The 288,358-nt window shown below is 42.3% G+C and overlaps 1 protein-coding gene across 1 annotated transcript; it reads right to left on the bottom strand.

Annotated features, from left to right (window-relative positions):
* Positions 1 to 51,321: 51,321 nt before the first annotated feature.
* Positions 51,322 to 243,899, bottom strand: LOC126484828 (trissin receptor-like). The gene is made up of 4 exons (XM_050108424.1): positions 243,784 to 243,899; positions 210,901 to 211,060; positions 179,643 to 179,900; positions 51,322 to 51,711 (listed from the first exon to the last, which is right to left on the bottom strand). Exons 1-4 carry the CDS (start codon positions 243,897 to 243,899, stop codon positions 51,322 to 51,324), a joined length of 924 nt encoding a protein of 307 aa, XP_049964381.1.
* Between the last annotated feature and the right edge of the window lie 44,459 nt (positions 243,900 to 288,358).

The following is a 288,358-nucleotide window of genomic DNA, read 5'->3' as shown; positions in this document are numbered from 1 at the left end:
CCGTCCTCTCCCGCCTTCTGTACCTTTTGTACACGGCGGACATGCCGCCGCCGTCATCCCCCATCCACCTCCTCCAGTTTGCCGATGACACCGCCTTCCTTGCCCTTGCCCCCACCCTACAGCGCTCCCAACACCTTCTCCAATCCCATCTTGACCGGTTCACCGCTTGGTGCAACCAGTGGTTCCTCAAGGTCAATCCCTCCAAAACTCAGGCAATCATTGTAGGCAAAACCACCCCTTCCTTCGGCCTCCTTGATTTCTATCTCACCATCTATGGCCGTCCTATCGCCCTCACTCCCACCCTTAAGTACCTTGGCGTCACCCTTGACCGTCGCCTCTCCAGGACTCCCCACCTCCGGACACTCCAAGCCAAGGCATGCTCCCGCCTCAGTCTCCTCAAGCTCCTCTCTGGCCGTACGTGGGGTCTGGACCCCTCCACCATCCTCCACACCTATAAGTCCCTCATCCGCCCTATCCTTTGTTATGCCCATCCGGCTTGGATCTCCGCCCCCCCTACCTTTTATAAATCCCTCCAAATCCTTGAACGTCATGCTCTCCGCCTCACCTATCGCATCCGTCTCCCCTCCCCCATGCGGATCCTGTACAATCTCATCCCCTTCCCCCACCTCCTCCTTTTCCTTGAAAGGATACGGATCCTGTACACCTCCCGCAAACTCGATCCTCCTCACCCGCTCGTCTCCCCGATCCTCTCCCACCCCCGCCCGCTGCCGCGCCTGTATTCGCACGTCCCACCCGGTCTCCATCTCTCCACCCTCCTTACCCTCTCCCAAGGTGGCTTCCGCCAGCTCCCCCTCCCTGATGATGTCCTCCTCCCCTCCATCTACCCCTCCTATCAACTTTGACCCTGCCCCACCCCCCACTTCCGGTGTCCTTTCCTTTGGGCACCCTCCCTCCCTTCTCTTCCCTTCCCTTCTCTTTCCTTTTCCCACGTCCCTCCACCCCTCTTCCCCCAGGTTTCCCCTCCCCCTTCCTCCCTCCCCCCTTTCTCCCCTGCCCGTGGCATCTCTGCTCTCCCCTCTCGCTCTCCCACTCCCCTTCCTCCTCCTCCTCTCTTGGCAGGTCCCCGGACTCGCACACGCATAGCGAACATTCGCGCGCCGTGTGTGTGCTTCGTTTTGTGTTTCGTGCAGTTACGACTCCACTGTTCACATGTGCCATCGCCGTTCTCCGTGTTTTGTGCGCCGTGTCCACAAGTGTTAGTGTTTTTATCGTCCAACGTGAACGGCTTCATGTTTATTGTTTTTTTGTATCTCCATTTTTGCCCGCCGTTTTTTGTATTGTCTGTATCACCTCTATGTCATGTTATTGTTCCACTTAAGGCTGAAGAGCAGCGTAATGTGCTGCTGTCAGCCCGCCTGTATAGGTGATTAAAATTACAATAAAGGAAAAAAAAAAACTCGGCCGAGTCAGTCTGTCAGTCGGGGCGAGTCTTGACCGTTGGTCAGACGGAGTCAGTCTGGGTCTGTCCCTCGTTCGCAATGGTGAGACGGTTGGTGTCTGCCTGTCGTTCGGAGTGCTAGTATGTGTTAGGCAGCCAATCTGCTCGAGTTTGCTCAGGCAATTGGCACTGGCGGTTGGATCGATCGGTTGGTCGGTCGCGCACTGGGACACAAGATGACTTGTCCGTCGTAAGCGTGGGCGCATGTGAGGTCGCAACGTCAGTCCAGTGCACCGCGCCGTATAGTGAGCCGTAGTGGCTTCGCGGCCGACACGAGAGCAACAGGAGTCAACCCACGACATCGGTCTGGCCTGCGCGAGCTGCGGCGCCGTGAGACGGGAGATCGGCGCGCCTTCCTGCGTCCGCTGAAGCGGCTGGCAGTGGACGGCCCAGGAGAGCGTTTTGGGTGTGCTGTGCCAGGTCTTCGCCAGAAATCGCAGTTTATTAGAAGTTAAGTGACTGGAGGTATGGTGTTTCATTTACTTGTTAAATTTTACTTGTTTTCTTGGTCATTCTCTCGTCCCCAGCTTGCTCGTCTGTCTCTTGTTCGCATTTGATAGCAGTTAGTGTTTGTCTGTCGGTCTGTCGGTCCGCCGTACGTTAATAGCTGCCTGCGTCTGTCATGTTTGTCGGATTCGGTGTTAACGAATTTATTGCTTAAGGTGTAAAGGCCGAATTCCTGAAATATGTTTTTCTCTTGACTGTCATCTTGCGAGGTGGTATATATGTAATGTAGGGCATGTTGGTACATTCTATGTAAAACTGCGTTTCATGGATTTTTATTTAAATGGTCATTTTAGTATATAAAGTTGCCACCCTTCCACCGTAAGAGTTCTTTTAAAAACAAGTTGCACTTTCGATGGCAAATAATTTTATTGTCAGCATTTTGCACTATTTCCATCCCTCTTACGGGGTGCATAGTTTATATGTTTGTGTGAGTTGTTGAAATTTTTAGTTCAAAGTAATCTGGTGTGTTGCAGATTTGCACCAGTGTAGTCTTTCAGAGGTTGTTGTGAGCGGTCGTGACTACGGCCGTGTTAAAAGGCAGCGGCAAGGTTTTCAGCCCGAAAGCTCATACTATTAAAAAAAAAGGTATTTCTGCCTCTGAATAAATTGTAACTTGATATTTTAAATCTGTTTAAAAAAGAGGGGTTTTAGCAATAAAATTTCCATTTATTGAAAAATAAATTTTAATTTCTCATCAGTTACCAATTGGCCACTACTTCCACGCTCACATAATGTGATTAAATGTTTTAATGTTCTTGATAAATTGCTACTAAATGAAGATTCTTAAGAAAAGGTTTTGAAAGTAAATTCAGGGTTCACATCCATGGAGCCGCTTGCTGATAAAGGGGAGTAACATTCTGTAATCCTCGTGGCGATTTGTGCCATTGTCTACCAGCCCTCCTTATATTTTCTGGTTATACTCGACCCTCAGAGTCTTAGTCAGTCTTTCGTCGTAAATATAGGCCATAGTATTGTACTAAGACACTAGTGATCGTTTGAAAATTTGTCCCTGTATTATAATGCCTTTCCTTTCTGGTTTGTACCAGATCATCAATGTTTTAATGAATCAGCTCTTGGTCGGAAATACAGCCGAAACAAATGTACCAAGGCACAGGTTGCCGTTAAACAAAGAGGGACCTTGTAGTTAGATTTAGATGTAAACCGGCTCTTCTTTTAATGTAATTACATTTCTCAGTCATTAGTGATAATCTGAACAACCTGTTATACTAAGCTGTTCGTTGCTGTGTTTGAAAGACCCGGTTATTAATGGTGTATTTTAGCTGGATCTTGTAGTTCCGCCGAGTGAATTTTCTTGTAATAAGTGCCCCAAGTAATGTTTGAAGACGTTCCTTGATAGTGATCTTTTAACTGACAAGCAGTTTAACTTCGAAAATATTAACAGCCAACTGTCACCAGGGCTTTAGTCAAAACAATTGTCAGAAGGGACGGGTTGGGATCGAGTCGCACCTTCGTTGCCGATTGAAATTAAGAGGATGGTTGCTTTGATGCTAGCCTTATCATTGTCATATTGTTTCCTAATCTGTTTAACCTTTAAGCGCAGGCGCTCATCTTAATCCCGAACCTTTAGACATATAGCTTTCAAATTTCCAGTTACGTCATCTGTTTTGAGTAATTGAATCACTCTTATCATCAATGGTGCTTATAGTTTTCATGTGTTGCAGAGGGGCTATGTCCAGTACGGTAGTAAACACCGCTGTTTCACCCGATGACGGACGGACTGCAGGTCAGACTCACACGATGCAGTTTCCATCTTTCTTGATGAAAAGTTCTCTCAAGAAAAAAGAGGAGATGTGTGATTAAATGTGTTATGTGCCAAATGTGGGCACACTTAGATTGGGCTGGCACTCAAGGAGCTACTTACGTTTGTGATTACTGTAAATAATTTCAGATTTCATGCATAAACGTACGAAAGTTGCCTTTTGTAGACTAGTTCACCATGTTGTTCAAATATTTCAAAAGATTTCTTGCCCCTTTTTGTGGATGCCCGTATTTGCCATCCCTTTTTGAAGCTGCGTTTTACAAGCTTTTTGTAAATCTTTGTTTTCGAATAGAAATAATGGATACTAATCATTCTTTCGTCTCTCATTATTTCTTAAACTTCTTAGGTATAAAATCTAGAATTTTTACAAAAGAAGGAAACTTTAATTCAAAAACAAGGTGTCCTTATTTACACCTTTTTACTCTAGGCTATACTGCTTGCCCTACAAAATTCCATATGTGGATGCATGAAAATGAATGTCGTGTGTTATTTGTACTGCCGATAATGTGAAATGAACGCACCGATCACACTAATGACTGTCATTTCATTTTCGTTCCCTCTATAAATAAGAAAGCCCAGGAACATACAGTAGTGACTCATCATATTTGTGCTGGGATATCAGGACAGCAAATATCTCACGTCATAAAATAGTGAATTGGAAGTGAGAGATCCTGCAAATAGGATGTGATTCACAGAATGTATGTTCTTTGTCAGAAAGAACTTGTAGGGGACATGGGAGTAAAGCGGCCACTCTAAGAAAATTGAATTTTCGCCAAACTAGTGTTATCGATAGAAGCTTACCGTTCACACTTTCTGAATATTCATATTAAAAGGTATCACACCAAATATTTGTAGGTGAAAACTAAAATACAGTGTAGGAACTGTAAAAAAAATTTCTGAAGGCATATGAAGTGCACACTTTTCCCTGTCTGTGGTCATTCCATTGCAATAGGATCCCAAGTTTGTTGCTGTGATTTTCGGACATACTTTCTAGGTCTCTAGATGTCCTACTATCTGAAACAATACCAAGGGGCTTGACACGATCGTCTCCAATAGTATTTTTATATTAAGCTACAGATAATATAACGGAGATGGTTTAAAATAACGTAAATTAATTCAGGAGACAGAATGAGAGGCGGCAACTTCTTATATGAAAGGGGGTTGGAAGTAAATGTGACCTGAAATATTATGCCTGTTATTTGGATGCAACTAACCTTACTAGCGTAACGGTAACAACGTGGCGACTTTTCCCGACGACTAACGTGGTCACATTATCCGATCTGACACCATCCCAATATTATCGGGTCACAGATGAAACTGTTGTTGTTGTGGTCTTCAGTCCTGAGACTGGTTTGATGCAGCTCTCCATGCTACTCTATCCCAGTATCTACTGCAGCCTACATCCTTCTGAATCTCCTTAGTGTATTCACCTCTAGGTCTCCCTCTATGATTTTTACCATCCATGCTGCCCTCCAGTTCTAAGTTGGTGATCCGTGGATGCCTCAAAATACGTCCTACCAACCGATCCCTTCTTCTAGTCAAGTTGTGCCACAAATTTTTCTTCTCACCAACTCTATTCAAAACCTCCCCATTAGTTATGTGGTCTACCCATCTAACCATCAGCAATCATCTGTAGCACCACATTTCGAAAGCTTCTATTCTCTTTTTGTCTAAACTATTTATCGTCCACGTTTCACATCCATACATAGCTACACTCCATACAAATACTTTCAGAAACGACTTCCTGACGCTTAAATCTATACTCGATGTTAACAAATTTCTCTTCTTCAGAGACGCTTTCCTTGCCATTGCCAGTCTACATTTTATATCCCCTCTACTTCGACCATCATCAGTTACTTTGCTCCCCAAATTCCTTCAGCATTACCAGACTTAATTCGACTACATTCCATTGTCCTCGTTTTGCTTTTGTTGATGTTCATCTTATACCCTCTTTAAAGACACTGTCCATTCCGTTCAGCTGCTCTTCCAGGTCCTTTGCTATCGCTGATAGAATTACAGTGTTATCGGCGACCTCAAATTTTTTATTTCTTCTCCATGGATTTTAATTCCTACTCCAAATTGTTCTTCTGTTTCCTCCACTGCTTAGTCAATAAACAGATCGAGTAACATCGGGGACAGGCTACAACCCTGTCTCACTCCCTTCCCAACCACTGCTTCCCTTTCGTGCCCCTCGACTCTTGTAACTGCCATCTGGTTTGTGTACAAATTGTAAATAGCCTTTCCCTCCTTGTATTTTACCCCTGCCACCTTCAGAATTTGAAAGAGAGTATTCCAGTCAACACTGCCAAAAGCTTTCTCTAAGTCTACAATTGCTAGAAAAGTAGGTGTGCCTTTTCTTAATCTAGCTTCTAAGATAAGTCGTAGGGTCAGTATTGCCTCACGTGTTACAATATTTCTTCGGAATCCGAACTGATCTTCCCCGAGGTCGGCTTCTAACCAGTTTCTCCATTCGTCTGTAAAGAATTCGCGTTAGTATTTTGCAGCCGTGACTTATTAAACTGATAGTTAGGTAATTTTCACATCTGTCAACACCTGCTTCCTTTGGGATTGGAATTATTATATTCTTCTTGAAGTCTGAGGGTATTTATTTATTTATTTATTGATTTATTTAACCTGGCAAGATTAGGGCCATCAGGCCCTCTCTTACATCTAACCAGGCATTCTACTTATTTTACATTCATATGTTTTAGTAGGCATGTTAAACTACATCTAGTACAAAAAGTGAAATAAACAATTTGAAAGGTACACCTGGAAAAATACATACATATAGAGTTTATATTCTTAGGTCACAAGTACTATTATAATTAGACATGATTGAAGAGACAGATTTTAGATAGGAGTGCTGGCAGCAGGGTGTATGAGGGAGACTCATGGTGAAGAGAGGAGAAGAATAGAGACATGATGAAACATAATTAAGGAAATATAAGGGAAAAGAAGATTGCGTGGCTAATAGAGTTAGATGAAGAGGAAGGCATCTCAGGAGCAAGGTAGGAGACGCTAGCTTTACTATTTGACAGATGAGGGGATTGTCCTTGTACATTAATTTTGTGGAGAACTTTGTGAGGATGATAGTAGGAAATGCTTCAACTTCTTCTTAAAAGCTGCAGGAGATCGAATTTTGCGCAAGGTAAGGGGCAGTTTGTTCCAGAGGCGGACAGCGGCAACTGAGAAGGAGTTTGCAAAAGTTTTTGTTTTGTGAGTGGGCACAGTTAGGATACCAAATAAGAGTGACCTCGTGTTTCGATTATGATGGCATGACAGGTTTTTAATCTCTGAAGCAAGGTTCTGGTGTGCTTGCGCGACGAGGAGTCGTTGGAGTAGACATAGAGTGTGGTATTCACGCAATTTCTCCGGCCGCAGCCACCCTAGCTCGGAGTATGAAGCACTAACATGATCATATCGGCGAATGTTGCAGGTGTAACGCACACAGGCATTCATGGTTAACTCTAGCCGTCTTTTGTTTTCACTACTCATGCCTTGTTGAATCACATCACAATAGTGGAGGTTCGGTAGAACGAGTGCTAGCACGAGCTGGCGTTTCAAGTCCTGTGGAAATATGTTCCGAAACTTTTTGAGAGCATAGAGACAAGCAGACGTCTTTCGGCACACTGCGACTGTATTCTCCGCCTAGTTGAGATGCTCATCCAAAGTTACACCCAAGTTCTTTACTGTTTTCTGATATGGTATTGGAGTACCGTCGAGCAGAATAGGAGGTAGCCGTTCGCGGAAATCTGAACTTATTAATTTCTGATGGGCTATTAAGATTACTTGCATCTTTTTTGCATTTAGTTTAAGCCCCAGGTTTTTCGCCCACGTCACTACTGAAGACAGATCATCATTCATCTGAGCGATTGCAGTGTTTACATCTTCAGCTCTGACCCTTAGGTAGAGCTGGAGGTCGTCGGCATAGAAATGATATTTACAGGAGGACAGAACCGACGAAATATCGTTGACATATAAAGAAAACAAAAGTGGTCCTAAGACTGATCCTTGTGGCACTCCCGAGGAAACATGTTTCCAGGAAGATTTTTCATTTACGCAGACAACACATTGCTGTCTGTCTTTTAAGTAGCTTTCAAACCATCTCATTGCACTATCAGAGAAATTGAGCTGTTGCATTTTTTTGAGCAATATGTCAAATTTAACAGTGTCAAAGACTTTGCAGAAGTCCAGTAGTGTCAATATTGTTGCCTTTCGATTGTCGATGGCATATTTCAGGTCATCAGTTACTTTAATTAGAGCAGTGTTTGTGCTGTGATGTTTACGGAAACCGGATTGAAATTTGTCATATAGGCTGAATTCATGCAAGTGTTCAGTGATTTGGTCATGAACAATATATTCAAGTGCTTTGGAAACAGCAGGCAGTATGCTAATTGGTCGGTAATCACTAGGCAGTTGCGGGTTTTCGATCTTAGGGATGGGTCGAATTAGGCTTCTTTTCCATGCAGTGGGATGTATTCCGTTCACAAGGGAAAAATTAAATATGTCAGTTAAGACAGGTACTAAGATATCGGCAACATTCTTAATCATGGTTATACCGATACTGTCGTTGCCTATTGCATCAGAAGAGATTCTCATTATTGCTTTTCTTGCCGTATTTGTTGTTACATGTTTTAGATGGAAGGTATCGTTGTTAGTTATCCTGTTTGGGGATTCTTGTGGACGGTAATTATCAGCTGTGCTGGTATTCAGAGGTGCAGAGAAGAATTCATTTAATTCGTTAGCTGGCACATGAAAAGTAGTTTCCGATTTTGCCTTTCCGACCCCCAAGCTACGGAGATTCTTCCATAGAGTCGTGGGCGTCAGATCGCTGCATACAAGGGAGCGAGCGTGCCTGATTTTAGCATTGCGAATGCATTGTTTCACTCTGTTCCGTAGCTTTCTATATTCTTCGAAACGCTCGGGTTTCGGATCTGCCTTGAAACGCCTGTGGGCAGCATCCCTATTAGTCATCATTTGACGTAATTCAGTTGTCAGCCATGGAGCAGGAGATTTTCTTGCACGGATTGTGCGCACAGGTGCATGTTTGTCATAGAGGGCAGTGAGTTTATCACCAAGTTCATTAATTTTGCCGTCGATTGTGGATTTTCTGATTATTTGATGCCATGAGATTTCTGAGCAATCGGCTGTTAGAGCGTCAAGGTCAATACGTTTCATGTTCCTACAAGTTATGTAACGCGATTTGATCCTTGGGGGCTGCACAGAGTAGGCCAGGAATATTACATCATGTGCTGAGAGGCCAGGGGCCGATGTTTGACCAACATCTCTTACTTTGTCAGTCTGTTTCGTTGCGATTACGTCTATAAGAGTATGACTGTGCGCCGTATGGTGTGTAGGTTGTAATGGAAGAATGTTCATGCTATTGCAACTAAACAGTCTTCTTAGGTTTATTGCGGAGGGAGTGTCTCTTAGCAGGTCTATGTTCAAGTCACCCATTACGATGACATGTTCGTATTGACACTGAAGTGAATGTAATTCCGACTGGAAGGAACTCATTGAGCTTATTTTTGGCGGCTTGTACCCGACGCCAGTCAAGTATTTCCGACTTTGTATATTTATTTCAATGAACATGAATTCAGCCTCTTTTTCTGCAGCAGGATTTGACGTACATAAGACTTTCGCTTTGAGATCTGTTCGTATATACGCACCGACCCCTCCACCTCGCTTTTTTGATCTGTCTGCCCTAAGAAATGTGTACCCTGGGAGATGAAAAGATGCAGAGGATATGTGTGGTTTCCACCACGTTTCGGATAAGAGGATTACGTGGTAGTTTAGTTGGTTGAAAAGGAGGCTAAGTTCTTCGTAATGCGCAGGTAAAGACTGGATGTTGCAGTGAGCTGCTAAAAGCTCTGACGCGTTCCGCTGAGCAGCCTGGAGTAGGGTGGCAGACTGGTTTGTCCCTTTGTTAGGCACTACCTGCCTCGAGGGGCACTGGCCGCTGCTTCCGCCAAGTGACATAACAAAGGGGTGTCCGAGATTTTGCACGCCCTGTTTGTGACACCGCGAGTGCCGAAAGAAAGGCGACTGCTAAAGATTTCCTGAGGTTGCGGGAGTATAGAAAATGGATTAGTGGTATTCGGTGCAAGGAGAATATGACCGAAATAGTGACGGCTGTGTGTCACTGTGTATCCTCTGTCGTAAGAGGAGAAATGTAATTAGCGTATTTGAAACAGCTTAGGGTGGAAATAAGGGAGAAGGGAGTGATTTAAGAGGCCGATGCTGCCAGCAGACAGAAGTAAGCTTAAATATTAATAGATTATCGTAGGAAGCTAGAATTAAATTGAAATTTACTAAAGTGATACTGGTAGTGATTATCGTAGGAAGCTACAATTAGATTGAAATTTGCTAAAGTGATACTGATAGTGACTTTTGTTATGAACAATTTAAACCGAAGAGATGGGTGATTAATGAACTAAAGGAGAGACTAATGATTGCAATAGAACTATTTCAGAACGGAAGAGAATAAACTGAGAAAATGAAAAAAGTATTATCAGTAACTAAAATTAAGTAATGGTTAGAGCTACAGACACAAAAAATAGTGAAAAGTTAATACAGTTACAAAAACAATTAGTTTAAGGTACAAATATGGGTATAATTAAAAAATTAATAAAATTACAAGACTATATCTGAGTATTGGGGCTGTTACAATTGCAAATGGTGTTAAGTTTGCACTTTTGGCTCGAGTAGCTTCACTTAATACCATTCAGTTCTGTCATGTTTGTGACTGTCTTCTTTCCAGCTGCTGTCTTAATGATTACTCTGCCATCCTGAGTCCACAATCTTTAGCCGTTCGTGTGTCAGATCTTCCCTTATTGTAAGCCCTGTCCTTGCTAACTTCTTCTTCTGGGTAAAGATCTCTGCTCTTTTTCGGTACGAGACAAATTTAATTATTATTGGACGAGGTTTGGTGGCACCTGGTAGTTTTCGTCCCACCCGATGGCTCCTGTCAATGTCTGCCTTGGTCACTTCAACTCCTAATTTTTCACGCGCAACCTGTATAAGCAGGTTGTCCGTGTCTTCTTCCTTATTTTCTACTACTCCAAACAGTCGTAGACTATTTCGCCTTTGGTATTGTTCTAGTTCGTCAGTTTTGGCAGATAGTTTCCCTTCCAACTCTCGTGCCTTTTTCTCGTATTCAGACACAGACTTTTTTAGAGCTGTAATTTCGGCAGTATTGGCCTCAACAGTTTCACGCATTTTGGCCAATACTGCTGCCGTTACAGTATCTGATATAGTGCCTGCTATCAGATCGAGATTGTTTTTATCGCGAAGCGCAGCGTTTACCTCAGAGCGGACCAGCTCCGCTATACCGGGAGCCGCGGCCGCACCTTCCGCCAAGAGCGGGACCGCCGCACCTGCTGCTTCCCCGCTGCTGGACGCGCTGCTGTTCACTCTTCTGTTTACCATTTTCTCGAAGATATTGGCGGAGCACAGAAAAAAAATAGCACTACTGCACAGAACACTGTTGTTTTCACGATTTCCACTTGTACTAGACAACACCACCTGCGAGAACACCTTCGAATTCAACTAAATTTCGCGAGCCGAACTTAACACGTGTTACACTGCAGCTGCCATGCCTGTCTCATACATTTTGCTCACCAGATGGTACAATTTTGTCAGGACTGGCTCTCCCAAGGCTGTCAGTAGTTCTAATGGAATGTTGTCTACTCCCGGGGCCTTGTTTCGGCTTAGATGAAACGTACTTCGTCTTAGATGGAAACTATGAAATAGAAACAAACAACAAGGAACTACATCGTAGTCTAGAAGACTTTGTTGAAACATTGATATGGTAAAATATACTACTTAACGAAATATTACTCTAAATATCAATGAAGGAACAAGACTAGTCTAACTTACTTACATTACATCACACGACTGAAAAACTGAAAAGTTTACACTAGAATATTGCGGAGCAGACTTCCTGCGTCAAACACACTGACAACAGTGATGGCCGATATTAGAACTAGTTGAACCACTTCTCGGTACGCAGCAGAAATACTCAGGGCAAATGTTGGTCCGGCCATTTTTCACTTTTACCGTCCTGGCCACTTTACCCCCCCCCCCCCCCCCCAACCATTTCCTCTTAGTACTACTGAGACTAGCACCAAATTTCTCGTGAAACAGTTTCTTAGTTCTTTGTGAAAGCACGAACATATGTTCGTTATAAGCACTATGAAATGCATGTCAAAGATTTATTCAAAATTTATACAATGCTGCACTCCACTGCATATTTGTTTTGTTTTTGTTTTGCATAAAAAAACAGAAGTCCGAACGGTATGTCGTTTGAATGCAAAATTAGCAGAGTTTTTGTATCGACGACCGTTGGGGCAGCTGTTGGCACCAGATTACAATTGACTAGCCCTGTCCATGCAGCATACCGTTTTGGAATAAGCACGGCTACAGAATGTATTATCCGGCTCACTAAATTCAATTTCGCTAGCCACATATTGATGCCGTGAAAACGACAAACACAGTTTTTCGATCGATGTATGAAAAATTTAGCCTGAAAGTAATTCGTCCTCTCTGAAACTAATTTATCTTACGTCTTTCACTCACAAGCGTTGCTCGGCAGGACATGAACGTCAGAATACAAGGGTGTGTATGCGCGTGCGTTTGTGTTTGAAAATACACTCACATGCAGCAAAGGAGGCATACAAATCATTTTCTCATTACGGATGAAGATGGAGTAGTATGCAGAAGATACCAACGTTGAGACGTTATCAGTCTTCGGCCTGCAGTTTGTCATCTCAGATGATACTTCTTCGACTTCTTCATTCCTCAACGACATTCTATCTTGAGTCCGACACTTTACTACGTTTTTGTTACGTGAAGAAATCAACTATGTTGTTGTCCTGGCTGGTTACCCTTTAAATAAAACTTCCTTCATTTCACCAAATTAAGCTAGTTTGAACCGTACAGCTACTAACAATTACACAAAGATATCACAGTACGTGTCCTTATAAGGATTTATTTATTAAAACAGAAGAATTGTGTAAATTCTGCTCTTCTAGTCAGACAAAAACACCAACACACCTTATGGACCAATTATTTACAACAAAACAAGATAAAAACTCTAGTAAAGATGGACTCTGAAGCCCATGCCTTAAGAGATACGAGCACTTGTTCATCTTAGATAATATGAAAATGGTTCAAATCGCTCTGAACACTATGGGACTTAACATCTGAGGTCATCAGTCCCGTAGAACTTAGAACTAATTAAACCGAACTAACCTAAGGACATGACACACAACCATGACCAAGGCAGGATTCGAACCTGCGACCGTAGCGGTCGCGCGGTTCCAGACTGAAGCACCTAGAATCTCTCGGCCACATCCGCCGGCGATAATATCTCTTCTGGTTCAAGCTCTTTGCTGTTCCATTTTGGGGAGAGGCAGTATGGAGCAAAACAAGAAAAATATGCCTACTAAACGTGGGCTCTAAAATGCATACGTCAACAGCTATGAGCACTTGTTCGTTAGAACAGATGTATTTCACTCCAGGGAGGATGAAGAAGTGTTAATAACTCTTAAAACATGCGTTTTAGATCCATGTTTACTAGTCTTTTTCTTGTTTTGGTAAACATTTCTTCCTCTCAAAATATGGAAACCAAACATCTTGCAGCAGAGGAGATGTGTTTCATATTATAGAAGATGAACAAGTGCTCATACCTCTTAAGGTATGTACTTTAGAGTCCATGATTATTAAACAGTTTTTACCTATTTCTGTGTAATGAATCTGTCCTAAAATTTTCCGCTGTTTTTTTGGGGCACCCTATATACTTCAACGGTAATCAGCCAGGAACATAAATATTTTCTAATCCTTTGTATTTCGTCACCTCCCAACTAAATACCCATGGGATATCAACCCCGTAACCTAGTATATTGATTTCTTGTGTCACGTAAAGACTTCTCAGTGCCATCTGCGAAAGAGGGCAAAATTCGAAATAGATTATCGTGGAGACTGGCTAATTAATTTATCGTAGTTTAAGTACAAATAACACAATTAGATGGGGTATTAATTTCAATAGGAAAGCAGTTTACATTCTGATACTCAGTAATTTATTCTGAACACTCCTTTTATTGTCAAAATCTGAAGAGAAATTTCACTTTTTCGAAATGATAAACGTTTTAACATAATCACCTCAGCAGCACCACGTATAGCTCCATAGTACTTTCTTGATCTCATCCTAAGTTTTTATTTTATTTGCTGAAATTTACAAATGGACTGCCTCCAAGTTTCCAAGACAGGCCATAATTTCTCAATCTGAAATTCTACAAATATTGAATCTGAGACTTATTTGACTTCATATAATTTCAACAAACTTTAACAATCTTGCAGATTTAAACATTTTAAATCTTAGAACTAATAACGAAATGGGAATACCTAAAATTAACAATTTATGTATTACGAAGATAGAAAATCAGGAAAAGATTGTTGATTTATAGAATGCCGCCACTAATGTTGTCCAGGAACGAGTTGCTCATAAAGACATCGATACTCGGGTTAGCAGGCAACAACGGCCAGATCTACTACTACCCGCTCCCCGAGGGCGAGCGCTTCAGCAATACTTTGAGCCTCTTGCATTCAGATGGCATGATTCTACCTCTATGTTAGGTTCCTTTACATAATAGCCAGTGCAGTCCTCTATTTCTGCATTTCTCCTGCAATCTAATATTACTATCTTGTGAAAACTTGTTTTCGTGAGATCTCGGTGAGTATCCATTTAGCCTTTATTCTATGCTGGTCTGTCTTCACCTGTGCCGCTGTCCTCTGATGTTCTACCTCTATTGCTGCCATCTGTCTCGATAGTATTGTCTCTGGAATCATTTGCTGCCTGTTTTCGTTACTTCATCGCTGCTAGTTCTCTTGATGTAGTGCTCTAGTTCTGTCTGTACACTCATTGAAATCGATTCAGTCCACGAGGTCTGATCTCCAAGCGACTGTCTTATGCCGTCGTGTGAGTGGTTATTCATCTTCGTGATCTCAATATCGACTTGCCCCATACGGTATGCAACGCGGTATGCAACAAACGAGAAAGCTTGCATACACATTGTGGGTAATGTGCACAAAGTGAGTAGAAGTAATGCATTTGTGTATGCAGTAGATTCCTATTTTTAGGAATCGAATTTCCACGTTTTTTATCTCTCTGAAGATGGTGTTATATTTCGTGTGAGATGGAAGATGCCTGGCATACTGAGACAGCAGGTTACAGGCAACTCTTGTTGGCCTGAAGTACCATAACTGCCATGGAAATATTAAATCGATGGATTCTGGAGGACTGCGCTCACCGGCAAGTGGGATCTCAAAAGTCCCAAGCGACTAACGCCCAAGAGGATGGACATATATTTCCCTCGGCCATTCATGATCATACAGCCGCTTAAATTAGCTTCAGTCATAAAATGGACAAGTTTGCTTCAAGACAATTATCTACACGGGCAGTGGGATGGGTTTTTGAGTACTAAGGGCTGTCAGCACAGCAACTGTTTCTGTGTCATCTCTTGTCGCAGCATCAGAGAGAGGGTCAGGTCATCTGCGGTGCGCTCAAAAACAACACTGGACACTGGAGCGACACCGCCTGTCTTTTGCGGCTACTACCACTGCTACGTACAGCAACACGACTGAGGCCCTCACATGAGGAGACTCCCAAAAGAACGACCGTCGTTAGTTTGAAATCAACATACAGGCCCAGCACATACGGTGATGAAATGGGTGCCACTGAGTAAACAACACGATTACTTCTGGGTGCATAATTTATAAACTATACAACCTCCATTCCATTTCTGCCGACTTAAGGCTGGTGGCTGAATGCTGTCGCAATATAAAATAAGACCGTATGTTCCCTCGCTGTCTTGATGTACTTTTGTCCTAGTCAGCACTTTTTCCAGAGCTCTTATCTACAGAAAACACCTTATGGCAGTCGGACATGTTTCCACTCTCAGGTCACTACAAATGATGAATTCTGGCTTAAAGTTGAGAAAGCATCGAATGACATACCCACTGCATATCTGTCATCCAAGCTCAGTTCCACTCAGTGTCGAATCGTGTTGGAGCCATTGTTTTTGCCAGTGACGGTATCTATGTGTGGCAATTTTCGCTTCCTGTGCACCCACAAATCACCGATAATTTTGAGAGCACATTTTACCTGCTATAATGCATTCTCACACGTAAAATTTTATTATTTGCTGTCTATAATGGTAATACGATTTCAGTGGCAAGCAGTCTTGATTGTTTTCGATCGTCTCTTACTACACATACTTAAGAACAGTGTATCGGTGGCTTTGGTATGTAGCGTTACAAGTACTGTACACATTGAATGCCATATTTGACCGGGTGGTCTTACCTTAGGCGTCGTGTTTCCTGCTCAGGCATCTACAGAACAGCTTCGGCCACAACAGCTTCTACACTACTGGCCATTAAAATTGCTACACCAAGAAGAAATGCAGATGATAAATGGGTATTCAGTGGACAAATATATTATACTAGAACTGACATGAGATGAGATTTTCACATAATTTGGGTGCATAGATCCTGATAAATCAGTACACAGAACAACCACCTCTGGCCGTAATAACGGCCTTGATACGCTTGGGCATTGAGTCAAACAGAGCTTGGATGGCGTGTACAGGTACAGCTGCCCATGCAGCTTCAACACGATACCACATTGCATAAAGAGTAGTGACTGGCGTATTATGACGAGCCAGTTGCTCGACCACTATTGACCAGACGTTTTCAATTGGTGAGAGGTCTGAAGAATGTGCTGCCCAGGGCAGCAGTCGAAAATTTACTGTATCCAGAAAGGTCCGTACAGGACCCGCAACATGCGGTCGTGCATTCTCCTGCTGAAATGTAGGGTTTCTCAGGGAGTGAATGAAGGGTAGAGCCACGGGTCGTAACACATCTGAAATGTAACGTCCACTGTTCAAAGTGCCGTCAGTCCGGACAAGAGGTGACCGAGACGTGTAACCAATCGCACCCCATACCATCATGCCGGGAGATACGCCAGTATGGCGATGACGAATACACGCTTCCAATGTGCGTTCACCGCCATGTCCCCAAACACTGATGCGACCATCATGATGCTGTAAACAGAACCTGGATTCATCCGAAAAAATGACGTTTTGCCATTCGTGTACCCAGGCTCGTCGTTGAGTACACCATCGCAGGCGCTCCTGTGTGTGATGCAGCGCCAAGGGTAACCGCAGCCATGGTCTTCGAGCTGATAGTCCATGCTGCTGGAAACGTCATTGAACTGTTCGTGCACATGGTTGTTGTCTTGCAAACGTCCCTATCTGTTGACTCAGGGATCGAGACGTGGTTGCACGATCCGTTACAGCCATGCGGATAGGATGCCTGTCATCTCGACTGCTAGTGATACGAAGCCGCTGGGATCCAGCACGGCGATCCGTATTACCCTCCTGAACCCACCGATTCCATATTCTGGTGACAGTCATTGGATCTCGACGAACGCGATCAGCAATGTCGCGATACGATAAACCGCAATCGCGATAGGCTACAATCCGATCTTTATCAAAGTCGGAAACGTGATGGTACTCATTTCACCTCCTTACACGAGGCATCACAATAACGTTTCATCAGGCAACGCCGGTCAACTGCTGTTTTTGTATGAGAAATTGGTTGGAAACTTTCCTCATGTCAGCACGTTGTAGGTGTCGCCACCGGCGCCAACCTTGTGTGAATGCTCTGAAAAGCTAATCTTTGCATACACAGCATCTTCTTCCTGTCGGTTAAGTTTCGCGTCTGTAGCACGTCATCTTTGTGGTGTAGCAATTTTAATGGCCAGTAGTGTAGTTAACCAACTAGCACATTAACCATAAGAACAACGCGGCTTCTTATCGCTGAGGACTCAGGACATCTGTACAGTAGGTACAGACCTGGAGTCTTTCCGGTAGAAGACAGAAGGTGCAACCAGTGCGGAACTATTTCCCTCTGCAAGTCACGTACAGTGGCAAGTCACTTGCTTGAAAATATTTCATGCTGCAGACGTCCTGCTCAATTGAACTTAGGTTGGCACAAGATCTTCTAGAATCCAGTCATCAGAGAGAGTTATGCCGGGCAATTGGTTAAAACCGGAAGTGAACAGTAACGAAATCCTAGACACAGAATGGAATATATACCGCAAGGATAGGATAAACGCCAATGGTGGAGGAGTATTTATAGCAGTAAAGAATTCAATAATATCCAGTGAAGTTATTAGCGAATGCGAATGTGAAATAATCTGGGTTAAGTTAAGTATCAAAGGTGGGTCAGATATGATAGTCGGATGCTTCTATAGACCACCTGCATCAGCAACCGTAGTAGTTGAGCGCCTCAGAGAGAACCTGCAGAACGTCGTGAAGAAGTTTCGTGATCATACTATTGTAATAGGGGGAGACTTCAATCTACCAGGTATAGAATGGGATAGTCACACAATCAGAACTGGAGCCAGGGACAGAGACTCTTGTGACATTATCCTGACTGCCTTGTCCGAGAATTACTTCGAGCGGATAGTTAGAGAACCAACTCGTGAAGCTAACGTTTTAGACCTCATAGCAACAAATAGACCGGAACTTTTCGACTCCGTGAATGTAGAAGAGGGTATCAGTGATCATAAGTCAGTGGTTGCATCAATGACTACAAGTGTAATAAGAAATGCCAAGAAAGGATGGAAAATATATTTGCTTAACAAGAGTGATAGGGCACAAATCGCAGAATATCTGAGTGACCACCATCAAACGTTCATTTCTGAGGAAGAGGATGTGGAACAAAAATGGAAAAAATTCAGAAACATCGTCCAGTACGCCTTAGATAAGTTCGTACCGACTAAGGTCCAAAGCGAGGGGAAAGATCCACCGTGGTATAACAATCATGTACGAAAGGTACTACGGAAACAAAGAAAGCTTCATCATAGGTTTAAGAGTAGTCGAATCATAGCTGATAAGGAAAAGCTGAACGAAGCGAAAAAGAGCGTAAAGAGAGCAATGAGAGAAGCATTCAACGAATTCGAACATAAAACATTGGCAAACAATCTAAACAAGAACCCTAAAAAGTTTTGGTCATATGTAAAATCGGTAAGCGGATCTAAATCCCCTATTCAGTCACTCGTTGACCACGATGGCACCGAAACAGAGGACGACCGAAGAAAGGCAGAAATACTGAATTCAGTGTTCCGAAACTGTTTCACTGCGGAAAATCGTAAAACGGTCCCTGACTTCAGCCGTCGCACGGACGCCAAAATGGAAAATATTGAAATAAACGATATCGGAATTGAAAAACAACTGCTATCACTTAGTAGCGGAAAAGCATCCGGACCAGACGAGATACCCTTAAGATTCTACAGTGATTATGCTAAAGAACTTGCCCCCTTTCTATCAGCAATTTATCGTAGATCGCTGGAAGAACGTAAAGTACCTAGCGACTGGAAGAAAGCGCAGGTCGTTCCCATTTTCAAGAAGGGTCATAAATCAGATGCGAATAATTATAGGCCTATTTCGCTTACGTCAATCTGTTGTAGAATAATGGAACATGTTTTGTGTTCTCGTATTATGACGTTCTTAGATAATACAAATCTCCTTCATCATAACCAACATGGATTCCGCAAACAGAGATCATGTGAAACTCAGCTCGCCCTATTTGCCCAAGAAATTCACAGTGCCGTAGACACTGGCGAGCAGATTGATGCCGTATTCCTGGACTTCAGGAAGGCATTTGATACGGTTCCGCACTTACGTTTAGTGAAAAAAATACGAGCTTACGGAATATCGGACCAGGTTTGTGATTGGATTCAGGATTTCCTAGAAGAAAGAACACAACATGTCATTCTTAACGGTTCAAAATCTGCAGATGTAGAGGTAATTTCGGGAGTACCGCAGGGAAGCGTGATAGGACCTTTATTGTTTACAATATACATAAATGACTTAGTTGACAACATCGGTAGCTCCGTGAGGCTATTTGCAGATGACACGGTTGTCTACAAGAAAGTAGCAACATCAGAAGACTCGTACGTACTCCAGGAGGACCTGCAGAGGATTAATGCATGGTGCGACAGCTGGCAGCTTTCCCTAAACGTAGATAAATGTAATATAATGCGCATACATAGGGGCAGAAATCCATTCCAGTACGATTATGCCATAGGTGGTAAATCATTGGAAGCGGTAACGATCGTAAAATACTTAGGAGTTACTATCCGGAGCGATCTGAAGTGGAATGATCACATAAAACAAATAGTGGGAAAAGCAGGCGCCAGGTTGAGATTCATAGGAAGAATTCTAAGAAAATGTGACTCATCGACGAAAGAAGTAGCTTACAAAACGCTTGTTCGTCCGATTCTTGAGTATTGCTCATCAGTATGGGACCCTTACCAGGTTGGATTAATAGAAGAGATAGACATGATCCAGCGAAAAGCAGCGCGATTCGTCATGGGGACATTTAGTCAGCGCGAGAGCGTTACGGAGATGCTGAACAAGCTCCAGTGGCGGACACTTCAAGAAAGGCGTTACGCAATACGGAGAGGTTTATTATCGAAATTACGAGAGAGCACATTCCGGGAAGAGATGGGCAACATATTACTACCGCCCACATATATCTCGCGTAATGATCACAACGAAAAGATCCGAGAAATTAGAGCAAATACGGAGACTTACAAGCAGTCGTTCTTCCCACGCACAATTCGTGAATGGAACAGGGAAGGGGGGATCAGATAGTGGTACAATAAGTACCCTCCGCCACACACCGTAAGGTGGCTCGCGGAGTATAGATGTAGATGTAGAATTGTGCCGACTGCTCCTTGGATTCTCATACTGAGTAACACCTGTCCAGTGCTGATCTCTACAGATCTAACGAATCCTTCCCTCGGATGATACAGACTCGTAGAGCTCTGCCTTAAACTACGTCTCACTATTAGGGCCCCATCAGGCACCTTCAGCAGAGTTAGCAGCCTAGTGAGATCTCCTCTGGTAAATCCCTTCGTGGTTACTTGTTATTCGATTTGTATTTCTGTAACAGTACATTGACTCATTATACTTGTTTCTTCCTGTAACTTATTCTGGATAAGCGTGACATTACCTTCAGTCTACCGGACTTCTGTTTTATCCGCATTTAGCGAACCCCGGCGCGTTTGTTGCGTATCGCTAGATGTACTGTACATACTAGGAGACCGAGGAGGTGGCGCAGTGATGCATTCCGGATGACGAGATTTACGTGTTCGTGGTTTCCCTAAATCTCTGAATGAGCACGGCCGATTTACTTCTCCATCCTTCCCCGAATCCGAAATTGTGTTCCGTCTCTAATAATCTCATTGTCGATTTGGCGTTAAACACTAATCTTCCTCCAAAGAGAGTGTATGGGTGGCTTTGATGTGTTAGCAGATGATGCGGTTGTCTATTACAAACTAGAATCGCCAGATGACAGTACCGATTTTAAGAATGACCTGTAGAAGACTGACGAATAGTGCAGACTCTGGCAGCTGACCGTGAACGTAAATAAATGAAACTTATAGCGCATACATAGGTAAAGGAAACCACTAAACTACAGCTACTGTGAATAGTATCTGCCATAAAATATCTAGGATTAACTATCGAGAACGAATTTAAATGGAATGACAACATTAAACGAGTAACAGGATTAACGTCCGCCCCTGGTAGCTGAGTGATCAGCACGACAGAATGTCAATCGTAAGGACCCAGGTTCTATTCACTGCTGGGTCGGAGATTTTCTCCGCTCATGGACTGGGTGTTGTGTTCTCCTAATGATCATCCTTTCATCACCATCGGCTCGTAAGTCGCCTAAGTGGCATCAGATCGAAAGACTTGCACCAGGCGAACGGTCTACCCAACGGGATGCCCTAGTCACACGATATTTACATTTTTACAGGAGTAGCAGATTCCAAGCCAAGATTGATAAGAAATGTAGCTCATCCGCGAAGGAACTGATTTATAGAGCGCTTGTTCGACCGATTCTTGTGTCCTGTTCATCGTTTAGTCGGCGAGATTACTTTGGTACAACATTGACGCTGTTCATCACGCTGTTCATGAGAGAGCATTTTAAAAGAAGAGACGGAAAACTTATAACTCCTCCCCTCTCCCCCCCCCCCCCTCACAAACACACACGCTGTTAGCTTTGCAGATGTACATGCAGATGTAGACGTATCGTTTCAAGTGGTAGGAGCAATAACGTATAATTTAGTCAATTCCTAATTGGGTGCTTAAGTCGCGGTCAAACGATGAAACACAAATATAACAATTGTTAGATACAGTATTGCGATGGTGGCTCTTGGTGAAGATTATCGCCAAAGCCATAATCCTGACAAGGCTATATAGTGGCTCACACCTTGGCCAGTATGTGCTAATCCTTTCGAAATCTTTCATCTTGATTATTCCTCTGTGCTTGTCAAGTGCACATCACAGCATCATTTTTTTTACTATATTTTCTATCAGCTGTTACTGATGTAAGCTTTCACTTTATGTAGGAGTACTTAAGAGAAGGAGATGTATCGAAAGTGATTGTTGAGTATATATATACTGAAGCGCCACAGAAACACTATATATATTATAGACAAAATACGGCGCAGCGGTTGCCATCGCCTATATAAGACGACTGTCGGACACAGTTGTTGAAATGGCAGGTTATCAAGATTTAAAAGCGAGTTTGAACGCCGTGTTATAGTCGGCGCACGAGCGATGGGACGCAGTATCCCCGAGGTAGAGACGAAGTGGGGATTTTCCCGTACGACCGTATCACGAGTGTATGGTGAATATCAGGAATCCGACAAAACATCAAATCGCCGACATGGCTGCGGCTGGAGAAGGTCCTACAAGAACGGGACCAACGACGACTGAAGAGAATCATTCAACGTGACTGCAGTGCAATCCTTCTGCAAAATTCTGCAGATTTCAATGCTGGGTCGTCAACAAGTCTCAGATTGCGAACCAGTCAACGGAACATCATCGATATGGGCTTTCAGAGCTGAAGGCCCACTCATGCGCCCTTGATGACTGCACGACACAAAGCTTTACGCTTTGCCCGGGCCCGTAAACACCAACAAGTTGATAACTGGAAACATGTTGCCTCGTCGGACGAGTCTCGTTTCAAATTGTATCGAGCGGGTAGGCGTATACAGTATGGAAGACTGGCCCTCCTCAAAAGGTTTGCTTTCTCACCACCTTCTTCGGCGCAGCATTGAAGAAAAAAAGGCACTGCAGAACGTGTCATTGGACATTTAGTCTTTAGACATTTAGCGTGTCAGACATCATTCTTTCCACTCTTCTACTACTTTGTGTCTGGGTTGTATGGGAAAATCCCCACTTCATCGCCAACTCTGAGAAGCTGTGTCCCATCGCTCGTGCGCCGACTGTAACACGACGTTCAAACTCACTTAAATCTTGATCATCTGTCATTGTAGCAGCTGTAACCGATCTAACAACTGCGCCAGACGCAGTATGTCTTCTGTAGGCGTTGGCGACCGCAATTCCGTATTCTGCTTGTTTACATATCTCTGTATTTGAATATGCTTACCTATACCAGTTTCTTTGGCGCTTAAGTGTATAACTAGCAGAAAACAAAATGTATAGCTGCCGGAAAAGCAGGAGGAATGATGCCGACCTCAGTAACAACGAGGCAGTTGTGGAGGTCAAGCATCTGTGTTCAACAATGACCTACTCAAACGATACTTGCTATGATATCAGATAGAGAGTAATACCAGTCATAACTCCTATTTTGCTCCAACAAGACTTATCGTCAAGGCCCCTGGAACGCCGCACCCAGTTATGCATCTAGGATACAAAATACCAGTGCCCATATCTGCCTCCGAATCTTGTGCCATAACAGCAAAACAACATCGAAATGCTGGACTCTTTCAAAAGAAAGATTCTTCGGAAAGCCATTGGCCCAGATTTTGCAAGAGGAATGTGGAGGAAAAGTTATAATTATGAGATGTACGTCAACTATAAAGACACATCTGTCAGAAGAGTAGTGAAGGCATCGACATTGAGGTGAGATGAGTAGGTAACACAGGTGACTGATGCAGAGTCATCGAAAAAAGCTATCGCAAGGTAATCTAAGAGTACAGAGAGGGGTCGTCGGCCGAAAATCATATGGAAGGATGGGATCATTGAGGATCTCCGGCAAATGCGTTATAGAGAGTGGAAAACTCTATCAACTGGCCAAGATGAAAGGAGAAAATTGTTGAAGAGGCCATGGCTCACGATGAGCTGTAGAGCCAAAAAAAGGGAAAACGAAGAAGTATTCCAAGAAGACTGTGCGGTGAGTATGGCCTCAATGTAGTATATTTCGCGTATGGACTGTGATAATAAAATAAGACAGGTCGGAGCCAGTACAGAGGCATTCAGATGTATGGCCTCACTCAGTACTGGTGTGGAAAGGACAGATAGTCGATGACAATCGTGAGATGCACAATTCGTCATGTAAAGTAGCTTGAGGAGTGTACGTGTAGATACAGATCAACGTTACCATTTACCTTTCAGAAATGTTACTCCTCATTCCTTCGGGCGCACGAGAAACATCCAGACGACGGGTAAACTCGGCCCACACTTCTGGCAGCTCGGATGGAGTTCATCCAATCACTGTGCTTGGTTTGGGGTGTCGCAGTTCATCAAAAGTAGTCGGAAGAGAGGCCCATAGACAAAGTTCTCCGAAAATTCTCACAGAAAATCACGTAGCGAAATGTCAAGTTAGAAAATGAGTCCACAAGTTTTGCCAGATATGTCGTATCCAGATGAAGACTCTCATTAATGTTCGGATGCTCGAGAGCTAGGATGATTGTTACTAAGTTCCACTCGTAGCCTCATACAGTCCTAGACACTTTCAGTGAAATTAAGGGTGGGTGATGGAACTGATCAGTCGATGAGTGATATGATGCCTGAGAGTTAGTCAAAGCAGAAATATACTCTTCACAGAATGTGGGGTAAACGTCCCATTACGCCATCAGAGAACTCGACTGCCCGTATCATTTGCAATGGGGTTAAAGTACGACTCTCTCAATAACTCTTCATACCCCCACTCAGCTACTGTGTAGTTTCTGTGTTGTTATGGCCGTTGAAGACGAGCAGTCTTACGTGTTGCTGCAAGGAATGGGCTTTAGTGGTATACGAGACTGCATATATCCAACTTATGCCAACTGCTCATAAACTGTTAAAATAGAACTGAACTCAATGACACAACGAGTTCCTTCCGATTTCAAATCGATTGTCATTGGCTAAGCGAGACACTGGTCAGCGGTCCCTGTTGATTAGTATCATTTTACCACCCTCGTTTTTAGCCGCGTTTCATGGCTGCAAGTGGTACACCACTCCCTGTACGCAGTAAGACATATACAGCCGATGCACAAAAATACGGGGAAATTTCATTCCGGCTGTGGTTTGAAGCATAGGCCAGAACACAATAGCTCCTTTCAGCTAATCTGTCTCGTCTTCACATGGACCCAACTTACTACGCCAGTCCCATTGACCTAATTGGCCTGCGCACGCCACTTGCAATGCCATGCTTTATATCTGTGATGGAGGGTCATATAACGACTTTGCTCGTTGCAAGGTTCTCCCTAGTGACCTGTATGCTCTTTGATGTGGGTCACTTATAATTTGTTCGAGGTGCTTAGTTGCTGGCATTCTATCACACAATAAGCAACGCGTTTCGAGAGACTGAATTTTAGTAGTTGTACACTGAGGGCAGGTGAGTTAGAAAATTTAAAAAGGGAAATTGATTAGGTTAAAGTTAGATATAGTGGGAATTAGTGAAGTTCAGTGGCAGGAGGAACAAGACTTCTGGTCAGGAGAATACAGTGTTATAAATACAAAATAAAACAGGGGTAATGCAGGAGTAGGTATAATAATGAATAAAAAAATATAGGAGCGCGGGTAACTTACTACGAACAGCATAGTGAACGCATAATTGTAACCAAGATACATCAAGCCCACGCCTACCACAGTAGTAAAAGATTATACGCCAACTAGCTCCGCAGACGACGAAGAGATTTATGAAATGTATGATGAGATAAAAGAAATTATTCAGATAGTGAAGGGAGACGAAAATGTAATAGTCATGGGTGATTGGAATTCGAAAGTAGGAAAAGGAAGAGAAGTAAACGTAGTAGGTAAATATGGAATGTGGGTAAGAAATGTAAGAGGAAGCCACCTGGTAGAATTTTACACTTAATCATAGCTAACACTTGGTTTAAGAATCATGAAAGAAGGTTTTATTTGTGAACGACGCCTGGAGACACTGGAACGTTTCAGATGGATTATATAAGGGCAAGACAGGAATTTAGGAACGAGGTTTTAAGTAATATAACATTTCCAGGTGCAGATGTGGATTGTGACCACAATCTATTGGTTATGAACTATGGATTAAAACTGAAGAAACTGCAAAAAGGTAGGAATATAAAGAGGTAAACTGGGTAAACTGAAAGAACCAGAGGTTGTAGAGAGATTCAGAAAGAGCATTAGGGAACGATTGACAAGAACAGGGGAAAAATATAGTAGAATGGGTAGATTGAGAGATTGATTAGTGAAGGCAGCGGAAGATCAAGCAGCTAAAAAGACGAAGGGTAACAGAAGAGATATTGAATTGATCAAAGGAAGAAATATAAAAATGTAGTAAATGAAGCAAGCAAAACGGAATACAAACGTCTCAAAACTAAAATCGACAGGAAGTGCAAAATGGCTAAGCAGCGATGGCTAGAGGACAAATGTAAGGATGTAGAGTCATATATCACTACGAGTAAGACAGATACAGCCTACAGGAAAATTCAAGAGACCTTTGGAGAAAGAAAAGAACTTGTATGAATAACAAGAGCTCAAATGGATAACCAGTTCTAAGCAAAGAAGGGAAAGCAGAAAGCTGGAAGGAATATAGAGAGTCTATACAAGGGCGATGTACTTGAGGGTAATATTATGGAAACTGAAGAGGACGTAGATGAAGATGAAACGGGAGATATGATAATGCTTGGAAAATTTGACAGAGCATAAAGAGAGCTAAGTTAAAAAAGGCCCTGGGAGTAGACAACATTCCGTTAGAACTATTGACGGCCTGGGGAGAGCCACGCCTGACAAAACTCTACCATGTGGTGAGCAAGATGTACGAGACAGACGAAATATCCTCAGACGTCAAGAAAATTATAATAATTCCAATCCCAAAGAAAGCATGTGTTGAGAGGTGTGAGAATTACCGAACTATCAGTTTAATAAGTCACGGCTGCAAAATACTGACACGAATTCCGCACAGACGGATTGAAAAACTGGTAGAAGCCGACCTTGGGAAGATCGATCTGGATTTCGTAGAAGTGTTGGAACAGGTGAGGGAATACTGGCCCTAAGACTTAACTTAGAAGATAGATTAAGGAAAGGCAAACCTACGTTTCTAGCATTTGTAGACTTAGAGAAAGCTCTACAATGTTGACTGGAATAAGCTCTTCCAAATTCTGAAGGTGGCAGGGGTGAAATACAGGGAGAGAAAAGCTGTTTACAATTTGTACAGAAACCAGATGGCAATTATAAGAGTCGAGTTTACAAGAAAGGGGAGCAGTGGTTGGGAAGGGAGTGAGACAGAGTTGTAGCCAATTCCCAATGTTATTCAATCTATACCCTGAGCAAGCAGTAAAGGAATCAAAAGAAAAATTCAGAGTAGGAATCAAAATCCATGGAGAAGAAATAAAAACTTTGAGGTTTGCCGATGACAGTGTAATTTTGTCAGAGACTGCAAAGGACCTGGAAGAGTAGTTGAACGGAATGGACAGTGTCTTGAAAGGAGGCTATAAGATGAACATCAACAAAAGCAAAACGAGGATAATGGAATGTAGTGTAACTAAATCAGGTGAAGCTGAGGGAATTTGATTAGGAAATGAGACACTTAAAGTAGTAGATGTGTTTTGATATTTGGGGAGAAAATTGACTGATGATGGTCAAAGTAGGGAGGCTATAAAATGTAGACTGACAGTGGCAAGTAAAATGTTTCTAATGAAGAGAAATTTGTTTACATCGAGTATTGATTTCAGTGTCAGGAAGTCTTTTCTCAAAGTATTTGTATGGAGTGTAGCCATGTATGATGTGAATCGTGGACGATAAATAGCTTAGACAAGAAGAGAATAGAAGCTTTCGAAATGTGGTGCTACAGAAGAATGCTGAAGATTAGATGGGTAGATCACATAACTAATGAGGAGGTACTGAATAGAATTGGGGAAAAGAGGAATTTATGGCACAACTTGGCTAGAAGAAGGTTGGTAGGACATGTTCTGAGGCATCAATGGATCACCAATTTAGAACTGGAGGGCAGCGTGGAAGGTAAAAATCGTGGAGACAAAGAGATGAATACCTATGGAGATTCAGAAGGATGTAGGGTGCAGTAGTTACTTGGAAATAGAAGCTTGCACAGGACAGAGTAGCATATACAGCTGCATCAATCCAGTCTCTGGACTGAAGATCACAACAACAACAACAACAACTGACACTGAGGATCCAAAGAAACTGGTACACTCGCTTAAAATCGTGTAGAGCCCCCGCGAGCACAAAAAAGTACGGCAACACGAAGTGGCATGGCCTCGACTAATGAAGTAGTGCTGGAGGGAACGGACATCATGAATCCTACAGGGCTGTCAATAAATCCGTAAGAGTACGTGGGAGTTCAGATCTCTTCTGAACATCACCTTGCAAGGCATTTCAGGTACGCTCAATAATGTTCATGTCTGAGGAGTTTGGTGGCCAGCGGAATAGTTTTAACTCCGAAGAGTGTTACTGGAGCCACTCTGTGACAATTTTGGACGTGTTAGGAGTCGAATTATCCTGGTGCAATTGTCCAAGTCCGTTGGAATGCACAATGGACATGAATGGTTCCATTTTATCAGACAGGATGCTTACGCACGTGGCACCTTTCAGAGTCCTATCTAGACATATCAGGGGTCCCATATCACTCCAACTGCATACGCCTGACTCCTTTACAGAGCCTCTACCTGCTTAAACAGTCCACTGTTGACACGCAGTGTCCATGGATTCATGAGCTTGTCTCCATACCAGTACACGTCCATCCGCTAGATACAATTAGAAACGAGACTCGTCCGATCAGGCAACATGTTTCCAGTCATCAACATTCTAATGTTGGTGCTGACGAGCCCAGACGATGCGTAAAGCTTTGTGTCGTGTAGTCATGAAGCGTACACGAGTGGGCCTTCAGCTCAGAAAGCCCATATCTATGCTGTTTCATTCAATGGTTCGCACGCTTACTCTTCTTGACGGCCCAGCATTGATATCTGCAGCAATTTGCGGAAGGGTTGTATTTCCGTCACGTTGAAAGGTTGTCTTCAATCGTCGTTGGTCCTGTTCTTGCAGGATCTGTTCCCGGCCTCAGCGATGTCGGAGATTTGGAGTTTTATCAGATTCCTGATATTCACGGTACAATCGTGAAATGGTCGTATGGGAAAATCCCTTCATCACTAACTTGGAGATGTTGTGTCCCACCTCTCGTGCGCCGGCTACATAAGACGTTCAAACGTACTTAAATCTTGAAAACCTTTCTAGCGGCAGTAGCTAATGTAACAACTGCGCCAGACACTTGTTTTACATGGGCTTTGCCGACCGCAAAGCTGAATTCTTCCTGTTTGCATATTTCGGTATTTCAATATGCATATCCATATCAGTTTTTTAAATTACTAATGATAATGATTTGTTTAAGCTCATCTAAAAGAAAATCAGTAAGCCTCATTCTGCAGATTAGTACCTTATCCTAGGTTTCGCAGTGAATTCAGAAACACAAGCACTTACCTTGGGCTGGTGGAGTAATCCGTAGATCACTTTCAAGTCACCCTATTGTCCCGATGGAGCCATTTTCGACAGTAGTGCTGTGTTTGCGGGATGGGTTCTCTAATAACTACCCGGGTGGAAATACCTGAGCACTTTGTATTTCTTTCAGATAACCAGGAACACCTCACTATTCTGAAGGAAACGCAGCAAAAGTGTCGAAACGTAAGTTTCCTTTCCGCTTTCTTCAAACACTAGTTGTTTTTTTTATCTCTTAGCAAATTAACACTTCAATATTTTTCCAGTTCCATTACTGTTTGTATAGAAACAAGATTGAATGTAATTGTAATCACACTAAATTATTTTGCGTCACTACGAATCGAGTAGTTTCAGAGATTAGAAAGTGTCTGTCATTCCTACTAAAATGAAAATGAGAGTACCTTTGTAAGACTCTTAACTAATTAAACGTATCAGTGTAATGGTAAATTAGTTTTATGACTTACGTGGGATCATTTTTAATGTATGCTCGTATCTTGGCATCATGTGGTTGTATGAGATTTTAATGTTACGGAATTACGTGAATATGTACATACATTTTATGTGAGGTTGATGCCGTGTGGATGTGGCTGTGGCACGATTGTAAGGTTTGTTGTTATTGTCATATGTGTATGTGTAAATGCGTATGTCCTCTCCTTTATGTATGTTAACCACAGGAGAACGGATTACGATTTTTTATTAGGAAATTTATGCCGACTGTTTCGGGATTACTATTTGTTTATTCAAAAACGGCTATATTTAAACTTTATGTACACCTTTTATGGATTGTATTCTGAGAGATACTGTTATGACTACGAATCTAGAAGTGTGTGTCGAACGGTAAGCGAAATAAACATCTTGTTCTTATTCCTTACTTATCACGCCGAAGATCATGTTACTCACACAGCACTGTTACCCAAATAATAATCTCTGAAGTGGTGTGAATAAATGTCAGTGTTTATCACTGTATAAGCTTCGTGCCCACTGCAGCACAATATTGACCAATTTAGCGCAGCACAGTGATTGAAAGGATTTCTGCTGTGCGTTATGTCAACTCTAAAATCTGTTTTTAATTCTTACTCTCAATCAGATCTAACATTAGATGATTCTAATGCGTATATGATCATAAATGTGTTGTAATATTCCGACTACGACATGTCGTTCAAACATGCCGGATACTTAATGACTCTGTTAGTAATTTGTGTTGGTTTTATGTTATCACATTAAGACTTACATTATATGACCCATACGTTTTATTGAGTTCAGTTTCCGCCTTTACACTTGATAATGCCTATAAAGCGGAAGCCATTGTTGTTTGAAATACATGAATAATAAAAAACCTTACAGTCGAATGGAGGCCATTTCATTGAAAAAGCTGATTATGACTGTGGTACCCAACGAAGGAAAAAATCAATAAAATGACAGTAATTTCGATGGACCGGTATGGTTTTCCAAATCCGATCTCTGAGAGCATATTGTGTCGGGCAGCATAAAGTCATAATGGGGTCAGATTGTATCAGGCGCCCCCTGGGTTCGACATAAGTTCCTACACTCTTTTCATTGTATGTCAATGCTTCATAAGTTTTTTCCTACTTCCAGTACCACATGTATGCTAATAACCTTCACTGCAAAACTTATAAACCTGATGATACCTATTACTAATCTTAATACTGACCTGTGTGCAATATCAAACTAAGGGATGGAGTAAAGGATTAAACTCTCAACCCATCCAAAACCCAAGCGGTACGGATTGCTCATTCACGCTCAACAGTCAGAAAAATCGAGAATCGGTAGCATATTTGACCCTAGATGGGACAAATATCAACTTTCCTCTCTTAGCAAAGTGTCTAGGAGTAATAATGTATGAAAAATCTGATTTGAACACCCAACGGTATTGTGCAAGAAGGCGTCAGTATCTCTCCATGTTCTACGGAAACATAAAAAGCTCTTCCCTGTTGATCTGAAAAAGAAACCTGTACAAACATTTATACTTCCACTAGTTGATTACAGCGACGTTCTTCTACCAGGTCTTTTTAAGGAAAGCTCATGGCACCTGGAACTCATTAAGAATGATTGTGTTCGTTATATGTCTGTTATGTTCGACTATTTGATCATATTTCACCATGATATGCGCATACAATCGTAGAGATTTCCATGCGCTCTGTCTTCTGTAATGTTTTATCAGTGTACGCTGTCCCTCATAGCTCTGCTCAACCTCAACGTTCTTGTCTCAACCACATGGCAGAAACACCAGTTCCAATCAGAGCAAGACCCTCTCTGTCCCACTCCGTCCTTCAGCCACTTTGTCGAAGTTCTACTCAGTAACAGGAACCAGACTCTGTAATAACTTCTCACATTATATTAGAGAACTGAATATCATCCACTTCAGAAGATAGTTAATGTCATCTTCTAAAGCAAAAATAATGATTACCACTGTCCCTGTACGGACTCGTTGCACTCCCTCATTTCCCAGTATTCATAGCTCGTACAGTCTTCTTATATTTCCCTTAGCCAGAACTACCACTATCAGAAAATATATATTTTTTACACCTATAAATTCTTTTTCCATCTTCCCCTATCAATATTGCTATTATTGTCATTATTATTTTCATTATTACTATTATCACTGTTAATGACAGCAGCAGCAGTAGAACTCAGTACAGTTAAGATTTTCTGCTGCTGCAGTGATGAGTTAATAAAGTTAGTTCATTATCACTATAACTTACATTGTCATTATAGACATTCAAAAATTTGTAATACTGTTTTTCGCATTGAAATTGTGTTTTCTTAGGCAACTATGATGTAAAAATGCCGGCCCGGTTAGCCGTGCGGTCTGACGTCGGCTTACCGGGCGGGAAGGCGTGCCGGTCCCATGCACGAATCCGCCCGGCGGATTAGTGTCGTGGTCCGCTTTGCCGGCAAATCTGTGAGTGGTTTTTACGGCGGTTTTCCATCTGCCTCGGCGAATGCTGGCTTGTTCCCCTTATTCCGCCTCAGTTGCACTACGTCGGCGATTTTAGCGCAAACACTGTGGGGTCCACTGGGAACCGAACCGCAGAATCAGAATAACCGTAGGTTCGGTGTGGGGCGGCGGTGGGGTGAGTGGACTGCTGTAGCCTGTTATGGGGTTGTGAACCAATGAGGGCTACGGCGGGGAAGAAGCCTCTCCGTCGTTTCTAGGTCCCCAGTTCAATACAATACAATGATCTAAAAAGGTGTTGTATGTGCGAGACCCTTGTCTCGTGTAAGAGGAGACATGATTGTCCTAATCAGATCAAGTGCAATAAATGAATAAAATAAGAATAAATTTATCGTTTTACAATTGGCGCGTCTCACTTATTTGTCAATCGACAATGAGCAGAGTTTCTTGTCTATTGTATCTGCCTCAACCGCCGCTGATACCTCCTGTAGTGTTACAGCTTTCGCCTATTTCAGTGTTAGTGCGTTTGCGAGTTCACGGTGCGTTCTGTATCAAGACCAGCTGCGATGGCTGCGATTATTCATTCCTTTGCGCTGCCTCTCCCTCGACATTCCCTCATAATGAAATTTAATTGCGGACGCGTGAAACGGCTTCAGAAGCGGCAGAGCTGAAACACGACAGCCGGGAAAGCAATATTGTGCGAGCGGCGACGGCAGCCGTCGGCTGCCTCCGTGGCTCCCTGCTAAGCCGGCCGGCGGCTGCTAATGGGGGCCACTGCGGCGCCGCCCACACACCGAGGTGGGTTGGCAATTGCCGCCTGAGTGCACAGCCGATTCGCAATCCGCATTTCCAAGTCTGAGTGAAATTCCATTCCGTAAACACTACGTGCATCAGTTAAGAACACGGGAAAGTTACTAGAGTGAAGAAAAAGAAAAATACTTTTCTTTATTGTTCTTCAACAGTTCTTAAATATGTACCGAACAGTTTCACTGTCTCAGTCGTAGACGATCTTCCATGCGGAAGAGACAAAATTTTCAAATTGAAAGTTGACGCCTGTATATAAGAAGGGTAGAAGGACGGATCCTCAAAATTGCAGACCAATATCCTTAACATCGGTTTGTTGCAGGATTCTCGAACATATTCTCAGTTCGAATATAATTAATTTCCTTGAGACAGAGAAGATGCTGTCCATGCATCATCACGGCTTTAGAAAGCATCGCTTCTGCGAAACTCAACTCGCCCTTTTTTCACATGATATCTTGCGAACCATGGATGAAGGGTATCAGGCAGATGCCATATTCCTTCCGGAAAGCGCTTGACTCGGGGCCCCACTGCAGAGTCCTAACTAAGGCACGAGCATATGGGATTGGTTCTCAAGTATGTGAGTGGCTCGAAGACTTCTTAAGTAATAGAACCCAGTACGTTATCCTCGATGGTGAGTGTTCATCGGAGGTGAGGATATCATCTGGAGTGCCCCAGGGAAGTGTGGTAGGTCCGCTGTTGTTTTCTATGTACATAAATGATCTTTTGTATAGCGTGGATAGCAATGTGTGGCTGTTTGCTGATGGTGCTGTGGTGTACGGGAAGGTGTCGTCGTTGAGGGACTGTAGGAGGATACAAGATGACTTGGACAGGATTTGTGATTGGTGTAAAGAATGGCAGCTAACTCTAAATATAGATAAATGTAAACTAATGCAGATAAAGAGGAAAAAGAATCCCGTAATGTTTGAATACTCCATTAGTAGTGTAGCGCTTGACACAGTCACGTCGATTAAATATTTGGGCGTAACACTGCAGAGCGATATGAAGTGGGACAAGTATGTAACGGCAGTTGTGGGAAAGGCGGATAGTCGTCTTCGGCTCATTGGTATAATTTTTGAAAGATGTGGTTCATCTGTACAGGAGACCGCTTGTAAAACACTAATACGACCTATTCTTGAGTACTGCTCGAGCGTTTGGGATCCCTATCAGGTCGTATTGAGGGAGGACGTAGAAGCAATTCAGAGGCGGGCTGCTAGATTTGTTACTTGTAGGTTTAATCATCACGCGAGTGTTACGGAAATGCTTCAGGAACTCTGGTGGGAGTCTCTAGAGGAAAGAAGGCGTTCTTTTCGTGAATCGCTGCTGAGGAAATTTAGAGAACCCGCAATTGAGGCTGAATGCAGTACAATTTTACTGCCGCCAACTTACATTTCGCGGAAAGACTACATAGATAAGACAGATTAGGGCTCGTACAGAGGCATATAGGCAGTCATTTTTCCCTCGTTCTGTTTGGGAGTGGAACACGGAGAGAAGATGCTAGTTGTGGTACGAGGTACCCTCCGCCACGAACCGTATGGTGGAGTGCGGCGTATGTATGTAGATGTAGATTTACGCACACGTTTTATGCAGGGTGATTTTTTTTCCATCGTGTTCAAACTCTATTGACTGGTCGAAGAGAGGTTACGGAACAGAAAAGGTCTTGTGAACTTATGTCTGGAAATGCATGTTTTCCATGCTGAGACCATTTCTTTAGTAATACATTGTTACAAGGACTGCAGTCTAATAAGCACTGTACCAGGCGGCCGCAGTTACAGTATGTGTTGAAAATGATTTCAGTGTTCCTCTACGTATGCGTGTACGCGCCGTAGCATGTTGCCTCACACGTTCACGTCTGATAGGCTGCATCCGGACAATGTCAGAGGCAGCATGAATAAGCTGCTCCAGTGTTTCCACATCTAGAATGGGCTCTGCCTACACGATACTTTCGAGATGGCCCCATAACGAGAAATCGCACGGGTTGAGATCCGGTGAACGAGCTGAACATGCAACTGGACCCATCGTCCGATCCATCGACCAGGGAAGACACGAATGAGACGCGTCCGGACTGTAATGGCGAAGTGGGCTGTAGCACCGGCACGTAATCCTTCGAATCATCAATGGCACTTCTTCCAGCAAGGAAGGCAAAGTCACCCACAAGAAAGCCGATAGTTTCGGCCTGTTAGGCGAATGAACGGAAGACTGGTCCCAAAATGTGATCAGCAAAAATCCCGGCCCACACATTCCGGCTGCATTGATGCTGATGATACCATGTCACCATACCGTATGGCATATTATTCCACAGATGACTGTTATGAAAGCTGTGAACAAGATGAATGACGCAAAGCTCGGGATCGTGGTTGCCTGGTGAAGAAACTAGTGTCAAAACAGCTTCCGCTGTGGAAAACCTGTTGCTAGTAAGCCTTGCACACGCTATAAGTGATAAGGGTTGTAGCAGTTGTCATGGAGAATGTGCCACACGATCGTCTGGCTTATCGTGTACTGGCAGCCCAACTGCCTGGTACTGACGTGACGGTCGCCTTCCACAGTGTTAATCACATTTTCCTCCAAGTCCGGTGTCCGAACATATCGGGTACGTCCTTCAAGATTTCCTGCTTCCTGAAACGACCTTGTCTGAAACAGCAAAACAGTGTTGCAAACATTCAATGCTGTGGTTGAAGGCGGAGGCAGGTCTTCTGATACAACCTTACTGCCCGCCGCCCACTGCCATTTACCTTTCCATAAGTAATTCGAATATGAAACCATTGTGTGCAACGCTGTATAACATCTACTATTAGGTGAGTCATCAACAGAAGCGAATCGGACACATTACCAATTACTACGGCAGGAGAAGGTACAGGGCATGACGTATGAGGAACAGTACCACCCTATAAGAGGAAACATGCACACCGTAACGGTGGCTGCCTCGTAAGAGAACTTCTTTCTTAATTCCTTGTTTTTATGTAATCTTGTTTCCCAGATAAGGCGTTTCTCTTAAATTAGTTTCACTTTTATCACCCCTGTTATTCTGAAAGTGAATTCTGCAGTAAAGTTGCTGTCAATTCTGACGAAAATGTCTTCCAAGTATCTCTTGGTTCCGAACAGAAACGTTATGCTGTCATAAAAACTTTGTTTGTACACACTACCCTAACATTACTGCTCTTGTAACTGGTTTCACATTTCTGTTTTGCTTTCTCAGTTGTATATTCATGTTAATGAAACAGAAAATAATTTGTCAAAGGAAAAACAGTGACGTCACCGACGAACATTTGAAAATATCTTTGTGGTGTCACCGCCAGACACCACACTTGCTAGGTGGTAGCCTTTAAATCGGTCGCGGTCCGTTAGTATACGTCGGATGGGCGTGTCGCCACTATCAGTGATGGCAGACCGAGCGCCGCCACACGGTAGGTCTAGAGAGACTTCCTAGCACTCGCCCCAGTTGTACAACCGACTTTGCTAGCGATGGTTCACTGACAAAATACGCTCTCATTTGCCGAGACGATAGTTAGCCTTCAGCTACGTTATTTGCTACGATGTAGCAAGGCGCCAGTACCAGTTACTATTGATACTGTGAATAATGTACAGTCAAGAGCGACGCTTATCATTAATGGATTAAAGTTAAGTATTTCACCAGCTACGTCCGTTTTTCTAAATTCTAATTTCCTTGTCCTGTTCCAGACCTCACGCCAGCCTGCGTGAGCTAAAACGCGTGCCTTTCGGCTTCCTCTTGTAACCCGGTGTTGGCTCTCATGCCAACCCACAACAATCTTATAAATTTATTTCCCATAAAATATGTCCTATAAATAGTGAATTTGGGAATTGTGGAAAAACTGAAATTTCAGTTTTTGCTGTTTTCAAGAAAATAATGGTCTTCCAACGACGTTACATTTGATTATGAAGCAAGAATATTCATCCAGTGTTGTACAAAGAGGTAAGGTACTATATCGATTCACCAATTTACTTGTATTGTACCATAAACCTAAGGGAAATAAAACTAGTTATGCCCACCCTTCCCCTCCTAACACCGTGTACCCCTTCTTTTATTTTAAATAACGACCTTGGTAAGAGCAGAGGCATCACTATCCTTCCACTTCTGCCACAAATTCGTTTCCACATTCTATGTGTCATCAAACGTTGATTGGGAATAGTTATCTCACCATTTGGCACGTTCCTACTAGATTTCCTAGAAATTACACGACGGGTCCAACTTTGGGTACTTCCAGAGGAGTAGTTGCACTAGAACGTTTTTTCTGTTGCGTAATAGCAATTACAGCAGGCTGAACATTATATTTCTCGTGTGTATCTCTAGAACGGCAGATCTTGATAGTCAGGCATGGTGATTCAGCTTTTCTTAATCGAAAGTCATTTCACCTTGGATATGTCACCAAAGGATCAGTTCCCTTATTCATCTGTACTCGTGTCCCTAATTGGAACATCTGCTTCTATTCACCACTATTTAAGTTGCCTTCTGATATCTGGGCAACCTAAATTACATTCACCTCCTTTTTCCCCATAGTTTTCTATCTTTAAAAAAATTCTCCTATCACTCAGTTCCCCATTCCAGTCTCCCGCACCTCCAATGAGACAGAAGCTTGCAAGAACAATGTAGTTGAAGCTAATGTAGGTGTGTGTACAGAATGCGTTTTTTTCTAATTTTTTAAGAATGCAGCCAGGCAAATTCAGAAAGAAATAAAGGGTGTGATATACCTCTGGAGTGTCCAATCCATGAGCTACATTCTGTAGATTACGTTGTACAACCAAGACAAAAAATAGTATGTTATGGGGACTAAATATGCGACCAAACTGGCAGAAAACCTACTGGTAAAGGTATTTGGGCACCATTCGCACAGTTTACGGTTTAGCTGGGTGCCTCACCTACAGGCTGGAATAAAAGTGTCAGTGACATTCGACCCTATTTACCCATTTTTCGCCAATTATCGGTTCACAGATTGTAAGGAACGAGAGCTCAAATCAGTACCGAGGAAATGTCACCTCATTATTTGTGAAGTTTTCTGTGCATCCTCCACCTGTATATCGGGGGTACACGACAACCGATATTATTTGTTGTTTACGGGTAACAAGTGAATGTCAACTATGAATCACGATATTGTCATTAGGTCTACATACATTTTAAAAAAATAATCATTGCGCAGAACTCCACTAACATCCTTAATGGACGTTTTAATATGCGACTGTTTCTTTCAACTTATTAAATATAAAACAGAATGCTACCTCTTTTCGAACTACAATTTCAGCGCTAATTGTAGCACTTTTAATGTTGTTGTTGTTGTTGTGGTCTTCAGTCCTGAGACTGGTTTGATGCAGCTCTCCATGCTACTCTATCCTGTGCAAGCTTTTTCATCTCCCAGTACCTACTGCAACCTACATCCTTCTGAATCTGCTTAGTGTAGTCATCTCTTGGTCTCCCCCTACGATTTTTACCCTCCACGCTGCCCTCCAATACTAAATTGGTGATCCCTTGATGCCTCAGAACATGTCCTACCAACCGATCCCTTCTTCTGGTCAAGTTGTGCCACAAACTTCTCTTCTCCCCAATCCTATTCAATACTTCCTCATTAGTTATGTGATCTACCCATCTAATCTTCAGCATTCTTCTGTAGCACCACATTTCGAAAGCTTCTATTCTCTTCTTGTCCAAACTATTTATCGTCCATGTTTCACTTCCATACATGGCTACATTCGATACAAATACTTTCAGAAATGACTTCCTGACACTTAAATCAATACTGGATGTTAACAAATTTCTCTTCTTCAGAAACGCTTTCCTTGCCATTGCCAGTCTACATTTTATATCCTCTCTACTTCGACCATCATCAGTTATTTTGCTCCCCAAATAGCAAAACTCCTTTACTACTTTAAGTGCCTCATTTCCTAATCTAATTCCCTCTGCATCACCCGACTTAATTAGACTACATTCCATTATCCTTGTTTTGCTTTTGTTGATGTTCATCTTATATCCTCCTTTCAAGACACTGTCCATTCCATTCAACTGCTCTTCCAAGTCCTTTGCTGTCTCTGACAGAATTACAATGTCATCGGCGAACCTCAAAGTTTTTATTTCTTCTCCATGAATTTTAATACCTACTCCGAATTTTTCTTTTGTTTCCTTTACTGCTTGCTCAATATACACATTGAACAACATCGGGGAGAGGCTACAACCCTGTCTTACTCCCTTCCCAACCACTGCTTCCCTTTCATGTCCCTCGACTCTTATAACTGCCATCTGGTTTCTGTACAAATTGTAAATAGCCTTTCGCTCCCTGTATTTTACCCCTGCCACCTTTAGAATTTGAAAGAGAGTATTCCAGTCAACATTGTCAAAAGCTTTCTCTAAGTCTACAAATGCTAGAAACGTAGGTTTGCCTTTCCTTAATCTTTCTTCTAAGATAAGTCGTAAGGTCAGTATTGCCTCACGTGTTCCAGTGTTTCTACGGAATCCAAACTGATCTTCCCCGAGGTTGGCTTCTACTAGTTTTTCCATTCGTCTGTAAAGAATTCGTGTTAGTATTTTGCAGCTGTGACTTATTAAGCTGATAGTTCGGTAATTTTCACATCTGTCAACACCTGCTTTCTTTGGGATTGGAATTATTATATTCTTCTTGAAGTCTGAGGGTATTTCGCCTGTTTCATACATCTTGCTCACCAGATGGTAGAGTTTTGTCAGGACTGGCTCTCCCACGGCCGTCAGTAGTTCCAATGGAATATTGTCTACTCCGGGGGCCTTGTTTCGACTCAGGTCTTTCAGTGCTCTGTCAAACTCTTCACGCAGTATCGTATCTCCCATTTCATCTTCATCTACATCCTCTTCCATTTCCATAATATTGTCCTCAAGTACATCACCCTTGTATAGACCCTCTATATACTCCTTCCACCTTTCTGCTTTCCCTTCTTTGCTTAGAACTGGGTTTCCATCTGAGCCCTTGATATTCATACAAGTCGTTCTCTTATCTCCAAAGGTCTCTTTAATTTTCCTGTAGGCGGTATCTATCTTACCCCTAGTGAGATAGGCCTCTACATCCTTACATTTGTCCTCTAGCCATCCCTGCTTAGCCATTTTGCACTTCCTGTCGATCTCATTTTTGAGACGTTTGTATTCCTTTTTGCCTGTTTCACTTACTGCATTTTTGTATTTTCTCCTTTCATCAATTAAATTCAATATTTCTTCTGTTACCCAAGGATTTCTACTAGCCCTCGTCTTTTTACCTACTTGATCCTCTGCTGCCTTCACTACTTCATCCCTCAAAGCTACCCATTCTTCTTCTACTGTATTTATTTCCTCCATTCCTGTCAATTGCTCCCTTATGCTCTCCCTGAATCTCTGTACAACCTCTGGTTCTTTTAGTTTATCCAGGTCCCATCTCCTTAAATTCCCACCTTTTTGCAGTTTCTTCAGTTTTAATCTACAGGTCATAACCAATAGATTGTGGTCAGAGTCCACATCTGCCCCTGGAAATGTCTTACAATTTAGAACCTGGTTCCTAAATCTCTGTGTTACCATTATATAATCTATCTGATACCTTTTAGTATCTCCAGGGTTCTTCCATGTATACAACCTTCTTTCATGATTCTTAAACCAAGTGTTAGTTATTATTATGTTGTGCTCTGTGCAAAATTCTACCAGGCGGCTTCCTCTTTCATTTCTGTCCCCCAATCCATATTCACCTACTATGTTTCCTTCTCTCCCTTTTCCTACACTCGAATTCCAGTCACCCATGACTATTAAATTTTCGTCTCCCTTCACAATCTGAATAATTTCTTTTATTTCATCATACATTTCTTCAATTTCTTCGTCATCCGCAGAGCTAGTTGGCATATAAACTTGTACTACTGTAGTAGGTGTGGGCTTCGTATCTATCTTGGCCACAATAATGCGTTCACTATGCTGTTTGTAGTAGCTTACCCGCATTCCTATTTTCCTATTCATTATTAAACCTACACCTGCATTACCCCTATTTGATTTTGTGTTTATAACCCTGTAGTCACCTGACCAGAAGTCTTGTTCCTCCTGCCACCGAACTTCACTAATTCCCACTATATCTAACTTCAACCTATCCATTTCCCTTTTTAAATTTTCTAACCTACCTGCCCGATTAAGGGATCTGACATTCCACGCTCCGATCCGTAGAACGCCAGTTTTCTTTCTCCTGATAACGACATCCTCTTGAGTAGTCCCCGCCCGGAGATCCGAATGGGGGACTATTTTACCTCCGGAATATTTTACCCAAGAGGACGCCATCATCATGTAATCATACAGTAAAGCTGCATGCCCTCGGGAAAATTACGGCTGTAGTTTCCCCTTGCTTTCAGCCGTTCACAGTACCAGCACAGCAAGGCCGTTTTGGTTATTGTTACAAGGCCAGATCAGTCAATCATCCAGACTGTTGCCCTTGCAACTACTGAAAAGGCTGCTGCCCCTCTTCAGGAACCACACGTTTGTCTGGCCCCTCAACCGATACCCCTCCGTTGTGGTTGCACCTACGGTACGGCTATCTGTATCGCTGAGGCACGCAAGCCTCCCCACCAACGGCAAGGTCCATGGTTCATGGGGGGGCTTTTAATGTTATAACATTGAAATTTATTATCATGATAACTAATGAAGAATTAAATGAGTTTATCTAATTAGAGTTGATGTTTTTTGGAGGTATTCTCATATATTTAGATGAAAAATTATAAGTAGAACAATGAAAAATTAGTAAAATGAAATATATTCATATGTGTACCTCTGCGTAGCAACTGATAAGTTATGTTCTAGGTTTGAAAGCATTGTCGATATATTTTTGATGTTATGTATTCCAAGTGAAAGGCGAATCTTTCACCTATCCAGTTATGTCCACAAAGAGTGAACGAAAACTGTGTTTAAGGAATGAAACACAAAAGCTACTCATTACGTGGTTTTCTTTTCCTTCGTTATTCATTTCTTATACAAGTTTCTTTTCATTTTATTTCATACATCGTTTCTGGCATCAAGTCATATTTACAACACGATATTTTTGAAAATAAAATATATCTGAATACTAATCTGGAAACAAGAACAAAGACAAAAATTTATTGGTGCACACGTTCCTGTGGTACTTCTATCATAGTAACAGGAGTGAAAGAATATCAAGAAATAAATAACAGTTCGTTGTCCATTACACATAAAGGCAATACAAAAGACAATGGTTTCACAAAAATATAATATTTTACACGTTTCTGTTTACAGTGTAGTTTCTCTAATTTTTTACGGTTCCTCGTAACGCAGTAATGCTGTGTTCCATTATACCTGTAGTCTTCGTGTAACTACTTTGCACTGAATAACAGTTACGTTCACATTCTTCCAAAGAAGTTTGTTACAGAGTTTTCGGCTATAAAAATTCATAGCTACGAGATCACTGTCACCACTAATGCATTCACAAATATCAAAATTAAACATTTCATTCTTCGTTTTAAAATCAGTACAGAGGTCGACTAGCAAAGTGTTTTAAATACCATCAACGGATGCTGATACATTGCTCTAACGTGGACTATGTCACCATCCTTTTTTCAAGAGCCTCTAAATTACCAGTTTATTGTACAGCAGCTCGTGTGATGTCAGTCACTCTTATTGGCGAGTTTATGCAAAATCGTTCATGCAGTAATTGTGTTCATTTTCTGTCAATACGGATTTTTCAGAAAAGACACAATTAGTTTGTCATGTTTTTGTGCAGACATTTACTCCATCTCGCCGCCTCTTCGCCGTGTGAAGTAATATTATCAACGTTTATATCCTGTACACTTTTTTAAAAATTTGTTACCCAATTTGGTTATCGTTCAACTATGACCTCCTCTAAACTACACCAATACTTTTCGATACCTCAGAGCAACTTCGACGGATTCTTTCTTCGTTGATGATATGACCTTGATAACCTTCATAAGATAAGTACTCTAGCAAAGGCCAACAGTTGTTGGTTAAGAAGTAAAATCTCTTACAAATACAAATTGCACTTGATGCAGAAGAAGCACTTACATTTTATTAACATCATGGTAGTATATCTCAACTTATTGTGCAGATTCGTGTCTGGATTTTCGGCAGGTTCTAGTTTATTAAAGAATATTAGTTTACAGTTATAGAGCTGCCATAAAGCAAATTACTGCATGAATGGTAGTTTCAGCACAAACCACACACTTTACGAGTCAATCAGAATAGTAATAAGAAGTAACTAAGGATGTCTTAGAGAGAAAACGAATTATTTACAGAGTCCAGTGTAACTAGTTTTCCACACAGATGATTAGTTACGTCATTATAGTGCACGGTAGAATATTTCTTCCTTGCATTTATATCCTAACGTATCATCCACGAGAGCCTTTTGGCATTGATCCACTCCCTTTCATGTTGAGGCGTATGTCCCTACTTTTAATTACAAGAAGAGCTTGAGTGTAGACTTTGTTCCCTACACGTCTTTTTTGTTACTTCTTTAACAACAAGTCATTTCTCTTTCATTTAAACATTTTCTTCGTTACTTCATACTTTACCCTTCTGGATTGTCCTATATAATCTCTTTATTTCACTATAGTAATTTACTGGTCTGTGAATTAAGGAACTGCCTAAAGTCTATGGCCCTAGCTTCGCTGTTTCTTGTTTTTGGTAGTGAAATTTACAGTTATATCATTTCTTGAGATATACACAGAAGTTGAAGAAACCATTGATCATACCTCTCCATTTCATCATTTTCGAACGCCCATGCATATTGAGATATAAGCGTTACCTATAAAAGCAGATTCACTTCCTTTTGCGGCAGTTTCATTTAGTATTAAGGTATGGTTTGGAAAAATTTTGCAGTTAATTTTAATACGATAACTAACGTATTTATTGGTTTGAAGAATGTCATTTCGTATGATTTATTGAAAGCATAGGCGAAATTTTTGAAAAAAAATAATGGAATCAGCTTTGCAGCCTTTTAAAACAAAATATTGCCGAATTAATCTTAGGGGTTAGTAAGATAAGGATGTCTTCAGGGCTTGATTCTTTTCCCACTATTAGGTTTCCCTGGGGTAAAATGTGATTTAAAACTACTCCCTCACTGTTGTGGTTTGTGTTTCCCGTTTCCTTTGTAAACCGAACAAGATTAAGTCAGTGTTCGTGATAGATGTTTCGAAAACAGTGAAAAACTCAAAGGATCGAATGTCCTGTGTTTACCAGTTTATAGCCAGTACGAAAAACAATATGCCCATTTGTATACAATAGGTGCGAAGATAAGGTGTTCCAACCGTGGAGACAGATATTTTTATTAAATTTCATCTAAATAGTGTGATCGGAAAGGGTCATCACTTATACCTTTATGCTGTTCATTTTTGGAACACAACCTACGAACAGCTTAGAGACAAGTGATGAACAATTCTGCAGGACCTGACCAACATTTTGCAGGGCAATGCTCAAGCACGTACAGCGCTAGCTGTTACTGACTTGTTTGAGTGATGGGGCTGCTATGTGCTACACTACCTACTGCACTCCCCTGACTTACACCCTCGTAAGTTCAGCTCGATTTCTAAAGTGAAGGAAACACTTCACGGCATTCGCGTCAAAACTGCTACAAATTCGTCATGAAATAGACCCCGCCGCTCGAACTGTCAATACAACAGGCATTGCTAAGTGCATCCTACGAGTTGCACATCGTTCGCAACGGGTTATCCACATTGCTCGTGACTAATCTGAAGGTCATTAAAACTTTGAAACACGTTATCTGTTTTGTACTAGCTGTAAATAAATAGTTGCCACTATTAAAGTTCCAACCCTCGTAGATAACATACCTTCGGAATGTAAAACGCTATAGATGTCGAAATAACAGTAAAAATAGTAGTAAAACATTCGGAAAGACCGATGTTGTACAATATGTTCAAGATCCAAGACTAAACAATAATGGAAGAACAAGAACCATGTGCTCGGATTAAAAAATGTGTAACTGGGATGTATCGTCTTTCGACCGTACTGTTCAGTATCTACATCAAGGAAGCAGTGATAGAAATAAATGAAGAGTTAAAGCGTGGGATGAAAATTCAGGGTGAAAGGATATCAATCAAAAGATTCGATGATGACATCGCTGTCGCCAGAAAAATTGTGGCACGTATTGAATACAAAGAACAGTGATGATGTGATGTGAATATTGTTTTAGGGCCTAACAACGAACACATCAGCGCACTTGGAATGAACGGTCTAATGAGTAAAGAATACAAACAGAGAGAAAACCGAAGAAAGGCAAACATGAGCGTAGCGATAAACGTAAAATTATAGATCAAGAAGTACAGGAAGTTGAAGAATTCTTCTGCTTTGGAAGCAAAATAACATATGGTGGCCAAAGCACTGAGGGCATAAAAAGTAGTCCCACCCTAACAAACTACAGAGAACTGTACTGGTATCACACTTCGACCTTAACGTGAGAAACAAATTTGCGAGTATGTACGTTCGGAGTGCGACATTGTATGACAGTGAAACATGAACTATGTGAAAACCATGAAAGAAGAGAATCGAAGTATTTGATGTGTTGAGCTATGTACTTGAAAATTATGTGGAGTTAAGAGGTAAGGAAAGAGGAGGTTCTCCGTAGAATTGGCGAAGAAACGAACTTGTGGAAGATATTGACAAGAGGATTGAATTGGATCATAGGATATGTCAAGCTAACTCGGAATAACTTCCATGGTACTACAAGGAACTGTATGGGGTAAAAATTGTACGGGAAGATAGAGATTGGTGTACATTCAACAATTGACGACGTAGGGTGGAAGTGCTGTCATGAGGTGAAGAGCTAGGGTCAAGAAAGGAATTTGTGGCGGGCTGAATCGCACCAGTGAATTATGTGATGACTCATAACAAAATAAAAGAACCAATATCTTCCCCAGTCTTGCTACCAGTGCCTCCTTCGCTGTGCAATTTGATGCTCCGGACCGGCTAGAAAGCTAATTGGAAATGTCGCGCGGAAGGTTAAGCGAGACGCTGATCCGTATTTCGATAATTTATCGCGAAAGATGGGTTTTTTAAAACGTATTTTAAGTCAAAGTGACATTTCAAACAATGAATAAGGTACGATGTAAATGAATAAATAATTTACAAAAGATGGTATAAAAATTTGATACAATGATATTTATAAAATTTAGTGTAATAATTGCAATGCGAACTGCGTTGGTCAGACTTGTTGGTTCTCCAATCCACATGGAACACAACGCCGCTTTTTGGCTTCATATTTCGAAACGTCGGCCATCACCATGCACATTATGCAGTGGGCACTCTCTGTAGGACTGAAGAGGACATCACGATTTTTGCACACGCAGGATATGGGTAGGAAATTGGATCAACGGGAACATTTAGGGATTACGATTCGTAGCGTTAAAAATCTTAATGTAATTAATGAACATATTACATAAGACAGAAACAATAGTTTCCTAATTTTGTATATCTACTACGATATCAAGGTCTCCAGTTAGATACATTGGTCATGCTATTAGCATTCGGAGAGTGCCGAGATTCGAACTTTCGGGGTTCTCTGTATAGGTGTGCATTGCCTTTCATAGCCATGACGATACATGGACTTATTTTATTTTACAACCAGACAACTGATTTTATGCACATTTTAGGAAGACACAATTACAAATGATTTGAGGATGAATTTTTTATATTTTATTTATATTATTATCACCTTTATAAATTTTTGGTAGCCTAATTGTTATAGTGAAGATTTGTTCCTTCGAAATGCGTCAATTATGGTGCTTCTGAACTGAAAAAAGTGTTTGAGTCTACACCTTAATATCGAGTTTAACAACCACGACGTCGCATCCAATATGAATAAAATCAAACTACAATTTTCAGTATACTCTATGTAGTTAGTTGTGGTACAGCCGACGTCAAAGATGACTGGAGGATGACTCCAGAATCAATTATTGACGATTACTTGGCAGCTGAAGTGCGGATGTTCGTTGAACTTGAACAGGGTACTGCAACATCACTTAGTTCATGAATGCTTCTATGAGCAGTTACCGCTGGAAACGAAGTTTAGATAGTGATTTATGAAGTGACACATGGTAAAAATCATCACAATTGGAGATTTTCAAACACGAAGTCCAGTGACGGCAAAATCTGCGTCCTCACTTCTTCTATGCTCGACTGTTCGATCCCTCTGCTGGAGTCTTCTTCAGGATTCCACCGGTGTCCCTAGAAAGACACTGTAGCATTGTCTTACTAAAATACATTTTCCCGTTCTTTTCCGGAGAAGTGGAATTACTGAGTAAGAATCTACAGGCGGCTATTTGTGGGCCGTTTTCATTGGGTAAATATTGAAAGGAGATAATGAAATGGAGCGGAGTATCACAATATTATTGATATCGAGCGGCCTCGAGTGTTTCCTGTTGGCTGCTTTCCTCGCTAGCCAGGCTGGCTGTCTTTCGTGGTAGCAGGTAGCCACAGATACTTGGAGGTACTAACCAAGCTAAAAACTTACTACTCGTAATAGCTGTAATTACTAGCCTGCGAGTGAAGTAAACACTAGTGTAACGCTGTTCAGAACACTGTTCCAAGTCATCAGCAAAAGTATCTGCACTTACAACCCTAACACGTTGTATAGTGTGCAGCTCAGATTGTGGCTCGTGAAGCACCTTCCTCTTTCACGGGTTGGTTCAACGATTCTTCGAGTTATCTTTCTCACAAAGGCATGTAGAGGTTAGTATAGGAAGAAACGGTAACGTTACAAATTGTGCGGTAGATTCCTCTTTCTTCTTGCATGCGTTGTTATTATTAGGGCTTCGTTTGAATTCTCGTTAATGCGAAGGTGACCATAAAGCTGTCGGCACACGGACCGTGCTGTCAAACGTCAACGTTGAGCGTGCCAAGATCCACGTGCTGCTGAACGCTTAGGAACGATGCTACTTGTGCATACGGTACGTGGGACCCAACGTGGTATACGCGATCGCATCGGACTCCAGCAGCAGATGAGGGATGTTTCTAGTTCATAAATCACACAGTTTACTCGACAGGCGCGCGTAAAATTCCCACGTTAGCTCTATTAAAACGCACATTTCAGTCATCGTCCACGAAAAGGAACGTATCATGTCCAATCAATAAGGATACAGGCTTATAAAAGTTCCATTACAAACAGTGCAGCACAAATTTGGAATACCTCTCCGCATAAGGTAAAAATTATTTCATCATTCCCACATTTTAGTAAAACTCCAAGGTCAGTCTTACTTGACCACTGTTCCTACCCAGTAGCAGAATCTTTGCAACATATGAATTATGAAGCGTAAAAGAAAAAGGAGCAAATATCTTTATACAAGTAGCGTAAGCTGTCCTGTAGATTAAGCCAGTCGAACAAAGATACCCCTCAAAAAAAAGGTGAGCTTATATTTACATAACACCAAATATTATAACATATACGTACATTTAAGTAATAATAAACTATCACAACCTAATAAAAACGCGAATGTAAGGGAAAAAATTTCGAAGTGTTAAACGCGAACCACCGCCCCAACAAAAACGCTTTGCTGGACAGAGACGCTACTGATTACGCTATACCAACAACATGCTCCTTGTTCGTAGCCATATTGTCTTACCCCTTGCTAAAAACGTTAATCGTAGATAATTATATAACTAATTCAAATTTAATTATAACAAATTGTACCAAGAACAATGCGTTTTGGGTGGATCTTCAGTGTGTGGCTGCCTTCAAATAGCCTACTCTCATAATACGCAAGTTACAATAATTCTTTTGCCACGAATGTGATGCTTCTCATTATTTCATTGGAACGAATAACACAACTAACAACGGGTTTTCTAGTGAATCTCAATTTGCTGGTGCTCTGAAACGGCATATATACATATAGGCTTGAAACGAATGCCAATATGGCACCTCGCAACTGTGTAGTGGAGGGAGACGGCGTGCGTGTGACGTAGGCGGCGTCGGGCCATCTCATTGGTCAACGCTCAGACGCACGCTCAGAACTTGATATTCCACGTGATGACGTGAGAAACTCGGCACGCTCAACGCTCAACGTTCGGATGTACGGTCCATGTGCCGACGGCTTCAGCGTTGGTCATCAACATTTTTTTAATGATATCTAGACATGGTCTCCAACTATTGCTGTCACTGACGCGGGGTGCACGCGAAAACGTGTTCTGAGCCACTTGGTTTTTGATTGATTGATAGTGAGAAGGGTGCAGTGAAGAAGTTCTAAGAGAAGAATGACTCGGCGTAAAGCCGTCGGCACACGGACCGTGCATCCGAACGTTGAGCGTTGAGCGTGCCGAGTTTCTGACGTCATAGCGTGGAATAGCACGTTCGGGAGTCTTTCAGAACGTGCAGAGCAATATCTAGCATGTCAGATATCCTGAGCGTGCGTCTGTGCGTTGACCAATCAGATGGCATAACACCACCTATGTCACATGCACGCCACCTCCCTTCAGTATTGAGCTGTGAGGCGACATATTGGCATTCAGTTCAAGCCTACACGTATATATGTCGCTTCTGATCACCAGCAAACTGAGAATCATTTAAAAATCTGTTGTTGACTGCGTGATTCGTTGCAATAAAATAACGAGAGACACCATATTAGTGGCAAAAGAATCATTGTAATTTGCGTATTATGAGAGTATATCATTTGAAGGTAGCGACACATTGAGGACCCACGAAAAACACATTGATCTTGGTACAATTTGTTATAATTAAATTTCAGTTAGTAACATAGCTACGATAAAAGCTTTTAGCATGTCGTAAGGTCTCGTAAGATGACCCTAAATAAGTAGCTATCAGTTTAGCCTGCCGGCACGGTAACTCAGCGTGTTCGGTCAGAGGGTCAGCTGCTCTCTGTAATAAAAGAAACTGAGTTAATGGATCAACGACGAACTGAAACGGGTGTCTTGCGACGTCCGCCCCGAGCAGAAACAAGGAACGATAACGAACAACATGAGATAAAAAAAAGCGTAGTGAGTAGCGTTACTGAATCAAGACCAGCTACATGATCTGATGATAGTTCCCATCTCGCAAAGTCTAAGTACTTTTTTCATAATATTCGCGTATATAATAGGTTGTGATGCTTTATTGTTAGTTTAATGTAAGTATATACTATAATTTTTGATATTATGTAAATATAAGTTCATCTTTTTTTGATGAGTGAGTTTGTTCGATTGGCTTAGTCTACAGGACAGCTTGCGTTACTTGCATAAAGATATTTTGTTCCTTTTTATTTAGAGTTTCGTGATTTACATGTTGTACAATTTCAGCTACTGGGTAGGAACAGTGATCAAGTAAGAATGACTTTAGTGTTTTACTAAAATGTGGGGAAGATAAAATAGTGTTTATCTTATGTGGAGAACCATAACAAATTTGTGTCCCACTGTTTGTAATGGAGCTTGTGTTCTTATTGACTGGACATGGTACTTCCATTTTTGTCTTAAAACATGTACATCGATATAGAAGTTTTTATATGTTTATATAACATATAAAACAACGTGACTAGGATATGAACAATGGAGGAAATGTGCCTTTTGATAGGGCTAACGTGGGCATTTTACGCAGCCTGTTGAGTAAACAGTGTGATTTACGAACTAGAAACATCTCACAACTGCCGCTGGAGTGCGTTGCGATCGCGTATACCACGTTGGGGCCCACGTACCGTATGCACAAGTCGCATCGTTCCTGAGTGTTCAGCAGCACGCTGAACTTGACACGCTCAACGTTATCGTTCGACAGGACGGTCCGTGTGCCGACGACTTAACGATTCAGACAACAGCCACAAAGAGCCCGGAGACTAATACGAAGTGCAATGTTTGTCGACGGATGAAGGTGCCTGCGGGGTGCGAGTGGCACGTAAGGTGCAAGTCTCAGAGGTCGGTGCAGAGGAGGACGCGGTGCGCGTCGGCCGCGTCGGCCCCCTGGCGCAGGTGCGGCGCCGCCCCCGCCGGCGGTCCCCGCCTGGGCGCGGCCGGCGGTCAGTCGTAGTGGCAGACGGCGGGCCCGGGGCCGGCCGGCTTCTCCTCCTGCTGCTGCTGCTGCTGCTGCTGCTGCTTGGCGGACAGCCGCGACTGGCGCGACTGGCGCTGGTGTCAGCTGCTGTTGGTGAGGCTGGAGTTGGCCGTGGAGCGGGAGGAGCCGCGCCGCTGCAGCAGCGACAGCGAGCGCAGGCGGCGGCGCGCACCGGACCCCGCCGAGCCGCCGCACAGCAGCTCGCGCGCGCCGCGCCGGAAGTTGCGCGACATGAAGGCGTACAGCAGCGGGTCGATGGCCGCGTTCAGGTACGTCGCCAGGAAGGTGAGCGGCGTGAAGACGGCGCTGAACGCCGACTGGCCGTCGTACGACGACGACGCCGACAGCTGCCACATCTTGCGCGCGTGCAGCGGCAGGTTGCAAGCGGCGAACGTCACCACGACGGCGATCAGCATGCGCACGACGCCGCGCCGCGCGCGCAGCACGTGCAGCGAGGAGACGGCCTGGTGCTGCGGCGCCGGCGTCGCGGGGGCGGCGGCGGCGGCGGAGGCCGGCGGCGGGGGCGGTCGCGTGGGCGAGCCGGGGCAGCTGCCGGCGCCGCCGTCCGCCGCGTGGCACTGGCGCTCCGACCGCATGGAGAAGCGCACGCGGATGGACGGCTGCGGGAGAAGCCAGCAGTTAGCGTTATTCCGCGCACGTAATGTGCAGCACAGTAAGAAATGATACTACATACAGAGGGTGTTTTAGAAGTGATAGTCAATGTTGTGGAATATGACAGGAAAACTTTGAACGTAGCTCCTAAGGTTCGTGTCAAAATTGTATTAGAACAAATAAGCCCTCGGTCACAAATATTGAGTCAAAATTGACCGGGTTTCGACGCTACTATGAGCGTCGTCTTCAGAATTAAACTAACTGTTGTAAAACATATTTGGTATATAATACATTAATAAAATTAAAGTTTGTACTGACTGGAAAGAGATGCAGTACTTACAAGTCACATTTTAAAAAATCTAAGCCAGAAAGGCCCGTCATGAATAGTTGTAAATAAGATTGCGAGCCGCTAAGGGCTGCTCGTACTTGAGTCCAAGTCTCGAAACCTGGTCAATTTTTACTTAACATTTGTGACCGAGGGCTTATTTGTTCTAATATAATATGACAGGAATCATCACTCGAAAAAAAAATGTTAGTTAAACATGTTCCCTAAAATGCATACCTTAAGAGCTATGAGCACTTGTTCATCTACGCTACTTTGACATACATCTCTTCTAGAATGAGATTTTCACTCAGCTGCGGAGTGCACGCTGATACGAAACTTCCTGGCAGATGAAAACTGTGTGCCGAACCGATACTCGAAATCGGGACCTTTGCCTTTCACGGGCAAGTGCTCTACCAATTTATTTATTTTTTAAGAGTGGTCACTTATGAGTAGGTGAAGACAAGACGGGCAGGGGTCGGAACCCGAGGCCTGGCCGTGATGCCCCCCCCCCCCCTCCTCTCATCCCAGAATCACTCCCTCAAAGTAGCTTTTTGATTTATTTTTATTTTCATCTTTTTTTTATTTTTTTTTTTTAGCAGGAACAAGGTAAATGAACAAAGTACCTTTATTGGTATAAGCTTAGATATAACAAAAATGCCATCCTTCCGACGGAAATAACACGACACATTACACTCGTACAAGGTGAGCGATTTTTGTTTTATTAACAAGATGTAGGAAAAAAGGAATAATAATACTGATGTAAGCTAAGAGGTGTGAAGCAATATACAGTGGCGTGGGGGAAAAACCAGTGTGTTCTGTATAGTGCATAAAAAAAAGGAGGCGCGTGTCCACGAGAGTACTCCACTGTGGGTTACAATATAGAAAGTGGCGCGGGGAGTCTCAGATGTCAGCAGGAGGGGGCGGGAGTACTGTCGGCGTGTGGCAACATCCAACTGAGCGAGGGTGACGTAAAGATCGCATATAGGTAATTGGCGAAGAAGGCGCGTTAGCGCGGTCGGTGCTCGACTTCACTGTGGGCGGTTTGTAACTACTGCCAGAAATCAAGGCGTGATTTGTCGCCATTATTATACATATAGGTGATCGTCCATTCCTTGACTCATACAATCGCATGATTTTTGGTGGCGGGGAAATAAGTATCCTATGAATGGAGAAAAGTCCATGGGTCAATCCAGTCCGGCGGAATGCGGAGGTAACAGCCAACGAACTGTCGTGCAAGTTTCCAGACGTCACTGGTGGCAGCACAAGTCAGTTGATGGGCATCGTCATCCATGAGTTGTCAAATGGAACAAAGTGGAGAGTCCGTTAGTCCGAGGGCGTGAAGACGTTGATTTGTGGCGAATTTTCCATTTGCGACTTTGTACCATGTTTCCCGGACGTTGGAGGGAAGAAAAGGCTGGTGGATATGACGCCAAATCGTGGGCCACCGCTTGGACGGATGTCTGAGTTCGATATTGTTGCTGGATATGGAACGTAGCAGTGGGGTGTAAAAATCTTTAGGTCGAGGATAACGCGTGGTCGGTAAGTGTGTGTGAGCATCACTGAAGTCGAAGATGAAATCAGAAATGTGCGTCAGGTGGTGCTTGATGTGTCCGCCTGGTATTGGTGATGTTATGGTCGCGGGCACAAAAATTTCCAGCAAGCTGCGCGTAAGCGAGGGGCCCCCGTGCCACTGCTTGTGCATGGTGGACATGTACAAGGACACCGCTCGGAGTCGCACATTGACGAGGCCGAGGCCTCCCGCTCGCGGGGGAAGGGTGAACGTGTCGTAGCGGACCTTAAAGGGCGTACCGGCCGTAAGAAAGTATCCGAAGGCAGCCTGGAGGCTGCGTCCAATAATTGATGGCAATGGGAGGACCTGTGCGATGTGGACCATTCTGGACGCCACATGTTGACTGAGGTATTGGACACGTTGTAAAGAATCGAGTCGGCGGAGAAGATTTTGTCGCACCGTCGTCCGGATAGTTTGGAGTGTACGCCGAAAATTGACGGCCGCGGAGCGGCGCACGGTGGAGGTGAAAATGATACCAAGGTATAGTAGTTTTTGTACATACGGGAGACGTGCTAAGTCGTCGTGTGAGAGGCCGCGTCCAGTGGACATCGCCGCGGATTTAGCCACATTTTTGTTACTGCCCGCTGCAGTTCCGTACGTTGATATCAAATCAAGTACCGTTTGTGTTTCACTCCGTGAGCGGATCAAGAGGGGGAGGTCGTTCGCATAAGCACGACATCGAAAACGGTGCTGTCGCAAAGTGAGACCAGAAAGGTGGCTCGTCAGACTCCCGATGAGTGGCTCCAGGTTTATGGCATAGAGTAGGGTCGACAATGGCAGTCTTGCCGTATGGAACGCCGGATCACCACTGGTCCCGCCGCACGGCCGTTGACCTGAATCAACGATTCAGCGGAGCCGTACAGGCGCAGGATGACGTCGATATAGGCTGGTGGAAAACCCATGCGGTTCGTCACTGAGAACAGAAAAAGATGCCGCACTTTGTCGAATGCACTGTCAAAATCAATGGCAACCACTGCGGCGCGGAGTCCGCACGCCGCTGCCAGTGCAATTAAATCGCGACATTCTCCTGTGGCCGTTTGTATATTAACTGGGCCGCCCGGAGTTGTCTGTTCCGGGGATAGAATGCTGGGCAGGACCTTGCGGCATCGCGTTGCCAGTAGGCGTGTAAATATTTTACAGTCTGCCTTAAGCAGAGTCAGGGGACGGTAATGTGCTGTCGTCATACCTGGGGTCTGTTTGTGGATGGGTATAATAATTACCGTGACAAAGGACGGCGGTACGGCGTTCCCCATCGCCATCAGTTCATGAAACATCGTCGTCCACCGTGACGCCATTACTGTGAGTAAAGCGCGATAAAATTCTATCGGCAATCCGTCGATACCAGGTGACTTATTCAGAGCCCCTTTGTTGATTGCATCGTTGACTTCGTCACGCGTAACTGGCTCCGTCAGCTCGTCCGCTTAGTCGCTGGTGAGGGTGCGAGTTACTTGTGGTAACACAGACTCCTCAGCGTGGTTGTTGGTAGTCTCCTCCTGGTTCATTGTGCGGTAGTGTTCGACAAAGGCACCGACGATTTCTGCCTGGCAAGTGACGTGCTGGTCGCGATAGGTGTTGATCTCGGTGATGAGTCGTTGTCGTCGATGTTTCCTATCGGAGGCGATATGATGCATGGTGGGATGTTCTTGTTCCGCCGGATCTTGACATCGGGTTCGCACCATAGCCCCCTGCAGTCTACGGCATGTCAACGCTACAATTTGTGCCTTAATCCTGCTGCGTTCCCTCTGGGTGTCCGGGGTGGACGGCTGGGCGTCCAGGTCGCGGAGAACGGCGTAGAAATAGTCGGTAGTATACCGACGCCACGTAGCAACTTCCTTGCCATACTGAATCAAGGTACGTCGAATGGCAGGTTCGGCACATTCCAGCCACCAGGTCAAGGCCGTGCAGTACTTAGGTAAGCGACTTTCACAGGTGGCCCATGTCTCGGTAACACGTTAAAGACATTCGGGTTTATGAAGATGGGAGGTGTTTAGCTTCCACGGTGCACGACTACGCCAGACCACTTGCTGGTGGAGGAGAAATATGCAAATGTAGGCACAGTGGTCCGAAATGGACAAGGGCCATAGTTCTGCACCTTGGACTGCGGGTGAGAGTTCCCAAGAGACGTAAATCCTATCAAGGCGGCTCGCGGAGTGACTCATCTGGTAAGTATGTTCAGGCGCGTCACCGTGTCGAACTTCCCAAGTGTCGCGGAGCAACAGTTCTCGGACGACAAGACGCAGTTCTAAACAGGTGTTGTAGTGGGGCACTTGATCTTTAGGGTGCAAGACACAATTAAAATCACCCCCGAGCAAGTAATGGTCGCAGAGTCCAAGAAACAAAGGAGCGATTCCTTCTGAATAGAAGAGTTCCCGGTCGCGTCTGCGGGTGGAGCCTGACGGAGCGTAAATGTTGACAATACGCGTCCCCATGACGGTGACGGCCATGCCCCTGGCAGATGGAAGGTATTTGACAACGGCCACTGGAATGCCTTCTCGGGTGTAGATGGCTACGCCGCGTCCCAGGTGGTCACCAGGAGAAGGATAAGTGTTATATCCCGCGACGTCTGGAAGTGTGACCAAGTGTACTTCTTGTAGTAGTGCGATGTCGACGTCCGACACCCATATCATCTCTCGCAGCAGTTGAAGTTTCTCGGGTGAGCGTGTAACCTCCCCCTCACTTATCGGCCTTAATGACAGTGAAAAATTAAACTGCGTGTACCTAATGGAAATTTGGGAAAAGCAATCGTCACCGAAGTTAATCTGTCGGTAAAGAGGGAGGAAAGGGTTACATCTAAATGAAAGGAAAAATGCAAATGAAACTGGTGGAAATTAATTTTGAAATAGAGGTAAAGTTAATAAAGAAAGTAAATGTGCGGCCGTTACGTTAACAACCAACTAGCGGTAATTAGATATTTGAGATTTGGGGGAAATTACGGTCGCCAGTCCTAAGGACAATTACTATAGTAACTGAAAAAGAAAGGTAATTACACATATAATTAGCGCTAGAAGCGTGGCAACTGAAGGTTGACACGTGTAGTGTGAAAACTGAAAGTTTGTCAGAAGTAATAACTTTCGCTGCACTTTGACTTAATTTAGCAAAAGAATTAATAAAACTGTAAAACTGAAAGTTAATTTAGTGACTGAAATTAATAAGAAGCTTTCTTTCTTAAGCACATCGAAATTCAGTAAAATACGGTTAGTCTTGGACTACCTCAACAATCATTTCAAAAGCTACTTGAATCTACGCAATTTAGAAATAAGAGATTTAGCTTTGAACTTGAATTAAATGATTCTGAACAATTAACAATAGTAAGATTTAGTATGTACCAAGCTGAGCTGCAGTCACAGGTAAGCTAAAATACGGTAACAAAACTCGCACTCTTAATTTGTGCTTGCGTAATCTAAATATTGTAGCCAGCTATGAATACTTAAACTGAACTTTGAAATTAAAGCAGCGAAATGGAATGATTGTACTTTAATGCTGGCGTCTGAATTTCAACGACACTCGGGTTCATTTCGGAAAAGGAAGGGACCCTGCTTGGTAATGCAATTGGGACAATGAGCAACAAAAGTTCATGCTAAGTTGCTGTAATTTTGCGAGGCAAATGGAACAGTTTGAAAAGCTGAGGTCTGCCATACAGTTCTGAAACTTTACGTGCTTTTAGTCTTCCTTGTTGGTTGATTGAAGGTTTGAAGTCGTCGATCGAGGAGGTGGCGACAGTCACTCATTGTCGGCCGTCGCTGTTCCAGAAGCTGGATGTAGGCGCGTCTTCTTCTCGACACGGTCACCAGACGAAACGGGCTCTTGATGTGCGCCAGCTAATGCTTCCCGTCCGCGACACCATGTCCGAAACTATCATCGCAAGTCGAGCGCAATTACATGCTGCCAAACCCCGAAAGCGCGGCAACTCGCGGGAGCTTCGCACAACACACCTGCTCCACTGCACCACCCCAGCCAGACTCCCTCATGCTCTGCCCGCGCTCCACGCGGCAGAGTTAACACTACCAAAGATCCTACACACTTTGATTCTTCACACGACCTATCGATGTAATCGTTCGATAGCAGTTTTCCCTAGGCAAGACCCAGCGTAAAAATACAAATAATATTTACGAAACAAACCAATTATACATCGACATAAATGCATAAATATGTATATACAAATAGCAAAACAATTACAATATGTAAAGACACAGAAATGTCATATATTCAGGTAACAAAAATAAGGAAAAAAATTATAGTACAATAGATGGAAATACGAGGATATGCATTTCCGGCGTTACAAGCAAATAGTGTTAGTGTTGATCGTCGCTACTTGGTAGGTTTGGAGCCGTACCCCGCCGTGGAGGGGAACTCCACCGGCGGAGGATGAAGAGGGGCGAGGCAACGGCGAGTCATGCCGTATGCCACCTGAAGGCGATATCAGCGGCGTAACGATGCTTTCGTCTGGGGTAACTCTGTCCCCAGTGTGTGGTCCGGGTCTTAATCAATGTCCTCACACCACGCCATTGAAAGCGGTGTCGTTGTGATGGTCGTACGTTCCACTTCGGTCGTAGGGGCGGAGGATGTCTCGGCGGCAGTCGCAATGGTAGAGTCCATTGGTTCAGGAGCACCTGGGCGAGCCAGTAGAGTAGTCACCGACACAGCCACAGTCGACGTCATGTTGTCGTCATTCGTATCGTCGTGTAGGTGCTACGAGGCCTCGTTGGGTCGGACGGCCTCTGGAGCGTCAGGGGGAGGTGATCCGTCTCGTTCCGAGACCGTACGGCGCCTCCTCTTGCGCCTCTTAGGTGAACGTTGTTTGCAGGTTCGTCCCTCTGTGTCGGAAGATGGAAGGGAGTCGCGTGGCTCTGGGAGGAAGGCCGTCGCGGGAACGTCAAATGAAGGGGCGTCCATATGATCGGGCGGGTGGGGGTCGGAAGTCGTCGCTATTGGTAGTGGCGCCGGAGTAGCTTCAGGCTGTGAGCGCGACGTGTCGGCCCCGGTGGTATCCCTAGCAGCTGGAAGGGTCACCGGTACATGGTCCGGCGGGCGGCGGCCGGTGAGAGGGGAAGAGAGCGCCGATGCGTGGGTGATCAGTAAAATCCTCGTCGAAGCCGGAGGTGCCACGGTAGCGGCTGGCAGTTGAGTGATTCGTCGCTGAAGACACTCAGATCTGAGGTGGCCTTCTTTGCTGCACCCGGAACAGGTCTTGGGGTGGCCGTCTGGCACGTGGCGATGGAGATCAATGGTGATGTGTCGTACAGCGTTAAGAGCAGGGTACGTTTGGAACTGCGCCCAGCGTTCGGCATTGTGGCCATGTTCAGTACCATAGGGGCGGAAAGCCACAGTAACGTCTTCCGCCGGGAGCTCGAACGGGAGTTCGAAAACTTGTATGGTGCGCATTCCTAGCCTGCGTGGTCGACAGACCGCACCGACACTGTCGTCGGCGTGGCAAAAGCGTAGTCTGTGTTTGGTGTCACAAAGTATTCTTTCACATGTCGCGTCATTGGCGACTTTGACATACACCGTGAAACGTCCCCTTTTGAACAATTATACAAGACTGTGCTTTAACTGACACACAATATTTTTAGCGCAACGCAACCTGACTTTCAAAAAATCCCTACGAAACAATGGCCCTGACTAACATTAACCTATACATTTCACAAATCACATACCTCACAAAAATCTTCGCTACTCAAGCTACTGCAATACAGCGAGCGCCACTACTTCCAGCTAAATAAAAGATTCAAACAACTGAAGGCACTAACTACTAATAGGCATAGTTAGCAAATGAAAGATATTAATCTTGGCCGTTATTGGGATTTGGAGATCTAACTTCTACAAATTCACCTCCTCGAGAGGGCCCTGCTCTGTTTGAATCCCGCCAGTTCTGATGCAATTCAGGTCTGTCGTTACGATTATATTGTCTGTCGTCATGTCGGTAGATGCCATAGTTTCTTTCTTCTCGGTTAAGTGGTGGAGAAGTTCTCCCTGAATTATCACTGCACGGTGGACCATTGCATCTAAAGTTATTCTGTCTCCCGTAATAATAATTGTTTTGGTTCCCATATTGTCTGTTTCTCTGATTGTCTCTGTGATAGTCATTACCGCGGAGAGGAGATCTTTCCCTGTAATTATTACTACTCTGCCAACGATTGTCATACGGGTGGTGTCTGTTTTGGTCACGATTTGCGTTGTGAGAATAGCCTTGTCGCGTCCAGTTATCGTTTCTGTCGTCACGGAATTGTGACGGATGTGACCTGTAGTGATTGTTTTCCTGTTTTCGCATCCCGCGACAGTCTGTGTCAATTTCTAATTCTTGTAAGAGTCCCTGAAAAGCTTCAATGTCGTCTTTGCAACGTCCTGCCAAAATAATATGTCGTAACTGTTCAGGCAATTTGATTAAGCAAATGCGGATGAGTTCTGAGGGGCTGTATGGGTTTGACAGGTACTGATTCTTGTGCAACATGTCTTCAAAATATTTCACAAGACTGGAAAATTCAGATTGTTCGAAATGTTTCATCATTATGATGCCATGTTTTACTCGGTCTTGTGTGGCTTGAGACCAATATGCTGAGAGGAAGGCATGATAAAATTCTCCTTCACTGTGACAATCGTGAATGACCGATCGCATTCTTACAGCTGGTTCATTCTCTAAGTAGCCAAACATAAATTCTAATCTGTGTTCTAACGACCAGTTGGGAGGAAAACAATGAGAGAATTGATGGAGCCATGCTTGTGGATGAATGTCGTTGCCGGAATTCTTAAATGTTTTGAATTTACGTGTAGTAATGAACAGCTTATAGTCAAAGTCATCATGTCGGCGAGTCGCATATCGGTCATTGTTACGTCGTTTCGGCGGTTCCATTTCAAAATTCGGTGCACCTTGCCAATTTCTTTCATAACTTCCGAAATGCCCTGTGTTATTATTTTGCGGCTTTTCCGTATTTCTATGTCCCTCTTCCCGTATTGGGGCGCGAGTGTCCTCTGAAATACGTAATACTTGTATTACCTGTGTCAGCTGATGTTGTACTTCCCGGATTTCTCTTTGGTGTTGCGTATTTATTTGATTCTGGTTTTGTTTGAATTTCCTAATTTGTTCGCACTCTTCTGTGTCATTAAAGACTACCGGTCTTGTGTCATTCAGATCATCATCTACCTTTGTAGATAAGTTAGTGAACTGATCCGCAAGGTCGGCTACTTTCTCCGATAGTGTACTTATTTCCTCAGTGTGTTTTTCTGAACCAAGTTTCAGAGTGTCCATTTGTGATGAAATCTACTGTGTTCTTTAAGTTTTCCTGAGTTTTTGCAAGTAGCGTAAGCGAATCGGTAGATGCAACTGAATCAATTTTAGCTTGCAAGGTGTCGTGATTTTCATGAACAATGGTTTGCAGTTCTTTTATGGCTGCTTCGTGATTCTGTAATGCATTTTCATGCCGCGAAAAAATAGGTTGGAAATGCTCACAAATTTGTGTTTTTACGTCATTACAGACTTTTTGACATTTCGATTCGATTCGATGTTATGTAACTCAGTAGTCAAATCTTCACGTGTTTGTTCAAGCGTATGTTCCACTGAGTCTAACTTTTGAAGCTTTTGTTCCACTGTGTCTAACTTTTGAAGATTTTGTTCCATTGTGTCTAACTTTTGAAGATTTTGTCCATTTGTTTCTGATTTTGTTCAAGTGTTGTGTCTAACTTTTGTAGCTTTTGTCCCATTTGTTGCATTAACTGTAATAACAATGCACTGGTGTCCGAAACATGTTCCTCAGTGCTTTTCGGCAGTGAATTTGCACCTGCAACATTCACATTTTGACAAGCGGAAAATGAGTCTTGACTCATTTGAGAAAACGGTGAGAACCCAAAACCTGAGTCTACAATATTTGCAAAATTGTGTCCTGTCATTCCCGATTCCTGAGGCGAGCTGTTGCCGACCGATCGATCGATAATGCTTCCCTCTTCACTAATTGTTTCACTGCCTACACCATTATTTGACGCCCGCTCCATTTCCCTATGCACAGTTACCAAATTACTACTTTCAATATTTGTTAATTCATTACATGGTGGCGTTAACACACTGCTTTCGTCTTCACTGCTATTTCTCAGTTTACTTTGGAGCCTAGTATTACGTTTTTCACACGCCATTATTGTCACAATATTTCACGCGATAACACAGAAAAACACAATTTGAAGAGCAAAAATAAGAGAACACATTAACATAGCACTGAAAATAATATCTAGTTAATTGCAAGCGCAGCTGCGAAATACTTGGTGCAAATCTAAATGCATGCCACAACTGTGTACAACAATGAAAAGCTACAACTACAAAGGAAATTCTCTCCATAATTATGCGCTAGCAATAAACAAAAGCTACACTAATTACGCAAACTACAAGAAAAAACCAGAAGATTCCAGTGAGGTATCCTCGGCTAAGGGTCGACATATGAAACGTCCCCTTTTGAACAATTATACAAGACTGTGCTTTAACTGACACACAATATTTTTAGCGCAACGCAATCTGACTTTCAAAAAATCCCTACGAAAGAATGGCCCTGACTAACATTAACCTATACGTTTCACAAATCACTTACCTCACAAAAATCTTCGCTACTCAAGCTACTGCAATACAGCGAGCGCCTCTACTGCCAGCTAAATAAAAGATTCAAACTACTGAAGGCACTAACTACTAATAGGCATAGTTAGCAAATGAAAGATATTAATAGAGAACAAACAATGTATTTACCTTAATACCATCAAAAGTCATAATATATATAGGAGTTCATAACATCCATTCTTACAAATATCAAAACTCCGCCATTTCTCTCTCCACATCCACCACTGCTGGCGGCTCACCTCCAACTGCGCAACGCTATGCGCTGTTCACATCCAGCTGCCGCTGCCCAACACTACAATGGCAGACAACAATGCAAACTACCCACAGACAGCACACAGCACAGCCAGTGATTTTTCATATAGAGCGTTACCAATAAGAAAACATAAACAGTCTACTTACAACCGTACTGCTTAATATGGACGAATGGATGCCCAAGATGTCGGAAGCCGGGATCTTAGCAACGTCGCGTATGAAGCGTTCCACTTCCAAGGCCTTTGGTCGTGCGTAGTCGTTGCAGAAGTTGAATCGTAATTTTGATTTCCGAAAACGGTTGGCCATGGTTCTAGTGCACGGTGCACGTAAGCGACGGCCGCTGAAATGTAAACAACAGCGAGCGCGCGCGCGCTCTGCAGGCGGAAACAACAACACGTCCGCACTGCACTGCAGCGAAAGCCGGACCGTGACCAACTGAGCTACCCAAGCACGACTCACGGCCCTTCCTCACAGCTCCACTTCTGCCAGTACATCGTCTCCTACCTTCCAAACTTCACAGAATCACTCCTGCGAAACTTGCAGAACTATCACTCCTGCAAGGAGAGCTTCTGTGAAGTATGGAAGCTACGAGCCGAGATACTGGCAGAAGTAAAGCTGCCAGCACGGTAGCTCAGCAGCCGGCCGTGGCGGTCTAGCGGTTCTAGGCGCTCAGTCCGGAACCGCGCGACTGCTACGGTCGCAGGTTCGAATCCTGCCTCGGGCATGGATGTGTGTGATGTCCTTAGGTTAGTTAGATTTAAGTAGTTCTAAGTTCTAGGGGACTGATGACCTTATATGTTAAGTCCCATAGTGCTCAGAGCCATTTGGTAGCTCAGCGTGCTCCGTCAGAGGGTTACAGTCCTCTGTAATAAAAAAAACTGAGATAATCGATCAACAACGAGCTTAAATGGATGTCTTACGAAGTCCGCCCCGAGCAGATGCAACGAACAAAAGCGAACAAAATGAACGCCGGCACGGTAGCTCAGCGTGTTCGGTCAGAGAGCCGGTTGGCCTCCGTAATAAAAAACTCAGTGGAAGGATCAACCACCGAACTTGAACAGAATGTCTTGCGACGTCCGCAACGACCAAACACAGCGATCAATAACGGAAAAAAAGGTGGTAGATCACTTGCCCGCGAAAGGCAAAGGTCCCGAGTTCGATTCTCGGCCGGGCACACAGTTTTAATCTGCCAGAAAGTTTCACGTATCTTCTATTGAAAACATGTTAATAAATTTTAATAAATATTAAATATTTAACAAATAATAAAATAATTTTAATAAATATTTTAATAAATAAATTTTAAGGTATGCATTGTAGAGCACATGTTTACTGGACATTTTTTCGTGTTTTGGTCCATACCTCAACTTCCCAAAATATGGAAAGCAAAGAATTTGCAGTAGAAGAGGTTTGTATCGCAGTAAAGAAAACCATGAATTGCTCACAGCTCTTAAGGTACGTGTTTTAGGGCCTATGTTTACTTCACTTTTTTGTTTCGAATGACCATTCTTGTCATATCCCTCAATACTGACAATCACTTCTGAAACACCCTGTACAAAGGCAAGTCGTAGCTTAAAGTTGTTACAAAAGCTTTCGAAAAGTTCCTGACAATTCTACATCATATTTTTTACACAATACTCTAATAAGGATTCATATAGCTACATTTTAGTGAATGATGTAAACTTTATATATCGATAAACGTTTAGAAGTCAATACGCTACATAGTTTTCAACAAGGTTACGTTGCTAGAAATAATTTCAAAAAGTTAAATTTATACATTAATAAACATTCGGACACCAATAGACTACATATTTTTCAAATATATACTAATGTTCAGAAAAAAACAGAGCACCAAGAACGACTAGAGACAGGACGTTCTCATTTACGGGATACGTACATTAGTATGTTCTGCAGACAGGCTTATTGTTTGAACCACGAATCGGCCCGCGCGTTCAAGATCAATATCGCGGCGCAACTCCACCTACCGGTAAAACGTGCCTGCGGCTCTCGTTGTCGCTACAAACCGAAGGTAATGCATCACTGTGACTTGAGCAGAAGTGCAGAATGCCTCGCAGACGTATGTGCGAAATGTTCCATCATATCATTGAGTTTGAAAGAAGACGCATTACAGATACGAGAGAATGTGATGCCTCCATCCCGGAAATTACCGCGCGCGTGGGACGAAATGTTTCACCGGTGCAACGGGCTTGTAGAGAATGGTTGGCGGAAGCCTGTGGATCACAACGATGTGTCTGGTCGTATCATCCAGACCAGCCCCCGAGAAGATCGACACCTCATCAAAATGGTATTGCAGGATAGGTCTGCGTCCTCCTCGCCTCTGGCGTAACAGTGGAACAGTGTAACACATCGTAAACTGTCATGGGTGACAGTCCGTCGCCGTTTATTACATTAAGGACTACTTGCAAGTCGTCCATTTCTGCGAGTGCCAGGGTTTGTTTGTCTGAAAATGATAGCCGCATTTTGGTTCGCTGCAGACAGGGGCAGCGGCATTACAGTGACTGTATTGGCAAAAGTCATACCACAGCTGGGTGCCATATAGTGTAGGGTGCTGTTGGTTACATCCACAAATCACACTTGGTGCGTATCCAGGGCACAGCGATCAGTGTGACATACGTGAATCTCATCCTGCAACCTGTAGCCATACTCTCTCTACACAATACCCCAGACGCATTTTTTTTTCAGCATGACAATGCACTGCCACATGTTGCATCACAGGATGCCATCACGGTTGGAAGAAGTTATCAGGGCCCATGGCGGTCCTACTAGGCAACAGGACATATGCTGAAACGAGAAGACTGAAATTCTAACCATTTCTACAGTACGTGCTAATGCAGATGTCCTTTGAATATGAACGTCGTACCTCCAGTCGTTCAAGTTGTTTTGATATGAAATGTCGTTAGAAAGATTTCAATAAGTGCATCACCGATTCGCCTAAAATCACTACTAAAAGTTTGGCCTGACATGCAGAACATATTTTTTTTGGAAAAACTGTGTTGGTTTAGTATTAATATCAACTGCATGAAAATAAATTATGCGCATTGCCATGCTGTGAAAACGTGGTTGAGTTTTCTTTCTTGGAAACACTTCCAACTAAAGGCACTTACATACACAGGGTGAGTCACTAGCTATTGCCACCTATAATATCTCCGAAAGTATTATAGTAGCTGAAACATTTGCGGGACAAATGTTGCATGGGACGACGGGGCCATAATATGTTGGTTTTTTGTTGCTAGGTGGGGTCGCGTCGGAGATTTGAAGGTCAACTTTGTTTCTGAAATGGGATTCTATAGTTCGGTACTTATTTTCTGACAGCGGCTATCGAGACGAATCCAGTGATGTGGAACAGTAAGGTGTTTGAAGGTCAACGAAGGTCACAAAGTTGGCATGAACGTCCATTTATAGAATGCGTTCGAGGTGATGACCACTCGTATCTTTGCAGTGCTGCAATCTTCGTATCTTGGAGTGAGTGGTATTCCATAACACTTCGGTACTTATCGAATCACATACTCTGACAATTTGCTCTCTTATATCTTGCAAATAGTAAATATTCGCCGAATACGGCGTATCCATCTAACCTTGCCATTGACATGTGGCCGCGGTGAGTGGCCGCGCGGTTTAGGGCGCCATGTCACGGATTGCGGCACCCCTCCTGCCGGAGGTTCGAGTCCTCCATTGGTCATTGGTGTGTGTGTGTGTGTTTTGTTCTTAGCATAAGTTAATTTAAGTTAATTTAACTAGTGTGTAAGTCTAGGGACCGCTGACCTCACCAGTTTGGTCCCTTAGAAATACATACACGTTTTGAACATTGACATGTAAACACCATTAGATGGTTTCGCAATACAACACTAATGGGAATGGTAAGATTAGTATCGTCGAATCAAGCGAATGTGAATGATGTATTCCTTCGAAGAACAAGTTTCTCATTTATGACAATGCCAACGAAATTCAGTGAGGACTAGAGACTTATACGCTGAAAGACATCCTCAGCGTACTCACCCTAAACGTCGTAAATTTAAATATATGTTGATAAATTGAGTACAATTGGCTCTTTAACGCATCGGAAACATATCCGGCAAAGGAAAGTCACTACCAAGGAAACGGAAATTGGTACTTTTACCACTGTGGTTCCTTTTGTTAGTTCGCGTCAAATCGTAAGGGAAGCTGGCATGGGCCAGAGCAGTGTTGTCCGTGTTCTGCGTAGCCATAAATATCGTCCTTACTACATCAATCTCCACCAAGAATTAACTGGTACGGATTGTATGCGTCGCATTGAATTCTGCCGATGGGCTCAACTTCAGATTCAGAGGGATGATACATCTATTAATCTGATTTTATTTACTGACGAGGCTACATTCATGAACCATAGAAATGTTAATTTGCATAAGATGCATTATTGGGCAACTGAAAATCCATGTTGGCTGCGGCAAGTTGCACTCCAAAAACCGTGGTCCGTGAATGTACGATGTGGGGTTCTGGAGGACAGAATTATAGGCCCCTATTTCATCGAAGGAAATCTTAATGGTAGGAAGTGCGCCACATTCCTGCAAGAAACATTTGGTCTGTTACTGGACGAAATAGCTTTAGGAACAAGGATCAAAAACTGCGTGGTATCAACACGATGGGCGTTCGGCACAATTTTCGCTGATGGCTAGAAATGAGTTGCAGAGGCAATTCCCAGATCGTTTCATTGGACGCGGAGGAGATGTGTCGTGGCCGACTCGTTCGCAGACTTGGCGCCTGTGGACTGTTTCTTGAGTGGATTCGTAAAAGACATTGTTTGCAAAGACGTTTCAACTACACCTGAAGATATGCGAGAGTGAATTGTCACAGCATGTGCTTCGCTAAGTACCGATGTGATAAGGAATACCACTCAGTCCATGATAAGGAGATTGCAGCACTGCATTGATAACCAGTGGTCATCACTTCGAACACCTTTTGTAAATGGACGTTCATGCCACCATTGTGACCTTCGTTGTCCTTCAAAGACCCAGCTGTTGCACATCATTGGATTCGTCTCGACAGCCGCTATCAAAAAAATAAATACCAAACTATAGCATCCCATTTAAAAAAACGAATTTGCCCCTCATATATCTGAAGCGACCCCACCTAGCATCAAAAAACCAACGTCATATTATGGCCCCCGTTGTCCAATACAACTTTTGTCGCACAAACGTTTCAGCTCCTATCATGCTTTCGGTGTTATTCTCGGTGGCAGTAGTTACTGACTCACCCTGCATAATGTTAAATAAAACGTGTCAGTGTGCTGTTCCTTTTATTTCTCGCAGTCGATGCTCCAGAAATCCGGAAACTTGTATTTATGGCTTATTCGCTTGGAACTAGAACAGTACTGTGGAATCGGAATCGTCTGAAACATCGAAATTCTCTCCAGTCACAGATTAAAACCATACAAAACATTGTCGCTAAAGTTACTATCTTCGACCATCCAGCATCTGGAGATATCTCTCTCATTCCCTGTGTGAGCCCTATCGATTTACCCATTTTTCCAATCACGGTTTCCTTCGCAGCAGCAATAACAAAGGCTCAAAGTTAGAGAAAGGGCCGCAAAAGGAAATGGACAGAGAGAGGAGTGTAAATTAATTTAGGGAGGTGGAAAGAAGGCATGGACAGAGAGACGTGGAGGAGGAGATGCACAGAGACAGGATGATAAGGAGAGGGCAGAGAGAGGCAGGAAATGGAGGTGAGGATGTACATCCACTTACTGTACACATTTAGCAATAGCGAATTATTGACGCCTTCACTAGCGTTTGTGTCATAACGTGACTTTCTGTCACGAATGAAGTCGCATCTGTATATATGTTTTAACATCTGTGTTATAACAACCCCAGCTGTAATTGCTCTCATTTGATACTTTGTTACGAACGTATTTAATGAGTATCTTCAAATCCAAAACTGAAGCAAAAAATTATATAACCGCAATTTCTGTGAACAAGTAAAATAAGGGAGAGGCAACAATTTATGCACAGCGGCCTGTTTTGTGGCACATAGAAATACGCAGTTGTTGTTGTTGTTGTGGTCTTCAGTCCTGAGACTGGTTTGATGCAGCTCTCCATGCTACTCTATCCTGTGCAAGCTTTTTCATCTCCCAGTACCTACTGCAACCTACATCCTTCTGAATCTGCTTAGTGTAGTCATCTCTTGGTCTCCCCCTACGATTTTTACCCTCCACGCTGCCCTCCAATACTAAATTGGTGATCCCTTGATGCCTCAGAACATGTCCTACCAACCGATCCCTTCTTCTGGTCAAGTTGTGCCACAAACTTCTCTTCTCCCCAATCCTATTCAATACTTCCTCATTAGTTATGTGATCTACCCATCTAATCTTCAGCATAAATACGCAGTAGAAAACAGTATTTGCACTAGCTTTCGACCGGTTGCCCTTTCTATAGCCAAAGTATCCAGATACACACAACTACACCGGCACCCAAAGGCACGCTCCCACAGTCGCAGCGAGACTGACAACTGTTGCTTGGTCACAGGATGTGGGTTTAGTTGTCTGTGTGGTTGTGTGTACGAATGTGTCTAAATTTTCTACGGAGGGAGCAAACGCTCGATAGACAGTGCGAATACTGTTTTCGGTTGCGTGTTGATATGCGCCACACTTGGGTCTGCAAATAGGTGAGAGGTTCTCTTTCTCTTAGATATATAGGTATTATTCGATCCAGAACTTTCCATTGTTGTTACATTTTTCTGTCGATAACACAGATATTTCAGAATATTAAATTTTAACTGATTAATCAAGAGTGTTGTAAAATAAATTTTGTTAAAAACTTAACACTCGTAACCTGTTAAATAAAAGGAACTGCAGTGTAGTGCGCTTGTGACAACATTCAGTGGCGTCTACCATTTTACGAAACTCGCTTTGCATCGTACAGACTCACGCGTCACGCATGATAGGTACGGGAGAGGAACAGATGAAAATGCAGTAATATAACAGATATTATGTAAAAAGTGAAATAGAATTAATTTAAACCCAAACCATAGTTTAGAAGATGCACACCGACACAATAAAAATTTTTTTAAAATTCACAATGAAATTGAAACATGGATCTAAAACTTTGAAAGCTCCCCACACTTGCTGGCGGCATAGCTGAGTGGCATCGTGACCACGGGCTTATTGACCTCGATGTGAGGAAGCAGAAATCGCACATCACATCCCTCTAGTGAAAACTACGTGCACCCAGCGTGTTTGATCAACATTTAAATTTCATTACGAAACTTCTTAGCTCTAAAGTTATTGGCTTTCATCTTCCATACGATAGTTATGTAACACCTAAATACCGCAGTATCACTATTTTTCCACTCCCCCTGCCCCCTCCCTCCTTCCCCGACGTGTCATCCGTGACACATGCAACTGTACCCTGCAAAGCTGATTGAGTAAAATGCTACATGCATTAGAATGTTGTTATAAATCCACAGCATTGCTGTTGTTATTTCACTACTTATTACTAAGTTCCTAATATTCAGTTTTGACTTTTCACAACTCGTGATTAATAAGGTCCAATTTTAGTAACTTTAAATTTTAAATATTGGCACCTCTGTTATTTTCTTAGTCATGTAAAATTGTAAGTATTTTAGATTTTTAAATTTCAACTTATGTTACCTACACAAATATTTTGATGCATTCATACTGATATACTGTGGCTAAACCAGCAACGGTGCTTTGATTTGAGTTCCTGCGCGAGCTACGACAGCACGGAGCTTCTGAATGAGCGGTCTGGGGACGGCTCGCATGCGCGAAAGGGGAGTCTGTTGCTTGGCCGGACAGTGTCAATCCGTTCCCTAGCAGCCGGAACACGCGAAGGTTGTCGTGAACAGTGGAGAGTGTAGTCGTCTAAGGGCAACAAGTTTTCCTCCTTAGAGGTAGCAAGGTCGTCGTTTCCTTCGTGGCACCTCCATTGCCGGTACGGAACATTTAACCCGGTGAAGCAAGGTTGTTTCGTCACGAAGGTGCTGTAGGGAGACCCGTTGGGTTGTTATTTCCATCACACATACACACAAATTTGTGAACACAAAATTAAATGTTTCAATGCTATCTCCATGTCTAAAATGTCTGGCTAGATTTTTTTACATATTTAATATTGACAATATTAGTTAAACACGTATTTCCTTGTCTAAAATGCCTGTATTATTTTCAGAAATACGAAAGTATGCACAATGTTTGTGTCAAGTGTAATAATGTTTTCATATCCGTGATGTCAACACAATTTTTCAAAGTACGCACTGCACTACTAACCTACTTTACGTGTTAACCTGCACCTGGCAGTAAGGATAGTTTGATATTTGTATCAGACATGGTGCAAGTTACAATGGAATCTCAAATTAAATATTTCCAAATCTAAATTGTTTGATCTATTGTTCTGTAACTGTAGTAAACTGATGTTAGTTAAATAATATCTTAAGCAAGTAAGGCAGTAATAGTTGGCAGTTCAAAAAAAGAAAAAGGCATTCAGAAAATGTTTCACTGGCGGATAAACATGCTATATGTATTGGTATTATTTAGTATTTGATCATGCAGATGCAGTTAGGAAACTATTTTTAGAGAGCCTTCGTATCATAGTTCTGATCACCAAATGTCACAACCTTCCTCAGTAGTTTGATTTTGTAAATCGGTGGAGAATAGCAACAGGTAGGTCCAGGATCAAAAGTAATAAAAAAGCTTTATTACCCAGTCAGTAACGTCAGTAATACTTTCCTAGTGTAAAGCATGATGCATTATACTCTTCTACCCTAAACTGTTGCTTGGTCAGGTTGTGCCACCAGAAGCATTGCCTCATTTAGCCCTAAGAGGAACAGTCAACCATTACTGCATTGCCTGTTTAGTAGATTATTTTAGCCACACATTTTGTACTGTGATACAGCAATAATAACAACATTGCGGTGTTCGGTTAGGGGGTCTGCATTCATTATGTGAGTATTTCTTCATATGTAAGTTGTTCAATAACTGCGCTTTTCTTATATCCGAAACCCACTGTCAGATTATGGCAAGCATACACTGGTGTTAGAATACTGTGTGAGTTCTGAAGCCTACTAGTTTTTTGGAACTGCTGACTTTCACAGTCTTGACAACTTAGTATGTTATTTTAACCTTCATGTGTTTCTACATTTCGCAAAAAAGTAACTCAGATAGACCAATTCTTTGGAACACTAAAATATTACTGCTTGCCTGTATAGTGTGTTATTTTAATGAACATATGTTTTTTACTGTCATAGAATAGTAATGCAAACAATTTAGATGTGGAAGTGTTTAATTTTTGAGTCCACTGTGCCTTGTATGTGTGGTGGTACATAATCGAACTTTCCTTTTTGTGTGTGTGTGTGTGTGTGTGTGTGTGTGTGTGTGTGTGTGTGTGTGTATGTGTGTTCATGACAAGGTGTACGTATTTATGACAAAAAGTGCACACATTTTAGGATCAGAAATACTATTACTCCATTATTGCCATTTTCTTTGCATATTTTTGATGAATAATGTAGATATTATAGACGTGTAAATAATGTTAGTGCTTTCAACAAACACTACTGGCCATTAACATTGCTACACCAAGAAGAAATGCAGATGGTAAACGGGTATTCAGTGGACAAATATATTATACTACAACTGACATGTGATTACATTTTCAGGCAATTTTGGTGCATAGATCCTGATAAATCAGTACCCAGAACAACCAACTCTGGCCGTAATAGCGGCTTTGATACGCCTGGGCATTGAGTCAAACAGAGCTTGGATGGCGTGTACAGGTACAGTTGCCCATGCAGCTTCAACACGATACCACGTTTCATAAAGAGTAGTGACTGGCGTATTGTGACGAGCCAGTTGCTCGGCCACCATTGACCAGACGTTTTCAGTTGGTGAGAGATCTGGAGAATGTGCTGGCCAGGGCAGCAGTCGAACATTTTCTGTATCCGGAAAGGCTCGTAGAGGACCTGCAACATGCGGTCTAGCATTATCCCGCTGAAGTGTAGGGTTTCGCAGGGATCGAATGAAGGGTAGAGCCACGGGTCGTAACACATCTGAAATGTAAAGTCCACTGTTCAAAGTGCCATCAATGCGAACAAGAGGTGACCGAGACGTGTAACCAATGGCACCCCATACCATCACGCTGGGTGATAAGCAACTATGGCGATGACGAATACACGCTTCCAATGTGCGTTCACCACGATGTCGCCAAACACGGATGAGACCATCATGATGATAGAACCTGGATTCATCCGAAAAAATGACGTTTTGCCATTCGTGTACCCAGGCTCGTCGTTGAGTACACCATCGCAGGCGCTCCTGTGTGTGATGCAGCGCCAAGGGTAACCGCAGCCATGGTCTCCGAGCTGATAGGCTATGCTGCTGCAAACGTCATCGAACTGTTCGTGCAGATGGTTGTTGTCCTGCAAACGTCCCTATCTGTTGACTCAGGGATCGAGACGTGGTTGCACGATCCGTTAAAGCCATGCGGATAAGATGCCTGTCATCTCGACTGCTAGTGATACGAAGCCGCTGGGATCCAGCACGGCGATCCGTATTACCCTCCTGAACCAACCGATTCCATATTCTGCTAACAGTCATTGGATCTCGACCAACGCGAGCAGCAATGTCGCGATACGTTATACCGCAATCGCGATAGGCTACAGTCCGACCATTATCGAAGTCGGAACCGTGATGGTACACATTTCTCCTCCTTATACGAGGAATCACAACAACGTTTCACCAGGCAATGCCGGTCAATTGCTGTTTGTGTGTGGAAATTTTCGTCAGGTCAGCATGTTGTAGATGTCGCCACCGGCGCCAACCATGTTTGAATGCTCTGAAAAGCTAATCATTTCCATATCACAGCATCTTCTCCTGTCGGTAAAATTTCGCGTCTGTAGCACGTCATCTTCGTGGTGTAGCAATTTTAATGGCCAGTAGTGAACTACACATCCATTCTCTTAGGGTGCCTCTGAAGAAAGAACTAGCACCTCTTTGTTGCTGAATTATGCTGGCCTAGCGGCTCCCTTTCGCCGGACCAATGACCTCTGCCCCTTTCCTTGCTCCATTCCCCAGAACTACTTCCCCAGTCAAACAAAAGCTAGATAATTTTCTGCGTGGAGGGTACCGCAGCCGTGACTTTTTTAAATTACACTGTCATGATTCCCTCGCGGCTGTTACTTAATTAATAAGTATTTACTTTATTACGTTTTCAGATTGGTCAGTTCTGGCATTACAGTCCACTCAGAAATGCTATAGGTACTGACAACACGTTTATATCCAGCTTTCTCTTCTTCTTCTTCTTTGCCTTTTCCCGTTTCTCTAAGGAGTCACCGTCCGCCCCGATAGTTGAGTAGTCAGCGTGACTTATTGCTGTCCTACGGGCCCGGGTTCGATTCCCGGCTGGTTCGGGGATTTTATTTCTCAGGAACTGGGTGTTGTGTTGTCTTCATCATCATTTCAACCCCATCCGGCGTACAGGTCGCCCAACGTGGCGTCGAATGTAATACCTGCACCAAGGCAGCCGGACCTGTCCCATAAGGGCTTCCCGGCCAATGACGCCAAACGCTCATTTCCATTTATGGATCCACCATTACTATATGGGTTTTGACAATGTTGGTGACAGTGGACGCTCTTCAGCGCTCTTCTCTGGACGGAATATGTGTACCTCATCTGTTGGCAAGCAGGGTGCACTCAACCTTTGTGACGCAAACTGAGGAGCTACTTGATAGAGAAATAGCGAATCCGGTCTCGTAAAATGACTTACGGCCGGGAGAGCGGTGTGCTGGCCACTTGATCCTCCATATCAGCATCCAGTGACACTTGTGAGGTGAGGATGACACGGCGGCCGGTCGATACTGTTGGGCTTGTTCGGGCGTTTTTAATTTGTAACTGAAGGGTGGAGCGAATACCTGTCCAATATCTACCTTGTTATATGTGGGAAACCTCCTAGAAACAATGCCCAGGCTGGCCTCCTAACCAGCCGTCCGCCTCGACAGCAGAGTGGTCAGCACGACAGAATGCCGCGCAAAGGGGCCCGGGTGCGAGTCTTGGCTGGGGCGGCGGTTTTCTCCGGTCAGGGACTGAGTGTTGTGTTGTCTTTATCATCATCTCTTCCCCAATGACAAGCAAGGCGCCGCAGTGGTGTCAACTAAAAACACTTGCACCAGGCGACCGGTCTACAGAATGGGAGGCCCTAGCCACACATTTCATTTTCAGCTGACCAGCCTTAGTCGTTAATGCGCGAGGCAGATTCGATGTAGAGGAAAAGCTTGCCTCCCCGATACCTGACAGCATTGCGATGGTGCACTTGGCTGTTCAGGTCGGTCATTATGAGCCCTGCTTATAGGTGGATATTGTGGGTAGCTACAAGCGCCTGAGAACAGTCTGTAAGGCCAGAAATGGCTAATCTACAAGAAACTGGGTTGTAACAGAGATGCACTCTTTTGCCCTCACTGTTCAGTCTATACATCGAAGAAGGAGTGATGGAAATTGAAGAACGAAGAACCGTTAGAGTTGTCTTAAAATTCAAGGTGAAAGGATGTCAGTTATAAATTCTGTGATGATATTTCTACACTCATTGAAGATTTTTAGAAGTATTGAATGGAATAAATAATCTAAGCTTCATAGAATATGGATTCGGAGAAAATCGAATAAAGATGAAAGTAATGAGGATTAGCAGAAATGAGATTAGGCTTAAAATCAAAATGGGGGAAAACGATGCACAAACTTAAGGAATTTTGTTATGTTTAAAGTTAACAGAACATCTGACAAACTAAACAATGAGGACGTAAAAAGCAGTTTGACACAGGCAAAGAAGGCTTTCCTGGCAGAAAGAAGTCTACTGTTGTCAAACGTTAGCCTTAATACGCAAAAGAAATTTCTGAGAAAGTACGAGTACGTCTGGGGCTGAGCATTGTGAGTTAATGAATCGTGAACTGTGCGAAAATCTAGAAACAGAAGCGTTCATGATGTGATGCTACAGAACAATGTCGAAAATTAAATGAACTGATAAAATAAGGAATGAAGATATTCTCTCCATACTCCATGAAGAAAGGAACATATGGAAAACACTGACAAGAGAAGGAACGGGGTGATAGGACGTGTGTTACATCATCAGGGAAGAACTTTAACAGTACGAGAGGGAGACTTAGGAGGTATAAAATGGAGGGAAAGATAGGGACCTGAAAATATCCAAAAGGTAATTGGGGACGTAGCATGCAAATGCTATTCTGAGATGAAGAGATTGCCACAAGACAGCAATTCGTGTTGGGTCGTACTGATGACCCAAAGAATAAAAAAAAGATTATTGTTGCACAGGAATGGCGCAAGTTATAGGCCGATGTCGGATTGAAATTATTTAGACGTCTTTTGCACGAGTGATGAGCTGAGGACAGTCGCATGCTCCTAGATCGTGCCATAACAAGAAGCGCCCTGTAAAAGAGCCACGCTATTCGGAGAGTCTGTTTCGGTCGAAGGAGAAGGATTTGTGTATGTTGATCACATGTAAGCTTATTGATCCCTGTATTGTAAGGATATTTCAATAGTGTTGCTTAGACTATGAAAAATATTAATGAATGAACTGATGTAAAACTTTGGCATATCCATCCAAGTCCGATTGGCGTAGTGTGCGACGAGTTGATGAGGTTCACTCCCCTCGTCTTCACCAGAACAAATGTACATGAATACGAGGGTTGTCCAGAAAGTAAGTTCCGATCGGTCGCTAAATGGAAACCACAGTCAAAATCAGAAACATTTTATTTGCAAGAGTTAGCTACACTTTCCAGATACTTCTTTACATAGTCATCACTTCGACTTAGACATTTGTCGGAGCGTTATACCAAATTTCCAACACAATCGTCAGGAAGGCAGCCGCCTGTGCTTCCCGATAATTCTCTACGCTGGTCTACAGCGCGTAGCCTGTGACGAAATGTTGTCTTCGTATCCAGCGTCTCATGTGAGCGGAGATGATACTCATGACGAAACATATAGGGCTGTGTTATGGGTGATCGAACACTTCCCATCGAAAAGGCTGCAGTGCTCCTGCAGAGTGCGGCTGAGAATTGCCATGAAAAACGAAGTGCGTGGCCGTTGCGTTAGGTGGGCTGCATTCATTAAGGCGAAACCTCCTACTTGGCGGGAGACATCGTTATTCTAGGCATATTTACTCGCTCACAGTGCGCTCAAAACTGAAAAGAGCGTCTTGATGCGATCGACGGTCATACTAGAGACACTACCCAACACATCTGTACAAAGCTTCATCGGGTTTTCACTGTGGTGTACATTTTCAGACCGATCGGAACTTACTTTCTGGACAACCCTCGTAAATATAGATAATCGAATATCAAGTCAATACCGATACTAATTGAGGGCAAGATGGAAATATGTAAAAGGGAAGAAGTAAGACACCGAAATAAAGTTTTTCAAACTTTATAAGAAAGCTGCAAAACGAGGCAATAAATAAATCCATTGCTTTCCACAGATATGAGTGGTAGAACATTAGAGCAACAGTATCTTCGAGTCTCTGTTACAAAATATCGTGCTTTTGTAAACTGACACTGCTCTGAAAGTGTTTACAATCAAGTACAATGATAGATTTTACAGAAGTACACCCTCAGAGAAAATGCTTGAACAGCGTCTCTGCAGGAAAACGAAAAGGACTCTGATGTAGCATGACGACTACGGAAAAGAAACATTACATCGAAGGGAGATATTACAAAATTCAGTACTAAAGTGTTTTTCATGTTGTCTATAGGAGACTAAATATTAAATTAAACAAAGATAAGATCACCTTTCCCATATTGGGTGTAAGGTAATTACAAAATCCGCACAAGTCTTCTGATAGTGATACAAGGGGCGATAAAATAGTTTAGTTTGAAGGCTGTACAGTCCAGAATCGGTATGCAAATCAGGAAAAATCGCCATGAGCACTGAGGCAGTCGTATCCCACCGACGCATAGGGTTTAAGGTACCCATCTGCTAAAACACCGTGTCATGCTGTGAAGAGGTTCGTGGCGACTTGCTACACATCCTCGTCCGTCAAGAAGCGTCGACCCTTCACGGCTATTTTAACGGACGAAGGTGTGAGGAATGAGGGCTATAGGGCGGATACTCGAATGTCTCTCAGTTAAGTAGGCCTAACTTCTGCGTTACGACATTTGTGGTATGGGGACTTAAATCTCGATCCGAATCACGATCAGCAAAGAGCTTGGCACACTATTCCACAACCGTGCTTTTCGACAGACGTGCTGTCCCATTCATATTGTTTAGTCTCCGATGGACGTCTGCCGGTGTCTGTCCTTCGCCAGTCAAGAGATAAAACAGTACGTTGGTTCTGTCTGGACGTACTTGGTAGTAGTAGAGTCCACGTTTCCATACTTACCATACGAACGTGGGAAAGACACGAACGTCGCACTAAACCCTCGCCTACATGCCGGTGCTTATATACCATCATCGGAGTAGCTCTACATTGTATAAAAGCTGCAGAAACGCACTCAAACGGAAACCATTTGCTCGCTCCTTATGTAAACGGCACATGGTATTACCGAGACCTTCTCATTCCTATACACAGGTTACAGACGAACTCAACGACAAAAATTCGGAGGAGGTTCAGGGATGTTTACTGAGCTGGTTTCATTACCGCAATCGAGGCTGATAGTTTCTCATATATTAGATTATCACGATTGCTGGCTGGGCTGCAATGATGAAAGTACAAAAATGTTTACTGAGCATTTTAGTAAAAGGGACAGATAGTCTCCATTGGCACGTTACAGCGCAATAACGTAATCGTGAGTGATTCGTTTTGTTCCGCGCGTACCTTTATTTAAATATTTTCGAAACAGTGATATAATAAGAAATACCCAGAGAGTCCACACAAGAAAAAAGATAAAAGAAGCAACTGTCAGATTAAACATAGACTCTTTTATCTTAGTGTGTTCAACATGTTCTGTAAATGTGCAGTGCACAGTACAGTTCGTAACAAATGCAAAACTGTACCCTTGAAGTTATTGTTAAAAATATCGAACATTGTGGTCACGGCTATGTGTACCGCGACTTCAGACAGAACCTAGCAGTACTTATTTCCAACTTCGAGCAAAGAGTAACGGGGTAATTAATTTTGCCAACAGACTTATGGTGGTTGAATAGGAAAAACTTCGTTTGCCGGGAAAAAAACCCACCTCATACCGTCGACATCGCTCAAATGTGCTGATGTTTTTAGTGGAATACAGATACAAAGATAAACAAGGGTAAAAAAATCAAACGAAAAGCAATCGCTCTATAAAGAGCCATCGGAGACGACGGGTCGCTGATACCAAACTGTTAATAAAATACCCATGAGGGGCTTAAATTCTAGAGGTACAGCTCACGTTCACACTGTAAATGAGTCATCTTTGATAGTTGAGTAGGTGTGTGCTGAGACATGGTCCGCCGGCCGCGGTGGTCTCGCGGTTCTAGGCGCGCAGTCCGGAACCGTGCGACTGCTACGGTCGCAGGTTCGAATCCTGCCTCGGGCATGGATGTGTGTGATGTCCTTAGGTTAGTTAGGTTTAATTAGTTCTAAGATCTAGAGGACTGATGACCACAGCTGTTAAGTCCCATAGTGCTCAGAGCCATTTGAACCATTTTGAGAGATGGTCCCATGCATATTCACTGCTATGTGACGTACACGTCCATTCTCTAGGTAGCTACAAAGGATGAGTTTCCGTTTCTTTGATATTACAATTAAATTTTTGCTCTCTCCTTCCGTATCTTGAAAATATCATGATTGCATGTCACCACGCACGTCAACTACTTAAGTTTCTATGTAGAACCACCATATCTTCATCACAATGTGATGGAACGTGTCAGCACATAATAATAATAATAATAATAATAATAATAATAATGATAACTGCAATAAATCCTACTGGTTATGTGACCGTGGAATGTGAAAATATGAGTGTCAATGTTTGTCTGCTATTGGAGACAGTCTTCATCAGGCTGTCCGCAGCAGTTCCAAACCAGTAAGTTTTATTCGTAGACGATGTGCCACATGGTTCATCTAATGCATTTCTCGACAAGACTTATCACGTTTTCATATGGTTCAGCGTAAATTCTCATTTTTGGAACAGAAATACTACAGACATAGCCTAGCTAACAGAGCAATGTCGGTTAATAAACACAGAAAATTGTAACCCACATCGTGATTAAGACACCAAAGAATTACAGACATTGGTTGCGCGAACGCATTGATTGAAATCAATGGGGAAAGTTAAAAGCCTGTGCTACATCTTGATACGAACCTGGATCTCCTGCTTACTAAACAGATGCTCTGATTACTAAGCCATTCGGACACAACGGTCACTGCAACTGCACGAATTACCCTAGCACACCCCCGGTCATAACAAATTCCTTAACTTGGTCACATATAATTGGAGTAGCAGCCTTTGTCCACTATCCTCTTTACTCTCGCCATTTGGCTGATTTCTGTAAGAATTAAAGCCTGGTGAGCGTCTACACTAGAGAGATAACTGCCTGTCTCGCCTGAATTATATACAAATTGCACCAGAATTCGGAAGGGTGACGGTTCAAACCGACGTCCGGCCATTCAGATTCAGATTTAGGTTTTCCGTGATTTCTCTAAGTCGCTCCATGCTGAGGCCGAGATGGTTCCTTTGAAAGGGCGCGACTGATTTTCTTCCCCATTCTTGATACAATCCGAACTTGTGCTCCATCTCCGATGACCTCGATGCATATAAATCCGCTTCACGTTGAGGAAGATGTTTCATGATTTTTTGCAATGAAGTAAACAGATCACTTACCACAGCCATAGATTTTTGAAAATGTACTGAATCAAATAAAGGGAGAGACAGACATAGTATCACATGGAAGGAAAAATGACAGATACCGCAGGAATAGAGTGACATCTGAATTGAAATAAAGTAAAAATAAGTATAATAAGAAAGTAAACAAGTTTCATTATTTAGGCACAACAAATACAGCAGGGAAATGTAGTAAAGCTACTTTTACAGAACACTTCATTCACTGCAAAGGATGAAAGGGAAGCTATATTTCAAGATGTTCACGTAGAATGTAGTGTTGCCCGAAGAACTGTGTGCCTAAGTAAGGCAGACACCTCGCAAAGAAACCACAAAAGAGGATAGCCGCACCGACGAATGAGCAGCGCCGCCTTAGGCACGCTTCCTAGCGTTTCTCTACACCACCGCATCGGTTCGTCTAATTTACGGCTCAGCAAATGAACGCTCGGCGACTTTTCAGTCGACGAACAAGACGACAGCATCGACTTACATAAACCACCAGTGTATTAAAGGTCTTTGGCAGAACCGCATGCAAATATTATAAGTTATTCTTCAAGCGGAGGGTCTTGTAAGTATGTCTGTGCCAAGTGATTAATATTCAGAGACAGTTGTAAATTCTCAGAGCATTCCTGTGGAAATGTGTTGTACGATGTAAACCATCGTATATACATTTCAATAATGTGAACTGATACTTTATTTTAAATACAATATTGCAATGCCTGTGTTGCTCAGAAGTACATGCATTGATGTGCGAAGGAACAGGCATTGCGGGCGACTACAGCCACTATGAAACGCGTGAAATATATTCGCAGCTGGGAATTTGGATAACGATCAGCTATATAATGTAATGACGACAACCAAAATTTCGGGTGGACCGGCTCTAATGCATGCCGGCGTTCAAGTTCCGGTTCGACACAAATTTTCACTGTCGTCACTGCATTGTATAGCTGATGGTCATCCATATTAGGAACTACGAACATATTTAATGTGTTATTTTATATGTTGTTGTTACACTGCGTCTCCTTCCGGAGGAAAAGAAGCCACCGTCGTGCCGGCGAGGGTATTGTCGTGCGACACAACATAGAGTATGTTGCTCTAGAGCCGTGAAACTTAGCTCTTGCTGCAGAGTGAAAATCTCATTCTGGAAATAGAAAGCACTTGGAAGTGATGGAAATGCTAACCTGGACAGGAAGAAAAACCAATGACGGCATTTCGAAAGAAATCAACGAACAAATAAACATCATAGCAGGTTGTAAGGAGAATCGAGTAGTGAAGTGCAAGAAAGAAAATATTTCATCTATTAACGGTAAATTTGTTTCAAAATTATCAGTAAATGTGGTAGTCCAAAACAGATAATAGTGGATGCAGTGACAAGGAAATTCCCTACAGAAGTTCACTGTACAAAACTGTGGTGTTGTATTTGTGTTGCCGTGGACGAATACTGGAAGGAGGGATGGAAATCAAATCTTTTGCTGTCATATAGCGTCCATCTCCCGACCAGGACTAGGCGAAACACTGGCAAGAAACCACTAGAGGGCGACGTCGCAAGAGGCCAATGATGTTTACGGCATTGGACGCCCCACATATTGTGTACCATGCATCCACAATATTGACGGGTAACGGCAACAGGTGGCTGGACTTGGTGTATCCAATGGTGAGCTCAGCCTGAGGCTACGGAGCATGTTTGAACTGGTTAGTTGACTGGCAACTAACAACAGTTCTACTGTCTGTTGATACAAAGGAGAGCAATGGCAAATATAAACGAAGTAAACATTGCATTATATGTACAACATAATGGAATCAAAGGAATTTTGCAGAGTGAGAAAGCCATGGCAGATGAAATAGTAGCGTCTCTGGAAGTTAAGGTAGTGAAATTATGGTGTCGTGTATGCTCAGCTGTGTGCGGAAAATATACATGAGGAGTACAATGACGCCGATACGTGCATAACAACTGAAAGTGATAATGGAAGGTAGTCAGCAGCATAGTCAAAGAACAACTATTAACATATTTCGAATAAGTCCGCAGCAATATGACTGTGGAGTGCATGAGGAAAACGACGTACACTATTGTGGTGTGCGTACTGTAAGACCTTCGGTACACACACAATCAGATTATTTGATTCGTCGCTCTAACGAAGAAGCGAGTGTCAGCGATATTTCTCGTGGTCTTATCGTGGCGTGTTTATCTTCCGCCGTTAGGTCAGACGATAGAAATGCCACTTGCACGTTTAGAGTAGCAGATTGACGGTGACCAACTTTAAACAGAACTTGATAAATTTTCACACATATTTATTAAAATAGTAACAAGCATAAACCTTACGTAACTTGCTTCTGGATTCTATTTACAATTGACAATCTGAAGTTCCTTTGGTCTTGGTATGTTAATCTTATTCTCACATATCTCTGATACTTGACAAAGTGTCTATACATTTATCTTCATGGCTATGTACAGGAACATGATAATCTTCTTAGGTACAGACTGAAACTTGACTATAGACTAATGCAAACTGGAACAGACTGGTGCAGACTGACTAATTGGAGGTCTGTACACTCGTTATAATACCTTGCGCATTCAGGTATCACTGCGCCAGTGTGATCCGCGAGGAGAAAAGGTTCTACGTTAGCAGCAATCTCATTGGCTGCGTTACATATTAATACGCGGATCGGCAGAAGCAGAATCTGGTCCGCCTCTAAGGCAGCGCCATCTAGTAGTGTGGAGACGGATGAGCGCTGCGCCTGCGCTGTTGTGCTTAGCGGGGCGCGCTCTAGTGGGAAAGTTGTGTCAAGAGGACAAGCGCAATTGTTTCCACATTTCAAAGTGTTCGATACAATTTACAGGATGTTTATGATAGTAATCTCCTACGTTATACACATCAAAGAGAGTGCGACATAGGTTACAGTGATTTCAAGAGATGTAAGGGATGCTGCGTAACTTCAAACATTGCTACAGAATGGGAAGATGTAGGATAACGAAATTTCAAACAAAGCGGCAATTTGACGATGCACGGACTATAGTGGCGGCCCGAAAATTTGTATTTGAGATAAACAAACTTATCCCATCGTTCAGTAAGGAATTTGTTTTCAATTCTGAACAATCACGATTAGAAGAGGAAATTTATATGTAAGGAAACGTGGAAATTAGAGGTACCAAGAGAGTGGTATCAAGATCAAGCAACATCAATGCCTTAACGCATTCATATACAATTATGTCAGCTGTTAATCGGAATGGTAAGTTAGCTGTAGAGCTATTTATTATGCTACGAGAAGTTGGAGGTGCTGTGCCGCCTATGATTCCTTCCCGTGTGCGTAATCTTGCAAGAGCAGTAGAGAATATTTACGTCACAGCCAGAGAGAGTGGGCAAGTGGGCGTGAGAGATCAGCAACTACGGTATCAGCATTATTTCCGGCCAACAGCTTGTGAAAAAAACTTGTTTCGTTTGATTCCTCCTCTGCGCATGAAAATCATATTCCCTTAGAGCAAACTATCCCTTCAAAATATGTGTGACATGGCAGTTCGTACCACATGGAACCACTGGACGAATTTAGCCTCTCGAAGTTTGCTTTTTCGTGCTTGTAGATCATATTACAGCACTATCTACAGCTACGCCTTAGAGCGTTGCCAATTTCATGATAAATTCCACGACTGTTTCGCATTCGGTTGCATGGCGTCATATTCCATCAGTTATGTATATGCATTCTTTCAGAATAGCCGCGTGGTCTAACCGTCGTGTCACGGTCCGCGCGGCTCCCTCCGTCGGAGGTTCGAGTCCTCCCTCGGGCATGGGTGTGTGTGTGTTGTCCTTAGTGTACGTTAGTTTAAGTAGTGTATAAGCTTAGAAACTGATGACCTCAGCAGTTTGGTCCCATAAGATCTTACTACTAATTTCCAAAAATTCTTAGCTCACCGTGCTGTTACTCCCAAGGAGTTCCCCCTTCAATTTTGACGGCGCGATACTTCATGATCACTGTTCCGCACCATTCTTAATTCGGTGTTCATCGTACAAGTTAATGATTTGTTTTGAACATTTCTTGAATGTCGACGATGCCAATTTTGTGCAGTCTTATAGATACATCCAACTAAAGTTTGATCTGTGCACGTTACGGACATTCATTTTAGGTCGTCCTCCTGATGCACAAGCCGAGTCATCAGCAGCTAATATTATTTCTCTCATAACTGTTAACACAACAGTTTCAAATGAGCCCTACTAAAGGTTTAACTTGTGACCTGGCACTCAAGGGGTTCCTTGTGAATTTAACGTCCCACAGAGAGAACGAATCATCAACAGTAGCAGAATGCCACTCGAAATTTATCTATCTGTCCTGTGAGACTCTGCTGGTATGTTTGGTATTTAAATCAGTACAATGCCGCACACCTTGTTACGCAAATCCTACCTACGGAATTCTCTCCAGCCACATTGATTATAGCCGGCTCCTTCCAGCTCGGATGGAGTCGCGTAATTGCGCTACAATGAAGCCGAATCTGCTTGTAACTGACGACACATCTTTGAGGACAGCTCGCTCCCTCGCTAAGTGAACCACTTCGCAGTGAAAACAAACAGCTTAATCTCCACATCGTCTGAATTCAGGTCACGATGTGATGAGAACACAGAGTTCATTATTGAGCTAAGAAGCGGACCGTAGTTTCAGCCTCTGTCTTTGTGTCGTTACGTCCGGTTCCTCAGTTTATTTCGGACACATGTTTTCCAGTGCCGTCAGCTGACACTGTAGCCAAAGCGGGAAAAAAAGTTTCTTACAGCATATTTTCTGAATTTTGATTGTTACAATGGCTGTCTTCGTGACATTTCTGGGCATATACACGGTGTAAGTTGGAAGTTGATAAACCAGTATAATTAAAAATAAGCTTCATACGAGAAAATGTGTAGAATCCAAAGTTGATTATTGTCGAGGAGGACAACTGCTGGGGCTAAAATTAGCCCGCCACGCCACCCCCATGGGGGTGGGGTGGGAGGCAACTTTAAAATTTCAAATGAGAACCCCCATTTTATATTGCAGAATCAGATTTTACATAAAAAGCTACGTACACTTTGTCTTAAACATTTGTCTTGATTCTTGGTAGTTGGCGCTGTAATTCAAGAACATCCATGTTCTCATTTTTGCATGGAAAATGTTTGTGGATAAAAAGAAAATGAATTCACTCGTCATTAAGTAGGATGTTTGGTTAGTTAGTTAGCTGGTCAGATGATTTGTTTGATGATTAAAAGTTGTGTGACCTCTCTTTCAAAAACCAAGCTATTGGGATAGAGGAGTAGTTTTAGTTTTATCGAATCAGAATTTACGGAGTAAATAAGTATTTTTTATTTATCCGTAACCATTTTCCACTCAAAAATCAGAATATGGATTTTCTTGAATTACAGCGCCAACTACCAAGAATCAAAACAAATGTTTGAGGCAAAATGCACGTAGTTTTTTATGTAGAATCTGACTCTGCAATAAAAAAATGGGGGTTTCTATTTGAAATTTTAAAGTTGCCTGGCGCCCCACCCCCAGGGGTGGAGGGCTACTTTTAGCATCAGCAGATGTCCCCCTCGAAAATAATCAACTTTCGATTCTGCATAGTTTCTCGTGTGAAGCTTTTTTTTCGACTTATCAGGTTTGTCAACTTAAAATTTACACCCTGTATAATGTAAATCCTGGAGTTCGAAGATAATTCCTTCTCTTATAAAGGTAAATGTAATATGATAATTTATGGAACTAAAAATGCTCTCCATAGTTATTTGAGCCATAAAAGACCTATGATCAAAAGTATTCGGAAAGGCCCTGCTTTCTTTCATATCTGATGCCTCAATATAGTTATAAGTTCCATTTATAAAATAGGTATTATGAATATTAACTTCACATGGATTTCATTCAGAGCTCATGGCATCATACAGCTTATCACGTCAGATTATCAACTTCGTAAAGTTATGAAAAGTATAAAGTGCAGCTATTGTTTTGTTGAAATATATTACTTTGCTGCAGAAGACTAGAGTAATCTTTAGCAATACTTACCGTATGGGGGTCTTCTTTCATTAAGCAAATTTTAAAATGCGAGCCAGCGTTAAGACATAGAGGTGGTGGAGCTACTGACGAATTTCTGACCTCATTAACAAATAGCAAAGATGGAAATGATCGTTAAATGTTCATCGATGGACTGGTCATTAAAAATCGAGCTCAATTTAGGGCTAGACGAATTAAGCGAATTTTCAAACGTATTCCAACGTTAACATATAAAGGTGGTGGAGCTATTGGCAAATTTATGACCTCGTAGACAAATGCATGCATTTCCAAAGAAACTTTTCATTGTAATGAGAATAATACAGTCACTGCAGTATCGTATCTCTCTTCCGATACCGGGCAAGCGACTTTCAAATACAGTGTCTGACCCGTACGGGAATATACATAATGGACGTACGAGTCTAAGTCGCAGACGCATGGTTGACGACATATGGCAGCTTGGCTGTAGCCGTGACTCGTGCACGGATAGGCAACTGGTAAGGCGACCGGGAAATACGGGTTCAAGTCCAGGTCCGACACAAATTTCCATTGTCGTCATTCCATTCTGCAGCTGATGGTTGTCATTATTCGCAACTGCGAATACATTGAATGTTTCGTGAACAAATGGTGAAGATCGAAAAGAAAGTTAAGTGTCAGTTGACGGATTGGTTATTAAATACCTATCTCCGTTTAGAACTGGACAGGGACGTGGAAGGTAACTTATTGGGTCATTTTCAAATGAAATATCAGGGCCTTCACTTTAAGGGAAGTAGGCTACCCACCGAAAAGCAAACTAGAAATTCCCCGAGTAGAACTCCAAACCCACTCTCCGTGACAGCCACGAGTTCGTTGTTCTCAACTGTCCTTAAACTTTCTAAGAGCAAGAGAGCATGACGTCCAATGGAATGTACGTTGTGGTGTGCTGAATGTGGAGAAAATACTCGGTCGTCGTATCAGGACACGGTGTCCGAACGGCACTTCCCGCACGAGAGACTCAGCGTATGTCTAAATTCCCCTTCTAACTTGTAGGACAGTTGGTTGTTTTAATAGGAACCCTCTCTCTGAGGCAAACCATTTCAGCACTACGGAAACAAACACTTGAAACAACGTTTTCAATCTTCTGCATCTAATTGCTAAAAAGAGACAAGGAACATAATCTTTCATTAGGTAATTATTACATTTGTAAGTAGTTAACTAATTTGGTAACAGTGACCAGAGTAACGCTACTATTCTCCCGTCGTTGTGTGTCTTGACATATTTCGTATCTTAACTTCTAGTGATGGTCCGTGCCTTCATCTATTGCTAAGTTCATTTCGGAGTCTATAACTATCAGAGACGCAATCAGCTGACCCAAAAGAGCGGAAAACCGCGCACCCGTAGAGGATTCTTCTATCTACCTCGCAATGGCCTTTACTTCCTTCTCAATGTTCTACAAATTGAGTGGTGATAACATAAACGTCTCTATGGCTGATGTCTTCTCTATCTGTCCTTGCAATATGAGAATTTCATTTATGTGAAAAGTCATGAAGTTAGTCGTATAAAGGTTATTGCTGTGGAATTTCTTACAAGTTTAGTTATAGCAAAAACAGCTTACACCAGAAAATTATTAAGCTTTCTTGCTGTTTGGAGAAAATATTTCCAACGAAGGGAAGAAAAGCTAGAGACTTTGACGTCGCGTTCTCCTCATTATCCACTACCCGGTTTTTGGTTTTAGCTGAGAATGCCATATTAATTTGCTGGATGAAGCTCACATTGTCTCTCAACATTGTCTTGTCTAAACTCTTTAGGCCAATTAACTGGATCCGACACTGTATGCGCTCCGTGTACCATGGATTTTAAGCACACTCACGTTTGAGATGGGTAATGGTAACTTGAAGAGTGTAAGTAGGAATCATTGTGAGAAGGCTTACGATAAACGGACTGTCCCAGAGAGCCGTCACTCTTTCGTCTAACCAAACCATCCACGAACGGGAGACAGCCATCTTTCTCAAATTCCGTAGTAAATCGAATGTTCTCACGAATGGAGTTCAGATGATGTAAAAGCCCCGTTAACTTATCTTCTCTGTGGGGCCACACTATGAAACTATCATCAACGTGACTCCAAGTAGTAGTTGCTTTTAGAAGCGCTCATTCAAGAGCTATTTCCTAAAAGTGCTCAAAAAATTGCACTAAGCACTATGGGACTCAACATCTGAGGTCACCAGTGCCCTAGACGTAGAACTATTTAAACCTAACTAACCTAAGGCCATCACATACATCCATGCCCGAGGCAGGATTCGAACTTCCGACTGTAGCAGCCGCGCGGAATCGGACTGAAGCGCTTACAACCTCTCGGCCACAACGGCAGGCTCAAATTCCTATATAAAAACGTTAGCCACCATGGAAGATAAGGTGCCGCCCACGGCAACACCGTCACCCTGCTCAAAATAGGCTTAGGAAAGAGCGTTAAGAAACAAAGCAGCGATGCCCGCCTAATGATGTTTACCAAACAGCGCCAAGGAATCAGCAAGACGTACCTTTATAAAAAGAGATATTTCATCGAAACTCATTAAAAAGTCCGAACTATTTAGGTGGAGAGTCCCCAGTCTGTTAATAAAATCGGCTGAGTTCTTTATATCACGTGGACACTTGCCAGCCAATGGTCTCAACAAGAAAGTAACATGCTTGGGTAAATCATATGTGGTAGCGTCTATATTACACACTATCGGCCGTAGGGGGAGGCCATCTTTGTGCACATTAGCAAGACCATACAGTCTTGGTGATACGCTGCCATGTTGTCTTAACGGCTTGATGGTCTCTGGAGGTAACGAGGAGGAATTCAGGGTTGTACAAGTCTTCCATCTTACCAGTGAGATACCGCCTGCATAGGACTAACAAGACGCACAGTGGAAGAAGGCTGCACAGAAGTCAAACGTTGCACTCGCCTTTTACAAACCACCAATCCTGCAATTTCAGAACGTTTTATCCTCAACGGCCATTCATTTCAGTATGACAAAACATTAATTTTGGCCACGGCAACACCTTTCTGGAACTGCATTATAAACTATTCCGTTGAAATACGTATCGCGGGAAATTTAATGAATCGTGACAGCGGCTAGCAATTGGATAATGCGGGAAATCCCGTCGTTTCTGATATTTGTTCAAGACGAGGATGTCAGAATACTCCGATGGCTGCTGAGAGCGCTGCCACCGGTCGTTGTGCTCCGCCTGTGAAGGTGAATCTAACGCATGAGCGGCAATACTCTCAGTGCGCTGCATAGCGCGGAGTGGAGAACGTCTTCGTCTTCCTAAGTCTCTTCTCCCCTGGCCTTACCATTACCTGCACCATCATCTACGTCCGCCCCTCGACCCCTATTACCTTCGACTTCCTTTCTCATATCGACCATACTTTCTCCTCCTACGTGATTGCCGCCGACCTCAACGTCCATAATCGTTCCGCCGACCAGCTGGCATTGGTTCCTCACCACACTCCAAGGTGACCTCCTTCCCCTTCCCCAACACACCTGCCCCGAATCCAATACCACTCCCGATGTCGTCCTGGCCTCCCCCAACCTCCTCGACCCTATTGGCAGTGACCATCTCCCTGTCCTCCTCACCATATCAGATGGTCGTCGCCCCTGCCTCGACCGTAGCATCGATCCTCCCCCAAAATATGTTCATGACTATTCCCGCGCCAACTGCAATGCCTACCAGGATATCCTCTCTACCCAGATCGATAGCCACCCCGTCGCCTACTACCACCCCAATGCCGTTACCTGTGCCGCCTTCTTTCTCCAGCAGACCTTTTCTGAGGCCGTGGAGGCACACATCCCTACCGTCGCCATCCACCTGCACTGCCCCACCTTACCGTCACAGGCCATCCTCCTCTTTCATGAATCCCACCATGCATTCTTTAACACATGAGACTGGGACGCACTACAACGCCACCAGCAACTCGAACGACCCATACAAAACTTGATCGCGGCCAAGAAATGCTGGGCTTGGCGACAGACATGCACCCACCTTAATGCTAACCTGCCTATTAACTCCTCCAAGTACTGGTCAGCCTTCTGCAGCCTTACTGTGTCTAAATTCCCCCCTCCCCCCTACTACCCTCTCCTTCATGATGACCACCCCTTTCCTGATAACCTTAGTAAGGCCAACCTTTTTGTTCGTACCTATCCGATATCTTTACCATTACTGATGATCCCCAGTTCGATTACACCCTCTTCCCTGATGTCTGTGATCGAACTGACACCTCTGCCCCTCCTCCCGCTCCTGGCTTCCAGTACTTGGATAACATTCTATACCCTGCACTCAACACCCCAATCATAGCTATACTATCATAGCTACACTATGCACAAAATGCAACACCGCTCCCAGTTACAACCATGTTACCTACTGTCACCTGTGTGAAGCTTCCCCCTCCTTCCTCTTCACCCTGGCCAGACTATATTGTGGTCTTGTCCACTGGCTTCTACCCCAAGCTGTGGAAAACCTTCTGGATAACGAAGTTCCTCAAAACTGACAAACCGCCTTCTGCTGTCTCATTCTTCCACACCATCAGCCTTACCTCAGTCTTCACCCAGGTCCTGGAATCCATCCTCACTCGACACATCCACTGACATCTCCACCAGCACTGCTTCCTTCCTTCCACACAATATAGCTTTCGACCATCCTTCTCTGCTGATGACCTTCTCCTTCACCTCACTCACCACCTCTCTGAACAACTAAATTCCCTTCACTCTGCTATCTTCCTCTGTCTTGACCTTGAGTGTGCCTATGACTGTGTATGGCATTCTGATCTCCTCTTCAAGCCCCAAACCTTTGCCCTTTCTATTAACTATACCTATCTGAAGGCCTCCTTCCTTTCTTACCGTCCTTCCTATGTCGCCATCCATAACACAGATTCGTACACTTTTCACCCCTCTGCCGGTGTGCCCCAAGGCTCTATCCTCTCCCCTCTTCTCTATCTTCTCTATACAGCAGACACACTGCCACCTTCACCCCCCCCCCCCCCCCATCCACCTTCTCCAGTACGCTGATGACACTGCCTTCCTTGTCCTTGCCCCCACTCTGAAACGTTCCCAGCACCTTCTTGAATCCCATCTTCATTGGTTCACCAATTGGTGTAACCAGTGGCTGCTCAAGGTCAAGCTTTCCAAAACGCAGATAATCATTGTAGGCCAAACCACCCCTTCATTCTGCCTCATTGGTTTTATGTCACAATCTATGGCCATCCTATTCACCTCAGCCCCACCCTCGACTGCCTTGGTGTCACCCTTGACCATCACCTTTCTTTGAGCCCCCATCTCCAAACAATCCAAGGCAAGGCACACTCCCAACTCCACCTCCTCAAACTCCTCTCTGGCCGCACATGGGGTCTGGACCCCTTCAACATCCTCCACATTTATAAATCCCTTATCTGCCCATCTTCTGCTATGCCCATCTCACCTGGATTTCTGCCCCTCCCCCCTACTATAACTCCCTCCAAATCCTTGAACGCCACATGCTTCACCTCACCTATCGCATCCGTCTACCATCCCCTAAACGGATCCTATATGACTTGATTCCCTTCCCGCACCTTCTCCTTTGAATCAAACGGATATGGATCCATTACATCGCCCGAAAACTAGATCCCCCACACCCGCTTGTATCTCCCATCCACGCCCATCCCAGCCCACTGCTGCGCCTGTATTCTTTCATCCCACCTGCTCTCCATCTTCAAACCCTCCATACCTTTGCTCAAGCTGGCTTCCGCCAACTCTCCCTACCTGATGATGTCCTTGACTACCCCTCCTACCAGCTCTGACTCTCCTCTCCCATATCCCTCCTTTTTCCCCCAGGGCTCCCTCTCTCCCTCCTCACCTTCCTTTTTCCCCCTCCTCTCTCCCACATCTCCCACTTCCCGCCCCCTCCCCAGGCTTCCAACCCCTCCCCTCTCCCCTCCCCCACTCTCCCTTCTTTCTCCCCCTGGTTCCACAACCTCCTACCTCTCCCTTCCACCTGGAGGCAGCCCCCCCCCCCCCCCCCCTTCGAGTGCTTCCTTGATGATCGTCATCAGTGTTTCCGTGCATGAGTGTTTCTCAGGTGTGCTACAGTGTTTTCTTCAGTGTTCTCCTACGTTCGCGTCACCAACTCGATATCTTCGTCTGTTCAACTGGTGACCCCTTTGTGTACAGTGCCTTCTGTCGAACGACTTCTAATATATTGTGAATTGTTCATCATGTATGAGCATGCTTTTTATGTTTCTCTGTCTTCAATTCCTATCTGTTGTGTCTCTTGGCCGAAGAGCGGCATATGTAGGCCACTGCCAGCCCGCCTCATTGAGACATGAAATAACAATAAAGAAAAAAAAAGTCTTCGTCAGTGTTCGATGGCTCACGTGAAGATCAGTGGCATGTGTCCAGTTGAAATATCGTGGAGTGAAGTTTACGACAACAGGCAGCAATCCTGAAATCTCTTCGAAAGTGTAATTTACTGGGAAAATTTTAAATTTAACAGCTGGCACGCTATCGGACATCGGGTCCATACCCACAGTGTAGTGGCCTGTAATTTACAGTAACTGTGTGACCTGTGCACGTATGTCCTGCGTCACGTACATCCAGAAACATACCTAAAGATTTGTGGAATCCATGCCACTCAGAACTGCTGTTGTATCTACATACATACTACAAAATCCACCATACGATTCATCGCGGAAGGTGCCTTGATAAACTGCTAGTCATTCCCTTTCCGGTTCCACTCGCAAATGGAGTGAGGATAAATGAATGTATGCATCAATGCGCGCCCTAATATCTCTTGTCTTTGCAGTACTTACGCGAGTTGTAACTTGGTGGCAGTAGAACCGTTCTGCAGTCACCTGGTAATATCGGTTTTCAGTCTTTTACTGAGTAATTTTTCCCGAAAGGAACATCTTCTTCCCTCCAGGGATTCTCATTTAAAACACCTCTCAATTGCTTCCATTTCTTCCTTTACTCCGACCTTGTGTGGATGCCGCACACTCCAGCAGAAGAATGGATCGTTGTAGTTTTCTACACGAGGTGTCCTTTATAGAAGAGCTACAGTTTTCTAGCATACTACCAGTACACTGAATTCGATCATTTGCCTTCCCTACTACCGACCGGCCTTGTTTGTTCAATTTCACATCGCTCTGCAACATTACCCCTAAATATTTATTCGATAAGATTGTGTCATGCAACATACAGCTGATATTGTATTGAACACTACAGGATTGTTTTTCCTGACCATCTGCTTACCTACATTTTTCTACGTTTGGAGCAATGTTCCATTCATCATACCAAATAGAAATTCTGTCTCCTCCTGTATCCTCATTTTGTCACTGACCGACGACACTTTCTCGGTACACTATAGAGCGTCTTCAGAGAACGGTCCCAGATTGCCGCTTACCCTATCGCTGAGGCCGTTTGTGTATATAAGGCGAATGATATATAGCGCAAGCTGAGAACTCAGAAACCACCTACAGGTAAAGTACAAATTGTTTTATAGGTCTTAAATCGTGCATGAAATCTCTCTCTTGCAACGTGGAATAGTTTTTACTTCGGAATCCACTGTGTTGTATGGAAGGCTGATGCATCACACTTGTGAAAGCAAGACAGTTGTTTGAAAGGATCATAAACAGTCTCGACAGCTAGGTACTTTAATTCTTGTCGTTACCTGTGACGTTCGTGGAGATCGTAACGCCAACTTCGTTCACCTGGCCTGTTAACATTGTATGAGGTCTGGAGATGGTCAGTAATCGACCGAGCCCGGCAACCACAAAAATTCAGGTTCTTTGCTGTCGCGTCTCTTCATGTCCATTTTAAAGTTCTGAGAAAAGCCGCTGTTCTCCACGAGAAATGTTCTCTAATATTATTGAAGATAATTGTGTTAAGACGAGGTACTGGAGTTCCCTGCATTGTGAGTGCACAGTCCGCAGGTAAAATTTGACGCCCAACCATTGAAATCATAACACACTCTGCCGGAATCTCTGTCTTAAAAACGAATATTTATTGCCACATGACAGACAACAGAGATAACGTAACTAGCATTTTCACCTAGAAGAGAGTCCCATCTGCTTCTCTCTATGACCCTTCGGAGGTGGTATTGCACTCACTTGGGATCAGCTGATACGTACTTATGGTCGTTTACACTTGTAACCTCGCTAAAAGCTTTTTTGTTTGAGAGTGTTGGATTAGAAACTACTCGCACTTATCGCACTCTATCTAGCCGTAAGGTTAACAAACTGTAATCTTATCCTAATGTTTCGCTATTCGCCCGTGACATGGATATGTAATATTTTCTTGATAAACTTGAGTAGCTGTGACGGAGACGACATATTGCCTCCAACTGTAAGATTCTATTTTTTATTAGAGATCTTTGTCACCGTTCTGTAGCGAATTGACGCCGTTTATGTTCCTTACACGACGATAGAAGAATATAATGTGCTTACTTGAGTGTAATGGTTCTAAGTCCTACAACAGGGACACAGAGGGCTTAGAGGATAGAACACGTATTAAAAGACGAAACATTGTGACCATTGCCAACGGCGACACTGAATGCCGCTTGATAACGTTGCGGGCAGACGAAAATTTTATAAACGCAGAGTCGAATAGTGTGTCGTTCCATTGACGGTAAGAGCCGTAAATGGGGATATCCAGTTAAATAAGTGACATACAAAAATGATAGATTGAATGGCCCGGTGCCTGTTAACGATCATCTCAAGAGCAGCAAACCTGGTGGTTCTCTTGCGTCTACTGCCTTGAGCGTCTATCGAAAGTGATTGAAAGACTTAGAGAAATCGTGTAGGTGACAAGGCGCTTGACGTCCATGCCTCACTACAGATCGTGGAATACATGAAGTGTATTCGTAGTTGCGAATAAGAACAACCATCAGCTGTGTAAGAGGATGACAATGAAAATTTTTTCCGGACTGGAACTCGAACACAGTTTTCTCACTTTTAACCTCTTTGGCTATCCGTGCACGACTCAAGGCCAGACACGAACTTCAACGTGTCAGCGTTCCTGCATCACAACCTGTACTCTTACACACAATAAGTAATTCCCGTACAAGGGAGGACATTTCAACTGAAAGTTACTGCATGGTATCGGCTGATAAATGTATTACTGCAGTATTGCACCGTTCTTCTTAACAAGAAAGGTACTGCAATATCATATTTATCCGTCGATGTAAGATACTGACTTTCAGTTAAAATGGCCTCCCAGGTACGGGAATTGTATAATGAAAGTACGAGGACAGGTTATGAGGCAGGAATGGAGACATATGGAAGTCTGTGTCTGGCCGTGAGCGTGTACGAATAGCCAAGGCGGTTACGCCGACCGCTCGAGTAAAGTGTTAAATCTAGAATCGAGTCCCAGTCCGACAACAATTTTAATTGTTGTCATTCCCATATACACCTTATGGTTCCTCGTTCTCGCAACTGCGAACACATTTCATGTACTTCGTAATGGCTGTAGTCACCGCAGTGCCTGTTACTTTGGACATCCATGCATGTCCGGACGTACTTCTGAACAACACAGGAACGGCTATATCGTACGGATCGTGGAGGTCAGAGGTGGTCTTCTCTGTAAAGTGGATAGGCGGAGATCTATTGCAGAACTGAATGTAGAGTACAATGTTGGAGTGACCACATATGTTTCGGAGCACACCGTTCTAAACACTTCGTTGAGCATGAGAATCGCGAGCAAATGTGACCCACGTCCACCCAACGATATTGTCAGTTACAAATGCAGTAGGCAAGAGATCATCGAGATTTCCTCATGGATCAATGGAAAACAGTCGTTGTTGTTATATCAGGTCGATGGTCGTTTCAGGAAAAGCAGTTTATTCAGGCTAAAGGCTGCCCGAAACATTCACCGTGGCACAGCAGCAGAACGGTGAGGGAAGTTTTATTCCATGGGGTCATTCGCCTGGGCCTCTACCGGACCTGTGCTACTAATTTAGGCCATCACGGGCACTGCGACTGGTTGATTACTGCGAAATACTTGTATCCATTCATACTTGATGTCATCACCAATGGCGATGGAATCTTCCAGCAAGACTACTCTCTTTGGCACAAACGCGAGTCGTGCTACAGTGATTAGAGGATTATAATTGTTAATTCACTTTGTCTTGGCTGCGAAATTGTCTGATCTGCTCCAAACGGAACACGTCTGATATAGTATAAGGTGCAAACACCACGATCACAAACCACTAACTTGTAATTTACAGAATTTGCGTAACCTCTAGTGACACCAAGTGTCATATTCCTCTGGAAACTTACAAAGTCACACGTATTGCGTTCCATAGTCGTAAAAGCACGTTGTTAATCAGTATATAGTGTGACCCATCAGTGTGACTTCTGTGACTGCAGATGTTCTTTATGAAAACATATATATATCGCACCCCACCCCCCAAAAAATATTTAGTTCATTGTATAACAACAAAATGGCATCGTTGCTCTTGATTATAAAATTTTAAAATGGAATCAGACTGTTAGATTTGTAGGACTACTTTCTGTTATTCATCTCGTCTCGGTTCTTAACGTCCGTTGTATGTCGTGACGAATTTAATTTTAATAACGTCCGTTAGAAGACAGTTCGACTAAACCGATAGAAGGGCTGAGTGCGCTGTGATGTGGCACACAAAGCAAAATACCAATAAGGAACACTGGCTTTCCAAATAAAATATCAATCCAATTAAGTTTACTTTTACGCAGTTTCACAAGTTATACGCAATATACGATTCGACAGAATCACAAGCAGTACTTAACATTATCCGAGGCTTAAGCGAACGCGAAACGATTCACAGCAGAGCGTAGCCACATTTTTGTAAGACTGACAACGACCAACTAACATCCCTTCTTACGTCGTCGCGGACATAAAGTGAAAACTTGCTCCAGAATTGCTTATAGTGTCTTCAGAAGCGCTCTGTATGACTAAATCTTATTTTAGTTGAATACTAACATCGTTTCCAGTTTTTCTATAGATTCTCTGTAATTAATTTATGTTCCAGAAAATTTTAAAATCCTGTACTAGGCTGGAGCAGTAACCGTAGAGTGAAATCTTCTTGTACAAATAGTAAACAGCCACTCAGTTGGAAACTGGAAGGTTTATTAAAACCATTTTACCATGGCTTCAATGTCTATGAAAATTTATAGCACAGTATAAGTAGACTGCTAAATAAGAAATGTGGCTGCGAAGTTGCTTTTCCTGTGAACAATAGCCTTCAACAAAAATATACTCTATCAGAGCACAAGGAGATCGTCTCATAAACTCTAGGGTTTATAAAATTACATTTAATGACTGTGGTAACAACTACATAGGACAGACTAGAAGAATGTTTAAAGGAAGAAATAAGCACTATGTGCTAAGTAGAGGTGATAGAAATGTGAACAGTTCCACTTTTGCTGAAGATCTTGTACAACACAGCAGGGAGACTATAAGATTTACAACGTTTGCATAAGAGAGTATAGATTTCATACTTGACCTGCTAAAAGGATAGGGGATTCTTAAATATTTTACTCACATAGATGGACACATTTTAAATGAACAAGGACAGCTCAAACACAAATTTTATGCATAATTTCTGTCCACTACTTTCGTTAAAGTAGCAAAAAAATGGCTCGATCTTCCATATGACTATCAGATATGTCGTTCTGCTCGCTTGCTAATCCTAGTGTTTCTTCTTTGTTATGATATAATGCACTGTATTTTATAGTATTATATGCAACTGGGAACTTAGAAACGATGGAGAGGCTTCGCTACGCCGTAGCCCTCAATGGTTCACAACCCCTCAACAGGCCACAGCAGTCCACCCACCCCACCGCCGCCCCACACCGAACCCAGGGTTATTGTGCGGTTCGGCCCCCGGTGGATACCCCCGGGGACGTCTCACACCAGACGTGTGTAACCCCAATGTTTTCCTGGTAGAGTAACTATGGTGTATGCGTACGTGGAGAAAGTGTTTGCACAGCAATCGCCGACATAGGGTAACTGAGGCGGAATAAGGGCCGGCCGGGGTAGCCGAGCGGTTCCTTTCCACAACCTGGTTCCTTGTGTTATTCGTTCTATCTGCACAATTCATAGTTCACCACAATGATCTTTCTTTAGATGATAACTTACTAATTGTTGCCATTTTAGTAAATTTAGATAAGCGTTCAGCTAAATTAAGCTGGTTTTCAATATCATTATTTTAATTTTAACCATTCAAGCGAGTTTGTCATGACAAATTTTCATTCACCATCGCGCACCCTCCTTGACTATACTGTCAGTGCCCTCTGTTGCCTACGTGACGCTAGTGCACTAACTGTTGATTGGTGAGGAAATACCTAATGACAACAACCATGTTGTACATGTTTCAATTTATTAAGGAGGTGGAATCTGATATTTGGCTGATGTCTTTTGGCTATATTTTAATGTACCTGTATCACAACATGTAACCCAACAACTCTGAACACGTTTTTGTTTTTGTAATCGTAGTGAGATACGACTGTACCTGCATAAACTTGATTACGTCGTCTATATTACCTTCTGAAGGAGAAAATTTTATAAAGCCGATAGCTCTTAAATTTCTAACTGCAGAATTTCCGAAATGGAACCAACGGTAGATGATGGACTCTAAATTGTTTCCATTTTTATCTCCCATATCCTGAAGCTTTACAATATTATCGTGAAAGATACTAGAGCTTCAATATTAAATTTCATGAAATGCAGCTGTCATCTTAGCTTTATATCTAAGTAACGAAGGTTACTTAATCTAACTCGTTTTACGAAACTTAAGTACAAAATTTCGTTTCTTCTTAATAACTCAAAAGTTGAAGATGTATCGTTCTCGAAATTTCTATCGTGTGTTTTTATGATAAACTGATTCTAGTTCCGTAAGTTTAACTGTGTAACATTAATATTATGCACTTCCTATATTTCGAAGTGAAATCATTCATAAAGTAAAAGAGGTGGCTTACTATAAACTTCTAATATGTGTTTTCATGAAAAAAATGAATCTAATTCCAAAAATAAAAAATTCTACCTTTAATACTGAGTGCCTCTTGTAATTTTACAAAACGTGGATTTTTGAAGGAACTAATTAGTAAGTCCTGTTCAGATTCACAAAGTCTCACATTTTCATGGCCTTACATAATCTGAACAAGTTCTGAAACGACATTCAAAATTTTTTACATAAGCATATGTTTCGATCTCTTTTGTAGTGTCTCATGCCAAATGCTCAGACGCTCTGCTGGACTGGCATTGGCTGAGCGACTGGAAGAAAATCAGTACTTTTCTTGCCGTACTAGCCCGGGCTAGTCTTCATTCATGTTGAATATAGTACACACTGTAATCCCAAAACTAACTAAAGGCGTCTGTACTTTGTGCAGAGAAGTTAAAACGAAGTAAAATTTTATGAGACTTGATAAAAAGATGTTTGCTTATTTATCGACATTGTTTGCCATGATTACGATTTTTGTCACAAAATTCGTTAACTGTCAGTAGCGTTTCTTTCTGCTTAGTTGCCTTTGAAAAAGAATGAAGGAACATGTTTCTTTACTGTCGCTTGGGTAAGACGCTTTCTTTTAAAAGAGAGATATGCATGTACAAAGCTTTTTAGAACCTTAAATAATGAGAATAGCTCACAGCAGTGAGCTTTACGTGCGTGGAATTACTATGCACTTAACTACGCTTTTCTGGACTGGCACCACTAAATGTTTCGTATAATGGAAACTCTTATATTTTTCTCTCTCCATCTCTCCTCTCCACAGTACCTTTCGACGTTTTTCTCCGCTTCTAGCTTCTTACATGTTACGTTCTTTATTTTATTACGGAAGCAACGGAAAGGAATTTTCGCCTTGCTGGCTACCTCGTGCCAACCGCAGCAAGAAAATGTTTCAGAATAAAGCTCCGAGACAGGCAGAAAATGTTTCCGCTAGAGCTATTACACGGTAAAGTCTGAAAATTGTAAAAATGCAGCCAACCTTGCACCTAACAGCGTAAATTACGTTTTTAATAATGATTTGTGAAGCATGTAGGTGATGTTTTCAAAATGTCGTAACTGTAATGGCTTTTGAAAGAAATGATATGTTTGTGTCAGAATCACGCTTTCCGTGTGAAAGACAGATGCTGTGCAAGGAAAATTAAGATTCATCTAACTTCCATTTTTGTATGTGGATATATCACTCTTACGCCCAAACTACGGGGAAATCTTAAACTGAAACCACAAATTCAATCACAGACAGTTACTGCCTTTTCTTTATTATCCTCAGTATTTTACGTGACTACTAAAAGGTGTATTAGTTCGGACACATTGCTCTCATAATTTTTTTTGAACATGAAAGATTTAGGATGCTGATTTTCTGTATAAATAATATTCTGCCACATGGCAGAAATAAATTAGCACATCGAAAAGATAAATGTTTCTATGGCACAACAGTTCTTTCTGGTATAAGCTTTCATTCACATGATGGAGATACAGTTTGAAATAAAAGGCTTCGCAGTTTAGTATCTGGCGTACTGTCTCTGTTTGTAGACTTCTGCATCTCCATCTACATGACTACTCTGCAGCTCACACTTACGTGTCTGGCAGAGAATTCATCGAAAGACTGTCACTCTATTTCTCTACCGTTTCATTCTCAAACAGCGTGTGGGGTAAACGAACGTTTCAGTCTTTCCGTGCGATCTCCGATATCCCTTTTTTTATTACAATATTCATTTCTCCATATGTAAGTGGGAGTCAACAAAATATTTTAGTATTCCGAAGAGGAAGATGTAGATTGAAATTTCGTGAGTGATTTCGCCGCAACGAAAATCCCTTTTGTTTTAATGATTGCCATTACATATCATATCCGTGGCACTCTCTCCCCTAATTTTGCAATAATACATAACGAGCTGCCCATCTTAGAATTTTTCCGATGTCCTATCTGGTAAGGATCCCATACCACACAGCAGTACTCCAGTAGAGGACAGACGAACGTAGAGTAGACTTGTTACATCTTCTAAGTGTTTTACCAATAACAGGCAATCTTTGATTCGCCTTCCATATCGCATTTTGTATGTGATTGCTCCAATTTAAGCTGTATGTAATTGTATTTACTAGTTATTTAGTTAAATTGACAGCTTTTAAATTTCTGTGATTTATATGGTAAACAAAATTTAAATTATTCCTTTTAGTCCTCATGTGGATTACCTCACAGTTTCCTTATTTAGACTCAATTTCCACTTTTGCCACTTTTTCCCCAATAGAGATATTTTCTCTAAATCATTTTGTAATTGATCTTGATCTTCTGATAACTTTACTGTACGCTAAACGACAGCATCGTCTGCAAACAACCTAAGGTGGCTGTTCACATTCTTTTCTAATCATTTATATAAATTAGAAACAGCAGAGGGCCTATAGCAGTTCCCTCGTGAGCTCCAAATATCATATTGTAATAAACTGTGATTGTTTACTGACATAAATACGCCGGCCGGTGTGGCCGTGCGGTTCTAGGCGCTACAGTCTGGAACCGCGTGACCGCTAGGGTCGCAGGTTCGAATCCTGCTTCGGGCATGGATGTGTGTGATGTCCTTAGGTTAGTTAGGTTTAAGTAGTTCTAAGTTCTAGGGGACTGATGTCCTCAGATGTTAAGTCCCATAGTGCTCAGGACCATTTGAACCATTTGACATAAATACCTTGATCATCAGATGTGTTTGAGGAATAAAATTGTTTCTGTTTTACTCGATTTCTTTCCGACAGTTAGTATGAACTGTAACCCTTACGACAGGAAATCATGAATCAAGTCGCGCAACTGAGACGATACTCAATACCCACGCGGTAAGATTGGCAGCTTCTTGTGAAGAACGGAAAATCAGGGAATATGGAATAAATTTGAGATCCCCTGTCGACAGGAATCATTACATCGCAAGATTAAGGAACTAGTTTGACCGCACAGGAATCCGTGCCGACTATGTGTCAGAAGATCGTTTCTTTCGAGGTAATTCATAATGTTTGAACACAGTATGTGTTCCAAGCTCCTACTGCAAATGATCGTGATTGAGATGGGTCTATAATTCGTAGGGTTTCTCTTATTTCACTTTTTGAGTATTTCTGTGAGGATCATTCAACGTAAGGATCATTCAACGAACGAACGGTTGTCTATGGTTGTTAAAAACATAACGATTATATCAGCATTCCCTGAAATGGTATACAGTCCATACTAACTGATTTGAGTTGCTTCATAACACCGATGTTATCTACTTCTAAGTAACTGATGTTATGGCAATTCGTGATACAAATTCTGGTATATTTATTTAATCTTCTTTGGTGAAAGAATTTCCGAAAATCATATATAGTATCTGCGTTCTAGCGGCACTGTCATCCTAAAGTTATAACGTTACCAACACTACCACGTCTTGCTGCTGGTGTACTATCACATGACCAGAATCTCTTCGGATTATCTGGCAGATTTAGTGACAAGGCTCCTTTCCGGAAACTATTAAAAGCATGTCGCATTGCAGTCCTTGTACGAAGCGACATTTTCCTCGAATTTGTAAACCTTCTTCCCTAAATATACACGTAGTGCTGTGTAAGTAGGCTGTTTATGTTTTCTTACTGGCAATGTTACGTAGCGCTCTTTATGAAAATCACTGGCTGTGCTGTGTGCAGTCTGTGGCTGGTTGGCATTGTTGTAATACTCGCCATTGTAGTGTTGGGCAGCTGGATGTTAACAGCGCGTAGCGTTGCGCAGTTGGAGGTGAGCCGCCAGCAGCGGTGGATGTGGGGAGAGAGATGGCGGAGTTTTGAAATTTGTAAGACTGGATGTCATCAACTGCTATGTATATTATGAGTTTTCAACACTATTAAGGTAAATACATTGTTTGTTCTCTATTAAAATCTTTCATTTGCTAACTATGCCTATCAGTAGTTAGTGCCTTCCGTAGTTTGAATCTTTTATTTAGCTGGCGGTAGTGGCGCTCGCTGTATTGCAGTAATTCGAGTAACGAAGATTTTTGTGAGGTAAGTGATTTGTGAAAGGTATAGGTTAATGTTAGTCAGGGCCATTCTTTTGTAGGGATTAATGAAAGTCAGATTGCGTTGTGCTAAAAATATTGTGTGTCAGTTTAAGCACAGTCTTGTGTAATTGTTCAAAAGGGGACGTTTCAGCTGGCTCATTTATGGACCTCTGAGAAATCAGTATGTCCGCAGTTAATCTGGAAGCAACATGAATGCCAACGTGTAGGGAGTTATAATTGCAACTTTACGCTCTTGCAGATATAATAATTACAAAATTTTTGAGACTTAATTTATGTTTGTGGTGGATAGTAATATTAGACTTCATTTACTTTCCTGTTCTAATATTACTTTTCTGCAGGTACTATTGGTCGTAACATGATGCAAATTCACGATTAATATGCACCTTAAAACTTTGCACAGATGAGGTTTTCATTTTTTATTACGCCATGTTACAATGCATTTCTGTTGTAAGAAATTGTGATTGTTCACTGACATAAATACATTGATTATCTGATGTGTCTGAGGAATAAAATTGTTTCTGATAACTTTTGTTGTGATACCCTTGTTTACAACATTATAACACAATCGTGACTAAGAATGAAGTGAGTAATAAAATTGTGAGTTTAGATCTCAACTGTTGTTGGTCTTTTCTCCGTATTTTTAAGGGGGTAGGCCGTCAAACGGGCCGACTTGGAGCAGGAGAGGCACCACAGGACATTTTAATTTACACTGTCTACACTTTTACAAGTAAATCCATAAAACTTTGTCAGCATGACCAGGAAGGATTCAGAATTCACACTCAAGGCAATGGAAGTTCGAAAACATAACGAAGTAATTTTCTTACATGTGAAATTTCATCATTTTTTTCACTTACTAATGGCAGCATTTGTTGCTATAGGTACACTTTTCTTCATAAGTAAGAGAGATTCTTCGATGAATTTTGCACAGCATACAAACCAAACATAAAGGTGTATGAAACTCTAGAATTTTCCAAATGTATTAAAAACTGTGGTAAAAATTGAGGTAATTAGCTGGAAAATTTGTGTTTTTCCTAAACATGAAGTTTAAATTTAACAGTTCATTCGTTTTTTCATAAATTAAACAAATTCTAGAGTTTCATACACCTGTGAGTATGGTATGTATGATGTTCAAAATTCATTGAAGAATCTCTCTAATTTATGAAGAAAAGTGTACCTAAAGCAACAAATGTAGCCATTAGATGTGAAAAAATGATGAAATTTCACACGTGAAAAAATTTATTTTGTTATGTTTTCGAACTTCCACTGCAATGAGTGTGAATCCTGAATCCTTCCTGGTGATGCTGGCAAAGTTTTATGAATTTTGTTTGTAAAAGTATAGACACTGGAAATTAAAATGTCCTGTGATGCCTCTCCTGCTCCAGGTCGGCCCGTTTGACGTCCTACCCCCTTAAAATTTGTTGTGATTAGCAACAGCACATTTAACTGAGCCTAACAGAATCCAAATGAAATCACTATAACGTACAAATATATCTGTATTAACTTCAGTCAAACTTGGTACACTCCCACTTGATCTGTACAGAATCCCTGTGGGGATAAAAATTAACTTCCTCTCAAATGTGTGTTACTGGGGATGAGAAACACTAGTAACGCACCACGTCAAAATGCAGATTATTTTTTTTTAATTTTGTCCATATTTCGTAGCTGAAACGTAACTGTATTCATACATTGGAAGTATGAATAACAAACGCCTACAGTCACAACTTTCTTTGTTTTTTAAGTACACGATGCAGGTGTAATTAGTCTTAACACATGCTTTATTTTTTCCCTTGAATGAGGTGAAACGCATATTCCTGTCATGAAAAGATCTGCTGTTAGGTTATGAATTTCGTAAGTCAAATGCCGAAAGTGCGCAATGGTGGAAAAGATGAAATGTGTAAACTCACTACATAATCCAAGAAAAGCGTTTCTATCACTTTAGGACAAGCATACATTCTTTTGTCCATCGTTTTCGTACACATTGTTCATCTTTTCCACTGTAAACTCACTACATAATCCAAGAACAGCGTTTTTAGCACTTTAGGACCAGCATACATTCTTTTGTCCATAGTTTTCGTACGCATTGTTCATCTTTTCCACTATTTCGCTCTTATTTTCCGCGTTTGACTTTTCATGACAGGAATATGCATTTTACTTCATTCAAGGGAAAAAATAATTCATGTATTAAGACAAGTTACAAGGACCCACAGGGTCCGAAATGCATCGCATACCTAATAAAACACGAAACGTTGTGACTGAAGGCGTTTGTTAAGTCTTTCTTCCATTCGTCTAGTATTTGAGAATGAGAGCAGTCAGAGACTTGCAAAATAGTTTCCACATAACTCCGAATTTTTACGGAACTTTTTCTTGCTGACACTCTCACAAAATTATGCAAGATGAAACGTTACAGCTAATCGCATTTTCTGTCTTCAAGCAATAAGATTTCTACATCAGACGTGGCGTTTTAATTTATTACTTCCTTACCATTAAATCTATTAGCAGTACGTATCACAGACAGTATCGAAACTTACTCCCGAATGTACCTGCAAAACTATATTACTGTACGACATATAGGTCAGGAAATATGACCCCGTAAACACTGAGATGCGTGAAAAATCTTAAAATGGGTCGCAAATTACCCAGAGTACACTCAACAACTGTTTGATAATGAGAGTACATAGCGTCTTCTATCGGACTTTAAATACAATTTCAAACCTTTTCTATACTTTTCCTCTTTTACATGCTTAACGTCAAATATTTAATACATTAACTCATTAATACATTATTCAGAAAACAGCAGCTGTTTTATATACAAGAGTTCGATTCTTAAAAAAATCGGTGTTTTAGTACAATGTGATATTTTATTTATCTTCAGCCACTGTTTGTGGATATAGAGAAATAATGGGTAACCTGTTACATTAAATAAATTTAATATCTTAACCACTTTCAGCCACTTACTGTCCTTCTTCTGAAGATTATAACTAAGGCTTTACTTACGAGTGTCAGCAATAATATACACGCAGCGTATTGCTGTGGTCCAATGACACGTAAACTTATGGATGGGAAATTTGGGAACTAATCTTTAGTGGGGTTAGGAGCATGCTAGCGCGGGGCCTGTTAGGTAATCGGTGGTTTACTTGTTATTTATAATCTGGAAAGAAACACTATGGGGTTAGAATCACCTACATCCTTCAGAAGTGTGAAAGAGGGGAAGGTGACAGAGAAACATAATATAGGAAGACACTATTGTCTTGTAGCTTTGTTAGCCACATGGCTTATTACTTGTATAAAAAATTTCTTACTACGACTAGGGCTGTGATTCAAAAGGGGTAACATAAAAATGTTCGATAACGAGCTGTTGGAATTTATTTCCTGAATTTGGTTAATTTGTAACACATTTACAAGTAGGAAGTGCAGTTTATCCCTTATTGTGCTGTTCGTTGTGTCAACCACGTCACAAGAATGGATATTGTAGCGAGCCAATAACTTTGTCAACGTTTTTCTGGTCCTAATTGAGCTCAGTAGTAGAAATATGTGTGTACAATGTATTTTACGTAAGCATATGTTCAACACTTCCCCATGAGCCCCTGAACAAATCTCTGCAGAGATTGTAACACATATTACTTACTTTCCAAAAAGAAATACTGTGAGCATGAAAGCCAGGCTGCCGTTGGGGTGGTGGAGAGGGTGATGTAGTGGACTGAGGAGAAGATGGAGATGCAGGAGGAGATGAACAAAAGAGGGAAGAGGAGGAGATAGAAGGGGCAGGAGGAGATTCATGGAGAGATGGGGGAGATGGACAGGAGTGAAGGAGGAGATGGATAGAGAAAGTGAGGATGGTCAGAGGAAGACGGGGGTGTAGGAGATGGGATGAAGTGAAGATGGACAAAGAAAGCAGTGAAGGGAAGATGGGATAGTAGAAAACTGGAATAAAAATGTATCCGGGTAATGCTGAGTTCCTCAAATAGTAAGCCCATAAAAACTTAGTCTAGGCGGTAACGTGTTTTGTCTAACAAATTGTGGCTACAGTAATATATAACCCAGAAGATTTTAACTTCAATATATAGCTAACTGTTAATATTCCAAATAGGACAGACCTGGCTACGTTGATTATCACTGCTATATATCGATATTACGCACTGTATGTTTCATACTTAAGGCCAATATTACTGTAACACCTGACAGTATAGAAAATAATGAGACTTTAGGCATTTCGAGAATACAATAAGTGGAAATATTATGATACATTTTTGATAATTTGGATGTTAAAGGGGGTGAAATTCAGTACAAATAGGTACGTATTTTTAAGCTGCTTCAAATCGTTGCCAGAGTTCGTCAATCTTAGTGGTTGACGAGTGCAAGCCTTAGCCACACATTTCCAATGGTTAAGAGATTTGCAGAACATACTGGCCAGGGTAGCAACCAAACAGTTGCTCCATCGAGACTGATAACGGGTTGTCGCGCTGAAAGACTACACCAAGGAGTTAAAAATCAAATAAAAAAAGCCTCTATCACGTTTTCAGATCTTTCATTTGTTAGCAGACGGTTTCAGCCCTTTCCTTAGACCACCTTCAGGCTTTTCACCGCCAGTACGGCTGACTGTGCCGGCAGATGGAGCGAGATTCGCATAAATACGGTTGTCACTGTTAGCAACCGAAACCGGTTACTAACAAATAAAAAATTTGAAACTGCGATCGAGACTGTTATTATTTGATTTTTAGCAATTTATACCGATCGTTGTGCTCCAATCACAGAATGTTTTCTAAAATTTTATATCAAGAATAGTTCAAGGATAGGCCACGCCCACTCTCAGCCATTACTCTAAATGTATCAGTAAAGTATCACCTGTTGTCCAAACTATCGAAATGCGAACCAGGGGCGATGGCACTCCTTACCATCACGCCAGATGTTATCTCCATGTGACAATGATGAATCCAGAATAAAATTTTCACTCTACCACGGAGTGTGCGCTGATATGAAACTTCCTGGCAGATTAAAACTGTGTACCAGACCGTGACTCGAACTCAGGACCTTTGCCTTTCGCGGACAAGTTCTGAAAGGTTCGCAGGAGAGCTTCTGTGAAGTTTGGAAGATAGGAGACGATATACTGGCGGAATTATAAGCTGTGAGGACGGGGCGAGAGTCGTGCTTGGGTAGCTCAGTTGGTAGAACACTTGCCCGCGAAGGGCAAAGGTCCCACAGTTCTCGAAATTTGGTGTAAATGTCGTTTTGACAAAGATTTGTAGTTTCATTTACGATCTAGCTGTGTCCGGGCCCTTAACCTACTGTGTTTCCAGCAGCATCAGAAACGTAAAATCTACCTTGCCTTCAGTTAATCAGCTAAAAGTATGCGGAATAATCAGTTTTTAATTTCACGAGAGAGCAAGTTTCCAATTTCCTCGTGGGTAACACTGTCAGTTTGACCCAATAACTGTCGGAGCTACCACGCTGCTAAGCAGACATTAACTCCTCACCTCCAGGCAAAAGTAAGAAAATGTCATTTACAACAGATTTAAGGATGATACTCGTACTTACAATGAAAATAGTATACTACGATCTATGTTTTTCAATACTTCAAGCATTAAAATTACTAAGTTAGAGAATTGAGCAAAATTTTAAAGCCACGCGGGATAGCCGTGTGGTCCAAGGCGCCTTGCGAGTCCTCCTTTGGACATTGGTGTGTATGCTGCCCTTAGCGTAAGTTAGTTTAAGTTCGATTATGTAGTGTGTAAGACTAAAATCGATGACCTCAGAAGGTTGATCCCATAGGAAATTACCACAAATTTCCAAACTTTCCAAAATTTCAAACTTCGTACAGATTTGAAATCAACACTTTGTATCAAAATCCGACAACAATTTTGATCACAAAACATTTTTGGCTTTTAGAAAGGCAAGGGAAAAGCTAGAATTCAAACCTACAATTACGTTTCGCTGATGGCAGTTTAACATTCTCACTGCTTGTGACAAGTCCTGAAGAGTTAAGGCAGTACAATCGTTTTCCGTGGAAAGATTGTAGAAATCAGACGCCAGGCTTGTGGATGGCAAAAGGAGAGGAGGAACGGCAGTACTAAATAAAGGTAGGGACGAACAATGAGAGGGGCAGTCTGTGAGACAGAAAGAGAAGTAGCAGGCTACGGAAGACAACCCAAGTAAAAGAACAAAGAGAGTCAATTCCACGTCGGAGCGCTTTTACAGTAGCCAGGCACACAAAAGTAAAAGAACTCGTACCGTTCAGGATTAGGGAGCGGCGTGCTTGCTCGGTCTTAATGAGAGGACGCGACCCTAACTTTTCTGACAGTCGTAAGATGAGCTACTGTTTAGAATTAGACTCGTGAGTGGTACTGCTCTTGATAGTTACGATACCGTACTTGTGTAAGCTTCAATAAAGCTTCTGAAGCCATGGTTAGGATTAGAAGTAATGAGATACTCAGCGGAGGCAGCCATCTTCATTTACCATAGTATCTTACAAGTACATCTACTCTTGAAGTACATACACACAAAGAACAATAACAATGAAACACGCGAACACTTTGCTGAACTGATGTCTAGAAACACTGAGTAACGCACATTAAGATGGTAAGAATTACATAATTATAAAATTAAAAGCATTTTTCACAGTTTGAGAGACTGTTAGATACTCAATCACTATAGTTTTCTCTATAAGTCATTTGTTAGTGTACGAAGTTCTGAATTTTCTGTCTATTCCTTAAAGTGTATTTCTAAGGCAATACAGTTCATACACTGACTCACTGAAATGATACTACGTTGTGGATAAAATGAATTTAGTTAATCATAGATCTGCACGGATTGCTAGATTCTGTTTTGAATGGGATAATCATCACAGAGTTTTCTACTATATTACTGTAAGAATGTAGTTAGTATAAAAAGTATGTATTTCACAATCAGTTGGTATCGAAAAAAAATCAGTATGTGACGCAATAATTTACTGGGGCATTTCAACATACTCCAATAAACGATATCTTCGTAATTATATTTTTGTTGCAAAAGAACCAACGGAACATTGGAAAATTAAATTAACAAATCAATTAACGATACCTGTGTTCCTGTTTAAGTTATCAATGTGACGTTGCACATAATACGATGGGTACGGGCAATGTAAGGGTCGTGACACATTGTAAGAAACCGCCAATATATTATCATGGACTGACCTGGAAAAAAGAATCAAATTAAGTGTAAGGATCGTTAAGTCATTATTGACCCCGATTGACAAGAACAATATTTTCGAAATCACATACATTTAAATGTTTCAGTAACACCTAATACAATTAAACACGACTTACCTATACTTCCAGTGAAATCAACCACCTTTTACAAGATAAGTGTTCAATGTGTCCATAAGTAAGCCATATTTGTTGCTGAAAGAGCAAAGAATTTCTCTGAAGTGCACTGAAAAACTATGCCCAGTTTTATGTACATCTTCCACATATTCAATCACAATCATTTCTGGCACCAAAAGAACCTTCAGCTCATGAAACAGCCGTTTTCATGACGTTCATGAACAAATACTACATATGGCATTATCAATGAGATTGGAAGAGCGCAGAGACGGCACTCGGTTGCCCTTTCTAATGTAAAATGCTCCTAAAAGGCGGAAGTATCGGCATTTATCAACGGGGAGAAAATTGAGAAGGCAATGGAAGAAACTGCTGCACTAAAAACAAATATAATGTGTATCCATAGGAAGTGTGACCCGTAACCTAGAAAGACTCAAGATGATCTCTCCATTGGCAAAGGATTCCGGATTAGTCCTCCATTCAGATCTGCATGAAGGGGCCTACCAAGACGGAGGTGACCATCAGAAAAAATATTAAATTACTAACGAAAGGATAATATTCCAAGAGTCGGGCGGTGGCGTGTCAGAAGTTTGATAGTTGAAAGTGGTAAGGAAGCTAGAAAACGTAAAAAGGGGAAAGGCTTGCTTTAAATATAGTTGGGGGTCAGTGAAATGAAATGGAAGCAAGGAAAGGGCTTCTGCTCAGGCGAATATAGGGTAAAATCAATAGCAGCAGAAAACTGAATAACATGAGTATGATTCATTACAAATAGGAATGCAGGGCACAGAGTGAGTCCATGTCAACAGTTCAGTGATATAGCAAAGTGCATAATTGCTTTGTGAAATGTTATGGCCATTTTCTAATGCAATCAAAAACTTATATCAGCGCTGACCAGTGTATTTACTAATTTTATGCTGCCGTACGTATTTCGGCCTTACGCTCTCAAATATTATCAAGCTATGTAGTGCAGATATTTTGTATCAATATTTAATACATTCCGTTTCATATTACCTAATAATCTGTAAAATTATATATACAGGGTGTTACAAAAAGGTACGGCCAAACTTTCAGGAAACATTCCTCACACACAAATAAAGAAAAGATGTTATGTGGACATGTGTCCGGAAACGCTTAATTTCCATGTTAGAGCTCATTTTAGTTTCGTCAGTATGTACTTCCACCTACGCTCAATGGAACACGTTATCATGATTTCATGCGGGACACTCTACCTGTGCTGCTAGAACATGTGCCTTTACAAGTACGACACAACATATGGTTCATGCACGATGGAGCTCCTGCACATTTCAGTCGAAGTGTTCGTACGTTTCTCAACAACAGATTCGGTGACCGATGGATTGGTAGAGGCGGACCAATTCCATGGCCTCCACGCTCTCCTGACCTCATCCCTCTTGACTTTCATTTATGGGGGCATTTGAAAGCTCTTGTCTAAGAACCCCGGTACTAAATGTAGAGGCTCTTCGTGCTCGTATTGTGGACGGCTGTGATGCAATACGCCATTCTCCAGGGCCGCATCAGCGCATCAGGGATTCCTTGCTACGGAGCGTGGATGCATGTATCCTCGCTAACGGAGGACATTTTGAACATTTTCTGTAACAAAGTCTTTGAAGTCACGCTCGTACGTTCTGTTGTTGTGTGTTTCCATTCCATTATAAATGTGATTTGAAGAGAAGTAATAAAAAGAGCTCTAACATGGAAAGTAAGCGTTTCCGCTTTCTTCGTGTATGAGGAATGTTTCCTGAAAGTTTGGCCGTACCTTTTTGTAACACCCTCTCTCTCTCTCTCTCTCTCTCTCTCTCTATATATATATATATATATATATATATATATATATATATATATATATATACATGTGTGTGTGTGTGTGTGTGTGTGTGTGTGTGTGATCCTTTGAGAAAGGCGTTAGGCCGCAACGTGTAAGGTAGCATAAAATTAATAATAATTACAGTGGTTAAGACTAATATCAGCTTCTGAGTACGGTAACAGGTTTGTTCCCATCAGAATCGACAGCAAATCAACTCCGGTATCAATAGTTCAGACATACTTGCCGACGTCGGGAGCAGAAGATGAAGAGATGGACAAAATATATGAAGATATTGAATGGGTAATTTAGTACGTAAGGAGACATGGAAATCTAATAATCATAGGGTAGTGGAATGCGGTAGTAGGGGAGGCTGTATAAGAAAGAATTAGAGTATAGTATGGCTTTGGTATTGTGTATGACAAAAGAGAAAGACCAATTAAGTTCGGCAATTAATTTCAGATGATCCTAGCGAAAACTGTGTTCAAGAAACACAACAGGTGGGAATATATTTGGAAAACACTGTCAGACAGGGAAAAATTCCAACTGGATTACATTATGGTGAGACAAAGATTTCGAAATCAGATACTGGATTGGAAGGCGTACCGACGAGCTGATAAAGACTCCGTTCATAATTCAGAGACGATGCAGAGTGGTCTAAAGTTCAAGACATACGTACGGTATAATCAATGTAGAAGGAAGTTGGTTACTGAAGTACTGAGGAATGACGAAACTCCGCTGAAGTCCGTAAAAGATGTGGATACTGCGGTGAGGGATTTCTTCAGTTGAAGAAGAGTGGAAATCTTTAAAAAGTGCAATCACAGATTTTGAGAAGCCAAACATCGGTGCTACGAAGGTCACTGCGATGAAATCTTAGGTAACAGAACATATATTTCAGCTGATTGGCAAAAAAAGTAAGAAGTCCGATTAATGTCAGCAATAGAGCGATGTAAATTATTTATGAATGAAATAAAGGGCAAGTGCAAGGAAGTCAAGCAGGATTAGCTGCAGGAAAAAAACTGTAAGGAAATCGAAAAATAAATCATCGGCGGAAGACTGACTCAGTTTATAGAAAAGTCAAAATAACCTTCGGTGAAATTACAAGCAAGGGTGGCAGCGTTAAGAGTGCAACAGGAATTCCACTGTTTCACGTAGACGGGGGAGTGGATAGGTGGAAACAACACATCGGAAGCCTCCAAGAGGGGAGGAATTGCCTGATGACGCGATAGAAGTGGATGACAGAGTAATATAGAAGAGATAGGGGATCCAGTGTAAGGGTCAGAATTTAAAAGATATTTGCTTTACATCAAATAAGGCAGAAGGGATAGATTACATTCTATCAGACTTTCCAAAATCATTTGGGGAAGTTATAATCAAACAACTATTGAAGTTGGCATGTAAAATCTATATGACTGACGCTATATCGTCAGACTTCCGGAAGACTACCAGGAACGAAATTGCGTAGATAGCAAGGGCACAGAAGTACGAGAACTATCGCACATTCACCTAAACATCTTTCATATCCAAGACGATGACAAGAATAACGTACAGAAGACTGGAAAAGAAAACTGCGTATCTGTTATGCGACGATCAGTTTGTGTTTTGGAATAAAGGTACCAGACAGGTAGCCACAACGATCTTGAAGCAAAACACGTTCGTAGGATTTGTCCAGCTATAAGAAGTCTTCGACAATGTAGAATAGTGATAGACGTTCCAAATTCTGAGAGAAGTAGAAGTAATGTACAACACGTACAACAACCAAGAAGAAACAATAAGACTCGAAAGCAAAGAACGAAGTGCTCGTAGTAAAAAGGATCTAAGACAGGATACACGCTTTCGCCCATGAAGTTCAATCTCTACATCAGAGAAGTAATGACAGAAGTAAAAGCAAAGTTCAAGGGTGGGATTAAAATTCAGGATGAAATGATATCAGCGATAAGATTCGCTGATGACATTGTTGTTGTTGTTGTGGTCTTCAGTCCTGAGACTGGTTTGATGCAGCTCTCCATGCTACCCTATCCTGTGCAAGCTTCTTCATCTCCCAGTACTTACTGCAACCCACATCCTTTTGAATCTGCTTAGTGTATTCATCTCTTGGTCTTCCTCTACGATTTTTACCCTCCATGCTTCCCTCCAGTACTAAATTGGTGATCCCTTGATGCCTCAGAACATGTCCTACTAACCGGGCCCTTCTTTTTGTCAAGTTGTCCCACATACTCCTCCTCTCCCCAATTCTTTTCAATACTTCATCATTAGTTATGTGATCGACCCATCTAATCTTCAGCATTCTTCTGTAGCACCACATTTCGAAAGCTTCTATTCACTTCTTGTCCAAACTATTTATCGTCCATGTTTCACTTCCATACATGGCTACACTCCATACAAACACTTTCAGAAACGACTTCCTGACACTTAAATCTATACTCGATGTTAACAAATTTCTCTTCTTCAGAAACGCTTTCCTTGCCATTGCCAGTCTACATTTTACATCTTCTCTACTTCAACCAACATCAGTTATTTTGCTCCCCAAATAGCAAAACTCCTTTACTACTTTAAGTGTCTCATTTCCTAATCTGATTCCCTCAGCATCACCCGACCTAATTCTACTACATTCCATTACCCTCGTTTTGCTTTTGTTGATGTCCATCTTATATCCTCCTTTCAAGACACTGTCCATTCCGTTCAACTGCTCTCCCAAGTCCTTTGCTGTCTCTGATAGAATTACAACGTCATCGGCGAACCTCAAAGTTTTTATTTCTTCTCCATGAATTTTAATACCTACTCCGAATTTTTCTTTTGTTTCCTTTACTGCTTGCTCAATATACAGATTGAATAACATCTGGGGGAGACTACTACCCTGTTTCACTCCCTTCCCAACCACTGCTTCCCTTTCATGCCCCTCGAGTCTTATAACTGCCATCTGATTTCTGTACAAATTGTAAATAGCCTTTCGCCCACTGTATTTTACCCCTGCCACCTTCAGAATTTGAAAAAGTGTATTCCAGTCAACATTGTCAAAAGCTTCCTCTAAGTCTAGAAATGCTAGAAACGTAGGTTTGCCTTTCCTTAATCTTACTTCTAAGATACGTCGTAAGGTCAGTATTGCCGCTCGTGTTCCAATATTTCTACGGAATCCAAACTGATCTTCCCCGAGGTCGGCTTCTACCAGTTTTTTCGATTCGTCTGTAAAGAATTCGCGTTAGTGTTTTGCAGCTGTGACATATTAAACTGATAGTTCGGTAATTTTCACATCTGTCAACACCTGCTTTCTTTGGGATTGGAATTATTATATCCTTCTTGAAGTCTGAGGGTATTTCACCCGTCTCATACATCTTGCTCACCAGATGGTAGAGTTTTGTCATGACTGGCTCTCCCAAGGCCATCAGTAGTTCTAATGGAATGTTGTCTACTCCCGGGGCCTTGTTTCCACTCAGGTCTTTCAGTGCTCTGTCAAACTCTTCACGCAATATCGTATCTCCCTTTTCATCTTCATCTACATCCTCTTCCATTTCCATAATATTGTCCTCAAGTATATCGCCCTTGTATAGACCCTCTATATACCCCTTCCACCTTTCTGATTTCACTTCTTTGCTTAGAACTGGGTTTCCATCTGAGCTCTTGATATTCATACAAGTGGTTCTCTTTTCTCCAAAGGTCTCTTTAATTTTCCTGTAGGCAGTATCTATCTTACCCCTATTGAGATAAGCCTCTACAACCTTACATTTGTCCTCCAGCCATCCCTGCTTAGCCATTTTCCACTTCCTGTCAATCTCATTTTTGAGACGTTTGTATTCCTTTTTGCCTGCTTCAGTTACTGCATTTTTATATTTTCTCCTTTCATCAGTTAAATTCAATATTTCTTCTGTGACCCAACGATATCTATTAGCCCTCGTCTTTTTACCTACTTGATCCTCTGCTGGCTTCACTACTTCATCCCTCAAAGCTACCCATTCTTCTTCTACTGTACTTCTTTCCCTCATTCCTATCAATTGTTCCGTTATGCTCTCCCAGAAACTCTGTATAACCTCTGGTTTAGTCAGTTTATCCAGGTCCCATCTCCTTTCCCACCTTTTTGCAGTTTCTTCAGCTTTAATCTACAGTTCATAACCAATAGATTGTGGTCAGAGCCCCTGGAAACGTCTTACAATTTAAAACCTGGTTGCTAAATCTCTGTCTTATCATTATATAATCTATCTGAAACCTGTCAGTATCTCCGAGGTTCTTCCATATACACAACCTTCTTTCATGATTCTTGAACCAAGTGTTAGCTATGATTAAGTTGTGCTCTGTGCAAAATTCTGCCAAGTGGCTTCCTCTTTCATTTCTTTCCCCCAATCCATATTCACCTACTATGTTTCCTTCTCTCCCTTTTCCTACTGTCGAATTCCAGTCACCCATGACTATTAAATTTTCGTCTCCCTTCACTACCTGAATAATTTCTTTTATCTCATCATACATCTCATCAATTTCTTCATCATCTGCAGAGCTAGTTTGCATATAAACTTGTACTATTGTAGTAGGTGTTGGCTTCGTGTCTATCTTGGCCACATTAATGCGTTCACTGTGCTGTTTGTAGTAGCTTACCTACACTCCTGTTTTCCTATTCATTATTAAAGCTACTCCCACATTACCCCTATTTGATTTTGTATTTATAACATTGTATTCACCTGACCAGAAGTCTTGTTCCTCCTGCCACCAAACTTCACTAATTCCCACTATACCTATCTTTAACCTATCCATTGCCCTTTTAATATTTTCCAATCTATCTGCCCTGTTAAGGGATCTGACATTCCACGCTCCGATACGTAGAACGCCAGTTTTCTTTTTCTTGATAACGACGCCCTCTTGAGTAGTCACCGCCTGGAGATCCGAATGGGGGACTATTTTACATCCGAAATATTTTACCCAAGAGGACCCCATCATCATTTATCCATACAGCAAAGCTGCATGCCCTCGGGAAAAATTATGGCCGTAGTTTCCCCTTGCTTTCAGCCGTTCGCAGTACCAGCACAGCAAGGCCGTTTTGGTTAATGTTGCAAGGCCAGGTCAGTCAATCATCCAGACTGTTGCCACTGCAACTACTGAAAAGGTTGCTGCCCCTCTTCAGGAACCACATGTTTGTCTGGCCTCTCAACAGATACCCCTCCGTTGTGGTTGCACCTACGGTACGGCCATCTGCATCGCCGAGGCATGCAAGCCTCCGCACCAACGGCAAGGTCCATGGTTCATGGGGAAGGACTATCCTTAAAAAGAGTGAAGAAGAATTACAGGATTTGGGTGAATGGAATGAACAATCTAATGAGTACAGAATATGGATTGAAGGTAAGCCGAAGAAACATGAAACTAATGTGGAGCATCAGATATGAAAATAGCGAGAAGCTTAACATAAAAATTGCTGATATAAAGTAGACGAAATTAAGGAATTCTGCTGCCTTTGAAGCAAAGTAACCCATGACGGACGGAGCAAGGACTTAAGAACATACTGTACAAGCAAAGAGAGCCTTCCTTTCCAAAAGAAGTCTACTAGTGTCAAAGATAGGCCTTCATTTGAGGAAGACATGTTTGAGAATGTATGTATGAAGCTAATCATCGTTTCGTAGTGAAATATGGACTTTTGGAAATCCTGAACAGAAAAGAATCGAAGGATTTGAGATGTGGTGCTACAGAGTAATGTTAAAAATTAATACATTAAGAGATGGGGAGGTGCCCTGCAGAATCGACAAAGAAAGGAACATACGGAAAAAGCTGACGAGAAGAAGGGACAGGAACATTGGACATGTGTTAAGACATGAGAGAATTATTTCCATGATAATAAAGGGAGCTGTAAAGGATAAAAGCTGTAGAGGCAGGCAGAAACTGGAATTGACAAATAATTGATGGCGTTTGTTGTAAATGCCTCTCTGAAATGGAGAGTTTGGTACAGATGGAATGCGTCTGGATCAAATCTACTCTTTGTGCTTAATCCAATTTGTTCTAAAATGTTGCTCCACACAAGTCCAATCATTTACCTAAGCCTATTTGGAAAAATGAATTAGTTTATCGAAGTACCCCTTAACAGTCAAGAATTTGCGAACTATTTCGTATCTTCTTGCTACTAATGCAAAATCAAAATCTTTATAATAGTCCTCAATATAAAACATTTCATATTTCCAGTTTTCCTTACGAGTTACGGAATAAGTGTAAGAGAGATAAAACGCAAGAATTTTGTACCAAAGCACAAATTCTTCCTTCTCAAGAATAGATTGTTTACTCAAGCTTATTTTCCAACTGCTGTCGCACCACGGTAACTGAAGTTTCCACTTGCGTTCCCTTTTCTTTACTTCCCTCTTCACAGGAAGCTGCTGAGAAAGTTTCCACTGCTGTGGGCGAGAATACGTTTAACGTAACGAGGCAACTACGTAGGAGTTTATATCTGTCCGCAACATTTCCATATTCAAAATAATTTAATTTTGGTTTTTGTATTCTTATTTATACTGGAAAACTGCAGGCTTTGAATAAGAATTCTGCGCACTCACTCACGCGCACACACACACACACACAGCCAATGCACAAGCATGACTACGCATACTTATATGTTCCATGCAACGAAAGATGGTTTTGATGAATCCCGTCTCACATTTGTAATAGTCATACTTAGTAGCAACGGATGAAAATTTTGCTTACATTTAGCATTGATACAGGTATAAAATGATGAAGCTTCTGTTCGTTTGACAATAATTTGTTAACCAGTAGATTAACAACGACTGAATTTCTATTTTTTGCAGCATCAAATTAGTGTACATGATCAAGACTTTGTTTGAGAAGAGATTAAAGTCGAAGTCCACAATTGAAAACTAACGCTGAAATACACTAAAGACCCAGTTTCTACGGCCATCTTTTAATAGCATGTTGTTCCACCTTTAGAATGAAATATAGTAGTGATTCTGGGTGGCATGAATTCAACATACCTTCGTAGGTTTCCGGAGGACTATGGCTTCTTATGCCGAAGACTTCCGGCATAAGAAGTCACCCTCACTCTGCCAACGGCCTTGTCAAAATGGGCGGAAGGGGCGGACAGAGGTACAGGGCCCTCTCTTGCGCTAGGGGTGGGAAATTGCCCTTAAACGCGGAAGAACCAGCAATGATCAACGGCTCGAGGATGCAGAACGCAATAGAAACCAGTACATTAAAGACTCGTAACGCGTATCCGCAGAACATGTGGCCCGCAATTGAAAATGTGTCATTATGACCTCTCGATTGGCAAAAAATTCCGGAATAGTCCCATGTTCGTATCTCCGGGAGAGGTCTGCCAAGGCGCAGGCTATCATGTGAAAAAGATTGAATAATCAACGAAAGGATAACGTTCTACGAGTCGGGGCGTGGAATATCAGAAGCTGAACGTGGTAGGGAAACTAGAAAATTTGAAAAGGGAAATGCAAAGGCTCAATCTAAATATAGTAGGGGTCAGTGAAGTGAAGTGGAAAGAAGACCAGGATTTCTGGTCAGATAAGTATAGGGTAATATCAGCAGCGGCAGAAAATGGTATAACTGGATTAGGATTCGTTGTGAATAGGAACATAGGGCAGAGTGTGTTACTGTGAACAGTTCTGTGACAGGGTTGTTCTTATCAGAATTGACAGCAAACCAACACCGATAAAGATAGTTCAGGTATACGTGCTTTTTTATGGACAACTTTTTTATGGAGGACTTCGAGGAGAAGGCGCTGGAATCTGCAAGCTTGAAGCCGGCAGTGTTTTGGAGGAATGTTGACGGCACGTTTGTAGTGTGGCCCCATGGTGAAGACAAGTTAAAAGGATTTTTAGATCATCAGAACTCCATCCACAGACAAATTCAGTTCACGATGGAAATCGAAAAAGATGGATGCCTTCCAGTTTCGGATGTGCTGGTGCGGCGTAAAGATGATGGCACCTTGGGACACGCGGTTTATCGAAAACCGACCCATATGGATATATCTTTACGCGCACCTTTACAGACGATGAGTGTACTCAGAACTCTAGTACACAGAGCACATGCCATTGCTGACGAGAGCAGTCTCGAGGACGAGCTTTTACACCTGAGAAAAGTTTTTGAAGCCAACAGGTAGTCACAACAGCAGATACATAAGGTGCTAGAAATGAAACCAACAGTGGGTGTAAAAAAAACCATAAGAAGACAAGGGAAGTTTTAAATTGATGGCAATCCTACCATGCGTTGGAAGCCTATCGTCAAGAATAGGACGGATCCTCAGCAAGCATGAAGTGAAAGTGGTTTTTCTCCCTCCACCAAAGACAGCAGCACTCCTGGGTTCCATTGAGAATGATTTGGTGCTTCGGAAGCCTGGGGTTTACAAGATCCCCTGTGAGTGCGGCCGTTCATACATCGGCCAGACAACACGTACTATCCAGGAGAGATACACAGAGCACCGCAGGTGTACGATAACATCGAAATTTTAGCGTCGACTTCATTCATCTGGGTAGTAGTGAAGAAAGCAATTGAAATTCGTCGCCAGACGAATTTAATTAATAGAGGTAGCGGCTTCAGCTTGGACAAATCTTGGAATTCGGCAATTTCTGTAATAAAATCACAAAGACGTCGCGACGGTGCAGCTCGCAGTAATACATCGATATCACAGTGTGGATCGACTGTACAGCCTTAGATCTATTTCCATGAATATGTCATGCGTCTTTGCCACCGATTAACGTCTCTGGCGCCATGTGTATCTATGGCCGCATGCGCAGTGGTGCGGTCCACGGCTTTAAAAGGACGGAGCAAGTGCTGGAGCGTGAGTCACCTTGGCTCACTCTAAAAATGGATGGACAGTATTCAGCCGAAATATTAGAAGAAGAAGAAGTCAAACTTATGCGGCTGCACGCCAGAAATTTTATTGATCAGTATTTGCGCCGCGAAAATATGAAGATGCACAGTGAGAAACTTAACATCAGGATGGTTGGTCACGAGGTATATGAAGTTATGGAATTCTGCTACCTAGGCGGTAAAATATCCAATGACGGAGCAAGGAGATCATCAAAAGCAGACTTGGAATGGCAGAAAGGCCATTCCTGGCCAAGAGAAGTCTATTAATATCAAATATCGGCCTTAATTTGAGGAAGAAATTTCTGAGAATGTACGTCTGGAGTACAGCATTGTATGGTAGTGAAACATGGACTGTAGGAAAACCGGAACAGAATAGAATCGAAGCATTTGAGATGTGGTGCTGCAGACGAATGTTAAAAATTCGGTGGACTGATAATGTAAGTAATGAGGAGGTTCTGCGCGGAGGCGAAATGAATATGTGGAAAACACTGATACGATAGAACATCTGTTAAGACATGAAGGAATGACTTTTATGGTACTAGGGGGAGCTGTAGAGGGCGAAAACTGTAGAGGACGACGGAGACTGGAATGCATCCGGTAAATAATTGTGGACGTATGTTGCAAGTGTTATTCTGAGATGAAGAGGTTAGCTAGCACAGAAGAGGAATTCAAACCAGTCAGAAGACGGATGACCGAAAAAAACAGAATGAAACCAGATGTCTGTCCATAGATCACGCAGGTCCCGTTAATTACGAGTTGGTGGGCATTGAGCGAGTGTCGTAAAGGGTCCTATATGTGTTCTATCGGGCTTATACAAAAAAAATTTAGTGTCCAAGACTTCAAGTTCACAGTCATGCTTGTTGCAAGATTCATGCTTGTTGCAAGACGACGGTTATCCTGCTGGAAGATGCCATCACCGTAGGACCAAGCGACACGTTTCCACTGATCCACGGTCGAGTCTGGATAATATTGGGTACAGTACGATAGTAGTTAACGTTGTCGTTCGATCAACAGGGGAACACTTAGGGATAGTCCAATGCGGCGGCCTACGATCAACAAAGTGCGTTGAATGGTGCGTATCTGACCACTTGCGCCTGTACGAGTATTGATTGTGCTCTGTTGTCAGATCTATCAAACATCTCCGCCCATCCTGCCTTTCGAAGCGGGCAGTCCGATCACGTTCTATGATGAGACGTGGGTTCGAGCACTTTACCGCCTAATCGTGTTTTCAGAATCCTTTAATCACATTTCATAGATGTCCATGACAGTGACATGCAAACAACCGAACAGCCTTGTTTCCAGTCTCGTTCTCCACGTTCCATCACATTGTCAAACTCGCTTGCGTCAGTGGAATTCCCACTTTCCAGCCCCCATCGTGCTTTGAATGGTTCCCCACTCTTATCTGCTCAGCTTATACTCTTTCCTTACCGCGTCTGGCGCCAGTATTGCCGCCAGGCGGCATGTACTCTCGCAGTGGACATTGGTCATAAACTTTCGGTTCATCAATTTATCTATGTTCACAACACATGACACACCGACGACATTTCATCGTGGAATGGTAAGTAGGAACAGTTATTCTGTATTTTGAGTTGTCTGCTACATGCAGCATTCTCCATGTAATTCATTTCATTCTCGTGAACAGAAGTGGAATTTCAAAGAAGCAATGTAAGCAAGCTCCGCGAAATGGGGAAAACAACTAGAAAATTTGGATGCGAAATTACTCTTGAATATTTATGGGTCATTGAGCAAGATTAATTTTTTGATGCTATTCGATAAGAAAACATCGAGAGTACTACATAAAAGAAATAATGTGTATTGCTAAACATCGAAATGCACGAAAAAATCTAGATGGGGCCTTTGTATACATTAAGATTAGATGACAGGCAACATAAAAGGAAGCGTATATTATGCGGACCTTAAGAGAATGGCAGAAGACAGGAGTGCATGGAGATTTAACATGGTGGAAATCTGCCTTTGGGCAGGAAACGATCATGATGATTTGTGTAGAAGTGGACCTGAAATGACTGTTCATGTTGGTAATGGAAATAGCGATTTAGTTACTCATATACATAATCCTGAACTAATGTAGTATAGACAACATTTATCGTGATCATATATTACTGCTATCGATCTAAAATCTAATCAATTTTTTTTTTTATATGAGCTCTTAATCCCTTTCATAACCCATCCAGATTCTACTAGTCCACAATTAGTGTAAAATTATGTTGTAACTCACTTGAGATACACTGCCTAATATAACACTGTTGTAATTTTGAGCAGCACCACTTTGACACTTTTAATTAACGTATTATAATCACATTTGTCATTGGCGTATATTTCATGTGTATAGAGCCGCAAACCAATGCTACACTACATACATGACTGCATTCTCCCAATGCTATTCTCTGCATACATTCAATAAGTACACTCGAATATTGGATACTGTTAATAGAGACTATTTCGTTTTGAATTGTGTGACTTTACGCACACTTTTCATTCCAGACTGGCACTGAAGAGTCCTAATGTCCGACTTGCAATTGGTCAAAAATAACTACACTAGACTACTCTTCATTAACCAACAAACAAGGTCATTACAGGATGCTCTAATGAGAATAGTAATCGTGCATTTGCGTTAGATATTCGGCGCGATCAGACTAAAGTTGCAAGACAGTATACGACATCGGTCCGATAATCACTTGTTTCGGGTGCTACCAACGTCAGCGACAACTCAATCTAGTATACAGATGTACTGCCGTCGCCTTCTGTTTCCTTCGCTCTGCGTTTTGTTTCATGTGACGACAATTTGTTGTTTCATGTCTTCTCTAGCCATTGCTGCTTGCTAACGAAGCAAAATAACTCTGTCAGTGTCCGTCCTGTATTTTGAACTTTTATCGATTCAGCTAGCCGTGATCAGCCATCACCTGGAGTTGCTTCAATAAGTGTCATGTAAACTATGATTTTACGGCTATTTATGTTTTTTCATTATGTAAGCCTTCTCATTTGAACTACGATTTTGTTTATGATGTAATGATGCTATAGTATCGAAAGAAAATTCATTGAAGAAGGTTCGCTGAACAGCGTCTGCAACATCAATATCTGTGGGTCACATCACACCGGAGAAAAAATGTAGTGAGAGATTACAATTCGTGTTCCATTCTCTGTGGTGCATTATTCTAAAATCGGACATTTTGAGAAGGGTTTGACAGTAATGACGTTTGCACCGAGGTGGCTACATGGGATTCGGAGAAAATATGTTATCCTAGCGAAATATGGGTAAGGATTTGTAGAGAAACGCATAGGAAAACAATTATTATCTTTCAGCTATTACGAGTAGCAAACACATGCTGGCAGATTATGATACTACACCAATTTCGATCGCAACGGTAGCACAGTAAACAACGAACCATTAAGTTTTGTAGGGGCTTGAGTGACTGTACAGTAAGCTCTCATATCTTTCCTGTATTTAAGATCACGTCGAAGTAGAGTTGAATGTCAAATTAGAGTAACTACCAAGTAAAGTATACCCATCCTGCTACTGAGCTGTATTTTACAAATACTGTTCATGATGATAAAAACTTGAAATATTGTATCTCATAACTCTGACAGTCTCTTATTCACAGAACATCGAGTAGGAAAATTATACGCTCAAAGTTATAACTATACTGTCATCTGCTAATTTATGAAACGGCAAATACATTTGTAACACGTTTAGCAGAAATAAATGCGTTTCGAGATAAGACATTTTCGATTGTGTTCTTTTGCATACTACAGCACCAATCAAACTCTGCCACTGTGATCCCTTTCGACCTATTGACGGATCTGATACCAGCTGCGATGCTACAAAGATACTGAATTTATGACATTCACTCAGTCTGTTTAATTTGTGGGAATGCGCTATCCTTCTTCATACTCTACCCTATGTGATACTACTATTGGCTACTCATTCTCTCACATAACCTGCAATCGACGCATTCTTTAACTCTCTGTTATTGTGAAAAAAGAACGTATATGTAGAATCAGACACGTCAATTACACCACACTATTTGGCGCGACAGGCATCGCCCATCAGAGGACTGTGATTAAATACGTTGGTTACCACTACACTTCTACCGTCATAAAGGAAGCACAATTTTGTTTGTGGCGCTTTCTCGGAGTATTTTTGTTTTTATTTAGAACATGAAAAGCTCCAATGGGTTGGCAAACGGTGAACCATTTCCGTCAGGACATACAGTTACAGCATTCTCTATGACAGTCGAGTTAAATTATTATGACGACCCAGAGTAATAAGCCTATCAGTACGCGCAGCACGCAGTCAAGCCGGAAATGGTCCACATTTATGAGTATTTAAAGCCAAACTGTTTGGGTAGTGGAGTACTTAACGGCGAATGCGTCGATCCGATTTGCCACCTAGGCGCCCATGTTGGCTCCTATCTGAGGAATTAACAGCAGAGGAGTACTACGTAGTCTTATACGTCTTACTACAACTTCAAAGTTACGGAAAGAGAACCATTATCTTTCTAAAATACGTGAATTTAATCAGAGGATACAATTTTGTTATAGAATCGTCATCTTTCACGATGGATGTTCCATTAACATTGACTAATCAAATGAATGAATACGTCACAGTCCATTCCCATATGCTGACCTGCACAATACCAGCAACCGTGACGCAACATTGTTCGGCGAAAGTGCCGGAGAAGTCCAATAAAGCCGCAAGTGCCCGATATCATCAGATTTTTCCTCTAAAAACGTCTCACCAATTGTGTTTAGGCTCTTTTTAATAACTTTCGGATGGACTTTTGTGGTATTAATGAACTTATGTTCCTAGGATCACTACAGTATTTGCTTTTTATTTTCTTATAAATGGATATTACAACAGCCATAACCCAATCTTCTTCGTCATAGTCAAACGTACACTAAGAGCAACTAAAATTTTCGTTATTATTGCGTATGAGGCATATTCAGTAATCTCTGTATTTAGGTTGGCGCAATCAGTGGCATTCATCCATTTCATATGAATTCTATCAGCGTCAATGTGTGAACGCATTGGAGCCTATTTCCGTTTACCTCATCACTACCAACATTTGGATGGGTCAGTAATTGTTTGTAATGTTGTAACCATCTCTTCTGATTGCTTTTTGATTTCATCTAATTGTTTATTTCTTTAACTGTCCCAACTCTCCAAAGACCCAGAATTTTTTGTGTACTTTTCTTTCCACCTCTTAGTATATCCATAAAGGAAATATGCCAGCTGTTTCTCATTTACCAGTGTAGCAATTCTTTAATTTGAGATTGTCTTCACCTTCTACCTTTCCATTTTTTACCACGAGGCTATAGCTTACTACGTTACATATCTTTTTTAATTTATTACGGTCGATGGCGTCCTACTACTGTGTGACCTGTGTCCGTATCAAATCTCTTATTGTATAAAGTTCTTCCACTATGTTGTAGATGTTGTGTCTCGAAAATTTATAGGCCCCCAAATAACCAGTTATGTCCCGGAATAAAGCGATTCATATTCAAAGTGGGTAATATTATCAATTCATCAGTATCCACTAACAAGGGAACAATTTCTTACATTTATATATAAATTTATTATATGAGGTCTGTTAAAAAATTCCGGAACTTTTTTCCACAAAATTTTTCTGCGCTTACCGTTTAAATAATTTTGCATGGTCTGCTACGAAACACTCTCCTCCACGACTGAAACACCACTCCCAACTCCGTTTCCACTTCCGGAAACAGTCTTGGTACGCTTCTTGCTGGTCGCACGAAGCGTCGTCTGCAGATTTTCATTTATCTCGTCTATCGTTGCAAATCTTCTTCCTTTCAACTGACTTTTCAACTTTGGAAATAAAAATGTCCGCAGGGGCGAACTCTGGAGAGTACGAAGCAAGAGGTAGCACAGTTATTTGTGTTTTTGTGCAATAGTCACACACCAACAGGGATGAACGTGTTTGTGCGTTATCGTGATGCTAGAGCCATTAATTGTCTCGCAACATTTCAGGCTGTTTCCTCCTCACCTTTCCTCGCAGGCGTCACAACGCCTCTCAATATTACCGTCGATTAACAGTTTGAACTAATCCTTCAAAGTCAAAGGAAACTGCTACCATGGCTTTGACATTTGATCTGACTTGACGAACTTATCTTGGTCTAGCAGGACCTTTCCCGAATCATTGTGGAGATTGAACATTGGTCTCAACATCGTAACAGTAGACCCAGGTCTCATCAACAGTTATTATTCTCTTAAGTAATATGTCGTTCTCATTTGCGGGATCCAAAAGCTCTTCACGGATTGCGAGGCGAAGGTCTTTCAGGTCTTGACTCACGAGCCGTGGCAACACAATACGTTCCTAGATGCTGTATCAGTATTTCATGACATGATCCACCTGAAATGTTGCATTCTTCTGCAGTCTCTCGGACAGTCTTCGATTAACACGCACAATTCCGTTGACCTCCCTGACGTGAGCGTCGTCGGTAGACGTCGAAGAGCGTCCTGAACGAGGGTCGTCTTTAAGATCCGTCCCGATTATTTTAAACCGTGTGAACCATTCGTAACACCGAGTAAGGCTTAAGCACTTATCACCGTAGGCTCCCTGCATCATTTGGTGTGTTGTGTCTCTGTAAATGTTTTCTTGAGTTCACGCAAAGTTTAATGCTGATGCGTTGCTCCTCCAACTCCGCCATCTCCAAATTTACAAACTCTGCGACACAACGCTCTACTCAATACAGCACTGAACAATGACTAACAAACATACAAAAATGAAACTTCAAACTTCACACATTTAATGAAGCCTGTGCAGGGACGCCAACCGCATTTCGCTTCAACACATCATTGGCTCGAATTTACGGATGTTCCGGAATTTTTTGAACAGACTTCGTATATGCAGGGCTTGGCCAGAAAAGAGACGGACAGCAGTGGGAACTGCAGAGGGCCGAGTGTGTGGAAAAAAAAAATATTTTTAGTGACGCATGAGCAATTTATGCTACCGTAGTTTCGAGGCAGCAGTTAGCGCAACGGAAAGATCATAGAACATCAATCTGAGCTTCATAGATTTGAGTCCTTCTGTAGTTTTCGTTTGTTTCAGTTTTTATGTTATTTGCACTGAAAACAATCCGAAACAAGGCTTAGTATACTTCATTTACTAATATTTTGGTAAAAGACATGAAAAGAAAAAGCGAAAGCGAATTTGGAATCGCAAATAAATTTCCAGGGAGGGATTTTAAAACGAATGTGAGAACGTCATGTATATAATCAGATGCTTTTGTTATAGTTTATTATTTTACAGTTTATTATTACCAGTTGCTGTTGTTTTATTCGTCGTCAAATATGGTGAAGCCGTAATTTTCTCGGCATCTTGCACATACTGCGGTTTTACAGCTACATGTCTTTTTTTTATTTAAAAGTTTCTGTGCAGTTATTAACCTGGTTTACTTTCATGAATGGTTCTCTCTCATCGCACGGGTTGGCAGCAAACCACACACAACGCATCACTTCGCTAAATATTGGGGAGGGCAGCTGGTGATGTACGATGGAATGTATTCAGAGGCAAGGTCAAAATTAACTAACGGAATAAGGAGTCCTATAGTTTTTAATTACAACCCGTTCTCAAAATGTTATTTTCAGAGTCCTCGTGGACGTTGTAAGTTTAATTGTTCCTTGGAAATTTGTTTACAATCTCAGATTTTCCTTTGCCCTTTATGAAAATATTAATAATCACCATATATTGAGAATTATTTCAGATTATTTTCAGTGTAAGAGATGGAAAAATTAAAAATAAAAAGTTTCCGCATAAGGAATCAACCTGACGACCCGCGCATTACCGTTCTGTCACCTTCCCGCTGCGCCAACCACTGCGTAAGGCCAACATAAATGACCCTTACTCCGCCCGATCCGCGCTTAAATGGCAATTTTTTCTGAACGCTGAGCCATCTGGAGATCCACTCTTGTCGCTTTCATTCTGCTCTGGCTGCACATATATCATGAATCTGGACGAAAGCGGCGATGAAGCGTAGACGCCGTCCCCTTGTGAGTGCTAGATGAGGAAAAAGTATGAGAACAGGAATGGAAGATTGATTGATATTTAAGTTGCACATGCGTGACGAAGAACAATTTAAAAAAAGTTTATCTGGTTCTTTACAACTAATACTGTGAGCCATCAGCATTTCTCTCTCAGTTCCCGTGCTGAGTTGGGAACAGAGGAAACTTAGACACGTGACTAACTGACGGTTTGTATGAAGTGCTTTATAATCACTATCTGTTTCTATGCATCATGAAATTTCTAGTGAGTATTTATTAAATATAAACTAACAAGGTACCAAATTATCATCAGCTGCCCATGTGACGTGTAGATCGTGATCTACAACTGAAATCACTTAGTAAGCCTATCAGCTTCACTCATTTTTCTCGCTCTCGTTAAGAGTAGATAAAACAATTTTCCAGACTTCAAAAATGGATAACAATCTGTTCATGGGAAAACGTGGGCGACATTCTGAAGTGGCGAGCTTTATAATTTAGCTGCATAATTTTCGAGTGTGTAAAAGTGCACCATTAAGCGTATCCTTAATAATAACTGTGGAATTTCGTGCGACAAGAACATCAGATACGAACGTGTGTCTATGTCGGTACATGAAGGCTCAACGACATTCTACAGTGGAGCTATCTACTCAGCAGTTACCCACAGGGGTTATGACAAGGGTCCAGGGAACCCTGCTGGGTATGGGACTCCGATGCAAACGGTAGTAAACACAGAAACTGACGACAATACTCAGCCTTGTCGAAATTTGACAGCTGTCAAGGGCATCGTTTAGTTTTCTGCGATTGGTTCCGCTCACCGCTGTCTTGGAATTCTCCGGCACGTTCGGCAATGTTGCGTTCACTCTGTTATCGATGCTAGTACTGCGTCAGTCAGCACGTAGGAAATGGGTGTGACGCATTCGTTCATTTGATAACCAATGTGAAAGGAGCATCCATCGTGATGGATATCATTTAATTCTGTGTTAAAACTGTATCCCTTGATGGGAATGATGCATTTCCTAAAGATAATGATCCTCTTTCCGTAGCCTTACAGTTGCAGTAAGACGACTAAGATTACATAGTATTTCTCTGGTCTCCATTCCTCAGAACGCCTAGGGGCCCAATCGGGTCTCAGTTTTTGCCGTTAAGTCCTCCGCTACGCAAACAGTTTGGCTTTAAATAGTCGTAAGTCTGGCCAGTTTCCAGCTTCTCCACGTTCTGTGTGTAATGAAATAGGCTGTTGCGTTGGGTCTTCATAATAATTTAACTCGACAGTGTATTTCGCAGCCGTGGGGTGTACGATAACTATATGTCCCGACGCAAATGATTCACCTCCTGCCGACTCGTTAGAGCTTTTCATGTTATAAATCAAAATAAAAATATTCAGAGAAAGCGTCTCAGATAAAATTGTGGTTTCTTTATGATAGTAGAGGCGTAGTGGTAACCAACGCTTTTAATCTCAATGCTCTGATTGGCGATGTCTGTCGCGCCAGACAGTGTGGTGTAATTGACGTGTCTGATTGTACACCTAGACTAGTCATTACTTGTCACCTGAGTAACGAAGCCTTTAGGGACATGTCATCTCTTCTAAAACTGCCCAAGACGACGTTTGGTGATGTGATTGTAAAGTGGAAACGCGAAGTAAACACCATAGCTAAACCAAGGCCAGGCAAGTCTCCTTTACTGACGTATCGGTAACTGTCGACCATTGCGGATGGAGCTTGTAAGAAAATCGCAGTGATGTCAGCGGAAGAATTCCAAAGCGCTGCTACCAATCCACATAGCACATCGACTGTACGAAGGAAGTTAAAATATATGGGGTACAGTGGTCCAGTAACTCCTCACAAGCTACAAATTTCTGTAGTGACTGCGGAGCGACACTTGAAGTGCTGTAAGGAGCGATGCCGCTGGAGTGTAGATGACTGGAAACGAATGATTTGGAGTAACGGATAAGCTGTGGTAATCTGATGCAAGCGTTTGGTCTTTCCGAATGCCTGGAGAACGCTACCAGTCATCATGTGTAGAACCAACAGTGAAGAACCGATGAGGTGGTATGACTATGGGCTTGTCTTTGATGGTTAGGCTGTAGTCCCCTAATTTCACTGGAGAAAAAGTGCAGTGCGAGAGGATACCAAAAAATGAACAGTATTATGTATTGCGTACTGCAGAAGAGCAGTTCGACACTGATTTATAAAGCTGCGTCTGTGAGTAAATTTTTGGTGGATAGTCACACATCTGAAGTGGATATGTCTCCCCAGAGTCCCGATCTCAACACAATGTAACACGTTTGGGATAAGTCACAACAGATTCACGACTTGAAACTAATGGAACACCTTCGAGAAACATCGTCGACTTCGCTCCATATCTCATCGTCAAACAAGACTACCTTTTCTGAATTCGACTCTTGATGAAGCATGAGCTGCAATTGCTCCACAGAAATTCAGACACCTCGTTGAAATTGCGACAGCAGAGTTCAAGCCGTCACAAAGGTGAAGTCAAAATCCTAAAACGTGTCTGCTTACTTTTAATAAGGTATTGTCATTTGTAAGACTGTGCTACAGCGAAGAGCCAAAGAAACTGGTACACTTGCCTAATATCGTGTAGGCCGTAGGGCCTCCATGAGCACACAGAAGCGCCGCAACAGGACGTGATATGGACTCGACTAATCTTTGAAGTAGTGCTGGAGGGAATTGACACCATGAAACCCGTCCATAAATCCGTAAGAGTACGAGGAGGTGAACATCTCTTGTGAACAGGAACTTGGAAGGAATCCCAGATATGCTCTATAATGTTCATGTCAGGGGAGTTTGGTGGCCAACGGAAGTGTTTAAACTTAGAAGAGTATTCCTGGAGGCATTCCGTAGTAATTATGGACGTGTGGGGTGTCGCATTGTCCTTCTGGAATTCACAATGGGCATGAATGAATGCAGGTGATCAGACAGGATGCTTACGTACGTGTCACTCATCAGAGTCGTATCTACACGTTTCAAGGGTCCCATATCACTCCAACTGCCCACACACCACACCATTACAGTCTCCACCAGGTTGAACAGACCCGTGCTGATATGAGGGGTCCCTGGATTGATGAGGTTGTCTCCATACCTACTCGTCCATCTGCAGGATACAACTTGAAACGTCCGACCAGGTGAAAGTTTCCCGCCATCAACACTCTAATGTCGGTGTTGACGGGCCCAAACGAGGCTTAAAGCATTGTGTCGTGCAGTCATCAAGGGTACACGAGTGGGTCTTCGGCTCCGAAAGTCCATATCGATGATGTTTCGTTAAATGTTTCGCACGCTGACTTTTGTTGATGGCCTAGCACTAATATCTGCATAAATTTGCGGAAGGGCTGCACTTCTGTCACATTGAACGTCGTTGCTCCCGTTCTTGCAGGATCTTTTTCCGGCTGCAGAGATGTCGGAGATCTGATGTTTTACCGGATTCCTCATATTCACGGAACACTCGTGAAATAGTCATACGAGAGAATCCCCACTATATCTCTGCCACGGTCATGCTATGTCCCATCGATCGTGCGCCGACTATTACACCACGTTCAAACGCACTTAAATCTTAATAATCTGCCATTGTAGCAGCAGTAACCGATCTAACAACTGCACCAGACACTTGTTGTGTTACACAGGCGTTGCCTACCGCAGCCCCATATTCTGCTTGTTTACAGATCTCTGTATTTGAATACGCATGCCTATACCAGTTTCTTTGGCGCTTTAGTGTATCAGACTTGGCATTTGCCATGTCACCTTCCACAAAACTATGCAATATAGACTTGAATTTTTGCAGTCCATACAGTTTCACGTAGAGGACTGCTCTTCAGTAACACTTGATGAATAATCAAGAACTATTTTCTGCAGAGCAGCCTCAGTTTAGCTTGCCAAATACGGGAACCAAAAGATTGATGAAATTAATTATTTAGAATATGTGAACCACCATCGTTCTTAAGTGAAATGTTTTGCTATCTCTGAAAACATACACTGTACGTTCTTATCTGTTTTTCATTATTGATGATATTTGTGCTTAATACTTGCAATCTGATTACAATCTTCATTCTAAGAAAACCACGCATGCAACTGAATTTTTTCTAGTGAAATCATTGCATACTGTTCCGTGTAGTATGACTTATGATAGAGCAATGTTGCAGTGCAGCTTTAGAGGTGATTAGCACATAATAGCCGGTGTGCCCAATAGATATTCTATAGAAGATATCCGATAAGCAGCTAAACGTTTGCTCGAAACAATATATCATGCTAACATACGCAGGTGCATATGATTCAGAACAAAAGTTCATGTGATTCCTAACGACTTTCCCTTATTGTTCATCGAAATACAAATGTGTAGTTTCAATGAAGTAATCAAAACACAGCGGAATGGAACACCTTATGAGAAAGATGAGGTAATGTGATGACTGTGGCTTTTGATACTGGTCTCCTGAAGTCCTCACACAGCTAAAATTATGTAGCATGTCCTCTTGGTGCCCTTCTTGATGTGCTTATTCTTCTGTTCCCTTATGTTTTAATTCTTCACACTGACGCTCCGCTATTGCATAAATATGACAAATAGTGGAACAGCATATGAGAACATTAAAACTTCTATTTTGGAAAATAATGTACGAAAGTTCATTTTTCCCAGCAGATACTTTTTCCATTTTAAAATTGTTTTAAGACATTCTACCTTGTTTCTATTGGAAAGTCAGCGATTATATGTTAAAGATTTTTATAATTATGTAGTCCCGGCCGAATAAAAGGCTTCTTTGTTTATTAATAATGTTTATTGATAATGTCTGAAGATGATGAAATCTAAAGAGTACAGAGGTACTAGAAAGAATATTATTTGTTAATAAATAATCAAGTATTTGTATGCTACTGGGACTGCTATGTTATAAAAGAGTTTTCGGCCAAATACTATCTCATTTGTGAGGCATGTCAATCTGGTGCTCATAATTATCTGTTACGCGATAGTGTTTCTAGTGATTATGAAGTCTTTATGTTTCTTCATCTTCAAACATCGATTGCACATAAATGCAGAAACTTGGGGATATATAAACCTGATGGTTGGTACAACAAATACTTCTACATTTTTATTCGGTGTGCTTCTCTGCTTTACTTATTAAGGGTCATATGAAAAAACCATCACCCATCAGTTTATTTCTGGGTAGACATATGGGGCAAAAACATTCCATATTACATATAATAATAGTTCTTATGGCACATTACTCTGTGATTCATAATGATTCGAAAGAAAGGAGTATCGTATTCACGGCTGCGCCGGATCCTTTACTGTGGGCGCGACCACCGGCAGAACAAGCCGGAGCGCATTCCGGCGACCACCTAATTGATAAAGTTTCTGGTAAGTCCCTCGCCGTTCTCTAACGAAGAAACAGTTCTTTCAGCGAAGATCTTTGGCTTGATACTGCAGTTGCAAACCTGTCTTACATCCCTAACTTTATTTGTGAACAAATGTGGTTGCTCATTTTCTGCTAACAAGCAGTGTTTATGTCCTACTTTTTATTCATTCTGATCAATTTATCCTGCAGAGATTTTGTGGAGTGATCTCTTATATTGTTCTGATCAGACAGGAAATTAAAATATGATTGCTGAACCTTTTTAATATTCATCAATAAAATTCTTCTGGGCAGTGGACCGCATTGTCAATATATAAACATGACCCAAGTTGCGACCAATATTGCAAATGGCCTTCCTCAGTACTGACTGCTGAATGAGAGAGACTTAAGAACTTATATAGCAGCGGAGGAAGCAGTTTACGTAATCATATTGCTAGTGACAATGGCCGTGGAAGCCTACGCTTACTTTTTGATATTTGTCAGAATTGAATACGTCATCTATTCAACCGACGATAATGTAGCATTTCGCACAAAAGTTACCAAATTATAAAACAGTATCATTAAACTGATTCTGATCCTTGGTTTCAGGTTGCAACCGATTTACAGATCGATTTATTTAAATATTTTTCTCTAGATCTTTCTAGGATTCCGATTGAGGTGAAAAGGACGATCCCCTGAGACTATGCGCTCTCATGCAGTAACGTGATAAACAGATGACTATTTAAGGATACGTTAGCGAACCAAATGCATTGGGGTTTTTATTTAACATAAACGTTAGCAAAAGACAATTTCATCCAAGCGACTTTTGCATACTCTCTATTTGACATCATCAACATTTATGCTCGATATTGACCACATACGTAGTCTTACGTATTTGTTACTTTACGTCGTGGTGTTTAAAAATAATACGAGATGTTTAAAACAATGAACTCAAATTCTCATATCCTGAAAGCGCAGTTTTCATATTACGGCCTGGAACCAAAGTGGAAACGATACTCTTTTACTGGCCTTCTTAAGTGGCGTAGGGCTTGTGTTAGAAGAGTTCCCTTGACAGGTGCACGATGGATTTCTTTCATCATTGTTATCAAAGGCCAGCTTCTTCCGCATCTAATGAGCTAGTGCTTGATGGAAGGATAAACCAAAATTTTCCTCCCTTCGGCCTTACGAGCTCCGCGCCCCATATACAAGGTGAACCGGAAGCCCATGGTTAGATATTTCAGGGACAGCTTCTGAGTATTTAAGTATAAGGGACCAACGTCTTCCTGCGTCTTATTACTCAATAATAATATAATTATGACTTACACTGGTAAGCTCAAACATTATGGCTAATGTCTATAGCGAAGATGGACGCCGCCTGGACGCGCTGTGGGCACGTGTCACGGTAAGAAATGTATGTGAGCGGGGCAGACACGGACTGGGCATAACCTAAGGAAATGGGAAAATCCATTAAGCAAAGCGACTTTGGCAAAGGGCGGATTATTATTACGCAGTGCCTGTGAACGAGTATCTCGAAAACGACGAAGGTGGTCGAATGTTCATGTACTACTGTCAAGAGCATCTACGGAAAGTAGTAGAAGGACAATAAAACTACCACTAGGCACTAAATGGTTGGACGTCCACGACTCTTCAAAGAACGTGGGGATCGGAGGCTTGTCTGCCCTGTAAAGTAGAATAGTTTGTGGCCTGTAGAATCTCTGCGAAGAGACCACAATGCTGGCTCACGCACGAGTGTTTCGGAGCACACCATTCATCGTACATTTTTGGAAACGGAGCTCTGGGAAGGACCACTCCTGTGTGTACACATGTTGAGCCAATAACATCATCAACTACCCTTGCAGTGGGCATGGAACCATTGGGATTCGACGGTCGATCAATGGAAACGCGTCAGCTCTACGTGTGAATCACATTTTTGCTACACTAGGTCGATGGTCCTCTCCACAAATGCCATCATCGATGTGAATGGCTGCTCAAAGCGGTAAGCGCGCACGGACGCAGGGTTGTGGGAGACATTCTCCTGCGCTTACTGAGGAAGTAACCGAAAGCACGTTGACGCCTGCGAACCACCTGCCCCCCTTCATGTTTAATGTCTTCCATGACGGCGGTATCACATTCCAGCAGTATAGCTGTCCACGTCTCGGAGCCAGAACGTACCACATTGGTTTGTGGATCATCATAGTGAAGTCTGTTGATGTCTCAGTGACCAAATTCGCCTGACGTAAATCCTTTGGAACCCACCTCGGTCGCTATCGGGAGCCATCACCGAGTATGCAGATAATCGCCCCGTTACTTATGCGAATTACATGCCCTTGCGTAGACATCTCATGTCATAAACCTACCAAAAACTGTCAGATTCCCTGAGACACGGAATAAGTATGTTTTCGTTCCAAGAACAAACAGACAAGTAATCAAGCAGATGGTCATAATGTTTTGGCTCATCAGTGTATTCATTTTGTTGACCCATTTACCTTTATTTCTGAGAAATTATCTTCACACGGGGAAAAAGCCTGTAGTATGTATTCGTCAAAACGTACAACTCAAGGCATAGGATTAACAGCTAACGTGACTGACGTCGCTGCAGAGACAGCTGGAAACGCATCGTTGTGCCGCTCAGCCATTGCATTCATTGGAGGCATACACGAGGTGCATATCGGCCAACTCGGCAGACTTGAGGGAAATGAGGGAAATGAGTTGTCGACAGCAGGTACCCTGAGCAAATGGACACGAGAAACGCAGCACATGTCTCCTACATTTGAGGTGCTGAGCACTACTTTCAGCGCAGTATAGGCACAAATCTAATCGGATTAAGAAACCAAACGTAATGAAATAAAACGACCCGCCGGCTGACTATGGGTCCCTTACACCAAAATACTCTGAAGGTGTTACTGAATAACCTTTGAAACTTTGTCGCTGGACTTCTGGTTCACCTTGTACACTTTCCCGTGTAACTCCTACCGCTTTGGAGCGGCAGATTTTAAAGTGTTCACTTACAGTGATACGAGGACTTAAGAATACCTCCCCAGAAGGCCCCCCCCCCTCCCCCAGACATTCCTTCTCCAGCAATCTCATCTTGTTTGCGGTCTGCACACCTAAAAAATATTCGACGTCCCGAGCGCGACACGATCTAAACCAGTACGGAAACTACTAGCGCTGAAGCAACATAAAAAAACCAGGAAAACTGAAATAAGGAAAATAAAGAGTAAACAAAATTAATTTTATTATACAGCTTACATGATTTCCATGTCCACCAATGCTAAACACAAGATATTAGCTTCATGTAAAGTTCATATTCCATGCTAAGCTTCAACCATCACAACCCTCGACTTCAATTACGAGTATTTTCTTAACTTACTCCATAACCTTCAAGAAAGAGAAAGCACTGGTTTCTGATATGTATGGAAATTGAATATACGCCATAATCTCTTCCTCCACCCGCGTCTGTCCACCTTCTCCACTATCTCTCTCTGTCCATCACCTCCTCACCCCTCTCTCTTCCTTCTTTCTCTCCATCTCCTACAGGCCCCTCTCTTAACCGCTCTCTATGTCCATCACTTCATGCCTCCTTTCTCCGTCCGTATTCTCGTCGAATCTCCATCTCGTCCTGCCCCCTCTCTATGTGTGTCATATCCTTCCCCCTCTATCTCCACTCCTCTCTTCCCCTCTTCCTGACCGTTGCTTCCTCCTACCTCTCTACATCATCTTCTCCCCTCCCCCCCCCCTCTTCTCGCCATCTACTCTTGATACCTCTCTCTGACCTTGATCCTTGTTAACTGTTATCGCAGATTCGGATTCTGTAGTAGTCTTATAAGCCGATAAGCCATAAATAAAGCTCTCTTAATGCCAAATATTATCCACAATTATATATATATATATATATATATATATATATATATATATATATATATACTCTTCATACAATCAAGAAGAACCACAGAAACTATATCAAACCTGGCAGCAGACATAAGAAGGCGAAGATTAAAATTTTATGGACATGTCACTAGACTTCCCCCCACACGACTCACCAACAGAATTCTCACTTACATAGAAAAAGTCAAATCAACAACACCATGGATTAGCCAAGTAAAATTAGATTTACAAAAAGCAAATATTGAACTTAAAGATGTCAAAGATAGAAAAACTTTTAGAAATAAGGTGGAAAAGTGGATTGTATTGTCGGAGAAGGAAGCACTAAAGAGACCAGGAACAAAATGGACAGAAGAAAGAAAAAGAAAACATGGAGAACGAATGAAAGAAGTATGGAAGAAACGACGTCAGAAAGCTTTGCGTGATCCTTCTGGGTCCATTCGCGATAAGTAAGTAAGTAAGTATATATAAAGCGTATGTGTGTTGAAATTGTTGCAGCAGATTCAGTATGATGCGCCAGAGCCAAACGGCGAACACGATTGTCTTCCCTCCCGGATGTGCCACGTGGCTGTCCGGATGCCAGGCTTCTTGCGGCTGTACATTGTCATGAACGCCACTGACAGCAATCACGTACAGTGACTATTTTTGTGCCAAGTCCTTCCGTAATATCGCAGAAGGAACCTCCAGCTTCTCGCAGCTTTATTACACTACATCGTTCACACTCACAAGTCACTGGGATGTTGATTATGGCGTCTTTGTTGCTCTAAACGAATTCTTGAACGACATCCATTCACCACGTCCATTCTCAAAGGTAACTAATCCTCACAACCGTTACAGCGATTATTTTAAGCGAACATGATTTGCATATTCGTAGTGGCACTACTAGTGCCACTCTTATGCGACTGTCATGAAATCCGATTAGATATCATTTTTCAGATGTAGAAACAAGCCTACCAACTTTCGTTTATGACGCACAAGTCCTTTTTGGTTTGTCGTTTTTTCTCCCAACAGCGTATATTACTTGTGGCACTCCAATAGGTAACATAAAACACGCACGATTTGAATGCAACGTTTTGTCAAACTTTAAAATCAGTAAGTGAAGAACTTTCGGAGGCCTACAATTTTGAGCAAAGGAGCATTCACATTTTTATTTATGTAGAAGACTGATTAATTTTATCCTCATGATCATTAAAAATATTTTCATGTAAGTGGTCATACGAGTACTGGTTAATAAACCGCATATTAGAAAAATTGCCTCAGCAGTTAGAAACATATGCCTGACAATTATCATGAGGCTGAAATTGATCAACAGCAAATTTCTTCAAGCTACAGTCTCAGCGGATACACGTTTTCATTTTCCCGTCGGCAAGGTTTTCGTTATTCTCCCGTTAAAAGTTTTTAGTATTTAAACGATTTACGGATGATTTTCAGCGTTTGGCATGGAACCATATTCCCTCTCCTCTCTTATATCTTAGAGATTCTCTTGTTTTCAGCTCTCTGTGACGAGTTGGAGTGCTGTATGGTCATACTTTACTTAGCTACTTATATGTTATCTACAGCATATACACATTTTTTTTTCCTAAAATAAGGTGAAATGTTTGGGTTTGTAGGTTACTTATACAATGACTACCAGCTGGTGATTTACTGGTTACTAACCAGCACACAGGCTTAAATTTAATGGGAACGATCATATTAATTCCAGTACTACTCAAATAACTAGGGATACGCTTAAATTTAATTTTTCTTTCTCTACACTTGTCACCTTTATTTATAAATATTCTTCTGTGTAACAGAAGTAGCTATCCATAATAAAAGATATTACTAGAGTTAATTTTACGGCATAAAGGCAAGCACCGACACGCCAGTTGGGAACGAGGGAGCAGAGGGGGCTGTGTAGAAGACCTCAGCCAATCGCACGCTCACCGACTCCTCTCCAGGACGACAACGAGACAGCAGCGGCCTCTTTGCGAAGAGAGCATAACCGCCGCGCCAGACTGGCAGAGCCCCAGTTCCATAGACGCGTCAAGACCAGCGGCCTGGATAGATGCATCAACAGTATTACTTTGCTTCTATTAGGAATTATTCGCTGACGACATTGCTATACTTAGTGAAAGTGAAGAAGAATTAGATGATCTACTGAATGGAATGAACAGACTAATGAGTACAGAGAATGGATTACAGTAAATGGAAGAAAGACGAAGGTGATGAGAAGTAGTAGAAATGAGAACAGGGAGAAACTTAACATCAGGATCGATGGTCACGAAGTAGATAAAGTTAAGGAATTCCGCTACATAGGCAGTAAAATAACGAATGACGGACGGAGCAAGGAGAACATCAAAAACAGACTAGCAATGGCAAGAAAGGCGTTCCTGGCCAAGAGAAGTCTACTAATATCAAATATCGACTTTAATTTGAGGAAAAAATTTCTGAGAATGTACGTCTGGAGTAGAGCATTGTATGGTAGTGAAACTTGGACTGTGGGAAAACCGGAACAGAAGAGATTCGAAGCATTTGAGATGTGGTGCAACAGACGAATGTTGAAAATTAGGTGGATTAATAAGGTAAGGAATGATGAGGTTCTGCGCAGAATCGCAAAGGAAAGGAATATGTGGAAAACACTGGTAAGGAGAAGGGACAGGATGATAGAACATATGTTAAGCCATGATGGAATGACTTCCATGGTACTAGAGGGAGCTGTAGAAAGCTAAAACTGTAGAGGAAGACAGAGTTTTGAATACATCCAGCAAATAATAGAGGACGTAGATTGCAAGTGCTACTCTGAGACGAAGAGGTTAGCAAAGGAGAGGAATGAATTTCTGGCGGGCCCCATCAAACCAGTCAGAAGACTGAGGACCCCACCCCCCCTAAAAAAAAAAAAAAAAAAGAAGAGAGAGAGAGAAAAAAAAGGAATTGTTATACTGAAGAGATTTCTTATTTTCCTGTCGCCCTTTGGTTGCTAGACATCTGTGTGTTTCTCAAAGTTAAGTATTGGCTTTTATTTCTCGTAATAAAACTCATTAATACGAACTGCTTGAATTGTTGTCTAGCGATCCGAGAAAGCGGGTTTTCTAGGCACCCCCCCCTCCCTCCGTATTAGCTGAGTCAGCTGCATGGATCCAATTAAATACAATAAATTCACCCAAGTTACTGGAAGACACGTGAGATAACGTCATTCTCTCGTTTTACACACGCTGCCTTCTGGCGCAATACTTAGTTTGCAACTACGAGGTGAGTTTTGTGTTACAATAACTCACACGTAACTGCGAATGTGATATAGATTTTGACAATTGGTTCAATTACGTTATTGCCTGTTCATGAAAAACATTATACTCATGATATTTCTACTATCTACAGCAGGATACTGCTGGAATTTTTTGGGTTCGCATTAGTTCGAGCCAACGAGAAACTTCGGGTATAGGAAGAATAAACGCCCTGGATATCATACAAAGCATAGACGCAGATATAGATCACTGAGTAAGTTTTGAACAACTGCGTCATGTAAGGAACCGGGTGCGATACTGTTACTACTGAGGTGACACACACACGTTTCTGTGTATAATGTTTAATACATTTTGAGCAGTTTTCATTAATACATAATTCCATATGATGCTATGCACCACACTTGTTAATACTGGTGAAACCTGTGGATGACAGGAAATTGACTGGTGTTTGTTCTATCCTTTTTATTCGAAAATTTCTGAGAGCCATTCTTGTCTGAACATAAATAAACGAGACTGATAGCAGATGGTATTTTGCTGTGAAAGCATAACTGTATGTGCTTCCGCTAACGGCCACCAACCGCCTTCCAGTGCCGATGCGGGCGAAGCTCTCACGCTAGCAGCTGTTGCCCCGAGTCCCCCGAAACAAAGTTGAAGAGACGGCGGCTCTTGTACGCAGCAGAACTCTCCAATCTCCGCCAGGCGAAAAGAGTTCCAGTCTGCCTTTCCATAGCATTCTGCAGAACTGATATGAACTGAATATCTCTTTTTCCAAGATGCTCGCCAAGCGACGCAAGAAAGGCAGAGTTGCCTTTTCTGAACGACCGCAGAAATACGTCCTTGAGTCCCCTAGACTATCTGCCTCCTATTTTCAATATCCGTTAAACGGAACCTGCTTCAGGTGACAGCATCTCGGCTCCAGGGCCAAAGGAGAACGGTTGACTCACGAACCGCCTTCACAGCACTGGGTCTTCCATTCTATTTGCGGTATTGATAGAGAAGGAGCCATAGCAAATATATTACTGTAAAAACTGTAGAACTAGGTGGACTTATTGAACAGAGCTGTAAACAATACACATAATTAATAATATATAGGCATAACACAATTTGATAGAATGACTGTCTTGTGAAAGACATCTGTAATGACTTTAGAATTTCATTTATTCTTTATCAAGTGTTTGCATCTGAAAGCAGTAGGAATTGCAGACGATTAGGATTCCGAACAAAACAATGTCATTCCAATCAAAACAAAAAAAGGAGAAAGTGACATTTCCTTTTTATTGCTGGACTCGGGGCATTGATCATCATGGTCATGGTCATAGTGGATATTTCAGAAGAAGTAAGATGGTTTTTAGGAAGTTATGTAATGCTGTCCGTTGCACTGCAACCGGAAATTGTTAAAAAAGGAAGAGCGATTTTTACTTTTGTTTTATTTACGTCGAGATATGAATCGCTTGTTTCCATCTGACAATGTCATTTCAATTAATGCAATACGGAATATTGCAATGGAATCTCGGTGTCTTATTGTTGACAAAATAAACAATCATATCGTCAAGAATAAAATCAGACTAAATGCATGCAAATGTTCTCCCTACAGCATATAATTATATATAGTAGTGCCAATAGCTGGATATTGTGGGGAAAAGAGAAAGAAAATACGTAAATATGTAAGAAATCAACGTGAAAGATGTCTACGTTTCCGAAACACTCTGATTGATCTATCCTTCTAGGAAAGGCTACACTTAATATCTAGAGTAAATACATGAATTTGAGATAAACAAGGCAGTGCGTTATTCGTATTATTACTAGGACTCGATTTGACTGTCAAAATCACATATGTAATTTTAGTGAAGAAATCTGCAAATTGAAGCGGTATAAATTGTGAATAGAGTGGGCAAGTAGTGGCAGAATGAATCATAAATTTGTATGGAGTTCGCAATGGGGAGTACATTGTTTATTGTGAAGAGAATCATGTGAATGAAACGTCAGTTACCGAACTCTGACATGGACTAATCGCTGAAACTTTCATCTCAAGAAGCTACTATAAGATCAGAGGAAGCCTTTATTATTTCAAGTATAGACATCAACGGCTACGTATTATGTACATCGTAACGTTGTGACAATGCTCTACAGGCCACGTTAAAGTTTAATTCTTTGCTGTAAACTTGAACTCCAAGCTGGAAGTCGAAAATTAGGTTTATATAAGTTCTTTCATTAGTTCACGGGCGTCGCGTAGGATAATGACATGTTAGCTGTACACTATTTAAGCGAAACAGCTACTCATCACCTTCAGGTGCACATAAATATGACGAGCTTCCACAACAGTATCCCACGCGACGTCCGTTAACCAATGAAGTAATTATTACGTCGGGGAAAGTCTGAAGCAGCACTTTACATAAGTTATTTAAAATGCAGAAGAATGTCACCTGTGCGATATTGCCAATGTCTCACATTCATGTTCCTTTGTGCTGATTGTTGCTAATTGTCATGATAGTAATTGGTCTTTAAGTTAAATAAATGAAAGGGATAATTTCATATTACTTTCACGAAGATGAAGTGCTTGTTGAGATAGACACTTTAAACTGGATAATGCATTTTGCTACCAAATTGTTACTTAACCGCATGTACTGAATATTTTGTTTAATGTCGCCTTGTTATAATACGTATGATTACGTTTTATGACTTAATGCGCATTTAAGTGCACTGAGAAACAACTGACATCGTTGCGAATATGGACGAGATTTCCTTTAATCTGCATATAGTGCTGGATTCCTCTTGCTAAGTTTTTGACTATCGTTGCCGATATCCGCGTTATTCTTTTCACCGATGTGGTAAAGTATACAAGAAAAGTATAGTGTGTTACTTAAGAATGGTTATATTGAAACTGTCAAGGGATAATCAGTTATTTCTACACTCTGAATGTCCAATAGAACAGACAAAACTCATGTCTACAATTCTACTGGCGCGATGGTTGTTCGATGAAAAGGTTTCTTCAGTGCGCATGCACAACCAACATCTGAACTCCTACGGGCATCAGAAATATGACAGTAGGATGTTAATTCTCCTGGGTCGATGCGATGTGGCAAGAGGGATGATGGGGAACCGTTCTACAGAAGGGGAGCATCCGGTTTCGAGTCCCGGTCTCGCAAAAATTTTCAACTCTCACCGTAATATTGCCGCAGTGCCCTTTGCTGCTGGAAGTCCTGCCTGTTTTCCATCCCATTTCCTTTCCATTCCTAGCGCCCCAGAATTCACCTACTGATTTCATTTGTATGTGATCTATAACGGAGAATTCCTTCTATGATTTAGAACTTCTATATACCTTTTTCTTTCGTCAATCCGTTGCACTATGTTTTGCATCTGTTACCCACACGTTTTTCGGAATTACCTTTCTTATAGCTACATTTTCTGTCCATCTGCCATGGTCTATCGTTCCGGGGATGTCCATCCGTCCTCAACTGACGCACCCACCGTTATCACATCTTCTACATAGCCAGAAATATTAACACGGAAATCAGTATTCCTGAATACTTCATTTTTCTGTTTTCTAGCACACTGATTTATCTTGGCTACTCTCATCTATATGTTGCTAGGTACGCAGTATAACCCAATATGTAATTTCTTCACCTCTGTCGCGCGGGGTAGCCGTGCGGTCAGGGGCGTCTTGTCATGGCTCGCGTGGCTCCACTCATCGGAGGTTCGACTCCTGAAATTGATCAAATTGCTCTGAGCACTGTGGGACTTAACATCTGAGGTCGTCAATCCCCTAGACTTATAACTATTCAATCCTAACCTACCTAAGGACATAGCACACATCCGTTCCCGAGGCAGGATTCTAACCTGCGACCGTAGCAGCAGCGCGGCTCCGGATTGAAGTGCCTAGAACCTCTCGACCACAGCGGCCGATTTCGAGTCCTCCCTCGGGTATGGGTGTATGTGTTGTCCTTAGTGTAAGTTAATTTAAGTTAGATTAAGTAGTGTGTAAGCCTAGGGATCGATGACCTCAGCAGTTTGGTCCCATAGACCTTTGCTATTTCCAAATTTCCGTCTCTCTCTCACCAACATGTAACACAGCTGCTATCTTCCTGCGTCTCTTCGCGCATTTCAAGCATTCATCCTCTTTTTGTAATTACAGAACAGTATATTTACTGTTAATATCCGAAATTTATAGCTGTCGGCGTTGGTTTGGTTTCCATTCTCATAAGAATAATATTATCTCCGAACGGCTCCCTGTAGCCTACTCTTCCCTTATTTTCGTATTCGTGACTAATCCTACTCCCGTTATATGAATATCTGAAGTTGATATTAACGTAATTCGCCTGACCATATTCCATTTCATTTACTAGCCGTTTCTATATCTACAGTCAGTCTGTGCATTTCCGATTTCACATTCCCCTTCTCACATTAAACATTCCACTCGGACACTCTTCATTGGTTTTTACGGTGGACGACGCATCTGGACACTTTTCATCATTTCGTTAATCATTGCAGATTCTTCTACCTTTTAGGTACATTTTCCCACACGAAGGGGGAGAGGGCGTCCTGATCTTCCACCACTCGTTCGCCATCTCTGATAAGGTCGTTGGGAAGACGAGAGTAAATCTTGGGATAGGTCTTTGTCAGCCTTTGTTCATCGTTTTTATTAAAAACAATTCTTCATTGTTAGTCCAGGACTGTGAGTCATTTCTATAAGTACCCTTAAATCTTTCATTACCATCCAGTGTTTATTCGTTTTTATATGCTTATCTTCAGATACAGATTTTTTGTGCTGTGTTAAACGACTTGTGCTTCAGTATGAACTTATTGTGTAATCATCCTGACAATCGGGTAAGTAAGTGTTTTCTTCATTACAGTTAAATTCGGTCCTACTGAAAGACTTTTTTTTTCATATTTCGAGTTTTAGATCAATGTTGGCTTACGTAAGTCACTGATAATACTGTAAATTTCTGAAGGAAAAATCTTCTTCGAGTTGTACATTAACTGCAACAGACTCAGAGCATTCTTCAAGTACTGGGTGATTTATGACATTATTTTATTCAGAGCTCTTTGATTTGAATTTATCGCAGTATGAATAATGCATCCTCAACCGGATGTCATCTACAGCTCAAGCTTAACTTTGGTGCAGCAAATTTTGCATTGTGGGCATCAACAGTTGTACGATTGTACCAAGATGAACAAGACCGCTTTAGCTGTATGATAAGTCTTTATTTCTGATCCAACCAGTTTCACGGCGTTATTCCAAAAGATAAGCAGTAGATGACCCAATGTTCTTTGTCCCGGCGCCAGAGCCGGCCCAGTTCAGTTCGTCTGGGCGACAACTGCACTCCTCGTGTTGTCATGACCACGTCATGCCTTAGTTCTCCTGCATTGCAATCACGTTCCCCACATTCCGCCTTACTTTAAATTGGACTGCCGTCCCCTTGACGATTAAGCAGTTTTATTTCAATGGGACAGAGTATGTTGGGTCATCTGCCGCTTTTCGTGTGGAATAAATTATAAATCCGCATACCTGAGGATGAGACTCCATCGCCGCGAAACTAACTGGATAAGAAACAAAGATTTGTTGTATAGATGAAGTATAGTTATCATTGTTCTTTCCTTCGTTATTTCTGCTTCATGTTCGTGATTTTCAGCGACAGGATATGTTAATAAATAGGCGATGTTTCTCTGATCGATACATACTTTATCTAATACCTTACCAGGAATCGTAGCCATATTGGCTTATCTATGAAGTAAATCTTGGAACATTCATGTAACACCCACGTCTGGTGAAAATACAGTTATATAGCACCAACCACAGTGCTGCTGAAAGAAAATCGAAATTTTCCTTTCCTCTGTACGGTGTAAATCTATTATCATGCACAATGTATTATTCTGCAACAGAATTTTGAACAGCAAAGCATCTTAAACTGATGATGTTTATACGCATCACTCCACAGTCGTCATGAAGTTTAGGCTGAAATTCAAAAAAATAATTAAAATATTAAGTATACGGTTTAATTTCGAATCAGCATTAAGGAAGGTTAAGTGAAAGTACTCTGAAGCACTGAGAAGTAGATTATATAGATCACTTAGAACGTATTTGCTGAAGAAGTATAGACAAATTGGAAAAAATCATTACTGGAGACATTAGGGTAGCAGGTAAGGCACACCAACCCCAACATCTCTATTAACCAAGGGAAGTTGACGGTAGTTTGGAGCAAAGTTAGCAGCATATTTCAGTGTATTGTCCATATGTCACTAACTGAGTTACTGCATACAGACCAACTTTTTTCTTGTATGTCATTGCTCATGGAAGTGACCTCTGTGTGCTTGAAAATGGCTATTTAATGGGTTCTTTGTGTTGACTAAACGGGAGCGCAGTAGGATGTTGTTCTCATGAAAATTTACTCCCCTGTACACTGCGACTCCTATTTGCTTGCGAAACCAGCCAACATAAAAGGCAACGACGCGCGAATACTGGAAAACATAAATGACCACTTCACGGAATGACCATAATTTTTTTCTCGTAGTTGGACAGTATAGGTTTAGCAATACTGCGTTCGCTCGACGCTGGAACACTGCAAGGTTTCCACACCGTCTCTCGTGGGATGGAACGATGGCACACGCGCCACTACAACGGCGTCTTTTATCAGAAACTCAAAGTTGTTGGGAAAACTAAGTGATGGTCACGCGCTTATTAAGCGCTGCTGTAGTTATCGTAATTTAGCGGCTTGTGTGTTAAACGCTATAATGTAGAATCTCAAAATGTGACGATTTTGGGTACCATTGGAGGCATGCGATCTCAGTTTATACGTATTAAGTGCAATGTCAACAGCAACTGTTACGTGAGGGAAACTGAAGAAACGGGGTGCTGTCTCTCTTTCAGGAAACTGCACTTTATGTGTATCAGAAGGGCAATACCCGATCATATGTGGTGAGAACTGTGTGAACCATATCCTCAATAACGGCAGCTATCTGATGTGCGTTTCCATCTTTTAAATCGCAGATTGGAGTTTTCTACGATACGACTGGTTAGGAACATTTACATCGCAGCCCTCCAGCAGCCATGTTTAACTATGCGACACCAATTTCTTGTTGGGAGATTATCGATGATTATAGATAGCATTCTTTCATGCCACGTGGTATCTGAGGATTCATCACCATCAGGAGTCCCGGTCACTCGGGCTGTGTGCAGTTAAGTAGTCTAAACCACTTCAGTATTTAAATATAGAAACTTTCTCTAAAATCTGAACTATAAGCCAAGAACTTTCAAACTGGCACTCACTTCCGTCTCGAATGAAATATCCTTTCTGGATTCTTTTTGTACATAATGAGTCTTTCAGTTTTCAACACTTCTAGCCGTACTGATGTCCACAAATCCTGTAAATAGTGGTCTATCTGGGTATGCTATCGTATGTACCGTGTCATAATCGGTTGTGAACTTAGGGAAGGCATAAAACATTAATTTGATGCGGGTGGCGCGTAGTTTCTGCCTTCTACACCGGAATAGTGGGTTTGTAAGAGGACCAATTGGCTGTCTGCAGGCGTTTCGCATAGTGGCAGAACAGAAATTAAGATTCCATCAGTTTTCCAATCAAAAATTGTCAACCTTTCACTAGTCTCTAAGGTAAAACTGTGTTATATATATGATGCACTGATAGTATTCTGTGTAGCTCCCTTAGCATCGTAGAGTTTCATGTCCATTGACCAAATATAGCTCTCAAAAATTGTTTGTGTTAATGTTGCACACTAATAACTAGGGGAACCCGGGGTAGAACGGGGTACAAAGTTGAAAACATTGATTAACAGTACAAAAGTGTTAAAGAAGAGAGTTACCTATTTTTATATCAATACGTTATGATGTATCAATCACAAAAATACAGGAACATTGTGATGAAATAAATGAACAATATTTTTTCACTCAAAAACAGAAAGGTATGTCATTTGCCCCATTCTGCCCCGTGCATGGAGCAGATTGTGGTGGTAAGTACAAGAGATCATAAAAAAGTATAAAATTATCGGAAATGCAGAAAATACTGGCTTGCTCGGTATTTATTTAGTTTAAAGTGAACGTTAATGTCAATCTACAGTTTTTATGTACTGTATCCTTTTCTGAAGACTATTTACAAAATTCACACACGAGGAGAGACTCATCATCTCCGCTATCTATCCTGCACAAAAATCGTACGCCCATCTTTTGCACATGGAACAAGAGACCCAACCTTCAACTGATTTTGAGTAAAACTCGCCACAATATAAATATTCACAGTCAGAACTTTTCTCATTATCACTCTTGTTAGCATTGGACGATCTCTCCTTTTCTCATTTATCTTCAGGCCCTTTCCTTTCTTTTTTGAATTCTTCAATTTTATTCGCTTTGGCAAATAGTTTTCTCTTTGTTCTTTCTTCTTTGGCAAAGTTCTTTTCCTCACTTTCCTTAATAATGACTTCTAACTCTCTTTTGTACGGCGAATGAGTTAAAACAACAATCTCCCCCCCCCCTTCCGTTTTGCCCTTTTCATGCTTTCGTTAACTTTTATCACGGACATCAGAATTTCAGGTTAAACATGAGATGAGGAGGCTGTGTCGTCAGTTGTCATCCAAGAGCACCCAGAACTAGGACAATCAGCCTCAATAACTTTGTGATTCTTAGGCGGCAGTTCATTGTTCCAATTCGCTGAAAACTCCCCAGCTTGATCATCCAACCCGTTGGCGTCGTCTTTTTAACTGGTGTGCTAGGTGAAGGCAATTCCAATTGTTCAGTTCCAGGTATAATAACCTCTTTATCTGACAGCCTATCAAGTCCGATGTCAGTTGTGTCTGCCGGGAGGAAATCTGCGTCGGTGAATATGGCTGGGTCCGTGGGCCATACTCCAGTAGCTTCGAAACCTTTAAGAGTGGTTTTCATTGTTGCACTTTTGATGAAAGCTGAACCAGAAAGCTTTGAAATTTGAAAGAGAGTTACGTCTTTCCCTGGGTTGCTTCGTAGTCATTTTCGAAGCTCATCACTATAATGCTTACAGGCTTCATAAAAGAAACATCAAGTGGCTGAAATCTGTGACAGCAATGTGGTGGTAAACATAGCAACAAAACGCCACTCTCCCTCGCGTAGTATATAACGTCAAGTTTCTTGGTATGTGTTGAGTGGCCATCTAATGTAAGAAGAACTGGGAAGTCTTTTGATGCCTTAGAAAACTCCACAAATTTTCGAAACCATACACAGAATGACTCTGTGGACATCCATCCGGTGCTGTGGACCTCAGCTCAGCCTCCTGGTAGCAGTCCTGACTCAAATTCTTTCTGCTTCTTCTTTCGCGGAAAATTAGCATTGGAGGCATGTAAGCTCCGCTTGCTGACATACAAATGAGGCAGGTTACAGTTTCGCCCCTTTCTGCAGATGTTAACGATCTTACTTGACGTTTCCCCTTGCAATCTATGATCTTTGATTGGTTTTTAGGGTTAACCGAAACGCCTGTTTCATCACAAATAAATATTTGGGAAGCCATTAGTTTGTGGTTGTCAATTACATTTCTTAGTAATGAGAAAACCTAACGACAGCTACTTTATTAAAATCCATGGCTCTTGCACCAGATTTTGCTTCAGGTTTGCGAACAGAAAAAGTATGATGTCTTTTAAGGAATCCGTTAGCCCAATCTTCGCCTGTAATTTCATTTTTAAATCTATGAACAATGCCATTTCTTACAGCCAACTGATAAGTTTGGTTACACAAGTCTTTGATTGTTAAGCCTAATGACCTAGCCTCCAAACTTTTTAAGTACTTAACGAGCTCAAGTTTTTGTTCTTCTGTAAATACATTTTTAAATTTTCCAGCCCTTTTATCAATTTTATAGTCAGGGTGTTCCCTTCTTTTTTTAACTTATCTCTCCAGAGTAGTCCGGGGAACGTCACATTGGTTTGAAGCCACCAAATACCCACAATGGCCAGAATTAACTGCCTCCATGCCTCCACAGCATTGTTCATGGCATCAGTAGACCATGACTGCCTATTTGTGGCTCTCTTATAAACTCGAACCATCTGAAATCGAAAACAAAATGAGCCTAATGAAAGGGATCTCTTCGTTAAAAATGTAGCGCAGCAGAATGGGGTACTTCCCCATCCCGCTCCAGGTACATGGTTTAGGTTATGGAGGTAAGGCCACTAAACAATGATATGAAAACAAACATTTAACCGCATGAAACTAAAGATTATTAAACATATTTTAAAAATCTACTAACAATAGTCGTATTGTAAATAAGTAGGTATAAATTTTGTTGCTTCCAATTCGCCAGACGTTACACCGCGGGAGCAAAAATTAGCACAACGAAAACTTCACGATCCAACGCTCACGAAAACCAAACAAACATGGCTGCCAAAGTTGAGCAGTAACTGTCTGAACCAGTTCTACATACTACCGATCGTTCGCAGCGCCTCCTTGACACAAAAATACGTACATGTTCATTCTGTCCCGGTACCCCGTTCGACCCCAGGTTCGCCTACTTCATTTTCTGTTGTGAAGCAGCCTCCGATGTTGTAGGCAATCGTTAGACAAGACTGAACGGGCAACCTACGAAGCATCAGCGATAGTTTCTAGATATTCAAAAACTGTTACTGTCAAAGATACGTGATATTGAAACATTTTGCATGTATCCGAAAAACACAAAATTGGATTGCTTAAATTTAACAAGGGTACAAAACAATGAATTCTCTTTACAGATAACCGAGCGAGGTGGCGCAGTGGTTAGACACTGGACTCGCATTCGGGAGGACGACGGTTCAATCCCGCGTCCGGCCATCCTGATTTAGGTTTTCCGTGATTTCCCTAAATCACTCCAGGCAAATGCCGGGATGGGCCTCTGAAAGGGCACGGCCGACTTCCTTCCCCATCCTTCCCTCATCCGATGAGACCAATGACCACGCTGTCTGGTCTCCTTCCCCAAACAAGCAACCAACCATCTCTTTACAGATAGAAGCTCTCGCTGATGTTGTGTGGAGTCTCTGTTGAGGCTTAAGTTTTTTGACGATGGCCGAGAAAGCAGAAAGCCGGTTAACAACACAATATAAAATAAATTCTTCTTCTGCGGCTGTTTCCGTATTGGGGCAGTTCTGGTCTCTTACATCTTTATCTTGGTATGCCAGGATCTCTTTCCTCTTTTGGTTTAAAGTTCTTTATTGAGCGAGGTGTTCTCTCGAGATCCATTCTTTGTAGATGTTCAGTCTACTTCCTTTTTTTTCTTTTTTCATTCCATTTTTCTTTCACACTCAAATTTTCAACCCCTTATCTTCATTTCGTATTTTATCTGTCCTTTCACATTCCTTCGCCACTCTAATTACTCTTTTCGTTGAATATGTTTTTTCTGTCTTTTATTCAATACCCACGCTCAACTTCCACATAATAGTGTTAGCAATCCGACTGCTTCATAAAATTTCACATGGGTTCCTTTCTGTTTTTTGTCGTTTAAAGTTCCACAGATACTTCCAAATCTGTCCGTCTTAACCTGCATATCTCCAACGTATTCGTATGATGTTTTATATCCGAGATAGTTGAAATGTTTTACCGTTCAGTGGTTTTCACGATAACTACTCTTTAATGTATTTCTCAGTGCATGTTTTCCACAAAATGCCGTTGACTTAAATTTACTAGAAGATATTTTCACATTGTGTTCTGTACGTAATTCATTTAGCTCATAAATACTTTATTTTCATAAATTCCTTATTGCAAATCATTTTCTCTTACAAAAAAAAAAAAAAAAAAAAAAAAAAAAAACAGTGTCAGGACGTCGGCGTATTGGAGTGACAACACAGGAGATAAGATACAGCTTTTTCTCAGCCTTTATTTTCTTTCATCGGTTATGTACATTTGCTTTCTGGGTGACCTCTGTGCTTGATTATTTTCCATAACTTTTCCGTAACTATACCATTGGAAGCCTTCTCGAAATCCGTAAAAGCGATATAGGTCTCTTTGTTCAAGTGTCTCTGCGTTAGAATAAACTGTCCTAAAACAACAACTGATTCAGTAGTTGATTGCCCCTTAAAAAATCCGACCTTTTCTTCCACTAGTAAATATTCTGATACTGTTTCTTACTTGTGTTTATAAATTTTGTATGAAGTTTATATACTGTGTCAAGTAAGCTTATCCATCGGTAGATCCCACAAATATCCTTTCCCCTTTCTGATTTATCGATATTACTTTTGAATTATTGCTATTTTGTGGTAAATCTTCTTGCTTTCGACACATATAAAACAACTGTGGCAGTTTAAGCCGGAACGATAATTCTCCATGTTTAAATAACGCAGCATTAATTCCATCTAACTTGTTGATTTTCGATTTTTTCATTTTTTTTGTGGTTTGCAAAGCTCCTGCGGGGATTATCAATATGGTCAACCAAAATTCAGGAAGCAATACAGGAAAAACAAACAGCATATAAAAGTAACTTTCAAAGCCTACCTTGGAAATTGAACTAATCTATAAAAAGGAAAGGTATTACACGAAAGAAACAGCGAAGAGGTCTCAGCCGCAGTTCTGGGACAGATACATTAGTAACACAGGAAATGACATTGATGACCACCAGCAGATGGCATATAAGCCTTTGCAAACATTAAATAAAAAAGAAAACGGTACAATTCACTTGAATAATATTACAAAAGATTAGACCATTAAATACACCGCATGCATGCATGGCGTTTAAATTTATTACTTCTTTGCTTGTAACTCTATTCGAAACATATTTCGTACACAGTATCGAGACATGCCGCTAAATGCACCAACAAAATTATATCATGGTATTACACATAATGCAGACCACAAAACGTTATTAACACTGAACTGCGTAAAAAACTGCCCCACTGTGCATGACGTAAAATTATTACTTCATTGCTACCAACTGTACTAGCAACACATTTTTCAAACAGTTTCTGCAGAAGCCGTTGAATGTAACTACAAAATTATATCACTGTAAGAAACATTGAGCAGGAGATGTCATAAAGACGTAGACACGTGAAAAAATGCCGCATCATGGATGATGTTTAAATTTATTGCTTCATTGCTACAAATTTTATTCGCAACAAATTTCGCAGACAGTATCCAGATGAATGTAGCAACATAGATACATCATTGTACAACAAATAGTTAAAGAGATATGACGTCATGAACACTGAGCTGCGTGAAGAAATGCCGCATCGTACATGGAGTTTTAGTATATTTACTCTTTAGTAATAGGACACACCTACAGTCAAGTCAACTTAAGGAAATCCCTGACACGCGGCAGCAATTTTGACAGCTTTGTGCTGTGAAGCGCCAACAGCTGCAGGCGAAAACAACAGCCAACTATAGAGCTATGAAAAGGCGTTGCTAGAGAAACGTTCACAAAATCGCGCTGTAGGCTTGCGCGGCAGGTCTATTTATAAATTGGTACCATTATGCGCATTTCTTTGTACATCAGATTCATAATATCAGTTATGTTTTAATGAACACGAGGAAATGAAATATTTTCACTGTTACTTTTTAAACAAGGTTCATTTTTTGTTTTCGTTTCCAAAAGTAAATTGGCAAAGTTAATACCCGGGAAATGCCGGTTTTGTCATATAGTATTCCATAAAAAATGTTTGAAGATCAATCGAGTGGCTACAGAGCAACACGTAACTTACGAATTAAACGTTGAGCTAGAGACTTGAGTCAGAGGGAAGTGTTCAGTGGACTCTTCTGCTTACGGGTTTGTGCACCAGAACGAAAATAGGTGTTCCTAGGAAAAGAATTTGTATTCGCTGGAGTATGTAAACTGTTATTTATAGAAATTGTTTGAAACCTGCGTTATCGCCGACATCTTTGGCAGAGCGGTTCTAGGCGCTTCAGTCCGGAACAGCGCTGCTGCTACGGTCGCAGGTTCGAATCCTGCCTCGGGCATGGAAGTGTGTGATGTCGTTAGTTTTAAATAGCTCAAGTCAGGGGGACTGATAGCCTCAGGCGTTAAGTCCCCCAGTGGTCAGAGCCATTTGAACCTGCCTTACCGATAAAAGCTTTGCGTCATTCAGTCGCCCAGAATTGTGGCGTGGTGGTTTCAACAATGGACTAACATTCGGGAAAACCACTGTTCAAATCCCCATACGGACATATAGATGCACCTTGTCGTGGTTTTCCTAAACCGTTTGAGGCAAATGTCGGAATAGTGCCTTGTAAAAGGACACAGTCGATTTCTGCTCCAGTCATCCTCCATTCAGAGCACGCAGCGTGTCTCTAGTAGTGTCGTTGTCGTAGGTCTATTAAACCTTATTTTTCATTCTTCGGGATTCAATACAGTATGATACCCTGCGTTTCGGGAAGCACACTGTCTCGTTACAAAAAGTGCCGATGAGGCCCATTACAGAAACTGAGTACCCGTTAACTACAGACAGGAACGTTCGTCTGATAACGGGTATTTAATACTCTACAGGAATAGAATATTCGAGCTGAAGCCAGCAAACCTAGAGATCAAATATGCTGCGACAACTGGAAAGAGATTACAATGTGGTGCGTGTAACACAATGGTGTTAGTTTCGTATCCGCTTCAATTTTCAGTACTGTTTATGCACTTGAAAGGCACTGGCTCTGAGCACTACGGGACCTAACGTCTGAGGTCATCAGTCCCCTAGAACTGAGAACTACTTAAACCTAACTAACCTAAGAACATCACACACATCCATGCCCGAAGCAGGATTCGAACCTGCGACCGTAGTGGTCGCGCGGCTCCAGACTGTAGCGCCTAGAACTGATCGGTCACACCGGGCGGCTGAAAGGCACTGTTCAATGATTTAGTAATGAGCTGATTCATGTAAATCATACTCTTCTCTAGGTATAATTTCAGAAAAACGCATTGCCCAAGAAATGGAGGTAGACTTGAATGGCTCGAAAAGTCGGGGCACTTTCTCATCTTACTTTAGCGGGATCTTAACGAACAGAACGTTTGTGCGAGCACTTGAACTGTTGATGGCGATGTCTCAGGGTTCTGCCACTCACTCTCGAACAGATGCAGCAAGCACTTCAGGTATGATAGATTCACTGATGGAAGAAATTTTCGTGTGTAGGCCGTTTTTGTTTTTTAAATAAACATTTTATGCAGGATTTCGCCCAAAAATTCGCAGAGGCTGTGCACCAATGTACACAAAAATCTACTGATCATATATTGAGATAACGATGAAGATCTAATGACCACTTCCTTGAGTTTCTTCCACATCGTACATGTGCTGTGTATGCTACACCAAGTGATTGTTTCCGATAGTAGCGAATATCCACAATAATACGTCTAGTAAGTGCATAATTCACTAAGAAGAGCCTGCAAGAGATCTAGACACTAACTGTCTAATTGGTGGATCGAAGCAAATCATGGTTCACTCGAACAGAAAATTTAAATGGCCAGCTGTTAAGCGAATGGTGTGTAGAATCAGCGAACAGTCGGCATGGCTCTAACGTATCATGTCCAAGCTCTCTTGGCTGGAACAACGGATTTCCATATTTTATCGGCTCGGGACTACCGCTAGTGCACGCGGACTGCACGGATTTCGGGCGCACCTCCTGCGCTGCGAAGCTCCGCACACGCCTCGACATGTGGCTGCGAGCGCCGGGGACTGAGCGGAATAATTAAATAACCCCGACGCTAATAGTCCGAGCGGTGCTACGACCATTAACGAACTTCCTGCGGGGAGTGGCTAGAGATGGAGAGACAGCAGCACTCTCGGGCGCTGCGGAGAGAATAGGGGAAGAAGGCAAACGGCTGGAAAGCGGAGGCACCAGGCCACACGATCAGGGGAATAGTCGTGTTACCTTTTACAGCATGTCATTCAGTGATACTGTATGGCAGACACTGTCACTCGAGGATCAAGGAATGGAAAGAAAAGAGAAACATCCCGACTGATTTTCGAATCGGAACGTACTTTATAATGACAGTACCGTACAGGTTTTCGCTCTGTAGTGCAATTTAATCTATACTTCATATTTCGTGTCAGTTTTAACCCAGATTCACAACAAGCCCGAATACGCGTTCGAGACGAAAAGTCAGAGATAATTTCACAAGCCACCTTCCGTTTCTGATTGCTTGATGCTAACTAATAGTCTTATATAAATGACACAGAAGTGTTCTTGTACCTTGTGAAGAGAACACTGATGGTGCAAATCTGTTGCATTTTTTTTATCAATCAGAATCTTAATAATTTTAACATTTTACAACGAAACACCATTTATGTGTCAGCCAGCTTCATTTCCACGTCGTACCATTTTCACAGATAATCGCTGTACAGTTACAAAGCTGTGAACATATTTATTTGAATCTACCTGTGGGGGAAGCAAAGATTTGGTTCAAATGGCTCTCAGCACTATGGGACTTAACCTCTGAGGTCATCACCCTGCTAGAACTTAGAATTACTTAAACCTAACTAACCTAAGGACATCACACACATTCATCCCCGAGGCAGGATACGAACCTGCGACCGTAGCGTCACGCGGTTCCAGAGTGAAGCGCCTAGAACCGCTCGGCCACTCCGGCCGGTGAAGCAGGGGTTTTCTTGTGTGTTCTGTGCGCTATAGCCTTAGTACGAGGAAATAATTTCATTCGATTCTTAGAACATTTTGGAGTGTCGATCTGCTGCATCTCGTGCTTGGAGTTTACCCGAACGATGTAACCATCAGATATCGGGCTTGAACATAATGGATGGAGGTTGGTAGACCTGAGAGAGTGTTTCAGATCAGTGGGCAGCACATGATGGTAGGTACCAACTAAAAATTGGCGTGTGGACCCTTTTCCAAAAGAGTGGGACAATGATAAGGGCGGTCGAGTCTATTTATTTCTCCCCAGTATCAGGGAGCAGTTACGGTTTTGCCATGACAACCTCAGCCGTGGCAGGGTTATTTTGTGACCAGACATGGCCCTTACCCTCAAACTATCGCAGCGCATGTCGCTTTCAAAAAACAGTATTTCCTCTATTTGATTTTGTATTTATAACCCTGTATTCACCCGACCAGAAGACTCGTTCCTCCTGCCACCGAACTTCACTAATTCCCACTATATCTAACTTCAACCTCACCATTTCCCTTTTTAAATTTTCTAACGTACCTGCCCGATTAAGGGATCTGACATTCCACTCTCCGATCCGTAGAACGCCAGTTTTCTTTCTCCTGATAACTATGTCCTCTTGACTAGTCCCCGTCCGGAGATCCGAATGGGGGATTATTTTACCTCCGGAATATTTTACCCAAGAGGACGCCATCATCATTTAACCATACAGTAAAGCTGCATGCCCCCGGGTAAAATTACGGCTGTGGTTTCCCATTGCTTTCAGCCGTTCGCAGTACCAGCACAGCAAAGCCGCTTTGGTTAGTGTCACAAGGCCAGATCAGTCAATCATCCAGACTGTGGCCCCTGCAACTACTGAAAAGGCTGCTGCCCCTCTTCAGGAACCACACGTTTGTCTGGCCTCTCAACAGATACCCCTCCGTTGTGGTTGTACCTACGGTATAGTATCTGTATCGCTGAGGCACGCAAGCCTCCCCACCAACGGTAAGGTCCATGGTTCATGGGGGGGGGGGGGGGGGGGGCGAACTACACTATATGATCAAAAGTATCCGGACAGATAGCTGAAAATAACTTACAAGTTCTCGGCGCCCTCCATGTGTATGCTGGAATTAAACATCGTGTTGGCCCAGCCTTAGCCTTGATGACAGCGTCCTCTCTCGCAAGAATACGTTCAGTTAGATGCTGAAAGGTTTATTCGGGAATGCAGCCCATTCTTCCCGGAGTGCTCCGCTGAGGAGAGGTATCGATGTCGGTCGGTGAGGTCTAGCACGAAGTTGGCGTTCCAAAATATACCAAAGGTGTTCTATACGATGCAGGTCAGTACTCTGTGCAGGCCAGTCCATTGCAGGGAGGTTATTATCGTGTAACCATTCCGCCACAGGCCGTGCATTATGAACAGGTGCTCGATCGTGTTGAAAGATGCAATCGCCATCACCGAATTGCTCTTCAGCATTGGGAAGTTAGAAGGTGCTTAAAACATCTGTGTAGGCCTTTAATGTGATATTTCCACGCAAAACAACAAGAGATGCAAGCCCCTTCCACGAAAAACACGACCACACCATAACACAACCGCATCCGAATTTTACTGTCGACTCAACACACCCTGGCAGATGACGTTCACCGGACAGTCGCCATACTCACACCCTGCCATCGGATCGCCAGATATTGTACCTTGATTCGCCACTCCACACAACATTTCTCGACTGTTCGATCGTCCAATGTTTATCCTCCTTACACCAAGCGAGGCGTCGTGCTGCATTTAACGGCGTGATGTTTGGCTTATGAGCAGCCGCTCGACAGTGAAATCCAAATTTTCTCACCTCCCGCCTAACTATCATGGTATTTGCAGTGGATCCTGATGCAGTTTGGAATTCCTGTGTGATGATACGGATAGATGTCTGCCTATTACACATTACGACCGTCTTCAATTGTGAGCGGTCTCTGTCAGTCAACAGACGAGGTCGGCCTATACGCTTTTATGCTGTACGTGCCCCTTCACGTTTCCACTTCAGTACTACTCGAAAACAGTGGACCTAGGGATGTTTAGGAGTATGGAAATCTCGCGTACGAAAGTAAGACACAAGTGACACCCAAGCACTTGACCATGAGTTCCGCGGAGAGCCCCATTCTGCTCTCTCACGATGTCTAATGACTACTGTGGTCCTTGACATGGAGTACCTGGCAGTAGGTGGCAGCACAATACACCTAATGTGAAAAATGTATGTTTTTGGGGGTGTCCGGATGCTTTTGATCACATTGTGTTGAACACATAACGGGACCAACACTGTACGATGCAATGAGGAACCCAGATACATGGACACAGTTGAACGCAATCGCCAACAACATCTCAAAAGCAGCATATCATCAATACAGAAGGCGGAGAAGACGGGTCGACATAGATAGCTCCAGTACAGACGATGATACGAGTGAGAACGACGACACTGACAGTACATAGACAAACAATTTATACAAATTATACACCCGTAAAGTATGCGCACCTACTCACGTGAACATTAATCAAAGATTGCAAGTTCTATCTTATTACGAACGAATCTAATTAAATGTAGAAGTAATTAGAATAGTCTGTATCTAGATATTTTTCCAGAATCCACGTTAAACCCGTACCAAACGTTCTCAAGTACTTACATAAGCGAAGACATCATTGGAAATCTAATAATAAGACTGTAGTATAAATTTTATATCAAGTAAACAAGGAAATTCTAATCGTTTAAATACACAACAGAAACAGATCATCAGTATTACGCAAATATACAAAATTAATGGGTTCAAAATTTAAAAAGAAATCTGGATTTAACCAACAAAAATGTTTCTACAAGAGAAATAATAGGTTCTTCATTGATTGCTACCTGTCCTGCAGCTTTGCAGAAACAGTATAAAACTTCATTATACACTCCTGGAAATTGAAATAAGAACACCGTGAATTCATTGTCCCAGGAAGGGGAAACTTTATTGACACCTTCCTGGGGTCAGATACATCACATGATCACACTGACAGAACCACAGGCACATAGACACAGGCAACAGAGCATGCACAATGTCGGCACTAGTACAGTGTATATCCACCTTTCGCAGCAATGCAGGCTGCTATTCTCCCATGGAGACGATCGTAGAGATACTGGATGTAGTCCTGTGGAACGGCTTGCCATGCCATTTCCACCTGGCGCCTCAGTTGGACCAGCGTTCGTGCTGGACGTGCAGACCGCGTGAGACGACGCTTCATCCAGTCCCAAACATGCTCAATGGGGGACAGATCCGGAGATCTTGCTGGCCAGGGTAGTTGACGTACACCTTCTAGAGCACGTTGGGTGGCACGGGATACATGCGGACGTGCATTGTCCTGTTGGAACAGCAAGTTCCCTTGCCGGTCTAGGAATGGTAGAACGATGGGTTCGATGACGGTTTGGATGTACCGTGCACTATTCAGTGTCCCCTCGACGATCACCAGTGGTGTACGGCCAGTGTAGGAGATCGCTCCCCACACAATGATGCCGGGTGTTGGCCCTGTGTGCCTCGGTCGTATGCGGTCCTGATTGTGGCGCTCACCTGCACGGCGCCAAACACGCATACGACCATCATTGGCACCAAGGCAGCCAACCTTGATCTACGAAACATGAACTGATTGTCTCGTTTCCCATTGGGTTAAATGTGCATCGTTTGAATGGAAAAGTTCCATATCTTATGTTGTGGCGGGTGGAGATATTGCTGCACTTGTTAGTCAGGATCTCACTATTGCCTTGCGAATATGGAGTAGATGGGTTCAAGTGGCCCATACACTGTGCCACATAGAACATCAACAGTCCTATAAGACTAACACTCTGCCATGCACGACCATACAGCCACGTCAATACCTTGAGTCAAGATGCGGGCATTTTTGCCGCAAGATAAGTCTAATTAGACAATTCCCGTTTCTGGGTACAGCATCACGATTGATGCATCCTTTTGTCCATGATTCGAGGAGGAAGAAATTTACCAGATTCCATCCTTCATCATCGGAACAAGACATAGTCGCATGGTGTGCCATTAGTTATACAACATAATCACATATGGTTCGCATTTCTGCTAATCTGGACGGCAGCTGTAACATTTATAATGTATGAAGGCCGATAGTTGTTCCCTCTTTTCTAGATGTTTCGACAAGATAACGAAACAGCAAGCAGTCCGCGCTGTCCCAACCTGACCTGATACAGAGCGTCTTTGAGTGTCGTCCTGGCCAGCACCTAAACCATATCTCTCACCCACAGAAACCATCCGTTAATTGGTTGCTGCAGAGACTGATGCACCGCTACTGGCCAACCACTACGACTGATGTGCTCTCGTACAGAACTGAATGACATATTTACATGTGCCATAAAAGTTTAGTTCGAAACAGTGCGCAGCCCGCTTAGAGTCACTGTTTCACAAAGAAGTGGCATATCTTTGTACTAAAAGTAGCACCTTAGATACCCAACAGATTTACTAATTCTCTCTGTAAGATAAAAACGGACGCATCATGAAGGAATTGCCCCACTGGGACGGAAATCGGTAGATGTGGCGTACATACACAGACCAACAAATGATTACAATTTCATAAAAAATGGATTATTTATTCAAGGGAAGAACCTCAGAAACTGATCAAGTTAATAACGTGTTGGTCTATCCCTGGCCCTTATGAAAGCAGTTACTGGCCTTGGCTTTGACTGAAAGAGTTGTTCTAACAACCCTACCACAACAAAGATCAAAAATTAATTATGATTTTAGTGTAGCTCACGCTGCTAGATATTGCATTTTCGGGCAACAACAAAGTTATATTTTGTGGCAGGTGTCATTAGAGCACAGTTAATAAAGTCATTTCTTGAAATAATGGATAAACTAAGCTCTCATCTTTTCGTGTTTCCCACGCTGGTCTCGTTCTGAACTCATGGCTCAATCTTCGAAAATCTAGATAGTGATGATTCCAAGCCTGGATGCAAAGAGGCCTAGGTGTTATTCTGCGATACTGAAAAGTTTTATAGATGTGTTTCATAAACCATTCTTGAAGATTAAACTTTTGAAAGTTAGGACAATTGTGATGTAAAAAAAGTAATCAGCACTCCGAATTTAAGTTACACTTCTTTTTTGTTACTTTTGTTGCAATATCGCATAACTCGTTCTAAAACCTCACTGCTAAAGTTCACATTTCATAAACTGACTACAATTTTCGTCTTTTTAACATGACGGCCAAACCTTGACTCTCTAATAACCGCTTACGCGCCCAAAAATCAGAGTTACAAGTACTTCAAAGATCATAGTGACAAAAGAAAGAATACACATAAGAATAACATCATTGGAATATATACATATCGATGTATCGAAATACCTCTACATTAATGAAATCAAATCTGAATGCTGTCACAGAAATATGTTTACTATTTTACAGAAACACAGTAGAATATTGCTGGTATCGAGAGGTTGAAGTGAGGTGCCGTAATGGTTACGTAATTCAAGTACGTTTACAATATCCTCCTTATGAATATCGTGTCAAAATCTATCTAACTGACGCGATAGATCGTCAAAATCCTGAGCTAGTTGGAGGGCCCTGCCCACAATGCTCCACAAATTTCAATTAGGGTAACATTTGTTGATCGTACTGGCCCAGGTAGGATTTGGCAAGCACGAACACAAATAGAAGAAACTCTCGCCGATTGTATTTCAGCCGGCCGGAGTGGCCAAGCGGTTCTAGGCGCTTCAGTCTGGAACCGTGAGACCGCTACGGTCGCAGGTTCGAATCCGGCCTCGGGCATGGGTGTGTGTGTCGTGCTAAGGTTAGTTAGGTTTAAGTAGTTCTAAGTTCTAGGGGACCTCAGATGTTAAGTCCCATAGCGCTCAGAGCCATTTGAACCATTTTTGATTGTATTTCTCCAGGGGGTAGGGGTTCGGGGGGCATTATGTTGGTGAAAAAATGAAAGCACAGAATGGTTTGCCATGAGGTACAACAAAACAGGGCGTAAAACATCGTCGAGAAAACGGTGTGCTGTAAGGTTGGCATAGATGACAACGAAAGGGGTTCGGCTATGAAATGAAATGAGACCCCAGACTTTAATTCTTGGTTGTCAGGCCATATGGCGGAGACGTCAGACTAGCATCCCACAGCTGTCCGGGGTATTTTCAGACACGTTTTCATCGGGGCTCATTTCGGAGCGGGACTCAGCACTGAAGGCAGTTCAGCTTCAGTCAATATGATCCTAGGGAAGGATGAGCAGCGAAGACGCCGCAGTCGCTGTACAGCCCGAGACCAATGAATGATGGTCTGGGGTGCCATCTCATTTGATAGCAGGATTCCTTTGGTTGTTATCCAGCACAGTGGTTCCTCGACGATATTCTACGTCCCCCTTTGTTTCAGTTCATGGCAAGCCATCCTGGGCTTACATTTAAGCAAGACAATACCCTCCTGCAGTTGGAGACAGTTCTACAGTCATTCTTTTTGCTTGCAAAACACTACCTTGCCAGAAAGGTGGCCGAATCAAGAACGTTTACTTCATTACGGTCAGGCCTCTCCAAGCAGCTCCTGACTTTGACGATCTATCGCGTCTGTTGGATAGAATTTGGGACGATGTCCCTCAAGGGAACATCCAGCCCGTCTGTCAATCAATTCCAAGCCAATTAACTTACTTACAGGGCCAGAGATGGACCACCGCGTTATTCACTTGCCCAGTTGGGACGCTCTTGTATAAATAATGAAATTTTCTGAAGCTGTAGTAATTTGTTTGTCCATACATGTATGTCAAGTTTATCGATTTCCGTCCTATTTGGATAATTCTTTCGCAGTACGTTTTTTTTTTTTTTGCCTTAGAGTGTATGTTATTCTCATTATATAAGCACAGTGGGTAAAATTGTATTATTTGATATCCTGGTGTTTCAATTTTCATGGTTAAGAGTGTAAATGGCGAATTGTGCACACACTGTGTGTGAATTCGATAGAGGACGGACACCTCTAAGGAATCGCCGCGTATCTTGAAAGATACTATACGTCATAAATTTTATCTGTGACAGTCAACTAGATGTAATGAATTTCAATCCTCGAATCATAGAGTAACGAAGCAACTGCAAACCTTTTGTTACAAATTACGAAAAGCAGAGGCGGAGAACTGTGCACTGTTGGTGCAAGTTTTTTGAACAAAAGACACGAACAGGAAACATTTTTACCATTGGTTCTTGCACTGGCGCTGTGACAAGCAGATGCGTCAAAAATTCATTGTGTATTCCTCACATTGATATTGAAGGAATGTGGGGTTAGAAACAACAATACTACTGTCGTCATACTCAAGAATTCAAGTAGGAGTGAGATGCATAGCTGTGTGTCATAGAAATTGACTGATAATGAAGAAGTTGCGAAACTATTTGAGATTTCATTGACAATTGTACTCAAAATCTCACATTCCTGCCAACTCTGTCATATTCTGGTGGAAACTGGTGCCATCAGCTCGGACTAGAGAATGACAGGTTAGAGAGTCGTAGTCATAACGTGGATAAAAGTATACAGCAGCGCTTCGAAGCCCCATTCACAGTTTCCAGTAGATTTATGAATTTGCCCACAAGTGCATTGTGCTCAGTGAAGAATACACTCCTGGAAATTGAAATAAGAACACCGTGAATTCATTGTCCCAGGAAGGGGAAACTTTATTGACACCTTCCTGGGGTCAGATACATCACATGATCACACTGACAGAACCACAGGCACATAGACACAGGCAACAGAGCATGCACAATGTCGGCACTAGTACAGTGTATATCCACCTTTCGCAGCAATGCAGGCTGCTATTCTCCCATGGAGACGATCGTAGAGATGCTGGATGTAGTCCTGTGGAACGGCTTGCCATGCCATTTCCACCTGGCGCCTCAGTTGGACCAGCGTTCGTGCTGGACGTGCAGACCGCGTGAGACGACGCTTCATCCAGTCCCAAACATGCTCAATGGGGGACAGATCCGGAGATCTTGCTGGCCAGGGTAGTTGACGTACACCTTCTAGAGCACGTTGGGTGCCACGGGATACATGCGGACGTGCATTGTCCTGTTGGAACAGCAAGTTCCCTTGCCGGTCTAGGAATGGTAGAACGATGGGTTCGATGACGGTTTGGATGTACCGTGCACTATTCAGTGTCCCCTCGACGATCACCAGTGGTGTACGGCCAGTGTAGGAGATCGCTCCCCACACCATGATGCCGGGTGTTGGCCCTGTGTGCCTCGGTCGTATGCGGTCCTGATTGTGGCGCTCACCTGCACGGCGCCAAACACGCATACGACCATCATTGGCACCAAGGCAGAAGCGACTCTCATCGCTGAAGACGACACGTCTCCATTCGTCCCTCCATTCACGCCTGTCGCGACACCACTGGAGGCGGGCTGCACGATGTTGGGGCGTGAGCGGAAGACGGCCTAACGGTGTGCGGGACCGTAGCCCAGCTTCATGGAGACGGTTGCGAATGGTCCTCGCCGATATCCCAGGAGCAACAGTGTCCCTAATTTGCTGGGAAGTGGCGGTGCGGTCCCCTACGGCACTGCGTAGGATCCTACGGTCTTGGCGTGCATCCGTGCGTCGCTGCGGTCCGGTCGACGGGCACGTGCACCTTCCGCCGACCACTGGCGACAACATCGATGTACTGTGGAGACCTCACGCCCCACGTGTTGAGCAATTCGGCGGTACGTCCACCCGGCCTCCCGCATGCCCACTATACGCCATCGCTCAAAGTCCGTCAACTGCACATACGGTTCACGTCCACGCTGTCGCGGCTTGCTACCAGTGTTAAAGACTGCGATGGAGCTCCGTATGCCATGGCAAACTGGCTGACACTGACGGCGGCGGTGCACAAATGCTGCGCAGCTAGCGCCATTCGACGGCCAACACCGCGGTTCCTGGTGTGTCCGCTGTGCCGTGCGTGTGATCATTGCTTGTACAGCCCTCTCGCAGTGTCCGGAGCAAGTATGGTGGGTCTGACACACCGGTGTCAATGTGTTCTTTTTTCCATTTCCAGGAGTGTATTATATTGAGGCAGGACACGGTTCCAAAGCTCTGCAGAATTTGTTTACTAACGAACCTACTAATAGTAGTTGTTATGTAACTTAACAATCATCATCTGAAACAGCACTCTAACCGACAACACCACCATACTTTAGATCCGCATGGGCTGAAGAAATCGAGTTTTCCCCAACTGGAAGTTCATGTCCATAATTATTAAAGCCGGTAGCACCATATCTAGACGCTAGACTTGTTCAGTATTAATTCCCTTTCCCCAGGTGGCGTTGGTGAAGGTATATCTATATCTACTCTTACCTGTCTTCTTTTATTCTCTTCTTAAATTATACCATAAATTCATAATTTCCTACTTCCAAGTTCCTGTATCTTTCGATGAAAAATAAAAGTAATGCTGTAAGAAAGTAAAAGATAACACCAAAGTGCAGACAAAAGAACTCCCCGTAGCCCCACTTCCACATGGTGCTGCATGGACAATAGTGCCCGTGGCCTCAACTGCGTAGCACAATTGTGCTGCGCTGTGGTAGCCCTGGGTACTGGCTAAGCGCTCTGTGTGGAGACCTACGGCCTACATAAAGTAATAAAACTGCCTGTACTTGTAGTCGTAATGCAGCTTGAAAAAAAAGGAGCTTTTTTATTGTAGTCAGCTGCTCTCATTAACTTTCGTGAGGAATAGTTGCACAAGTACTTCGGCTTTGCTCGTGCTGAAAGCGAACATGTGCCCTCAGCAGTGGTTTCTCTTTTGATTCATTACATTCAGTGCTTTCTTTGATAATGGAGTACTGCGTTAAATTTGTCTCCATTAGGTTTTGGCCAGTTTTAAGTTCGATTGAGTGATGAACCATATGTGTAGAGTAATAGTCACTCTGTAACGGGTTTACTGCCTTCAGCTATCACTCGTGTTCTAATAACATTGTTACATGAATCAGGTCGCGCCGCCAAGAAGTTAATCCTCGCACTTTGAGGCACGATCTTGTCTGTAGCTTTACTGCCAAGTGCGGATAAGGTGATGAGATTACCAGTGAAGGATATTCCATTGCGCATAACACTGAAGTTAAAGCGGAACGTACTCATGCATTAGTGGGGAATCTCTGATTCGTTCCTTGTGACCTTTCAGGCCTACTAGAGTATTTTCCTTCATGTGTCAAGCCATGTTCAACTCTGATAAATAATTAACACAGAATAATTTGCCTTTACACGAAAAAGTCCGTTTTTACCCTATCCCCAAATGAAAGTTTGTACCCCGATATCACCGTCATACCTATGGTCTAGAGGTAGCAGTTTTGATTAGTAATCAAAACTTCCTCGGTCCCGGATCCAGTGCCCGAAACCGTTTAAATTTGAAATAAAAATCATCAGCAGTGGCGGCCTAAGACTTCCAGCATAAGAAGTTACCTTCATCCAACCAACGGCCTTGTCGAAGAGGGCGGATGAGCGGACAGAGGTTCAGTTCACTCTCTTACTCTTGGGTTGAGAAATTACTAGAAAGGCGGAAGAATCAGCAGTGATCAACCGTACGAGGATGCAGAAGGCAATGGAAACCATTCCATTAAAGACCCATAATACGTATCCACAGACATGTGGCCTGTGAATGAAAAAGGGTAATGATGATCTCTCCATTGGAAAAAGATTCCGGATTAATTGCCCATTCGCATCTCTGGGAGGGACCTGATAAGGAGGAGGTGATTGCAAGAAAAGATTGAATAACCTACAAAAGGATAATGCTCTACGAGTCGGGGTGTGGAAGTCAGAAGTTTGAAAGTGGTAGGGAAGCTAGATAATCTAAAGAGGGAAACGCTAAGGTCCCATCAAGATATGATGGATATCACTGATTCGAAATGGAAAGAACAAGGATTTCCGGTCAAATGAACACAGAGTAATATCAACAGCGACATAAGTTTGTATCACGGGAGTAGGATCCTTTAAGAATAGGAAGGTCGGGCAGAATGTGTGTTACTGTGAACTGTTCAGTGATAGGGTTGTTCTCATCAGAACCGACAGCGATAGTTGAGGTATACATGCTGATGTCGCAAGCCGAAGATGAGAAGTATATGAGGCTATTAAACGGGTAATTCAGTACGTAAAGGGAGATGAATATCTAATGGTTATAGGGGATTGGAATGTGGTTTTAGAAGAAGAAGTAGAAGAAAGAGTTGCACGACTTGTGGGCTTGGTATTACGAATGAGAGACGAGAATGGCTAAATGAATTCTGCAATAAATTTCAGGTAGTAATAGCGAACATTCTGTTCAAGAAGCACAGCAGCAGGAGGTATACTTGGAAAAAGCCGGCAGGTATGGAAATGTTTCGGTTGTATTTCGTGATGGTCGGGCAGAAATTCCGAAATCTACGAGTAATACTGGACTGCAAGATGTACCCAGGACCTGATACAGATTAATCTTTGTTGATCCATTATGGACTGTGGGACAACAGCTAGCATATATTTTTATGCCATAATTTACCAACAGCCGTATGTATTGTAAAAATTTATTTTATGATCTTCTTATGTGCTACCAGTTTCGGCATTACATTGAATCCATATACTATTACGTGTGGGGCCTGAAGACGGCATCAGTGTAACTGGTGGCACATAAGAAGTTCGTAAAATAAATTTCTGCAGCACATAGGGCTGTTGGTAAATAATTGCATCAAGTGATACAGACTAAGATCCCAATTTAGTAGTGATGAAGAGTAGGCTGAAGATCAAGAGAACGATCAGAAAGAATAAATGGCCAAAAATGTGGGCTACGGAGGAGCTAAGGAATGAAGAGATATATTGGAAGTTCTCTGAGGCTACAGATACCGCTGTTAGGCAGATTATTGCTCCCCTTAACTACACTACTGGACATTAAAATTGCTACACCAAGGAGAAATGCAGATGATAAACGGGTATTCATTGGACAAATATATTATACCAGAACTGATATGTGATTACATTTTCACGCAATTTGGGTGCATAGATCCTGAGACATCAGTACCCAGAACAACCACTTCTGGCCGTAATAACGGCGTTGATATGCCTGGAAATTGAGTCAAAGAGAGCTTGGATGGCGTGTACAGGTACAACTGCCCATGCAGCTTCAATACGATACCACAGTTCATCAGAGTAGTGACTGGTGTATTGTGACGAGCCAGTGGCTCAGCCACCATTGACCAGACGTTTTCAATTGGTGAGAGATCTGGAGAATGTGCTGGCCAGAGCAGCAGTCGAACATTTTCTGTATTCAGAAAGGCCCGTACAGGACCTGCAACATGCGATCGTGCATAATCCTGCTGAAACGTAGGGTTTCGCAGGGATCGAATGAAGGGTAGAGCCACTAGTCGTAACACATTTGAAATGTAACGTTCACTGTTCAAAGTGACGTCAATCGGAACAAGAGGTGACCGAGCCGTGTAACCAGTGGCACCCCATACCATCACGCCGGGTGATACGCCAGTATGGCGATGACGAATACACGCTTCCAATGTGCGTTCACCGCGATGTCGCCAAACACGGATGCGACCATCATGATGCTGTAAACAGAACCTGGATTCATCCGAAAAAATGACGTTTTGCCATTCGTGTACCCAGGTTCGTCGTTGATCTCACCATCGCAGGCGCTTCTGTCTGTGATGCAGCGTCAAGGGTAACCGCAGCTATGTTCTCCTAGCTGATAGTCCATGCTGCTGCAAACGTTGTCGAACTGCTCGTGCAGACGGTTGTTGTCTTGAAAACGTCCCCATCTGTCTCAGGGCTGTATGATCCGTTACAGCCATGCGGATAAGATGCCTGTCATCTCGACTGCTAGTGATACGAGGCCGTTGGGATCCATCACGGCGTTCCGTATTACTCTCTTAAACCCACCGATTCCATATTCTGCTAACAGTCATTGGATCTCTACCAGCCGCTGTTGTGGCTGAGCGGTTCTAGGCGTTACAGGTTCGAATCCTGCCTCGGGCATGGATGTGTGTCATGGTTTAAGTTGTTCTAAGTTCTAGGGGACTGATGACCTCAGAAGTTATGTCCCATAGTGTTCAGAGCCATTTTGATCTCGACCAACGCGAGCAGCAATGGCGCGATACGATAAACCGCAATCGCGATAGGCTACAATCCGACCTTTATCAAAGTCGGAAATGTGATGGTACGCATTTCCCCTCCTTACAAGAGGCATCACAACAACGTTTCACCATGCAACGCCGGTGAACTGCTGTTTGTGTATGAGAAATCGGTTGGAAACTTTCGTCATGTCAGCACGCTGTAGGTGTCGCCACCGGCGCCAACCTTGCGAGAATGCTCCGAAAAGCTAATCATTTGCATATCACAGCATCTTCTTCCTGTCGGTTAAATTTCACGTATGTAGCACGTCATCTTCGTGGTGAAGCAATTTTAATGGCCATTAGTGTACCTGTCGCTATGAATGTAATCTGTTTTGCAAATATTTCCATTTAACGTCACGTTATTCCACTTTCACGCAACACACAATTAACGAGAAAGTGTTCAGATGTAATATGGAGGTCAATAATGATTTCTTGTTCATATAATGCACGTCACGTCTACCTGTAGCCGGATCGGATCATAGCGTTTCCGTTGCACTATTTTATATCAATGTCTCTCATATTTAACCCTGGTCGCCCGACATTGCATATATAGCAGACGTGGCCAAGACGGAAGTTACGTAAGCCTCTCCCAGTTAGCACAAATCTCTGGTATGTGGCAGCACGTTTATGGACCGACGTTGTTAACGTGCTAGGAATTGTTCCATCTGAGTTCCCCACGAACACCTACGCGGAGTTTCAAAAGTGCGCCGTAGCGGCTCTAGTTTTGGAAGGGTTGCCGCCCCGCTGGCGCCCCTAACTGCTTGAAAAACTGATGTCGATCCTGGTCATTAATCATGGTTAGGGTCTTTGGTGGAGGAGTGTGTTGTTGTATTTGGCCGTCCGTCGTCCTGGCAGTTAGCGGGAGGCCATGTGGCTGGTGAGTTGGTTTCTGCGGCACTCTTGCTGCCCGGTCGTGGAACTCGTGTAGCCACGAGTTGTTAAGTAGTCGCAGCCAAAGTTTCTCGGCTGGATTAAGTATTGATAGTGGTGAGTTGCGGGCAGCTCAAGTAGCATGCAACCTGATAAGTAAGCACTGGGCCAACTGTGGAGGCTTAAACATTACGAAACCCGTTGATCAAGTGCAAGGATTGCAGGGAATAACTCCCTGGTTCGAATGCTGGAAGTCATGGCTCCGTCGCACCTGAGCGGAATCATATTCATTGCAAGTGTATGAATAATATCTGTTGTAAATTGAGTCGATGTAACTGGGACTACAATGCAGTCTGTGTGGAAAGCAATGCACTGTTATAAGAGTGTTCCCTGGTATTTGGATTTGCTGGTAGTTGTAGTTTACGTCTTCAATATTCATGTAATATTAAGAAGAGTCTAGCTCGTGAATTGTAGTGTAGCCACTTCCGCAGTAAGATAATATTTGCTAGATCTTAGATGTTGTCGTTTGTAGCCTTATTTGAGCAGCTTACTATTTCCTTTCTGATGGTGTTGGCAGGGTAGTTCTGGCAGCGGACGACGCGTTCCTTTTTCCTGGGCCTGAAGCAAACAAGTGTTTTCTTCCTGCTGCGGCGTTACTCCCGTCATCACTCAACGTCTAGGTTTCCCACAGCCAGGGGCCTCTATCAGCGCAAGTTAAGTAAATTTCATCGGTTTTGTATGTGTCATGGCGGAGTGTCGCCCATTTAATTCCGGAACCCTCCATCTATCCAAATATTTAGAGTTGACCAAGCACACAATTCTTAAGGTGTTTTCTGGAAGTCTGATGGTCCTTGTGACTATACCTGCCGTTTAACAACTTATTTAAATATTGCAGGCCCCATTTGCTAGTTATGGAGCGTGTTAAGTTTATAGGCTTATACTAATAAAAATGAAGTGCTGAGTTCTTTTGTCCTCAGTCATTCGTTGTCAAATTTGCGTGGCGGCTGCCAGTTTGCTGTGATAACTGACTGCTGTAATTCGTCATGTTTCTTGTACTTTGAGGGATTATATATTCATTTAAGAGTCATTATTAATATTTATGCTGGTGTGTATCATTTGGGAGTTACATTTAAATTGTATACCTTCCCAGCTTTTCTTGCATTTTTGGGGCTTCCGTGTTTGTTTAAGGATCATTATTAATATTGTTAAATTTTAAGGGCTTTCCAACAGCCACAGTCAGTGGACTGACTTGTTATCCTTTCTGTGTTTTGGGTTTGTCTTGCCTATTTGTTTATTCATCCATGCTTGTGAATTGTTAGTACTTTTAGTGGCAATCATTTGTAATTCATTTTGCTGGTAAAACTCAGTTTGTTGAACCAGGTTGCAGTCACACCTAGTTATTGTGACTTCTGACTTGCATTTGGGAACTTTTATATATTCCTGGTTTTATGCCCTATTCTTAATGGTATAAATTGTTAAAATTTTTAATTAATGAATTGATTCTGTTCAAGACTTTTAAATTATTGTGAGAGTTGTTATTTATTTTTGGACAAGGTTTTTAATCTGTAATCATAATAATTTTTGTTCAGCAATAAAGTATATTCCATGAAGTGAGAAATGACGAAATATGTAGGTTCACCTTCCATGTGTTTTTCCATAAATGATCCTAACCGTTGTTGTGAGGTATCAAAATGTACCACCTGTTCCTTTCTGTATTTGCCAAACTCCTTGTTACTAGAAAATAGAAATATGTTAAGGAAACAACGCTTATGTCGTTTGTAACAAGAACTCTGTGTTGTATCCCTTGTCTCAGAGGTGTTCGTAACATTTTTCATGAAACAGAGTCTGTGGAGTTTGTTAGGTATGCAGAGGAATTAATGGTAAGCTGAAAGTGTATACTTTCCAACGTTGACGGAAACATGGGTATGCAATCGAATGATAAATTAAAGGTAAGAATGACTTTGCCCTACACTGTCATTTAATAATCTTCAGTTTTATTGTAACATGATGAATTTCCAGGATTTTAGACCTATGTATCAAATCGACGTGTGGTATGTTTATCTTAGGACCACGTGTTACAATCGCCAATTGTTTTCTGTGTCCGGCCACTGAGCGTGTCATTTTGCGACTGGTCATATAGTTCACCTTTCTGCAGTCGACAACAGCAAGACGCAGACCTCAGGTAAGCGTAACACACACCAATTTGATGTGCATGGATCAAGTAGATCTGAACATGAGGCTAGAAGCCTCGAACATGATCACTCGACTGCAGTCTGAAGCATACTTTTTTTCTTGCTTGTAACAGCAGCCTGAAGAAAATTTTGTCTTACTTTCAAGATAAGCTGAAGCTTCGAGCCTACCCAAAGTAACGAGAGGAAAGGTTACTGTATGCGAAACTTAGGTATCTGAAGTGGAGTTTTTAATCACGCACACAGATATAACATGTCACAAACCTTACATTTTAAGTACTTTTCTTTAGTCTTTAAGGGACTTTATTGATATTTGCGGGAAACAAATGGGATGATACAATTACATGCGTTCTGCTATATGTGTAATGATGCATCTCAACGACCTATAGTCCGCAGCTCGTGGTCTCGTGGTCGCGTTCTCGCTTCCCGAGCGTGGGGTCCCGAGTTCGATTCCCGATGGCGTCAGGGATTTTCACGTGGCTAGAGTTGACTGGTTGTTTGTGTTGTCCTAATCATTTCATCAGCATTCATGAAAGTGGCGAGATTGGACTGAGCAAAGTTTTGGATTTTGCACAGGCGCTGATAACCGCGCAGTTGAGAGCCCCACAAACGAATCATCATCATCATCATCAGTAACCTATAAAGTGGTCGTGACAGCAAATTTCTGAGAACGTACGTTTGGAACACGGCATTACGTAGAAGCGTGTCATGGGCTGTGGTAAAACCATCTTTTGAGATGCGATGGTTTAGCATAATTTTAAAAATTTGTTGGACAAACAACATAAAAGATGAGGAGGTTCTCCACACAGCCGACGAGGAGAGAAACTTGAGGAAAAACTGACAAAAAAAACCGTACAGGATGGTAGGACATGTGTTAAGAATTCCGGGAGTAACTTTCACGGTACAAGAGAATGCTGTAGAGGTTCAAGACTGTAAGGAAAGACGTAGATTGGAGTGTATCCAACAAATAACTGATGACATCGGATGCAAGTGCTGCTCTGAGACGAAGAGTTTGGCACAGGAGAGAAATTCGGGGCTGGCCGTACCAAGCCAGTCAAAGACTTAAGACCCTCCAAAAAAAAGGTGCCACAGATGTGTTAGTATTCCCCTTGAACACAAAGAACATGCCTTCGGAGACGTAACTGTCAATAACGGATATTCGTCTAGCATGATGGAGAAAATAACGTCCGAAACTCGAAATCTGGGATAGCGATGTTACTTTATGAAAAGAAGAAAAATGTTTATAAGATTCTCTCCCATACACCTCTTTTATGTCTGAAAGACTAATCACAACACTGAAGTGAGCGTAGGTATTTGCCCTAAAAATACTTTAGGCAGTACTATGCGACATAAAGTCAACATATTAATTCGTTTCCTTTTCTGGTGAGTACAAAATTAATTCTGGGGACGTACAAAAAAAAAAAAAGAAGTTTGAGGTGTACATCTGTACATCTTATAATAGTGTCATTAAGCAGACTACTTAGGCAATTTCGACGTGAGTGTATATTGGCGTTAGACCTTGATCATGTTACATGTGCTTGATTACTTTCATTTTCTGTAATGTTTTATCTTAACCTTACTATTTTACGCATGTATAATCACTTCTTTAGATAATACATACCTGATACACCGTTTCTATAGACGGCTTTCACGGGAGATGACTTTTTTTAACTGTTGTAGTCATTTTTGTTTTGACTAATCATCGGACTCTTCTATTTACTTGATTTACATGTAGGATTTCGTTCACGGAATACGTATTCCTAGCATGAGGTTCACATTACATTTACGTGATGCTTTTTTAAATAACATTCGTATTTTGTCTTGTTAGGACTGATAGTACGATACCGCGCTAAAACCTCTATCACGGATTCTGTATTCTAGTTCATTTGCTTCTTAAGCTTAGAGATTTTGTCTGTCCCTTTATGGTGTAACATTCGCTTATCGCGGTCTTATTATTATTACTGTTCTTTCAATCTCTTTCAAACAACCACGTATGTTTCTTGGCCTTCATATGACCACTGTCCAAATTGCTGTTTCATATTGTTACTTGCATAGTAATTCTGTATCGACTTTGTTCACTATGTTTTCACCGCTAGTGTCTTATTCTCTTCGAGATTGTTCTTCTGGCTCTGATCTGTGTCATTGGTTTTCCAGGTATCAAACGGGGTGATACGAAACTTAGACTTTCATTACTGTCTCTTATTAATCTATTATTTCTGTAATGTTGAGATAACCAAAATTTCATGTAGCTTTCCATCCTAATCATCATTTTCTTAGCTTTACCGTAAACAACAATATTGCTGTTCTCATAAATGATAAAGAGAACTGATTAAATTTTGTTGGACGATGCAACCTGAACACGAGCCAGGGCTAGAAAATTACGTCAGGAACTAGGTTTTACAAAGTAAATGCAACTCCTCTCTACTCTCATGTCCAATTAAGAGGCCTTTTGCCGTGCCGTTTAACCCGTTTCCCCGCCGCCTGGCTCCTACTTTTGAAGTAAAGAAGCCGCCCACTCACGGTGGAGTGGAACCCTATTTGCCTTGCCCAGCGACTTTTGCTGTGCCATCGACATCCTTTGCCACTTTTTAAATAACGTCCCTTGGCAGGTGAGGTACCTTCCCTATTTTCATTCAGAAGAGAGGTTTACGTATTTCAGCCACGTAGAAGCTTCTTTTCCGGTGGAAAGTTGTTGGTTTTTTTATGTGTAAAATCGCAACTTGTGTACGTGCAGTGTAGTTGGCTAGCACAGTAGTAAATAATTATCTAAGAATCTCTAGATCTATATTTTGCAGTTTTTATCAACCTACATTTTGTGAACAACCCGACATATAAAAATGAACATTTTTTTATATCTTTTTTAAAAAATCATACATTCATTCTTTTCTAAATACTCAGAATTCTTTGCGAAATGCTTTTCCGATTGCATTGTTTATTTACATGTTAGTAGATGACCTAACCCACAAATGGTAGCACATTTGTTTCTATGGGATTCAGACTGAGATAACTGCAAAGGAAAATCGAAAGATAGTTTGCTTCAATAAAAAAATGTGGAGGGGCTGTACCTCATCAAATTAACTGAAACTGATTGTGACTCGAATTCCATGTCCAATGCAATTCAATGCCAGCTACAGGAAAACATTGACAAGAAAAGTCAATAGAAATTATGGAATGGTCGGGTACTGAGAACACACAACAATAAAATACTGGATTCAGTCTTTGGTTATTGAAATCTTTGTTCAATGAGTTACACTACATCAACTTGTACAGTCAAAATCTTCAGTGGCGAATAAAACATTTTTTTGTGAGTAAAACCGCTCATACCGCTTATTAATATTTCTTTACTTACACTACTGGCCATTAAAATTACAACACCACGAAGATGACGTGCCACAGACTCGAAATTTAAACGACAGGAAGAAGATGCTGTGATATGCAAATGATTAGCTTTTCAGGGCATTCACACAAGGTTGGGGCCGGTGGCGACACCTACAACGTGCTGACATGAGGAAAGTTTCCAACCGATTTCTCATACACAAACAGCATTCCCCGCCGTTGCAGAAATGCGTACCATCACGTTTCCGACTTTGATAAAGGTCGGATTGTAGCCTATCGCGATTGAAGTTTATTGTATAGCGACATTGCTGCTCGCGTTGGTCGATATCCAATGACTGTTAGCAGAATATGGACTCGGTGGGTTTAAGAGAATAATACGCAACGCCGTGCTGGATCCCAACGGCCTCGTATCACTAGCAGTCGAGATGACAGGCATCTTATCCGCATGGCTGTAACGGATCGTGCAGCCACGTCTCGATCCCTGAGTCAACAGACGGAGACGTTTGCAAGACAAAACCATCTGCACGAACAGTTCGACGATGTTTGCAGCAACATGGACTATCAGCTCGGAGACCATGGCGGCGGTTACCCTTGACACTGCATCACAGACAGAAGCGCTTGAGATGGTGTACTCAACGACCACACGGGGGGACCAATGGCAAAACGTCATTTTTTCGGATGAATCCCGGTTCTGTTTACAGCATCATGATGGTCGCATCCGTGTTTGGCGACATCGCGGTGAACGCACATTGGAAGCGTGTATTCGTCATCGCCATACTGGCGTATCACCCAGCATGATAGTATGGGGTGCCATTTATTACACGTCTCGGTCACCTCTTGTTCGCATTGATGGCGCTTTGAACAGTGGACGTTACATTTCAGATGTGTTACGACCCGTGGCTCTACCCTTCCTTCGAACCCTGCGAAACCCTACATTTCAGCAGGATTATGCTCGATCGCATGTTGCAGGTCCTGTACGGGCCTTTCTGAATACAGAAAATGTTCAACTGCTGCCCTGGCCAGCACATTCTCCAGATCTCTCACAAACTAAAAACGTCTGGTCAGTGGTGGCTGAGCAACTGGCTCGTCACAATACGCCAGTCACTACTCTTGATGAACTGTGGTATCGTGTTGAAGCTGCATGGGCAGCTGTACCCGTACATGCCATCCAAGCTCTGTTTCACTCATTGCCCAGGCGTATCAAGGCCGTTATTACGGTCAGAGGTGTTTGTTCTGGGTACTGATTTCTCAGGATCTAAGCACCCAAACTGCGTGAAAATGTAATCACAAGTCAGGTCTAGTATTATATATTTGTCCAACGAATACCCGTTTCATCATCGGTTTCTTTGGGCCTTTGTCCCACTTCAAAGTGGGGTCGGCCTAGTTATGGGTTTGACAATGTTAGTGTCAGAGGGTAGCCAGATGCCGTTCCTGGCACCACCCAGAACCCCCAGGACGGAATTAGTGTATCCCAGCTGCCTGCATCTAGTTTAAGCCATGAAATACTGCGAACGATTTCAAATGTCTGCGAGTCGAGTAACTGAGGCGGGACGTGGAGACGAGCCCAGTATTCACCTAGCGGGATGTGGAAAACCGCTTAAAAACCACATCCCAGCTGGCTGGCATACCGGCCCTCGTCGTTAATCCGCCGGGCGGATTCGATCCGTGGCCGGCACGCCTACCCGAGTCCAGTAAGCAGCGCATTATCGCTCTCGGCTACGAAGGTCGGTCTGATGACTAAATCATTACGCCGCGAAAGTATGTGTGCGTCACTTGTTTTGAACTGTTCCTCTGTTCCTAAACTAGCAAAGGGAGAGGTTTTGGAGGCACAGGATTTATAAATTTTGATTTTCATTGGGTGCGAGCATCAGAAGTCAAGTTACAGGGGCAATGTTGGTACGCCTGCACAGCAGGTGGCCGAGGCTACGCTACCTGGTGGCAGTGCCCCGCCGGCGAGAGACCGCGGCTGCTGCGCCAGAGCGCCACGGAGATGCGCGAGTAGAGCGCCAGCATGACGGCGAGCGGCAGCACGTACAGCAGGCCGAACGTGAGCCCGTCCAGCAGGCCCTGGTCGTAGCGCGACCGGTCCGGCGCGCACAGCGTCTGGTTGCCCAGCCGCACCGTCTTCATCCACAGCAGCCGCGGCGACGAGTAGCCGGCCGCCAGCAGCCACGCCCACGCCACCACCGCCTGCCCGCACAGTACACAAGGCTCCATCAGCAACTACAGCAGATGGGACACCAAAACGGTACCCTTGAACCCGAGAACACTAAAGGGGGGGAAACGTTACATTGTTAATACACCGTCGGAAATTTTAATACTCTATATTTTATTCAAAGGAAGTCACATAGTTTCTAGTTTATTCACTAGTTAATTACAATTACAACCTCTCCAACGATGTGCCACGTAGAAAATAATATCCTGTTTTAAACCCTATACTGACGATATCAGATTGGCAACAATCGCGAATTGTTACTAACAGCATGGACTGTGAGGCTGGTCCCGGCGGAGGTTCGTTCGAGTCCTCCCTCGGGCATGGGTGTGTGTGTGTTTGTCCTTAGGATAATTTAGGTTAAGTAGTGTGTAAGCTTAGGGACTGATTACCTTAGCAGTTAAGACCCATCAGATTTCACACGCATTTGAACATTTTGTTGTGCTAACAGCAATCGTACACTGAAATGACAAGTCGTGGGATATCGATGTGCCTAGTTACAGATGGCGGTACTATCACGTACGCAAGGTATAAATGGGTAGCATATTGGCGGAGATGTCATTTGTACTTAAGTGTATCATGTGAAAAGGTTTCGGAATTTATTATGGTCGCACGGCTGGAAATTACAGTCTTTGAACGTGGAACAGTAGCTGGAGTTCCACGTATGTAACATTCTATTTCGGAATTTGTTAGTGAATTCAGTATTTCGAGATCCACAGTGTCAAGCGCGTGCCGAGAGAACAAAATTTCTGGCGTTATCTCTCATCCCAGACAACGCAGTGGCAGACTGCCTTGACTAACGACCGAGAGCAGCGGCGCTCGCGTAGAGGTGTCAGCAATGCTGCGTGAAATAATCGCAGAAATCAATGTCTGACGTACGACGAACGTATCCGTTAGGACAGAGCGGGGAAATTTGGCGTTAACGGGCTATGGCAACAGACGACCGACTCGAATGCCTTTGCTGACAGCACGGCATCGCCTGCAGCACCTCTCGTGGGCTCGTGACGATATCGTTTGGACCCAAAAACGACAGGAAAATAGTGGCCTGATCAGGTGAGCCGATTTCAGTTGGTAAGAGCCGATGGCAGAGTCAGAATGTGGCGCACGCCCCAGAAGCCATGGATCCAAGTTGTCGAGACGGTACTATACACTCTGGTGGTGCCTCCTTAATGGTAAGGTCTGTGTTTACTTGGAATGCGCTGGGTCGTCTGATCCAACAGGCCCGATCACTGACTGGAAATGGCAGTGTTGAAGCAAACAACGATGGAAATTTTATGGATGACAGTGCATCAAGTCACAGGCTCACAATTGTTCGCGATTGGTTAGAACATTCTGCGCAGCTAGAGCGAATGATATGGCCACCGACTTCGACCGACATGAATCTTATCGAACGGTTACGGGACATAATCGAGAGGCCAGTTCTTGCACAAAATCCTGCACCGGTGACACTTTCGCATTTACGGATGGCTATAGTGGCAGCATGGCTCAATGTTTCTGCAGGGGACTTCCAACGAGAGTCAATGCCACGTCGAATTGGTGCACCATGCCGTGCAAGACGAAGTCCAACACGTTGTTAGGAGCCATCCCATTACCTTTCTCACTTCAGTGTAGAGCTGTCACTCAGGCTGTCACCCTCTACGTATTCAGTGAAGAAGCTAATGAGCACTGACACATGACAAATATCGTATGTATAACACGTAACATCGCATAATGCATATGTAAAATCTTAAAAATCAGTGGTAATTGACAAATGGATTTAAAAATTTTCAAAATAACTAAAAAGTGAAAATTAATGTTACCATATAATAGCTTCGGTAATTTTATTGTATATTAATTTATGTGCAAGGTGTATAGGTGTGTACTTCCTCAACTCCTTCGCAGAAATTTTATAAAGTCTCTGTGTCACCGACTGGTATGATGATACTGAGACAAAAACAATTCGCAAGTAATTAAATGAAACATCATTTGCGTGAACGACCTATTATTTTCATTAAAATTAATGATAACAGATATCCACATCACGAATATCTACGCAGGCCACAGTATGGCCTCGAAATGGGCGAAAGAGAGCTGGTTAAAGGTAGTACGGCTGTCCTGCATTTGCGTTTTACAAGAAAAAGCAACAAAGGAGATAGGAGGTAATGTGGCAGCTTTCCTTTCTTAAGTAAGCACATTGCTTCCGAAACATTAATTCGTGAACTGCTGCTGGATGCATATCTTGTCCAGAATAATGAATATATCGTAGCGACAGTTCTTCCGAGAATTGTTCAGGCCTTTATCAGTGAGAAAGACTGTATACCAGTTACAATCTAACTGGTGGTCACCCTCCCGTTTTTGGTTACTGATACTTAGTAAAGAAGTATACATGGTTTAATTATGATTCTGTCTGAAATATCTCTTTGTAACAGACGCTTTGGTGGAATAATTGGAGAAATTCATTAAGATAAATTGAAATAAAATTAAACTTTTCCTTAACCTAGGTGAAGAAGAAATTGTCAGACAGGTGAAAAGACCCAATAAACAGTAAAGCTTCTGGTGAAGATGGAATCCTAGCAGAAATTCTCAAATTAGCCAACTCTAACACCATGAAAAAATCAAGAAAACCATGCAAGACATGCAAAGAGAACAAATTCCAGAAGATAGGAAAAACGGGTTAATCCACGCAATACAAGAGAAGGGCGGCAGAACAGACGTACATAACTACAAGGGAATCTCACTACTATCAGTTGCATATAAAATTCTATCCCATGGTCTCCTTAAAGCAGAAATTTGTGATTATCAGCAAGGATTCAGATCAGGCCGTTCGTTTCCAAGGAAAATGTACTTAAAGCTAATCCAAAGACATCAGAGAATATGTAGTAATAATTTTGTCTTCATTTTCGTTGGTTTGAAAGCTTATGACTCAACTGACCGCTAATCACTTTCCTAGATATTCAAGAAATGAGATCAAGGTGTGTAAATATTGACACATACGAAGCCCAATGTTAAATATATGGAAGAACTCTCAGATCCATCTGAAATCAAAACTGGAGTAAGATAATGAGATAGGATGCACCCAATACTTTTTGATGTGTTGGCAGAAGAGCCAACACCGCGTTGCTAGAGGAGGCCGAAATGCACGCGTTTAAGCTCACGCAGACTGGCGTGAGGTCTGGAACAGGAAATGTAATTAATATAGCCAATAAGGTACGTTGCTGCTGGAATACTTAACTTTAATCCATAATTGGAGAACATCGCTCTTGATAATACATTAATTACAATCTCAATATAAACTGGTAATGGCGCCTTGCTAGGTCGTAGCAAATGACGTAGCTGAAGGCTATGCTAACTATCGTCTCGGCAAATGAGAGCGTTATTTGTCAGTATATCGTCGCTAGCAAACTCTGCTGTACAACTGGGGCGAGTGCTAGGACGTCTCTCTAGACCTGCCGTGTGGCGGCGCTCGGTCTGCAATCACTGACAGTGGCGACACGCGGGTCCGACGTATACTAGCGGACCGCGGCCGATTTAAAGACTACCACCTAGCAAGTGTGGTGTCTGGCGGTGACACCACACTTTTCAACTGTGTCTTTGACAAACTGATACAGGAATGGCACAGAAAGAAACCAGTTGTCAAAATTTGCCAATCAATCAATTTAGGCACAGATGTGTTATCTATATATTGCCTGATGTTTACAGACGATTTAGCAATATCAACTCGCTACAGTTCATCAGCCCAACATCAGATAGAGAACATAAGCAAACTACAGAAAAAGTCTCCAGATATCTTTTGAAAAGACAGAGTACATTACCTGCAACAACAAGGCTCTAACATTCATGGAGACGAAATGTGGCAAAATCGAAGATATTCCACAATTTTAAACGGATAAACCATCCAGGAAAGGTGAATAGAACCCGACTTACCTACCAGAAGGAATGTATCTACATCCACAAGGAACTAAGACATTACAGTAAAGTAAATAAACCAGAATGTCTTTATGGATCAGAAACACTAATTTTGATCAGAAAAACAGAAACAAAAAATACGAAAAAAAGAGTGAAAAATCTTAACAAAAATTCTGGGCTCAATACTTTTAGATGAACAATCAGGATATCAAACAATGCACAATTTTCCATAGAAACATTAGAAATCGGAGGTTAAGATTTTAATTGAAATAAGACCGATTGAAAAGCTAATAGTAGATTTTTGTGACAACAAGAGCAAAGCCAAAATGGTGACGATTATATGGGTTGGCGAGATCGAAACTTATCTGAAACTGGCATGAACTACTCCAGTAGATGCTCAAAACCGCGAAATCTTCAGGTCCAACATTCACAGATAAAAAAAAAAAACAGTTGAGAAGGATTGCCTATGAATACGGGAACACACGTGATGAAGCTCCAAAAAGTTTAGATGTCTTAAGAATACATTAGTTACAGTATTTAACTTTAGCTCGTGATTCGTGTTAATGTATATTCAATGTTACAGCATGTACTTCTGAAGAAGATACCTTTATTAGTGTCGAAACCTAAATGAAGTTTAAATTAATAAACTTCTGTCATTGGGTTCACTGTTTACTTTATCAATTTCAGAATACAGTTATGACTCTCTATTCAGCTCTTCTATCACGACAGTTGCAGCGAGCATGTCCTTCTTCCTCAGACCGCAGTCACTGTACATATTACTTGATGTATTCCAAAGCTCTGTGCGCAGATGTGCGTATTACATTCGTAACATTCGTAAATTCATGGTTCTCACATCTGCCCACAGTGAAGATAGTGTGTCGCCATTAGGTTTACGTTACTTGTCACGGCAGCTTCGTTGGCGTGATAAAGAGCAAGCAAGGCTGAGGGTCAGGTGGAAGCATTTACAGGCAAGAGAAATGTTTTCCATCGTATGTGAACAACATCGGCAACACCTCTGACATACTGCTGCAAACACCTGCAACGGCCTGTTTTATCACCAATATCGCTCAGCGACAGAACAATATTGCCATGTTCTGTTGACGGAAATACGAAAAGTGTTTATTTAAGAAAATACCAGTCTGAGATAAAAATAAAGCAAGTAGACCGATCTTAGCAATTTTATTAACCTCGAAATCGTTCTGCACCAAATCTTCAGTAATGACTGAAGTTTGCACTTCGTTCGTCATCAAGCACATTCTACTGCCATCTTTAAGAGCTATCCCTATTTCCGTACGTCCCCATCGTTCATAAACCTCAATAATGTACGCTTTATGCAAATGTTACAGAACGCTTAAATTATCAAAAGTTATGCTCAGAAGGCACATTCCTACGAGGATGGTATTCAAAGCTGGTTGTACGACACGATTAAATTCCTAATATTCCTGGGAATTGTGTAGAACTAATAATTAAAGTACAGGTTTTGATACAAAAATAAAACTGCTAAGAAAAGCGTATTTTTTTATTTTTGTCTCATAACGGTGCCTACTTAGAAAGCTCGCATCATTCTAATGTGGCCACACAGTGGTGTGCAGCCTGGCCATGGTAAACACCCGTTTAGAAAGCTAGTGTAGTAACTGGGCGTGTACATCAAAATAATCAGCAACCAGCTGCAAAAAAGAAATTAGTGTCCTTCTGCTTGGAAAAATTAGAACAAGAGTCACAGAAATTTGGGGAAGGAAAACTTGCTAGCGCCTACGACGTTCCTGCTGTCATTCTTCGTGATGTCGCGGTGTCACTAAGACTCTTGTGCTTCTAGTATGTTGTGCCCATGCACAACGATACGATTTATTACACTATTTTTTAGTTAAGGGCACTTTTATCGGCGAACCGGTTGAGTTCTTGGTACTGGTTCACTTTTATTTCTGCTTCTTATTCTCTACTTTTAGGAACTGCTCTTTGTGAAATTCATTCACGTTTCGTAGCTAAGAGGACTCGCAAGGGTTTGTAAATCAACAATAGCTTGGGCCAGTTAAACGTTTTAGCTCGTATACCTCTGGAACAAAAATAGATATTTTAAAACGACTTTTCAAATGGTTCAAATGGATCTGAGCACTATGGGACTCAACTGCTGTGGTTATCAGTCCCCTAGAACTTAGAACTACTTAAACCTATTAAACCTAACTAACCTAAGGACATCACACACATCCATGCCCGAGGCAGGATGCGAACCTGTGACCGTAGCAGTCGCACGGTTCCGGACTGTGCGCCTAGAACCGCGAGACCACCGCGGCCGGCAAAACGACTTTTACTAGTATGACTGTAGGACAGGGATTCATGAAAATAAATACTGTGAGACATTCTCTAAAGTAAACAAGTATTAGTTTCAACGAAAACTTGTGTCTTTTTTAAATGGCACGCGGTATTATTTCTTACCCAATCGATGACGTGAAATACCACAAAAAGAATTGAGATGGTTGCACCGCAATATGCCAATTACATCCCAAGAAATTGCAAAGAGAAGTTGAGACTTTAAATAAAAGAAACGCGCAACTACAGCACTGCACATCTCGAGGCGAAAGCGTGAACCCCACGTTGCTCATAATCGCGTTGTGATTGATGTACGTAATCTTACTTTTACTGTTGTCATGAGGGCCGAAAGTAATAATAGGGTTTCCCGCTAGAAACATTGATATGTAGAGATCACATAAAGACGTCTGGAATGCAGTGTCTCCCGCCAAGTGTGAAGTTCTGCTGAGGGATTTCGTCCGATTTCATGCAGTTTCCCTCTTTATGATAATTCTGGTCCGCCTACTGCAGGAGTAACTATGACAGTCCCGCAGCGTATTCGATATGCTTTGATCACAGACCCTACAGCCAGGATTTGGCTCCCTCCGATTTTATCTCTTCGCCCTCATGAAGCTCTGGCAATAAGGAGAGCAATTTGGCACACATAACAGTTGTAGACCAGCTAGGGAATTCGAGAAAATCACAGGGGACGAGGGGATTGGAAAGCTGGAACTAGGACTGTTGATATTTTTAAGAATATCGGGAATCCGATGTATCGATATTTAAAAAAATGACAATACACCCTCCATATATCGAAAATATTATGATATATCGATATAACGCCGAAAGATACGTACCGGCAAAAAGAAATATCGGCTGCACTTTGTAAATATACTGTCAGATTTAGAGCTGTGTATTTAAGTTTCTGTTTATGATTAGATACTGTGCACATCAACAAGCTAGCTGCCTGTTTATTCCCCTTTAGAGCAAGAACTGATAGGAAAACGATGCACGTTCATGCTAGGCGTTAACTGCTTTCATAACAATTGTAAATGCATATAAGTGGAACAATAAAAGGTGTCCGATCGGTCCGTCATTCGGTTTCGTCACATATCAGATTTGTCTGGAACACTTCATGTCGACTTCCCTGTTTCTTCATTTCTGTAAATGCCAGCAAACTAGCAGCTGTAGAGTCAAAATTGCGTGGTGAAGTTAAACATTGCAGGTTCTGTCGGTAGCGTCGAGCGCCGATTACGTCAACCTTTCCCTCACATACCTGCGCCCACCGCAAAGACGAATCTTGTCATTTAGATTTCCTTCATCAGTTTCAGATGTTGTTTTTGAAGAATACTGATATGAAAAAATAGCACAATAGTTGCGTTAAAAATTATTTTTCTCGCAATTGTTGTGCTGCATCTTCACATTGTTAGCCTATTCATACCGCCCCCCCCCCCCCCTCCCGCCCCACAGTGCAATCTGACTTCTGCTTTATTCACATAGTCAAAGAGAAAGACTGGATGTGATGAAAGCTCGAAAAATCATAGGACTCCTTCGCACAGTGAAAGCAAAATTATGTTCTGCACTATTTCAAAAGATCTTCAAATATTTATCGAAAATTGCGAAAAAAATATAATCTAAAATAAAAATGTTGATACACGATTTTGGCATTTCGATATCGATGTAAAGGTGAAATGGATATCGGTGATATATATGGATATTTCCTGAAACTGGCTATGTATCAATACATCGATATTTAGTGAAGAGACCTAGTTGGTACCACGCAACAAGAAATGTATGTGTAGAGAAGCAGCGATATGTTGCAAGTAAAATATTTTTTTTTATTTTTATTTTTTTTACTTTCACTGTGGTGGCTGAAACGTACTTCCTGGTCTCCCATCCAAGAATGTCATACGATTTTACTTTTCATCTTTTACCGTAACCGTTTCGACAATCTGTTCAGGAGCAGGCTCCCATTTCTTAACTATTGGACACTGGTGCTGTGGCCTTCTCCACCAGACGTCACGGCGCCTAGAGTATCAGCAACCAAACTGATAGCCTGCAGCCGCGGGCTGCCCGCTTCGCAAGCACACCAAAGCACTGCACAACCGACAGGCAATATTGATGAACGGCCACAACAACAACAAAACGACAGCAAAGACATTAGCGGCCACTGATGATGAGTCCCATACTTCTTTACAGAGCGTAGGGGAGCGACGCGGGAGACCCGCGCCGCCTTACTAGGCAAGATCCTAGTGGAGGTGGTTTGCCATTGCCTTCCTCCGACCGTTGTGGGGATGGATGATGATAAAGTAAGACGACACAACACCACCCAGCCATCTCGAGGCAGGAAAAATCCCTGACCCCGCCGGGAATCGAACCCGGGACCCCGCACTCGGGAAGCAAGAACGCTACCGCGAGACCACGAGCTGCGGACACCAGGGGCCACTGCCGGCCCACATAAACATAAGGAAGAGGTCGCTGCAGATCCCGGAACTATTTTCACACGTCAAACCACGTGATGGAAAATAGTTCCGAGGTACTCATCCGCTATAAAGGCCGGCGCTCGCCGCACATCGGCAGTACATCGACCGCCAGCAGACGGGGAAAGCTGCCGCCCTGGGAGACCGGCTTGGATCGTCTCGCTGATCTCTGGATTAGGCTTGGTATATCAGTGATGTCTCTGGCGGAGACTAGTAGGAAATTATTTCAGTTGTTTTCTATATTACTCTTGTATGTAGTTGCGATTCGAAGACGGATCACTGTTTTGTATTGGTGTTATACTTGGAGAATTTGTTTTGGTTAATTGAACAGTCCAGTAAATTGTTTTCTGACTTTGATCGATAGTTTCTTCTGCTCACGCAGACATATCAGCTGGAATGCAGTAACAATCCATTCCTATTCTATTAGGGTAAAGTTTATGAACGCCGTCATTCGCGGCAAACACTTGTGCACACTGCGGTAAAGTGACTGCATTAGCAGTCCTGTGCAGTCCGCGCGGCGTGCTCACCTGTTCTGTGAATGACGCTTCACTCCCGGATAGAGCTGTCAGATGCAGAGAGAGGCCAGCTACGTCCCACAGTTTCCCAGTTCCCTTGGCGGCTGCCTATCACAACCCACGGCAGCTGTGCCCACCCCCACACCACCACCAGCCGTACGTCTCGTCAGCCAAATGTGACAGCCGCGCTGAGGATTCTGACCTCTGTGCTAGCGTCGAGTGCCTGCAGACGATTTCTCTAGAGTAGGTACGTGTCCAGCATACACTTCTACCATCAATTATTATTGTATTTCTCTCTGAATTAAGATATTCCTGCCACAGTGGTTAAGGTACTTAAGTCGCTCACACAATTGAGATTTTCACTGAATTCTTTATATCACTTAAGCCAAATGCTGGTTCTATGAAAAGTTTTCGACCGATTTCTTATCCGTTAGTGTCAATGCCGTTGTAACTCTCTGTCGGGTGTAACACGTTTGCGCAATTCAAGTCTCACGTCGGCCAAGACGTTACTTACCTTAAAGAAGGTATTACATGCTCACTGTTGTTGCTTAATAAGAGAAAATGTTATAAATTCTGTAATAGGTGACTGTTACTTATCACTACTAGGCCTCGAAGACTCCATAAAAATTTCAACTGCAATGCCCCAAGAGACAGCGGCACGTTGAATATCTCGCCAGAAATACAAACAAAATTTAAGTCTCCTTGTGTTGTTTTATTAAATTACCACCCACATTTTCGCTTATCTTTTTTACGTACACACATTCGCTATAAACTCTAATCACTAGCCACTGGCCAGTTCTACCGATTTTCGAGGGTTCGCGATCAAAAGGAAAAGAGAATTAGTGCCCTACTTCGTATGACTGGATTCATTGCACCTTCACGCGTGCCAGGATCAGTGGTGGCTTGTCGGCAGCACGAAACCCCGAGTGTATCTGAATTCTATGGCTGTCTTCCCATTGGCGGCAAACACACTCTTATCGAACTCAAACGATGGCATTCAGTAAGTGTCTATCCGGAGATGCTGCGACATTCAATTTATTTAATTATTTATTTTGGGGGAGAGAGGTCTGAGGATATCAGTCTTCTGATTGGTTCGATGAGGCCTGCCACGAAATCCTCTGTTGTGCCAACCCCCTTCACTTGCATACACTGCATGTTATTTCTTGAATGTATTCTGATCTCTGTTTCCTCCTACAGTTTTTCCGTTCTACAGCTCCTTTGGTACTACGGACGACGTCTTAAGACATGTCCTACCTTCCTGTCCCTTATTTCTTCTTTTTTCTGTACCTCCCTTCTTAGCCGATTCGGTGGAGACCATCCTGATTTCTAATCTTGTAAGTCCACCTAATTACAAAATCCTTGTACAAAATCACAAATTAAACGTTTCGAATCTCTTCCTTTAAGTTTTTCCCACAGTCCCTGAATCACCACCATACAATGCCAAACGTACATTCTCAGAAATTTCTTCCGGAGATTAAGGCCGATTTTTGATACTAACAAACATCTCTTGGCCGCGAATGCTTGCCCCCCCCCCCCTCCTCGTTTCACTCTGTTAATCTTCCTTCTAAATCCTTCTTGGTCCTTCACTTCGTCTAGCTTTTGGTCTCCAATTTTGATCTTTTTATCGCTAATCTGATGTCTGCTACTTCTCATCACTTCCGTCTCTCTTTGCTTTAGCCTTACCTCACACTCTATATTCATTAGATCGGCCATTTCATTCAACAAGTCCGGTAATTCTTCTGCACTTTCACTGATAACAGGAAAGTTATCAGCGAATCTTACCACTGATATTCTTTTACCCTGAATCTTAATCCATCTCTGCTTACGACGATCTCTAGTACTCATTTTCTTACGTGAGTTCATGTGATTCGAAAACTAGTAACTAGACTGAAGTACCAATCAATCCACAGCATGTGTTGCTAAGTACACTATCCCTTGGTGAGGGGTCCCAAACTTTTCCTCTGATGGAGTACTTTGAGAATTCTGGTAACCGGATGAAAAGCCTGTTTATTTTTAAGTTAATGTAATTTTAAAAATGAGAAAACTTTTTTGATTAAATTCGTAACTAATAACACAGAAATCAAAATAAAATTTCAAAAAATTATTATTATAGGAAAAATGTCGAATAAGAGCCACAATGTTGTTAAGAGACTTTGCGGAACATTTACTCAATTCCCATGGAACACCAGTGATCCGCAGAACACAACAGTGGTAATTCTGCTGTAAGTTCAACACCCTCTCCTATAGTTCCCATGAAAATGTGAGTATTCACAAATAATTGTAATTCATTACAGAAATGCGGAACATGTAACACGAAATAACGTACTTTATTATTTCAAGAGATTTAATGGCATTGTTGATATATATACATATAGTTTATTTTCGTTTAACAAAAAGGCATTTCTGTATCATATTTCAAAGTCACTTTTATTAACAGGTATTATTCAGTAATTGTTAATTAAGATTTCCATTTGTTAATATATATGGGACTGAAAACGTAAATTTGGAACTACCCCAATACAGACATCTTATCCAGAGAATTCATTATTACTATATGAAAATACTTTGCACTATTATTTTTATCTCCACTAGTTCGCCTTGTGAGTAATGGCCGTTCTCGACACCAATCAAATGATCCGTAATTCAAAAACCATTGATTTCCCTACAAATGTTTATACGAGTTGTTTCCAGTTCTGACACGTGTTCTCTGCTGTACGAATATGGATCACTTTTTTTAACGTCCCAGATAAAGGTGTTGTTGCATATGTACTGAAATTAGCGTTTGTTTGTCACATTGTTAACTGTGATGAAACAAAATCGCTTAGGATTCCTAAAAGCGCTGGTGGAATCAAAGAGGATTCGTGTGAATTGCCAGAGAGAGGAAACACAGTTCGAATGCATTAGAGCACGCTTGATTACACAAGCCAATCAGACAGCTGATTTATTCATGAAGGAGCACGTGACCGCATACTGAGTGCATTATTCGAAACTGGCAACGCTTCTTATACGCAGGTTACAATACGGGCATGGTACACCACGTGACAGGATTACAGTATTTAAAACTCAAACTTTTTTTTTTTTTTTTTTTTTTGCGGGCTCCGCAATACTCTAGTCTTCTTATCTCGTCATAAATTTTAGTGAATTGCAGTGAATATACTTCGATTCAAACAAATTTGTGCATGATGTGGTTGGGCCCAGACTATATTAGTTCATCGCGCTCCACGTGATCGCCGTGTTGCATGTAGCGTTCCGTCAAACGTGGCAGGCGGCTCACAGGCAACACTATCGTTCCCTCCACCTCCCACACCACCGCAATCTGTTAGTCACAATGTTATTTTCATTGAACTAGCCATGAACTGTGCAGACTTTACAATTTTTAGTTTAACACTGACCTGATAACCTCACATGCGGAGACGCTGTTGGGCTGAACCACTTAATTCTGGTACACTGTTCTATAGTTCCTTTTAAGTTTGTATCGTTTGGGTTTTTTTTTTATTTTGGGTATTGCAACTTCCACAAACTAAAGGACGCTGGGCGTATGCGGAACGTATCGTCATGGAAATATTTTACGTTAAATACCATTCTAATCTGTTATATTTCAGTAAGACCTTGACAGATAGTGAAGAAAACGGATTCAACTGTGCACAATTACTCAGGGAAAGCGCCTAGTTTAATATGCACTTCAGCTGATGATTTGTATATTCGTCAGGAGTTACTCAAATATTTCTTAATCAGTTCGTTATTAGCTTCATTATGTTCTGCAAGACAAGATACTTTCTTTTAGTAATTTCTTCATTTTTTTGCCATAAAACAATGGCCCTAATTTCTGTTACAGTGGTCAGAATACTGCTTGTTCTGATGAGACCGATAATAATCATGTATTAGTTTAACTCGATATTGCAACACTTTCTCCTGATTCTTGGCTGATGCCACACTGCTGATGTGAGTGGCTCGATGGTTAGAAAGAAAAGCCGTCTACATTCATCGACAACGAGCTGAAGTTTGTCTAACCGTCTCGAGGACTAAACATTAGCACTGGCTAGAACGTTACTTTCTGCAAAGCAGGTAAACCGATATTTAATTTGCGAAGGTATTTTTACTGGGTAAATTCACTACACTATCTTCTAACCCTGTTCCGCGACTTCTATACATTGTAACTGGATCGCAATACACGTGTAAGGTAGATGACTGACAATACCGGGAGAGCAACGACTTCTGTATCCTAAGAAGCAAATTTAGAAACGCAGCGTAGCAGTTCTGACGTCGCGCTTTGTAATGTTACCAAGTCTGAAGAAAATAAAACCAGCTAGATTTGCCGTCAATGTAAAGTGGTAGGTTTTTGAACTCTTATATGGCGAAAGGTGGATACTTGATGAAGAAGGTTTGAAGAAGAACCAAGACGGAACAACAAGACTGGAAGACCAGGAGAGAGAAGCTCGGATCAAAAAGGCTGCAAGATACGAATGTAGTTTTTCTGGTCTACTATTCAGCTTGTTGAATAAGCAACGAAGGAAATATAAGAATGATTCAGGACTGTGATTAATTTTCTGGACGAAAGTATATCAGCGACTAGAATTGCTGATGCCGCCTGTCCTCCGTGAATGTGAGAAAGGTTTACAGAACGTGGTGAATGGAATGAACCATCTACAGACCACAGAATGTATACTTACCGTGAATCAAAGAAGATCCGAAGTAATTAGGAATACTAAAACTGATATCCGTGATAAATGTAACTTCAAAATGAAATGGTCGTATGGCATTTATTGACCGGTATATCGCCTTCGGGGTTCGGCCGCCGTATTGCAAGTCCTTTTAGTTGACGCCACTTCGGCGACTTGCGTGTCAAGCGTAACTTCAAAATTCGTGGCTACGCTGTAGATATAGGGAAGGAATTCATTTACCTTGGAAAGGTACGAAGCAACGGGGATGTAAGAAGTAGACTGATGCACCCAAATGGAGAATTCATCACTAATAAAAATAACTGTACAACCATGAAACTGAAGCGTCTCTGAGAATGTACGGTAGGTGGAGGTGGATTTTCACGCGATTTCCTATTTAAATCATTTTTTGGATTGTTACCTGTACCCCTCCTAATTCTAGCTCTGTCTGATCATTCATTATAGATAAATCTACAATTTTACTCCATAAAATGGGCTAGAACCCCGCACTGGAGGTCTTTGTCCCATTTCAGATAAACGAGGATAAAAATTCATGAGTGAGTAATAAAAGAACTTAGCCAAGTTACCTAACACAGTATGAAACTGATATGTTCACGTAAGTTTGAACATAATCCATAAAAATACGTGTGCAAAAATAATACTCTATGCTCCGCGAAAAGAGGGTTACTAGAGTAACCTGGAAGTTCTCAGTTACGGAGGGTAAGCTATCGAGGTACCTAGTAAACATGGTACCTCTGATTGTTCCTTGAACTCACAGCCTCTTGTTCTCCGACTTCAGATACTTGTCCGCCAAATAATATGTCCATATCAATATCTAAGCTACTGTCATCATGTGAAAAGTCTGAATCTGACTCTGAAGAATAATCAGCTGACTGTTTGAAGGCTGCTTTCTTTAATTTTCGGCACTGATGAAATGAAATCTAGTTTGTCGTTTTCTTTGAATGGTGTGCTCTTTTGTTTCATTGACACGCCTTTCATTCTCAGTAGCAAGCTATACTTTTCCCGTGCATTCTTCTTTCATTCGTTCTTTGTTGGGTGTCGACGTTGGAAACAGAGTTTCTAATGCTTTATCAGAAAGTTTACCCTACATCTTTAATTTACACAGCGTAATTATATCTTCACTGGCATAATCTTACGCAGAGTGTGTTGAATTTCATCTTTTGCGGCTGTTATCACAGCGAATTGTCGTCACAATGTTGCAGCTGCCGGGATTTATCACTAACCAACTGCAGGTATTTGCCCCAGTCCTCCATTTTCTGCGAAAGCTGCCTCTGTTGATTTTGCGGACAAACTGGTACAATTATTTCTACGCGAAAGTGAAAATTAAATGCACTAGTGTCAAGAGTAATTAGTTGAATATTCTTTTCAAACCCTACATTATACAACGTTGAAGTAAAACATTGGAAAAGTTACATGTGAGAAGTAAAGAACAGACTTACCTCGTTTTCTCACCTCTAGAGGTACCTGCCGGGACGAGCTAGAGCTTAGAATAAAATGTTGCAGTAAGACAAACCTGCAACCTGGACTCCAACTCCTGGATCGATGTCAGTCAGTATGAAAACTCGCTGAGGGTTTTTACCCCCACTCTGAGCTTTACACCACATACCTTAGGCGTACTGTATGGAAGTGAACAAGGAATGTGGGTAAACCCAGGGGTGGCTATTCTGACAGAAATGCTTATAAATAACTGGAGTCTCCTGAGGTCACGGTGAGCATGCATAGTGTGGCAAAGCAATTTGATTATACGTCAGGTGCGTCGCACCACAGATGCTGTGATGTGTAATACGTTCATTTTACCTTCTGTTTGGTTGTGTACACAGTTGGACCAATGAAAACACACATGTATTACGTACTAGGACTAAACAAATAATAATTTGTAAGATGTAAAGTAGCTCAATAAGATGCAATTCATATCTGCTTCCTCCTTGTGGCACATTTCTTCGTGATTTATTGCTTTGCTTCTTGATTCAGACACCTAATCTTTATAAATTGTCTCGTTATTATATTAAAAGCAATATTTGACTTATGAATCTCATGGAACTCTTGTTTCTAAATAGAGCGTAGAGACTTTACAACATAATTTTTATTTGCTCATTACATTTTCCATGAAAAATAACACATTGTTCTTCAAACTGCAATCCCTTGTCTGTCTATGTTGGAGCTGGAGAGTAAAGACCACCATCAGATATAATTGCCATCCAGTATGTATAAGGCTCCTCCACTTTTTGCTACTGGAAAATCTAAAGATTTATCAATGTTTTGGCTCTTAAATGCAGTGTAACTGGAAATGTACTTCACCGAATCTGGAAGGACACCAGAGATGCCTCATTACACACTGTTACCACGTGTGTTAATAAATTTCTAGCTTCTGGGATTTCTGGCACAGGTAAATCATGAACAACATTTACACAGAGCTCACTGGCAGTTAAACTTAGGGACGAAGATTCTGAGTCGACGTCACACTGACATAACTCTACGGTTAATTTTTCAAGTGTTTCAGGGAAAGAAATATCGTTTGCGTTATCCGTCAATATAAGGAGACCTACCTTCTTCCTTACTTAAAATGGCGTAGGGTTTTGTAAAATATACCTTATCCTCGTACTCAAGAAAAAAATTTCCAAGCAATCTTGATTTAGTATGGAAATTAATACACAGCTATATATAATACTTGCTAGGCCTTATAAGCGAACAAGAAAGGTTGAAACCTTTCTGGAAAGGCAAAAATCTATCACCACCTCGCATTCCTGAACAAATGTCTAGCAATCTTCTTAGACTAACTTTCCGAATCGTAAGATTCGTTCTATATCCACTATGCAGAGGTGAACAATCATCTTCTGGAACTCTAGAGTTCAAGACACAAAAGACGTTGTTAACAATTTCAGCAAAATCATTTTCAATGACTTTGTGAAGAACGTACAAGGCCTGAGCTGTTCGTCGTAAAAACAGGCGTGCTGCGACCATTCTGTCTTGCTCGCCGTATTACAATTAAGTGCGCTTCAGTAATCTGTTGTGTTACCGTTAGGTCACTTTATTGATGTTTAAAAACTACTGCACAGCTACTTTAGTTACTCTGTGTGATCAAAAGTATCCGACACCTGGCTGAAAATGACTTAAAAGTTCGCGGCGCCCCCATCGGTAATGCTGGAATCCGACATGGTGTTGGCCCACCCCTAGCCTTGATGACAGCTTCCACTCTCGCAGAAATACGTTCAGTCAGATGCTGAAAAGTTTCTTGGGAAATGGCGGCCGTTTAAATTTTGTGTCGAATTGTGCTCTCGGTAGATTAGTTCAGATGTTCTTTGCACAACAATTTTTAGCATGCATAGGGACTGCAACTGCTGCGTTCGGATGCAGGCTGAGTTGGCATCCCTTCGCTCCCAGCTTCAGGCAGTGTTGGCTTCGGTCACACAGCTTGAGGCTGTTGCCAATGGGCATCAGTGTGGGGGCCCGGATGGGGGTTTGTCGGGGACGGCCAACTCGTCCCATACATCCCCCGATCGGACTACGACTGTGGCTGCCCGGGATACTGCCCACATTGAGGCTGATCCCTCACCTGTGGTACAGTGGGAGGTCGTCTCAAGGTGTGGCAGGGGGCGAAAGACATTCCGGAGGGCTGAACGGAAGGCCTCTCCAGTTTGTCTGACGAACGGGTTTCAGGCTCTGTCTCAGGCTGATACCGGGGGGAGTCATTCCCGATATGGAAATGGTCCCTCCGGATGCCATGAAGGGTACAGAGTGCACCCATCTGCAGGTGGTCGCTCATGTCGGCACTAATGATGTGTGTCGCTATGGATCGGAGGAAATCCTCTCTGGCTTCCGGCGGCTATCTGATTTGGTGAAGACTGCCAGTCTCGCTAGCGGGATGAAAGCAGAGCTCACCATCTGCAGCATCGTCGACAGGACTGACTGCGGACCTTTGGTACAGAGCCGAGTGGAGGGTCTGAATCAGAGGCTGAGACGGTTCTGCGACCGTGTGGGCTGCAGATTCCTCGACTTGCGCCATAGGGTGGTGGTGTTTCGGGTTCCGCTGGATAGGTCAGGAGTCTACTACACGCAGCAAGCGGCTACACGGGTAGCAGGGTTTGTGTGGTATGAACTGGGCGGATTTTTAGGTTAGATGGCTTCGGGCAAGTACAGAAAGGGCGGCAGTCTCAAAGGGTGCGGGTCAAAGTCAGGACATGCGGGGCCAAGCAGCAATCGGTATTGTAATTGTAAACTGCCGAAGCTGCATTGCTAAAGTACCGGAACTTCAAGCGCTGATAGAAAGCACCGAAGCTGAAATCGTTATAGGTACAGAAAGCTGGCTGAAGCAAGAGATAAATTCTGCCGAAATTTTTACAAAGACACAGACGGTGTTTAGAAAGGGCAGATTGCATGCAACCGGTGGTGGCATGTATGTCGCTGTTAGTAGTAGTTTATCCTGTAGTGAAGTAGAAGTGGAGAGTTCCTGTGAATTATTATGGGTGGAGGTTACACGCAACAACCGAGCTAGGTTAATAGTTGGCTCCTTTTACCGACCTCCCGACTCAGTATCATTAGTGGCAGAACAACTGAGAGAAAATTTGGAATACATTTCACATAAATTTTCTCAGCATGTTATAGTCTTAGGTGGAGATTTCAATTTACCAGATATAGACTGGGACACTCAGATGTTTCGGACGGGTGGTAGGGACAGAGCATCGAGTGACATTATACTGAGTGCACTATCCGAAAATTACCTCGAGCAATTAAACAGAGAACCGACTCGGGAGATAACATCTTTGACCTACTGATAATAAACAAACCCGAACTTTTCGACATTGTAAGTGCAGAACAGGGAATCAGTGATCATAAGGCCGTTGCAGCATCCCTGAATATGGAAGTTAATAGGAATATAAAAAAAGGGAGGAAGGTTTATCTGTTTAGCAAGAGTAATAGAAGGCAAATTTCAGACTACCTAACAGATCAAAACGAAAATTTCTGTTCCGACACTGACAATGTTGAGTGTTTATGGAAAAAGTTCAAGACAATCGTAAAATGCGTTTTAGACAGGTACGTGCCGAGTAAAACTGTGAGGGACGGGAAAAACCCACCGTGGTTCAACAACAAAGTTAGAAAACTACCGCGAAAGCAAAGAGAGCTTCACTCCAAGTGTAAACGCAGCCAAATCCTCTCAGACAAACAGAAGCTAAATGATGTCAAAGTTAGCGTAAGGAGGGCTATGCGTGAAGCGTTCAGTAAATTCGAAAGTAAAATTCTATGTACCGACTTGACAGAAAATCCTAGGAAGTTCTGGTCTTACGGTAAATCAGTAAGTGGCTCGAAACAGCATATCCAGACACTCCGGGATGATGATGGCATTGAAACAGAGGATGACACGCGTAAAGCTGAAATACTAAGCACCTTTTTCCAAAGCTGTTTCACAGAGGAAGACTGCACTGCAGTTACTTCTACAAATCCTCGCACAAACGAAAAAATGGCTGACATCGAAATAAGTGTCCAAGGAATAGAAAAGCAACTGGAATCACTCAACAGGGGAAAGTCCACTGGACCTGACGGGATATCAATTCGATTTGACACAGAGTACGCGAAAGAACTTGCCCCCCTTCTAACAGCCGTGTACCGCAAGCCTCTAGAGGAACGGAAGGTTCCAAATGATTGGAAAAGAGCACAGGTAGTCCCAGTCTTCAAGAAGGGTCGTCGAGCAGATGCGCAAAATTATAGACCTATATCTCTGACGTCGATCTGTTGTAGAATTTTAGAACATGTCTTTTGCTCGCGTATCATGTCGTTTCTGGAAACCCAGAATCTGCTCTGTAGGAATCAACATGGATTCCGGAAACAGCGATCGTGTGAGACCCAACTCGCTTTATTTGTTCATGAGACCCAGAAAATATTAGATACAGGCTCCCAGGTAGATGCTATTTTCCTTGACTTCCGGAAGGCGTTCGATACAGTTCCGCACTGTCGCCTGATAAACAAAGTAAGATCCTAAGGAATATCAGACCAGCTGTGTGGCTGGATTGAAGAGTTTTTGGCAAACAGAACACAGCATGTTGTTATCAATGGAGAGACGTCTACAGACGTTACAGTAACCTCTGGCGTGCCACAGGGGAGTATTATGGGACCATTGCTTTTCACAATATATATAAATGACATAGTAGATAGTGTCTGAAGTTCCATGCGGCTTTTCGTGGACGATGCTGTAGTATACAGAGAAGTTGCAGCATTAGAAAATTGTAGCGAAATGCAGGAAGATCTGCAGCGGATAGGCACTTGGTGCAGGGAATGGCAACTGACCCTTAACATAGACAAATGTAATGTATTGCGAAAACATAGAAAGAAGGATCCTTTATTGTATGATTATATGATAGCGGAACAAACACTGGTAGGTGTTACTTCTGTGAAATATCTAGGAGTATGCGTGCGGAACGATTTGAAGTGGAATGATCATATAAATTAATTATTGGTAAGGCGGGTACCAGGTTGAGATTCATTGGGAGAGTCCTTAGAAGATGTAGTCCATCAACAAAGGAGGTGGCATACAAAACACTCGTTCGACCTATACTTGAGTATTGCTCATCAGTGTGGGATCCATACCAGATCGGGTTGACGGAGGAGATAGAGAAGATCCAAAGAAGGTCGGCGCGTTTCGTCACAGGGCTATTTGGTAACCGTGATAGCGTTACGGAGATGTTTAGGAAACTCAAGTGGCAGACTCTGCGAGAGAGGCGCTCTGCATCGCGGTGTAGCTTGCTCGCCAGGTTTCGAGAGGGTGCGTTTCTGGATGAGGTATCAAATATATTGCTTCCCCCTACTTATACCTCCCGAGGAGATCACGAATGTAAAATTATAGAGATTCGAGCGGGCACCGAGGCTTTCAGACAGTCGTTCTTCCCGCGAACCGTACGCGACTGGAACAGAAAAAGGAGGTAATGACAGTGGCACGTAGGGTGCCCTCCGCCACACACCGTTGGGTGGCTTGCGGAGTATAAATGTAGATGTAGATGTAGATGGAGTGCTGCACTGAGGAGAGGTATCGATGTCGGTCGGTAAGGCCTGGCACGAAGTCGGAATTCCAAAACAGCACAAAAGTTTTCTATAGGATTGAAGTCAGTACTCAGTGCAGGCCAATCCATTACAGGGATTTTACTGTCGTATAACCACTCCGACGCAGGCCGTGCATTATGAACAGGTGCTCGATTGTGTTGAAAGGTGCAAACGCCATCCCCGAATTGCTCTTCAACAGTGGAAAGCAAGAAGGTGCTTAAAACATCTGTGTAGACCTTTGATGTGTTAGTGCCACGGAAAACAACAAGAGATGCAAGCCCCCTTAACGAAAAACACGACCACGCCATAACACAACCGCATCCGAATTTTACTGTTGGCACTACACATGGTGGCACATACTGTTCACCAGGAATTCGCCATACCCACATCCTGCCATCGGATCGCCACATTCTTTACCGTGATTTGTCACTCCACACTACGTTTTTCCATTGATCAAGCGTCCAATGTTTACGCTCCTTACACCAAGCGAGGCATCTTTCGGCATTTACCGGCAGGCAGGCCGGCCGGTGTGGCCGTGCGGTTCTAGTTGCTACAGTCTGGAGCCGCGCGACCGCTACGGTCGCAGGTTCGAATCCTACCTCGGGCATGGATGTGTGTGATGTCCTTAGGTTAGTTAGGTTTAAGTAGTTCTAAATTCTAGGGGACTGATGACCTCAGCAGTTAAGTCCCATAGTGCTCAGAGCCATTTGAACCATATACCGGCATGTTGTGTGTTTTATGAGCAGACCCTCGACCATGAAATTCAAGTTTTTTCACCTCCCGCCTGTCATAATACTTGCACAGGATCTTGATCCAGTTGGAATTCCTGTTTGGTGGTCTGGAGAGATCTCTGCCTATTACACATTACGAGCGTCTTCAATTGTCGGCGGTCGCTGTCAGTCAACAGACGAGGTCGGCTGTAAGTTTTTCAGCTGTAAGTATCCCTTCACGTTTCCACTTCACTATCAATTCGGAAACTTGAACCTAGGGATGCTTAGGAGTGTGGAAATCTCGGGTACAGACGTATGACACAAGTGACACCCAATCACCTGACCACATTCGAAGTGCATGATTTCCGCGGAGCGACCCATTCTGCTCTCTCCCGATGTCCAATGACTACTGAGGCCACTGATATGAAGTACCTGGCATTAGGTGGCAGAACAAAGCACCTAATATGAAAAACGCATGTTTAGGAAGGTGTCCGGATACTTTTGTTCACGTAGTCTGTTTTGGAACCTTTGGGTAGCGTAATTCCAGTCTATGAAACTTTAAGAGATATGGTATATTGAAGAAAACCCATACATTCCGGTATCGTTTGCTAGATTTACGAAATATGTTTTATCTTTAGCGACACACAGTTCCTTCCAAACTTTCATATTTTTCCACCAGTATCACATGTCACAGGTGAAACATATGTTCCCGATTCCTCAGCTGCCATAATGACGCTCTGAAACATACTATTATAAGTGATAATTATGTTGAAATCATAATAAACAGGCTGCTTCAAATGCCTACACAACCCACGGATTATGCAAACCTGAATATTCGAATGTGGATCAACTATTATGTCCTGCGACGAATCTTCACAAACGCTGTTGTCAACATTCATTTCTGTAACATTTTGGTAGTAAAAGCGTTTGACTTAGGCAGCAATAGGATACGTTGGAGAACACCCGGCCTACGTTTAAATTTCTTCGTCTTTTTCTGAAGTGTTGCTCAGCACGACTATGGCGTTTTAGTTTTCGCAAATAAGCATGTGCTTTTCATGGTAGAACTGTTAAGGTCAATGCATACGCAATTTCCTCCGAATTTACGCTTTCGTTTTCGTTCATCATTCACCAGTTCTGTGCCGGTGTAAAATATTTTTACGACACATTGCTTACACCTTTGTGCAGTTTGGTTTTTTCTTTGGCGTCAGGTGATATTTTCGTCACTTTAACGAAAGACCGCGGCGAAGAACATTCGTTTTACATCGTGAGGCTACATTACTTCTTTTAGTGCTACTTCGTTTTGTGGCGTTCTTTAACAGTTCAATCTCAGCTCTCAGTTCCTTAATTTCTAACTCATTCACTGTTTCACTGAGTCAGGAATGTGATCTGTAGCAGTGTTCTGGACGATTTTTCTTTTTTTTTCGGTGACATAGTTTCTCAAGCGATCAAAGCTCGTTTTTACAAACTTCTTGCTTTTCAGTGTTGTGCACGACTTCCAAATCACTAAGGAATGACTGGTCCCTTTAATCCCCACAAACCAGCCAACTAAGGAATGAATTTACCTTTATTCTGTCAGGACTTATTTACCAAGTACTATACAAGCACCTTAACTTCTCTTTATTAATCAAATAAATAATAGACCAAAGCGATAAAATATCAGTGACATAAATTACTACAAAAGCTTATTTCAATGAGATTTAGAATTGAAAATTCAAGAGATTAACATTTTAGAGCTGACCACCTTCAGAATACAAGGCATGTATCTTACCAACTGTGCTAAACAGCCGCAACGATCTGAGGTGTTACTGTTAGGGCTTCACAACACCACGCAAAATATCTATGTGTAAGTGTGGAATAGTTTACACATCTTGAAAATACGAAAAAATAACACGAGAAACGAAGGTATAATACACATGACCAAAAGGTAATAAATTAGAACAACGTTATTTCCTACACGATGTAGCGAGTAATTCAATGTCGTAGAGTAACTCAGTACCACGTGAAAAAAGTATTATATTTTATGTGAGTTAATTACTTTCAGGTCACTTTTGAGCTGTACTTATTTCGAGTGTTGTTTAAGTACTGACTTCTTTCCTTTTCGCTTGCATCCCAGCGTTCTATAATTTGTTCCGCGTGCCACTTTAGAAAGTTCGCGCAAGGGATTGCTGTTGATGGCAGCTTCTTTCTAGAATGTAACTCTAGAAGGTCGTTTATCAAATCTTGTTGATAACCTCCAGGTCGAAAACTAACTGAACAATCATGTGCAGTTTTCTCATGCATTTAGTCCGCACGTTTGCATCGAAGTAACCGCTCATGTTGCAAGTGCTTATCTTTGGGAAAACCATAATAAATACCGTTCGTTGTCCATCGGCCAAAATTAATAGATAGTACCAAGACGTAGTTACACTGGCTCTTGCGCATCATTGAGAACAAACGAATTATTCGGTTTAGATGCACAACACGATTTCCGTCCTCTGTTGAATGTATGGTCCCGAAAGTCCCCATAGTAAAGTCAAGGCTCGCAATGGCGTTTGGGAAATTTTTGCTTGTCAGGGGCCGGAATCGCCCACCTTCTTATGTCATGTACCTTGGATAAGCCGGAAAAGAAAGGAATCTAAGCATTCGAAATGTATTTCACGATGATGCTGAACATGACCGACAGATGCAAAGACGTTCTTCGCAGAATCAACGAGGGAAAAATGACTAATACTAATTTGTAGAAGGGACAGGGCCGAAGCCGTGTTTTATGACATCTGTGAATAAGTTGCATGGCACTGTAAGCATCCATTAAGAACAAATATTGCAATGGCAGACAGAGATTTCAATACATACAACAAATAACTGAAGAGGTATGGAACAAGTGCTGTTGCGAGTTGAAGAGACTGTTAACAGGGGGGTATCGTGAGATGCCGCGTCAAGTAATACAGAAAACTGAAGAAAAAAAGTTACGTACCGCAGCTGTTGAGAGCAGGTTCAAAAACTTTTGACAAGCTTTACCCAGGAAAACCTATAACAACATGAAAATTAATTCTAAAGCCAAAGATACAGTGTCTGGAGCAATGCGTTGAACGGAACAAGAACAATGAATAACGAATCAACAGCCGAAACACATTAGATAAGGTACTGGAAAGAGTAATCGGTAAATGTATGTACAAAAAGTGGGGCAATCTGTTAGGATATGACTACATCTACGATCTCACCTATATACGACTGACTCACCAAAACCGTTAATTCACGAAACACAGATTTTAAATTTGTCATGGAGCTACTAATAATGAAAGTGCTTATTGTCAGTGCTGAAGGCCATACTGAGTGAAAGACATATTCCTTGTGTCTGAGATAACTGTGTTATATTTTTCTACACTTACTTATTTAACAAGTATAAGGTAAATGAACATTCATCTTGATCGAAAATAGATGTACAGTGTGCTTGTAAAGTATTTGATTAATAATATAATGATATAATGTGCCAACGGCTTTGCCGCAGTTGTAACACCGGTTCCCGTGAGATCACCGAAGTTGCGCTGTCGGGCTGGGCTAGCATTTGGACGGGTGACCATGCGGTCTGCCGAGCGCTGTTGGCAAGCGGGCTGCACTCAGCCCTTGTGAGGCAAACTGAGGAGCTACTTGATTGAGATGTAGCGGCTCCGGTCTCGGAAACTGACCTACGGCCGGGAGAGCGGTGTGCTGACCACATGCCCCTCCATATCCGCATCCAGTGAAGCCTGTGGGCTGGGGATGACACGGCGGCCAGTCCGTACCTTTGAGCCTTCATGCCCTGTGCGGGAGGAGTTTAGCTTTTTTATATAATGATGTAACTCAAACCAGCAAACAAAATATCAATATTTACATCCCACATATTTTTCACTGAGCACGATGCACTTGTGGGCACATTCATAAATCTACTGGAAACTGTGGATGGGGCTTCGAAGCGCTGCTGTATACTTTCATCCACGTTATGACTACGACTCTCTAACCTGTCATTCTCTAGTCCGAGCTGATGGAACCAGTTTCCACCGGAATGTGACAGAGTTGGCAGGAATGTGAGATTTTGAGTACAATTGTCAATGAAATCTCAAATAGTTTCTCAACTTCTTCATTATCAGTCAATTTCTATGACACACAGCTACGCATCTCACTCCTACTTGAATTCTTGAGTATGACGACAGTAGCATTGTTCTTTCTAACCCCACATTCCTTCAATATCAATGTGAGGAATACACAATGAAATTTTGAGGCATCTGCTTGTCACAGCGCCAGTGCAGGAACCAATGGTAAAAACGTTTCCTGTTCGTGTCTTTTGTTCAAAAAACTTGCACCAACAGTGCACAGTTCCCCGCCTCTGCTTTTCGTAATTTGTAACAAAAGGTTTGCCGTTGCTTCATTGCTCTATGATTCGAGGATTGAAATTCATTACATCTAGTTGACTGTCACAGATAAAATTTATGACGTACGCGGCGATTCTTTACAGGTGTCCGTCCTCTATCGAATTCACACACAGTGTGTGCACAATTCGCCATTTACACTCTTAGCCACGAAAACTGAAACATCAGGATATCAAATAATACAATTTTACTCACTGTGCTTATATAATGAGAATAACATACACTCTAAGGCAAAAAAAAAAAAAAAAAAAAAAAAAAACTGTACTGCGAAAGAATTATCCAAATAGGACGGAAATCGATAGACTTGACATACATGTATGGACAAACAAATTACTACAGCTTCAGAAAATTTCATTATTTATACAAGTGCGTCCAAACTGGGCAAGTGAATAACGCGTTGGTCCATCTCTGGCCCTGTAAGTATTTGGCTTGGAATTGATTGACAGATGGGCTGGATGTTCCCCTGAGGGACATCGTCCCAAATTCTATCCAACAGACGCGATAGATCGTCAAAGTCAGGAGCTGCTTGGAGAGGCCTGACCACAATGAAGTAAACGTTCTCGATTCGGCCACCTTTCTGGCAGGCACGAAGATTGACTGTAGAACTGTCTCCACCTGCAGGAGGGTATTGTCTTGCTTAAATGTAAGGCCAGGATGGCTTGCCATGATCTGAAACAAAGGGGGGCGTACAATATCGTCGAGGAACCACTGTTCTGGATAACAACCAAAGGAATCCTGCTATCAAATGAGATGGCACCCCAGACCATCATTCCTTGTTGTCGGGCTGTACAGCGGCTGCGGCGTCTTCGCTGCTCATCCTTCCCTAGGATCATATTGACTGAAGCTGAATTGCCTTCAGTGCTGAGTCCCGCTTCGAAATGAGCCCCGATGAAAACGTGTCTGAAAATACCCCGGACAGCTGTGGGATGCTAGTCTGACGTCTCCGCCATATGGCCTGACAACCAAGAATGAAAGTCTGGGGTCTCATTTCATTTCATAGCCGAACCCCTTTCGTTTTCATCTATGCCAAACTTACAGCACACCGTTTTCTCGACGATGTTTTACGCCCTGTTTTGTTGTACCTCATGGCAAACCATTCTGTGCTTTCATTTTTTCACCAAGATAACGCCCCCCGAAACCGTAGCGGTCACACGGTTCCAGGCTGAGGCGCCTAGAACCGCTCGGCCACTCCGGCCGGCTGAAATACAATCGGCGAGAGTTTCTTCTATTTGTGTTCGTGCTTGCCAAATCCTACCTGGGCCAGTACGATCACCAAATCTTACCATAATTGAAATTTGTGGAGCATTGTGGGCAGGGCCCTCCAACTAGCTCAGGACTTTGACGGTCTATCGCGTCAGTTAGATAGAATTTGACACGATATTCATAAGGGGGATATTGTAAAGGGACTTGAATTACGTAACCATTACGGCACCTCACTTCAACCTCTCGATACCAGCAATATTCTACTGTGTTTCTGTAAAATAGTTAACATATTTCTGTGACAACATTCAGATTTGATTTCATTAATGTAGTGGTATTTCGATACATCGATATTTATATATTCCAATGATGTTATTCTTATGTGTATTCTTTCTTATGTCACTATGATCTTAGAAGTACTTGTAACTCTGATTTTTGGGCGCGTAAGCGGTTATTAGAGAGTCAAGCTGTGGTCGTCATGTTAAAAAGACGAAAATTGTAGTCTGTTTATGAAATGTGAACTTTAAAAGTGAGGTTTTGGAACGAGTTATGTGATATTGCAACAAAAGTAACAAAAAAGAAGTGTAACTTAAATTCGGAGTGCTGATTGCTTTTTTTACATCACCATTGTCCTAACTTGCAAAAGTTTAATCTTCAAGAATGTTTTATGAAACACATCTATAAAACTTTTCAATATCGCAGAATAACACCTAGGCCTCTTTGCATCCGAGCTTGGAATCATCACTATCTAGATTTTCGAAGATTGAGCCATGAGTTCAGAACGAGACCAGCGTGGGAAACACGAAACGATGAGAGCCTAGTTTCTCCATTATTTCAAGAAATGACTTTATTAACTGTGCTCTAATGACACCTGCCACAAAATATAACTTTGTTGTTGCCCGAAAATGTAATATCTAGCAGCGTGAGCTACACTACAATCATAATTAAATTTTGACCTTTGTTGTGGTAGGGTTCAACTCTTTCAGTCAAAGCCAAGGCCAGTAACTGCTTTCATAAGGGCCAGGGGTAGACCAACACGTTATTAACTTGATCAGATTCTGAGGTTCTTTCCTTGAATAAATAATCCATTTTTTATGAAATTGTAATCATTTGTAGGTCTGTGTATGTACGCCACATCTACTGATTTCCGTCCCAGTGGGGCAATTCGTTCATGATGCGTCCGTTTTTATCTTACAGAGTGAATTAGTAAATCTGTTGGGTATCTAAGGTGCTACTTTTAGTATAAAGATATGCCACTTCTTTGTGAAACAGTGACTCTAAGCGGGCTGCGCACTGTTTCGAACTGAACTTTTATGGCACATGTAAATATGTCATTCAGTTCTATACGAGAGCACATCAGTCGTAGTGGTTGACCAGTAGCGGTGCATCAGTCTCTGCAGCAACCAATTAACGGATGGTTTCTGTGGGTGAGAGATATGGTTTAGGTGCTGGCCAGGACGACACTCAAAGACGCTCTGTATCAGGTCAGGTTGGGACAGCACGGACTGCTTGCTGTTTCGTTACCTTGTCGAAACATCTAGAAAAGAGGGCACAACTATCGGCCTTCATACATTATAAATGTTACAGCTGCCGTCCAGATTAGCAGAAATGCGAACCATATGTGATTATGTTGTATAACTAATGGCACACCATGCGACTATGTCTTGTTCCGATGATGAAGGATGGAATCTGGTAAATTTCTTCCTCCTCCAATCATGGACAAAAGCATGCATCAATCGTGATGCTGTACCCAGAAACGGGAATTGTCTAATTAGACTTATCTTGTGGCAAAAATGCCCACCTCTTGACTCAAGGTACGTGACGTGACAGTATGGTCGTGCATGGCAGAGTGTTAGTCTTATAGGATTGTTGATGTTCTATGTGGCACAGTGTATGGGCCACCTGAACCCATCTACTCCATATTCGCAAGGCAATAGTGAGATCCTGACTAACAAGTGCAGCAATATCTCCGCCCGCCACAACATAAGATATGGAACTTTTCCATTCAAACGATGCACATGAAGGCATTTAACCCAATGGGAAACGAGACAGTTCATGTTTCGTAGATCAAGGTTGGCTGCTGATGGATTCACAATCACACCCATTCTTTCGTTTCTTCGTCTGATTGAAACCGACGTCCTGGCATGTCTTTCTTCAGGTCGGCTAAGATGTGAAAATCACACCGTGAAAAATCCGGACTGTACCGAGAATTCTGAATATTTCCCAACGAAAATCATTCATGTGTAGCCACTATCTGATCGGCAGTGCACTGGTGGGCGCTATCGTGCAACAAGATGACTCCGTCCAATAGAATCCTGCTTGTTTTGTCTCGATGGCGGGTTGCAGTGTCCGCAGAGTGTCTTGTTAGCTCTGCACATTGACTGATGTTCCACTCTCGAGAAGCTCACCGAGCAGAGGGCCCTTGTCTCCGAAGAAGAATGAATCACTACCTTACCGGAACTTGTGTCAACGCCTTTGGATTTATATTATTATTGAATAATCAACTTAGCTAAGATCGCTAGCAATTCTTTTAATTGCTATCTGTTTTCGACAGATCTACACTGTTATCATCGGATCTTTTATATTATTAGTTGCTCATGTTTCTTACGCCAAAGCGGAGTCACATATTGTAACAAGCACGTACAACTAATAATGTTACAAGATTCAACAACGACAGTGTAGATCTGTCGGAAACGATCACAGTAGTAAAAAGAATTACTAACGATCTTGGTTAATTTGATTCTTCAAGAACAACATAATTTTCAGATCGCCGCCAAACTGAAACAATGTCAAACATATATTGTTATGGATTTCTTTAGTGGGGAGATGTGGGATGTTTCCAGTGTTGGCTTTCCCGTTCGTCCTCGGTTTTGAAATGGTGGCACCAAATGTCATGATAACCTTCGACTGCAGGTACGCTCTGCTCTTCAAGTTTTTTGATCGCGGATCCACAAGCACTGTGCATCGCTATGAAGACACTTTGCGCAAATTACAACGAGCCATCAAGTCAAAACTCATAGGAATGCTTCCCGATGAAATCATCCTTCTGCCCCATCCCCCTTCAGCCATTCAGACGAAAGCTGTTATTCGCGCAAACAAAGTTGACACTGGGCGCGATGGCTGATGGGAGCGACTGTGAATCGGAAATGCTTTTACGGTCGCACCCATTAGCCACAGCGCCGATTGTCAACTTCGACCGCCCGTGTAGTACTCTTCAGCAAATTTGTTGGGAAACACTGTAACATCCTCCTTACAACTCAGATCTTTCAGTGTGACTTTCACATCTTTGACGAGTTGAAGAAGGCCTTGTGTGCACGCCAGATTCAGTAGGATAAAGATATTGTAGAGTCGGTGCGTTTGTGGACCCGTCAGCGGCCGAACTCGTTCTACGAAACGAGAGTTGACCCTCTCGTCCTCCACTGTGATAAATATCTTAACGTACATGGTGATTACTTTGAATCGAACTATTCCATGGTCGCGTTGTGGCGGGTGTTCGATTTTCATTTGACAGCCCCTCGTATGTTTACCCTTCTTATGCAAGTCATAATGCAAACACAATCAAAAACAACAATGGAACGCCATTTTCTGGCGAAGAAACTCAGAAAAGTTGGTGTGTTGCACCTAACTATTTTGGCGATTGCGCTGAAATGGCAATAATTTTTATATATAAGCATATACTGCACGTTATGCCAATTTAACTTTTGTTACTTTGCAGTTTTCCTGGCGAGGAGTGCACGTATAGTTTAACCTACGTAGCCTTCCCGACGATGTACGTGCTACTATAGAAAAGATATAAAGCTGAAATTTACCATGAGTCTGGCCGGCGTGAGGATGCGCCGGCAGGCGATGGGGTGTATGATGGCGACGTAGCGCTCGGTGCAGATCACCACCAGGATGAGGATGGACGCCGTGTAGCTCAGAGTGTGGACGAATACCGTCATCTTGCACATAGCCTCACCGAGCAGCCAGCTGCAACAGATCCACACAGTTGCTTGCAGGGCACACCAAAAAATGGGAAGAAATTACACTACCTGAAGCATACTCCTTAAGGGGAGGTTTTCTATCTTTTGGTTCAAAAAACCTGTCTTTTTTTTAAATTGAATTTTTGGATCCATAAAAGTGTTTGAATCCACCCCTGAAACGGTTTTTCCGAATACGGAACGGAAATGTTTGTTATTCGCGGTCGATCAAAATTATGCACCTGCCTGAAATCGGCGTTTTCACGCACCAGTTTTTTCTTTCGGAGGACGCGTTATTGTATCGGTGTTTAGGAGGAAACACACAAAATTCAACTAAGGTTTGAGCGCGTGTGTTTGGAAGTTATCCCCCAAGCATTTGCATTCTGGTGCGAAGACTGTCGAGATCGCGACTTTCCTGGCAGTGAGCAGCCTCAGAGAAGGATATTCAGCAATTCTGAAGACCACGACAACGATGGACGCCAGCCTGGGACTCTATTCGACGCAGTTCGGCAAGCATTCGGACGTCCACCGGATTCAAGCGGCCGAAAACCGCTTGTCACCGGCCGTACGAGCGGCTCTGTAGCAGCGCAGGATGGCCCAGATCCAGCAAACGCCCTCTGAGAGGAAAAGGAAGGACTAGCTTATGAACCCGGGATATCAGATTGAACGTAAGTTGCATAATATTGCATTTATATGTAGTCAAAGCTTCAAACGCGTTTTTCTCTAAATGACTTTTTTTTTGTATCGCGCGGTATGGTAACTTCAAATCTGCTGAACCGATTAACATGATTCTTTGTTTTCGCGAAACTAACTAAACTGTCTAGGAGTTGTACTACTTTTATTTCGATATAAATATTTTTACTTGGCCGACGAAGTAGAAAAAACGATGAAAAAAAACCATTTTTTTCAAATGGGCGCCATTTTGTTTTCTATGGTCCAAATAACTTAAGCGAGGTACAACTCCTAAACATTTTTGTATACTTCGCTAACCTGAACTCGTGTACGCTTCATGACTGCAAGACACAAAGCTTTACTCCTCGCCTGGGCCCGTCAACACCGACATTGGACTGTTGATGACCGGAAACATATTGCCTAGTCGCACGAGTCTCGTTTAAAATTGGATCGAGCTGATCGACTTATACTAATATGGAGACTTCATGAATCCACGGACCCTGCGTGTCATGAGGGGACTGTTCAAGCTGGTGGAGGCTCTGTAGTGGCGTGGGGCGTGTGCAGTTGGTGTCATATGGGACCCCAGATACATCTAGATACGTCTCTGACTGCTGACAGGTATATAAGCATCCTGTCTGATCACCTGCATCCATCCATGTCCAATGTGCATACCAACGGTCTTGGGCAATTCCAGCACGACAAGGCGACACGTCAGACGTTCAGAATTGCTACAGTGTTGCTACAGAAACAATCTTCTGAGTTTAAACACTTCCACTGGTCACCAAACACCCCAGACACGAACATTATTAAGCATATCTGGGATGCCTTTCAACGTGCTGTTCAGACGGTATCTCCACCCCCTCGTAGTATTACGGATGTATGGCCAGCTCTGCAGGATTCACGGTGTCAGTTCCCTCCATCACGACTTGACATATGATCGAGGCCATGCCACGTTGTGTTACGGCACTTCTGTATGTTCGCGGGGCCCTACATATTAGGCAGGTGTAACAGCTTCTGTGGCTCTTCAGTGTAAAACCTCATTTAATAGTTCTAATGTCTCATTTCCTTATGTAATCCGCTTAGAATCGCCTGAGTAGACCTATTACTGTCGATTACATTAGTTTTATTCATATCCCTCTGATAATCAATCGCTTGTCAAGACCTTAGACATTACGTTCCCTGATCTTCCAAGCCGTTCGTCGTTGCTGACAGTTATAAAATTACCAGCGAAACTTATGCTTTCTATTTTTCTTTTCTGTGAATTAAAATTTACCTTGCTGTTCAGTTCCTTCTCAACTACTACTTCCATTTCATGCCATTCGTCTTTTACAACTTCTGTGTGGTTTCTGTTCAATTTGGAAATAATATTTGCTTTTCTGAATTTATCCCTGGCATCGTCAGATCTTCAAAGAGCGTACAATATGAACAAGTGGCGTAAACTTTGGTTTTCATTTTTTCAATGCATGATGAAGTGTCAGTACTGCCTCAAGTGTTCGTGCATTTCTCCCGTACCCACAAATGACCACCTCTGATGTCATTTTCTAACAGTTTCTTCATTCTTCTATAAATAGTTCATGTCCGTCTTTTGTAGCCATGGTTTATTTAACTGTTGGTTTAATATCATTCACATCTATCAACAGCTTCCTGATTTGGAGTTGGAAGTATTGTATTCGTCTTGGAGTATGAGGTTATTTCACTTGTCTCGTACGATTTGCTCGCCCCATAAAATAGTTTCGTCATGCTTTATTCTGTCGAATATCTCAATAAATCTGAGTGAATGTGTACTTCAAGAGTGTCTTTTAGATTTTGAGTGCACCGAGGATTCAGTGTTAAGCGATGTGCTGAGAAATTTTTTTTCTGCTAATTAGATTCTCACCTTGAAAGATAAATCGATAGCCTGGACCGAACAATAAATTACATACAGCGTATGTATCGGAATCGAAAGTGAATTTCGTGAACGGCACTGCTCAAAACATGTGTAGAGTACTCTTATATTTTACAATTTACCCAGACGTAGTTTCTGTTTGAGACGAAGAGATGTAGAATAGCTAAAAGTACTACGAGAGCGAAAATACCTTATGCTTACCACCACAGCCTGATTAGGCATGGGAGTCGAGCTTATCGTAAGTCCTAGAGCTTCGAGAGTTGTCAGTGATTTATTATACAGCTCGCTTCAAACGGAGTAAAGATTAAAAATTGCTCATCATGTTTCTAGATTGTTCATTCTTCTTGACGTTCTGAATCATAATCATGTTGATTACCTAAGATATTACAGTCTTTGGCTAGGCGTATAAAGGCCTATCTTCTAGTCAGCAACAAGGAGTCAGTAGGTGCAAGCCACTCACAAGGCTGCATGGTCCGGTAGCTATTATTGTGAGCCCTGTTAAGCGCGTGTACTGCTTTTTTTCTGATAGTGTTCGTGACTGCGGCTTAAACGTTTTGCTGCGGACTACTGGTGTGGCGCTTTGCTTTGAGGTCATTTCGTGATGGCCATTCTAATGCATCCTGCTAAAAGAAAAGTGGTGAGGTCGCGGATGTATTTTGCAGCCCGCAGTAATAGGTGTTGGCGGTATTTTCTGGACCCTGGATGTTCCTTCCCTTGTGTTAAAACCTAAAATCCTTTGTTCAGAAAGGTAGTTATTAATGGATGCACGTGACACACTATCGGTTTTTCATTAGTTCATCTATGCTTAAGGCGTATAAATGATTTCAAGATTTTCTGATTTATCTACAATTTTACTTTGTTCAGTTCTTTCCTATGCGGTGGTCTTGTATGCCACGTGGATGACGTCCACGCTGCTATATCGTTTCTTGCATGAATGGTTATGGCTTGAGGATCAATAATCAAGAATCTAACTAAAGCTTCTACGATTTACTTTCATCCCCTTGTCACTTATGAAATTAATGTTCAAATATGGGACTGATTACGTGATTTGTATTCGTTTTGCAACGTGCACTCAGTTGCAGCTACAACATTATTCAGAATTCTGCCATCAGCAAAAAGATATCGAATTGGAAGCAAAACTCCATTCAGCAAAAGCTTTTTCCAAACTCCAAGTAGGAGTATCTTTTGCAAATTGCAGACAGCAAGTACTTTTTCTACTCTTTGTATTCTCTCCGGCTTAGAAGGTGCGGCGGAGAGATCGAGATTAGTTGCTGCTTAACAGATTATTTTCAACGGGGTTGCTGTACATCTTTATATTGCCGGTTTTATGTGGAAAAATGTCACGCAGCCTTATTGCACGTAATCTATATGAAAGGAAGATCAGTTATAGGTTCTCTGAGTCCAATTATGAACTTCCTATAAGGAACGGTAATTTCAAATTTCATCCGAATATTCATTTATACCTACCTCCATTTCTTTCCGTTGACGAAAGTCAGCACTCGATAATCATAAGTACATTATCAAATGTGGTCTCACTGCATTATAAATTGTGTCTTTCGTCAAAATTCTCGTACAGATGGGAGCATAATCGGTTTTTTTTTTCTGAAGGCATGTCCTCAACTCAGTACAAGAATGGAGTAGATGATTCAGTTATTCAAATACGGTCAAAGCAGATCACACTTTATTTCTGCAAGAGGATGACGCATTTTGGCAGACTGCCATCTTCAGATATGTTTTAAGACAAATATGAAATATACAAAGGTACCATTATTTATGCCTAACACTAGTTTAATAAGTAACACAGTCCTACAGCACTTGACTTGCATTTTTCTTACTTCTATATTATAACTTCCACGACATTCAAACCAAGTACATATATGTATGAATGTTAAAAAAATACGTAGATTGCGTCTGAACACAAGCGGTGCTGATTCGCAGATATTGTAGAGATTTTTTTTAATGCAAATAATTAATGAGAATTTTAGTTATTAAAACTGCATTTCCCATTATTAATATTATTATTATTAACATCTTCCACTACTAAAACAGTTCAAAAACAAAAAAAATGCGCAGTAGCAATAAACTGTTATCGTCAGTATTATGATTTTGCGGCAGTTTTATTTTTATGTCGAGCAGGTGCGTTTTGTTAGTTGTATTAAGGACTTTATGTCGTTTGGAAGTGATTAGCTGAGAAAATTAAATATATTGTGGAAAATTTAAAGAAATAGCATGTGACATTTAGATAATTAATAAACCTTGGAATCGATTTTGCAAGCAGGATCATTGCACTAAAAAACCGTGTCAATAACGAAAACTAGTAGCAATGAAAGAAGAGCAAAATATAAGTAAAAAATAATGTTTTGGAAAGTCACCGTAAAATTATCGGCGATCTAACCCTTCCCTATTATTTATTCTCAGGACTACGAAAAATATAACACAATTAAACCATGGAGGTCAAGTTTGATAATTTCGTAAACCGTAATTTTCGTCAAATTAAAATGAGAGATGGATTGGAAGCTCTACAGTCAACATTTCTACTATGAGTTTGTCTTTTCAAACGATAACATACGAGCACAGGACATCCCTAACTTCGATTACAGGAAGTCGACGAAATCAATTAAATGAGACAATCTGTGCCGTCTACTTGCAACTGAGCATGCATGGGACTGGCAGACACTTAGAGGGAGTCATCATGGGATGACCTCAGTAGAGCTGTCATTTAAGAGCGAGACAAAGTTCAGTGGCAAGTTCTCCACTGTCATATGGACAACAAAGAGAATGCAAGCTCGTTACAGGAGCCAAGGTGGAGCTTGGTTTGAATTCAACTGAGAAACACATTTTAAGTCCACTTTCAAACAGATCTTTTTATTTTTTTTTTATTTTTACTTCAATAAAAGTGCCTGACATGAACTAGACATCAACATTTGTGAAGCTCATTTTGAACCTGGAGTCGAATTAGGAATAAATTTCCTTTGTTACTCAGAGAAATATTTTATTTTGATCTAAATCAGTTAGTCGATAAACAGAAAATTCATCAGTTAACTGTTACAGTTATCATTACTCAGGAGGACATCCATTCTGTTCGCCAGGAGTAAATATTTGTTTGCTTCGCGTAATATATAAAAACACAGGTGATGTTTTAAAAACTTCTAAAATTTGAATTTGTACGAGATTTCTTACTCATGATCCTCCACTGCATTATTTATATGTACACAGTTATGCTCGTGTTCTATGCTATACGTTATTCAGGGTAATGGTGGCAGGGTCCACTTTAAAATGTGATCAGCGAAGAGGGATGTAATACAGACCAAATTATCTCAGTACTCAGTTATTCTTATCAGGATACTTACACTGGCTGGCATCTAGGTGAAAGAAGTTCGTGCTATGAAAACGTTAACTACGCACCGTCGATCCAAGTTTTATAATTTTTAACTGCGAGGAACTTTGTTTATGGGGACATCTGGTCCCTTAACGAAATGATACCGCTAGCACCTACATATACTTTGTGAAAGGACTCTAACAACACCGGTACTTCATCAGAAGGGGAAAACAGAAGATTCTCAAATCGACAGGATACTATGTACTGGAAATCTTTCGTAGCAGCAATACTGAAAGCGAAAAACGGCTATCTTGTGGAATATTCTAACTGATAAACAGATTAGAACCTTCAGTAGATTGTTATCTAGTATTATTTTTCAGCATTTCATAGTTTAGGATAGGTTTCATAGTACACAGCATATTTCCGAGCATTTTCCATGAAAATTTCTGAGCGAATCTCTTCTTCCTTTATTTATCTTCCAAACATGGCTTGGGAATTGGATGACCATACCCATTATTTCTCCTTTATGGCTTAGATACGATATGTTTCCATTTGTCTCTAAAGCTCTCACCATGCTTTGGCACAAAAATGTTCCGTAAAGTTAAAAAGGAAAAGATTGATAAAGCATAGGTAGTAACTACTGAGAGTAAGAAATCTCTATACATAGTCACTAATAACTTTTACAGCTACAGAGTACTTCTGTCAGTAGTGGTTATGTTACGGTTTCCTCTCCTTTATGTTCCCTGGTACATGCACGACAGACTTATTTTTTAAGTTTCTTCCACTTACCCCTTTTAAGTTGCGGGGTAAGAGGTATGTATTTCACAAACTAAAAAATTTCAGGTTCCCAAGAATTCCATCACTTTATGTGTCAGTATTCACTTCATAAAAGCTCTAATTACCTCATTCCGAAGTTAGCGAATACTGCCATCATACGACTAATTTCGAAGCAGTAGTACCTCATCTAGCAGCTTCAATACAGTAACTACCGAAAAACTAAGTAATGCCGTTATGTTGCGCTGAAAATTTTGGAACAATGAAACTGTGCAGATCAAGTATTACTGCGAATAAAACCAGTTGGGATTGACCGAGGACATCCAAAGGGTGCAAAAAAGGGCAGCTCGTTTTGTATTATCGGGTTATAGGGGAGAGAGTGTGGCAGATATGATACGCGAGTTGGGATGAAAGTCATTAAAGCAAAGACGTTTTTCGTCGCGGTGAGATCTATTTACGAAATTTCAGTCACCAACTTTCTCTTCCGAATGCGAAAATATTTTGTTGAGCCCAACCTACATAGGTAGGAATGATCATGAAAATAAAATAAGAGAAATCAGAGGTCGAACAGAAAGGTTTAGGTGTTCGTTTTTCCCGCCCGCTGTTCGGGAGTGGAATGGTAGGGAGATAGTATGATTGTGGTTCGATGAACCCTCTGCCAAGCACTTAAATGTGAATTGCAGAGTAATCATGTAGATGTAGATGTAGATGAAAAATTCACAAATAATGGTGGTTTACTCTGTAAACAATTTCATAAAATAGAGTGACAAACGTTATACACTCTAAGTCTGCACAGTTCCTAACTGTTTTTAACAAGCAGCATGTTTCTCACCTGAGTAGCTATTCACTTATATAAGCAAGTATTAAGACCCCCCACCCCCCCTAATTGTTCTGATACTGGTTTCATTCGCCATTCGGTATGTGTCTCACCGTGTAACACACAATAAAATTAGAACAGAATACGGCACCAAAGTTCACCGTAACTACGCCATCCGAAATAATCTCATGAACGGCAAAGTCTGACATCTGTTCTCATCCGCCCGAAAAATCAGTTTTACATAGCGCACAATGCAGTCTGAAATGATCCCACTTCATGTACCTTAACCGGTGGCTGAAACTCTGTCCGAAATCCTGGCACTCAAGGAAAGAATTATCGTCTGAGTTAGCAGAATCAGACTGGTTCACAACTACACTACGTTCGAACCTCAAATAGAAGAACACGAAAATACGAGGGTTGGAACTTTAATAGTGGCAACTATTTATTTACATCTCGTACAAAACAGATACCTGTTTCAAAGTTTCACTGACCTTCAAAGTAGTCACCAGCAATGTATATAGCCCGTTGCCAGGGAGGTGGAGGCCGTAGGATACTCTGAACAGTGTCAGTTGTGTTGACACTTCGAACGGCCCGGGTCTACTTCCCGACGAATTTGTAGCAGTTCTGAAGCGAGTTCAACACATGAGGGCATACGTCATTGGATTACAGTAGGTTGTATAGCACATAGCAGCCCCAGCAATCAAACAAATCAGTAATAATTGCCACTGTACGTGCTTGAGCATTGTCCTGCAAAATGATGGTCAGGTCCTGTAGAACGGATCATCACTTCTGTCTCTACGCTGTTCATTTTTGGAACACAACCTACGACCAGCTTAGAGACAGAAGTGATGACACTTTCTGCAGGACCATCATTTTGCAGGACAATAACTGATGGGGCTGCTAAGTGCTATACCACCTATTGCACTCCCCTGACTTAAGCTCTCGTGAGTTCAACTCGATTTCTAAACTGAAGGAAACACTTCACGGCATTCGCTTCAGAACTGCTAGAAATTCGTTGGGCAACAGACCGCGCCTCTCGAACTGACAACACTTCTGGCACTGCTAAGAGTACCCTACGACTTTCACATCGTTGTCAACGGATTATACACAGTGATGGTGACTACGTCGAAGGTCAGTAAAACTTTGAAACACGTATCTATTTTGTACGAACTGTAAATACACAATTGCCACTATTAAAGTTCCAACCCTCGTATTATGACCAAGCACTTAAAAACGTGTCGATCCATTTTTAGAAAACAATACAGCAGCTATTATGAGTGCCATGGAATCCATCTGATCTGCACAGTTCCATTTTCCACACGTATGTGGCACATGATGTCTGTTTCCCATTAATTACGGATGTTTGCTTGTAGGTGCAGAGCTGATGCACGACAACATCTCAGAAAATTTCGTGGCCTATATCAACGTGAGTTCATGATCATGCTCCCCAAACTATTATGGCTTTTTGACAAAGAGAGTTATCCTGCTGGAAAATGCCATCGCCATCGGGGAAGACATCAAGGAAGAAGGGATACAAATGGTCCACAGTAATCTCCATGTAGACCACAGCAGTGATGGTACCTTCGACTTCTTCCACAGATCCCGTGGAACACCATGTGAACGTCCCCCATAGCATAATACGGCCCCCACCGGCAAGCGTCCATGGCGCTGTTCGTATCTCGAGCAGCTGTTCGTCTGGATTATGCCGTATACTGCCACGATCATCGACTTCATGTGAAAGGATATGTGATCCATCCAATCGGCAACATGTCTACACTGATCCACGATCCAACCTCGATGATCCCAAGCTCACTGTGGCCGAAACTGACGACGTTGTTGGGTCACCATAGAAAGGTGTCGTCTGCTATGGAGACCCATGTACTACAGTGTGCATCGAATAGTGCTGTACGAAACGCTTGTGCTTGTATCATCACACTGCTCCATAGTTAAAGCTGCCAGAGATCCTCGCCTATCCAGCTTTGCAGAGCGTACAAGCCTCCAAAGTCCACGATCTGTAATGAGGCGTGGAAGTCCAACACTTGTCCACTGTTCTGGCTTTCACCCGTGTACAGTCACTTTCCAGAGACGCTCACGATAGTACCACTTCAATAACTGATCATCTTGTCTGTTTCCTATATGTTCGTTCGCAGGCATCGGACATAAAATTCTGCTATTTGTCAGCATAGTTCATGTCAGTGGATTTCCACATTTGCCCCTCATACCACCGTTGAAATGATTCCCAGTTTGACCTGCTGTGCTCATACACTTTCCCTGCTGCGTCATGTGCCGACAACGCCACCAGGCGACATTAAATCTCGCGGTGTGCTGTGAGCATAATGTTTTGGCTGATCAACGTGTGTCGCTGAACACTAAATGGGTTGCAACAGTCATATTGGTCGTTGTTCAAATGGTTCAAATGGCTTTGAGCACTATGGGAGCTAAATTCTGGGGTCATCAGTCCCCTAGAACTTAGAAATACTTAAACCGAACTAACCTAAGGACATCACACACATCCATGCCCGAGCAAGGATTCGAACCTGCGACCCTAGCGGTCGCGTGGTTCCAGACTGTAGCGCCTAGATCCACTCGGCCACCACGGCCCGCTGCTCAGCGTTAATTTAGCTCTTTAGATCACAACTATTTTACTAGGGGCTTCAATAAGTAATGTAACATTTTTTCTCGGTCAATTTAGGATGAAAAAATGTGGTACTTGTTTCGGGATATTGTGGAATATACCCGTGTCATCTCCTTTAGTTTAATGAATTTCCGATAGGTGGTGACGCCATACGTAGCCTTCAAAATGACGTTGGTAATGGCGATGTGTTCCCTCTGTGGACAACCAGAGCACCACAGATATTAGTAGGCGTTTGCAGAATGTGTACGGAGACATGGCAGTGAACAAAAACAAAGTGAGTCGTTAGGCGAGGCCTGTGTCACCATCTCAACAAGGTCGGGCAAACTTGTCCCACCTCCCGCATATCGGCCGGCCTCACATTGAAGAAATGACTTCAGTACGTTCGCAGCCACAAAACTGTATGAAATTCTCCTTCTCCATGACAACGTAAGGCCTCACATGAGTGTGCGCACCCGAGAGGAGCCCACAAAACTTCCTGTAGTATCGATAGCTACGATTCCAAGGCGTAGGTGCAAGTTCTTACGTTGGCACTACGACAGACGCCGACGACAGCGTCCTCTGGCCAGCGCTGTAGACCTCTACGAGCATCACTCCGGATTCAGCCCATTTGATTCCGAGGAGACGACCTAGCAACATTGTTTCTGTTTCACAGTGGGCGAACCACTACTTGTAATCTAGTAACTTGATGTACGGCTCCGCATCTACGTGCTCATCTCTACGCAAAGTTAAATAAAGGTGATTTTAGTTCACACTGCAGTGCCGAGAGTACTACCTCACCTGCTGCTCCTAGCTTCCTACATTCGGCCTACCCTTCAGTTTTCAGGAGAAGACCCACGCGCCGCCTTCCAGGCGGTATTCAAAACTTCTTCATCCGCCCTACAGCCTGGATTTCACACCTTCCGACTTCCATCTGTTTGACACTTTGCGGGAAGCAGTACGTGGATGACGGGAAGATATTTTACGAGTCAGTATTTAGTCTCCGACGTCACCCAGTAGAGTAGTATCATGTGGGCAAACAGACCCTCTCAGCAAGTCCGTCACATTGAACAGAGATTATGTTAAAAACAGGATCTGTGGCGTAAATAGTGGGGAATAATATGGTGTACTAGAATCCTGAATAAAACTAACTTGCTTTCAGATAAAAATGTACACATTGAACGCCTCTCATATTAATTTCGTGAAGTTTACATTTCAGATTTGCACTGATAACTTTTACGAGATACTTTGTATGATGGCCACGTTCTTTTCAAGAAATCTTCACTAAATTAATGCTTATCTCCAGACAAATATTTAAATGTGTTAAAGGAGCAAACCTTTAACAACTTTATTGTTGTTCGGACGACAGCGAGCGCCGGCATTTTAGCAACACCGTTCTTGCTTGCCAGTTTGCGATAAACGTTTCCTGTGGACGCCCTTTATGGAGCAGTTGAGCCGCTTCTTGCGAAGCAGGCGTAAGAAAAACAACTATTTTTCTAAAAGAAAAAGGAAAATGTCCAAATCGGATATTTATTTTCGTCTGACAAATATGCTTGAAGAGCGCACCATGTGCTCAGTGAGTCTCCGCAGAACGTACCACTCTTGGTCAAAAAGTGATGCTAACGATTTTCCCGGAACCCTATGAATGTGGCGGGATTGATGAAAATAAGAGTATTCTACGCTGTGGCGGAGACGTCTACCTTCTCAGCGTACTGTATGATACAATTTCTTGATATGTTAACAAGAATTTGATGTACCGAACTGTAATATGACATCTCAATTACAATAATATATCGCATTTAATTTAGAACGTACTGCAAGGTCCAGTCACACTGTTCTGACTTAAGCCGATTTTTTATGTCAATTTGCAGTAACCACTCACAGAAGGCACGTGGCAGCAGTATCAGTGAAGGGTATACGTAAAGTGACTCGGGTTTACGCGGAACACGGTGCAATCGTTGTAGTTATACGAAAACGGAGCAATTCGTCTGACGTCCATAAGAGCATGATCATGGGCTTTCGGACCGAGGATGGAAGCATATCCGAAACGAAGAGGTTTGTAAACTATTCGTGTGTCGCCGCGGTTAAAGTATACCATGAATAGCGAATCGGCACTATCCAAAACTGGCGGCGAGTTAATGTGGTGCACTACGGGCCATAGAGGGCACAGGTGAATGACGGCTGCGGAGATGTGTACGGACGAATACACGTAAAACTCTCCAGCAACTGACTGCCCGGATGAACCAAGGGACCACCAAATGTTTCTCCTCAATGACAGTTCAGTGAAAATTGCTGCATTTGGGCCACCACAGGAGGTCCCTGGTTCATGCAGCAAAGATGACTGCTATTTATCGGCGACAAAGGTTGGTATTTACACGTCGGTACCCCAACTGGATGTCTCCTAAGTGGCAATAGGTGACCTTTTCAGATTAATCACGTTTTATGTTCCTTCGTACAGATGGCCGTTGACGACATGAAGCGCTTGAAAGCAAACATCCTGCAACAATCTTCGGAAAGGTCTAGAGCGGAGGAGGGAGCGTCATGGTTTGGGGAATGTTTTTGTGGCATTCCCTGACTGATCTTGTCGTTCTAGAGGGGTTAATGGATCTACACAAGCATGAATCTGTCCTTGGTACCATGTCGACCCCTACATGCAGTTTGTTTCTCTTCGGCACGATGGCATCTACCAGCAGGTCAATGCAACGTGTCACACTCTCGCAGTGTTCGTGCACCAGAATGAGTTCCTTGTACTTCCCTGGCCTCCAAACTCCCAGATTTAAGCCCAGCTGAGAACTGGTGCGACCACTTTGATCGGGCTGTTCGGGCCAAGGACGCTCAACCGAGAACCATAGCGCAGCTGGCCACAGCACTGGAGTCAGCATGCTCCGCGTCCCTGCCGCAACCTTCCAGAAACTCCTCTCTTTCTCCCTACACGTCTCGCTGCTGTATACGCAGGCTTTTGACTGGTGATCACGTTAATGTGACTGGACAGTCCAGTTTGTCAACGTAACGAAACACAAAGTATACAATAACTTCTAAAATAATTGGTCTATCAAATGTTCATATGTGTGTGAAATCTTATGGGACTTAACTGCTAAGGTCATCAGTCCCTATGCTTACACACTACTAAACCTAAATTATCCTAAGGACAAACACACACACACCCATGCCCGACGGAGGACTCGAACCTCCGCCGGGACCAATTGATATATCCAAATTTGGGATTTATGTTGATGATTTCTTATAAAATCACGTACGCAACGTTATGTCTGTTCGTAGTACGGCCCCTCCCTCCGGAGGTTCGAGTCCTCCCTCGGGCATGGGTATATTTGTTGTTCTTGATGTAGGTTAGTTTAAGTTAAAGTAGGGACGATGATCTCTGCAATTTGATCCCTTAAGGACTCACACACATTTGAACATTGGTGCTTAGTATTTAAGGAGAGGAACATTAGAGTTCAGCGTCTCGTTGAGCAGAGGCTATTAGGAATGGAGCACGATCTCGGATTACCAAAGGGCAGGAAAGGAAATCGACTGTTCCCCTTGCCAGAGGAACTACACCGTCAATTTTGTATTTAGAGAGTCTGTGATTTAAGATTTTGAATTAATAATCCTAATACTAACGGTTATAAAGACAATTCATTACGCAATTTATCTTCTTGACTTCCACTTTGACATAAATCATAAAAAAGTTTTGTGACACGCGTAATATTTGTACACCACTAAAAAAAAACAAAATAAATAATTAAAAAAAAGTAAAAAATAAAAAGGTTATCACTACTTTGAGGTCTTGCGCACGCGTGTAAATAATGTAAATTGTAGCATTTCCATTACCAGTGACAAATATATCGTATTATCCTCACATTTACATCATCCTTAGCCTTCGAGACTTACCATGTAAACAGATAGACCTGACTTACGCATTACGTAAAACAAAGTGAGTGTGGAGCGTGCAGCAGGTTAGGGATACAGTATGGAACTTCGCAATGGCGTGGAGCTATGTGACAGACTGGGTAAGAGGGTAACGGACAATTAGCAGCGGAGGAAGTCAGTCGTGGAATAGCTCTTCTGGAGGAGATCATTGGCAGCGATATATAGCAAGATAAAATGGTGTAAGTTGAAATTGAATATCCAAGTTGCAGAAAAGATACAATGAACCGCATACTGTTCGAAGAGAGCAAGGTTAGGGTGGTAGAAGGAAAACAATGCTGTTGATGATCGCTGACTTCGATTTCTCGTGTCGTAGAAAAAAAAACAACTCATGGACTACAAGAAGATTTTTTCCAAGCTGCTGCACAGCAGTTAAGTGATCAAAAAATCCATAATAGACTCCACATAAATCAATTTACGTACAGACGGTAGAATAATGTTCCTCATTTAGCCAGATTACATAAAGAAAGGGCAATGCAGTTTGCTGAAGACCACAGACATTGGCAGTTAAGACGTTGGAGGAAAGTGCAGCTCTGCAACGAGACTAGGGTGAGCTTACATGGAAACGACAGTCGTATCGTGGTGTGCGGAAGTCGTAGGGATCGTAATATGGAAGCTATGATGTTGCCAAAGTCCCTTTGGAGGGGGCACTATAATGATGTGAGAGGAATTACATTGGACACTAGAACAGAGCTGTAAAAACAGAGGTTTAACACCGAAGAGGTACATCAGGGAAATGCTTGATCCTCAAGTACGACCTTTGGCAAAGATCTTGGAGAAAAATTTCTACTGGTCCACTATAATGCTCTTTACCATGTTGCATTCTTAAGTCCATAATTTTCTTCGACGACACAATATCAATGTCCTACAGTAACCAAAATATAGTCGCCACCTGAACCTCATAGAGCACTTATGGGATTATTTGAAGAGAAGCGCCAGGGCTCGTGCAGATCCTACAAAAATGTTACAGCAGGTACAGGGAGACGTATAACGGGAGAGGCAAGAAATACCACAGGATTTAATTCGACAGCTGATTCGAAGTATGTCGAGACACTGTGCTGCCGTCATTGAAGAAAGAGGACACGACACGGCTAATGATGTGCATCAAGAGTAAGAAAAATTCTTTTTGTGCAGCAAGTTCCACTTCAGTTTTGTGCTTCTTTAGAAAGCACAAAAGTAGTCGCATCCCAGACTTGTATTCATTTAAATTTAAGAAGAATTGGACGATTTTGTGAAATAACTTTGTTTTTGTAAAAAGCAATTTTTTTGAAATTTTAATATCATGAGAACTTTTCTGAATAGTGTATAAATTACAGTTATAGCTCTGACAAACAATGTTTGACGCACTCGATGCCATATCAACTGAAAATGATGATTAGTACATAGAACTTCACCTTTGCGTCAGTTCTTTCTAACACGGGTCACCTCGAATATGTCTGACCCGGTTCCTCTTTCATTGTGCTCTACCCGTGGAGCATTCTGCTACCTTCTCAATCACCACTTTTGCAGTGCGTTTCTGATCTCATAACATGTCTCTGCTACTGGAGTCATACCGTCTGGAACATAGTTTGCATCTTAATGACTATTAAATTCACGCGTGTATCCTCCTTCGCAATAACATCAATTTTGGTGACAGCGTATTGAAAGGTGGCTACACTGAGCCACTGCGCCAGAGATTGCGCCAAAGAGTATTATTCAGCCGCCTCCACTGGCAGTGTTAGGGGAGAGCTCGTAGTAGTCAGTGCTTGGTGAGAACTCGTGGGAGTCAGTGCTTGCTGAGATGTGAGACTGAAAGGTTCTTGTTTAGATGTGATAGTAACGAGTCGGTGTGGAGAGATTGTAATGTTTAGAGTGCTTTTCATCAATATAAACGAAGGTAAAAAAAAAATTTCTTTTCTCTCTCATTATTTCAGTGTCCTGAATAATGCGTCATTACAGGTTCAGTCAACAAAGCATCTGGCGTGTGTTCTTGTATTAGAGTGTAATTTTGGGTTTCTTGCGCAATTATAGTATTTCTAATTTTTTTTATCACGTCAGTATAAATGGTATTTGAATTTTCTTGTCTTGTTGAAGAAGAACCGTGCCAGATGTGTACGTTGAGTCACACTCCCACACACAGAACCATTACATTTGTGCTTTGGTTTCGTAGGTTTATAGTTGCTGGGGACTTAATTAATTAATTGTGTTAACGAAAATTTTCATTTCATTCTTTGTTGTTGTTCTATGCAGTCAGATTGCGTAATAATACTAGTCAGGGCCAACCGTTTACGAGACTTGCGTAATCGGACAGACAGCTACTAAAAATTTAAAAAGTATTTTCATTAATAATAGTTAAGCCCCCATGCCGTATATATCGATTTTTGCATTTGTTATGTTAATTCTGCAGACTTTGCACATTTATCACACAATCTTCATCTTGTCTAGATCTATTCTTTTGTGTTGATTTCTTAAACTTGCTCATGGCGTCACTCTGTAGGGCAGTGATGGTCTCACGAGTACTTTATACGTCCTCTCTTTGACAATGACTTAAACTTCTGTGTTTTTGTCAAACTGAGACCCATGAACTCCTTCCCTATTCCGTAGATCACTTTACCATGATGTGCATTCATACATATATCTCAAGGTGCAGAATTCTAGTACTTGTCACCGTTGAGTGATATCCTAACGCTCGTCTCCAATCTTTCCGCTAGCACTGTACGTCATACTTGCTGATGCTTCACAAAACGATATCCTCATGTCAAGAAAATTATATATTTTCTCATAAAATAAGTCTCGTACTGTATCGATTTGATGGTGTTTCCAAAAGAGTATTAAAGACTTGCTCTCGTATGATAAGCACTGTCTTTTCTGAAACATGTAATTCATCACCATTTCAGGGCACTTTTACTGACAAATTTAGTAAAGCTATTGTATAAGTGATATAAGAGGTTCCAATACCTATCGACCCGTTTCACAAGTGACGTTATTTTCCACAACTTTTGTAAAACTCTGGTATTCTAAAGTAATAGTTCACCTGGGCAACAATAACTTACACGGTAAATCACAGTTTGGATTTCAGAAGATCTACTCTAATGAGAATGCCGTTGACTCATTCACTCACGAAATTTAACGAGGACAAAATAACAACATATTGCCAGCTTGTATTTGCCGTGATCACTACTGGATAATGTCATATTCAGCTGAAAGAATAAAGAAAGTAATACATTACAATACAAGCAGTGTAATTTAATATAATCCATTATGGAGTCGAGGTAGCAGTTGTTATACTGGCTGTCACTGTTAGCATTCAACCGCGATTCTTATACACATTTTAACAACGCGTTTCAAGAGACAATGCTCTCATCATCAGGTTGTAAAGTCTATGTCATGAAAGTAAACGGACTAAAAAGACAAAATATCATCACAAACAGTTGGGAAGTCCATATAGTAAAACAGAATTAAAAGTATATTGGACTGTGGGTCCTCGTCTTACATTGAAGTAGTTGACACAAGTCGATGGCCGTCCCATAGCTACCAAGTATGCTGTCGCACTATGCCGGCTCGGGAGCTGTTGTGGACTGACGTGCCTAGGTGTTGTGGCGTGGTTACAGCCGTGTGCTTGACAGTAACGCTATGCTATTGGGCGCCTTATTTCCTTATTGCATTGGTCTGCCGTCGTTAGCCTCTAGCAACTCCGTCAGTGACGTGCTACCAACTTAAAGTCGCATACCTACCCTAAAATGAATGCTAACAGTGATAACCAGTATAACGACAACTGCTACCTCGACTCCATAATGGATTATATTAAATCGTTAGTGTCAGGCGAGACATTGAGGTTAGTGTATAAATACAAAAATTTAAGACGTAAGTTATTATAAACTGCCGCAAACATAAACTTTAACAAAGAATGTGTGAAGAATCATGTTATCCCGTCAAAATATCCACGGGTGTGCTGCCGGTCTACAGTGTCCAACGGGCACAATATTTCGGCGATCATATATGTCGCCATTATCAGGTGAACTGACGGACTGAGCTCCTGTGAACGTGCCGGCACGGAGATCCGTACGCTATGGCTGCTCAGAGGGAACTGGGTTCGGTCGCGGCGGCGGCCGATTTAAATACCCTCCGACCGCGGCGCGCTCCCTCCGCCGTCCGCGCCCCGCGCCATGGTCGCGCGGTGGAACAGATTGCGACGGCGTCGGAGTGATGGCTCTGTCCGCCGTGGTCGTCACAACTATACGTTTGCTCGATTTACTCTTGATTAACCCGATCGCTGGTTCCCAAGCCTTGCTAAGATTATAGCCACAGTCACGGTTTATGAGGTCGTCATTGGTGCGAATTTCGATGGCCTCTCTAACAACGCTGTCCCAATATCTCGACGTCTGTACCAGAATCCTCGTGCGGTCATATTCCATGGCGTGATTTTCCGACAAACAATGTTCAGCGACCGCCGACTTGCTCGGATACATCAGACGAGTGTGCCTCTGGTGTTCACGGCATCGATCCTCGACGGTACGCATCGTCTGACCAATATACGACTTGCCACATTGACACGGAATCTGGTACACGCCGGCCTTGCTCAAACCGAGGTCATCTTTGGCGCTCCCCACCAGTGCACGAGTTTTATTTGGAGGACAAAACACAGTTCCGACCCGGTGTTTCTTCAGAATGCGAGCGTTTTTCCCCGAGAGTGCGCCTGTGTATGGAATAATTGCAGTGCCTACCTCCTCCCTCGTGACTTCATCCATCTCAAAAGGTTGTGCTGCAGTGGTTGGGCGGAGAGCACGTTGAATCTGCCACTCTGAGTACCCATTTTTTCGAAATACAGTTCTCAGATGTTCCAATTCCTGGGGTAGACTCTCTGCGTCCTCATAAACTGTGACTGTGGCTATAATCTTAGCAAGGCTTGGGAACCAGCGATCGGGTTAATCAAGAGTAAATCGAGCAAACGTATAGTTGTGACGACCACGGCGGACAGAGCCATCACTCCGACGTCATCTCAGACGCCGCCGCAATCTGTTCCACCGCGCGACCATGGCGCGGGGCACGGACGGCGGAGGGAGCGCGCCGCGGGCGGAGGGTATTTAAATCGGCCGCCGCCGCGACCGAACCCAGTTCCCTCTGAGCAGCCATAGCGTACGGATCTCCGTGCCGGCACGTTCACAGGAGCTCAGTCCGTCAGTTCACCGGATGATGGCGACATGTATGATCGCCGAAATATTGTGCCCGTTGGACACTGTAGACCAGCAGCACACCCGTGGATATTTTGACTATCAAATACGCCGGGAGAAACTCAAGAATCACATCATGTTATCCCGAATTACGTGAAGTTGAAACTTGGTGATCGCAAGTCATGGGCGGGACGACTAGCTGTTGAAAAAGCAAAAAAGTTTTGGCTACGCGCAGATATTAAATATCTCTATAAAAAGAAAGACTTAATTAAAAAACAAATAGTTCAAGCAGAGACTAAGGTCAAGGAAATATTACCGGTGAACGTATGGGAAGAGGTTACATGTAGACTTCACAAAATACTACAGAAGGAGTTTATAAAGAAAAAAGAAAAACAAGATAAAAAACTTCGTAAATTAAGCAATAACACGCGCGAAGATGGAAAAGATCAACTACAAAGCCTTTCGTCTTTAGACTTTTATCCACGGGTGGTTAACAAAACGGATATTGCATTTGATAATACAGAAGTAGAAATGTTAAATAAGGCATTAAAGTTTAATATTGAGCTGTCATTTAACAAGAAGATCGCGAAAGAAGTAATTGCCCTCACTAAAATGACAACAGAAATTGCCAAATTAAATAATAATGAAACCGGGCATGTCGGTCATAAGCTACATAAAATAGTAAAAAACGAACTAAATAAGTGAAGTAGTGCTAATCATGAGACTAGAGCAGACCGACTAACTGTCGATTCTATAAATAAAAAACTTAATGAAGTGAAAGCTATTGCCACAAAAGCGGATAAGGGGAATACGGTCGTAATATTAAAAGAGGAGGAGTACGTTTCGAAGACCTTAGCGTTTTTTGTTAAAAATGGCATTACGGAAATTCCGAAAGACATAACAGCCAATTTCCAAATTAAACTAAAAAATGTTCTTAAACGCACACACTTCCTGCTGACAGAAGCTGAGAAAATAAGATGTGTTATCATGAATCCAACGGCCCCCAAATTAAGATCACAGGTGAAGATACATAAATATCTGCATCCGGTTCGTCCGATTGTTAACGGTCGAAATAGTCCAGCATATAAAATAACGAAATTGTTGAACCAAATTCTGAAAAAGACTTACGTGTATAAAAATAACTATTCGGTGCGTGGTAGTATGACCATGATAGGTGAAATTAAAGTCACTGACACTTCCGTTTGATTTCGTTGGATGTTAAGAACTTATACTCCAGTGTTCCGGTTAACGAAACTATAGAAATCATTAGGAGAAATTTCCTTAACTACGGTAAAATTTAAACGCAAGAGACAATTGAATTTATTGAACTCCTACAGCTCATTACAAGTTTTAATTATTTTACGTTTAATAACAAATTTTATATTCAGGACGATGGGTTAGCCATGGGGTCCAGTATTTCAGGAACAATGGCGGACATTTTTATCAACGACCTTGAAGATAAAGTTCTAAATTCTGACGATAACATTATGGATAAAATTGTTTATTACAAACGTTATGTTGACGACACTCTGTTACTTGTCGATGGTTCCCGTGAGGACATTGAGGAAATAGTAAAAAAGTTCAACGACGCACATAATAAAATAGAATTTACCGTGGAGTATGAAACTGACAATTGTCTACAGTTCCTGGACCTGAATATAAAAAAGCAGGGCATCAAACATGCGTTCTCCGTTTATAGAAAACAAACTACGACTGATGCCGTGATCCCGAATGATTCATGCCATCCGCAGGCTTATAAAGAAGCTGCTTTCCGTAATCTCGTGCATAGGGCAGTCAATATACCTATGAGCGAAAAAGATAGGGTGACTGAAATTAATACCGTTAAGAGAATAGCGATGAATAACGGCTACAGAATAGATATGGTTAAAAAACTGTTACGGAAAAGTAATAAGCGCAAAAAGAAAAAACCTGATGGAGAGAAAGAGAAAATTATCACGATGCCATACTACGGGTCTCACAAAAGATAGCAAATATTTTTAAGCCATACGATGTTAAATTAGCTTTTCAGACTAGTAACCTAGTGAGGTATAGCCTTAAGCACGATATTAGCGAGAAGAGAAATAAGTTTGAAAGATCGGGAGTTTATAAGATTCAATGCAGAACTTGTGATGCAAAACACATAGGGCAGACAGGAAGATCATTCGCGATCCGGTATAAAGAACATAAAGATGCGTTCAGGTTAGGAAATTATGACAAATCAGCTGTTGCGAACCATATATATGAAACAGGCCATCCCCTTAATAGCATAGAAGATAACGTGGAAATATTGCATGTAGAAAAGAAAGGGAGGAAACTTGATTTACTAGAGGAATTCGAGATAGCTATCCATGAAAAGAAACAAAGCAATATTCTAAATGCACAAGATAATTTTAAAGAAATGAGATTTTTTAGCGGGTTTTTAGAATTATTTTAGGGTAGGTATGCGACTTTAAGTTGGTAGCATGTCACTGACGGAGTTGCTAGAGGCTAACGATGGCAGACCAATGCAATAAGGAAATAAGGCGCCCAATAGCATAGCGTTACTGTCAAGCACACGGCTGTAACCACGCCACAACACCTAGGCACGTCAGTCCACAACAGCTCCCGAGCCGGCACAGTGCGACAGCGTACTTGGTAGCTATGGGACGACCATCGACTTGTGTCAACAACTTCAATGTAAGACGAGGACCCACAGTCCGACATACTTTTAATTCTGTTTTACTATATGGACTTCCCAACTGTTTGTGATGGTATTTTGTCTTTTTAGTCCGTTTACTTTCATGACATAGACTTTACAACCTGATGATGAGAGCATTGTCTCTTGAAACGCGTTGTTAAAATATGTGTATAAGAATCGCGGTTGAATGCTAACAGTGATAACTACAAGCAGTGTAAGCAGGAGAGATTCTTCTCATTGGGGAGAAATGGCTCTGAGCACTATGGGACTTAACATCTATGGTCATCAGTCCCCTAGAACTTAGAACTACTTAATCCCAGCCAACCTAAGAACATCACACACATCCATGGCCCAGGCAGGATTCGAACCTGCGATCGTAGCGGTGACGCGTTTCCAAACTGAAGCGCCTAGAACCGCACGGCCACACCGGCCGGCGATTGGGGAGAAATCACTTATAGGGTGACACAATGGTCAATCTTGGGTCCACTATCGTTTTTCATATTTTAAGCGGCAGAATTAGTTCTTTTTGCGATTGATACTAGTATTGTAATCAATCAAGAAATACATACTTCGTCAGAAGAACTGGTGTTTTCATTCAGTACTGTCACATGTATTAACGTTCTGTGGTAACTCAGCATTATGAACGAAATGCCCATTACTGAAAAAGTTCTGTAAGAATAATATGTGGCGCTCACCCACGATAATATTGTAGACATATTTTTACGAAGTTAGACATTTCGACTACTGCCTCATGGTGTATTTTTTCCCTCATGAAATTTGTTGTATTTAAACCACTACAATTCAGAAGGAACAATGTTAACATAATTCCAATTTCAGAAGAAATATTTAGATTGACTTTAGCACAAAAAAGGATGAACCACGCTGCCACAAAAATGTTTGTTCACTTGAGACATGATATAAAATGTCTAACAGAAATGAAACATAAATTTTAAAACTAACTGAAAAAGCTTCTCCTTGACAACTTCTTCTAGATCGTAGAAGAATCCCTATTTTTGTGTTGTGTAAAAGGTAGTGGATAGGAGTTAGTTACTCAAAACCGTATTTAAAAAAAGGGAAGAAAGGTAACAATTGTGAATGGTCATAATGTAGCCACAATTACATATGAGTTCAATGTGAATGTAAAATGATCCGGCATGCATCATTACAAGTAATCGTAAAACTGATCCACGGAAAATGGAAGCAACTAACTGACTGTGCAAACAGTGTGCAGCTTAGTAGCATTGCGGTTTGTTCTCCAGTTCCCTTGACAAGATGTCCTCAAGTAAATCAAAAAATTAGGGGCTAAGCAATGATCCATCGTTCAAGCAAACACGAACTGGTATTAATTATTCCAAGTCTACATTTGTATGTAAACTCTTTCTGGCATTTCATATAAGTTTTGTATGAGACGCACATATTTCTTCAGCACTAGCTACTTCCCATACATCTCCATGTTTCCTGACCTAAATCTATGAATATCATGTGCCCTTTCACTGTTTTGCCATTATCTGGCGGAATACAAAGAACTCATCGTTTGTTCATTTTTCTAGTATAATCCAAACTGAAATGAAATAATTGTGTGGCATTGATTGCCGGGAGTCCCCACGTGAGGAAGTTCGGCAACCAATTTGCAAGTCTTTTCAGCTTACGCCACACTCAGCTACTTCTGAGTCGATGATGATCAGATAATGACGAGAACAACACAACACCTAGGCCCTGAGTGAAGAAAATCCACGACCTGGCTGGTAGTCGAACCCAGGGCCGCTGCTTGGCACTCAGACGCGCTGACTTCTCAGCTAAGGGTGCGGACAAATCAACACGGTTACCCTCCTTGTGATGTTTCGTCTCTGACCCCTTTTTCACGATATTTTTCCACACTTCCGTGGAGTTTTACCTTCTTCTCTTACGTTATCAGTATTTCAACTTGTTTAAACTAGTACTATTTTTATGATCAGTTTTTATATCTGTACCTAGCTATTACATCCAACATCCTCCAAAATATGTTTGGTACGGTGTGCAGCATTAGTATAATTCCTTTGTAGGTAGCACAATCTTGTCTGTCAGCTTCGTCCCATAAATTGACTCGCATTCGGGAAGACGACGGTTCAATCCCGCCTCCGGCCATCCTGATTTAGGTTTTCCGTGATTTCCCTAGATCGTTTCAGGCAAACGCCGGGATGGTTCCTTTGAAAGGGTACGGCCGATTTCCTTCCCAATGCTTCCCTAACCCGAGCTTGCGCTCCGTCTCTAGTGACCTCGTTGTCGCCGGGACGTTAAACACTAACCACCACCACCACTCATAAATTACAATTTTATTTTATGTTCACTCTTTGGAATACTGTCTTCTTTGTAGTCCCGAGTCATTAAGTCTATACCATCGCTCTCTTTAGGATTTTCCTAAGTAGCCCCCATAGCAGTTTTCGAGGCTGATTTTGAAGAGCTTGCCATCTTCCTTTTCGAATTTGATTCTGCAGCTAGATGCCTACTTGAAACCAATCGTTCCCTTAACCCATGTGTTGAGTCGGAAATAGTACAGGTAATTTGCTCAGCCCACCCAAGATGTAAGTTAGGTGGAGCGTACGTTACAAATACAATAGTTATTGCGGATAAACAAATGGTAAGGTGAATTAATTCAGCGTCACAAATTGCACGTTATGCTGAAATTAGAACTGAATGAATCGATTAATTAACAGTAAACTTCAGAGAAATTTAAGGAAAAATGTAGGAAGAGAGAATGTTAAGAAGTTTCCGCTTAGGTGTGTAAAGTAAGGCGTCGAACTAACGAAATAGAAGTCATTAATTTACAGAGCACGTAAGTGAATTGTTATTAGTTTAGCAAAGTGCCTGGATACGATGTAGAGAAATAAGATCTAAATTTAAAATATAAAGCATGAGAGCTTGAAAATATTTCTATAGAATGAAATGGTAAATCACTTACTTAGGATTCATCTCATTCGTACTGATCACTGATGAAAGCTAAGGAAACATATACTACAGATACGCTTTTTGACAGACAGGAAACGAACAGCGTCATTAGTATTAAACTAAGCTAATAGCCCAATGCCTGAGGAAACGAAAAGATTAAATGTTCCCAAAAAGCACTATGTAGTAATAAACGAGGGCTGTAATTTATTTTCCTCTTAATTTTGAATGTGTTAGACTCCTACACCTATTGATTGGCGGTGAGTTCTAAAAATACGGTTGTGAGAACCTTTTACTCTCGTGTGGTGAAGCAACGTCGTTGAATCGGAACCGACTGGAAAAGCTTCCAGCAGGCCGTGACCCGGCGCTAGCACAAATCATGTCAGTGAGTGGCGGAATACGCACGCATCACGCTCCGCTACTTCCATATTTCCAGCACCACCAATCTTTCTCAAGGTGAATATAAATGGTTATTTCGTTCTTTCATTACGTTACGTTTCCCTGAAATGGGGTTTCATGCAGACTGAGAAAAAATATGTTCCGGAAACACCGCTCATAAATGTGCTCCTGCAAGCCCTTTCGTGAAAACCCGAAAATCCTTTTGTGCCTCCGTTTATGGGTATCGGGCGATTTCTCGGCAACTTACTTTACATTTTTAATTTTTTTTTTTAATTTTCAACTGTTGATTTTCTCACGCTGAAATGTGACTACGTGTTTTTTTTTTTTTTTTTTTTTTTCAAATACGTGTACGGGAGATCATTCCCCCGTTTGTGTACCTCTCTCTCTCTCTCTCTCTCGCTCTCTCTCTCTCTCCATCTCTCTCTCTCTCTCTCTCTCTCTCTCTGTGTGTGTGTGTGTCTGTGTGTGTGTGTGTGTGTGTGTGTGTGTGTGTGTGTGTTTAAGGGAGAGGGCTATATACGTAAACTTATTATTCCCGTCTTTTCAGACAACTTAAAATTCTCAGAGCGGAAAACAATCTCCGTAACTCCATTTTCGTATCAAAATTGCAGATCTCAATGTTATTTTAAACTTACATGAACGGTTTAGTATGGAGAATCAAACAATAACTAAGAAATGTAAGGTAAAGCTTCTTTCTTCTTCCTGGACCATGCAAGCACATAAAACACAGCCGTATCACATATTACAAATAGCAACATACAAAGTATGTAACATTTAATGTAAGAATTATCCGTACAATTTTGCTGTGGTTACGCTGATTGTAATTTCACAAAATGCTAATTGTAATTTCACAAAATTAGCCAGGGCTTGTAGTAGTATAAGTCCCAGAAAGAATAGTCAGTATTCAAGGAAACGACACGAACGATTATTCGAAGCAGAAAAGTCTAGTAAACACTTGCTCTGAGATGAATACCTTAAGAGCTGTGAGCACTTCTTTATACTCAATATTGTGACAAAAATCTCTGCTACTGCAAGCTCTTTGCTTTCCTTATCTTGGGAGGAGGTTGTCTGGACTAATATAAGGAAAAATGTCTAACAAACACGGGCTCTAAAACGCGTACCTTACGAGGTACGGGCACTTGTTCATTAGAACAGATCTATTTCGCAGTAGCGAAGATGAACAAGTGCTGACAGCTCTTAAGGTATGCACTTTAAAGCTCATGTGTACTGTATTTTTTCCTTCTTTTGGTTCGTACTGCCACCTCTCAAAATATGGAAAGTAACGAGCTTGCAGTACAAGAGATTTGTCTCAAAATGTCGATGATGAAGAAGTGTTCATCCATTCCATCTCAGACCCTATGTTTTCAACACTTTTTTGCTTCGAATGGTATTCCTACAAAGCCCCTGAACTCTGACCATTCCTTCAGGAGTACACTGTGTAATTATTCTGAATCTGTTTGAAAAAAATATGGTCACCTTCAGAGTTTCAGTGTAGAACAGAGTTCTCTTTGTGCTACTGGATCATAGTATGCGTAAAAAAGGTACAGAGGTTACTGAAAAAGGTATTTGCTTAAAAATCTCTTCTTAATGTTGCAGAGAGCTAAAATAATTTTGTGAGAGTTCCTTTTTTTGGCCAAAAGTATTTTTTGTATGTCCCTCCCTGTGATGGGGAGTCTGGGGGACCTCGGCCGTTCTCTTACGTAAGAAAATGAAACAGCTACAGCGGACCTTACGATGGCATTTATTGTTTGGCTATCAGTTCGGTGCTTCAGATCACCATCTTCAAGCCTTAGGTAGCCATACAATAAATGACATCATAAGGACGGACGTAGGTGTTTCATTTTCTTGCATAAAAGTATTTTTGGCTACAAAGGGCTAAAATTATTATGACGTGGGTTGCGTGCTTAGCTGGCTGGTTCCGAACTTGCCTCCCACACAGTTGGCCCGAAATTCGATTCCCGGCCGGGTTGGGGATTTTCTCCGCTCGTGGACTGGGTGTTGTGTTGTCCTCATCTTTTCATCCTCATCACCGGCACACAAGTGGCCCAGTGTGGCGTCGACTGAAATAAGACTTGCACTCATCGGTCGAACTTCCCCGGATGGGGCCTCCCGGCCAACAATGCCATAAGCTCATTATTGCGTGAATATTCTAAGTAAGCTTTACTTCAAAATTATCAAAAAAGATGGCAGTTCCATTTTTTTTTTTCAGTTTTGTCACTAGTTACTTGCGTATTAGAGCGATTTAATTACGTTTCCCAAAGTACAACTAAAGGTGCAGTTTCTTAGTTGGTCATCAGTTCATTTCTTATTGTAGCATACAGATGATGCACGGCATATTATATGCGATCCCACGAAAACTACTACACAGACAGTCATGAGGCCCTCCCCACATGCCAGTCCATCAACGACAAACTAAGTGACTTGAAGTACGACCCGTCATCAAGGAAGAGCTTTACCAATGTAAGTAGCTCGCATATTCAATAGTAATATAATCAAAGCTAGATGTTAATTGCAATTTAAATATCAGTCTGAACACTTCTCTTACTCTTACTATTTTAAGGAATTTATTCGCTTTCCTAATAAGTGTAGAAAGTCTTTTTTTCAGAACATTAAAACGAGTATTTTAAAAACACGAAGACTGTGCGACCGTAATTGAAATGTGATTTATTAAAAAATCTTGCATAGAAATGTCCAGTTTCGGCCACGTACTGCCATTTTCTGATCGGTGACAAGGGAGCCTCTTATGTAAATACTAGGACAGGACCAGCGGCTATGGATAGCGTCTTTGATTACCAATCAAAATGTCCTCGATCCCTGGTTCGAAACCCGCCGCCACATAAATTTTGAATAAACATTGTCAGATGGCGACTGATGAATTCGTCCATGAGAAGTCACTCTCACTCTGCCAAAGGCCTTCTAAAAATGGGTAGAGCAGCGGATAGAGGTTCAGGGCACTCCCTATCCTCTGGGGTGGGAAATTTTCCCGAACGGCGGAAGAATCAGAACTGATCAAAGGCATTAGGATGCTGAAAACACTGGAAACCACTGCATTAAAGGGGCAGTGTGTGTATAGACCATAGATGTGGTCTGTAATTGAAATAGTATCATTATGACCTCTCTTGGACTAGTCTCTCAATCGCATCTCCGGCAGGGTACTGCCAAGGGGTAAGTGACTATGAGACAGATTGAATAACCTAACAAAAGATGACGTTCTACTTGGCGGGGCGTGCAGTGTCAGAAGTTTGAATATGATAGGGAAGCTAGAAAATTTGAAAAGGGAAATGCTAAGGCTCAACCTAGATATCGTGGGGGTTACTGAAATGGAAAGAAAACAAGGAATACTGATCAGATGAAACTAGGGTAATATCTACAGCAGAGGAAATGGTAAAAGGGGAGTAGGAGACGTTATGAATAGGAAGATAGAGCAGAGAGTGAGTTACTGTGAAAAACTCATTGGTAGGCTTGTTCTCATCAGAATCGACAGCAAACCAACGCCGGCAATAATATGCAGTTGTAGGGGAAGGAGTAGAAAACAGGGTTAAAGGAAAATATGAGCTTAGTAATATGAACAAGACAGGGGAAAGACTAATTGAGTTCTGCAATAACTTTCAGGTAGTAACAGCAAATATTCTGTTCAAGTATCACAAGAGGAGGAGGTAAACTTGGAAAAGACCGGGAGATACGGAGAGAATCGAGTTTAATTACATCATGACCAGGCAGAGATTCTGAAATCAGATATGCATTGTAAGACGTACCGAGGAGGAGATACAGACCACAATTTAGGAATGATGACGAATCGCCTAAAGTATAAGACACTACTCAGGAAAAATCAATGCGCAAAGAAGTGAGATACGGAAATGCTAAGAAATGAAGAGGTACACTTAATGTTCTCCAGGGCTATAGATACTGCGATAAGAAATAGCTTTGTAGGCAATTCAATTGAAGAGGAACGACATCTCTAAAAAGGGTAATCACAGAAGTTGAATGAAAAATATAGTTACAAGGATGGTAACAGCGAAGAAAACCTCGGGTAACAGTAGGAATACTTCAGATGATCGATGAAACAACGAAGTACAAAAATGTTCTGGAATGATAAATACAAGTCAGTTAGGAATGAAATAAATGAGAAGTGCAGGGAAGATAAGGCGAAATGTCTGAAGGAAAAATGTGAAGAAATAGAACAAGTAATGATATTGATTGGCGACTCCATGTTGTCTTGTGCACTACGACCAGATAAGAGGTATACTTGAAAAAAGAGACAGCAATAGTAAAAAATATACGACCAATGCTGTCTCTTTTTTCAAGTATACAAGTAATGATAGTCAGAAGGACAAGGATGGTAACATTAAGAGTAAAATTGGAATTCCACCGTTAATTGCAGAGGTGAGTGTGGATAGGTGTAAGGAGTACATTGAAGGCCTCTAAGGTGCGAAACACTTGTCTAATGTCGAGATAGGAAAAGAAAAAGAAGTAGATACGGAAGAGATAGGTGATCCGATTTTAGAATCAGTATTTAAATGTGCTTTGGAAAACTTACGATCGAATAAGGCAGAAGAGATAGACAACATTCCGTCAGAATTTCTGAAAGCATTGACAGATGTGGCAACGAAACAGTAATTCACATTGGTGTGTATTATGTATGAGTCTGGCGACATGCTATCTTATTTTCGGAAAAAAAACGTCATTCACACAAATACGAAGATCGCAAGAGCCGGCAAGTTCGAGGAATACCGTACAATTATCTTAACAGTTCGAGTTGCCGACAAAAATAACAAGCAGAATAATGAAAAAAATTTAAGTTGTTTCAGATGAGGATCAGTTTGGCTTTAGAAAAGGTAAAGGCACCAGATAGGCAGTTCTGATGTTGCGGTTGATTATGGAAGCCAGACTGAAGAAAAATGAAGACGCCTTGAAAGGATTGTTGTTAATTTGTTTGGACAGTGTTTGCCAGTTACTATGACTTATTATTTTAATTTTCTCTTGAAACTTTTCTGTTGCTTATCCAGTAATATAATAAATAGTTTCGCTTGCTTTTGACTTTCCGGAGCAGAAGGTTAGGATTTATTTTAGGATCGTAGTGATGAGAGTCAAATTTACCATTTCCTAGTACAGTTCTTGCTACTTTGACGTTCTTAGTTTCCCCATTTTTATTTTAGATGTCGTTACATGGTATATCAGGAATTTTCAAATCAGATGAGGAGGTGTTCAGATCTCCTCTTTTCTTGCAACTTTCTTGAATAAATCTGACATACATATCAGCTGAGATGATTTAAGGAGATTAATCAGTCCTAAGTTACTTTTATTTGTTGTTTCGTGTGTAATTCATTCCCCAAGTATTTCCTGTCAATCTATTTGACTATTTGTGTGTTGAATTCACCCAGTAGACACAACATTTAACTATAAGGCTTGGAAAATTTCATCGCCTAGAATATTCTACAGATATTTTGCTTTACTTAGATTCTTCTTATTGTCAGCATTTATTCCTATATGACAGCTTAACAAACTTACATTTAGCTATTACATTTAACATGTACAAAAGATACTTAAGTAGGAGCAACGACCGTTTTATCGACATAGGAGGCCACACCTAGCAGTGGCATACCTCCCATACCTTTCAGTCCTGGTGTGTCTATAAGTATTGTATTTTATTTTATTTCTGACACACAGTGGTACAGAAGCTTAGTCTCTGCATGTTTCAGACAATATCCATTACTCTTCGTTAGCCAGTTTTTAGCAAGAATTTCGCATTCAGAGCACCTGCAAGGTGCTTCTCCTTTAATGTTAGTCTTGAAGGTTTCCAACGCTACTCCCAGAACCCCATATTGCCGATGTTGGACATTCTCGGAACATAAAGAGCCTATGCGTTGCATAAGGCAACTGCAAACTCCATTTCCGAGCTTCACGTTTCTCCATTCCTTTTCCATTATGTCAAGGAAAAAAGTGTGAGAATCTTGAAAGAAGAAAATATTCACAAAACATTACCACTGATGCTTGGGAAGAAGAATAAGGTTTTTTTTTCAAAAACGAGAAAATATACCCATGATTCTACAAAATTTTCTGCAATCCAGCAACAAATGCCACAGAAGACAGCCTCCTGGAAACACAGCCAAAATACCAATGAACGTCAGCAGAGGGAACAAAATTTACGATGAATAGGATAAATGATCTAAATGTTTAAAGCATAGACGTTTATCCAAATGAAATGGTAAGAAATCGAATATTTAGTAGAAACAAGCCATGACAATAATTTATGAACATCTTCTGCAGAGGAACGGATTCACAAGATGTGCTCTCGTTATAATTAAGAGTACAAGTGAAAATACTACCGTTCTAAAAACGTAAAAATAACAAATTACAACACAGTAGTGAAATTGGAATGCCTACAAGCTAGCGAATGCTTTGCACTGAAGTATTGACTTGAATTATTATAAAAAGGAAAAAAGAATTCGAAAGAAAATATTAGGTTCTTCAGAATTTTGTAATTTAAAAAGTAACATCAAATGTTATAACAATATAAATAATGTATCAGAAACCATAAGGAAGAGGGGATTACTATTCTTTGGGCATAGACAATGGATGACTACAAATTAATCAAAATAATCTTAAAATATCTAGAGGAAAAGAGGTCAGCATCCATATTTGTTCAAGAAGTGAAAAACGACATGGAAAAATAACAACATAATAGAAGAAGAACTAACGAAAAGTGGTCTATAGAAAGGAAAACTGAAAACTACAAAACAACGAAGGTATACCAGAAGGAAATATGGGACCAATTAAAGATGTAGGAAGAAATTGGAACTTGCCTAGAAGGGCCTAACACAGAAACTAAGAAAATGAGGCTGGTGCGATTGCCAAGGACAGTCGATGTTGTTCGACATCAGGTTGCAGAAAGTAATCTAAACAACATTAGCTACGGTATCTGTCCTCCATTTGCTGACTTTGGCAATGTGCCATCATATGTCATACACATGCTTCAAAGGGAAACAGCGAAAACCCATTAGTTTTCGTCGTGTTGGTTGTATTTTTTTTACCCTTCTTGGAGCTGTGCTGTCTCTAAATCTGTAACCGTATGACTTAAGTTAAGGCCTATTACAGCTACATGTTGCCGCGATGTTTGGTAGGAGAAGATGTGTATTCAATACGACTCAGATTTCGGATTTATTCAGGATTTGCCAATATTGTAAACCTTGAAGGACAAAACTTCTCACAACACTATTTATTCCTCTGTGTTCTTCAGTTCAAATGGTTCAAATGGCTCTGAGCACTATGGGACTTAACATCTATGGTCATCAGTCCCCTAGAACTTAGAACTACTTAAACCTAACTAACCTAAGGACAGCACACAACACCCAGCCATCACGAGGCAGAGAAAATCCCTGACCCCGCCGGGAATCGAACCCGGGAACCCGGGCGTGTTCTTCAGTAGTCGGAATTTCTTTAAATAAGTTAATAAGACATATCACTATTACAAATGCTCACACAAATTAAAGTTCATAAGGTAACAGAAATAATAGCCAAGCACAACGCTGAAGTGTTGAGCATGCGTCTATACGAAGTATAGTTCCTGACCGGGTACTCACTCGTTGTAGAGCTGCAGGTAGAGGTGTGGGAAGACGCAGAAGAGGCCGACACAGAGGTCTGCGATGGCGAGGTTCGCCAGGAAGAAGTTGGTGATGGAGCGCAGCCGGCGCGACATGGTCACCACCACTATGACCAGCAGGTTACCTGCACAACCAACACCGCTACTCAGTTTCCAGCGCCTTCGCGGCAGCAGTTATTAGCTGTATGCTTTAAGATTATCACTTTTGTGAACTCTTAAGACAGTCATTTTATCCATCTGAAATCCACTATTATCACCTGTGTTATGTGAACATTACTGACCACCAGTTGGATTCTTCTGGGTGAGAAGCACAGCCTCCATTAGGCTGTCACGTTTCCCTAGGCTGTTAGTTTAAATGTGTATTAATGAGTCACTACTATTTAGACTGTTTTTCTATTCCCAAGTACGCGATGGATGTGGCTCCATCACACTCGCACAGGGTGACAATTATTGAGCTACATGAAAAAAGTATATTAGTTACAAATTACGGCGTGCACGCACTTTACTCAACATGTAAACGTCACTACAGGTATTCGGACTAAGGTGCTGACTTGTTCGATATGCCTTCCATCATTGGTGATTATGTGGCGCAGACAAATAGCGAAATACTACATGTCCCGCTGGTGTCGACGACTTCCTGAATGGCTATTCTCAGGTTAACAAAGGTTTTGGGGTTGCCGTACCATCAAGAAATATCGCACCGACTATTCCATGACTGGACGTTGCACACTACACAGTCACCCGCCGAGGGTGAAGAGACTTCTCGATCGCGAAAGGCGGATTCTCACTCACACAAATGAACCAATTTTGTTTATTGGCGAACCAATCCAAATGAAAGTGGGCTTCGTCGATAAACCAAAGCGCATACGCATACTAATTTCTATCACGCAACGCGGCCAACCCTGCAGATTGAACGTCCTAACGCAAACTGTTCAGAAGACACGTCGATTTCACTTCGTGTACTTCGATAATTTTCATCCTGTATGTAACGACTTAACATAACGTCCGTAACTGTGCATGGATGGAATTTTTGAAGTCTCTGGTTCAATTTCGGATGCGGGCAGGGAAGTTTCCTTGTCATAATCTCTCTGGGATGGCCCAAGTCCACTTAGCCTGCTGTCAAAATGGGTACCGGGATTCTTTCCGGGGATGAAAGGCGGGCAGAGTGAGTTACCGGCCAATCTCTCCCTCCTACTGCCACGATGGATCACAGGGCTGCACTCCAAGCGCAGACGGCCGAGAGTCCTGTCAGGGGCTTGCGCTACAGACTTTACCTTTCTGCCCTACTTTGTTACATCTGTTATGCACTTCAGAATGAATACACACCCTGAACTACCTAGCACTCATAACAATGTACTCGTTTGAAATAACTGCCTGATGGAAACTGTTTCATATCTTAAACGATTCCCCACAGCGACTGAATTTATACAGTGGATTCAAAGTAAATGGAAAATAACGTTTGCAGCGCGGAATTAGCCGAGCGGTCTAGGCGCTGCAGTAATGGAGTGTGTGGCTGATCCGGGCGGAGGTTCGAGTCCTCCCTCGGTCATGGGTGTGTGTTCATCCCTAGGATAATTTAGGTTACGTAGTGTGTAAGCTTAGGGACTGGTAACCTTAGCAGTTAAGTCCCGTGAGATTTCACACACATTTGAACATTTTTGAAAATAACCCTTTCTGCTCGGTGTTTCGTCTCTTATGTGACAAATTTTATAGCGTAATAGTTACCCACAGACTAATGGTACTTTGTTCTCTGTGCCTGAAGTTTGCCAGCTGTTCCCTGCATTCTTGTCGTTTGTTTCGTAATGTACCCTATGTAATTCGACGATGCCTTCCAGTTCAATACCACCCTACCGGCGTATCAAACAAAATTGGGAACGGGATATTATGTTTCCGTCCGACGCTGATAGTGGTCGTGTAGGATGTGGTGGAACCAATGGAGCGTGCCCACTGAATCACACATTCAGCGGCTCTGTACCTCGAGCGCCCTCTGCCGCCGCGATGTAGGACGAACGGCGGCAGTGACACAGCCTATTGGCACTCAGAGCTTCTTCAGTACCTGTTGCTATGCACACGCCGGTAGTCTACACCATAGTTCGTCAAGCACTGCAGGGAACCTCTTCCTTGTGGACATTTTGAGATACACGTTAATTCTTGTCGTGTCATTCGTAATGATACTTAGTACGTTTGGAGAAACAGAAGTTAAGTAAATCTTCCGTCCACTGTGATAACTTGTTGGATAACCATTTCTGTTCTTGTCCAGTTTCCGCACCTCTCCTTACCGTTGTGTGTTGTTGTTGTGGTCTTCAGTCCTGAGACTGGTTTGATGCAGCTCTCCATGCTACCCTATCCTGCGCAAGTTTCTTCATCTCCCAGTACCTACTGCAGCCTACATCCTTCTGAATCTGCTTAGTGTATTCATCTCTTGGTCTCCCTCTACGATTTTTACCCTCCACGCTGCCCTCCAATGCTAAATTTGTGATCCCTTGATGCCTCAGAATATGTCCTACCAACCGGTCCCTACTTCTCGTCAAGTTGTGCCACAAACTCCTCTTCTCTCCAATTCTATTCAATACCTCCTCATTAGTTATGTGATCTACCCATCTAATCTTCAGCATTCTTCTGTAGCACCACATTTCGAAAGCTTCTATTCTCTACCTGTCCAAACTATTTATTGTCCACGTTTCACATTGGTCTCCAAAGTTAGGGAGGCACAAGGACACTGATTACCTTTTTGGAACGTTGGAAACTTATTTTAAATATCATTCATTCGAGCACCACTATTAATATGGATCCCCAAATCCACAACTCACGTGGATACATTTATCATGTACTCAACTGTGTTCGAGGATTGCTAGTTCCCCGCTTTATATGTTCAGTTGTGAGAGGCTTTTTAACTTTATAAGAAATGAACAACAACTTCTAATAATGTTTCTTTATTATTGTTCTGTAGATAGACAATATCGTGAGATCGATGTAACGAAATATCTCGATGCCTCATATCGCCCCATTCGCCGTAGGCATAAACTACAAAGCGACATATAGAAACTTACACACATCTGAGGCTCTCAAAACGTCTGCTAGGCTACACTCGTCGATACCCCGTCCAGACAGTAACCACAACTGAACCAGAGCTCCCTCCCCCCCCCCAAAAAACTGCCTCCCCCCACAACCCCCCCCCCCCCCCCCCCCGCCGCCCTCCATCCATTTCTTCATCTGAGGCTGTGGCTTTTACTTCAGTGACTAGTCATGACAGACACCGGACTTATGTCGGAATTACGACGTGCCTTATGATTTAAATTAAGTTTAATGTGGTCTAGTGATAGCGTTTTTGATTAGTAATCTAATGGGTTCGGTCCCAAGCTCAAACCATATTACTACGAAAAATTTTGAATAAAAAGTAGTCAGTAATGACGGCCAAAGTCTTCCAGCATTACAAGACTTTTTGCCCACGGCCTCGTCAAAGACGGCGGAGAAGCGGGCGGAGATGAAGGACATCCTCTTGCCCTTGGGGTGGGAAATGCCCCTACAAGGTCGAAGGATCGGTAATGACCAACGGCATAAGAATGCAGAAGGTAATGTAAACCACTGCATTAAATGCACATTGGCATCCACAGCGAATGCGGCTTGTAACTGAAACTGAATGATCTCTCCATTTCATTGGCAAAAGATGCCATAGTAGTCCTCTATTCGGATCTCAGGGACAACGTTCTGCGAATCCAAACGTGGAATTCAGAAGCTTGAACGTGGTAGAGAAGCTACAAAATCTGAAATGGGATATCGTAAGCCTGAATCTAGATATCAGTTAAATGACATGGAAAACCGACAAGGATTTCTGATCAGATGAGTACAGGGTAATATCAACACAGCAGAAAGGGCAATTCATTGCGTAAATGGAGATAATGGAGATGAAAATCTGATAGTAAGGCGTACTGGAATAATGTGATAGGGCAAGGAGGAGAGGAAATGGTTACGGAACGATATAAGTTTGGTACTAGAAAGGAGATAACTGAGTTCTGTTATAAATTTCAGCTAGTAATACTGAATAATCTGTTAAAGCATCACAAGAAGAATGTGTACTTGGAAAATCCCGGCAGATACAGAAAGATTTCATTTAGATTACACCGTGATCGGCCAGAGATTCCGAAGTTAGATACTGGATTGTAAGACTTTCACAAGAGCAAAGGGGGACTCAAAGGGCTCTGAGCACTATGGGACTTAACATCTGAGGTCATCAGTCCCCTAGAACTTAGAACTACTTAAACCCAACTAACCTAAGGACATCATACACAGCCATGCCCGAGGCGATCGTAGCTGTAGCGCTGTTCCAGACTGTAGCCCCTAGAACCGCCAGGCCACTGTGGCCGGCTTACACAGGAGCAGATATAGATTCAGATCAGAATTTAGTAGTGATTGAGAGTACACTAAAGTTAAAGAGACTTGTCAGAAAGAATCTATGTGCAAAGAAATGGGATATGGGAGCACTAAGGGTTGAAGACATACGTGCGCATTTCTCCAAGGCTAAAGATACTGCGATAAAGGGTAGCTCCATAGCCAGTTTAGTTGAAGAGGACTAGAAATTTCTAAACGCTGCAATCACAGATGTTGGAAACAAAAACGTAGTTACAAAAATGGTAAAACCGAAGAAACCATGGGTAACAGAAGGAATATTTCAGCTGATCATTGAAAGAAGGAAGTACAAAAACGTTCGGGGTAATTCAGGAGTACTGAAATACGAGTCACTTAGGAATGAAACGAATAAGAAATGCAGGGAACCTAAGGCGAAATGGATGCATGAAAAATGTGAAGAAATCGAAAACAAACAAAAAAAAAAAAACAAAAAAAAAAAGATCGCAGCAAGGACTGACCCAGGATATAGAGAAGTCAAAACATGCTTCGAACAAATTACAGACAAGAGTGGTATCATCAATTTACAGGAAGTGGCAGCATCTGACTTTCAAGTATTCTTGCACTATAGCGTGCCATGGGCATGTAGAACCACATTTTTATAAAACCAAACAAATCTAAGGCATCAAATAAACACAGTTAATCAAATGAACAAACTGCGACTCTGCCATCATCCCCATAATTCGACATCTATCATCTGTGATGAAAAATCACGCACTTATGATTATCACGCAGTCTGGTTTTATTTATGAAATTATTCGCACTAAGAATTCTCGGAAGTTGTTACCACTATTGAAGGCAAGTTGTACACTGTGCATCGAGAGTAGGTGTGCTATGGCAACTAGGTATACATTCCTTCAACAAGCAGCCAAGAGGTGAAAAAGAAAGCTAATTTCGTTTAGTTTTCAGTGAAACGTCTAACACATAGCTCTCGACACTATGAAACAATGAAATAAATCCAAATCTTTATGTAGTGGAAAACTTTTAACAAATCTCGATGAAAGGATGTGTTACGAATTTAGATGTTCTACCAAGCGGAAGAATCCTGGAAATACTGGAAAGTATCAGATTATATAATGGTAAGACAGAGATTTAGGAACCAGGTTTCAAATTGTAAGAAATTTCCAGGGTCAGATGTGGACTCTATTGGTTATGAACTGTAGATTAAAACTGACGAAACTGAAGTGAGAATTTAAGGAGATGGGCCCTGGATAAACTGACTAAACCAGAGGTTGTAGAGAGTTTCAGGGAGAGCATAAGGGAACAATTGACAGGAATGGGGGAAAGAAGTACAGTAGAAGAAGAATGGGTAGCTCTGAGGACGAACTAGTGAAGGCAGCAGACGATCGAGTAGGTAAAAAGACGAGGGCTAGCAGAAATCCTTGGGTAACAGAAGAAATATTGAATTTAATTGATGAAAGGAGAAAATATAAAAATGCAGTAAATGAAGCAGGCAAAAAGGAATACAAACATCTCAAAGATGAGATCGACAGGAAGTGCAAAATGGCTAAGCAGGGATGGCTAGAGGACAAATGTAAGGATGTAGAGACTTATCTCACTAGGGGTAAGATAGATACTTCCTACAGGAAAATTAAAGAGACCTTTGGAGAAAAGAGAACCACTTGTATGAATATCAAGAGGTCAGATGGAAACCTAGTTCTAACCAAAGAAGGGAAAGCAGAGAGGTGGATTGGAGTATGTAGAGGGTCTATACAAGGGCGATGTACTTGAGGACAATAATATGGAAATGGAAGAGGATGTAGATGAAGAGGAAATGGGAGATACGATACCGCGCGAAGAGTATGACAGAGAACTGAAAGACCTGAGTCGAAACAGGGCCCCGGGAGTAGACAACATTCCATTAGAACTACTGACGGCCTTAGGGAGCCAGTCATGACAAAACTCTATCATCTGCAGAGTAAGATGTATGAGACAAGCGAAATACCCTCAGACTTCAAGAAGAATATAATAATTCCAATCCCAAAGAAAGCAGGTGTTGACAGATGTGAAAATTACCGAACTATCAGTTTAATAAGTCACAGCTGCAAAATACTAACGCGAATTCTTTAAAGACGAATGGAAAATCTGGTAGAAGCCGACCTCGGGGAAGATCAGTTTCGATTCCGTAGAAATGTTGGAACACCTGAGGTAATACTGACCTTACGACTTATCTTAGAAGAAAGATTAAGAAAAGGCAAACCTACGTTTCTAGCATTTGCAGACTTAGAGAAAGCTTTTGACAACGTTGACTGGAATACTCTCTTTCAAATTCTAAAGGTGGCATGGGTAAAAATACTGGGAGCGAAAGGTTATTTACAATTTTTACAGAAACCAGATGGCAGTTACAAGAATCGAGGGGCATGAAAAGGAAGCAGTGGTTGGGAAGGGAGTGAGACGGGGTTGTAGCCTCTCCCCGATGTTATTCAATCTGTATATTGAGCAAGCAATAAAGGAAACAAAAGAAAAATTCGGAGTAGTTATTAAAATCCATGGAGAAGAAATAAAAACTTTGAGGTTCGCCGATAACATTGTAATTCTGTCAGAGACAGCAAAGGACTTGGAAGAGCAGTTGAAAGGAATTGACAGTGTCTTGAAAGGAGGATATAAGATGAACATCGACAAAAGCAAAACGAGGATAATGGAATGTAGTCGAATTAGGTCGGGTGATGCTGAGGGAATTAGATTAGTAAATGAGACAAAGTAGTAACGGAGTTTTACTATTTGTGGAGCAAAATAACTGATGATAGTCGAAGTAGAGAGGATATAAAATGTAGACTGGCAATGGTAAGGAAAGTGTTTCTGAAGAAGAGAAATTTGTTAACATCGACTATAGATTTAAGTGTCAGGAAGACGTTTCTGAATGTATTTGTATGGAGTGTAGCCATGTATGGAAGTGAAGCATGGACGACAAATAGTTTGAGCAAGAAGAGAATAGAAGCTTTTAAATGTGGTGCTACAGAAGAATGCTGAAGATTGAATCGGTAGATCACATAACTAATGAGGAGGTATTGAATAGAATTGGGGAGAAGAGGCGTTTGTGGTACAACTTGACTAGAAGAAGGGACCGGTTGGTAGGACATGTTCTGAGACATCAAGGGATCACAAATTTAGCATTGGAGGGCAGCGTGGAGGGTAAAAATCGTAGAGGGAGGCCAAGAGACGAATACACAAAGCAGATTCAGAAGGATGTAGGTTGCAGTAAGTACTGGGAGATGAAGAAGCTTGCACAGAATAGAGTAGCATGGAGAGCTACATCAAACCAGTCTCAGGACTGAAGACCACAACAACAACAACCATGTGGATCGATCACTAGAAAACAGGTTCTATATTTGGCCTCACACAGGCATGTAGACCAGATTTCCACATGGAAAACACGCTTCCAAATCATGAAAGTTTCAGTGAAATCCTATACCCGTAATCTTTCCACACGAACCAAGATAATAATTACACGTGAACTACAAGATATCTGTGATTAATTTACAACCTCGAGGTGCAAAAGTGCTAGCACTCATTCGAACTGCATCTTACCACATCGTAGAGCTGCGAACAGCGCACTGCTTAATAGGACTGCTCAACAAGACCTCCGTCTAATAACGACACAGCTGTAAGCAAAATGGTAATTAAATCAAGACCCTAACCTATCGACAGGCGTTGATATACATGAAGGGGGACAGTTGAAAATGTGTGTCTCGACCGGGACTCGAAATCGGGGTCTCCTACTTACATGGCAGACGCTCTATCCATTTGAGCCACGGAAGGCATAGAGGATAGTGCGACTGCAGGGACATATCCCTTGCACGCTCCCCGTGAGACCCACATTCCTAAATTAATGTCCTCACACTACATCCGTAGTGCCCCTGCCCACGACACTCATTACTCGTGGCAGACAATCTGACCGAGTCCCGTAAAAGTTCGGGAAAATGCGTGTGCGTCTGCACAGAAGAAGAAGAAGAAGAACAGATACCATCTCCATATACAGCTGTAAGTGTCTTCAAGCCCTCTACACAGAGCTCACCACGAGGAGAGCAGGAAACTGATTGGCTCGCTGTATCAGAACACCACATAGACTGTTGCAGCGACGAAATATGTTGGTAGCAATCAATAACTAGGTACAGAATTATACGTTTGCGGAAAATCTGCAGTAACTAATAAGAGTTAGAATCGAATCATGAAAGCAGCAAACGTAACAGCCACTTTCAAAGTTAAAACTTTGCTTTATTAGTTTTAATTTACTTTATCGCCACAAAATCCATTATTTTGTTATATCGTTCGTTAGTATAGAACTTAACGCACACCATATTTTGACCGTTCATACAGCTATCGAAGTCCATTCTACATAGATTTTCAGCAAGTAAAACTGCTTTCTGCATAATGGGCACCCTTGTTATCGATTTCTCGTTTGCCAATTACTTCTACCTGATACTCACATCCTTTATGCATCTTTGTACACATTAGCATCATCCCACCCTTGTCAGTTAATCTTCATGACAACTAAAGGATTACTGACCCGCTATGTTAATGTATGTCACAGTTCCAATTCGCTAGGTATATATCTCTTTGACACTCTGTGAAATTTTCGAACTTTCTTTTTTATTATTTATTCGACTGTAGGTTAAATTCTAGTACAAAAGTCTATCGACAGTTTCAGACTGGCTGTAATTACTGCTGAAAAACTTACATCGCTATTAGGAAATAGTTTAATGACTGGATGGGAAGGGAAAACAAAATTGCACTGGAAGGTGTTTTCTGCAATTCGTGACAACGTAGTCTAAGCAGTTAAGAGATCACTAAAAACTTAGTTAGATAAGAGTATTGTGTCTGAGACTAGCATGTGCAGACATGGGCCATCATTGATTTGTTCGTGTCAGAGTCGATTAATCTAGTTAGTGGTCTCCCTGCAGTACTAACCAATCTGAGTCTCGCCCTAATATAGAAAGAAAATATTGAGGCTCAGCATTTCGTACTGAACTAAACTTTCCTTTGACTAGCTTATTAGCATCATTTGCTTTCACGCTGTGGAGAGGGAGATAATGAGGCCGCCTCGGCTCAGACCTGAGACTGACGTGTTGTGCTTCTACTCACTGAATGTTCACAAAGCTGTTCGCGACGTCGATAAACGGCGTTCTTGGAGGTCCATATTCCGTAACAGCTAAGGGGCACGCCGCTATTTTTAAAGGCTTGTCGATGGCTGCGGTCTCGGTTAAAAAAAAAAAAAAGCGGGAACTGCCAGCCTCGTCTTCTGTACAGCTATCCAGAACCTGGAGCGGTCTCTGTGGAGGACCTTCAATAATATGTGCAAAATGCAATAACTATATTAGTCACGCGATGTTTCTGATCAGTAATTACATTTCTTGTTGTAGCTGTCACCTATGTATTTACTAAAGCAGAATCACACGTATACCTCGGCTAGTAAGAATTTTTGTGCAGAGCTGTGTCACACACAAGCTTCCAATAAGTTTTCAGTGGGAGGAAGTATACATCAAAGCAAATCCCGTTTCGAAGTACATCTTTTTGATACTATCATTATCAATTTTAATTTGTAGGCATGTTACGAAATTACTCTTCAGTACCATGTAACTATTTCTTCGACGGAAGGGACAACACTGCAACTGAGTGCAGTAACGACAATAGATAAGATTTCTTGTTGTTATGAAAAAACAGAAGCAGTGTTTTCCGAGTATGTGTGCAGTAACTGAGACATTTCTACGTTAATAAATTCGAACATGTTGAAAATATTCCCTGAAGAAGGTGGTTACATCTAAGCTACCGTACTATCAACAAAGTGTGTGTGAACTAAGCAGCAATAGAATATCATGGCCTGTTTAGGGAACTAGGGATACTAACTAATGCTTCCCGATATATTTATTCCTTAATGAAATTTGTCATTAAAATGTATCACTTTTTCAAATCAACAGCTCACTTCATGAAATCAATACTGGAAGAAAGAATAATCTTCACAAGGATTTAAAGTCACTATCGTACAAAAAGGTGTTCATTATTCAGGAAGACACATTTTCAATGACTTGCCAACAGCCATAAAAAGCTTAACAACCGATGAAATTCAGTTTGAGAGAAGCCTAAAGGATTTATTGGTGGCCATATTCTTCTACTCCATTGATGAATTTCTCAGTAGAACCAACTGATTTTTATATACAGTGCAGTCTAACTTGTGCTAAATTTTAGTGCAGTAATGTGTTCATCGTAAATAAGTATTGCAGCATTTCTATTACATGTTTATTACCTTATAAATATAAAAAAAAACATTTTTTATTAAATTTTAAATTCAGTGCATTAATGCGATCTTAGTAAATGAGTGTTGTAAAATGATCCTTTCATATAGTGTTGATTAAAAAAAGACGACATTAGCTTATTTGTTATAGTTGTAAATATTTGTCATGTATTATTGTTTTTCTGACATGTTCTACACCCTGGAGGAGCTCCTCACTACGGATCTTCCGGAATGAAAGTAAATCTAATCTAATCTAATCTAATAGAAATAACAACTTGGCACAACATGCGGAAGCATACTATTAATCAACAACTTTCATTCAGTCAAAATTTTTGTTCTACCAGGAGAACAAGTCTGACCACAGAGGGAAACCGTGACAATATCATGCTGACTCCTACCTCAGGTACTGTTGCTTCATTTACTGTATCGTGCATTTATAGTTCCAAATAAATATGCGATTTTCGTAGGTTACTGTCATATAACGATTGTTTACAGAAAATTATTAAAGTACTTTCCGTGAATCCAAACCATTCTTTGCTCTCATTACTAACCTTAAGTAACTGCTTTAAATTAACTGTTACTGAAATTTCAAGTTCCCTCACAACTACAGCGCAATTACCTTTAAAAACGCCTTAATATTCTGTGACTAACTTTTCAAAGTGAGTTTTCTTGCAAAGCGATTGTGATGTGTAATGCCTGATACGAATATGATGAAGCTTCGTTCAGAGTTCTGACAATTTTTCTACGAGATCTACTTTCATCTAAAAGTTCTGAATACACGAGGGACAATCTGTATTCAATTGTTGACAGTAAAACGAGGCGCATAAATGGGTCCAATAGGATTGTTTCCCTTATGACATCTTGAATGATACTTCGATTAGCAATTAAATCAGTAACGATTCTGTATCGACAAGCGCAGAAGAGTAGTCAATAAACTCTGTACATAGAGCTTCTGGTCCGCGAAATAAAAGTCGCGCCAGTCGTATCTACAACTGTACACTGTAGCTGATAAAGTTAGTTAATTAGAGAACCGCAGCAAGTGTAACGTTCATATCGCAGAAACAACTGTCTCGACAGGTTTATTTATCGTTTTTCACCATTATAGTTCTTGTTTTATGCTAGAAGCTGGGCGCTTCAGGATTATCTATCGTTTTTTCATCTGTTGCTCTATATTTGTCTGCTCGTAGTGAAATCGTGGAAAATTCCGTTCGTATTCTACCGAGCTAATTTTACACTTAGCCCAGTGCTGAAAGATCTAAAAGAATTTTGTTTTTGTCATACATTTTTTTCTGTTGACCCAGTATTTACTTTCTCTTCTGCACTTTCATTCATGTATTATAATAATAAGTAATTATTTGGAATTTTATCCTACTGATGGTCAAATAATATGCCTTATTCCGTGGTCATATATTTGCCTAACTATGTTTATCAGTCATTTAAATGATTTTAAAACTATATATACGCATGTTGTGGTCCAGTTATACTACTTTGTTTTTCTTCTGCCTAGCTAATCTTTATTCCCTGCTTATTTTTGGAGAGGTTGTTCAGTACGTTGATTCCAGAGGGAAAACTCTGGACGTACTTCGTGTATCTAATAGTTTTTCTCACTCTGTATCTTGCCATAGTGGCTGCTTTATTTGAAACCTCTAGCTTACTAAAAAAATGTACAGACGATATGAACATTGCTCATTTTTTAATATACTGTCCCATTTCATCATAATCAGCTTATGAGAATGCGCTGTAAACGTGTACATCGCGGTTTACTTCCTTTAACTGTTTTCACAGTTGGGCCGAGGAGAATATTCGAGTTTTTTGTGCTTCTCGTTCTATTATCTCTCTCATTGTTAATAACTAAGGCAAATCTAAGCTAAAACGGCTACATAATTCACAACTGCAGCCCTTTGTCATCAGCAAAAGCCTGATATGTCTTCTGATCACTTTGTTTTAGTTCACGGAGAGGCACTTGATGATGTTAATAACTTAATATCTTGTGCAAAGCGGTGGAAAAAACCATTGTCTTGAAATCATCTCTGTGAAGACTTATGAAAACATTTGCAAATGTGTGGGTTTGTGAGTTACATCATTCCCGGCACTTTGTAACACAAACAACTTTTATTTCAGAAACTCATAGACTACGTTTCGGAAGTATTTTTCTACTTTGGAATTTCCGTTGACTACTTTAACTTCAATCTCACAACTTCGCTCTAAATATACTATTTGGGGATAACTGTTTCAATTTTTCTGCAGAATATTCATGAAAGCAACTATCTTACAGTATTTGTAAACGGTAAATACAGAAATACTGGGAAATAGAGCGTGAATGTAAAGTATTTTAGAACTTCTGACGTCAAGGTTCAAAATGGTTCAAATGGCTCTGAGCACTATGGGACTTAACTTCTGAGGTAATCAGTCCCCTAGAACTGTGAACTATTTAAACCTAACTAACCTAAGGACATCACACACATCCATGCCCGAGGCAGGATTCGAACCTGCGACCGTAGCGGTCACGCGGCTCCAGACTGTATGACGTCAAGGGACAAGCTGTAAATAAAGGCTCAAAACTGAAAGAACCAGACTCAACGCAAACGAATCTCTTGACAAATTTGCATTTACATTATCTTATAATTCTCATTCTGGCACATAATTGTAAAGTAAGGGATTTACAAAATTATTGTTAGAGGTGGCTGAGAACTGTATAAAAGTTTTAGAATTATGAATTTGTAGTGAACTGTTCAAAATAATTGTTGTGGAATATTTCTACAATTACACTTTTTAAAGATAGCAAGAAATAATGATATCATCACCGCAAGTTAAAAAGTTTCATGAATAGATTTCAAGGTGGAAAATGTTAACTATTATCAGCGGACAATATTAATTTGAATAGGCAGATAACATCGCTAACAACAAACAATAGGTCTTAGCTGCTGTTAGGGCTTAGCTGCTGTTAGGGCTTAGCTGCTGTCTAAATGTTTCGAAACGTAATCAATACTAAGAATGTTGTAGTTAAATACAGGTTAAACTCACAAAACAATGTTTTTATATCTCACTTTCACGCCGATTTTAGTTTTACTTACCACCTCACATGCTTGCTCGGGTAAGATACGTTAGCACAACGAATATGAATTCGGCAGATGTTCCAAAACCATTCTTTTCAATACAATTGACGGAGAAAAGCGTACTGAAACAGTAACTTGTACTGTTTCGTTCCTGCACCTCCAAATGTGGGTCAAAAATCGCCCATTATAGTGTGAAAACAATTGATCTGATTCATATTACCATCTTTTTCTTGAATTTCCTTACTATCGATTTCTAAATAATTAATCATTGCCCTGAGCTATATTACTCTCTTTAATATGCTGCTTATTTGTCCCGCATGTACTTGCCTGTTGTTCAACGATGCTGATTCTTCATTTACTTTTCCAGTCGATGACCACTGATTGATACCTGTCGAATTGAAGTTGCTGCTACCATTTAAAGCACCCGGATTGATGATCCTGTAATTTCTAAGCGAGTTCGCAAGGAATCACGCTGTGACGCAAAGGAGCGCCTTGAGCACCTTTTGTGTCTGGACGATTCACTCGTTTTAGCTGGCATCTCGACATATTGGTACGACCTGCCGTTACTGAATATGGTAAGAGTAACGGTTTACAAAAAAAATACCTAAGTAAATCCCGGTATAAGCTGTCACCCTCGTTGTGCCGACGGCCTTATCAGGGTGGAAGAGCGGATAGAGTTTCAGGGAATTCTCTCGCCGTTGGAGTGGGAAAAAGGAGAGAGAATCAGCAGTGACTAACGGCATGAGGACCCAGAAGGCAATGCGAACCTCTGAATTAAAGATATGCAACGTGCTTTCATAGGAAATGTGACATGTAACTGAAAAAGTGCCTTGATGATCCTCCCATCGGCAGAACATTCCGGATTATTCCCCCATTCGAATATCCGGGAGAGTGTACCGAATGGGGGGCAGTTCCGGAATCTTTTGCCACAGGGGAGAGCATCATGACACTTCCTCAGCTACAGACCACATGTCCTGTGTATACACACTGCAGTGATTTCCACTGCCTTCTGCATCCTCATGTCGTTGATCATTGCTGATTCTTGCACCTTTAGGAGCAGTTTTCCACTCTTAGGACAAGAGAGTAGCCTAAACCCCTGTCCACTACTTCCCCCTTTTTGACAAGGCTGTTGGCAGTATGAGGGTGACTTTTTATGCTGGAAGTCTTCGGCCGCCAATGCTGATTATTGATCAAAATTCAAGCGGTGGCGGAATTCGAATCCTGGACCGAAAACGCTATCCCATTTTTATGTTAAAGGTATAGTTCGAGGGCAGTTCAATAAGTAATGCAACACATTTTTTTTCTGAAACAGGGGTTGTTTTATTCAGCATTTAAATACACCAGGTTATTCCCCAATCTTTTAGCTACACAACACTATTTTTCAACGTAATCTCCATTCAATGCTACGGCCTTACGCCACCTTGAAATGAGGGCCTGTATGCCTGCACGGTACCATTCCACTGGTCGATGTCGGAGCCAACGTCGTACTGCATCAATAACTTCTTCATCATCCGCATAGTGCCTCCCACGGATTGCGTCCTTCATTGGGCCAAACATATGGAAATCCGACGGTGCGAGATCGGGGCTGTAGGGTGCATGAGGAAGAACAGTCCACTGAAGTTTTGTGAGCTCCTCTCGGGTGCGAAGACTTGTGTGAGGTCTTGCGTTGTCATGAAGAAGGAGAAGTTCGTTCAGATTTTTATGCCTACGAACACGCTGAAGTCGTTTCTTCAATTTCTGAAGAGTAGCATAATACACCCCAGAGTTGATCGTTTGACCATGGGGAAGGACATCGAACAGAATAACCCCTTCAGCATCCCAGAAGACTGTAACCATGACTTTACCGGCTGAGGGTATGGCTTTAAACTTTTTCTTGGTAGGGGAGTGGGTGTGGCGCCACTCCATTGATTGCCGTTTTGTTTCAGGTTCGAAGTGATGAACCCATGTTTCATCGCCTGTAACAATCTTTGACAAGAAATTGTCACCCTCAGCCACATGACGAGCAAGCAATTCCGCACAGATGGTTCTCCTTTGCTCTTTATGGTGTTCGGTTAGACAACGAGGGACCCAGCGGGAACAAACCTTTGAATATCCCAACTGGTGAACAATTGTGACAGCACTACCAACAGAGATGTCAAGTTGAGCACTGAGTTGTTTGATGGTGATCCGTCGATCATCTCGAACGAGTGTGTTCGCACGCTCCGCCATTGCAGGAGTCACAGCTGTGCACGGCCGGCCCGCACGCGGGAGATCAGACAGTCTTGCTTTACCTTGCAGCGATGATGACACACGCTTTGCCCAACGACTCACCGTGCTTTTGTCCACTGCCAGATCACCGTAGACATTCTGCAAGCGCCTATGAATATCTGAGATGCCCTGGTTTTCCGCCAAAAGAAACTCGATCACTGCCCGTTGTTTGCAACGCACATCCGTTACAGACGCCATTTTAACAGCTTCGTACAGCGCTGCCACCTGTCGGAAGTCAATGAAACTATACGAGACGAAGCGGGAATGTTTGAAAATATTCCACAAGAAATTTTTCAACCAAAATTGGCCGAGAAAAAAAATGTGTTGCATTACTTATTGAACTGCCCTCGTAGATCAGGGGGTAGGGTAGGCATGGGTGGTGCTTGGATGCCTGCCCACTGTGTCCCCGTCTCCTGACGGGTAAAGGGAAAGGCAGCCGGAAGGAAACATTATACATTTATGTAATTTTTTTGTTTTTTATTCTCGTCACCTCATGGGAGTAGTCTCGTATCCCGCGGAACTGTGTAAACGTGGGACTCCTCATCACTTCGGGGGGTCATGAAACATGTTGCCTAGGAAGTTCGCAAAGTGCGTTTTGTATTTATAGTGACGTCCGATGATTTCGTGTTGTTCTAATAGATATTGCCAATAGTCCACACCCGATATCACGGTATGAGAGAGCACGTATGCGATGCTTGTCCTCCAATCCAGCACGCTGACGACGTTTTCTGTGAGGGGAAAAAGACAGCTTCTGAGAAAAATAAAGCGTCCGGCGTGATGGTTGTTTCGTCGGTGCGTCGGAGGAGTGCAATGATGAGTTGCGTCAGCAGCCAAACATCCTTTGCCTCACCGCATTGCAGAGAATATTCGTCTGTGTCCTACATGCCAAATATAAGGCAGAGCGGGGAATCTACTATGCGAATGTCGTACAATCGTTGGCGGTTGACTGTCTTGCGATTGATTACTGTATACCAAGACGATCTCTCTGCGTGGTGAGAAGAGGCGTATGGACAGCTCGCCAAATCTGTCGCCAATCCCTCGTTGGGTATTCAAGTTCGACAACATTGCTGCCACGATGACGCCTCAAGTATCGATGTATGTAAATGGTAGTGGGGATCCTTGTAGAAGGTATATGTAACTGAACATAAGTCATTAAAGAATCGCGCGACATGAGAAATAGAAGGCTATATTGTGCCTACAGCCGCCGGCGGTTCATAGGACGGGGGAAGAAGCACGTCGAGGATCGCCGACGTGATGCCATTGGTTCCATGTCCGTAGCGCCGCTCGCAGGTGTAGACCAAGAGCCTTGTTCCACATATTCGTGACATTAAGTCCTCCAGAGTGGTGTGGGAGAGTTAAAGTCTCCTATTTGGCCTTAAACAACATCGTTTGGCTGACATAGTATCCACAGGCCGCCATTAATCTGTCAGCAATACCATGTGGCATTGGCAGTACCTTTGCCAGGTGCGGCAGTCGCGAGGCCAGATGAACATTAGTGTGTTCCACTTTTTGGAGCAGGTCGTGGGTTCGGATTGAATTGTTGCGTATATGCAGTAGGACGTGCTGGAACAGACGTCAGTAGCTCGCCGCCGCTGATTACCGTAGCGATCGGGTGAACAATACTCTCAAGCAGAGCAAGATGTCCACCGCAGTAAACGGACTGTGCAGAGCGTCCAGCACTCCACCGATGTGCATGATAATGTTTTTATTCATGTTGACCCTGGTATCCGCCGCTACCCCGCATGTAGTAAGAAGGGTAACCACCTTACTTACTTCGTTCTCCGACCGGACGAGTATCTTCGTCGGCATATGCACAACACACGAAGGAACTCGCACGGAGTCGGACGTCTGTAAGAGTCCGTCTAAGAGTTTGAATCAATGGTTCGAGCGCTATAGCAAACAGCATTATCGACTAGGGACATCCTTGCCTAACTGAGCTGCAAATAGGAATCGTTCCTACCTCCCTGCCATTGACTCTCACCGTCGAAGGAGCGCCGCGAAGGAGGTGCATGAGAACGGTAATGAAATCCTGACGTATCGCCATGCGTCGCATTGCCGAGTCGAGGAAATTACGGTTGATCCACTGATACGAACGCCGCTCGCATGTTACAAGCTTCTTTCAGGGAAATTATGTCACACCTAGAATAGAGTGGATGTTGCTCCGAATCCCTAGACAGGCCTGGTCTGGTGGTAAAGTCTTTGATATTACAGTCTTGAGCATTGCCGCCAACATTCACGCAAAGATCTTATAGTCAGTATTGAGCATTGTGGCCGGTCGACATTGATAAGCGCTGACACTCCCTGCCGATTTCGGTATTTGGAGAACTTGTCCCACCATGAATTGCGACTGAACGTCCGTGTCAGTGCTCAAGAACTCATTATACATGAAAACCAATTGGGACATGATTAAATCCGCAAATTCGCGATAAAATTCGAATGTCAACCAATCTGGCCCAGGGGATTTACGCACCGCACCCTTCGTGAGTGCCCTCTGTATGCCACCTTCCGTTAGGGTTTCCAAAACGCCTCTGCATCCAGACCATCCACCTACGCTTGAATCTGTCGAAAAATTTCTTCTCCTATCCGGTTGTCCGTCGGCGTCCCAGTGTAAAGGAGGCGGTAATGCTCCAGAAACCCAACCGCAATGTGATCAAGGATAGGCGATTACGCGCATGTCGCTTGGAAACATCATGCATGATAATAGTTCTCCATCGAAGTTGTCCAAGCACCGAGCACGGATCGAAAGTCCCTCCAGTCGACATCTTGTGATCGATAAAATGACGCTCTGGCGATGGGGCCCTGTAGGACAGGTAACGGAGCGCAATGTAGTAATAATGGCGTGTATCTCGGAGCCATTTCGCTTTTTCTTTGCCAGATGTTATGAGAGATCTTCACATGGCCGGTTTTGCACATTGCATCCACCACGAATGAACCGTACGGGGCCTCGGGACACGGCGAGTGTATGTCTGCTATGTTTCTTCGATCCGCTGGCGATGTTCGGGATCCACCAATAAGGATGAATTAAGTTTCCACGAACAACGGCTCCGCCAGACCCGCTGCCTTCGGAGGGTTAACGTGCATAAATATGCAAGTTGGTCCATAACAGCTTCGGGCCAACGTTCAGCAACTAACATGTCATATCTTAATCCGTCAGAAACATAAATCCGATCTAGCCTCCTCGCCGCACAGCTAGTGAAACACGTGTAGACCTCTCGCTGCCCACGGATCTTTTCCACGTGTACATTAGTGCCATGTCCTGGCAGATCGTGTGTAATGCGTATCAGGAGCTGAAATAAGGGTTTGATCCTTCGGTGTGAGAAAACAGTTAAAATCCCCTCCTACCAAGATGTAGTGATGTCTCCCATGGAATAGGGTCGCTATCTCCTCTGAGTAGAATCGCGCTCGCGCATGTCGATTGTCAAATCCGGAGTGTGCATAGATGCCATTCACGGTCATCGCCAAGCCCCGAGCCGAAGGGAGGTAATCGAGGTCACACATCGGACTAATATCGCTGTGTCACGTCCTCCATTAGGAGTCGGCGCTAGGTAAGTGTTGTAAGGAAGTATTGCAGGTTTCCTCACCCAAAGACTCTCCACGCCTGTGGCGTAAATCATGTCCTGCAGAAGTTGCATCTTTGCAAGCGAACGAGAGGTGTTAATGTTCACCGTTCCCGCCTTATGTGGTTGGTCTGTTGTCGTTGTCATGCTTGTGTTATGTAATTGTGAACTCAAAGGGCTTCAGTCCACTATTCGTGCTCAGAGGGGTGCCCGCCAACGGGTTGCCCTCCGCTGTTTTAGTTCCGTGGTGTGCATCCTGTAAGTGAGTTGTCATCAAATCGGGGTGCCAATTCCTGTATCTCTTCGACTGACTCTGCCCAGTCGCAGTGGTCATTAATCCCAGAAACGTTCTCTGATGCATTTCGAAGTGGCTGCCGGGACACTGTCCCTGACTCCTTCGTCGCCAGTACCAGGCAGTCGGTGTCAATGAAGAGGGACCGTCTGAAAGGCAGGACATCCGGTAACCATCAGAAAAAGTCCTATCAGCGTCTTCTAAAGGAACGAGTTCCGTGACAGATATTTCTTCGTCTCGAATAACTTCCGTGTCCCCTAGGCTACGGGAGGACGTGTCACCCGAACTATGGCGACGCTTTTTGCGATGCTTCGGCCATCGTTGTTTGCGCGCGCTGCCCTCTGCCGCCGTAGGCGACGCCTCACTGTGGTCGTCGAGCATTTGTTGGTCCGTTGCTGCTGCCATTGTCTCGACCTCCACTTCCACGCCGCGTGCAACATGTGAGGGTGCGGAAGGTGACGTGTGTCTAGGGGCATGCTCCGTGTCACCTCCACGCTCCCCTAACTCGGTCTGCTCGTGCAGCAACACGTCCTTGTCACGTTCCGAACTCGGCAACAACTCCCGGCGGGCCACCGACACGTACGTCATCGGCAGTTGCGTGGGGACTTCTCGCTGCGGCGCTTCTCCGTGTGGGAGTTGCATAACGAGGTGTTGAATGCACTCCGAGCGGATATGACCTTCTTCACCACAGGCAGAAAATATGCGTGGCTGGCCATCGTAAATCAAAATATCTCTACATCTTCCAGTATATAAATAAAAAGGGATATGTGTGTTAAGGACCATCCGCACTTGTCAGATGCCGTTTAGCACGAGATAGGTGCTAAAAGTTGCCCAGCGTTCAGGCGTATGGGTGAGTATCGTTGCACATTGTCTCAGCTATTCAATAACCACACACAGGAAGCAGCTACATGGGTAGCACAGTACTTGTGGCTTGTGGCTTTTATTAGATTAGGTTCCTCCCCACTGGAAACAAACCGTTGGACTGAAAAATTACCAGTTCATGTCACTGACGTGGGTGTGCCAACTATAAAAATTGTTAGTTCGCCTAAATAGGTCATTCCCAAATGTTTAAATATGCTTAATCTCGTGTTAGTAAATTGTCGAAGTCTCTGTAGCAAGATCCCTGAGCTACTCTCCGAAATAAACAGTAGCAATGCCAATATTGTAGTAGGTACCGAAGGCTGGTTGAAACCAGACATAAAAAGGAGTGACATTTAGAACTCGGATTGGACAATGTTTAGGAAGGACAGGACTGATGCTATGGGAAGTGGTGCGCTCATTGCAGTTAAAAGCTGTTTAAACGCAGTTGATATAGATACTTAGTCGGACTGTGATATAGTCCGGATAAAGCTGTCAATCAGACAAGGATTGACGATTGTATTAGGATGTTTTTATAGACCACCAGCATCCGCAACAAACGTCGCAGCACGTTTCAGGGAAAGTCTTGAGTACACAGGAAATAAATATCCAAATTAACCATTAGTTATAGGCGGAGACTTTAATCTGGCATCCATAGACTGGGAAAATTACACGTTTATCACATGGGGCAGAAGCAAAGATTCGTGTGAAGTTATTCTAGGAACGCTCTCAACATACAACCCTGAGCAATTGGTTAGAAAACTAAATCGCGATAAGAACATGTTAGATATCTTGGCGACAAACAGACCTGATCTTTTTGAGGAAGTTAATCTAGAAGAAGGTATTAGCGACTATAATGTCGTTGTGGCTTCTTCGTCAGTGGAAGTTAAAAAAAAGAAAGAAACAGTGTAGAGTTTTGTTTTTTGGGAAAACAAATAAAAGTGGCATTAATAAATATCTTCATAGTCAGCTCCAAGCATTCACCGCGAGGCACTAAGATATTGAGTATCTTTGGTCGGAATTTAAAGGTATTGTCCACCATGTGCTAGAGAAGTATGTGCCTAGCAAAAGTATAGGGGAGCGAAAGGATCCACCTGGGTACAACCAACATATTAGGAAGTTGCTGAGAAAGCAGAGAATTTTGCACAGTCGTTTTAAACATAGTCACTGCCCCGCTGACAAACAGAAATTATGCGAAATGAAAGCGGCTGTCAGAAGGACAATGAGGGATTCTTTTAACGAATTTGAAAGCAATATTTTATCTGCAGATTCTAAAAATAACCCCAAAAAGTTTTGGTCGAACATAAAATCTACGAACGATACAAATAATTCAGTACCTTCTCTTGCTGACAGTACGGGTAGTGTAAATGATGATGATAAACAGAGGGCCGAAATGCTAAACCTAGTTTTCAAAAACTCGTTTAGGGTAGAGGACTGCAGCACCATTCCCCCTTTCAATTATCCAACAAACGCAAGGATGGCTGACAAAGTGTTTAGTGTATCTGAGATTGTGAAACAGTTAAGATCCTTAGACGCCAGGAAGGCATGTGGCCCAGACCGTATCCCCGTAAGACTGTGCTACAAATATAGTACCACTTTTATCCATCATCTATCGGAGATCATTGGAACAGAGGAAAGTTCCACGAGACTGGAAGAAGGCACACGTCATAGCAATTTATAAAAAGGTTAGCAAATCGGATGCACATAATTACCGGCCAATTTCACTGACATTAGTTGTAGCATCATGGAACATATTTTGTGTTCAGACATAATGACGTTCCTAGATTCTGAGAAGCTCATCTGCAGGATCCAGCACGGTTTTAGGAAACAGCGGTCATGCGAGACACAGCTGGCCCTCTTTGTGCATGATACAACAAACTCTAGATACCGGCTCCCAGGTTGGCGCCATATTTCTCGACTTTCGAAAAGAGTCGACTGAGTTACGCACTGTCGCTTGTTACAAAAAGTGCGCGCTTATGGTCTATCAGATGGCATATACGGTTGGATAGAAAGTTTTCTAACAGACAGGGAGCAGTATGTCGCCCTGAACAGGGTGACTTCAACAAAAACAAGCGTAACTTCAGGTGTGCCCCGGGGCAGAGTAATAGGTTCGCTGCTTTTTAAGATTTACATAAACGATCTGGTTGATGGTATAGACAGCGGCATTAGACTGTTGCCGATGATGCTGTAGTAGTATCAAACGGAAGTTGTGAACAAATCAATGATGTTTTACAGAACATAAATGTGTGGTGTAATGACTGGCAGTTATCTCTCAATATTAGTAAGTGTAACGTACTGCGTATAAAAAGGCGAAAATCCCCAATATGTACGAGTGCAAAATGAATGCCCAGACTTAGGAAGCGGTAACATCCGTCAAGTATCTGGGTGTAACTATTCGAAATGATCTCAAATGGAATGATCAGATTACGCAAGTAACGTGTAAGGTAAACTCAAGATTGCGGTTTATTGGTAGAATCCTGAAGCGATGCAGTCCTTCAACAAAGGAAATAGCTTACAATACGTTAGTTCGTCCAGTCTTAGAGTATTGTTCGTCTGTGTGGGACCTTTACCAGCTGGGTCCGATTCAAGAGATTGAGAAGGTCCAAAGAAGAGCGGATAAATTCGTGACGTACATTTAGCCATCACGAGAGCGTTAAAAATCTCATCGAAAGATTGAAGTGGGAGACACTTGCAGATGGCGCGGGAAACGGAATGGACTACTCACTAAATTTCGAAATCCGATGTTCACCGAGGATGTAGAGCATATATTATTACCACAATATTACCACAACTTTCAAATGGAGCAATGATCACCATTCAAAGATAAGGGAAATTAGAGCTCGTACTGAGGCGTTCAGACAGTCGTTTTTCCCTCGCGCATTCCTCGAGTGTAACACAGGGGGAAAATATGACTTTGGCGCGAATTGTGCCGTCCGCCACACACCGCTTGGTGGCTATCGGAGTATATGTAGATGTAGATTCTGGTACCTCAAACCGTAATTCAAAGAGCCGAATGACCATGACACCCAAGCCTCAAGGAGCTACTGTTGTATCGCTGATATAGCCATCAGAGTGTTGACATTTAAATCCTCTAAGGAAAGCGGCGAGAGTTCATTCACAAGCAGCTTCATCGGTAATCTTGTCGTACATAGTACTGCTTACAATGGATAGATATATTCCAATTAGGTCTGTAGCAGGTAAACGAACTTCCTCCCAAAAAACGCTCTATTTCGAAAGCCTTGGGTCTGTCATATTCGTTGTCAAACGTAAACTGGAGCGTAGTCTTTCTAAAATTGAGTGCCATGGTCACCTAGTCAGACAGCCGGCCGGTGTGACCGTGCGGTTTTAGGCGCTACAGTCTGGAGCCGAGCGACCGCTAAGGTCGCAGGTTCGAATGCTGCCTCGGGCATGGATGTGTGTGGTGATCTTAGGTTAGTTAGGTTTAATTAGTTCTAAGTTCTAGGCGACTGGTGACCTCAGAAGTTAAGTCGCATAGTGCTCAGAGCCATTTTTTATCTAGTCAGACAACAACACGAACGAGTACCGGCGGTGTAACCACTTCCTCATCCACGAGCGCCAGTGGCCGGGACAACAGGTTAATGCCGCGCCACCGCTTAAAGTAGACTGCCCCTAGGCCACGGGTGCACGTTGTAATGCCACGGTACTGACAGATAATAAATTAATCAAACTGGACAGCCTTGACACGCATCACCAAAGTAGTGCCGACTGTTGCTGCTATGGAAATGCTGAAGACATATCACTGAAGCTCAGAGCACCCCATGTGATATTCTCCGACTGCGGAAAAATTTTCCCGTCGGAACAAGTACCAGAGATAATTTCACGTTCTAATGAGACGTTGGAAGATATGTAATCGATGCTCCTTGGCGGCGAACACAGAGCTTTCGACAGAAATGCTGCCCTTAGTGACATTCGCGTACAACACAGTGAAGCAAGACACTAAAAGCTTGATACCGATATTTTTGCTCCATGGTCACGAGGTTAAAACGACGAGGTATATTCTGTTTCCGTTTTTACTGGACTATACTCAGAATGTCTACTTGAAACATCTAATCACAAGGACCGAAGAATCATGGCAGTTGAGTCACATACGGAATTCGGCACTCAGCAGGTGGACTGAGAGCGTTATAGTACCAGCTAGCGGTCACTGAAATACAGGCCGGGGGAACTTACTACGGACTGTTAGGGCTGTGCGGATAGTGGGACCATCGGAAAGCAATACATGAGGCCGCTCCGTTTCATTCGTCACCTGTCGAACGTCAAGTACGAAGTCGAGGATTATGACCATTCATCAAGGAAACCAAAGCTTAGACACACCGTCCATGCCCTCCGCATAAATTCCTTCTTCAGTGTCTCAAATCGACGCTTGGTTTGGCAGCCGCGGGATCTGAGGCGCTTTGTCACGTTTTGCGCGGCTCCTCCCATTCCCCCCCCCCCCCCCCATCCTCTCCCCGGTGGAGGTTCGAGTCGAGTCCTCCCTCGGGCTTGGGTGTGTGTCTTGTCCTTACCGGAAGTTAGATTAATTAGTTTGTAACCCTACAGACCGATAAACTCACAATTTGGTCCCAGAGAATGTTACCACAAATTTCCAAAATTTTTCAGTTCGACTATGGGCGGTTCAAGGAAACTGAAGATCCACTCGACGATTGGTAATCTTCGCCAGAGGGAATAATTTCAACAAAGCTCACCATAGTGGGTGTAACAACGCAACCAGAAAGTGGAGATCTGCTAGCGCTGACATATATAGTATCATTGACATGATGTAGATCCAGGGCACGGTAATCAGCTCAATGAGAACTTCTGAAACAACGAGTTGCTTTTTTTGATAAAATAATTTTGGATATTGGGCCTTGTCATTGTAACTACTAAAATAGTTAAATTGCTGACTTTACGACAGACTTGCTGTGGTCCTCTTCAGGGCGGTTCACTGCAGTATACTGGTTCAAATGACTAAGCACTATGGGACAACATCTGAGATCATCAGTCCCCTAGACTTAGAAGTACTTAACTAACCTAAGGACATCACACACATCCATGCCCGAGGCAGGATTCAAACCTGCGACCGTAACAGCAGCGCGGTTCCGGACTGAAGCGCCTAGAACCGCTCGACCACAGGGGCCGGCCAATATACTGGTGACTGTCTTCCTTTACATATTGTCATTTTCGGTTACATCGTGGCTACTGACGTCATATAACTGAGATATCATTGACCAATTTTAAGAGGTTCTTAGGGGTGGCTGTGCGATTCGCTGTTGCCCGTGCTACTCTAGTGGCTGATTGGAAAGCGACTCTAGTGGGCGATAGGCAGAAGTTAACGTATCTACTGTGTCCTTCGAATATGGACTTGAATTTGTTACGATATGATGATATCACACTTCCCTGTAGCGACATAAATCTAGTTTCGTGGTTTTACGTAACGTTTCATCTTCAGTTTACATTTCTAGTTTCTTTTACTACCGATTAGGCGCTCAGATGAGCGGCTTTATCTCTGGTACCGTCTTGTTTTCAGCTGTTTTAAAATAAATGCCTCCCCCAATGAACCATGGACCTTGCCGTTGGTGTGGAGGCTTGCGTGCCTCAACGATACAGATAGCCGTACCGTAGGCTGTTGAGAGGCCAGACAAACGTGTGGTTCCTGAAGAGGGGCAGCAGCCTTTTCAGTAGTCGCAGGGGCAACAGTCTTGATGATTGACTGATCTGGCCTTGTAACACTAACGAAAATGGCCTGGCTGTTCTGGTACTACGAACGGATGAAAGCAAGGTGAAACTACAGCCGTAATTTTTCCCGAGGGCATGCAGCTTTACTGTATGATTAAATGATGATGGCGTCCTCTTGGATAAAATATTCCGGAGGTAAAATAGTCCCCCATTCGGATCTCTGGGCGGGGACTACTCAAGAGGACGTCGTTATCAGGAGAAAGAAAACTGGCGTTCTACGGATCGGAGCGTGGAATGTCAGATCCCTTAATCGGGCAGGTAGGTTAGAAAACTTAAAAAGGGAAATGGATAGGTTAAAGTTAGATATAGTGCGAATTAGTGATGTTCGGTGGCAGAACGAACAAGACTTCTGGTCAGGTGAATACAGGGTTATAAATACAAAATCAAATAGGGGTAATGCAGGAGTAGGTTTAATAATGAATAAAAAAATAGGTGTACGGGTAAGCTACTACAAACAGCATAGTGAACGCATTATTGTGGCCAAGATAGACACGAAGCCCACGCCTACTACAGTAGTACAAGTTTATATGCCAACTAGCTCTGCAGATGACGAAGAAATTGATGAAATGTATGATGAGATAAATGAAATTATTCAGGTAGTGAAGGGAGACGAAGATTTAATAGTCATGGGTGACTGGAATTCGTCAGTAGGAAAAGGAAGGAAACATAGTAGGTGAATATGGATTGGGGCTAAGAAATGAAAGAGGAAGCCGCCTGATAGCATTTTGCGCAGAGCATAACTTAATCATAGCTAATACTTGGTTTAAGAATCATGAAAGAAGGCTGTATACATGGAAGAACCCTGGAGATACTAAAAGGTATCAAATAGATTATATAATGGTTAGACAGAGATTTAGGAACCAGGTTTTAAATTGTAAGACATTTCCAGGGGCAGAAGTGGACTCTGACCACAATCTATTAGTTATAAATTGTAGATTAAAACTGAAGAAACTGCAAAAAGGTGGGAATTTAAGGAGCTGGGACCTGGATAAACTGAAAGAACCAGAGATTGTACACAGTTTCAGGGAGAACATAAGGGAACAATTGACAGGAATGGGGGAAAGAAATACAGTAGAAGAAGAATGGGTAGCTTTGAGGGATGAAATAGTGAAGGCAGCAGAGGAGCAAATAGGTAAAAAGACGAGGGCTAGTAGAAACCCTTGGGTAACAGAAGAAATATTGAATTTAATTGATGAAAGGAGAAAATATAAAAATGCAGTAAATGAAGCAGGCAAAAAGGAATACAAACGTCTTAAAATGATATCGACAGGAAGTGCAAAATGGCTAAGCAGGGATGGCTAGAGGACAAATGTAAGGATGTAGAGGCTTATCTCACTAGGGGTAAGATTGATACTGCCTGCAGGAAAATTAAAGAGACCTTTGGAGAAAGGAGTGCCACTTGCATGAATATCAAGAGCTCAGATGGAAACCCAGTTCTAAGCAAAGAAGGGAAAGCAGAAAGGTGGAAGGAGTATATGGAGGGCCTATACAAGGGCGATATACTTGAGGACAATATTATGGAAATGGAAGAGGATGTAAATGAAGATGACATGGGAGATATGATATTGCGTGAAGAGTTTGACAGAGCACTGAAAGACCTGAGCCAAAACAAGGCCCCCGGAGTAGACAACATTCCATTAGAACTACTGACAACCTTGGGAGAGCCAGTCCTGACAAAACTCTACCATCTGGTGAGCAAGATGTATGAGACAGGCGAAATACCCTCAGACTTCAAGAAGAATATAATAATCCCAATCACAAAGAAAGCAGGTGTTGACAGATGTGAAAATTACCGAAATATCAGTTTAATAAGTCACAGCTGCAAAATACTAACGCGAATTCTTTATAGAAGGATGGAAAAACTGGTAGAAGCCGACCTCGGGGAAGATCAGTTTGGATTCTGTAGAAATTTTGGAACACGTGAGGCAATACTGACTCTACGACTTATGGTTCAAATGGCTCTGAGCACTATGGGACTTAACATCTGAGGTCATCAGTCCCCTAGAACTTAGAACTACTTAAACCTAACTAACCTAAGGACATCACATACATCCATGCCCAAGGCAGGATTCTAACCTGCGACCGTAGCAGTTGCGCGGCTCCGGACTGAGCGCATAGAACCGCGAGACCACCGCGGCCAGCCCTACGACTTATTTTAGAAGAAAGATTAAGGAAAGGCAAACCTACGTTTCTAGCATTTGTAGACTTAGAGAAAGCTTTTGACAATGTTGATTGGAATACTCTCTTTCAAATTCTGAAGGTGGCATGGGTAAAATACAGAGATCGAAAGGCTGTTTACAAGAAATGGCTCTGAGCACTATGGGACTTAACTTCTGCGGTCATCAGTCCCCTAGAACTTAGAACTACTTAAACCTAACTAACCTAAGGACATCACACACATCCATGCCCGAGGCAGGATTTGAACCTGCGACCGTAGCGGTCATGCGGTTCCAAACTGGAGCGCTTAGAACCGCACGGCCACACTGGCCGGCGGCTATTTACAATTTGTACAGAAAGCAGATGGCAATCATAAGAGTCGAGGGGTATGAAAGGGAAGCAGTGGTTGGGAAGGGAGTGAGACAGGGTGGTAGCCTATCCCCGATGTTATTCAATCTGTATACTGAGCAAGCAATAAAGGAAACAAAAGACAAGTTCGGAGTAGGTATTAAAATCCATGGAGAAGAAATAAAAACCTTGAGGTTCGCCGATGACATTGTAATTCTGTCAGAGACAGCAAAGGACTTGGAAGAGCAGTTGAATGGAATGGACAGTGTCTTAAAAGGAGGGTATAAGATGAACATCGACAAAAGAAAAAAGAGGATAATGGAATGTAGTCGAATTAAGTCGGGCGATGCTGAGGGAATTAGATTAGGAAATGAGACACTTAAAGTAGTAAATGAGTTTTGCTATTTGGGGAGCAAAATAACTGATGATGGTAGAAGTAGAGAGGATATTAAATGTAGACTGGCAATGGCAAAGAAAGCGTTTCTTAAGAAGAGAAATTTGTTAACATCGAGTATTGATTTAAGTGTCAGGAAGTCGTTTCTCAAACTATTTGTATGGAGTGTAGCCATGTATGGAAGTGAAACGTGGACGATAAATAGCTTAGACAAGAAGAGAATAGAAGCTTTCGAAATTTGGTGCTACAGAAGAATGCTGAAGATTAGATGGGTAGATCACATAACTAATGAGGAGGTATTGAATAGAATTGGGGAGAGGAGGAGCTTGTGGCACAATTTGACTAGAAGAAGGGATCGGTAGGTAGAACATGTTCTGAGACATCGGGGAATCACCAATGTAGTATTGGAGGGCAGCGTGGAGGGTAAAAATCGTAGAGGGAGACCAAGAGATGAATACACTAAGCAGATTCAGAAGGATGTAGGTTGCAGTAGGTACTGGGAGATGAAGAAGCTTGCACAGGATAGAGTAGCATGAAGAGCTGCATCAAACCAGTCTCAGGACTGAAGACCACAACAACAACATAAAATAAATGAGAAACGGAGAGGCAGATGTAATTTGTCATCACCTGGATATTCAGTTGAGCGAACGCTAACAGAGAGGTGCCAGATTTTCGCAAATAAACGGTGAGTTCATAAACACATTTGTGTGACCTACATTAATTATTAACCTTCCCGATTCTATCACATTTATATTAGTAGAAGGACGCAGAAAGAGGCAACAAGGCAAGGAAACTTAAAGATGATAAGAGGCTCTTCCCTAATTTGTCGTTACCTGGAGAATGGACAATATTTAAATGAGCGGACTCAAACAGAGAGACGTCAAACTTTTTGTAATTGATCTTCCCAAATAAGCGGTGAGTTTATAAACGCGTTGTTGTGGCCTACACTAATTACCAACCTGTTCGATTCTGTTATATTTGTACTGTCTTGAGAGATTCAGCAAGATTTCAGATAATTCTTATTTGTTACACATTTTTAATTAGTACTGTGATATGTGGTTCTGAGTAGACAAGGTAGGTTGCTAGTACAGCAACTTAGATCTGAAGATTATCCAGGCTGATCGAAACATCTAATCTATTTAAAAACTGTGCAGCTGAGATGGAATAATAAATGACAGCTATCTTCAGTATTATAGTTGTTGGAAGAAGGACGCTGAAGTGCAACAAGGCAAAGAGATTTTAAAATGATATGACACGCTTCTCTAATGTACAGTCACACACACACACACACACACACACACACACACACACACACACACACACACACACACACACACGACTACGAATGTGTAATAAAAATAGTTGCATTCACAAAGTTGGCAATGTGCACAGCCAAAGTAAAAATCAAATGAAGAAGCACAAATAATATGTCGCATGCGGATCAGTTGAAACTACAGAGCTGTTTCTCGTCTGAAGTTCTCATATGCTTTTCCGACAATGTATATTCCGTACGACTTTTACATAGCAGTTCATGTTGCACACAGAAGATATCTACGGCGAGCTCAGTCCAAATGAGATTACAAGGACACAGTATGACTCGATGTCTAGGAATTATACTGAGAAAATGTGTACACTGTGGTGATGATTATATGTCTGAGAATCGTTTAAATGGCTGAAACTGTGTTCAATAAATGAAAATAATTCAGCTAGCTCCTGGAGGTGTCTCTGAACACTGAGTTTCATGAAGTATTTTTCAGGTATGGAGCAGCTCTTGACAAATTTTTTTGTAGAATGTCGTCGATGCGATGAAGATACGATGACTTTTAGTACTTATTTCGTAAACGAGTGTTATTTATTGTGAGGCGAAACTAGACGTGTCAAACCAAAGTCTTCTAAAGCCGTCGTTACACATCTCCGCGTAATAATCCAAATCGAATCTGTATCGAGGAACTGTCTTGCGTCGTGCATTTTTTGAGGCGTGACGATAGGCTTCAGGTACCTGTAGAATGAACACGGGAGAAGTGATAAAATTCTCTCGAGTTCCAAGCTGCGTGAATAGGTTAAAAACCCACGAGCTTTAGGCAGACTATTCCTCGGCGATTGTCAAGTGGTGATTGTCTTGGTTGATGCCTGTGATGTCACTGGTGCCAAATGTAGCGCCATACAAGGTTATGTTTTGTTTGCAATACCGCCGCACCCGACTCTGTCTTCCGACGATCATGTCCCATGATATGCTTAGCTGCAGACTGCCGTCTTTACTGAGGGTACTGGCAGAAATCTTTTTTTAAATCCCTTCAGTTATAACGCTATTTCACAACCGAAGCAATCGAGATAAACATTTCTTTCAGCACCCTCAATAATGACGGAAAACAGTAGCTAGCAAGGAAAAGGCCTCAGACAAGGCCAAACGATTCTGATCTTATTCAGTAGGTCGCTTCTGAACAACCCAAGACGAACAAGTTTTGAGGAAACTGTCCCTAAAGTTAATATCGCGCAATCAACAGAGAACTGACGGCATCAATAGATAACAGAAAACTGAACATTTTTTATCAACGTATGGGGTCCGCCAATGCGTATTTCCCTATAAATCCAGGAAAAAAAATTTTTGACTGCCGCTCATGTTCCCATAAAGTAAGAGCTGTTCAACAAAAGCTACGCTGGTGTAGCGACGAAGGCTGCTGAGGGGAGAATTTGGGTTCGATGCTCAGTTGCGGTATGCTTGTATTTTTTGCGTTTCGAAATTGTTGTGTATAGGAGGATAAATAAAGCAATACAGGATAATTACAAGGTAGGTAAATAAATTTCTCAAACTGCTTGAATTAGTAAAGAATGAAAAATATAATCGTGATCGATTTACAATGTCCCTTCCACTCACTCTGCAGCATCTCCTGATTTTTTTTTTTTCGAACAGCTGCAAAGCCGGTACTTGCTTATAAACATTCGAAGCAAATATACTAGCGGGACCAAGAACATCTAACGAATGCAATCAAGGCGTGCCTACATCTTTTCTTCCGAATATTCAGAGAAAAACAAACATTGTTTACTTTTAAAAATATTTCTTTTCCTGGAACTAATTTTGATGCATGCCAGGCATACGAAAACACTGTCTGAAAAAGAGATGCTGAAAGTTGATCGTGCATTACGCAGTGAATTGTTATTGCGTACTCCCAGTTGGGGAATTTGCGCTGGCTTCCAGAAGCAGACTGTAATTTAGGTCTTAAAAAAAATTTTAACCTGGTAATAAAAATAAACATCAAATTGGTCGGACACAGGTGTGCAGTTTGGTGGTATTCCGTCCGCCGTGCAAGTCGGATGACCCTCATCATATATTAACACGCTATCACGCATGACGGTATTAATTTGTCCACCGCACGTATCCAATATCATTCAACACTTGTTTTCTACAACGCATAATTTTAAAAGGTCCTCAAGATTTGTTCTGTGAATTTAATTCTTTTGCTTTGACGTCAAAAATTTGCAGCACCAGAAATAATTGATGTGGAGTAATGATATTTCTGGAATACTTTTGTATGGGTAACTTATTTAAGTGATAACATTGCAAGAACACAGGTAAATGTAAGCTCAAGATAAGTCACTGAAAATGTGAAATATTACTACATTAATAACCGGCGTAGCCGTGAGAATGCTGAAAGAAAGCATGCACACGCGCACTCACTGTGTTTTAGTGGGTATCAGTTTGCGAGACAGAGTTCCATGGCTGTTGCACTTGGTCGCCTGGTCAGTCAATGCAGGGAAGATTAATGCTGGAGTTGCATGAGGCTGGTGTTGCCTCCAGATGATGTACTATATGTGCTAGACAGGAGACATATTTGGTGATCTAGCAGGCCAGGGCAACATGCCCATTCTATATAGAGCATTTCGGGTTACAACCGTGGTATGTGGGCGAACTTTATCCTATTGGAAAACTCCCCCAAGAATGATGTTCGTGAATGGCAGTACAAGTCAAATCACCAGACTGACGCGCAGATTAGCAGTCAGGGTGTGTGGCATAACCACGAGAGTGCTCTTGCTGTCATAGGAAATCGCACCCGAGACCATAACTCTAGATAGACACTCATGCTCATAAATGAAGGATAACTGCAGAATGTGGTGCCACACAACGTGGCACTACAAAAAACTGGCGCTAATAGCATAGGCACATAGGGAACATACACGACACAGATATGTAAGTCCACGGTATTGGTGATAAATTGAGAAAACCGTCCCGAAACACATGTGCTACAAAACGCCACTGTTTCTTTCGTATATACCCATACATCAATATTTGATATGATCCCCATGCACACGTGCACAGTCCACACAACGAGTTTGCATACTCTGCATCAGGTGGTCGAGCAGCTGCTGGAATATAGCCTCCCATTCTTGCACCAGTGCCTGTCGGAGCTCCTGAAGTGTCCTAGGGGTTTGAAGACTTGCAGCGATACATCGACCGAGAGCATCTCAGACGTGCTCGATGGGGTTTAGGTCTGGATAACAGACATTCGGCTGATATCTTCTGTTTCAAAGTACTCCTCCACGATCACAACTCGGTGGAGCCGTGCGTTATCATCCATCAGCAGGAAGGTGGGACCAACTGCAGCCCTGAAAAGGTGACATACTGGTGCAAAATGACGTCCCGATACACCTGACCTGTTACAGTTCCTCTGTCAAAGACATGCAGTGGTGTACGTGCACCAATCATAATCCCACAACACACCATCAAAGCTCGACCTCCATACAGGTCCCTTTCAAGGACATTAAGGGGTTGGTATCTGATTCCTGGTTCACGCCAGATGAAAACCTGGCGAGAATCACTGATCAGACTATACCTGGACTCGTCCTTGAACATAACCTGGGGCCACTGTTCCAATGACCAGGTACTGTGTTCTTGACACCAGGCCTTGCGGGCTCTCCTGTGACCAGGAGTAAGTGGAATGCACCTTGCAGGTCTGCGGGCCAATAAACCACTTCTATTCAGTCGTCTGTAGACTTTGTGTCTGGAGACAACTGTTCCAGTAGTTGCAGTAAGGTCCCGAGCAAGGCTACCTGCAATACTCCGTGGCCGTCTGCGGGCAACGATGGTGAGCTCTCACTTGAAACCACTGTCGACGATTGTGTCAACTGCTGGTCAAATTGCTGCTGTAGATGCTGTACGATGTGCCAGAGTCAGGCATCGAATACGGTGGTCTTTTCTCCCCGTAATGCCACGTGACCGTGCGGAGCTTCTGCAGAATTGCAGACGGAACATCCAGCTTGTCGTAGCCCTATTACACGACCTCGTTCGAACTCAGTGAGGCGTTCATAATGGAGCATTTGTTGCCTTCAATGCATTCTTGACTAACATCAGTTCATCACGTCCAATCTCAATCGCCGCTGCTAGCGTCAACTCTTATGTGGCTGACCATAAATCTGAGTACACCCCATATTTCGGATCTTAAAACACGCCTATCAACTTTCATTCATGTGGAATAAATGTTTTTTTGTGTTGCGAGTTTTTGCCGCCAGTGTATTTCCCTGATTTGAAGCAACTGAAATAAGCGATGTGTCCAAATTCTTTATTTTATATACACAGCCAACTGCGAAATGGGTTAGAAAGTCCATATTCGCGGATATCTTACTTGGAATTGTTTTCGTACAATGAGGCTTAATATTTTAATTCTTTTTTAAACTATGTAGTTCGAGGAATTTATTTGGGTACTTTGTTATTATTCCTTATTTATTTACTTACCTTATGAACTCTGCTGTTCCTACGAGTTCCGATGCTGAAAAAATAAAAATGAAGAAAGAGTGGAGAATGGAACTAGCTCACTACGCCAGCGGCGCTTTCGTTCAACAGCCCGTATCTTACGTGTACCTAAGCGACAATCAAAAAAGTTTCTTTCCAGTAGGAAAATATGTGTTTTCGTATCCCGTAATATAAGTTGACGAAAAACGCTCGATCAGTCAACTGTCTATTGATACCTTCAATACTGAGTCGATGGCGGGTCACGTACTTTAGGGGTAGTTTTCTCAAAAATGCAGGAGTGCTGAGCAAAAGTATCTTAGTCTTTCATAATATGTGTACACAAGCTTCTTGCCCATTATTAGCCGAATCGGTTGGCTATGTTTGAGGCCTTCCCCTTGTTCGACCAGCTTAGGACCCGGCCATGGGATGGCTGAAGCGGGTGCGGCAGTCTTGCAACCAGATCGCTACCACATTTGGCACTTGACTGGGCACCAGAAACGTCACATGCTGTAGCACAGATCTATTAAAAGTGGCAGCAGCAACCAAACGACAATCGCCAATTGACAGTTTGCGAAGAGTATTACATCGAGAGCTCGTGTGATGTTAAACAACTGACGCGTTTGGAAGCTCGAGACAAATTTATCAGTCCAATGTGTGTTGAAAAATTGAATGCTCAGACTGACAAATGTTACGACATGTGGTGGTATGTGACATAACGCAAATACGCCAAAACTGACGTCGTAACGAAATATGTTATTGTGTGAACTTTCAAAGATTTAAATATTATCTCTTCTCAGAAAAATAACAAAGACTCTGCAATCATTCAACATGATCTGCGAATGTAATTGAAACCTCAGGTTTCTTTTTTCTTGGAAAAAGATTTTGTGACGAGGCACGAAAACGTGTAAGTTTCATGTAATATTTACCCTAAACATAACCAAATATTACTTAAAAGTGTTCTCAGTTTTTATATACACCACCATCTACATTCAAGAAGCGCTAAAATTAATTTCTTTATGCAAATTTTGTAGGGGAACATCGGTGCAGAGGTCAGCGCCATTGTTATAAATGATAACGACCCAAAGACGTAGCAAATATCACAACATTCTCTAAGTTTGACAAGTAAAAATAAATGTAAATGCAGGTGATTTCTCTTGATTAGCAGTTCTTCCTTTGCAACAGTAAAAGTAATCATTATTTTCAGTATTGAATCTTATTTCAGTAAACTTAATTCAACATATTCTTTCGATCCTCACTTAACGAAACGGCGAGAATCTTCGTAGCCTTACGCTTCGTAGCCTTACGCCTTGACGGTAATATAAATGACTAACAAATCCCAACTTAATAACATATACAGTTATATCTTAAAGGACCCAATGCTAAAAGGCCGGAGATAGAAAGATATCATATCTTACAGCGGCGACTTTTAATGTAAAAATGCCGCGTTGGGCAAATTAACTGCGAGAAATACCACATCAGAGTCACTGACGTAAATAATTTGCCAGTTGCGAAGCAGGCACAATAACATTAACTTTAACTTTTAACAATATATAAAAACCAATACACAAAGCACCACCACAGACACAGGCGACAACAAATATATTTCGTTAAGGAACCAAGTGTCGAAAACACATACTGCGTGAGCATTAAGCATACGTAAGCACGCCCGTGGCGAAAGATAAAAACAGAAAGTACATTCTTCAAAAAATGTTCCACCAAGGACGATCTGCGGTAAGGAGAGAACTGCGAGACATGCACTTCCTTCATGGTGCAACTGAAGACAATGGTCGAAGAGCTGAGCGAATGTACTTCTTTCCAGCAAGAAAATTTCCGTATTATCGACGTTCACTGTATCTAAAGAAGGCGATAAATAGCCACCTCTATCTTTCAAAAAGACGTACCCTACGCTTTGAGAACAGTCCTAAGACAAATGCACAAGAAATTGCTGATTTTCGTATTCACCGACATCCAGCCTGGAATGTGTTGTGTGCACAGTTTCTTCGTCCTCTCCGTCCTGTCAGAATACAGACCCTCAGACCCGATGATAATCCGCCTGGGCGTAGTTTCGTACGCTTCAACGACAGGCTAATAAATACCCTCAGTCCAGTGAAGTTGTTTTGTTTACGGATGTTCAACTTTACTTGTGAAGGCATGCACATCTGTCATAACTGGCATGTACGGAAGGATGAAAACCCATGTACAAACGTTGTGCGAGGTCTTCACCAAAACTTACGCTACTGGCCATTAAAATTGCTGCACCACGAAGATGACGTGCTACAGACGCGAAATTTAACCGACAGGAAGAAGATGCTGTGATATGCAAATGATTAGCTTTTCACAGCATTCACACAAGGTTGGCGCCGGTGGCGACACCTACAACGTGCTGACATGAGGAAAGTTTACAACCGATTTCTCGTACACAAACAGCAGTTGACCGGCGTTGCCTGGTGAAACGTTGTTTTGATACCTCGTGTAAGGAGGAGAAATGCGTACCATCACGTTTCCGACTTTGATACAGGTCGGATTGTGGCCTGTCACGATTGCGGTTTATCGTATTGCGACATTGCTGCTCGCGTTGGTCAAGATCCAATGACTGTTAGCAGAATATGGTATCGGTGGGCTCAGGAGGGTAATACGGAACGCCGTGCTGGATCCAAACGGCCTCGTATCACTAGCAGTCGAGATGACAGGCATCTTATCCGCATGGCTGTAACGGATCGTGCAGCCACGTCTCGATCCCTGAGTCAACAGATGGGGCCGTTTGCAAGACAACAACCATCTGCACGAACAGTGGATACGTTGTGGGTGTGGCAGAAGAGAGCTCCATAAGACAACTCCGGTGGGTGTGAGTTAGCAGCTGTACTGTCCGCACATGGAAGCGATGTGGCTTGTGAAGAGTCAAATGTAGTTTTAATGGTTTTGTAACGCTTTAGGCAGACTACTTGAATTTAAAAGCCCGTTGAAGTCAAGAACGGACCAATATTCAAGAAGAAGGACTTGATTCCAGCAGCATCAGCAACTAAATGTCATTACCAACAAGGGAACACTCATCATTGGTACCTCTTAATAATCAAATCTTATCAACACCTCCGAATGATCTAATTAAATTTTGAAGTCCACATGTTCTCGGACTCACTATCCTGTCATTAGGTGTCCGTACGGGGTATGATACTTATTTATTTTGTAAAAACACTGTGCGTTTCCCTTCATCAAAATCATAGTATGGTTCTGATTCTGCGCTTCTACTGAAGTAGATCTTGTAAACCGACCTAGAATGAATACAAAACTGTACATCGTTTTGACATGATCTCCAAAGAAAATATCTGGCTACAGCTTCTCGAAGCAGTAGCCTTTATGTAACTGAACCCTATCAGTTAAGCTGAGAAAATGTGTGAGCAAACCATTACATGTGATGTGTAGCTCAAATGCAAGTTTAGTTTCCCATTTGAAAATGATTGTACATTGAAAATTTGTATGTTTGCACTTTATTTGATTTCCACACTGATACCCTGAAACTACACTCCTGGAAATTGAAATAAGAACACCGTGAATTCATTGTCCCAGGAAGGGGAAACTTTATTGACACATTCCTGGGGTCAGATACATCACATAATCACACTGACAGAACCACAGGCACATAGACACAGGCAACAGAGCATGCACAATGTCGGCACTAGTACAGTGTATATCCACCTTTCGCAGCAATGCAGGCTGCTATTCTCCCATGGAGACGATCGTAGAGATGCTGGATGTAGTCCTGTGGAACGGCTTGCCATGCCATTTCCACCTGGCGCCTCAGTTGGACCAGCGTTCGTGCTGGACGTGCAGACCGCGTGAGACGACGCTTCATCCAGTCCCAAACATGCTCAATGGGGGACAGATCCGGAGATCTTGCTGGCCAGGGTAGTTGACTTACACCTTCTAGAGCACGTTGGGTGGCACGGGATACATGCGGACGTGCATTGTCCTGTTGGAACAGCAAGTTCCCTTGCCGGTCTAGGAATGGTAGAACGATGGGTTCGATGACGGTTTGGATGTACCGTGCACTATTCAGTGTCCCCTCGACGATCACCAGTGGTGTACGGCCAGTGTAGGAGATCGCTCCCCACACCATGATGCCGGGTGTTGGCCCTGTGTGCCTCGGTCGTATGCAGTCCTGATTGTGGCGCTCACCTGCACGGCGCCAAACACGCATACGACCATCATTGGCACCAAGGCAGAAGCGACTCTCATCGCTGAAGACGACACGTCTCCATTCGTCCCTCCATTCACGCCTTTCGCGACACCACTGGAGGCGGGCTGCACGATGTTGGGGCGTGAGCGGAAGACGGCCTAACGGTGTGCGGGACCGTAGCCCAGCTTCATGGAGACAGTTGCGAATGGTCCTCGCCGATACCCCAGGAGCAACAGTGTCCCTAATTTGCTGGGAAGTGGCGGTGCGGTCCCCTACGGCACTGCGTAGGATCCTACGGTCTTGGCGTGCATCCGTGCGTCGCTGCGGTCCGGTCCCAGGTCGACGGGCACGTGCACCTTCTGCCGACCACTGGCGACAACATCGATGTAGTGTGGAGACCTCACGCCCCACGTGTTGAGCAATTCGGCGGTACGTCCACCCGGCCTCCCGCATGCCCACTATACGCCCTCGCTCAAAGTCCGTCAACTGCACATACGGTTCACGTCCACGCTGTCGCGGCATGCTACCAGTGTTAAAGACTGCGATGGAGCTCCGTATGCCACGGCAAACTGGCTGACACTGACGGCGGCGGTGCACAAATGCTGCGCAGCTAGCGCCATTCGACGGCCAACACCGCGGTTCCTGGTGTGTCCGCTGTGCCGTGCGTGTGATCATTGCTTGTACAGCCCTCTCGCAGTGTCCGGAGCAAGTATGGTGGGTCTGACACACCGGTGTCAATGTGTTCTTTTTTCGATTTCCAGGAGTGTAAATTAATACAATGAAATAATAAGTAACCAGTTGCATAAAAGAAATTTCATTTCTTTATCGGTCTCTGGCACTTAGGGCTCTTCTTCAGAAGGTTATGCCTACCGGATTATTTGCGAGTGTGAATAATAAGGTGCATTCAGTTGCTTATTATGTCATCATATACAACTACAGCTGCTGAAGACAGATAAAATACCTAAATATAAATTCGGTTTAAAGGGGACATACGAAAACGTGCACTGTCTTTTACTCTTTTGTAATATTGAACCACTGAATATAAAGATATTAACTGAATTCGTCTAACCACAATTTGAGATTACTGTCTGATCTCTAGTTGAACAAGGGTTATAAGGAAAGAGTAAAACTAATTTCTCGAATCATTCCAGCTTTGGACTCCAGTAATTTAGGGAAACTACATAAAAACTGATCTTGAGAGTGATTTTTCAACCCCAATGCAAACCAAAGATGTTTTTCCATCTAAAATTTCCTTACCTCTTCGGGAGTAGAGAACTGCATTAAAATGTTCCACCGCATCCACATTGAGATATTTATATAACTGTTGTAGATACCATTTTCATTTTCAGATGATTACAAAACAAACTTGTAGTACAGAACAGATCGCGGTATGCAATAAATTCTGGTTATATTCAGAAACAAGAAAATATTGATGAAGTATGCCTTATTTTTGTGTGTGTGTGTGTGTGTGTGTGTGTGTGTGTGTGTGTGAAAGAGAGAGAGTGAGAGTTTGTAGGAGGGAAGTGGGTTAGTGGCAGTGTACGTTAGAAAAATACGCTTCATAAAAAGAAACTACGCTGCCACAGGAGTTGTTCTTACCCAGTCGCCTGCACCCCTTGAAGTCACTAAAGGCGGCTGGTTACACGTGAAGACGTTCCCTGCGCAGGGCACCCTCTACGTCGGTTGTCAAAACAGCACGCCGAGTCGCCTTTGTGAGGCCCTCTGCCGCCATTACCGCCTCCAGCACTTGTCTGGGCGGCGACCTCAGTGTTTACACTCTCCCTCTTCTCAAATGGCGTCTTCACAGCTTCCTTTGTTCACCTGCTGCTTCCTTCGTGCCGAGCAGTACTGGGCTCGTTCCTCTGCTACCTTGCTGTTCCCTTCCTTCGTCAACTGTTGATGATCACCGTACGCTAACTTTCTGTCTGTATATGATTCCAGGCTGTTGCAGGAGGTAATTATAATTTATCCACAAGCAAAATCTGTCTATTGTACACACATTTTAAGAATTTTCAAACGGCAACGACGAACTATGGGAATGTAGTAAAGATATACCTGAGAGAATCATACTGTGGCGCCGCATTAATAAGCTGAGCAAGTTTCTCAGGACTGTCACCGCCTTATGACACTATTCTAATCACTTGCTACTGCAACCGTCCTTTGCAACCCACAGCAACTGGACGACTTTAAGGTAAATTAGGCAACGATGTGTAAGTCGGCTCGGTGTATTTTATGCCAAATATAACTTACTCATTTCCCCCCCCCCCCCCCTCTCTCTCAGTCGCCCCTTTGCTTCATTTTGTAATTTCACTATTTTATGCTGTTTATATTTTACGTCCCCATTGGTCTACACTATTAGTGTTTCAAAGAGAATTTTTAAATAATTATACGTTCTATAATTTTAGCTCGACCCACCACCTCGTCGCCGCGCGGGATTAGCTGAGCGGTCTAAGGCGCTGCAGTCATGGACTGTGCGGCTAGTCCCGGTGGAGGTTCGAGTCCTTCCTCGGGCGTGGGTGTGTGTGTTTGCCCTTAGGATAATTTGGATTAAGTAGTGTGCAAGCTTAGGGACTGATAACCTTAGCAGATAAGTCCCATAAGATTTCACACACATTTGAACATTTTTGAACCACCCCGTCCCTGTTTCCTTCCCCCTCCACCAATCAGCGTCCCTCCATTCTCCCTTCCTCCCTCTCCCCCATTCCTCCAACGCATACCTAATTAATACAATGGTCGCAGTTGCAAAGCACACTACTCTGAGATGTGGTTCTGGGTAGACTGAGAAGAATAATGACGTAAATTCGATGTTTGTGTACAATTTTATCTTTTCCATTTATTGTGAGATTTATTAGGTGGTATATATTTAGTTTTACTTCGTCTTTCGCTTGAAGATGACCCAGAGTGATAGAAATACATAATTTAAGTAAAATGTGCAAATTCGAGGAAACAACAAATGAGAATTATCGTAATTTTGTGAACGGCTGCTGAACCCCTCAAGTTGATTACGTCGTCTACAATGAATTTTTTATTAGTTTTCACTATGAGAAGACCATCACAATCAATTTACCATTGTGAATATTCTTACCCATATATAGTATATACTTCATACACTACATTCATATGACACTATGTAGCCTGCAGATGCAACAAGCGTGGTGCAGATATTACATTGTGATCACCCATCAGTGCCTCTTCAATTGAAGAGTTTCTATGTAGCTTATTCATGTACGTATGGACGTGTTCGAAAGTTGATTTGATTGGTGATTTATATTCTGAGCATTATAGTATTCCCATTTTTCTTCTTTTTAAACAAATCAACTGAATATGTCCGCCTCCTCCCATGCAGCGAGCCCGGGTTCGATTCCCGGCCGGGTTGGGGATTTTCTCCGCTCGTGGACTAGGTATTGTGTTATCCTCCTCATCATTTCATCCTCATCACCAGCACGCAAGTGGCCCAATGTGGCGCCGACTGAAATAAGACCTGCAATCGGTGGCCCAACTTCCCCGATGAGGCCTCCCGGCGAACAGTGCCATACACTCATTTTCAGCTGAAGATCGTTTGGTAATAAATCTAGGTCGTTGATGAGACCCCTCATATGACCCCAAGTCAAGTAAAATAAACACCTGTGGCGTTCCTTTATGACAAATGTTTCCTCAGTATGGCTCACCAGTAAGCTAAACGACCACCCTGTCACAGCTACCGTCAATGGTATTTTTCCATAAGGCCAACTCAGAGACAAATAACAAGACGGAGTACTTGAAACGCTATACACAAAGCGAAGCCGCTATGCACTTTCTTTCTCAGAGTTTCTTGCTCTCACAAACGCAGTAGCCTACGCTTTGTCATTTCTGACACCCGAAGCGCAAAGTTTTGCTGTAAACTTCGCGGGAATGTTTAAGCAAAGTGAAACAGCTCAGGCAGTTGACAGTCTCAGGGTTTCCTTGTTACTTCTGCGAACTGTATAGAAAAAGTTCTGTTAACTGTCTAGATGGCAGAGTACACAGCGAAGTTCGGACCTGGTGGAGCAAAACTTCTGACCATAGTTGTTCCGTAGATAATTACAGGTATTATTCATGTAAGGTAGCACAGAACGAATCAGGGTGTTTTGTCTTTAATACTTTTCAGCCACTACATAAACTGCATCCATTCTTGATGGTGTCAGTATCTATATCTATATCTACATCTGCTTGTGTACTCGACAGAGTACTGTGAAGTGCATGATACACAGTACATCCCGTTGTACCAACTAAAAAGTCTTCCTCCCATTTCATTTACGTATGAAGTGGGGAAAAAGTGATCGCTTAAACGCATCTGTGCGCGGTTTAATTATCCCAGTTTTGTCTTTATGGTCCCAATGAGAGCGATACGTAAGGGGTGCAGTCGATTCCTAGATTAATCACCTAAAGGGGGATTCCGAAATTTTGCACGTAGGCTTTCAAGGGATAATTGATACCTATCGTCAGCCATTTGCCAGTTACTTTTATCAGCACCTCTTTGAAGCTCCCATTAGTCAAATAAACCTGTGACCATCCGTAATGTCCTTCTTTGAATACGTTCAATAGCCCCGATTAGTCCTGTTCCCGCGCGAATCCCACATACCAGAGCAATAGTCCGTGATTGGTCGCATAAGCATTTTTCTAAGTAATCTCTTTTGTAGACTGACGGCATTCCCCTCACATTTTATCATTGACCCACAGTCTGCCATATGTTCTACATACGTTTGGGCTTATGTAATTGTTCCATATGACATCCCTGCAATCGTTATGCTCATGTATTCTATTGTTCATACAAACATAAAATATCAAATATAAATGTATGTACCCCGTTATATGAAAAATTATTTGTAATTATATTCTTTTCTTGTAAATGTACACACTGTAAACATTATGCACATTAGTTCAAAATTAATATTTGTGCTTTTTAATTGGAATTACTAGACGAGAGAGTTGAAAATTGAGGTGAATAAAGTCGAGTGAGAGGATGGCTGTACGTTGGTGGAAGAACGGTTCGTGTAATTAAGTGATAGAGAAAAAACGGAAGAGATCGAGAACTATGAATAACTATTTGGACCCTAATGAAAAACTTGTGGGCAGGAGAGGTGAAATGAGAGTGTACGGCGATCCAGTCAAAAGCTAGTTTTTATTTACACGGTCTCTCTATACAGAAACTGGCTTTATTAACTGTGAGGGCACAGTATGTGTTCTGGTTTGTGTAATGTTATCCGGCCGAACTGGCCCAGCGGTTCTAGGCGCTTCAGTCTGGAACCACGCGACCGCTACGGTCGCAGCTTCGAAACCTGCCTCGGGCATGGATGTGTGTGATGTCCTTAGGTTAGTTAGGTTTAAGTAGTTCGAAGTTCTAGGGGACTGATGACCTC

This window comes from Schistocerca serialis, chromosome 6 (assembly GCF_023864345.2).
Source record: "Schistocerca serialis cubense isolate TAMUIC-IGC-003099 chromosome 6, iqSchSeri2.2, whole genome shotgun sequence".
In the NCBI taxonomy this organism is placed as follows: domain Eukaryota; kingdom Metazoa; phylum Arthropoda; class Insecta; order Orthoptera; family Acrididae; genus Schistocerca; species Schistocerca serialis.
Note: the sequence above shows the minus strand (reverse complement) of the source record. Positions and strands in the feature narration are given on the sequence as shown.

Coding starts and splice junctions, on each gene's coding strand:
- LOC126484828 (XM_050108424.1), bottom strand. CDS start 243,899: ATGTCGCGCCGGCTGCGCTCCATCACCAACTTCTTCCTGGCGAACCTC. Junction 211,061..243,783: donor TACCTGCAGCTCTACAACGA/GTGAGTACCCGG, acceptor GATCTGTTGCAG/CTGGCTGCTCGGTGAGGCTA. Junction 179,901..210,900: donor TCACGCCGGCCAGACTCATG/GTAAATTTCAGC, acceptor CTGTGCGGGCAG/GCGGTGGTGGCGTGGGCGTG.